The following is a 256,519-nucleotide window of genomic DNA, read 5'->3' as shown; positions in this document are numbered from 1 at the left end:
TTGAATGCAAAAAGTGGTTATTCAATTCCTTAACTTCTGGAGTGCTGGAGCCCCAGCCTATGTTTCTGTACTAACCATGTGACCATGGAATTCAAGAGCTCAGGGTGTTCAAGAGTTTCCAGCTCTGTCCTGCCCTTCAGGTGAGGAGGTCTGTATCCCCCACCATCTTCATGCATGAAGCAAATCAGTAGGTTTCTAGGCCAGTCCAGCATAACATTCAGTCAATCATTCATCTTTCAACAGCTGCAGTGACTCAGCTTTGACTCAGTTTTTGAACTTGGTCAGGGCTGGTTCAGTAAGGTAGCATTCTCTGGTTACAATGTCCATTCTGAATGAAAAATGGCACTGAAACAAAGCCGTCAGGGTTTAGCAAAAGGAATTTTGCTTTTTATTATAACCTTCCTTTGAATACAGTGTCATTTGTGCTTCTGATCTCTGACCAGACATCTGTTTAAAAAAAAACACAACAAAACAACCCACACCTCACAGTCCTTATGTAAACTCCTGGACTAGAACAGCTGCAGCTGAATGATGTGATGGAGAAGGCAGGTAAGATAGCATTTTACTTAAAAATTATTTCCACAGGAAATGATTTGATTTACATTTTTCATGAAATTAGTTCATTCACCAACTGGTTACAGAGGCTACATTTAATTAGAACTAGCCACACAGGTACTTCCTTTCTATTGCACGTTTAGAGTAGGTTCAAGTCCATCACAAAAAGGTTCTTGCAGCCCAAGAGGATGGATGAGTTTAAGGTGATCATAAATGCACGTAAGATGTCTGCAGCAACTGGATAAAAATTAATCCTGCAAAAGCTGAAATATACTGAAATGAGACAAATGGCTTCAAATAGAAAACCATTTCCTAAAATCCTGACCGCAGGAAGTGTGCTAGAGTCCATTCCATTGAGCTGCTGACCAGAGACTGCAGTCAGGGCTTCTGCGCTGGAGGCTGTGTATAGTCCTTGGAGCCTGCTGGTGCTGGAGGAGGGCCTGCAGGGTAGTCTCTAGGTGCTGCCAGAGGCAAGTCTCTGCTAGGAGAAGGTGTATAGTCCCTTGAGCCAGGCGGGGGTAGCTGTGGGCCTTGAGGATAATCTCTCGGGCCAGGAGGACCTAGAGGTCGGAAGGAAGGGTGCCCACGTCCGTATGCTCTGGGATCTGGAGGGGGTGGTAGCGGGCCAGGGGGCAGATCTCTCATTCCTAATGGTGGGCCAGGTAAGAAATCTCTTGCAGCTGGAGGTGGTAAGGGAGCGCCACGAACTAGAAGGAAAGGAAAACATGAAAGGTAAATTAAAGTTTACTTTGACATAAACTTTGATGCTCCTGATTTCTTCCTCGCTTATTAATTTGCTGGAGCAGTTCTGGGGTAGGTCATTGTCACATGGCCTGTGAAGTCTGCATTAGTTATATTCTCATGCCTTTTGGCTGCTCGTTTCAATTTTAGACTAAGCAGACAAAAACACTTTGGCATTAAGGAGGCTTGGGAAAAAGAAACACAGCCACCCAAACCTTCTGAGCCAGACAGCTAGACCTCATGAAGAACGGGGAGGCTGCATTCCACCAGGTGGCAGATTCCCAGCTCTATAGCAGTCTCCCTGAGAAGCTCAGTGGGATAAGTTCAGTTTCAGCAGAAGGCAATACAATTGTACCTAGGGGCACAGGAAGAGGCCGGGGCCCAAAGTGTCCACGCAGAGGAGCTGGCGGCGGTCCGTAACGAACAGGTGGTGGGGGCGGAGGTCCCATCACTGGAGAGGTCATGATGGGTGTCCCAGGGAAAGAAGGCGGGCCTTTGGGACTAACGTTAGCCTGTGTGAGATCAGGTTAAAAATCCAGTATGTTACTCACTGCATCAGAGAAACCTTCACACTACTGAACACCACAACCACTCACCTGAAGGCCGAAAGGTGGAGAAAAAAAAGAAAAAAAAAAAAAAAGACAGCCCAAACTGCAGTAACCAAGGAGAAGGAAATACACTGCACCATCACTGTCCCTTCACCCAGAAGGCTGCGTGCACTACCTAGGAGTGAATACTTCGTGTATCTTCTGAGATGGCAAGTTTCTTGAGTACAGCTTTAGCTAAAGAGAAGATTGACCGATCTCTTTTGGCTGATACCTCTTTGGTAAAGGGCCCAGCACCGTAAGGTACATGTGGAATTAAATAGTACAAGTAAGTCCATTTCTTAAGATTACTGTAGTCACTCCAAAGTTAAGTGTTTCCCTGCAGCCCTTAACAAGAAAGGTCTCATTTCCTTAATTCCATAAAAAAAAAAAAAAAAAAAACAGACAGCAACCGTTTATCATTAGAGAAACCTTTCAAGATATAAGCCCTTGGTTAGTTTTGCAGAGTGTTTTGTTATTTAGTAGTTCAGAACAAGAACACCAAGCCTGTTACTCTTCTCCATCAAAGCAGCGTAACACCATATTCCGCCTCTGAATACTCACTGTAGGTGGTTCAATAGATGAAGGTGAATCAGTAGTTACACAGGGGGCCTCAGACTCTTTGGGAGAGGGCTGCTTTTTTTGGTGAGGGTGGAAGGGGACAGCAAATAAGGATAGTGACAGGATATAGACAAGACAGAACATGACACAGTTAAAGAAGCAGCAAGAAGTACAGTGAATCATGTATTAGAAATGGTTCCTGAAGGTTGTTTTTTTTTTTTTTTTCAGCTTACCGCTCTATCCATTGCTGTGGAAGGGGAGGAGGTTCTTGGCCCACTACTGATCAGGGATGCTACAGCAGGCCCAAGATCTGTAGAGAGAGCCATATATGTTTTAGTGATGCTCTGGGAAAAGGAATATTTGTCTTGAAGTTCCAATTCTGAAGTGAAAAAATAAGCAAGTACATTGCAATTGGTTGCAGACACCACATAGCTTACCAGGAACAGACATCCTTCCAGGGATCTCTGGTGGCCTTCGTGGAACAGAGGGGCCATCTACCACTGTACCTTAAGGGAAACACCAGAGATTCTAATGAACACATGCTCAAGCTATTTCTATTAAAATAAATAAGTCTCTGCATTACTAAAGCAGGTGTCAATGTCCCTACAATCAAGATCAGACCTCCTTGGGTTTGTAGCATATAGGATACACAGGACAGGAAAGAAGCTTCACTGCTTACCAAATTCACCTCTTGAGCCTTCCCTTCGAGGAGCAGAAAGGGGCCGACCAGGAACTTCTATCATCTGTGTCGGTGATGGATTTCCTCCACTCACAGGCGATGGGCCGAAAGAGCCATCTCTACTTAAGGGCCCTACATCAAGAAATAAAAAAGCGATGTACTTTTCTACAATGTATCAAAGCCTTTTTTTTTTTTTTTTTTTTTTAAAGAATAAAATCATTTGAAGACCAAAGTTTTGGGAGAAATGGCAGCATTTACCTCGTCGTGGTGGAACTTGACGATCGGGTCTGCCTGGAGTTGGCTTCACAATTAACGGTCTTTGAAGCATAACAATTTTTTGGTTCACTTCTATTAATCTAAATTTAAAAAATAAAGTTATTTTTAATTAAAGTAGCACATGTGAGTTGCATTCATTAGCATGAAACAGTATCACAAGCAAACTGCATTGTAAAATGTTACAGCTTTTACCAAGAAGTCTTATTTCAACCATCAAAACAGTTTAATAGTTTAAACATACCTTGTATACACACTGCACATTTTACACAAACAAACTGAGCAACTGGCATAGTTTGAGCTCCTCCCCTCCTAAGAAACACAGCATGTTCACAGCGCAATAAAGACAGCCTGTACTGTACTTACTTTTGTCTCAGGTTGGCTGCTTCTCTTTTTTCTTCAGCCAGAGCTCTCTCAGCAGAGCGGGCAATAAGCTGTGAGGGAAAATTTTGCCAGCTGCATTAACTGGACCAGCCTGAAGCCAAATATATATATATTTTTTGGTATCAGAAATGGAAGGACATTCTTACCCAATTGTCATGTGCTTTTTTCTCATGAGCAGCAATCTGAGAAAAAAAGAATTTTATTAGCTTTTATTTGTCCAAAAACTAACATTTCCAAGAACTCAGAGCATTAAAAGGATGCAGGAAATGGTGACACAACAGCCAGCAAGCAGGTCATTTACCTGGTTTTTGTATGATCTCTCTGTTTTTTGCAATTCTTCTTCCATATCTTGAATCCTTTGTCTGTATAAAAGGAAAGAGGCTTAAATGAGTTTTTTCCCAGCAGCTGAAATAAAGGAAAATAACAGTTTTCAGAAAAAATAAGTTACTTGTAAACTTTCACTTCCTCAGTGGCCAGCACGGCTTTTTCATCTGCAGCAGACAGCTTCTGCTCCTTCTCCTGTCGCTCATATTCTTCTTGAGTTAGTTTTCTACATAGGGGAAAAAAAAAAACTGAACAGTGCAACACAACAAAAACAAGCAAACAAAGCAGCAACACCATACAACCATACTACATCTACTACAACTCAAAATCAAGGAAGATTAAAAAAGACAAATGCCATCTTTTAAAACCAACAGACAAACTGTGTGTAAAACTTGAAAATTTACAATGTAGAATTGACTGGAAAGACCTGTCAGAATCTAACAGTTGTAGAATAATTCATCTCTTCAATCCCAAAATTTACTTAACAATTCTACAGATGATAATCCAGATTTAGAAAGGTACAAAGAAATACACAGAGCTAACATCTAACTAAGGAAAGGTCTAGAGAAAAAGGGGGAATTTAGTACCCAGGTAACAAACACCAACAGTCATCAAATGTGTGGAAAGAAGCTTTTTTTCAGTATTCTCCATATCATTTTATTATGGGACCAATTTTCACAGTATTTTTAACCTTATGGTTTGCTAAATAAAAATATTTCCAGAATAATATAAAAAATTAAAGAGGCTCACTGTGTGTTTCTATCTTACAAAAGCTATCCCACAAAACTGGAGCCATTAAACTCATAGTTAACTATTGCTAACAGCCAGTTCAATGTAATCCACCACAATAGCTACATGTAGAAACAGTTTTTCCAAAAATACAGGTAGTCCTAAATTCAAATCAATACGTAACAACAGACAGTGTAACTTCCTAAAAGTTTTGGAAGGAATATAAATCCTTCTGTCAGAGATGCCAAGTTTTTTTTTTTTTCTTCTTAAAAATTGGGCTATCCTTTACCTCTCTAATACGTGATTATTACATCTGGGTCCTGAGGTTACGAGATCAGAGCCTCACTACTGAGGTGCTATACAGCCTAAGTTCCTTAGCTTGTTCCAACCCTGTGCTTCTCCCAGCCCACACACTTGAACCTTAGAGCTTCCAAATTCCCCCACACTTGAACCTTAGCGCTTTCAATTGCTTCTCCATCGAGTTCCAGTTTTCTTACAGAATTTAACTGACAATGTCCCTGAATCCTACCTAAAGTTTTCTCCACGGAACAATTTTTTTTTTTACAGACATTTTAGTAAGTAAATAAACGAATGCATGAATGCTACATGAATAGATACACGTTCCTTCTTCACCAGTGGTGTTTCATTCGCCTCAGCTATCACCATGAACTCAATTTAGCCCTTTGAAAAAAGCAAAAAGCTCACAAGGCTAAAATAGTAAGTTGCTGCATTATGAAAACTAGATTCATTGAACAATAAAAAAAGTCAGAATAAGTGAAACAAGTCTTTATCAACATTCTCTACCTTCTCCTTGACAATACGACATACCAACCACAGAATTCTCAGACCAAACCATGCTTGGTCTCCCCCAGTTATTTTTTTTTTATTTTTGTTTTTGTAGAAGACAATACTGTGTGTGAAAAAGTGACACTGTTCTCAAGTGACATTCTTGAGAATCTGTGGGTAGGCTGCTAGTTTGAACTGTACTTAAATGGCAGTCATCAGTTTTCACTATAAGTTCAACTTGAAATCATTTGACCCTACTGAACAAAGAGCATTTGGATAGTGCTTATGATCAAGTATGTTATCTCATGAAAGAGTAATGAAAGGCTTACTTCTGGAGCGCCATTTCTTTCTGCTGGTAAAGTTCACCGAGAATCTCTACTTTCTGCTGTAGTGTTTTACATTCATTTTCCAGTCGAGCTTTGGCTGATTGTAGCGAACAGGAGTCGTGTTCTAGCTTTTTTATTTGCTCTGTCAGAGAAGCAAAGATAAGCGAAAAAGTTGAAAGGAAGTTACAAAGAGAACTGTTATGCCACTTAAGTGTTCTGTTTCTTTTTAAACTACAAACAGCATATTGTCCTAAGCGATTCTTTTGCTAAGCCTACCCACCTTCCAGCTCATGTCTTGCTGTTACTTCGTCACTCAGTTTGGACTGCAGAAGATTTCTGTCTTCTTCAACTATGGATAACATAGTTTTTACCTAAAAATTAAAAAATGTTTAGGTTCTTAGGCATAGCAGTAACATGGCTGCATTTATTAGATATCTTGTGCAGCATACCCTGGAGACGTCCATCATCTGCTTAATCTGAGTCTTCATCTTTTCATTCTCATTATCTAGAAGATAAAAATAAATTTGTTTTCCTTATTTTTTAACCCCAATTCTCTGGACTCTGTAGCTGTTAAAAATAATACTCCCTGCCTTTTAACCTGGGAGAGGTCCAAAGAAAAAAAGGTGGGGGAGGGGACAGGGAAACAGGACAAAACACAGTAATTCAAACAACAAAACTGGTAGATTTATTTCAAAAAACATTCCAGAAGATTCCTCCTTGTTACTACTTCTAGCCATGACACTAACATGAATGTGAATGCAGCATCCATTATTGGACACAGTATATGAAAATCAACAAGTGGGAATTTCCAGCCCACTTATACTGTACAGTTAGAAAAACCACAGGAAAGGGGAAGGATTCAGAATCACAGACACAGCAAATGTTTACAATATTAAGCAAAACAAACTTCCTGAATAGTCTTGCAAACTTCCACTCCAGTCTTTCATGTTAAAAGATGTGATTACCCGAATTAGCTATCTATCCTGAGGTAACCGTAATACTCGTATTAAAATAACTGTAGCCTAGCAACAGAGCTGAGATTCTCAGCTTTCAAAACAGTCCTAACTGCTAACTTCCATACACATTTAATTGTTTATCTTTAAAACTCATTACACTTACAACACACCTGAACAGTAATCTAAAAGCAATCTTAGCGCTTTTATCCACTTCTCCCTTCATTTGGATATTTTGCGTTGACTGAAGGTTCAACCTGTCAGTCTCGTAAACCCACAAGCAGCTACACACGTGGATTCTCCTTGTTCCCCATATGACACAAACATAACACCTTACATGTATATCCTTTAGCTACTGTGTGCAGCAGCCAGCAGGTAGGATTACTGTACCTGGCAACTCTCCATTGGCCAGATCGTCCCCTCTGCTCCATTCATGCCCTTCACCATCCTTCTTGGCATCAGATGAAGAATCTATGTCAAGCTGCTTCAGCTGCATAATGCAGTTAGTTAAAACCTAGTACAGAAATCATAGGATCACTGAAGGAAAATTGTTCTACGTTTTAAGTATTCCAAAGTGTTTAACAACATGTACTGTTTAAGGCTTGTTACAAAGAACCTACCTCAATTTCATTTTCCTTATAGGCAAGTGCTTCTTCTATGTCCTTCTGAGACTTCTGATACAGTTTAATCTGCTCACTGAGCTCAGTATGTCTCTCACTCCAGCCTTCAGCTTCTTTTAGCAGCTGTATGAAACACCAAAGCAAGACGATTTTTTTAATTATTTTGAGTAGAGGCTATGCGTAACAGAAATCTGTTTTACTACCAGCTCTGGTGATAACCAATCACCACAGGTCACAGATCAGGTGTGAACTTAATTATCACACACATTACTAGTCTATTGGCAGAACTGGATGCTGGGAATCTTTTTGCAAATTACACTATTAAGCAGTTTTCCAAATTTTTATGTTTTCACATCTGGTATCCCAACATCAGAAACAAACTACTCACATACTTCAGAACATGAACAATTGCAGCCCAGAGGTTAACCAAACCAGATTCCTTAAAACAGCATTTACTTCATGTATGAAAAAAGAAAGCACAGAGACACTTGCAAGTATCTGCAGAAGTACTGTCATGACATTTCAGGGCTAAAGGGGCTCTTCATTTAGCTTTGCTTCAGAATTGTTTTTTGGCAATTCGTGACTCTGACATCCCAAGTACCAATCTCCTGATCACACAGTGACACCGTATCAGTGCAAGTTTTCTGTGAAGTTACTGATAAACAAATCACTGGAACTGGCAAAGCCTGCGTAACGGAGGCGTGGCTAACTTGCACAAAAAGCCCGTGCAAGAAGCATGAGGGGTTTAAATATTAAAAGTGAAAATTCTAATGTGTTAAGAAAACTCAGACGAAGTGAAGATACACTCAAGAAAACTAGGAATAAAGCCCTGATATTTAAGTCAAAAAGGAAACAGCGTCTGGTCAGAACTTACTTGTTCCTTGCTCTTTTTCAGCCTAGCATTCTCCTCCTGCACATGCTGGAGCTCTGACTTTACCTTTTCTTCATTTAATTTAGCTTCATTAAGGGCTATCTGCACCTACAAATGAAACAAACAAAAAAAATGAACAAAAAGAGTGATAAAGGTCAAAATGTAATAGAGTAAGAGCAACATATTACCGGGAAAGAGAAAAAAAAAGTTATACATGCACAAAGTGAAATCTTACAAGTTAGCATTTTCTATTAGATACTACGCATGAATTTTCCTGCACAGAACTTATACCTGTGACTGTTGAAAGAATGTAGACACCTTACCGAAGCTTTTCAATACTTAAAGGAGGCTTATAAAAAACAGATGGAGAGCAACTTTTTGCTCAGGCAGACGATGACAGGAGAAGGGGGAATGGTTTTAAAATAAAATAGGGGAGATTTGGATTAGTTGTTAGGCTGAAATTCTTCACTCAGAGGTCAGTAAGGCACTGAAATAGATTGCTCAGGGAAGTTGTGGATGCTCCGTCCCTGGAGGTGCTCAAGGCCAGGCTGGATGGGGCTTTGAGCAACGTGATCTAATGGTAGGTGTCCCTGTCCATGGCAGGGGGCTTGGAACAAGGTGATCTTTAAGGTCCCTTCCAACCCAAACCATTCTATGATTGTAGATGACAGGTAATCTTTACCTCTGACAGCTCAGCAGAATGCACACTGATAGCCTCTTCAAGTTTCTCCAAGGACTTCTGGTTTTCAGAGATCTATACAAGAAGATGAGCAGTGAGTCTGTATTAGCCTAGTACATGGCACAACCTGCGTGTCATTATTTTAACCTGTGCATCTTGAAAAGCATAAAAAGAATTCTTAATGCCAACAAACTACCATTCACACAAGCCATTAGACTAGCAGCAACAGCGCTGCCTTATCAGCAGGGCAAGGAATAAAAACCACCCTGCACTTTAGAGTCACCTTTCACCTTTGACTCTGCCTGTGCATGGCTGGGAAAGCTCCCTTTATACCTACGCTGCCTAGAACAAGAGTACCACGTGTTGCTGTCATTAGCAACAACCTTTGATCAAAACACTAAAGAACTTGTTGGAGCTTTCTATTATTTCAGCAAATCAGGCTTTAAAAAGGGGAAGAAAAAAAAGAAAAGAGTATCACCTCCGGACACAAATTAGGGGCAGCTTAGAGATCTTCACATTTACTATCAAATTAGATGCTTCCTCTAATCACAAGAACAGTTCTCTTACCAGCCTGAAACCTTCAGCCCATATTGTTATGGAACTTCCTGGCTTTTGCTAGGATTTATTAGACCAGCCCACAAGTGAAATATATCTGTTTGTGTATGAAAGTATAACTACAGAAGCTCACCAAATCTTAAAAAACAACAAAAGTCAACAGAATCTCCCCCCCGAACTTGGAATGAACCTGAAATTTCATTTCAGTTCCTTTTGAGGTGGGTCATCTCATTTTCTATACCTCTCTCCGTAAATGAACAGGATGCAGCCAGTTTGTAGGGCATTTTAAGGACAGTGCAAGACCTTAGTATGATTGCTCTTACCTTTTTCTGTTTCTTCTCATTCTGTTTTCTCTCAGTTTCAAGCATTGAGTGCAGACTTCTTATTTTGTCATCCAGTTTACGATTTGCTTCTTCCAGCCCTTTGACAGTGTCCTACAAAAAACAAAAAAAAAGGGTACAATAGCAACTAAAGCAAGTTATTTTATTAGCACATTTGTGTTTAGTACAGAGATGATTAACTATTCCTTACCTTAAGCCCTGCAGTTTCATCAGAGAGAATATTTTTTTGCTCTTGGGCTGCTTTCACTGATTCCTTTGCTTGCTTTATCTAAGCACAAGAACAACCAACAGAACTGAGCAAACTGTCAACGTAATATTCAGTAAGAACAGAAAAATAAGAATATACTACCTGTTACACGTACTATGACAACACAACAAACCAATAACAAAGTCAGGAAGGCAAGAGGCAAGAACCTAGAATGATACCTTTTCATCATATTCTGACATCTTGTCTAGGATTTCTGTTTTTTCTTGTAGAAGGTTTTTAATCTTTTCTGCAAGTTGCTTTTCAGTCACTAGGAAGAAAAAGAAAGCTTATAGTAACTGTACTTCACATCCTGGAGGAAAAAAAAAAATTAATCAGAGCTATCACTTTAGGGAACATTTTCAAGAAAGGAATAAAGCACAAGTCAGGACAGTTGTACATTTCCTGGCAATCAGCCCTTTCTGCTGTAGTCTGAGCATCTCCAGCTTTCATTTAAAGCTAGGACTGAAAACAAGACCATAAAGCATTAAATACTGATGCAAAGCATAGGGCTCTTGCATCCAGTTCACAGGAGCTGGTCACTGACCATGCAGCAGAGAGAAGTGAGGTGCTGGCTAGAAAAAGAAAAGGTACATTCAAGGGAAGAATTGACAGTGAGGATGTTGGAATGGTCTCAGACTGCTGTGTGATACTCAAGGGAGATGCAACCACTTTCCCTAACAACTACCTCTTTCTGCTGTACAGGAACTGAACGTTTGGTCAGCAAAGGATGAAAAAATAGGATGAAAGCTCTGAGTTAGCGGGAACAGAAAAGAGACCGTCAGCTAGCAGATGGCATCACTGAGCCTCACGGAGCTGCACGGCTTTCTAACAGACACTGTTTCTGGACTTCAAAGAGGGCTGTGACCTTTCATCCTGAAGGTTCTAGGAACTGTTCTTTAGTCATGAATTTGTTTCTCAACCCCAACAACTCTCCAACCAACCTTTAGGATTCATTGTACATTATTAACATACTTAAATTACTTTATTGCAAATTAATGCCGATCCAATTGGAATTCTTTTTCAAGTCCTAAACCACCCCCATATTTGAACATCCCAAGGCCCATTTGCCTCACAGCAAATCCTGGAGCACGAACAACAGGAAGCACCGGTTGTTCCAACTGCATCCTACACAGTGCAATTGCAACTGCTACTCCTCTGTCCTCTTTTACGTGAGGGCTCCTGGCCTAGATGTCTCCCGGCCCTTCCTGCTTCCAGCAACTGCTTAAGTACAAGACAGTTCTGAGCACTTTAAGGGGGAAGGACTCCCCACATTAACCCACTCTCCCAATTTTACTGTTGTGATAAACAGCAGGTAATAGATTTTATCTTCAGTATTCCAAATGTAATCTATCATTTAATGCATTTTTGTCACTGTTAGTGTTCCTCTATTTTATATAAAGGCTTTTCAGTATCAACATAATCTATCATACTTGAAGAGTACTTGTACTTAGCTTCAGTAGTTTCTATACAAGAAAACATTTAGGAGAAAAAAAAAAGATTAGACCTACATTCCATGTTTTTTCAGGAAAGGCTTTTAAGTAATTTATATACCAGAATAACAGTGTTAGTGAAGAGAGAAAAACACATGTTTTCCAGAAAAAATCCCCTTACAGACTTAAGATGGATTTTTTTCGTCTTGCCAATCTGCATGAACTGTATGGAAAGAAACTGCCGTACAACTAAAACAAAACTAGAGAGAGATGACAAATAAATAGTATGGTTTGTGAGGAAACAAGCATAAAGAATATACGAAGATGATTCTTTCATGTTTTCATTTTGTATTAAATTACAAATTGTAGCAGTCACCATACTTTGAATTCTACTTCCTTTCCACTCAGTACCATTTAATCTTACATACATCAAGCTATGAACTAGCCACAGGAATATCTGCGTATTTACATCTACATTTAGAAGGTCTCTTCACAACCGCAAAGCAACCAGTTTCAGACTCCCTTCAACACAAAATGGCAAGAGGAATTAGATACTGCTTTTTGTGAGAAGCACCAAGCAAAAGCAAATTCACTGTGTTAGAAAACAGAACAAATTCTTCTCCACTGCCATCATACCAATTAACCAAGGATCGCATTTAAGTTGAACCAAGTGGAGCTTTTCCTTGCCTTTTTTTTTTTTTGAATTTGCAGGTGTGGAATGCATTGTTTCTCCCAATCAGAGCATGTTCCAAATAGTCAGATTTAAGTAAGCATCACCTACCAGCCTAGCTTATACCATAACCAGATTTAGCATTATCCTTGAAAGGAAGTGAAGATTAACACTGTCCACTGAAATGATCTTTAACGTTTTTATATGCCTAACCATCAAGTACACCAAAAAGCACAGTGAAACCTACCTTGATAGATTCTACTCTTTACCTACAGAAAAAAGAAAAAAAAAAGAAAAAAATTAGCCATAATGAAGTCAAAGTGTCCCTTTTTTTCCCCCCCCATGGAAGCAAGTTACCACATATACCCAGATTAAAGAAGCATACGGAAAGTACATCCACCACTGCCAACAAGAGTGTAGAATAACACCACAAACAAGCTTAAGCTGTTTTCTAATAAAAGCTTCTAGGTTAATGCCCTGTCCTAGTGCCGAAGTAAATATCTTTTTACTTAGTCCCTGAAAGGTTGCCAGTAACTGGTCACATCCCATAAAAAAAAAATAAATAAAATTGAACTGTTTTGCATCAAACAACAATCATGTACCTGCAAACATAAAAAACACTTGCACCCCCAGCCTGACCCACCATCCTAAAGCAATGCATGTTTGCATTACAGGGGCTCATTTCAAAACTAACACCATTAAAGAAATTCACAAGCTCCCCTTTTTATGCTGTTAGGTATCAACAGTATTTTGCATTTGAAACTGACATAGTGCATTAAACATCAAAAGTCAAGCAGTGAAAAAAATTACCGGTGTTACTCCAGATAATATTTGGAAGTATTCCACAGATTTCCAGTGCATGCCATCACTGAATTGGATAGCTATAATATAAGCTGTACATAATGAGAGCTGATGATGGCATTTTTCTTGCACTGAAAGTTATCCATGCATGAAAGAAGGGGAGAAACGCAAAGTGAGAAGCAGAGTGAGGAAGAGGATCTTTGGTGAGAATTATGATCAGGTTTTTAGGTTTTGTAGTATGGTGTTATGGACAATATGAAGGGTGTGATTAACTGCTTGTTTTGGAGACAGCAACAGGCTCCAGAATATAGAAGGCTTTTCATTGCAAATATTCACTGACCCTTTCTCTCCTCGGCCCTCTAGATTTATATCATGTTCCCCTACTTTGCTTTAGAAACTACCTTTTATTAAGAAATCTTCAATTAACAGCTTAAAAGGAATGTGTTTTTAGTTTGAAGAAAATTACAAACTACTTTAGCTATGAACCCCAGCATTTGGTTCATATTAATGCTTTAAACGGAAAAGGTAAAAATGCCAAAGACTGCATATCACTTTGGCATTGGTAATGCTGGAAGTTCAGTCACAGAAGACCGCTCAGCCAGTTAAGTATCAGTAGGCTCCTAAGCAGGAATTGTACTCACTGAAAGGCAGGTTCTCCAGAAGATTACAGCGAGCGTGGCAATTCCCACTAAGGCAGTGATAATAACAGGCTCCCATGGAAGTCCATGGAAATCAGGCCCAGGACGAATATCCTCAGGCAGCGTAGCAACCAACTAAAAACCAATTAACATTGAAAACTGTGAACACGCTTGCACCAAGCACACGGGTAAGACAAGCAGCCTGACAAACGCTTTTATCCCTCTCACAGACCCAGAGAACCATCTAGAGCTTTCTTGCAGCCTTTCTGTAAACCGAAAACGCTGAGAGAAAACCGCAAGGCTGCTGCGCTCAGGAGAGTGAGCGAGTGCTTGAGAGCCACCTGACAGCCACCCCCCGCTGGCGAAGGACGCGGCTCTCCGTGCATTTTGTGACGGGGCGCCGGCAGCCCTCGGCTCTCCCCACACACCTCGAGGCGCTCGGAGCCTCGGGACAACGCCGCGGCGCCCCGTTCCCGAGCAGGGCTGACCCCCTGACCCCTCACCCCCGCGGTGCCCAGCAGGCTGCCCCCCACCCATGGCCGGGAAGGGAAGGGGGGAGCCGAGCCGAGCCCAACGGCTGTTACCGGCCGTTAACGGCCGCCCGCGCGCGCTGCCCCTCACCTGCAGCAGGCGCCGTGCCGGGGGGGCCTCCATGGCGGCGCGAGCCAACTCCAGGCACACGTCAGCCCGCGGCTCCCCCCGCCCCGCCCCGCCCCGCCCCCCCTCCGCCGCGTCATCGGCGCGCGCCGCGACTCACCTGCAGCAGCAGGCGGCGGGCAGCGGGCCCCGCCCCGCCCAGCGCGGCCCCTGAGGCGCCGCCGCCTCCGTCGCCGTCTCCGGGGGCTGCGGGAGGGAGAGGAGCGGAGCGTTAGGCACCGAGCCGCGCCTCCCGCCGCCCTGAGCTCCCCCCAGGGGACAGCCCGGTGTTACACGGGGGGCTCCCACCCGGCTCGCTGCTTCCCCGCCTGGCCAGCGGTTCTCGCAGGAATTGCCGGCGAACAGCGTGTAACCGCAGTGAAAGGCGTCGTGACGTGGAAGAGGGGTCTAAAATACAGCTGAATCCCATTGCTTGACTCCATAGATAACCCAAGAGCCGTTTAAAATTCGTTAGCTACCTTTACATCCAAATTTTCCCCTCAGCAGTTGCTTAAAAATGCTCGGCTAAGGGTGCCGTACCTCAGGTTTGGTACCTCAGGGGCCCACACAGGCTGAGCAAGAAGTGCCTGAATTTTGGCTAAATGCTCAGCAAAGCACCATCAGAGGTGAACGCAGAACAGCAAAGCTGGGCTTAGCACAGAGAACGGTCACAGGTAATTTGATATCAAAACAGAGCTCGGGATGATGACAGTAACAGGATCCCTCCTTGGCACAAGGAGCAGTCAGCAGAGATCAGCATGTTTGCTCCAGAGGGAGAGGGACTGATTTTAATTTTGTTCCCCTCAGCAGAACCAAGTCAAACCTTTCTCCTCCTCCAACAAAGCCTTTAGCCAGAAATGACTAGGTGGCTTAAGTGAGGCTATAGTCCTGCTGGAAAAGTACTTTTGGCAGGGATATAGCCCAGAGTCACAAGTTTGAAAGAACAAGATCATGATTCTACAGCCTAATGGCTGGATTGCCAGTCCACTCTGCAAGTGAGGAAACCTGGGCTTCCAGTCATTTCTGCTCTTATCTGCTACCACCCTGAGACACAGTATACCAGCCCTTGCATAGAGTTAGGATTACAGTACTTACAAGAGAACGTTATTTTTCTCATTTCTATAGCACAAAAAGGTAGTAGAAAAATCTCTGCTGAGATGAGTGGCAGCTACACAATACTACCACTAGAGGGACTGTCAGAGATTATTAAAATCTGTTAGGATTACAGCAACACAGAATGGAAATGTTAGTGAAAAATCTTGCTATTTGCCTGTAAGAGGAGCATGGCTGAATGGTTCTAAGAGCAACATAACAACCAGATTCGAAAAGGTTACCTGCAGCAGTATCTTCCCTGGCACTCTCTTCTGAATCAGTTGACCCAAACGAAGTATCAGCCAGTGGCAATCTTTCACTATTGTACACTTCTTTGGCTTCTGTATTATCCGAAAAGCTGGCTTCTTCAAGCTCAGGTGGAACATTAACACTTCTCTCATCCTCTTCTTCAGTACTCTGAACTGGCCTCTTATCTTCAAGCTGCTGAAATTTCTGATTGCTCTCATCAGCAGCATTTGGATTCCTGACAGCATCTGTGTCATATTCATCTTCTTTTGCATCACCTGTAACAGAAAGACACGAATTTAAGTATTGAACTGATGTGCATTTCTTACTCCCAGCAATCTCCAGTGAAATACTGCATTTGCAAAGCGATCTTGGCACTTTTTGACACTTCAACTTGTACTGCTTCAATATATTCTCAGTCAAGTTTTATTGGCATCTAATCAAATGTTCACATGGAATTTACAGAAGGTATCAACCACTGACCATGCAATGAGACATTTCCATTGTCTGTGATGTGACTTTATCAGAAATCACATACTGAATGTTTATTACCATGAAAGAAGTCTTGCTAAGAGCATGTCTTACTACCTTACACATTAATTAGAAAAAAAAAATAAATAGCAAGACTGTAGCAAACTCCAGCATGGGTTCTTCCCCTGCTAAAAGATCAGTTTGTTCAGTATTTCTACTCTTTTTTATGAACGTGGACCAAAATAAGACAATAGAGACATCTGAGATTTTTAGGTGCGTGGATTTAGTGCCTGAATGCTGCATTAGTCACTGCATTAGGGGCTAGCTAGTTCAGAAAAAAAGACTCCTCTAAGTATCCTAGAACATTCAGCACTTCACTGTATGCATATCCACATTTCTTGAAAGGGGAGCTGGATGTCTCCTCCCAGCTGTATTCACCCTCTGATCCCCCTTTCTTACATAGAATCTGGTCCATAAAAACAAACATAGCGAGCACAATCTCTCGCAGGATTTCCCACCCAGCACAATGGCAAAAATATTCATTAAAAAGAAATATAATGCCAGCAGATTCTGCAGGGTTTTTTCCAATTCTGCTCCCTCACCCTCCTCTAAAAGCTTCTCTAGGTTACATAGCATTGGCTGGGATATGGTTTTACTACATCTATTGACTGGTTTGGGGTTTAATGATTTATTGATCTTGTTTGATTGTTTTTTTGCTGTGCAAGTGAAAAACACAAAGCTTTCCTGAAATCTACATAGAATGGCCATCATACATGCATTTAAACATCCTACCTTGAGCATTCAGCTGATCATCCTCCTGTTCGAGAAAAGATGCCAGTGGGACGCTCTCACTTGCAGACGAATATTTACTTCTTAAAGAATATATTAATTCCTGAATATCATCCATCAGTGCACTCTCTTCATCATACAAATCCATCTCTTTCACCACCTCCTCTTTATTTTCTGCTACCCTGGAATCCAGAACTTTCCCTACCACATCCATAATGTTTGATTCTGAAAACTCAAGTATCTGGTCCAAAGCTTTTTCTATGTCTTCATTATTATTGCTTGCCTTCCGAGCAAGCTCCATCTCTACCTTCATGTCGTGAAACATGGCTTCTATCTTAATCACGTGTTGGAGCCCCAGATACTTGTATAGACGCATTACACGCTTTTCATCAAGGAAACCTCTAATGATTGTGAGCCGCTTCACAGACTCACTGTATTCTGTCACCGTGTCACTTTTGGCTGCTGAAATGTCAGCAGGGCTGGGGAAACGTGCAGACTGCTGGTGGTCATTTCCTGTATCCGTTATATTTTGCTTCTCTTTTGAGCCTCTCTGTGGAATGTCCTCGGGGACATGATCTTTCCTTTGGTGAAAGTCACTGCTGTCCTCCATGTCAGAAGATTTGAAATTATATTCTTCCACGGATGATGGTTCCTCAGCTTCAGAAGACTCCTCATCATCTTCTGCAGTATGTTCCATCTCATCCAGTTCAGCATCTTCATTCGCTGGTACATCAAACTCTTTGTTTCCAGTCTTGTGTTCATCTTGCATGCTTATTATTTTTTTAGCCTCCTCAGAAAACGAGTTCGTTTCCTCTCCTGTTTCATAAGTAGGATCTGCAGTTACTGAAAAAGCTTCACTTGGTACTTTTAATTCAGGGTTTCTTCTTTCAATATCTAGTGTATTACCCTGTACATTTGCAACCCTTGCATGCAACAGCTTTGCACTTGCAGCATTCTCATCTTCCAGTAGTTCTTCTTCCATTTGTTTCAAGTCAGCGTCATCTTCAGCATCTGTCTCTCCAGGTTGCAATTCTGGCCTTAGGGTTTTTTCGCTAGCTAAATTTGTGCCAAGATCTTTGTTTGAATCTTCATCTTCAGTATGAGCAGTTCCTTGCTGGGTAAAATTTGCTCTATTAGTATTCTGTGCAGTACTTCTTGATTTTTCTTCAGGGGAACTTTTTTCAATGCTTTTTTCAAATCCTGTCATCTTGCCAAGATTTCCTGAAAGCTCTTCTTTCACATCTGCCTCTGAATACTCAGTTTCATTTTCCCATGGCCTAGGTTGCTCAGCAGCTCCCCTATGGCTTGGGTCTCCCTCACCTGCAGGGGTTTCTTTCATGTTTCTCCCTTTTATTTCAGGTTCTTCTTTAAAAGAGGCAGGTTTTTGATTTTCATGCTCAGCCTCCCCTTTTTGTTTTGAATCTTCTTCATGTCTTAGAATTTCTTTCTCCACAGAAGGCATTCCATGCTCCAGTTTGGCTTTTAAAAGCTTTGTATCTCCTGTGTCACTTTGAGATCCATTTTGTACCTCTTCCACTGGTTTGGTTGTAACATCAGCAGAAGGCTTATACTGATCTCTTCCTTTCTCCTTCATTTTCTCCCATAACTTTTTGTGCTTTAAGTCACTTTCAGAGATCTCTTCCAAGGTGTCGTCCTCAAACTTTTTCTCCTCTTTCTCTATTTCAGCAAGTGGCACTCTTTCTGGACTTTTGTTCACATCACCAGCAGGTAGACCTAAAGCATCTTGCTTGCTTTCAACAGAGGGTTTGGTCTTCAAACCATCTCGTGGACTGGGTAAAGCATGAGGATCAGGCACAGTTGTACTTTTCAGCTCTTCAGTATGCAACACCATTTCATCAGCCATAAGCGGCTCTTCAAGCTCTTCGGTTTTGTTTGCTTTTTCTTCTGAACCTGGATCTCTTGCATCGGTTTTGTTTGCTTTTTCTTCTGAACCTGGATCTCTTGCACCTATAGGTTCATTTCGAAGGAGCTCTTTGGAGAAATCCTCAAGTTGAGCTGTTGGTGCTTCTCTCTTGCTAATTAGCATCACCTCATCCTGTTTCTCCTTTGTTTGCTCAGATTCAAACCTGTCCACATTCATACTGTCACCTGACTTAGTGAAGGCATCCTTAATTAATGCATCTGAATCAAGTTCTTCCTCATCATCTCTTTGGTTATTTAGCTCCATAGCACCTTCATTTTCGTCAAATTCATGATTTTTTGACTCAAAGCTGTTGTTTTCATCAGCATCTGAATCCCCTAGGGATTCCTCCTCTTCTGCCATAAATGACAGCAAAGGGATTTCTTCAGATGGATCCACAAAGTCTGACTCCTTGTCTGAATCGTGAGCATTAATGCTCAAGTCTTCATTAAAATCATCTTCCGATGATGTAACAAGGCGAGTCACTTCATCATCTGATACAACAGCATCAGCAGTTGAGCCAAATTTTGTTTTCAAGTTTATAGAGAGCTCTCTGTCTAAAAGTGTATAGGCATCAACTTCTTTGCTCTCTTTGTCAAGTTGACTGGTTTCACCCTGAGCAGTACTAGTGTTTTTGGTATTTTCACTTTCTAGCCCTTTTAGTCTCTCATTTAGTGTTCCTTGCAAGTGCTCATGTGCAGTTTGATCTCCCTGAGAGTTTTCTTCATGACTACTGGCACTGGAGTCTACCCTAGTACCTTCAGTTCCTTCTATAAGAAAACTATCTACTTCCTCTGTCATGGTGAGGGCTTCCTTGTCTTTCTCTATGCTTAGTTCAACATTGTCTGCCTCCAAAGCATCAAGGGACTGTACTGTATCAGCCTTTTCAACCTCCTCCTCCCCTTCAGTTCCTTCAGCTGCCTTTGTCCTTGGATCGCTTGATTCAGTTTCCCTCTCATTTGCTATTGTCTCTTTTGATGACTTCAGAAGTTCATCCACATTATAATTATCAAAATCATCCCTTCCGCCATCAAAGCAAACAAAGTCTGTTTCCTGAAATGAAAAATAAGATCTAGTCAATTTCTATTTTCTACAGTGTGGAGATCCAATCCATTTGGTTGACTGCAGAGATGCAGCAGCAAAGCAAATGTTAAATGTTATTAATCATGCAGAATCCTTAATCCTCAGAATTCCTTTTCAAAGCAGTTGAAATTTTGCCCAAGGACTCGTAAAAACCTTAATAAAAAGTTCATGCCTTAACCCCGTCAAAGACCTCATAGCGAGGAACAAAATGGAAGCCAGCAATGGACTTGACAGTATTGTAATTTACTCTTCATCTATGTCCTGAATTAAAACCAATTCTATTGATGAATGCAAATAACAAGAAGAAAATGCCACTAAGCTTCTTTGTCCAAGGCTTTATTAGCTGGTATATCCTCAGATGACTAAGCCCTCCAAGCAGGAGCTGCCTGTCACACAGTTTCTGAAAAAGAAATTAAAAAGTCGTGCAAACCACTGAATACAATTTCACAAGGGTCTGAAGCTGCATCCATGCAGTTCCAGAGTTACTAGCTATTAATACACAAGAGCCATTTGTGTAAGGGTTAAAGGATCAATTCTAAAATCAAAGGGCCAGCATTGCAAGTTTTGTTTGTTTCTGATAATACTTTAAACTTCTAAAGTTTGAAAACAATTCTGTATACCAAACAACTTACGTGTGAGCCAGTTAGCAGTGTTTCCAGAGCTCAATCCAAACAGATTTTGTTGGATCAAAAATGAACTTTTCAAGAAAAGAAACATCAGTGCCCACATTTTGGTAATCACACATCCATCCACATACATACCTGTGACAAACATTTTGCCACCCAACATGTATGTGCACATATGTAGCTGCTTACCAACAACAGATAACTAAGGATTAGCTGGTATCTCCATTCTTTTTCTCAGCGATTTTATTGAATGATGAGGAAACGGTAACATCCCAATTAACAAAATAATAAAAAAATAAAACTTACATCTGTTGGTAACTCTAGCTCCTCATTGGTATAATTATGATTTACTTCAAGTAGATCCTTTGGAAAATATCCAAAATCACTTCCAACCTGCCAGAAAATAAGCAAGCAAACAAAAAGCAGTAAGGAAGTTTCTGAAATCATATGACTTAAAATACTTATTACAGACACTAGTCACAAACACGTCAGACTCACTCTCAAGTATTTCTAGATGGAGTTTAACACAGTAAGTAGAAGAAAAAGATTAGCAATACCTTGTTTCTACAAGAGTTTTCATTGAGGTTGTATACCTACATTGCACAGTACTTTTGTGAAGTTGCTAAGTTTAATCATTTGTGCTTCCAAGACTGACATCATTATTAGCAGAATTGGGAGTAGAAGCCCGAGCACTCTGGCTCACATGTGCCTTAACTGCTATTCTGTGCTCGCATTACTGCCATATTTGCCTTGAGTATTTTCTCAAGCAGTAAGTAGAGGAGGGTCTTTGACTAACAAGCCTTACATTCGTGCACAACATTACATGATTGTAAATAAATTTATATTGTAGTTCAAGGAAAAAACTATATTTCTTAAAGCAGATTTTAAGAAAATTAAAAATTGTCCCTGAGGTAACATAATAATACATTTAGAAAACTGGGTGGAAAGTATATATCCCCACCTGTCAATGCATCATTGATGTGCAGTGAGCAATATAACAACAATTAGTTACAGATGGCTATTTGAACGAGAGGCAGGATGCTACGCCAAGGCAAACAGTGGAAGACACGAATCTCCCTTATCACTCACTGGTAAGATACACAGTAATGCTCACTTGAGAGTTCTGACAGCTGCTGTCAAGAAGCCAATATTAACAGCATGCTATCGCTACACAGATTAGATAATCCAGGCAATTAGAGCCTGGTGGACACACCCAGAAAGGTGCAGCATTCCTAGAGCACCAAAATATCTGGAAGAAAAAAAAAATTTGGTCATTTCCTCAATTTTTGTTATTGAAGGAGGAAAACAATTTCCAATTTGCTTGCTAAGCAAACAAAGTAAGTACAGGTACACTATGGGATTTCCTTTATTAACTATTCCTCATTCTTAACCTACAATCCATAGTTGAGACCCCTGAAGATTGTTAGAGAAAAGGTTAAAAAAATCTACTACATCCCCAATCACACACACTTACTTTGTGAACACACATTAGAGAGACAACTGATTACACTCTGAAGGAAGAGAGATCGTGTATGCAGGTTTTAATAGAACAAACCTATTATTGTGAATTGGAATTAAACTAAACAAGTAAAATTAAAACCTTGTCTTTGTGCTGAATATCAGTTTTATTTTAAATTGACATATTTCTCTCTACAAACATGTACTCCAGTTTTAAACGATCTTTCTTGAAAACAAAAGCTGAAGCTTCAAAGTAGCCTCCTTACAGACTAATATCCATGACTACCATTATAATTAGGCATCACAATTTGGAACTCATTTAGTATAACCCTAGCTGCTGACCATACAAGTCCTCTGCAATGACCCAGTTTGCCACTTATGTGGTTTATGAGCAATACATGATCTGCATGCCCAAAATTTTGTTTATTTCCCTACAAGTCCAGTCTTGTGAGAGAAAAAAAATATGCCCCACTGTGCAAATAAAGGAAACATTCCTTATTCTATACAGATATGATAGAGGAAAGGCATTATGAACGCCAAGTCAATGAGGGAGAAAAAGATGCATCCTTCACACCACTCAAAAAACAGTTTCACTCCCTTCTCAGACAAATTGTCCTGGGACAAAACCACGAGGCTGTGTACACAGCATCTATCCCCACCAATGCCCACATGCGACAGCCAGCTGTAGCAGTTTCATCAAACACTGCTGGCTAAGAAGCCAGACCCTTACACCACCTACCTCCATGAGAGAACAGACACAAACACCATAGGTACCTAAAACTGCCAAAACACTGATTAAAGGAGAGAGACAATTTGGTCTGCCCTTTCTGAATGCTGGCATTGTTAAGAAAACACAGAGACAATGGGAACAGCTTTCCTGATCCTCTGGATCCTCCAGACATACTCTGCCTTCCTGTCTTATCCAAAATTTACCTTTCTTCTTTTCTATTACCCCACATATAAGAACGGGGAGGAAGTGTGATCTGCAGTCAAATCCATTTCTTGTAACATGAGGCCAGAAATAGTTTTCTCAACCTTGAATTAAAGTAATAAACCTCAGCCCTTTGCTGTACGATTAAATAACAATCTTCTGCAGCAAGAATTTAGAGCTTCTTTGATGAAATGTTTTGATAAAAAGGAGTAGTTTTAACTTGAATTATCTATGCCATTTTGGAGCTCTGGACCCTACTAAAGATGAAGGCAGAATGCAGGCAAACTGCATAAGAGGAAAATCTACATTGCAAAACTTGACATTGTAAACAATGTGAGGTGGATGATAAAGAAGAGGCTACTTGTACAGTAGAACATGGTGCACTGGACAACGACAGTACCAGATACACCCTGCCTTTTGGGAAAAAAAAAGAAAGAAAAAAGCATTTTCTTAGGACTGAGCTACTCATGAAATTCACGACATAAAATCACTGTTAAATAATGTTCATAGAATTCTCCTAGTGTTTGGCTTTGTGGTATTAATGAGGTTTAAGCAGGTCTGCTAAAAACTGTATGCCAGGTCATGTACAGAATATGTATTACAGCTGGGTGCCAGAAGCTTTCCGTGTGCAAAATACTGAGCTCAACAGGAATTCTGCAAGCAATGAAGTATGACCCAAGTCTTGTATAAAGGCTCTGTTTTGTTATAATACAGTATGTTTACTGACACTGTGCAAAAATCAACAGTAGCTTGAAAAGGGTGGAGTAAACTCGATAAGCAAAGAAAATAAAGCCCAAACCCAACTGGTATAGATTTTTCAGCTTTGGTGAATCTTTCCTTAACAGATCATTTCCCTTCTGGTCAGAAATACTATTGTAATTTTCATGGCTCCTCAAAATCAATTCCAGGATTAGAGCCTGTATTTATAACTCTTTTGAAATAAACCCCAGGTTGCAGTAGGTCAGACTTCTCATACAGACATTCTCCTGATCTCTGTCCCCATCTGAAGGTCAAAAAGTCAAAGCTGTCCCCTGAATTCATAGCTTATAACAGGCCCTCATAAATAATTTCCCCCAGAACTTCATCAAATGGAAGGAGTCAGTAGGGTAGACACATGGGATCAAATAACGCACATGGGCACAAAGTCATGAGACAAGATACCAAAAGGGCTGTAGCAGAAGGTAACGTGCCTTCCACTGGACTATGTTTGAACGCAGAGCTCACCAGGTAGCTTGTTTTTAATTAGCCAGCAGCACACAACAGGCACGGGTTGCCTGCATAAATCAAGCTGGCCAGCCAAACCTGGCATAGGAAGTCACAAAGCCTGAGAGAGACCGCAGCACTGTTTGCAAGTAGGGTCAATGGCCTGTTCACACAGTCCCCTACTGAACGTGCAAGGATCTCTGGCACCTCTTACCACTCCACAGCATTTACAAACTAGTTTCAGTATTACCAGCTGTGTAAAAGCAGTCAGTAAAACCAGGGAAATGAGGAAAAAAAGACCACAGCAACCGACTGAATGGAATTAGCCTAATATCACTGTCCTGTAAGAAACAGAAAACTATGTGACAATAAAAAATACAACAAACAAGTCGGAGTTTCACAATTCTTTTAGATGTGCCAACTTCAGTTTTTACTTGTTAAACTCAAAGCAAAAATCCTTTTAACTTGGAGACACACCTAACTGTTGCATGAGCTTCCTATCGGTGAACACGGTTAAACTGCAAATTAACTCAGCAATTACCTTAAACGTGTTGTCTGATCTTAGAGCCTGTGCTACATCTCGTTAGTAAAAGATGCAAAATTGGCCCCATGCTACTAATACTCATCTCAAGAACTGGCAGGCCTGGAAACCTGTAACATCTAATTAACCAGATTATTTATGGTACAGTACATGTCAGAAGGGAATTAACAGCACCATACAATTATAAATCCTTCTTCTTTAACCACTGCTGCAGTTTTCTGTTCTCTCCTGTATTGTTCTAATTGGATTCAGCTCCTGCTGAGAGCCTGGCTGTCCACACCCTGCTTGAACAGGTTAGAGAAAGTGATACATCCTGCTTTCCACTAAATCACTGGGCCCACAGCAAACACCCAGCTGTGGCTTTCAACCAGTCTAGACCACTGTCACAGCCAACTGCCTTCCTTTGGTAGCAGGCCAGAGTAAGAAACGAGATTGAAATAAACACTTCGGACACACAAAGAAGGTGTGTGGGGAAGCAAGGGAAGGGGACTAAACAACCGCCACAATTTTCAGGGGAAGCCCACAAAACCATCTCTTCCTTTAGGGTTTCTCAGTTCTGCTTCTGTCAGGCAAGTAAGTTGTATATCATGAAAGCCAAGATAAATTCTGTTTTGTTGTTTTTTGTTTGTTTGTTTTTAATAAATAGAACTGCAAGTTCACATCTAAAGAAGGGCTTGCTACAGGGATACTCCTTTCCTATTAACCTCACTCTCTCAGATGGCCAAAAGAAAATGACGGCCTAGATACAGTCGCTATTCTGCAAGCTGCTACAATGAGTTACTAAAGCTGAAAGACATAGACCTTTTAAAATACAATTTGCCTTAATTCTTTTTAGTTGTGTTACTTTTTCTTCCTTCAATTCTGCATGCAGCTTAGACAAAAAGGACAAGACGGCAGCTGAACATTAGGAAGAGATGTAATTAAAACACGTATGTGGAACAATCTAGCAAGATCCCACAGAGGGCAGGATGAGACCACGTCATGGGTAAATACAAGCGCAGGTTTAAGTCTCCCTAGATGGGATGGGAAGCTTAGCTTCTAGGTAGCGCAGGGGTCACCACTTAAAGTGATGCAAAGTATGGTTTTCTACACAAGGGAAGCTTTCTAAAAGAAACACACTGTTTTTATCCCGTATTAGCATACCCATTTTCCCAAAGATCTTAGTACCTCGAGTTTAATGCAACTCCATCCAATTTTACATTGGTCTCAAGACAAAATGGCATTCCTTATGCTATTTCTCTGTGTTAAAAGCCCCACTCCTTCTTGTAATTTTTTCTTCTGTTTACTTTGTACAAAAAGAAAGTGCCAAGAAGAGCAAAGAGAACAAAAGCTTTGCAGTACTTACACTTCCAGCCCAAAGCTCCGTAGATTTTCCTATTAGTTTGTAGTATACATACACCGCTTCTCCTTTCTTAAAATTTACAAAGCGGCAGTCGGGACCTTTAAAATCCTTCATTGCCTTCCCTCGGCACATTAGCACTGTAGGGAGAAAACGAAAAGCAGAGTTAGTGTTGGCAGCGCAATAAGGCAGCCTGATGGGAACGCACCGAAAACGCGGCCTCCCTGCATTCACAGGGGGCAACTCTCAGGTCAGGAGCGGAGGATGTGATTGAGGGAGTAAGATGGGAGGTTAGAGAGAAATAAACTCGCTGATGGAGTGCGTGATAAAGCACTCGAGGATTACTCGAGAAGCACGCTACAGAGCTAAGCGTTAACGTTAAATAAGATGTGCTGGGACCTGTTTCACGGCAGAGCAGCCCTCCTATCACCCCAAGCACAAAAAGCACCCACGGAGGGCACTTGTGACAAGAGCGGGGGAACCAGGAGCCCAGCCGGGTGGGTGCCGCTGGCGAGCGCCCAGCTGCGGGCAGGGGATCGCTGGGGATCGCTGGGGATCCCCTCCCCAGCACCGCTCCCCCGGCACCCCCCGGGCCCCTCTCCCTGCCCCCCCGCCGCCCCCTTTCCCTCGTTAAGCCCCCTGCGGGGCGGGCCGGGCTCGGAGGCCCGCGGGCGGCCGCCGCCACTCACTGCTGCACTCGGGGTCCGCGCAGCGCTTGCGCTCGGCGAAGCGGCGGCCCAGCTCGGGCCCGGCGGCGGCGCAGAGCAGCGGCGGCGGCAGGGGCTGCAGCAGCAGCAGCAGCAGGGCGAGGAGCAGCCGGGGGTCCGGCGGCGGCGGCGCTGCGGCCATGTTGGCGGTGGCCGGCGGCAGGGAGGGAGCAGACACGTCAGCAGCGCCGGCGGGAGGGCGATGTGGCGGGGGAGGGCCCGCCGCGGACCCTCCCTCCTCCATCCGCCCGCCGCCGCCGAGACGGGGCCCCGGCACCTTCCCCGCCCCTGCTGGGGGCTGCCCCGGAGCCTCTGCACGGGGCTGGGAGGCCGTGAGGGGACCCCTACGGGACCCCAACGGCCGCCGCCGCTGGCGAGGAGCCCTCGCCGGGCCAGCCTGCCAGCCCCCGCCAGCTGTCCCGGCGAAGAAAGTGCATGCAAATACAGTGGTGAGGGCGAAAGTGCCCCAAACATCGCACCCTGCACCGGCCCGGCCTTCCGCGGCCTCGGTCTCCGCTTGCTGCCCCGTTTTAGTCGTGATTGCTTGCAAGGCAAAAGTGTGCTGCTCACGCTTACAGCTTTCTGTTAGCTCCTCGTTGCATCTATTACGTTTATGTTGTTTTAGAGAGGCTTTCTGCTGCTAAAATGGCAGAGCAGCAGAAGTCACAACAGTCACGGACAGAAGGGAAATTAAGAAAGCACCTTCTCCACCTTTGTTTTCAGACCCGTATCATTCATTCATCGCAGACTGGGCAAAGGGCATAAAAGACAGCCGGGAAGGGATAGGTATGATCAGAGAGTTTTATTGATGGCTTATCAAATGGCGGGGGAGGAAACAAACAAACAAAAACAAACACACAAACAAAACAAAACAACAAAACCAAAAACACTTTCCAAAGGGCAAATGCTGAAGCTGCTCCAAAAATGAACAGGTGTTTGGCAGAACTGATGTTAAGGTGAAGGACTCTGTTTTTTCGTGCATGTCAAAGAGCAACTCCAGACAACTAAGTTGGCTTTCCTTGTTTTTAAGAACCTCTTCTAATGATATATCCGCAAGCACACTTAACATTAGCTATTGGGGATTTGTTCTGCAACTGCTGAAGGAACAGTTGATTGTACTGCTGCACTTATTGTCAGCTCCCATCACAAGAGTTTGCAATCACCACTGCTAATTGCATTAGAGATACCACTCATGTTTTTACCGTATCATCACAATTATTGATTTTTAGTTTACACACACTTATTTCTACAGCCTCACCAAATGGGATCTGAGATCTAAGCTGAGTTGGATGATACTTAGCTACATGATGCTAGGCTTAGTTAGATGATGCTACATCATCTCTGAGAAAAATATAACCATTCTATTTTCACCCTCCACCTACAGCAATTTATTATTTTAATTACCTTATAAAAAAGCTTTGGAATTGTGTTTGACATTTTTGTTGACATTTTTGAAATTTGAATTTGTTTGAAATTTTTGTAGTTCACGTTCTGTAAAAGAGATGGTACCTACTTGTCATTGCTAGTACTGCCTGATGAAAGCTCTAGGAAAGCCTAACTTGTGAAGCTTAGATTTCAGTTTTATCACAACTTGCAAACAGCCTGAGTTGTTAGCTGTACTTCTCTTGAAAAATACCTCATAAGAATGCTTAACTCCTAACATAACCATAGAAATACAAACATAAGCTGTACCAAGGAACAATGGAGTAAAAACATAACAAAATTATAAGATTGTAAAACACTACTGTATATGGAATAAGTATATTCAAGTTACGTTTTATAACAACCAGATGAATGAAAGACGAGTGATTTTTCCCTTGATATTATTATTATTATTATTATTTCTTGACGTAATTTCCAGCCTGGTCATTTGGTCCACTTGCTTGTGAAGGCAGAGCTGTTGGATAATTAGGTGTCAGTAAAGGTTATCAAGCTTATCTTTAGTAAAAGACCAAGATAAAGGTAACGGTGTCTGTAGTCATAAAGGCAAGGGCAAGAAAGGGAGATGTGAAAAGAAACAAGATCACATACTTCTTGCATAAGTCATTGCCTTTATTGTGCAATAATTGGTAGCTTGCAGTCAGTATGTATACATGAGTCTAATCACTGCAACCATGTAGCATTTCCTACAACTTCAAGTATTTCATAGTAACAAGGTACCCACAGCTTTCCCCAATGCATGATGTAAAAGAGAAATATTTCTCTTCATTTTAGGTATTTCAGGCAAAATTTGCTTCAGCCTTCAACCCCAACATTGGAAACGCGTGTATTCCAGTACAAGTGTTCCGTTAACTATGGGGAATGTAAAGGTTTGTGTGTGTCTACATTTGCAAAGCAATTTTCCTGCACAAAGGTATCTATCAAACTAATAACTAATATTTATTGACAAGATCCATTGGCAGTGTTCACATAACAATCAGCAAAGACTCATGAGTGGCAAAAGAAGATAAAAATTAGCAAGCCAAATGTAAACATGCTTCTACACACATCTGAGAAATGAATTGTGGGCAAGCTGGATAGTGAAATTAGCGTAGTAGTATAAGGTGAATTAATGCAGTGTAATAGGATGTGATGCCACACTTTGATACACCAGTGATCAGTGAGACACGGATAGGAAGGGCAAATTGTGAAGGATAGACAAAGAAGATGACACTGGTTAAGAAGTTGTGCTACAGAACAAAGACAGTTTATGGTCAAGTTAGCTATCAACAAATAAAACAGAATATTTATGAACTGAAATTGTTGTCAAAAACAGGAAGAACACAGCTTTAAGAAAAATAGCAGTAAAGGGACACATCTGCGGCCTCCCCCTGATTTATTAAATGTCATATTAAGGTACGATACTGAGGTTAAATATTTAGACACCACAGACGGCTGCTCTGCCTGGTATTTTTCCTCTTGCCATCTGTTACTGATTACAGCTGAACCAGGATGCTGGGTGAGGGGAACCTTTAACCTGAGCCAGCTTGCTGTGTACTTTATTATTTACTCATCCTCACGTGGCTGAGTTTTAGGGGAGGGAAGGAGGGCGGAGGTGGGCACGGGGGCTGGACGGACTCGCTTGTAAAACCAAACGCGGATCTGAACGCCCCATGTTTTGGGATATCACAGGTTTAGGATACCCCACGCGTGGGGTGCCCCAGCACACGGCCGGTTACCGGCGGCCATTTCACTACGCAGGCGCCCGGGGCGGTCTCATCATGGCGGTGACGCCGCCGCCTTCAGGGCGCATGCGGCACCTCGGCGGGTTATGCCGGTGCCCTACACGCTCTGGGAGCCGAGAGCTGCTCGCGATGGCGCGGTGGCTGTGACAACGAGCCCTGAGGGCTGTACCTCTGCAGCAGCTGGGCTTGGCTGGGCCGGCTAGGACGAGCCGTGGCCAGTAGCCGGGGTCAGTGCCGCCCCTCCCCTGCCAGGGTCAAAGATGGCGGCCGCCCAGGGGCTCTGCCCGTTGTAGCCGGCGCCATGGACGGCTTGGTGGCTGAGGCGGGCAGCGCCCTGCTGCCGGCCCTGCACCTGCCCTGCCTGCCGCAGCACTTCTACCGAGCCGGTAAGGGCCGGGACGGAACGGGCCGGCCTCCGCCGCCTCCTGTTCTCCCGCTGTGTGCTGTCGCAGCCCCCCGACCTCCTTCCCTGGGGCGCTGCGGGTCTGTGCAGCTTCCGTGCTGCTGCTGGCACACCCCGCTGGCGGCCTCTGAGCCACGGGTGTTCCTTATGGGTTCTGTTTTCAAAGGATTTAAAACCCGTCAAGTTAGAAATATGCATGAAGACCACACCATACAATACTGTAGGTTAATTAGAGGTAGTTCTGTAGAATGCGCTGTATTAAAAGTGCTGTGAGCCAGTACTGGAGTTACTCCTTCTCCTACAGCATTCAGGTAGGGGGTGGGTTTGATGAAGAAGGCTCCTGTGGCATGGGTTTTGGTGTGGGGGTGTGTTGGACTGTAGTGTGCAGCTATCACACAGCTGTAAGCTCGAAACAAATGTGGGAACAAGAATTCAGTTTTGTGCCATAACAGAATTTGAAGCAGTGTCCATGTAAACAGAGTAAGCGGCCTCCTTCCACGCTCGTGCTTCAGAGAATAATTCTCTAAGTGTATTTGTGTTTATAGCGGGGATTATTTAACTGTTAGTTCTGGAACGGCCTGTTTGCATGTGTGTGTATGAATCATCAGTGTGCTGGAGCCTTAAGCTCAGCTGACAATAAATTACTGAAGAGAGAGGTCCCCAAAATATAGCAAAACATACTGTGAAGTTATCAAAGCACTGTGGCCTTCTAAGTCTGGTGGGGCAATAATATGTGATGTTGGTGCTTTGCTGTTTTAAGTGCCTTCAGTTGCATTCTGTGTGCGGAATAAATCATTTCATATTTCTAGCTGTTGCCGTCTTTACTACTGCAGAAAATAGGTGTGTTTAACATCAAGACTATGTAGCTTAAGATGACTCTATGTAGTGTCTGAGAGAGATCATATAAGAGAGCTAAAATAGCAGGTATGTTATCTGAGTAAAAAGTAATAGTGGGTTTGGTTCACTTTGTTTGTGTTTTGACTTGTTTAGCATCTTCCCACGAACACAAATCAAGCTTCAAGAAGAGCAAGGAAGTATGTTTAAGTTACATTCAGGATGCCATATTACAGAAGCAGTGGAAAAGAGCTGCAGAGTTTCTAACCTTCTACATTGAGTCAATAGAGAAAGACTATTCCGTAGAATACATGGGTCCCTCAGAGGTAAGTCCGTGTCCCTTATCAGAGGTTTTTTTGCAGTTGAGAAAAAATACTTGCAAGAAGCATTTGTCATCTTCAGACCACCATTTGTCTTAGCAAGCTAATCATAAGTTTATTAAAAAGTGGTAAGAGCTGAAAACTTAGAAAATGTTCATAAATTAAATTAGTCCCTTATTAAATTAGTTTTCAAATAGCATGCCATCAATCAGAATCTATTTGAAAGTTAGTGGCTCATTGACGCCTCTGCTAGCTTTTCCAGTGCTTTCAAAACTCAACCAGGTATTGGGATAGAAGCAGGAGGAAGGGGATCAAGCAGAGTTGATAAATAAACTAATTTGATTTGTTTATGTTTTGTATGCAGACCTTGAAAACAAATGCATGTAGGTGGGAAAGCTACATCTGATTGGAAATGATCTGTATTGATAAGTCTGAAGAGCTGTGTACCTTACATCTCTGTGGGAAAACGTTAAAGGAAAACAGAAGTTTTCAATAACTCTGAAACATACTGCTTTTAGTAAGAGGAGGGGAAGCCTTTTAACAGATACAGTTTTCATAAGCTTTACTGAAGTGCTGTATTTATAATGAGTAATTGCGAAGCACCCATGGAATGTCAGTTGAAAAAATAAATAACAATGCTAGATTAATATGTAGGTAACAATACCAGTAGACAACACTTAGTACTCATCTTTTATTTGCAATTCAAATGTACATTTTATGCATATGCTACAGTTGCTACAAGTTTGATAAGATTATACATATGCATATGGTGACTGATCCCATTTTTATACTAAGGTTATTTTGAATCTTTTTTCCCCAGATTATTTGGAGAGTAGGAACAGAAATTTTGTGCAACCATTCACGTGGCAGCATAGGAGAGTTCAACTCTTTCATGGAACAGATGAAAACTTTAGGAGTAAAAAGGTATTTGAAGGTGAGTGTACTTAATGCAATCTTGATGATTTTCCACACGTTTACCTGAATGTTTACTTGAGTATTACTATCACTGAAAGCGCTCTCTCAATGTTGTTGATAATAGTGCCAAAAAAGATGGTACGTTTGAGTTACCAGTTGCATGATATTTCAAGGGCTATTCTATAGCTGATCACTTCTAATTTGATCTATGTATTTGATCATAGGTACATATGTCAGTCTTTAGTAGTGCCTAGATTCTGCAGTTATTCTTAATTTAAAACTGTTGAATTCATTTACATGTGTGGCCTGTTAACGTCTAATTGCACATTAACACCTGTGAAATCTTGTGTCCAGTCGTTAATTTGGCCACTGTGCTCCTGACTACAGTTGTAGTTAAATTTTGCCATCAATATCTGCTCATTTTCCAAGTACCTAATCTGTGTATAAAACACTAAGCATTATTCTGTGGCCCCTGTGTCACCCAGCTATAGTTCTTTTCCTATGATGGTGTATTCAAACTGCTGCTGTTCTGGTTTTCTTGACTGTTTCTCATTTGTGTCAATGCTTCTCTCTTTCATTCTGTTGTATTTGTTCAAGGCCTCCAAGGAAAGTTCTGTACAAGAGTTTACTAGAGCCAACTGAAGGCTCAGACTTTGATTTAGTGCCTAATCAACATGATAGGGTGCTAGAACATCCATCTTTTAGGTATTTTGCAGTTGGGTAACAAACTGAATAGGCTACCAAGTGTAACCCAACTGGTTTTCCTCAGGTCATTTCTAGGCCTTCTAAAATAGGTAGAGCACTTGTTAATGGCAGTGTAGGTTTTTGAGACAGCTGCTTTTTGCTGCCCTGGTAAGTACTGCTGAATGTTTACCACTTGAATGATGACTTCCTGCCACACAGATTTCAAGAGCTTAAGCCCTTTTCCCTCCCAGGGATGCATCTTTGTATGTCAGATATGCTTTTGATTAATAATCTTTCTCCAGCACCTTCTGACAGGAAAATGACTTAGGTTCTTGATGCACCTCTCTGTCCCGCAGTGGCACCCATATTCTCCCCTTCTTGCATTTTTCTCCAAAGTTCCTTGTAAAGATACTGTTTGAAAAACAATGTGTAAAACATGCTTCTAATTAAAATGTTTTACTATGTTTGCAATATTTTTACATGGGTGTCAGTAATAAGTCTCTGTTCTTGCCCTGCACATCTGTGTAGATCTTTGCTGAGGTTCTCTCCATTCTTGATGTGAAACACTGTGGTATGGACTGTTTGAATTGCAGGTTTGTTTAGAGCATGCCTTCCATCTCCTTTGTAATGGACTGATAGATGAAGCGTACCAAAACCTGTCCCTGGCGGAAAGCTGGAGGTTTGGAGAACAAACAACTGCTCAGGATAAAGAGATGAAACTGGTTCAGGCTTACAGGGGACTGCTGGACTACTATAGCTGGTCCAAGCAGAAGAACACCCTCTTAGAGTATGGTAAGTCCTAGTACTGTTTTTGTATTGAGCTGTGAACTTCAACTTCCTTGTTCTGGTGTTTGCAGCAGCAGCATTTCCATGTGGGCTGCTCTTCTGTCTGTGTCTACATATGAAGGCACCAAGGTGAGATGCTAGGTTTCAAAAGCTGAGGGTGTGGATTGTAATTCTGTACCAGCAACATTGGTGGTGCCAAAACAGAACACTCGTGCACTTTTCTAGTGTCCTGAAATGCTATTCTCAAACAAAGCAATGCTTTTACCCCGAATCACAGTTCTTATATCCAGCCAACATCACCTAAAAGAAACATCAAAGGAATGTATTCACCTATAGCAGTGACTTCTTCATCCTTGCATCAGTACTTTACTGCTGCTAGAATTGAGTGCTAACAAAAGCTCCCAAAACCCGTATTTGAGTTTTCCCTTTTTCTAAAGGTAAAGATATGTAGGCTGCTATGTGTGTGTGGTGCCTAATTTTGCATATACGTGCTTGGCTGTATGGCTGGATCTCTGCTTGTTTCTCTGAAACTAAGTATTGTTGGTTTAAACTCTTTGTGCTGGTAGTGTTCTTGTCTTGGAACACTGCCTGCTATGCCCCACAAATTGATTGTAAATTCAATCAATTCAACTGAAGTGAAGAGCAATGAAAAATTCTTGTTTCGATACTGGTGCAACTGAGTCCTTTTTTTCTTAAAAACTTTGACTGGAGTCCTTGCTTAGCAAAATGTTTGTCTTGTAGGTACAGCACTTCAAGAACTCTCTTGATTAGCAAAGTTAATTCTGGCATTCTTTCCTGTTTTCCTAGAGAAGGAAGGACTTGAAGACTCGTCTGTTGAACGGGAAATGCACAGTTGCTTTCGGAAGGCAGCAATGAGCTTAAAGGAGATCATCAAAATACCTGGAGTTTGGGATCTCTTCGTGAAATCCTATGTGGATGTAAGAGCATGTTTTGCAGATCATCTTCCTTTTGTGTTTCCCTGTCTAATTTTCATTAAGATGTCTGTCTGCAGTTTAGTTTCATGTGTGTGGGTGAGTGACAGTGAAGTTTTTTTTCTAAAAACACATAGTACATAGTACCTCACTAGCTTTGATTTGGAGTGTTTGCTCCTGGTAGGGCTGCAGAGCCTCCATAGAATACAAAAAGGACTTTATTTCTGCATTGCCAGGAAAAAGAAAGACAACCAGCTTGCGTGTTCTGTTTTCATGGTGCTAGCAGAGAAATAGGAGCACAGCTGCTTTGTTTAAATTCCTGAAAGCAAGTTCTCTTTTTGGCAGGGCAATGTTTTTCTTGCTGTGCTAGATCTTGGACGCCGAACATGCAGTCCTGTTTTTCAAATATCTTCTTAGAAGTTGTAACTAAGAAATAAAGTTAATCTTAAAATCACTTTGAGAAGATCTACTTTTTCTAAATGCAGATAAGCTCTGAGTTCTTTGAGTATTTCTTCTGGAATTTTACTGGGTGCTGACAGCTGCCAAGCTCTGTCACTGAGTTCTCTTCAAAGACATGGCAGGCTGCTTCTATGTCTTTTTCCAGTGAACAGTAATGGTAATTCTTTAACAATCAAAGAAGCGTTGATATAATTTTCTCCTATGTAATTTTTTTCTCCTTTTCCTTTATGTGCGGTTTTTTGGTTACCTGTGATAAGAGTAACCAGTAAAATTAAAATATGCTGGTGTTACATCTAATCTGCTGCATTATTAGACACAGACCATGCTATCGCATAATTCTATGGCAGCCCAAAATGAGTTGTAAAAGTTTGATTGGTAACGTGGCAAGCTAATGATGAACTTAACTTCTTGTAGTTGTTGGAGTTCTATGGAGACCACCAGGAAGCTCGCGAAGTATTAAGTGAATATGCCTACAACTCAAAGTTTCCATCTAATCCCAATGCTCACGTTTACTTCTATCAGTTCCTAAAGAGACACGGCGCATCAAAGAAATCACTCGTATCTGCACTCAAGGTATATATTAAATAGTGAATACAGCCCATGGTCATTTGTGTTACGTGGTGGTCTGACAGTTCAGTTGTCTTCTGTTACAGTATTTACCTTACCTTCTTCTTTATGGAAAGTAGAGGGTTAGAGGAAAGCTAGTGGGAGGGGTGCTGATGGGTGGAGCAAACAGTATCCCTTACCATCTTCGTATTCAGGTCTTTGTTCTACCTGTATGATTGATGCATCCTGTAACTTGGGGCAGAAATGAGCTCAGAGTGCATGTTTACATGTCTCTGAAGGTGCGTGTAGACAACATATATCGATTTTTTTGTTGTAGTTTGATCTTTACAATATTCAAGAAGTTATTAGACGTTTGTTTTTTTTCACATATTGATCCTGTCTAGCAGTTAGTTGCATTATTTTCAATTAGCCGTTCATTTAAGCTGCAGTAGAAGTTCACTTCTGCTGGGTGGCAGATAAGGCCTTGCTGCATTAAGCTTTTGCAGAGTTGTTTTTAAATTCCCACTTTCACTGTCTTTGCTTATTGATCTTGTTAACTTCTTTCCAACAATGGTTTTCAATCTCTTCTGCCACTTGATGGCACTAAAACGCTTTTGTTAGGGCAAATACTTCAAAGAAAAGCTTCATTAAGTTTAGGCTTTTAAACTGCAGTCTGTATGTTTAAAATTCCATTTTCACAGCAGTTTTTAGCGTTGTGTTAGTGTTGTGTCAAAGACATGCAAAATAGCCCTTGATCATCATTCTTAGTATCAAGACACTTGGGTACCAGATCGCTTAATTTTCCTACCTAAGACACCCAAAACTCCGATGTTAGTGCTTCTCTTGATGAGGCAGTAGTCTTGAAGGTTTCACATTGAAATAATCTATCTGTTTTTTGTTTCAGATCTTGCATGATATTGTTCCCTCTCATGAACTAATGATAGACTTTAATATCATGCTTCAAAAATCAAGTAAGTCTTTAAATATATTTGTTCTTTTTGATTTTGTTAATCTAGAATGATATGAAATTGTTCTGCAGCCTTCTTTGTACTTACTAAAGTAGTTCTGTTTATTAAAAGAAAAACCCCAAACCTGACTTTCTGATTATAGGAAACTTTAATGCATATGAGTCAGTAGGCACTTACAAACTTGTGTAAGCAAATACCTTTCTAAGTCTAAAGGCTGATCAGAGCAGTATGTTGTAATGCACAGCCAGGATCTCAAAAATATTTTTTTTTGTGGTACACTGGTCTGAATGCCAGGCTTGCCATTTCCTCCATGACATTTCTTATTTCTCTTCTGGAGGAATTGAGACGGACCTATGCCTTCTTTTATCATTACCAATCAAAGAACAAAATCTTGATCCTCCTCAGAGGAGGTTTTATTTTCAGGCTGGTAGAAACGTCTTCTAATTTGGAGACTTCCATTTTTTCTAATTTTCTTCTAATTTCCATGCATTGATTGCATTCCAAGCTGCATATTTTCTTGCAAGCTGGTATGTTTCAGCTAGTTGGCAGATTGATGAAATGTCATGGAATCAAGATTGTTCTTTTTTTTCTCTGGAAAGAAAAAACCCTCTTGGTTAAACCCTCCCTTTTCCTGTTTGTGCATGACATATTTTTTAAGTTCTTGTAGCTCTTGTGGACAATTTGATTTCTGAAGAAGGAATTTATAATGATAAAGATAACTTTCCCTACATTTACCTGCTGTGATAGGTCATTTTTAGAACACCTCTGGTACATTAGCTGCTGATGTGAAATGCCTGTTTTATTCACATCAATCCAAATTCTTTGTTTTGGTATCTCAGGGCTTGAAGTGTTCCAGGGCACTGTGTTCTCTTCCCGTAGAAAGAACATGTTGAACACCAGCACCAGCTTGGTAGCTCTGATTACAACAGCAGCAACTGTTGTAAGCAAGGCAGTGTGGGCTAAGTGAGCAGTCCTATGTGTGCCTCTTGAGTCAGCAGTTTTTGAGCAGGATGAGAGTAGGGAGAGGGGATCTTTCTAACGAGTTATGCTCTAGACTCAGGAAGTCTTCCTTAACTTTCTCTCTTGGAAAAAGCAGAAGATAATGGGGGAGCTCTCAGTAATTGGGAAAGCAGCAATGTGTGGGAAGGCTGGATGGAGAACAGTATTTCATTTGTTGCTTACTAATGAGTTCTAATCTAATTCATTAATTGGCCTAATCTCTTCCCAGAGAAACGAAAAAAACGTCGACTGGGGCTAGAAGTAATTTTTGCAGCCTTGGATTATGCTGGCACAAAGGAAAACGTAAAAGCATGGAGTTGTTTGGCAAGACAGGTGAAACAAATTGTAATGTAAGTGTGGTATCTCTGATACAATATACTAAAACCAAACTTGTGTGTCAGTTAGAGGTCTTCATCTCTGGGAAATTGATAAAGTCCCCCTTTGTAGCCTTCATCTTCCATGCTGTTGAATGGAAGAGTCAGTTCACCTGAATCCTGTGGCAGTGCTTGGCTTCACTATGCTTTCACTGGGAGAAAAGAAGAAACTACTAAAGGAAATTCTCAAGTTTCCAGTATTGTCATCACCTGACAAAGGTTTTTACCAGGCTATGTGCTTATGCACAAGGAACTGCTCAAACACTTAAAGGAAAAAAAAAAAACACACTTGTTTGATCTTCTGTTCTGTTATGCATACATTATTAGAAGGTGGTTTGAGAATTGCTGGGCTGCAATAGGGGCATGGTATATAGTGTACAGACTGGTGTGCTGTGTTTTCCTTTGCTGTGTGATGATGGTAACTGTTACAGAATGCAGCTAGTGTATTCTTAAAAGCTGAGCCTGGGGATTGATGTCTCACTGCTGCCAGACAGGGACTCTGATTTAAGAAGGAATCATCTCCAGGCAGTCCATGCCCAGAAGGCCTCTAATGTCTAGACTTTTTTTCCCAACAAACAAGATTTTATTTTTAAGTCTTAAATATATTTATAGTAAATTAATTCAGTACTGCATTTGACCCATTTTTCTGATTCATTGCTTCTTCTACCTCTTAGTACAGCATCTGCTGTTAAGGTCCAGAAGTTAATGGATTAAAGCTGGGAGTATTGCATACGGTTAACAAAAATGGCGTAATACTTGAACTTTTCCTGCATTTTTTTTTTTTTTTTACTTGAAGACACAACTTCAGAGTATCTTCAAATATAGAGGACATCTTGGTCATATTAGGGGAATATCACTTTCTCATTCTAAGTTGCTTACATTTCTGAAATGCTTGGTTTAAAGTCTTTGTTATGTGAGTTACTGGGATTAAGTATTCAGGATAAGTTAGTCTTTGAGTATGCCTAGGGTAACACAAACCTTTTTTTAAAAAAAAAACCTATTCATACTACTAATTTGTTGACATGAATCAACTGTCTTGTTACTATTGACAAACTGTCATAGGAGTCAAACTTACTTGATTTCACACCATAGTCTGCATTACTGCCAACTTTCAATAAGGCTGTTTGAGTATACCTCCTGCCTCACTAGTGCTGCCAAGGACTTTAATTAAAAAAATAAAGGCATTTCTGTTTACAATTAATATTTCAGTCTGCAGCATAAGACCAGTCTGTTAGCAATTGCTGAGACTTGCAGCATGCTGATCATAAAATTCAGCGCCTTCTTTTCATCATTTCATCCCAATTGAAGTTTTTCTATATTTTGTTTTACCTTTTTTAGTTCTGAGAAGCATCTTGACTGGATCAAGGAAGAGTGGAACTCCAGAAAGGACTGGTGGCCTGCCTTCCATTTTAGCCGCTATTCAGCAAAAAGGAATTGGCAGGAAAATGAAAGCCTTACGTATGAAAAAGCTCTGGTGGCTGGAGTCTTATTAGGAAAAGGTAATACTAAATGTTCTTTCCTTTTTCACTACATAGGATAGAAATAATGTCTAGCTCTAGCCTGAATGAGACAGGCAACTGGACTACTCCCTGTAAGAAGTGCAGATCCCTTCATTTATTGACTACGGTCTTTGAAGCTGAACATGAGAAAGTTGTTTAAAATGGTTGGGTATTCCTCAGTAAGACATACTTTGTGTAACTTGTTTTATCCTGTTTTAGGGTTCCATTTTATTTGCCTTGCTGAGCAGTCACAATACTACTTATTCTCTTGTTTATAACCTTGAAACCACAATTTAAAAAAAATACCCATTCAGGAGCCTGTCGGATATTTTGAGGACTGTGAAAAGTTTGCTTGCTGGATTGCAGTTGGTGCAGTGTCAGCAAATACTGGGGAGGAGATGGTCACAGAATCACAGAATTTCTAGGTTGGAAGAGACCTCAAGATCGAGTCCAACCTCTGACCTAACACTAACAGTCCCCACTAAACCATATCCCTAAGCTCTACATCTAAACGTCTTTTAAAGATCTCCAGGGATGGTGACTCCACCACTTCCCTGGGCAGCCTGTTCCAGTGTCTAACAACCCTTTCGGTAAAGAAGTTCTTCCTAAGATCCAACCTAAAACTCCCCTGGCGCAACTTAAGCCCATTCCCCCTGGTCCTTAGGGACCAAGTGAGTGTTGTAGTGCTAGAAAGAGGAGGAGGGAGGTCTTGAGTGGAAACAGTCATGATCCTCATCTTCCTATCAAACTGACCTCTTTGGTAGCATTCTCTGAAATGCTGCTGTAACTAAGTGGTAAATCAGGCTGAGAAGCAGTAGCGAAGTTGAGAATGAGAATATGGTCTAGAGAGTAAAATATATAGACAAATTTGGACTTCTGGTTGATTAGACATTTTGGTAGCTTTTCTATAACTTATCTTCTATAATTCATAAAAACAGTTTCTTATGTTGCAGACGTTTCTTGCTTTCAGTAATACGTTACTGTCTCCCAGCTTTTATTTCCATATGTCTAATAAATTTTTTCCAGTCCTGATTTTCTCTAATGGAGCTTCTGTGTGTATTGGTGCTGATGCAAGCTTCTATTTTACTTATCCAATGTGATAAGTAAATATTTCTTTACTTCTGACATCTTATTTCTTATTGTATCTGAAGAGTAATACAGTTTTCTGCAAGATACAGCATACAATTATATAAATGTAGAATGTTTCCTGGGTAAGATGAGGATAGTTTATTTAGTATTGCAGTTCTGTTGCTAATGTGCCTTGGGTTATTTTATTACTTTTTGTTACTGAGAACTTAGATGTTTGCATGTTGTTTAAAAAGTGGAAGGATTTTGTTTACTTGTATCATGGTATAACTGACATCACTTTTTCTTCTTTTTGCTTAGATTGTAAGTACTTCAAATACGTATCACACCAAGGCTGCAAAGCTCAGGTGAAAAGATTTCGGACACTGAAGAAATTTGTGAATAGGCACGGTCCCGTCTGCCTGAGAATATCTGGTCTTTGAGGTTCTTCTGTACAGCTGTGATTAGAAGGTGTCTTTGAGGTTCTTGGTGTGTTTTTTTTTTTCCCCTCTGTGAAATTGACTTCTGTATTGGTACTGGTCTAAAAAGGCAGACCCTATCAACTCAGTAGGTTTTTTTATATATTTGTTTTGAAAAGAAAGTGCTTTGTTTTTTACTTACTTTACAATAAAGTGAATATCAACCAACATATGGGGCTGAAGAATTTCTTTAATATTAGTCCCATGCTTTTGTGTTGAAATGCAAACAACACTGATTTCAAATACACCTTGTATTTGGTAATTGTGGTATAGAACTTTTGTATCAAAAATGTTTTAAGGTTGATCCTTCTTATGTTCAGATGTATAGATGGTGATTTAAAAGGCTGCTGGAAAGTAGTTCAAAATCGATTCACAGCCAGCTGTAGCATTCATTAATGGCTGGTGTCTTCACCTAGGAACAGTATGTGGTACAGTGTGAAAACAAGTCTCTTAACCTGTAAATGTTATGTTAACTTGTGCTTATAACTGACTTCCTGAAATATATGGAAAATGAGGAGAGCTCTATACCTTATTTTTTGCATTGTATATTGAGAATTACAGGTCCTGAAGGTCTATTGCAGACTGTTCAAGTAGGTGAGGCACTTGAACGTATCCAATATTATCCAATATCAGTCTTCCTGCATATGACATCTGTGGGTTGGGTCCAGTTCAAGGAACCTCTTCATGCTGCTGGTAGCAGTGAAGGAAAGGTTGCTGCAGTTGCATGGTTACAGAGGAAAGCTCGCATGCCAGTGCCTGAGAGAGAAAGGCATAGAACTACTGAAAACTTCACCACCTTGGAAGAGACTTGCTAGAACCTTTTTTGCAGTCTAGCCTAGGAGTTGAAATACACACTGCTGCTGTGTTTAGAAAGCAAACGTTAATGTGTTGTCATAAGCTAGCATTCTGGTTCATTTAAAAACAACAATGTTTCCAAATATTACTGCTGTCTTAATGGCAGGTCTGTAGAACTCCTGTGGATGACCTGCTTGAACCACACCTGGGCATGAAATAAAGATGTCTTTAAGAGCATGGTGGTATATGGATAAGTTCATCTGTGCTTTTAATAGCCAAGTGTTTATCTGGGAGTTTGGTCTGGGTTAATATTGAGTCTTGTGATGTGCTTTGAATCTGAAACATCATGAGCTACTTGCCATAACTGCTTGCTCTATCTGGAAAAAAAAAAAAAGGTAAAAAGACCAGCAATTATCCAAGTTGTTTTCAACCTGTGTGCTAGTTAAGTTCTGACTCCATAAGAATGTTGCTACCTCAGTCTGTAATAATGTAGGGTTTTGTTGTAGGTCTTAATTGAACTGAGTTCTGCCTTACATGTAGTACTTACACCTGAGACAAACCTGCAGATCTCAAGTCCTGTGTGGAATTCCCTCTGTGGATTATTGAGCACATGCTGTGTTTCAAGCCTGTGCATTAGACTTTGAATGGTAACTTCCAGTGGATCGGAATATTCTGCTTTGGCTTTGAATTCTGTGGTCTGGGTTTGGTTTTCTTCTGAATTAACTCTTTGTTCTGTGTGCAAAACTTCTGTGAGGTGCTTGTTTCCCTTCCATGAAGCACGTAGCGTATCTTTGCTTTTCCCACTTATGCTGAGGCAAGGAACTTACTAAGGGAATCCGCATCTCTGGGCTACCCACCCAGTGTGTGTTGTCCTTCTGTTATTCCACCTCTTGTTCTGGTACAATTAACATTCAAACTGAACATGATGATTTCGCAAAACTCATTTCAGCTCTACCTTCTGCTTTCGTGTTTTGTTCGTGTTTGTACTGCCTCAGCTTTAAGACTGCATTCCTAAAGGCAAAGAAAAGTGAGCTAATGAGATGTCAGCCGCTTGTCAAGCACAATGACCCCACCTGTTCTGGCCCCCTCCCCACCTTCCCCACCAGTTTCTCTGCATTGTGAGCAGCTGTCTTGGAACTCAGGCAGGACTTCAGAGCAGTGTATGCAGGTTGTTAGCACTAAACAGGTGCATGTGCTGCTCTTGGAGTAGCCCCTGTGGAATCAGAGCATTGATGTGCTTTGTACTGCTTTGAATTTAAAGTTTTAGGGGGATTTCTGTGATCGATGTTCTTACATGTGATGGTAAATGGAAAGTTCCACTCAGACGTGTCCTGTTGTGTTTAAAAAGAGGCTTAGGGTGGAATGTTAGCTGAAGAAAAAAGACTGACCGCTGCAAAGAGCGCTTGGGTAAAGCGAGGAGCAGGCTCTGTGGGGAGTGGTGTGTGCTTTCCTTGTCTAAATACCAGTAAAGCTGTTCTAGCTTTCCGCCCTCATCAGGGGAGCAGCAAGGAGTGCTCTTGTCTTTTGGTCTGAAATCTCCAGTAACTTAGAAGGGCAGTGCTCTAAGTGCATCAATATTTTTTTAAAACTACTTTTATTTTGTATTTTTTGTATGTCTGCGTGTCTCTAGGAAAGGAAGAGAGGGGGTTAAATGCTCTTAGCAGTAAAAAGTTGAAGTAGTGGACAATGTTAGTTACCCCAAAGGGACGATAATGGTAAAGGAATGAAAAAGCTTAGGCTGTGGTTATAAATGAAAAACTTACTTATTGTCCTTGCTGTTTGTTACCATTTCAAAATGACAGAATTGCCAGGGGATGCAGGTAATGCCTTAATTTCAGTGATACTGCAATATATAAGAGCAATAACTGAGATAAGCTGATATTTGAACAGATCCAAGTACTTTGATATAAATGCTTTAACTTCGTGACAACTGAGCTGTGTGATTGGGGTATTTCCAGTCCAGTTAGGCCAAAGCAGAGGCGGTGTTACTGACAGGCGGCTGGACAGGCAAACTGCCACAAGTTAGAGCTACAGTAAAAGATATGATGGTTTAAAAAAAAAACTTTGTTCTTTTTTTTAAAATTAATCATTTCCCAGTACAGACCAGGAGGAGACCCATAATCACAGGGTATTCTCAGCTATCACGTTGCCCTGATTATTGTGTTGAGGATCTAGGACTTGGAGCTTTGACTTCCCCAGGAATCACACACAGATAAGACCATAGGAGTAAATTTCGTATGGGGAGAGAGGAAGAAATTCTGGATGAGTGGAAGTGTTCCTGTACAAGAAAATTTCCCTTCAGTTTCCCTTTACCCATTCTATGCCTGTGTCCCATCAAGAAACGAGAGTGAGTTGGAAGCTACAAGAAACAGCTTAAAGCGTATCTCTGTATTGGCTGTAACCATTTCTCCTAGGATCCGTGGTAAGAAGATATCTAACTGCTTTTTGTGATTGCTTAGTTCCTTACCAACGTTTCAGAAGCAAAAGAACAGCTTGCAAAGTGTTGTCCTTTAGTAAGGTCTGTCGCATGGAAGCATCTAGTGGGGGAGTGTGTGCTGAAGCCTCTCTGTGCACTGAATCGTGCAGGCTGCATTGCTCCTGCCTGCAAGGGAAAGCACAGCTTGCTTCTCTTCACCACATCTCTTTGGCTCCTGGTGCATGGCTGTTCCTGCCCCGTGATGCACACAGCACGGGGGTGATGGGTGCTCAGGTGGGTATGGATTTCTGGTGTGGTTATGAGTAGGGGTGCATGCAGGCGAGGAAAACACTTGGTTATGTGATAAAGGCGCTTGGTTATGATCAGAATGGCCTGGGGGAGAGTGGAGCTAGGCAAGTGTCATTCATGGTGTCAAGAAACCCAAGCTGAGTACGGTGTGTGCCAGCACAGTACACCTGAGTGTGCAGCTGGTGCTGTACTTCACAAGCCAAGTGGAGGAGGCATTTGCACATTCTTCACCAGAGGGGAAAGTGGGCAAAAATCCTGTGCGTCTTGAAATCGAGTTAACATCCCCTGGGATCAGAACCACTAAAATCAATTAGCTTAAGGTTGGGGCTACCACATAACATCACAGTCAAGCTCCGGTTGTTCTTAATGTCTTAATGTGTATTTTCTCTTTCATGCTTTCTGAATTTCTTCTCATATTAGCCATAAATCTGCACCTAGATTTGTGGGTAGCAAAAATTTTTGTCATAAAATGACTTTTATCTCTGGTCAACTACTGCCTTAATTTGGTTCTGTTCCATCACGCCTGCTCAGTCTGAAACCAGACCCAAGCTGGACCCAGTTAAAAGCCAGGTAAAATGGTAGTTAGCAATTGGGAACTGTTTATCTTGTTTTGTAAATGGAGAGAGGTGATCATGATCTCTATGTATGGATCATATGCTACGTTTTAATGTTGCTTGTGTTTCTTGGTGAGTGATTTCTTAGCCTATTTAAACTAAGCCATAGGGATTAGATTAGTGAGCCCTTCTAGGGGCATGAGAAAAGCCCAGAGGGGAGGGCTCAGCTATGTGACGTGTGAAATACCAAGGAGGCAGCCTGGAAGGTTTCTCTCCAGCCAAATAGTAAACTTCAGAGAGAAAGAGAGAATGTAAGCAAACCTGAGCAAATGTTGATCTCTCTGGCTGGCAATTCATAAAGCAGAAAGGATGATTGAATCGTTCCACCAAGAGGCCCAGGATTTCCCTATATCTGACCTCAGGAAACCTACCCTGGAGACATTACACGTTTGGCCATGTGCTGGAAGGAGCAGCAGCAGCTCTAGAGCTTCCTCTTCTTGCTCACGTGCCTTTCTTTGCCTCTCCTTGTTATGCTGGGCAGGCGGTCTCTGGGGGCACCCTCAGTGCCTGGATTACGGGCCACCTTTCCAGCCCCCTCTTCACTTGGAGTTCTGCTCCTCCTATGAGAACTTTGGCTGCTGTGACCAGCAGAGAGACAGCAGCATTGCAGCAAGGTACCGGGAGATCATGGATTCCATGGATCCGCGGGGGCGTGTGCTGTGCGGGACGTACATCAAAGATATTCTCTGTCAGGTAGGGTGGAAAATCAGTACTGTATCCTGTGCTTTTGGCTGATTCTTGAGTCAGTTGTGGTTCTGGTAGCCTCTCGTAGCTAGCTGTCCTGCTGCAAAAGAGGTGGGAGCAGGGGAAAAGCAGGCTGCCAGAGTAATGGTGCTGGATCCTCAGCACGCCGTCTGCCAAGTGCTTTGTGTGAGGACAGCACTCTGTGGTAGCTGGCAATACGTACTGATGCTTTAATAGCAATAATGGCTTATGTGAAAGCTCTGCTCAGCTCAGGTGATGACGGGAATCCTGCTGCTCTGCCCGTTTTCCTGTAACGAAGGGGACAGTTACAGATCAATATTTATTTTCTGCTTGCAGCTGCTAGGGGCTGGATTACAAGCCGCAGGATGCAGCGACACGAGAATGGTCAGGAAGGGATTTAGATCCCTGGGTTCCAGTAAGGGTGTGTTTTGATAGTGCTCCTGCTGAGAACGTTTCAAATGTTGTGGTGGCTCAAGTCGGACAACATCTATCAGGCAGTGGTTTCAGGCAGCTGCTGCAAGGCCCTGGGGCTTCAGTCCCTGTATTTCCGTGGGTGCTGTGCACCTGGCTGGCAGAAACGGCATGGTGCAGTGACAAAAGACCAAATCTCTGTTCTGGCTGGGCTCTCCCTGCCTGTCCCCCCTAGCTTTTGAATAAAGGGCAGACCTGACCTGTCTTTTTAACAACTGTTAGTCATGCAGAGCAGGACTTGCTGCATGCCAAAACACCAAGCAGCCAAAAGCCACACTTAGTTTTACTGAGAACATATAAAAACTCTTCCCGTTAAAATTTCCTTAGTCCTAGAACAGTATCTGTGCACCAAAATGTTTCCCTTCTCTTGGTTGCTGGCAGGGATTTTTGGATCTGCTTGGGGGATGGAAACCCTTTCAGCACCAGGGGTGAGAAAGTGACAGCTGCCTTCTCTTCGTCATTTTGTAATTGGCAAGCCAGCAAATGATGCCTTACAGGTCCCAGCAGAACCACCAGTGGTGGGCTTAAGAAGACGTTCTGCATCTTGCAGGTAGAAAGGAAACAGTGTAAAAATGTGACTGCTGTCTTTTTAGACTTAACTCTGCTCTGCAGAACCAACTTGAATTTTGCATTTATTATAAATGTATTTATACATTTTCACCTTCTCATTTTCATTTATACTCTTTTCACCTTTTCCTAGAATAAGATTGCTGTTCAGCCTTTGGGGAGGAACTTTCAGTTGGGTTACATCTTGCTGTTCCTGGTCACATTGGTGACAACCATGGGAATAAAATCAGGTTATCTGGCAAATATTATTTGGCTGTTTAATTAGCGGAGAAGCAAAGATCTACTGCGTGGTTCCACTTCAGGGATGTCACTTTGCTAGGTCGTATTATTACTGATGATCTCATATGGAAGGGATGGAAAATAATGAGTCTCTATTCTACCTTCTCTCCACAGTATCACAATAATTTGTGGGCACTACCTGTGAAGCATTGACATGTTTAGTGCACCCTCAAATACACGATGACAGATGCATTTATATATCACCAGGATGTGATTTTGACGAGTGCTTATTTTTGCTGTGTGCAGCAGTATCAGGATAAACTGTTCCTGGTAGCAGGTTTTCTTTCTGATGCTATTTGAACTTGAGGCAGAAAGGTTGGATTCAGAAGCATTGGCAGACAAAATGCTATGAACTTTTCTTTTGAACAAACAGAAAAAAATATTGTAGGTGCCTATTAATAGATCTGAACAATCAGTGGCTGCTCTAAAGCAAAACTAATGTAATTCCATGTCTTTGAGGCAGACTGGGAGAGCAGCGATGCCTTGTAACAAAGTGACTCACTCTGGCAGATGTTCCACCAGTGCCAAAAACTGCCCGAAATGTTCTTAAGGGGATGTACAAGTAGCATGGCTGTGAAATGCCCCGGATGCAAACTTTGCTACATGCGTTAGCACAGCTGTTCGGCCACTGGCTGAGAGGGTTTTTCTGTGCTCTGAGAGCTGCTAAAGGAAAGGCTTAAAAACCAAATGATCATGAAAAACAAAGGGCCAGCTATGCCTTTTTCAAGCTGATTGAAAGCCATGATAGTAGCAAGGAATAGGTGTGAGCAAATTAACTTACTCCTAAAGCCAGCTTCCATCTGAGGCCTAACTTTATTGCTGAATGTTTTTTTTTGTTTTGTTTTGTTTTGTTTTTTCAGAGAAACTGATTTAAAATAGCAAAGAAATATTAACATGATCTGGGCAGTTTCTGCTCTATAAAGTAGCTGCATTAATCATAGAATACCCTGAGTTGGAAGGGACCCATAAGGATCATCAGGTCCAACTCCTGGCACCACACAGGTCTACCCAAAAATTCAGACCATGTGACTAAGTGCACAGTCCAATCGCTTCTTCAATTCAGACAGGCTTGGTGCAGTGACTTCCCTGTATTGTATTGTTTCGTGCATGCTTGAGCAAAATGAATGCAGATAACCAATAACAAGAGCAAGGCCACCTGATCCTTGGGGTGTGTATAGAGTCGAAGGGATGCTTCCACCCTGTGAGCTGTGCCAGCTCTGGGTGCTGCAGGATATTCTTTGCCAGGCAAATAATGCCTGGGGAGCTGGATGGCTGGAAAAGCATGGTAGCGGCTCAGGGGCTCCCATTACTTGAGACAGACTGTGGGAGACCCTCATAGTGCATGCTGCCAGCAAAACAGAGCTGATGGAGCTTTGAGGCAGTGAGATGTGCCTTGTTTCAGAGGAAGATGTTTTTTTTTTTTTTTTTATTGGTGGTGGTAGCACTCAGGCTACTCTTCTGGGAGCTTCATTCTGTTCCTGCTGACTGAGGGAAGGTAAATGTGTTTTCAAAGACATTAATAAATTCTTCACTTCAGAATGAAGAGGAGCTTTAGACTGCAAGTGAATTATGGAGACCTGTGCACAGCAGAGATGAGACAGCTGCACTACTGCCGTGTAAGAGCTGGTTGGACTCGATGATCTTGAGGTCTCTTCCAACCTAGATGATTCTATGATTCTCTGAAAGTGTGGGACTACTTATGAGTTGTATCTGTTCTTAGTGTGGCCAAAAACCCTCGGGCTCTCCTGTGAGCAAAAGAAGCAGTTTGCTAGACGAAGTTAAGAATGGATGCCTGCGGCCTTCACACTTAACATCCTGGAATGACTGCTGCTTGCAACAAAAATAGCATCGGTGCTTATGTAGTTGCTTCAGCTTTGTTTGTTTTCATTTAATGAAGTAGATTTATTTAACGAAGTAGAAAAAAATACTAGTTAAGTAATTCTTCATTCTTGGACTTGTCCGTGTACTTCCTATTATCTCTGCCCACTAAAAGCCCTGGACAGACTGTTTCAGGCTGAGCATGAAAACCAGTAAAATCTGTTTGCAGAATTTAGGTCCTTCACTTTTAACTTTTTTTTCCTGCTAATATGAATAGGTGGGATTTTAATAGAGATGTTTTACAGAAATTCTGGCCCAGATTTTTTGGAAGATGAGGAACTTCAACATAGGTACAAACTCAATCATGCATCTGTTCTTTTTTTTTTTCCCTACTGCTTGATTAGATTTAGGTATGGGCTTAAGTGGTTTAATGAAGTGAAATCTTAAATATATCTGGAAAAGGCAGTGGTACTGTCTGACCTGCAGGGTATGTCCACATTTGGGACTGCTGGTCTGCAGAAGTCTGAAGTACGAAGTCTGCTCCGTAGAGCAATGGGTTGCTGCAGCGAGGGAGCAAAAAAAATTCTTCTCCCAATCTGTTGGGAACAAGTTACAGAGTACCAAGTTTAAAATCTAGTAGAGGGAACAAAAGGACATTTCTAAAAGGGAAGGTAAGAACAGGTTGGTAGAGGAGATTTTCATGCCCTTAAAAACCTCTAGCACTGGAGAATACACAGCCCCCATAGACACCCTTCCTTTGGGAACTTAGGTGGAGCTGATTGTGCTGTGATAAAGGAAACTGCTACTGACCTCTAAAGCCTGTTTAGCCATATATATGGAGTGACTTTCTGCTACTCCACTTCAAAAATGACTTATTGTGCTCTGTCTTATTTTTAACTTTTTTCTTTTGCTCAATGAAAAGGAGTCCTGGCTTCTCCTGGATGTGTGTAGGTAGCCACACATCTGATTTCTTTAACTTTCCAGGAATGTTCTCCATACGCTGCACATCTCTATGATGCTGAAAACCCCCAAACGCCTCTGAGGAACCTCCCGGGGCTTTGTTCTGACTATTGCTCCGAGTTCCACTTCAACTGCCACTCCACCATCGGCCTGCTGGCTGGCGACAAGCACGTCCGGGAGTGCTGCGAGAGGAACACGACGAGCTTTTGCAACCTCCTCCACCTACACGACGAGGACTACTGCTTCCCCAACGTGCTCAAGAACGCCGTCCTCAACCGCAACCTGGGCTCGGTGGTGGAGGGCCACAAGGGCTGCCTCCAGCTCTGCCTGGCCGAGGTCGCCAACGGGCTGAGGAACCCGGTGCTCATGCTGCATGCCAACGACCGTACCCACCGCACCTTCGTCGCCGAGCAGCTGGGGGTGGTCTGGGTCTACTTACCTGATGGCAGCCGGCTGGAGGAACCCTTTCTGGATATTAAAAGCATGGTGCTGGCTACGCCGTGGATAGGGGACGAGAGAGGCTTTTTGGGGATGGCTTTCCACCCCAACTACAAGCACAATGGGAAATTTTATATCTACTATTCATACATGGATAAGAAGCGAGTGGAAAAGATCAGAATCAGTGAATTGAAGGTTTTGGCCTCTGATGCCAACAAAGCTGATCCACACTCAGAAAGGTAAAGTCCATGTTGAATGCTGCTGTATGCCTTGATGAGAAATAATTTCCTCTGTCCCTTTCTTTCCCCATTGCAGAATCTGTTCATGTGCAGTCACCCTGATCTAGGGACATAACTAGGGCTGTTACGAAGCTACCAGAGGCAGTTCGGTTCAGGGCCATGCAGCAAGCTAAAGCATGAATTAGAAAATAGAACCCAAAATCTAGGCTTTCAGGTCATATTTTCCTGCCTTTTCAAAGAACAGTAATAGCTTTAAGCCTATCGTGGAGTTAACAAGTGCTTTGGAAGTTGTTTGTACTGTAGAAACTGTTTCATTATAGCACTATATATTCATTGGATCTGATGTGTCCCCATCCTGTTCATCCCTCCACCAAGGCTAATTCTTAGTTATGGAGAAAAATTTATTAATAGCAGACTTTCTTCCAAGTTTCACAAGTAAAGCCCCCAGAGATGGTCCTGAATCCCTCAGGTTCACCAGCTGCTTCTCATATAAAAGAGAAGCCACCTGTCACAGTCTCAATTTAAAGGGCAACAACTCTAGCTAGCACAAAGGCGTTAATGCAGTGCAGTTTACAGACATGGTGCATGGAGCAGGAGTGTGCTGTATGGCTCGTGGCAAACATGGTTCATTAAGTGATGCCGTACTGGAAAGAGCTCTGCTGTGAGGCATGCAGCCAGCACCATACTGAAGGCTCACTGGAAATAGGGTACAGCTCAGCCCTTGCACCATATCTGACAAGCTGAAAGGTCTGCACGGCTGGGAAATGCTGCTTTCTTCTCCAGAAGTGATGCAATATTTCTGTGGCCTACCTCAAGTCTTTCTAGTAACTACATCTGGAGGTCATTCTTATTTTTATTTTTTATTTTTTTAGGAATCTTTTGGAACTTGAAGAACCAGCCGCGAATCACAATGGTGGGCAGCTGCTCTTTGGGGTAGATGGCTATATGTATGTATTCACAGGGGACGGAGGGAAAGCTGGAGACCCTTTTGGAAAATTTGGCAATGCTCAGAACAAGTAAGTAGAAAAGGCAAAAAAAAAAAAAACAAACAAAAAAAAACACCCATCAAGACACTAGGTTTAGAAATGAGACAATGTGGAAGAGTAAATTAACGAGTGCTTCCTAGAAGTGTTTTTTGTCTGCAGGTAGTCCAATGCAGTATCTCAAAATTAGTTAAAATTTTGTCTTGAAAGTTGTGGGTACCCAATTCATTAATGGGGGGGAGAGTCTTCTGTCACTTGTTTGGAAGACATACCAGCTGTTGTTTTATTTCTTTTAGACAGATAACTTTTCCTTTGGAAAGGGGGGAAGAGGAGGGAATTGTCCATGTTTTCAGTTCTCTCTCACGTTGGGTTTTATAAACCAGTCTTTATCTGTTGTTCTCTTTAGGAGCGTATTGTTGGGGAAAGTCCTGAGGATTGATGTGGATGGAGACAGTCCTGATGGCAAACCTTATCGCATCCCTCCTGATAACCCTTTTGTGTCTGATCCCGAGGCCCGCCCTGAAGTTTATGCTTATGGGGTCAGAAATATGTGGCGCTGTGGTGTTGACAGGGGGGACCCTGTCACGAAGAAAGGAAGAGGGAGGATATTCTGTGGGGACGTTGGGCAGAACAGGTTTGAAGAAATTGACATCATTGTTAAAGGAGGAAACTATGGCTGGAGAGCAAAGGAGGGATTTGAATGCTACGACACAAAGCTTTGCCGTAATTCCTCCTTGGGTAAGGAAAAGGCTTCTTACAGAAGGTTACTCGATGCATTTGGTTGACTATAGTATCACTTTTTCCTTGTAGCTAAGTAATTCAGTGGGTGTTAAGTGGAGATTGCTGACTTGTTAAGAGCAGAAATCCCTTCTCCCCAGCATTTAAGTGTTGGTATGAAATGCTGCCCTTCCTCTTTAGGGAAGGGCAGCATTGATATAAACTGTTCTGAAGGTGGAGGTTAGGGTCAAAGCCTGTGGCTTTTGCAGACAGTTTTCCCAAGGAAGAAGGCAGTGGATTGAGTTTAAGTACAAACGTGATATGCTGGTTTATTTAGAGGCTGCTAGTGGTTACAGGAAAGCGTGGTAGAAGAACTCTGTATCATGAAGCCCCTTAAGCTGCTGGAGGGAAACACCTGGTCTTGAGCTCATGTTTCTGAAATATTGCTTGAGCATGTACACACCGAGTATTTGTTATCAACATTTCTCTTCTGCTATGCTGGTGCCCACATGGCTTTCCTAAATAAATAAATAATCACTGTTTTTAACAATGGCCCAAGTGTCAACTGACAGCACATCTACTTTAGTTTGTCCTGTTAATTTTTTAATGAGCTACATTTGTGGTCTTTATGCTCATCATTAAAGATCAAAGATGAGATATTTGAGCTAGGGGGAAAAAAGTGAGGACAAGACCAATTTATGTGGGTTCTGATATTGTGCTTCCAGAAAGGGTTGAATTCAATGTGAACATTGCCAGAGACAAAACCTTTATCTTTAGAAGCCTTATGGCAAAAGTTGCTTGTAGGTTGCACATTTATGCATGTCCCGTGCTGAGATTGGCAGCAAACCTATGGAGATGCTGAGCTGACTTTGATTGTATCCCCTTCTGTAGATATCCTGGAATTTGTAAGGACAACTTCTGTTAAAATGATTGGTGCAATGACAGACCTGTAAGATAATATCTCCTGCAGGCATTGCTTGCTTGGTGTAGACAATCTTGGTTCTACATCTTATAGAAGCTCATCAAGACTAAGCCTTGATGAGCAGCTCCAGGAGCTCTTTAAAGCCTGTGAGTCACTTCTGTCTTGGAGTAAATTACTGGATCCCCACTGAGGTTTACTATGCTGTTTATTCAACTGTACCAATTCTTCTTATTTCATCTGTGCCCGTTGCTGTTACTGAACAGTTGCTTTTTGATTTTTCTCTGGATATAATTTTTCTCATTGCTCATGGTTCTTTGTTTAACAGATGACATTCTTCCAATATTTGCATATGGCCGCAATGTGGGGAAGTCAGTCACTGGAGGTTACGTATACAGAGGATGTGAATCACCCAACTTGAATGGTCTCTATATTTTTGGTGATTTCATGAATGGGTAACACAAATCACTTTCTCTCAATCTCCCATTCTGTACATGCATTTACCTTAAATATATCAGAGCATCCTGAAACCTATTGAGCTGCAGTAAATGAGAATCCCAAATTTGGTTAAGGCATTTGACCATTATAACACCATTTTGGTGAGGATATAAACTTGTTCAAAGGTAGGGTCCTTAGGATAAGTTTGCTTATGGTTGGGCTTATTTTTCTGAAAGACAAAGCTAGTCAACCATCCCCTGCTCACTGACATTTTATTTCAGTAATAAGTGGTTTTACCAGGAACTAATCTTGATAACCAAAACATAAAACAAGGAATTTTACTTTTTTCTAGTCGACTGATGGCTTTACAGGAAGATGAGAAGACAAATAAGTGGAAGAAGAGAGATATCTGCATTGGTAGCACAAAAGTTTGTGCTTTTCCTGGAATGATCAGTTCTTATAGCAAATTCATCATCTCATTTGCTGAGGATGAAGCAGGTGAAGTATCTTGCTAGCCACAGCTTTATTGGAAATTATACTGTCAGTTTTATAATCTATCTGAATCTTTTTCTCTTCTGAATCTTTTTCTCTTCATTAGTACAAATTCCTCAGTCTTATTCACAATAACAGCACTTCACACGGTTGCATTATAGATCAAGGCTTTATTTGGGGATGAAGTCAGCTGCTAACTTCAAAGCTTAGTGGAAATGCCTCGGTGCCAAGGATTACTATGGTTGTGATGTCCAGAACTTTCACCAGGGTAGAAGTACTGAAGCATACGTTGTTCACTTTTGCTCAGTCTCCGGACTAAGTTCTGTGCAACACAAAAAGTGACAGAACTCAGATGTGCTTTAGTGAGCTCTGGTGTTTCATGATTTAGCAGAAAAGAGTTTTGCTTGTCATGATCAAAGATCTTAGATCAGTTGGCTAGCTTATATCTGTCAGATGTAGTCTTTGTTGTAAAATATGTACAATTTTTAACTGTTCTAACAACATGTAGAGTGAGGGGATGTTAAATGTCTCTTCCACTGATTGTTTTAGAAAATAATACGGTATTGTAATGTAATTTGAAATGCAACAATAGTGTTGCCTCTTTTGCAAGCTACTATAATTTGCCTGGATGTTGTTTTAGTGGCTGCTGAAGAAAAGGCATCAGGAACGGTTGGTTTCAGAAGCCACGCAGTAATAAGAAGCTTCTGTCTTGCATGGATAGCCAACTTGGCTCATTGGGTATATATACGTATATATTTGGAACCACTATGAGATGGCTAAATATTTGTTGTGTGTTTTTTTCCCCTTCTAATTCGTAGCTTCTGGATGTTTCTTTGGTGTAAACAAGATTAAAAAACATTTTTACATAGGAAGGTAACCTCTTGGAAGGGCACCAACAAGAGGTAATGAAGGCCCTTCTCATGCACTGTTTGGTTAAGGGCTGCTGGCTCTGTGCTGCAACCAGGGGCTCATCTGGTGTTCCCAGGTCCACCTGCATAGGGCAAGGTGAGACCAAAGCCCACTTTTTGGAAGTAAGAGACAAATGAGGGAATGGCTGAAGTGGTTTTCTTTTCTAACCGTGTAAATCAGTGAAGAGACAGAAAACAGAGTTGAAATTGAGAAGGAGGATTCAGTTTGGGCACTTGCATCTGAAACTGCTTTTTTTTTTTCACTTCCATTTAGGTGAGCTGTATTTTTTGTCTACTTCTTATCCCAGTGCCTATGCACCACACGGATCTCTCTACAAAATTGTGGATCCTGCAAGGTTAGTAATTAAAGATGGTTTTTCATTGCCAAATTCTTTTATAATCACTCGCATTCTTCAGCTATCACAGCAGACAGAATGCAAAGTATTTCCAATGCATAATCTCACTAGTGTCTACATCCAGGCCTTGGTTTCTGCTGACCCACTGTACATGTGGTGCAACTTTATCAGGTTCAGTGAATGTACTCCTCACTTATCATGTCTGTGGACCAAGTTCAGATCTTTAGGGTCTGGGACAGTAAGGATCAAAATGTTGTCCTGTTTGCATGTCTAAAGTATAACATGGTGGTTAAAGACAATGATCCATATTTCTCAAGGTCAGGAGGGAGAACATTTTGTCTACACTTGAAGCAAGGATTTTGTGAAATTAAACAAAATAAACTTGATAACAGCAAATTAATGTCTCTCTCTCCCTCTATTTCTCTTTCTCTCTCTTTCTTTAAAACAAAACAAAACAAAACAAAAAATAACACTTTGTACTGGCCAGCAATTCCCTTTCCATCATGAAATGGAGGTCAGAAAATGATTTGATAAGCCATGAAATAGTAAAACACAGTGAAAGGCGACTGGTGCATGGCAACATGAAAGTAAATAGTTATGGTCTTTATGGCTCTTGGTCCATCTCACAAGTTCAAACCTAGACTAAGCTGTGAAAGTTTGAAACTATTTCCTTTTTACTAGCAAATTAGAGACATAAATCAGTTCTTTTACCACGTGTCCTACTGGGACTTGTATTTTCTGACTCAGGTGTGCCTGAGATGTTGTCCCCCAGCCTGCACAAGCAGGCACAGGATGGGCTGTGCAGGGATAGGTGACTTTCTGCCCAGAGATGTGGGCACCATGCATCTGCCAGAAAAAGAAGGCACTGCCAACCCTCTTGCCACGCAGTTTCTGTCTGCAAAGGACTTTGTTTTTCTGGATAGTCAAAGCAGCACTGACCATTCCCTGCTGCTAAAGTGATTTAAATGGAAAACAGATGCAGAAAGCTCCACTGGGGCCACCCTCCTAGGCTCCTGTGAACTCTGCGACGCCAACGGTGTTTGACAAGATCAGCTATGAATCTTCTTCGGGCCATTTAAGAGTGATCTTCTGCTGGTCATTAAGTAATTGAAAAGTACTGGTTCTTCCATGATTTACTGTAATTCCTGACTTGGCAGAAGGACTGGAGGGATGTCTGTCCCTAAAGGTATGCAAAGGAAAATGGGCTTGCAGGAGTCAATGTCATATGCCCTTAAGAACCACCCCGTGGCAGGCAGATGAGTAATTTTGAATCCTTGTTTAATTTTCCATGTGAAAATCCTGCCCTCCATGGAAACGGGGAAGGAAGATTAGCTCTCAGTGCAGAGACCTTGAGGAAGATCTTACACAGATGAAAATTAAAGCTGACAGGAGAAACAGGTTGCAAGATCACTTCTGCAGATTAAATATCCAATTCTCCCTGAAATTGGTGGAAATTGTCTAACAAGGAATCTCTGAAAGGCTTACTTTAATTGGCAGAGACCTGAAGTGACATAAGATATTTATTTTTAATAAACAAAAGTTTAAAAAGCAGTTAACAGTTTAGCTGCAAAGCCCTCTAATGAAGGAAAAAGAAACCTGGTCCTTCATGCAGTGTTCAAATAACTGGAGCTTGAACCCGAGTTTTCTAAGCAAAATGTTTTTTCCCCACGAAGTTATCCCTGCAAAAGTCTGGTTTTACAATAATAAGCATGCTTATGCAATTTTTTCCCCTACTAAACTTTTGGCTCTTACTTAAAGCATTTTTTTGGATCACGCTAAAGAAGCACTAAATGAGTTTTTCAAATCACCCTGTAAAGAAGATAAAGTGTATGTCTGCTGTTGCTGAGATTTCAGACATTAACACCATGAAGAAAACAAGAAATGCCTTCTTGGGAAGTTAAATCCCAAGCTAGGTAGTTGACCTGAGCTCTGTGCCAAGGTGCTGGGAAGAGGACCTCGAGTCCTTTACTCTAGGTGCATTTGCTGCAACTGCTTACAAGGAGCCTCCTGTCTTTGGCAGCTCATTGTGTGCCAGGAACCCTTTGAGCTGCATGAACTGTGGTGGACCAAACCTAACCTTTTAATCTCTAAAAATAAAATACCGTGAACTTGCATAAACATTGACTACTTGAGCATGCTCTGTTTCATCAATAAAAGCCATACAGCCCCTGTGCCACTCCTTACTCTGTCATGAAGACTATCAGAATGATAAATCCTCTTCTTCCTAGCTGTAAAGGCAGACATCCAGCTGTCTGTATCCCAAGCACCCTGTGGGAGCCTCTCCAGGAAGAGATGTAATGCACCACGTTAGGCTGACTCCACAGGGGGCAGAAAGGATGATTTCACTGCCCTGAAAGCCTTTCTGGAAAGAAGCCAGCTCTTCCCTGGGGCTTTGTGGAGCTTCATACACATCATTTCTAGAGCAGGTTTGGGTGCTTATTCCCTTGGCTCTCTGAGCAGCTGTGCTGCTCAGTGTTGCCCTCGCCTGTTTTATTAAATAAATACAAGCTTGTCCAGGGTGTGCAAAGCTTGCATCTGGAGCAGAGTCCTTACACCTCCAGATCCTTGATTGCACACTGGTCTTCTGATCTTACTACGTGCAGAGCTTTTTACATTTCCTTCTGCGATGTCATGCTGTTTATGGGATTATTCCCTTTCCATCCCACAGGGAGCTGTGGCTGGGACAACAGGCTCCTCTAACAGGCGTAGTCCTGTTCCATCCAGCCTGGATGCTCCCTGCTTTCCCCTCATGTTTCAGCAAGGGTAGCAAGCCACACAACTGCCTGCTCTGAAATGCTGGTGGGGGCACTGGCATCTGCCTGAGGGCAGCTCTAGCTTCCCTATGAACCTTTCAGGAAAACGAAGGGCATCAGAGCCTGGTGTCCCCGTGTCAGCTCGCCTCTCCAGCCGTGCTCTCAGAGACATCAGAGGGGCTGGTGTGCCTCTGCCTGGACTGGTACCAGCACCCCCTCACCCCTCCATCTTCCCCCCAGTTAGGACTGGAAAGAAAAGGTGTTAGAAGGTGCTTTAAAACTTGAAGAGGCAGAAAGAAAAAAAAAAAAAAAAAGCCATTATCAACCCTGCTTTAGTATTTTTTTTTCTTAATTGAAATGGCATGGAGGAAGCACTTCCTTGGCAGTTGCCCATGTCTGAAGGAGAATGCTAATTACAAGAAAATGTGATGCCTGAGGTCATGCTCTGCTTTACTCTGTGCTACCAAGCATGCCAAATGCCTGTTCTTATTTATCTTACAGCAGATCCTTTGGTGGAGAACAAAAAAAAACATAAGCAAATGTAGGTCTCTGCACCCCACCTTACTGTCATGTAACGTGTTTTTTTGGGGGTGCTTTTGTATTGTAGGAAGCTGTTGGGGAGTGCCAGGAGAGGAGCTGGGATAGCATTTCTTTGCCTGCTCCTTTCCTTCCTTATGCTCAGCTCCTGCGTCAGCACCATGCTGTGTCTGAAGCAGTGCCCTTTGAACATCACACCAACTTCTGTGGGGCTGAGTGGGCATATTCCCCCACGTGGATGGAGTTCCTTATGCTGTACCATCGGGGGGTGGAAAGCACTCTGTCGTTGACAAGCCTCATGTGCAAGAATACACATATGAGATTCTTCTACCTCAGCGTGGGGTACAACAACCAGAACCTGGCTGTTCCTCCAAAGCAGGGTGCGAGAACAACCCAAAGTGGCTTTTTAAGCTGGAGTTCAATCAATGCATTATACCACCAGGGCTCTGGAACCAGCGTTGTGCTGTGCCTCCAGCAGCAGGACATAGCTGGACGCACCGAGTCAGTACCCTTGAATTCACTGGTAAACCACAAGGGCATGCAGGCAGGCAGGTATCCCATAGAGTGATGGTTCAGCTATCAGTGTTGAATAAAGACAGTCCAAGCTGTGTGATGGCAGAAAGCTTACCAGAAGGGTGGTAGAAGAGAAGCTGTAGTTCTCCAGCTGCTACTGCTATTCAGGCAGGGATTTTACAGTTTGTACCCTGAATTAAGCTCTCAAATTCTACCTTTAAGTACTCTATGTGCCTAAAGTCCTTTTATACCTGTTCTGGTGGAGGCAAGGGATGTGTGTGTGTAGGGGCATATATGCCTCTGGAATAAACAAACTTCCTAACAACTTCTCAGATATCTGCATGTCTTTTTGTTTTTCAAGGAGAGCTCCACCAGGGAAGTGTAAATACAAGCCTGTTCCAGTGAAAATAAAGAGTAAACGGATACCATTTGTTCCACGTGCAAGTAAGTTGTTTGGCTTAAATTTCACCAAGAAACAAAACTGTCAAGTCTTACGTATATGTGATTGACATTGCTAGTGATCTTAAAAACAAAAGCACTGAGCAGGACGTGTCCTGAAGTTAGGTAATCATGTTTAACATGTGCTTCTTTTGTCTACTAGATGCTGTACCTTTTCTTAACCCCAGTCTCTGATTTTTTCTAAATATTGTCAAGTAACAGTGTAAACGGGCATCACAAAAGAATTGGTAACTTTGATGTAAGCATTTGGTTTGGGAAATTCTGAGTGCCTGTCCGGAGTGCTCTGTGACAAGCTCCTTGGGTCAAACAACATAATCCCTTCTCCGTAAATCTAGGGGAGTTGATCCTTTCTCTGGCTTTTCTGTTTTAGGTCCTTTGCAACCAGAGCAAGGGTTGCATCATATTATTGAGTAGAAAATGTTCAGCAAGCTGAAGTCTTTTTATCTGGGATTTCCAGACATTAGCGTAACATTAAAAGTCCATACTGTTAAGTTTGTCAAAGAGCAGTGTGTAACGTCTCATCATATTCTTTTTGGACTTATTTTCCTAAATTCATACTTCCTAAGATTAAACAAATTTAATTTCCAAGAAACCCAAGGGTCTTTTGGTAGAAGAAAAGATGTTTATACAGTCTTTATTTCTTTTCCTAGAATGTTAGATTTTTTTTTCTTAGCTATACCTCTACTAAGGGTTTATATCAGTAATTTTCTAAATTAGCCTTCTGCCTTAAAGCAGGGATGATGAAACATCTTAATTGCTTTTCTCAGAGACTGTCCTTGAGTTGCTTAATGAACCTGCAACCAAACCTCTGAAAAAATCTTCTACCCCTGCTGAAGCTGTCTCAACAATTTCTTCTAAGAAATCTAAAAAGACACCATCCCCCAAAATAAAAGCATCAACTGTGAGAACAGCTCCATCTGGTAAAAAGACACAGAAAATCAAGGCTCAAGATGAACATCACAGGTCAAAGCAGAAAAAGAAGGTTGCAAGGGTTTCCAGAACTACACCAGCACCACCTGTGCCAAAAAAGAAGAGCTCCCACCTAACTGGAACCAAGAAGCTTCTTCCAAAGAAAGCAGCACGAACCAAGGGAAACTGGAGAAGAGGAGGAAAGAGAGTAGATTAAGCAGCAGCTTTTGAAAAAGCCAAAGATATTTATAAGATGGTGAAACAATTATTTTGAATAGCAACTAACTAAAAAAGAATCAGTTGATTTCTTATGCTAATATGTTTTCACGGACGAGCTCACTATTGCTCTCAGGTGCTCCTCTGTTTATGTCAGTGTTAGCAGTCTTTATATCATGTTCCATTAAACCTTAACACCAGCTTCCTAATAGCAACTTGCTTTGCAAATGATGCTGTGATGTCCTTTTCTGACATAAGTCGTTATAAGAGAGTCTGATGGACATTCACTGGAAAGTTTCGACCATGTTTGTCTGTCTAATAAATCCAACTGCCTTCAGATTTCAAGATTTGCATCATTAATACAAGAATATTTCATTGGCCTCATCTTTCTTTTGGTATGGTTAGTTTTTTGGTCCTTGGTACTGAATTTCAGTTCAAGTATATTTTAAAAGTAGATGTCCTGCAGGTGACAATATAATTAACATTTTTTTAAAAAGATTTTATTTGAGTTGTAGATCCACCCACACGTTCCAAAGGATTCGATATGAGCTTGGAAATGTTCAGCAGATCTAAAAAGCCCACCAACCCATCAAAACCCAAGCTGGAAGCACAGAAACCAGGCAACCCCCCAAAACCCAGTTGTAGCTGAGCTACCAAATCGAGCGATTAGTTGGCTCCTAGTTGGACACAAAACCCGCAGCTGGAGTCTGTCCTGCTGTGTGCCATGACACGGGGCAGTTTGTGTTGCTTAACACTTCTTCCACTGCATGAACTGCACTACACGGATTTTCCCCCTATTGCCAGGTGCACGGGTGTCCAGAGGGAACAGAAACACGGACCTTGCAGAACAGCAAGGACGTGGTACAGCCAGGGGCAGGTTCCTGGGCACAGCACCTCTCCTTTCCTGAGTCTTTTCTCTGTTTTTGGGAGGTGTTGGGGGAGGTGTTGGAGGTGTTGAGCCTTGAGGGCTCCTGGGGTGCAGACACCCTGGCAATGGCAAAGTTCCTTCATGCACAGGCACTGATGTGCACAAGGATTTGGAGAAAAAGGGTTTTGTGTTATTCTTGGTGTAAGCTGGAGAGTAACAAACAGCAGTGGTGTGTTTGTTACAGACAAGTGCATCTGCTGGATTGGCGGAGCCATGGCCTGGCTTGGGCTGGGTCCGCACCTCCTCCCCTCAGGCTGACGTGGAGCCAAAGCCAACTGCACCATTTCGCAGCTTCAGCTGAAGATGGAACCGCCTTGGGCTTTCTCCTGCTGCCATCTTCTGGACTGGCTGTTCCAGGACACAGCCTTGGCCCCAGGCCAGCCCTAGGCCGACACGGCTCCTGCTGCCCGGGGGCCACGCGTGTCTTTTCCACCCGGAGCGGGGTAGAACCGGGACCCGCCCAGCAGCGGGCCAGTGGCTCCGGCAGAAAATCACCTTAGAAAAGGCAGAAAAAAAAAAAATTAAAAAATCGAACTATGGACGGGAAAAGCTGGGAAGGCCCCAGCGAGGATCGAACTCGCGACCCCTGGTTTACAAGACCAGTGCTCTAACCACTGAGCTATGGAGCCACCTATCACTTCCAGCCCTGCCGACGGCTGCTGTACCCACGCCCCCTGCCTTGCACCGGCCCCTCCTGGGCGCCCGCCGAAGCCGGGACTGTGGAGGCCCCAGCCGGGCTCCTGGTGGCCCCAGCCGGGCTTCTGGAGACCCCAGCCGGGCTTCCTCGTCCTCTGGGGCCAGCTCGGGGCCACCTCGGTTGCCCCCGGGGCTCAGGAGTGGCTGGAAGCCGTTTAGGCCAGAGCCAGGGAGCTGCGGGCTCCACACTTCTGCTTCTTGGGTCTTGGGGGGGCGCTTCAGTCTTCCAGCCCCTTCTCAGTCGTGTCCCCCAAAATTTACCCTGAGGTGGAAGAGCTGAGGTGAATGGGAATCACAGCCTGAGCCCCCTCAAACAGCACACTCACCTGTGCCATATTGCCCAGGGATGGCTGAAGTACCCAGTGTATCGACAACTGCGTGTGCAGTTGCTAAAAATGTGGAATAAACTAACATTTGCACATAATTAAATACGCTATTGCAGTAAGAAGTATTTCAGCGACAAACTGAGGCTTGTGAAAGTGTTTCTTCAAGGGCTGTTAAAGTATTCTCCAGCCCCCAAACCACCTAGCAATGTAACCCCCTATGGAGAAGCGGGAGCTGAGTGAAGGTTTCGTGAGGTCGGGCTGCGCGACGCTCTGTGCAGGGTGAAAGCCCCCTCCTCCCCCCAAACAAAACCCCAAACAGCTTACACTGAGAGATTACAACTGGTGTTGTAAATCCGAACAGCTTTTGTGAAATAACTGTTGCCGAAAAATGAGCTTAATTTTCTTGCAAATAAACCACGAGCATATGTTGAAACCAACAGCCCGACAGATATTGTACAGCCTCCATTTCTCTTTTCATTTTTTACAGCACAAGAAAGTTTGAAACCATTGAAGATTTTCCAATTTTCTTTGCATACAAGAGCCGGTCTTTTGTATGCCAAGTCTTCATCCATGAAAGCTTAGGAGAAGGTGAAAAGGCAACCAAACTGGGAGACACTGCTCTGGCACAATGAGTCTGAGCAGTACTGCTGAATGCTGGAATCACATCTAGAAAAGCAGCCACAGTTTGCTAGGTACAAGCCTCAAATTGCACGTAACCAAAAATAAAGCTCCTTGAAATAAGAAGGCAGCAAAAAAGCTGCATTAAGGCATTAGAGACCTTTCATCCACTCCACAGATTGTGGGCTAGTTTTTTTTTTTTTATTTTATTTTATTATACCTTCTCTTTAAATGGCTATTATCTCTGTGGACAAACTAAACCTGTTCTGGTGAACTCTGTCTTGTTGTTTATGTAAGACGCTAAAATTACTTTAAAATATCTTATCAAAATGCTTTTGACCTCTAATGTGGCAGCTGATATATTTGTGAAGTTTCACATTTCTTTGATGGTTGTTTTTTTTCTCCTTCCCTTTGAAGTTGGTGACTCTTTAGAGCTGGTGAAACTCTTCTAAAGAGGGCTAAAATGCCTGGGGTGAGTGTTCTGTTACTGCAAAGGGGAACTGAAATATAATTGTAGCTTGTGTTGTAACTTTCCCTTTAAACTAGATAGGAGCAGAATGGTCTTACACTCTTCCTACAGTAAAACAAACCTACTTTAACCAATCTATCAGAGCTGAACATCAGGGTGAGATGTATACTGAGGACTGAACAGTGTTGAAATCAAGTTTTCTGTGGTGGTATGGCTACTTGTTGATGTTGATTTTTAGGTGCAAAGTCTGTAAATGCCATAATTGCCCTGCCTCCAGATTCCCTTACTGTCTGCTTCGAGCTCACTGGGAGCTCTATGCAGTGTAGCACACAGTCTTTGTCAGGCACCCTGGGTAGGATTCAAGAGGTGATGGAGAGACCATGCCATCAGTAAGACCTTTAGCTTCTCTTTATAATAGAAATGAGGAAATGAGAAACTTCTCACAGATTTCACCTGAAGGTAAACCACTAAATAGGTTGTCTGAATCATGGTCTAGAAATTGCCTGTTTCTCAGTTGACTGTAAAGGGAGTCTGTGCTGAAAATGTCAGTTGTTAAATGAGGCAGATCTCCCTGGTGCTGACAGGTTTGTTACCAACTAAGTTCTGCTAGTGACCAGGCATTATCCTGCAGAGGCATGGCGTGGGATGGATGTGGTAACTGCTATGTTTAACAGACATAACAGCACCGCATAGCTCCCGTCTGCAAGCTGCTAATGCCCTTAGCTAGCCCATCCTCTCAGTCACATTTGCACGGGAATAAGCTTTAGTTTAAGACTATTTTGCTTAGATGTTTAAACTAGAATAAAGGTAGCTGGAGTGTTCCCATCAGAGGACCAAGAGAACTTTTAGGTAGATGGAAAGATAAATTAGATGTCTGGAGAAGACTCTCAGAATATTTCTGCAACTAAACATATAGATTTTGAAAGTTAAGCAGTTGGGCAATTTAAAAAAAAAAAAAAAAAAAGCCCATTTAGTCGTCAGGCTGACATTATTGCCATTGAAAACCACTAGGTGGAACCTAAGTACTGCGTGAAAGCTTGGGGAAAATGTTCATGTTTTAACAGACTTCAAATGCTGGTAAGTGTGCATTTTTAACATACAGGTTTAATAAATAAATAAATAATTCTGTAGGACAATTTACCTTTAAAGATGTTCCAAACATGAAAAATCTGTATTGATATATGCCCTGTAAATTTTCTGCTGATTTGCAGATTAAAATTTATACGTGTCCCCCTTGCCATATCATGCCTTTACCAAACGTTCATTCTTTTCTGTCTGGTTCACTGAATTAATGCTGATAAAAGTGGAGGACTAATAAAAGTGGTATAGTAAAAGCAGTGTGAAAGCAAGCAGGCAGACCCTTTGTAAACTGCCTTGCTGGTATAACCCATTTTTTTTTTTTCTCTTTTATACAGAACAGTTTTGTAACAGACTCACTCCCAAGGTATGGAGGAATGCTGAAGGTCATTGGGAGCAGCACATAGCACATTTTCCTTTCCTGAGGAAAGCTGTTAAGAAGGAGCAAGATTTGAAAGACACATCCTAAACCTTCTCTACACCAAGGATAGGCAATGAGCAAGAAAAGTTCATGGCCAGTGTAAGCGCAGGTGTAATTTTACCCTCAGTCTGCACCAAGGCCATTATTAAAAAAAGAAAAAAATAAATTAGTTGTTCCTGATCAGCTCCCTGAATGTCCTTAACAGCACCACTGAACAAATGTATGTTTAACTGTGTGTGAAGCTGATGTTGGTTTGCAGATGTCAACCATGCTGCTGTGAATTTACATCCATCACTGTTAAGAGCAGTGAGCTAATCTCACACACATTCCAGATGATCTTGTTGTCATAACTTACATTCAACTGTTAAAAGAAGAAGCAAACCAAAGGATTGACTCTTTAGACAACAAGTTCATGATTCATCCCTAGAAATTCTCGTACACTCCAGTATTCTCTAAACTCCTTTGCCTGGCTAACCATCCAGGCTGAATTCAATTTTACCAGTGTTTTTGCATAATTCAGTTCTTTGTTGTACAAATCAGCTTTGGGCTGCATCGGTCTGAGATAAATAGCAGTGAGAGCTTTCTCTGCAGATGTGGTGTGTCTCATAACAGGTTGTTGTGGCTTGCCTGCCTTTGTCCTTTTCACATCTCATTCTCTATGTCTCAGGGCAGCCTGGTGCACCAGAGATATTCTCAGCAGAAGTACGGATCACCAAAACTCACATGCTTGCGTTTCCTTGTCAATGAGAATGGATTTTCAGCACAGCACCAGTCTTTCTGTGAAATGTGATGTTCTGTGCCTTTTAGTTATTTGACAGATTCAGTACTATCAGTTTTGTTTCTTAAAGAAACTGTAGTAATTGAAAGGTGCCCAAGTTTGATGTGTTCATTTTAATTATCAAGTGTTGATGGGTTAATTTGTTTTGTTCAAGCACAGTTTTTTTTTTTTTTTTTTTTTTTTTTTTTGAATAAAATGTAATTATAGTCAGAGGAACACTTCCAGCTAAGTTTGAGCGACTTTTGAAGCTGGTCATTGTGGTATTTCAGGTACTGAAGGATCTCAGGGTGTGGTTGAGTCCTGCCTATGAAGCTCTCCTGCATATGAAGCTTTAGGTGTTATTTGATTGAGAAACACCTGAAATGTCCTGCTCTGTGGTTTAGAAATGAGCAATCTTTTTTTTTTTTTTTTTTTTTTTTTTTTTTTTTTTTTTTTTAGGGTATTTAAATTATACAGGAATGATTCATTTGTGCTTGAAGCACAGCATACAGAAAATAACCAAACAAACAAAAAGACTAGATAAAAACCACCATAAATAGCCTGTCATTATTTTTTCCACTAGCAGTTACCATTTGCAGCAGAGGCTGCAAAGCCTATGTACAGGTTTGAGCTTGTATGCTCCTTGCATCCCTACTCCATTCTAGCATGAGATGCCGGTGAGCACCCTTCCCCCTCTCTGATACTCTGCCTCCAGAGGAAAGAAGTTCAAACATGCAGCAGATATGGTGACAATTCAAAATTAGTTTGGTGTGTCAATAGTCATCTTTTGGACAAATATCCATTGTCACATGCAAAAAAATCCTGTCTTTTTAACAGCATTTTGTGCAGATCTGGAGGGGAGCCAGGGATTGATTGTCTTATGAAAATTAAATTCTCCTTCTTTTTTTTTTTTTTTTCAGGAAGATGGCATAGTACATAAGGGACCTGTAGAGAAGATCATTTTCCCACGTATCTCTGTTTGCTCTTATGCCAGCTCATCTAATAGGTGTTTTGGTGCTCATCACTCATATTTGAGCATCACTACTTTTCTTTGGAGAAGCCATCACTATTCTCAAGTCAGACTGCAAAGTAACAGCTCTGTTTCTGCCTCATTGCGCACTCTTGTTGTTGAATATAAAGCAGTATATGTATATGGTTTTTTTTTTTTTCAGGCTAATATGCATTTTACACACATTTTAAAGCAGGGGAAGAAGAGATGTTGTCTGACTTAATTTTGTTTGCAACCAAGTTATTTATTTGATCCAGATCAGATTTGAAGGTATTTGCTAAAATAAAGTGTTTCTGATTGTGATATATCTGGTGATCCTTAAGATCTTTGAAAAATTGAGATGTTACCTGCTCCAAGCTGAACTGGCTGCAAAGGAAAGATGTTTTTGTGACAGTTCTGCAGTTTGAGATAGAGCTAGAATATTTTTTCTATCCTGCCCTGGATTAAAAATAAGTTGTGTCTATGTACATTGCTATCAAAAATATCTCCTTTTTGAAAACGCTTAGATATCGTGCTAGCCATAGGACATTGTATTCTTCACTATGTAGAGGACTTGACAACATCTGTCCTTTGCCTTGGAGACAGAGACACTCGAGAAGCCCAGATGTGGAGGGACCGAGAAAGATGACCTCACGTCTCTGAAGAGGATGACTTCACATCTCTGGGCTTTCTTGTCTGGAGCCACCAGAATGGTTGTCTGTGTTTAAGCACATGGTTATCTGTGGGTAAAGAAAGTGCTGTAACATCTATGTCTCACCACGCTCTGACCAGTGAAGCTGTGTGCACACTCCTCTGTCTGGGTGTGCTTTTTTTTTCTTTCTGAACCTTGTTAAACCTACCCAGAGCTCCTTGCAGACTAAGCATGGCTGCACAATGCCTCTTAGCCCTGGCAAGCATGTCAGCTGTGAGAGCTGCCCCAAAGAGCACGCTGAAAGCTGTGTGCTGCCATTGCCCTGCTTCTTGTCCTCACTGCCACCTTTAGAAGCCCACGTGGTAGGAAATAGCTAGCCCACAGCTGTGCATGTGCCAGTCAGTCTGTCAATAAATACGCGTGTGTGTACATACATACCAATGGTTGTGCTGTCTGGTTACATGCTGCCAAGTAGAGTATACAGCAACTGAGTTCTTGTCTGGAGACACTAACCTTAAGGCCTTGGCTGTACATTTTCCAAAAAGCGAGGAATGCAGGACAATCTTTGAGGTTGTTAATCCTGTCAAATTTGGCTGAGACCAGTTAGTAGATTTGAAGGTTACTTAGGAGTGGGGTTGGCAAACAGTGTAGTTTCATTAACCTTTTTCCAAGGAAAACCAAGCTAAAAATGTACTAATCACATTTTCCAAGCAAGCTTTAACATTCCTTGGAAAACTGACAATTCAGGAATGAGTGTGAGGCAGAGGAACCAGGAGATCCATACTCTAGGATGGACTCTGACACTTAACCTTCTGCCTTGTTTCCATAGCTGTCCAGCATTTCCCTCCTGACTTCACAAAAGGATGGTGTGTCTTTGTTTGTAGTGTGCTCTATAAATACTAAGTATTATTATTATCAGTGTAAAAATAGACTCAGAAGATGGTGGTCTGTAATGGAATAAAAATGTAACAGGATGGCCCAAAATTCCCTGTCTTGGGAAAAAAAAAAAAAAAAAAAAGTTTAATTTTTCTGTTGCTGTTTTTAGATGCAAGGAACAACAGTTCTTAATAAGCATCAGAATTTTTGTTTTACATAAATATTTTATGGTGATTTCTTCTAAGAGCTGTAAAACTACAGGTACTAAGTTCATTTTGAAACTCAGTGGGAGGCAGAAAAATGGGCATGTGTTCCAATGTGGCCAACACTACTGTAGAAGTAGTTGTCTCAATCATGTCCTATTTGCAAGGGTTTGAATATTTGGTTTAACAGAAGATGCAGCTACCCAAGGAAGACTGTGTTTCAATTACTAGTAAAGGAAAAAAAAATAATCCTGCCACAATTATCAGGCACTTTTCTTTCTCAAGTGCTCACATTCCCTTTCCTATGAAACACATCGGAGTCTCAAAGGCAGACAGTCTGTATGATAATCAAGAAATAAATTGTTCTGGAGCTCTCTTATGGTAGATGGAAGAAAGATACAAGTATAATAAATAGTACATAAACTGTGAAAAGCCAACTGTTGCTTAAGTGCTGGACATGATAAGTAGAGCTAGGTGATTTGTTTTTTTTCCCAGGAAAAGTAAATGAACTGAAAATACTTTTTTTTTTTTTTTCCCCAGCCCTTTTTCTGGTTTTACCATATACTTGCTGCTAGAGACAAACATGTGAGGGTCAGAGACACAAAAGTGGCCATGTGTTATTCTTCTATGCAGTTCAGAATATTCTGGCTCCATTTTCTTATCTCTCTCCAATTTGGATATCAGGATGTCACATGGGACCATGTCAAAGGCCTTACAGAAGTCCAGGTAGGTGACATCAGTCAGTCTTCCCTTGCTGACTGATGCAGTCACTCCATTGTAGAAGGTCACCAGGTTGGTCAGGCACAATTTGCCCTAGGTGAAGCCATGCTGGGTATCCCGGATCACCTCCTTGTCCTGCATGGGCCTTAACATTGCTTCCAGGAGGATCTTTTCCATGATCTTTCCAGGCACAGAGGTGAGGCTCACTGGTCTGTAGTTCCCCAGGTCTTCCTTTCTACCTTTTTTAAAAATGGGAGTGATGTTTCCTTTTTTCTAGTCACTGGGACTTCACCTGACTGCCAGCACTTCTCAAATACGTTGGAGAGAGGCTTGGAAACTCCATCAGCCAGCTCCCTCAGGACCTGGGATGTGGTTATCAGACCCCATGGACTTGCACCTGTTCAGAGCCATCAGGTGGTCCCGAACCTGCTCTTTGATTGCAGTGGGAAGGACTTCGCTCCCCTTGCCCTCACTTAGAGGTCTGGGGACTTGAGAGACGTGGGAAGCCTGAGTGCCAGTGGAGACTGAGGCAAAGAAGTTGTTGAACACCTCAGCTTTCTCCATGGCTGTTGTTACCAGTTCCCCCTTCTCATTTATCAGAGGAGTTACACTCTGCTTGATCTTTCTTTTCTGGCCAATGTACCTACAGAATCCCTCCTTGTTATTCTTTGTATCCCTTGCTGAGTTCGTTTCCAGCTGTGGCTTGGTTTTCCTGATCCCATCCCTGCACATCTGTGTGGCATCCCTGTACTCTTCCCAGCTACCTGTCCCTCCTTCCTCTGCCTGTGCATTTGCTTTTTAAACCTCATTTTGACCAGCAGGTCCTTGCTCAGCCGTGTTGGTTTCCTGCCTTCCCTGCTTGACTTATTACATTTGGGGATGTTCTTGCATTCTAAGAAAAGTGTCCTTAAGGAGCTGCCAGCTCTGATATGTTCCTTTGTCCCTAAGGACAGTTTCTCTGGGGATTTCATCTACTAATTCCCTATATGGCTGGATTTTTGCTATTTGAAAGTTCAAGGTTGCTTTTCCAGGCCCATATTCCTTGACACCATGAACTCAACTGGTGCATGGTCACAGCAGCCCGGGCTGCCTCCAGTCTTAACCTCTGTAATGAGTTCATCTGCACTGGTGAGCACCAGGTCCAGTAATACCTCTCCTCTGGTTGGTTTGTCTGATACCTGGACTGGGAAATTATCCTTGATGCACTCCAGGAGTCTCCTAGAATGCTCACAGCCTGCTGGGTGGCCTTTCCAGCAGATATCTGGGTGGTTGAAGTCCCCCACCAGGATGGGAGCGTGTGAGTGGGGTGCTTCTTGCAGCTGCAGCCAGAAGGCCTCATCAGCCGCCACCCCTTGATCTGGTGGCCTGCAGCAGGTCTCAGCCACAAGGTGTCCTTGATTATCTGGTCCTTGATTTTTACCCACAAGTTCTCAACTTGTCTGTGGCTGTTTATCAGAGGCAGCTGTGCACAATCCAACCAGTTCTTAAATAGCGAAAGGAGGTGAGCCTTATCTCAGTGCCTGGGAGGATCATGGAACAGGCTTTCCTGGAAGCTGTGTTAAGGTATGTGCAAGACAAAAGGAGGCAGCACCCCTGTCCTTTCTTCCTTGCCTGTGTTTTCTGTAAATCTTATAGCCCTCTGTTCTACTTTTCCAATTGTGGATTCATCACCGTGTGTTTCTGTGATAGTAATTAGATCATAGTTTACTAATTGCACTGTGGCTTTCAATGCCTCCTACTTGTCTACCATAACGTATGCATTGGTGTGGAGGCACTTCAGTGGGGCTGTTGGCCTTATTATCTCTTTAGAGGAGCCCTCCCTAATTCTTTTGGGACAATTCACAGGTATTTCCCTGTTACTTTCTAAATTGTTGGTGTTCACTGGTTCTTCTCTCTCACTCAGAGGCTAATCTCCTCATGCTGAATCTAGTTTAAGATGGGGAGGGATTGTTTTTCAGGGCTTAATGTGACAGTACATTGGGCTACTGAGTGCTGGGAAGCTGTGTTTCTTCTTCAAACTTTATGCTAGAAATTGTTAGAAACCTCTCCTCCCAAATTTGCTGCTGTAAAGCTTTCCTGAACTGTTTTTTGGAAATATTTGAAGGCCAGCTTTCGAGTCATCCACTCCTCTTCTGACACTGTTTCCATAAGCCTGCCAACTGAGCACCAAAGATCTGACCTCCTTGTGGGTTTAGGCAGATCTGCTGCTTCAGAATATGTTTTTGCTGATAAATCTCGTGTTTTAAAAATGGTAACTGGCTGTGTCTCTTCTTTGCTTCTGAAGGACCAAACTGTTTGCAGAACCTCAAATGTTCTTTCTTCTGATTAAACTCAGTACCACAGTTCAGCTTTCTAAGTGGTTTTTATCTCCTCTGCCATTTCTCCTTCTTTTGATTCAGTTGGAAATACTGACTGTAATTCACAAATCAGAAAGTTGGACTGTTGTAATCAAACTCTGAGCAAGCTTCTGCAGGGCATAAATATTAGCAGCTGTTCTTCATACATGATGGATCTTTTTCAAAGGTTATGCATGTATACTAATTCTTTCCCTAACTGAAATTTCTTTAAAGGATACCTCAACTTGCCATAGAGTAAAGAAGATACCCAAGTGTCTTAATTCACTTGGGTAACTGATGTGTTAATGGTGTTACTGTGTTTGGAAATGCTCTTTCCAATTTACTTAGCTATTATGTGAGTAAATTTAAAAGTGACTCATCTGTAACCTCCAGTCAGGTCTGGTTGAAGGGCAGGGGATTTATCAAGCTCATGATTTCCACAGCATGGAGTACAACTGATTCAATGCCTGCGGAAAGTCTGGGTTAATATTTGTGTTGTTGGAAACAGGAAGTGATCAGCGTCAGGATACAGAGGCACTTTTGCCCTGTAAATAAGAATCAAATCAGTCTTAAGTGGAGGTGGTAAGGAGTCTGTATATATGAATCGGAGCCTGTTTAGGTCTCAGATTAGCAAAATATTTAAGTGGTGTCACACTATCTGTGGTATTCAGAAGTGTGCTGAAATGCCTGGATGATAACAGTCCATAATCCTTTTCTCTGCTTTCTAATATGCCTTCATTTAACAGCTCCAATGTCTTGCTACTTTTCAGATTTATCTTTTCAGAAAGTCTTATTTGTTTTTGTAGTTTTTTTTGCCAGTCTTCACAGTCAGCCCCATTTAGAATGAGGAGAGAAGGGAGGATTCATCGTTTTCTGAAATACTGACTGTGAAACAGAGAGCAGGGTCATCTAATATGACCTCAAGCATGAAATCAAGTGTGTTAAGACCACATTCCTTATCAGCAGGACAATTCAAATATAGATCACATTGAATATTCTCAGCCTTATGTCTGTTGTATATCACGGTGATTTTTATATGTCTGGGGCTCTTCAAATGTGTCTTACCTGATGAGGTAGGCAATAATTTAGCAGAGTATCTATGAAATAGTGTTAGTCTTCCAGTTAAGACATAAGACTTTCTGGGTGTGCTTATAAGACATTCTTGTTTCCCTGCTAGCATTTCTGCATGGTAGGAAAGCTCTGTATCAGTGTTCCAGAAAAATCACAAGAAGAAGGGATGAGATGTGCCTTATGTACAGAGGGCAAGGCTCTGGTGTCCTTTCCACCACTGCAACTATAGACAAAAACCTACAGGAAATTGCACACTCGCTTAATTGGCTGTTATAGAATCATAGAATATCCTGAGTTGGAAGGGACCCTTAAGGATCATCAAGTCCAACTCTTGACACCGCACAGGTCTACCCAAGTTCAGACCATGTGACTAAGTGCACAGTCCAATCTCTTCTTAAATTCAGTCAGGCTCGGTGCAGTGACCACTTCCCTGGGGAGCCTGTTCCAGTGTGCAACCGCTCTCTGTGAAGAACCCCTTTCTGATGTCCAGCCTAAACTTCCCCTGCCTCAGCTTAACTCCGTTCCCGCGGGTCCTGTCGCTGGTGTTAATGGAGAAAAGGTCTCCTGCCTCTCGACACCCCCTTACGAGGAAGTTGTAGACTGCGATGAGGTCTCCCCTCAGCCTCCTCTTCTCCAGGCTGAACAGGCCCAGTGCCCTCAGCCGTTCCTCGTACGTCTTCCCCTCCAGGCCTTTCACCATCTTCATAGCCCTCCTCTGGACACTCTCCAACAGTTTCATGTCCTTTTTATACTGTGGTGCCCAGAACTGCACACAGTACTCGAGGTGAGGCCGCACCAGCGCAGAGTAGAGCGGGACAATCACCTCCCTCGACCTACTAGCGATGCCGTGCTTGATGCACCCCAGGACACGGTTGGCCCTCCTGGCTGCCAGGGCACACTGCCACACTGTTCTTCTGGTGGAAGCAATTCTGGCAGTGCAATAAATCTCCTGGCTAGTAGTGGACCGCTATTTTCTTGTCAATAATGTTAACTAACTTTCTGTTTAGTTCTACAGTTGAAGTAGGTTTGCTTCAGGTTTGAAGGCACTAGTGACCATTAACAAGGGACAAGTAAATAAATAAATATGTGGAGGAAATAGTACTTAAAAAAAATAAATGCTTTTCAAGATTCAGTTATTGTGGTTTTATAGGATGAGTGACTGAAACTTGTTTGGATTCTTCCCAGAACAAATACACACACTGAAGTCCTCTGGAGAATAGAAAAAGAAACAGCAGTAATACAGAAGTACCAGTTTTATCTCTAGCCCAACAGATAATTTTGTGGTAGTGTGCAGTACACATGTTCACTCCTAAACCATTCTCATGCCTATAATTGCACATGTACATGTTTAACATTTTGAGTCCTTAAATTTCTGTTAAGGAAGCATATGCAGACCCATGTTGTTTTGCTGGTGCACTAAGTTAAGAAAAAAAAAAAAGGCAAAGAAGTTTGGGGTTTTGCTTGTGCCCTTTCCCTTACAGATGTTATTGGACTGAGAGCTCTCTGTAGGGAGAATTCTTGGTATATATTCTGGGATGTCCGGAAAAAAGATGATAAATACACCATTTCATATGGAGGGTGGATAATTCAATGCCTAAGAATGTGAACTGGGGAATAAATCAATCCAAAGAGACATTCAGTTCTTTGGCGTTCATTTCTTTTTTCTTTCCCAGTAAATGTTCCTCAGCTATCCTAGCAAGGGGGTGTTCTTAAAAACGCCTTGCTGAAAATCTCAGATCTTACTGGCTGTCCTCATGAGAATTCACAACTGTAGACTGAAGGTGGTTCATTGCAGCTTATGTTTAAAGCCGTAAGTAGCAAGTCAAGATAATTTCACAACTAAGTTGTTGTTTTAAACTGAACTGAATGTTGCTTGTTCTAAATCACTCCTGCTTGCTTGGTGATTAGGAATAGCACATTGGTATCCCCTCTGAACTCCTGAATTTGCAGTAATAATTGTACCACGTGAATCTAGGTTTAAGGTAATCTCCAGTTACCTCTTCTATTTCCATCTTAGTATTGCCTGCTCCCAGTCTGACTCTCTTCAGACTACTAGTTCTATAAGTCTCTGCCCTAGAGGGCCATCAGGTTTGAGGGGAAGGAAAAAAGATTGTGAACAAAAAGAAGCTTAATATCCTTTCTCCACTGGACACTGTATCAAAGGTAGATGTGATTACTCTAGTCTGATTTAGATAGTTTACGCATTTAGCTGTGGAATCTGCACTGGATACAATCTACCCCTACAACAGTAGGGGTTTGTTAATTAGCTTGTTTACAGAAGCAGTTACAGAAACAATGTGGTTCAGCAAGAGCTGGTCAATCAAACCATAGCTGAAGAAACACCAGAGACCCTTTCTACCTGATCTGCTAGGAGACAAAATACCAATAACACCAGCTAGTGGCTGCTGCAGTGTGCTTTTAGTGTCCTCTGTATGCATTTGAGGGAAGCAGGGAGGGACTGTTTTTTCCACTTCAGTTGAAACACTCCTCCTTTTACAAGTACAACTTTGCCAAGAGGAGGAAAAAAAAAAAAGCAAAACTGAAATCTTGCCAGTCTAATAAACATGAAGATTATGTAGATGAAAATCCCAAAGCCCTTAGGCTCTGACCACAGTGTTGTTTAGATGAATTGGCAGAGTCTGAAAACCTTTATCTCATCTCTCTGACCTACGGTTATTCCCTTAAATGCCTTCTCCAGGATCATTCTCCCAGTTCCCATTTTAATGTTTCTCTCCTGTGAAGCAATAAAAAGCTCTCAGCTCATCATGTCCTCTTTAAGTATTACTTGTGAAAAGAGCATTGCTGAGACTGTTCTTGCTGTGGATCAATGTGCTTGTGACCCAGCTTGGGTTGAAGTATAGATGTTGTTTTGGGACATGGTAGACAACAACCTCAGAGGCTGGAACAGTGTTCGCAATAGTGCGCGTCCATCTTCCCATCAGTTTTGGATGCTGCTACCACCAGCTTTACTCATGGTGGTGGGCTCTGTCTGTGCAAGGAGTCCCACATTCATGGTATCAGTCCTCACCTGTGAAAGGCCACAAAGCTTTGCCCTTGAGGAATCTTCTTCCTTAAGTGCTCCTTATGCTTGGATGGAGCTGTCAGGCTGTAGATGATTACCTTATCTGACAATGGCTGCTTTGCAGGTCCCTGTGGGTGTATCCTAGATTCTGGGGTCCAGCTGAGCAATCCTTCTTTGTTAGGCCCAGGTGAAGGCACTCTGTGCTCTTGGCAGCGTGAATTATTCTCCCTTCTAAATGTGGAATCTCCTACTCAGAATTAACATGACAGGTTGAGCTTCTCAAAGCTCTTTGGGCTGATCATGAGTTCAAGCTTGAAAGTAGTTCCTGCATTAGAGGCAGAGCTGTGGTACATCCAGTTGATGTATCTTGTAGAAGAGCAATTTACAGAAGTTGGGTAACAGGTCAAAGATAGAAGCAAAGGACACAGAGTTTCTTTTAGGAGAGAATCATAGTCTGTTGTGTACTGTGTCCATGCTGTGAATAACAGATACTGCCTTATACTGTGCTGTTCTAATCTATGCTAGATGACAACCTGAGTCAATGACAATCTAAGCCTATTATTTTTAAATGAGAATTTTAGCTGTGTAATTCAGGATCTGGACGTTGTTTTCAGGTGCTTATATTTCAAGCTACATTGCTTATGTTTAAGATCCTTCTGACTCTCATGGTTGTTGTAGGATGGAGAAATCATTTGGCTTGTGGGATGCTATTTAAAAAAAATGATTCTTCATGTCTGAATTTATAAGCTGTGATCAGTACCAACAGAGAACTGTAGGTGATCCCATCAGCAAAGTCTCTATTGAGTGCTCCCCTCTGTTTTTCATTTTCACCTCAGACACAAGGGGAAGAAACTGGGACCTTTTCAGAGCTGTAATCTGCAATTGCCCTATGAAATTGAGATTTGAATTACATACCTTGCTGTGCAGGGAGGGCCATCATCTGAAACTGTCAGAGTTGGAATATATAAAACTGTACATATCATAATTTGTCTAAAGTTTTGATCAAAAAGAAAATAAGGGAGATGTCTGTGTCAGCCAAAATGTCACACCTTGCAGATTTAGAACAGAATGAAGTGATTTGCCAGCCTCCATACTACTCACAGGGGCCAAATAAGTCTTTTCCCTATACAATCCCACCTGTTCCTGACACCCCAGCTGCAGCTAGGCAGCTGATAATGCCCAGTGTCACTAATCCACTGGGTCACATACTGAATGGAGCTCAGCATATTGCAGCTTGCTGTCTGTCTTTGAAAGAAAGGCAGTGACACAAGGCATATAGAGTTTATTTGCCTTTTACTATTTATCTTCATCATCTCACTGATTTTCATCTGCAGTTCTGCTCAATAATGGCAGTAATAAAATATTAGGGAAAGGTACCTGGGGACTATATCCCAGAATCGCCAGTTATGCTATCTAATAGATATAGGCTGTTTATCAAAGCTACTGTAGGCAAGAATTTCTTTGAAGCAGCTGTCTGGGGAAAGTGTTTTTCATGAGCCTGGGGAAAGAGGGTGTATATAAAGAAGGTTGAGAGTGGATCTGGAGCTATGTAGTTTTATTTATTTTTTTTAGAGATTATAGGTAGGGTGAGATCATGGGAGGTGAGAATGTGAAGCACAGGTAGCTTGTGAGCAGCCTGTGAAACAGCTTGTGTGAGAAGATCCCAAATATATATTAGAGAAATTAGAGATTTTTTTTCTCAAGCTCTGTTAAACTTTGTGCAACTGCCTATGTAACCCTAAAATTCTTGTGTCTGTTGAACTCACTTGCAAATAATCTGCATGAAAAATTCTATGAATTTAATGCTGTTGGACAGCTCGAAAGTACTGGGCTGTGTAAGGTTATATCAGGTCAGTTCTCACCCTTGTAAACCTGCCAGCCTTGTCCAACACTGATTCAAGAAGAAACACAAGAATATCTGCTGGTGGGAACGGTGACACTTCTGTCAGTGTGGCTCCTGCAGTTCTTGCCTGTTGGTGCATCTCCAAGCTTGAACAAAACATGGTGGTGAATTTGTGATGTAGGAACTGGAAGGGAGCTCACACCATACCCAGCCTTTGCGTGACCCTACTTCTAAGTCATTATGAGCTGGTGAGGTTTCCAACTAGCGACTGATTGAGGTTGGCTCATGTACAATGTAATGCAAAGAGGCAAGCAGCCTCCCCGTAAGTGCTCCTGTTACATCCCTGTACACTTTGCTTGTGTTCAGTGGCAAGTCTGAGAGGGATTTAAAACATGGTATTTACAGTAGTAATGCTTGTCATCCTTTTAGTTCTGATCTGCTGCAAACCCATGGTTTTAAAGGCTGCAAGGTACCCTTGACTTGCACTTTCAAGCTTGGTGATGCTATTTTGTTAAAGGCATGCTTGCTGAACTTACTGTGTAGTGCCTAGCTATTTGCCCAGTAAAACCTGTGTCAGGCATCTTGCACAACAGGAGGGGATATTCTGTGTATGAGTTATTATATCACAAAGGAAAACTTGAGGTGGAAATGAGATGAGGACAAACACGCAGCATTTTGGTGGTGCAGGAACTGAAGCTAATGAATGAGATGGGCCCTGAGTTGTCCATCTGAGCATGTGCAACAAATACACTTCTCAACTGCATGTGATTTTTTTCCCTTGTTTCACTATTGAGCAGTGTTAAGTATGATATTAGTGTTGCCATACAAAAAAAATCCTTCTTGAGTTGCAGGATCAAAAGGAAATGTGCTGGGAAGCTTTGCCCAGAGAGGAGGCTATGTGGACACGAGGTCAGTGTGAGGGGTAGGAAGAAAAGTCACTTTTATCTTTTAAAGGCAGATGAGTTTAATTTGAGATGACAATGCCAGAATCGATTCCAGCCCTTCAGTCCCACCTCTGCCTCTCTGATCATGCTACCAGTGCCAACACAAACATTAGAAAACCAATACAACTTGATGCAGCTCCCAGTTGCCAGTGGAAATGGGAAGGCATGTCAGGAGTGGGAAATGAGTCTGTCTTAGCTGCAGCTGGTTTCCTTGAAGTAGTCATGGAACCACAGCTGATAAATATGGTTACTCACAGGTTGTAGTTGTAGCCATGATTTTTTTTTGCCCCCCAGATTTAACACAATTAAATTTCATTTAGTTAAATATCCTTGTTTTGGGGACACTTGCAATATGCCTTATGTCCCAGTGTACCTGAAGTTATCGGCAAACACTCTCAAACTCATCATGTTTTTCTATTTGGAGATCAAAGAGGAGGAATCCCTGGATTTGGCTCATCCAGGTATGGTGTTATGCTCATTTCCATGCTGCCCTTTAACAGATAGCAAAAGCACATCTAGAAGCAGGAGATGTTGAACTCACACATGGGTACTAGTTCTTAGCTTTGTGCTACAGCAATTCAGTCTCTCAGTTTGCCTCAAGTCCATCCAGTTCCTTTCCTCCTCCTGTCTCTTTGGGCATACATTTTTGGGTAATAATTCTCTCTTTCTTTACTCCAGAGTAAAAATAAGTTTAAAAAAAGTGGGAGGTGTGACACTTGGGGCAGACAGTCCTCTTCTTGGTACCTGGACGCTCTTGTTGGTGTGACAGCTGACAAAGGGTAGTTAGAACAATGTGTTGGTATGGTTTTGTACCCAGTTGCTCTCCAAGCAGTTCTGCTGTTCTGAAGTGAGAAGCATTGAACTTGTCCCCTCCAGTGGGAGCTATCTGTCCCTCCTGGTATAAAAGGCAAGCTGTCTTCCTGAGCTTGGAAAATCATGAGGGGCTTGGGAGCCACCCACTTAGGCAGTTGGTGGTGCAGATGGAAAGCAAACAAAGGCAGAGGAGGGTCAGTAATGAGGAAAAGGAAGGCAGTCCCAGTACATGCTGTTCTCTCGCCAACTTCTGGATGGAGAAAAAGCTGTGTAGGAAAACTGAGGCACACTGCTGTCTGCATAGTGGGTATAATTACAAATATTTGAGGAGTGTAGAACTAATGTTTCTATTGCTTGGATGAAAAGCACTATGCACACTGAGTGTTTGCTGTTGTCAAACTGATCCTATTTCATGATGTCCATCAACAACTGATCTTCTGTTCTATTACTATCTTGCCCATTAGAGGGGTGAGGAGGCATTAGAAAGGTGTTCAGTTTGCTTTCCTTAATGTCTGATTCCCTTGCTGTTGGCTGTGAGATCATTAAGCTTATTCAAAAGGAGTGTGGGCAGATTTGTTTTTGAAAACTTTACAGAGATCTGTGGACAAATTGACTAAGCCCAGGGCATTTCCAGAATGCATATCCTTAATTGTATGAAACACTTTGGAGCCATCTGACGGATTGTCTCACAGTTCAGCCATCTGGTCTGGAAATTTAGGCAAGATTTAGTTTATGGAGAAACTCTGAGTCACTCACACTGGAGGTTCATTAGATGGCTCCTGGGCTGCTCTTTGATGGAGAAAGGCTAGTATAGTGTCACTGCTGATAGTATGCTGATTGAGAAAAACATAAGGTTTTAGGGGCTCATTAGTTTTGATTGATCAGGCTAAAAACAGTTTTCTTGTCTTTGCTAAAAGACTAGTTGCTCACCCTAGTCCAAACCATTAAATAGCAGTATTGTTATTTTACTTGCTTTGTTATTATAAATGTACAAAGTTCACTTTACTTTTAAAACAAATTAATGTTGTCTTTCAGGTAGTTAAGTGTTGTGGTAATCAAGTCTTACAAGCTTGCAACACCTATGTGAGGAAGGGCAGTATGTTTATATCACGGTAGCAATGGGGGGATGTATGGGAAAATGAAGTCACTTAGGAGAAGACGACTTTCACTGAGGAGTGCACCATGCAGGCCTCTTCATGACTGCTGGTTCTTGTGTGCTTGCTCTCTTTCTTGGAGGTTGAAGAACTCTGTACATAAAGCTCAAAATGATTCCTGGGGGGGAGATCAGAGGCTGTGAGGCAACTCTTGTCCCCAGGCCAAGTGCATGTGTTGCACGTGGGCTCAAGCAAGTTCCTCTCTCAATGAGGAGATGGTTAATGCCTGCTCTTGATGTGGTCCATCTGCCCTGTGCTGTCAGGCCCAAAGGCTGTCAGGGTACTGGCTTTCCATGCAGTGAAGTTCAGTTTTCATTTTCTTTTGCATTGATCTATATTCAGTGCTGGCAAGGGGAGTCAGGGTGACTGATAATGAAAGGCAAGACGAACAGTTGGAGAAATGCTCTCAATTATATGCTGAAGCTATTGCTGATTCAGTTTTCAAGACTTTGGCCAATAATAAAAACAAGTATTCCTGTTTAAAATTGTTCTGAGACTAGGGATTTATTTGTGTGCATGAAACTTGAGATATTTGAGCCTAAGAACATGCAACGTGTCCAGGAACACTGTGGGCCATGGGAGGTTCTACCAGCCTGACTCTCAAGAGAGTCACTTTTAAATTTACAAGAGAACCCTAACTTTGATTTGGTTTGAAATCAAATCCTGAACTCTCAATGTCCTCAAACCTGAATTGCATCTGATGACACATCTGGAGGCTATCTGATCCCTCCCAAGTCTCAGATTTAAAGTAAATGAGTCAAAATGAAAAATGAAGTCAGCTGAGCTAGAACTTGTGCTCCACCATCAGATCACAGATGTTTGGTGGTCAGCTGTGCCAGAAGGGGATGCTTTCCTTCTCTCTAGATTTGCCAAAGCATTTCACCTGCAGACCTGACCACCCAAGAGGCTGTTACAGATGTGTGTGTAATATGGGTGACTTTCTGGCTCCCTGCTTCAGGTTCTATGAGTTCAATGTGTCATGGAGCAAATGCTGAATTACCTTTTTCCCCTCTTTGTTCCCCTATCATGTCCCTTTCCCAGCTTTTCCCATTGAGGACCTATCAAAGAGCAGTTTCATTTATGCTGCCAATCTAGTCTGTCACACAAGGGCAGCCCTGCTATGAGCACACTATGCTTGAATAAGATTCATTAATTGTAAGACTTGGAGGAATTCTTTGCCTTTTACCTCCTTAACCTTCCTCTGGCTAGAAAACATCGAGCAGTGATGGCTCTGACTGCCTGGTATGATGCCAGGATGAAAACTCAAGTTTTGATCATTTTTGTGTGCTAAGAGGGGCTAACTCCTCCTGGTTTCCTGGGGGTAACTCTCGGATGCAATGCCATGGAAGTGAAATTACATAATTCAGTACTTGAGGTGGGATAAACATGATCAAAAGCTGAGCCATTTGCCTCTTTCCAGTACTTATTTAGGTGATGCAGCAAGCAATGATAGCTTGCAGCAGGGCTGCAGTTTTGGGGTCTTTTTGATGTCTGAGTAAAAAGACTTGTTGGGTGAAGAGACTGTAAGAGAACCAGGAATAGAACTGGGCAGAACACAACCTGCTGTTGTTTTCTGATGCGCTTCAGAACTTGCAGTTTCTGGAAGAGAGTACAACAGTGGCTTGAGGCCATCTCTGCTTCTATTCCTCAGTTTCTCAGATGCTCAGGGGCCAGTTTAAATTAGAGCAGTCCCTGTGGGTGCTCTTGCAGCTGCTGTACCGAGCTGCTTCTGTTTCTGGAGTGCAGAATGCCTCAATCCTGTCCCCTTCCCTGACATTGCCCCTGTGCCAAGGACAGAGATGGTAGTACCTTGCAAATGTGTGCAGGCCCTGTGCTGCTCTGTAGTTGCTGCTATGTTGGTGGAACAGTGTGTGAAGGCTGAAAAATGCTGATATTATCCCAAACAACCCCCCTCTGGTTACAAAGCAAACAAAAAATATTTTTTTCTGGAAGAACTTCCCATGAAGCATTCCATCCAGCTCTCACAGTTGCATCGCTATTTGGGCAAACCATGTACAATTGAGTTTTCGTTCACTGAAGCCTGTTCAATAGAACAAATTTTCCATCACGCAGGAATGTAACAGTGTTTGTGCTTGATGTTCATGCAGTGTGGTGTGGTCTCTAAAACATCTTGTTTGAACATGAAGTATCAGTCCCTTTCAGCTGAAATGTGGAATTTCCTTCCAAAACTATCATGCAGGTCCTGCAGGACTCTGACCAGGTCTGTGCCCATTGTAGTGATGTGGGTTCTGGACCAGTTGCTGTGTTCTTTGCTGTTCTGTTCAGATCCTGCCAAATGGAGTGGCAGAGCCTTACAAAGACAAGTACTTCGGTCAGATAATGATTAGAGATGAGCCTGCCCAGTCTTTTCTATGCTGTCTGCAGATGCATGTGTTCTGTGAACTCAGGGAAATATGGGGAAGGATATTCTAGTTCATGAAGTGTAACTCCCTGAGAATCTGTTGCATGTTTTACTTTGAGGAAGAATGAATGGTGTCTTTTTCAAGATAATGTATGCAATGGGCTTTAAGAATCTCATGTGTATTCTGTGGTGCCAGGATTTGGCCTGCCTTGTCTCTCTCTGCCTTTTAATCCCCTCCCATACAATGCAGGAGTTGAAGAATGTGCTGTGTACCTGGCTGAGTTCTACTGATGTTGTGTGCACAGAATCAATTCCTGTATTGCTCCATGTTAGGGAAGGGAGAAAGAAGAGGCACACAAATCTTTACTCCTGAAAACCTTGTCTGTTTGGCAGACATCCCTGAGAGCTGTACTTGGCCAGTGTGCTGAAAAGGAGTAGTATTGGTACCAAGAGCTGTAAGTATGGCCAGTTCAGGGAAACCAGCTCCCTCTTTGCCCAGCAGAACCAATGAACAGAAACTCTTGGCCCAGGGGCACAACCTGGGATGTCACCATGCTGTTGGACATTCCAGAGTGCTAGAGCCATGACTCTAGATGCTCTGGTGGCAAGCTGGGCTTAAGGAGGCATCATGTCAGCTATGCCTGTCTGAAAAAGTACTGAGAAGCCTGGTATGGATGGGTGCTGATATCATGGGGTTGTTTGCACTTGCATAGAGCACCCCATGTCTTGCTTTGATTAACAAGCCTGGAAAATTTATCAGAAAAGAAGTAAGGGTTAAGGCGTACACAGTTCATTTTGGAAGGGAACAAATAATTTAGAAAGCAAAAATTGAAAATGTTGATCAAAAACAGACTTTGAAAACAGCTCAGTCTTGCCAATTCCGATGGTACAAGAAGTTTTAGCTTCTTTCCAATACTCCAGGTTTACAAATTCTTTGGGGCCAATTTTCAGCCCATATGAATCAACAAAGCTATTTTATACTGACTTGTGTCAGTTTATTTATGTTTTTCTGCAGCCTGTGCAGCACCAGTGCCAGGTCCTTACAAATAAGCTGTATTTCACCATGCCAGCAGATATTTCAAGAGGCAGTTCCTAGATATAAAATCTTGTGTACTGTGCCAATCCTAGTTGTCAAATCATATCTACTTCTTACCACTCCTTGTTGTCTTGATAGTGTTCTGGTGGATGTCATGACGTGTGGTTGCTTTGGCATCGTGACTCCTTGTTCACACCGCCTTGAGCCTAGTCCAGAGCAGATATGAACCTGGTGAGAGACACATTTCTGAAAGGGAGGGGTTTTCCTCTTCTGTATTGTTTTAGAATGTGCTCTCCACTGCAGTGTCTTAAAATGGATGGTAATGGGCCACTGGTTTGATTTCGGTTGAAAATTGTTCATCTGATATCCATATGAGATTGTGCTTTAAGGATTTAAATAAATGATCAGAGCATATGGTCATTCTAGTGCCAACAGGGAGAGGGAAATGGTATAAGATTCTTACTGAATGTGTTTTTATCATCTATTCTTAGTTTGCTCTCTGAGGTACTTTGTCATTTTTAAGCAATAGCCAAAGAAAAGAGATGTTAAGATGCACTATTCCAGAAAGCAGAAAAGAGGTTTTCATCTCTAGATCTCAGTGTAATGGTAGCTTCAGTGAATACAAAACTTGACAGCCTTTTTTTCAACAGCCACATTCCTTCTCCTTTCTCATTATATGGAGAGAAAGCAAATCCCTGGGAGCTTAGTCATGGATGAAAGGAAGCCTCCTGAGCCAGGTGGCTACAATGCTGAGATCCTTCTAGATCTCAGCACATTGTATGGGATTAGCTGGGGTCAGAGGCTGGTGGAAAGCGGTGGGGCTGCTATTCAAGTCCATGAGCAGTGTCAGGGAGCTGCAGGGTCAGGCTGTTCCTCAGCACAAAGTGGGCTGGGAGATGCAGGGTCCTTACCAGCAAGAGTGCAGTGCCACAACACCACAGTGATGCTGCCGAGAGGCAGCCAAGTTCAGGCAAGAGTCCAGAATGTTGGACAGAGGAGGGAAACAGACCTTCATGGAAATATTTATTAAATTAGAAGAAAATCCTGGAACCTAGTTTCCTCACCCTCTCACCTGTTATCACCCTTTTGCAATGCATGGAGGACTCCCCTGGTCAGACATCTCTTGCTGTACCACAAAACAAATGTGGTCAGGTAGTAGCAAGGCTACAGGAAGGCTTTTATGTCCCTACACAACTCCTGAAAATAGAGTAGTATTTGACTACTGAAGTCAAATTATTGCTTATATTAGAAATGCAAAATCTCGTGCCAACTCAGTGTTACAGCTACATGTTGAAAATAGCTAAAGGGCCGGAAGTACAAAACTCAGGTTCCAGTTGCAACTCTGACTCAGTCCCGTTGCATGTTCCAGGGTTTAGTGTTTTCCCTTCCTGTTTAAGTATACAAATGGTTGGTAGAACATATGTCTATTTCAAGACTTCTCCCAGTTCCCAGCAGATACCAGAAGTGAAATAGAAATTATTTCTAAATTTATTAATATTAGAATGAATAGAGGAAAAAAAAAAAACACTAGCTATATCTAAACTTTGGTATTTTTGGAGTTCGGATGTGGAGCTGAATTTGGCTGTGACCCAACATGAATGAATATGAACATCCTTTGTATTACACTGTCTTATCAGTTACTCATTATCACAAAAAAAAACATTCAAATAAAACCAACATTTGAGTTACTATTAGGACCCATTTCTGGTAAGCCATCAACAACAGAGCAAGTGATGGCAGTGCTCCAGTGAAAACATTTGGTTTAGTTTGTTCTGATTTTTTACATGACCTTTTCATCACCATCACTGTTGTCAGTGTTTTCGGAGGGGCTTCAACCTATATTCCTCTTTTTCTCCTAGAAAGTAAGTAGCTTGTTTGAAAATAAAATACAACAGGCTTTGCTCTACATTCATTCTGCAACTGCATGTTTTTGATGTCAATTTTTTTTTGAGTTTAAAAGCAGCCTTGTCACTTTGCAACCTCTCAGTCAGAATTCCACGTAAGGGCAGTTTGCTTTGTGCTGGTGAAAATCCACTGTAGACACGTGGGTGCCAGCTCTTACTCTCAATGGAAGAAGTGATTTTTTTTTTTTTTGAAATATGTTTTTCCTCAAGAACTGATTTTGTCACACACTGATGAAAGCAAAGGCAAGGTACTGGAATATTAGGGCAGGTGACTGACAGGAAAGCCAGAGAGGGCATTATCAGACACTTTAATGCAGGAAAAAATAATTCTCTGTCCTAGAAGATATTCAGCATGTTGAACAGCATGAATTTTTAAAACTGCTTACCTGACAAGGGATTACATTGTGAAATGTCACATTTACTCCTACTGTTTCATATTTCATAGTACTTTTCACTATGTGCATTTAGAAAAATGACATTTCTGGTCAGAGGCATGGTCTCTCTGAGTTTATAGTTGTTCCAGACAGTTTGAACTCTGTTCCCATTTACGGTGAGGTATCAATGGAAGTCTTGCAAATTTACAGCAGAAGCTAATTCTGACCACTTCTCCTGTAACTTGAACTGTATGAAGAGGAGATGTTTGATAGCCTGAGTGAAAAGATAAACTCCTCTGTCATTTTTTAGGGTGGTTTGGAGGTAGAAGTCTAAATCTCAGAACTTTTATCACCTTTAAGTGCTCAAGTCCTTCTTTGTACACTTCTAGAATAGCCTTCCATAAAATTGGACTACTTTATCTTAAAAACAAAGAAACAAAAACCCCTCAATAGTTATTTTCTGTGAGGAATGATTTAAATCTGAAAACAAGACAGAAAGCAGAAGGAACAAACTACTGACAAAGATTAGCCTATGACAATTAGGTTAAAGAAAGTATAAATATCTACCTATATAAAATGAATAAAAATGTTCTTACTCTTTGCAATGCAGTAGTAAATAAAAGCTCATAATTTTCCCAATTAACAAACCATAATGGTGTCATATTTGATTGTACATATTTGTTATCCCCTCAAGCAAAGAAGAGTCTCTGTGTTGCAGAGGCATTAGCTAGTATGGACAACCATTTATATGTGCTGCAGAATGAAAGTGTTTCCATTCCCCCAGGATCCCTTTTCAGCAGCAGTTAAGGCAATGTGCCACGCAGGAATACAGAGGAGATTGTACATTGTAATTTAGCAAGCCAACAAGGCAAGATGCAGCTGTTGGAGGAAGTGTAGCATAGGGCAAATAGTTAGCAGCAGCTTCACAGCCAATTTTGATAGTAATATTTATATTGTAGAAGTACATGCTCTTACCACCAGCACTAGGACTCTTCTGAAAGACACTGTGAGGAAGGAAATCTTTGATTTCAAAGAGCAGCAAGAACTTCTTTGTTTGTTTCAACTCATGTTTTTTTTTTTTCCTCCCTCCCACAGGAAAAAAAAAGTTCTACAGTGTTGGAACAATGTTTGTTGTATTCAATTATCTGGGGTAATTTGTCTTGCATGATAAAGCTCGCTGTCAGCAGCAGTTAGTTTGCATGATATACATTGTGTTGTTGCCATGTTGAGTAAAGTGCCAGGTATCCTAAGGTGAGTGTCTGCTTGATGTGGCTGGGATACAGGCTCTGAGTTGAAAAATATGGAAAATCCAAAAGATTGCTCTAGAATTTTCCCCCAGTGGAAGGGAGCCGATATTGAACGGTGGGATGTAGGGTCTGCCTTGGGACCCATCACAGCCAAGGAATAAGGCATGCAGTGGATCAGAGGAGAGCATGACCTTGCCCTTACAAACCCTTGTGCCTCCCCTTCACATTTGCCTTCCTGAGAGCTGCCTGTTGTGTAGCAATGCTGACTGGGTGCACAAGCTCGCTGGCTCTTCTGACTCCTGCCTGCCCTTGCCTGACTGCAGCCCTTTCTCTAGAGCGGTCCTGTCACTGATGGTGTTCACCGGCATCAAGTCATGAAACATGCCTGTCCCCAGCCAACTTCAATTTCCGCCACCATGGGATTTTTCAAGAGGGTGAACTTGACCTTCAGACTGAGTTTGAAGAGACTTACAAGTACTAACCCTGCTAAGTGTGAGGTGGCCTTGTGTAGTGTTGGGATGTGCTCCAGACAAGTGCTGTTCCCTGTGCTTTTTCAGCTTAGCACTATATCAGAGCATTGGGTTTTTGCTGCAATTACTGACCCAATTTATTAAAATCTTAATAAGAGCTGCTTATGCTGCAAAGGAGTCAGGAAGTATCTGGAAAATGTCTCATGAAGAGCCATTACAGTTCCCAGTGCATGCATATGGTACTAAAAAGCACTTAACTGCACTCAGGCAAACACATGGCTGTGCCGTTGGAGCTGTCCTGTGCTCAGTGGAGTAGGTGGATGTATCTGCACTAGCACGTGGGCTTTCATATATCAGCAAGAGTTGTCACAGTTCTCCACAGGAGAGAGTGCTCAGATGAGAGTGAGCCAACGCGGTTCGCTTGTGAGTGTAGAGGAGCGCATGTTTTATAACCCACTCACTGCATCTGGCCTTGCCCTAGATTTCACAGGTCTACCTTAATCATCCTTCTGGTGATGGCTTTGATCTTCCACATAACAGCTACAAGCCAGAGTGCTCCCTCTTCCAACACATTTCTGTGACTGATACAAACACATGACAAGGAGCACATTAAAATGAATGAGCTCTGCCAAAACAGAACTTTCTCCTGCACTGTGGTTTGTTCTGGGACAGGATGGAGGGACAGACCACGGGGGAGGAATTGCTCGCTAGTGTACAGCGAGAAGGGCTCAGATGCCACAGTGATGGCAGTAGCATCATAGTTCTGTGCCCTTGTGTCCTTCTGTACTCAAACTCTGCTGCAGGCTGTGCTGGTGCTGTTAAGCTAACATGAAGGCTCTGGTGATGTCTTAACAGCTTACCAACATGGTAGGATCGTCATAGGCCAAATGTGCCAGTGAATGTCTGGAAAAATATCTTCAGTTGTCCTGGTACAGTCTACTTGGGAACTGTTAGGGCAGTCTGGTGGTTGGGGAAGGAATCAAGAGTTTGTCAGAAAGTTTGCTGAGAGCAGCTTTTTTTTTTTTATCTGGAGGGTGAGTATGGAGCAGGCGGGAGGGGAACCATTAATGAGGTGGTTGCTGGTTTTGTCCCTCAGTGACGGGTATCTAGGGCTTTTTTTTGGAGGTCAGAAGACTGTATTCTGCTTACATTGCAAGTTTCTCAGAAGGCGAAATGATTCACACTGTCTGGGAACCTGTGTGGAGAACAGTCAGATCTTTAGTGTCACTGATAAGTAGCAGCCTTGGGCAAAGGGGAGTTGAGCAGCTTGTTCTTGTTGATCTCCTATACAAACTTGGTGGATGGAGGTCTGCAGGTGTGCTGTGAGAGGCTGCTGAATGTGTTGGGGGGACGACCCTGTTTTGGTGGCAGAACAGAATCTTGAAGGCCACAGTACCTGAAGTGAAACCTCTTGTTTCATTATGTGTAAAATGAATATTACAGGTAACACCGCTGAATATGATAATGAGCTTAATGAAGTACATGCTAAACATATATGACATATAGTACTCAACTCTCCATCCAAATCATGCTAAATGTCCACCCCCAAGGAGGGAAAGGTAAGACTGAGATATAGAAGAGCATTAGGATATAAGAGTAATAAAAAAAAAGTTAGTGCTACTTAAAGAGTTACTGTTTAAAAAAAAAAAAAAGAAAAAAGAGCTGGGAGGAGAAAGAAGAAATAGGAAACCTAGAAGAGGCAGTTGACGGGCTGTGCTCCTTCTCCTCCACCAAGACAGGAAGTAGAACATTAGCAGTAGAAAAGAACCATGTGCTCATAAGAAAGTCAAATGTGATTTTAGAAGGCATAGAAAGGGAGTCAACAGCCCCAAGAAGAAGACATTTTCAGAGCGGTGTTTAGAGTGATGGAATGAGACAAAAGAACTTAGGCTGAGTCCATAGGAAACCTGTGTAGCTGTGAGATTCATTACACCAACAGACGTTTTCCCAGGACACAAGGTAGAAGAATCCCTTGCTTGAGTAATTAAAAACTGGTGGGTGGATAAGCCCTGGGAAATAAGTGATTCTTCTTAGACTGGGGGATGGACTTGGACTTTCCAGTCTCTGAGTTCAAGCATTGTGTGTTTGAGGGAACAGAGTAACAGGGCTCCCTTTCTCTGTGCCAAAAGGTCTCGTCTGTCTTCTGTGATTTTCACACCCACAACATGCCAGGCTCTTGCACATGAAGGTGCCGTGGTGGCTGGTCTTAATTATTTTCCTAAGTATTAAAAAAAATGTTTAGGGCACTTATAAGTCATCTTCATGGGGGTGACATGGAGTATTCAAAATAAATTGAGTAGTTGTTCTGAGCACCTGAGATATTAAAAATAGTAAGAGTTTCATGCATAATGAGAAGTCCTACCTCGCCTGACTGAGGGGGGATGGTTTTGCATTTTGAGCAGCTTCCCTTGAGTGAGTCATGTCATGTGTTTTACAGGGGAGAAAGGTGGAACTTCATTATATTTACAAATCTGTTGAATCTGGAATAAGTAACAACAGTCTGGTTGCAGTTAGTGCTTCAGATAGTGCCGTGTGGTTGTAATCAGGCAGAACATGGTGGCTTCTGATTATCTTGGAGTGGGGAACAGAGGGAAGGGGTTTCATCAATTAGCCTGTGAGTGATGATTTCAGATCAAGATAAATCTGATGAGATAACATAAGCAGCAAGTAGTGTGGATATAACATTCAATGTAGATATTCAGGAAACATCAAGACAAAACCAAACCTAAAAAGCTTCAGAAGACAAAAATAAGTTAGGGAAGATGGTAAGAAGATCAGAATATCTCTTGATGTACATATAAGGGAATTTTCACAGTGGAAAGAACACATTATTTCTGACTTCCTTTTCATCCTGAATGCTAGAATCACAAACTTGGCTTGTAGAGTGAATCCTGTTTTTCATCAGATTTCTTACCCAGGATTGTGGCTCAGACAACTTGTGAGGCAAGAAAGAACAGCGGTATTGCCAGCAAGCTAGACTTCTAATATTTAGCACCCAAAAAAAAAATTTGTAGTCCCTTTGCAAGTGACACTCCTATGCTTTGCTCTTTCCAAGACAGAGCATGAGGAGTGCAGGGGATGTGCCCTGGACTGTAGGAGTGATGCTCCAGTCTGTCAGTGCTGGTTGCCATTCCCATTTCATTGGCATGAAGGACTCTGAAAAAGCCTGTTGAAAATACAGAAATCTGACAAGCTTTTTTTGAAACAAGGTATTGATGTACACACTTCCTCTGTTGCATTTTTTTCCTCAGTGTTAACCTACCTAGAACTGTCATGTGTGACTGTAGCTTTTCCTGTCAAGAGGCAGTGTATCATGCTCATGTTTAGGTGCATTTAGTTTGAGCTGTCCACATCTGGGCAGCAGAGTGCAAGTGGAGTCACTTTAGCAGTGTGGCTGCAGAATGTGGAGAGCTGCTCCAAACTCGAGCAGTCTGGCTTTTGCTGCAGAGCAAGCCTGGAGCCGGAACTGCTCAGACTTGGTAGTTATATTTCAGTGGAGATGGATTATTTATGAATTCCCAGTTGTCACCATATTTAAAAACATGTGAAATCTGTTGGTGTGCAGAAAATAAGTCTGGGAGAGGTCAGCCAAGATAGCAAAGTGTGTGAAAATCATGGCAGGCATCCACTCAGTGCTGTAAATCAAGTGCTTTCCCTGGTTTTCAGGCAGATACTTGGTTCTGCTGGATTTGTCATATGATGGCCTCTTAATCAGATAGGAATTCAAGGCCATCCTATTTAGCTCATTCTTATCAGAACCACATGTGCTGTTTTATTATTACTTATTAGGGAAACAAATACTTCTTAACAAATTGCTGAGGCAACACGTATCGTTCTGTGTAGTGTGGAGGGATCTTGGATCCTTGTAAATGAGCAGAGGTTAAGAGTTTGCTCCATTGAACAAACAGGCAAATTTGTCCAGAGCTATTAAATTGAGATCACAGTTTATTACATTACTTTATGTAATAAACCCATCATGCAGTGAACTTTTCTCTATGTGGTCATGTACTCACTGGAGGGTAACAATCATTCGGCCAAATTTTGTTTCAGATAAAAACAGCCCTGGAGTTCAGAGGTGCTCAGATGAAGGGGGTTGATTTGGCTCATCATGCTAGCGGAGAAACAGTTGTATAGCTGTCCGTAGCCTTGGTGCAGGAATCTGGCTCCCAGCTAAATGTAATATTTTGCATGTGCTTATTTTTAACACACTCTGAGGGGCTCTGATGCAACTTTGAAAGTATTTCAGTAAATATTAGTTTTTAATATGGAACATCTGCATGCAAGCATTACAAAGAATGTGACAAGCGTTATCTAGCCTGCTTCTCTATCACCCCATATTAAAACGTTGTCCAAGCTGAACCTTACAGTTCTACTTCAGTCTGTGTATGTACCACAAAAAGAAAAAAAAGATCTGGACTCATTGTGTCTGATTTTAGGCAGTAAACAGACGTTAGGGTTTCATGAGCTCTTTAATCAGGGAAGAAGCCAGCAGAGCTACTGGAAGAAACAGCCCAAACTCTGTCTGGCCATTCACTCCTGCACAGCTCCCTTCCTTCTGGTGCTGCAAGGGTTTGTGTGGCTGTGTGAAGAATGGCCTTGTTTTAACCCAGTTCTCCTATCGGTTTCCCACGTGGAGGCACAGCCTCTTGTGTCAGCACAACAGAAGGGGCAGCACGGGAGTGGGAATGGGGCTACCCTGCATGGAGCTGTAAATATTGCCAGCCTAAGGAGCTGGAGTCAGGGTACTCAAGGAGTGGAAATTTCTCTTGAGCTTTCTCTGTAGTCAACACGAAAATATTTTGGGTGGCTGAATTCCCCTATGGAAGGTGCCTCTTTCTCATGGTTGTTATTTTCTGTGTTATTTTTTCGTTAGTATTGTTTCTCAGAAGTTGATAAACCAGCAAGTACCTTATGAAGTACTACTGAAGCTGAATCCTGTTTCACATCTGACAGCCAATATATTTAAGACAAATATCCTTAAAACCAGCACCTTTCAACAGTAGTGAACTTCATTGCAAATTAAATCCAAACATAAACCAAACTTAAACCATTAATACATTTAGTAAGAATATTATCTTCCAAAAAGTGTTAGCAGCCTGAACTAAAACTGCCAAGAAATGTAGAATAGTTGTACATCTCAGTGTGAAAGATGTATATTAACACATCAGGCATTTATTAATGCTTCTTTATGTTACATTAAGTTTCGTGAGACAGAATTGATTAATAAACTGTCACATTAATGTTTCCACTTGGCCTATTGCTGGTAACACCGCCTGTCAACAGCAGTGTTAACATTATAATGACATTGAACAGGTAGGCAAAAATACTGTGTGTGAGTTAGACTTTTTATAACCTGTTGCTTATGTAGGAAGGACTGGAGGTAAGTGTGTTTTAGCAAGGCATAACTTGTAAACCTTTCTCTCTCTCTCTAACCCCAGTAACGTAAAATTAAAGGTCTTAAAAGGATGGAATTTTGAAGATCCAAAGGGAAAATTTATATCAGCACAACAGATGGTAGGAATAATGCCTACAACAAGTTGTGTCTTAGATGAAGACTACTTTGAAGTGAAGAAATAAATAAAAGGAACTGGAAGTTTTGATGTGTGATAAGCAGTATGGCTTACCTGCGTATCAAGAGACTTCTTGGGAGAACTGTGTGTGCATTGGAATGCTGGCATAAAACAGAACATCACTTGCTCAGAGAAGTCATGTGAAAAAAGAGGAAGGTTTTTCCCTTTGTATCAACAATGCGTTGACATCCAAAAGGTAGGAGTTATACTTAGAGGTATGGAAAAAGGGGAAGAACATGACCAACTTTGTGAAGATAAATTATTAATGAACAATGAAGAGAGTCTTTTGGAGCACAGGGTATTGTAATAAGGGAATTTGAAGGAATCTGAGCTATCCAGAAGTCTGAGAAATGGATGAAAGGAGAGTATGATCCATTCATGTAAAGATGAAATGATGACACCTTTAAAGTTACATGGCCCATCTGACATGGAGGAAAAAGAAGAGTCGTGACATTTACTGAAGTGTTGATGCACAGATATGGAAAGCTTCAATGCTCTCAGGATGCTTTCATGGGATGTATCTTGAAATTATGGCCTTACAATTAAGAAAGTAAAAAGCTCACTTCCCTTGCTGGATAAGATCAGAAGATAAAGGCAGATATGTAGAAAACCTATTATTCACTGCTTGGATTTTGAGTAGGGTCAGCTGAGAGAACTGAGTAACACTGTCCGCTAGAACTTTGAGAGATGTCAATGTGGCCATTTAGTATAAATTTATTTTCACATGCAGTTCACCTGGCTATGTAGTTTTTGTTTCCCCAGTATGGTTACACAAGCAGTTCTTTTCTGCTGAGCACAAGGTTATTTCTGGTACATTTTATAATCTGAAATCTCTATGTTGAAAAAATCTTAAATATTTATTCTTCAAAATGGCTGGGTGTATCCTGTGAGTAGCTGCTGATTCAGAGTTCCATACTTAAAATCTCTGAATTCAGAAATGCTGAGTAAGAAACCAAGTTAGTAATTAATCCTTATGGAATATGCAAAAATTATTTTTAAAAAAAGTTTAATTAAACTGGATTATTAAAATACTATGAGTATATGTGGCTGAGGGCCATATCTGTGAGAGGTTACAGCTATCACTGACTCCAGTGGAAGCTGGGGAATTGTACAGCTTTGGAGGAACAGCTTCCTAAGTCAGTTGGTGTTGCAATGTGTTGAGAAGGGGTGTGACAAAACCTCTTTGATTCCAGCTGCTGATTAGCATATGCCCTTTTGGATAACTGCAAATGCTGCTCTTTCTCTCAACTGTGTATTTTTTATTTTTTAACTCTCAGTTCCCGTAAGAATATTTTTGTAGGTGTGCATTTAGGTGTGTCACAAGCTGATGATTCCCTTTAAAATTTCATTGTTTTAAAACAGGAGGAGTGGGGAAAAAGCTCATAAATCTAACAAGAAAGCAATTTACGGCTATATCCATTATGGGGAATAACCTGCTACAGTGAAATAGCACACCTGGTAATCAATGAGTCATATGTGCTGATAGAAACCATTTTAAAACAGAGAAGAAATAGAACAGTCCACATAAAAAAAAAAAAGAACACAGACCAACCCATAACCCCCTGCAATAACATCTATATCAGTTATAGGTGCAATTCAAACTTAATTTTTCCTTTTTTTTTTTTTTAAATTCATTTCATTTAGTGCTTTTCACTTTCTCTACTGATGTGCTTATGTGTGGGCTTTGGTGCCATTGGGCTTTGGAAGTGTTTAGAGCAAGACTGCAGTGTAGAGGTTACCCTAGCATCCTTCTGAGGAGATTTCCTCCTGCAGAGAACTTGCCTTCTGCAGAGAGTGGCCCACAGCTTTGTGGTGGTGTCTCTGCGACCATCTTCTCTCTGCTGCTGGCTGGGGTCATTGCTGGGGAAAAGGTGGCTGGGTTCAGATTCTTAATCTACTGCTCTTTATTGTGTGGTCGGTGTTGGTGAGTTTTCAGAGTGATCTCTGGACTGTTACGCATAATGTCTTGTACCAGTACATGGTCTGGAATGGCCTGGTGAGTCATAGAGGAAACAAAAACATTTTAAACCCTGTTTGCTTCTGGGTTGGTGCTCTTTGGTCTGCAGGGCTGCTGTTTCTTTGGCATGTCTTCCCCCAAGATCTCGGTTCTTCAGTTACAGGACAGTGTGAGGGAATTTATTCCCTTGCTACCCTCTGTGCTTGTTGGGAAGATGCATGGTTGTCTGCTCTTTCCTTCTCTCTCTTAATTTCTATAAATGGACTAAAAGGAATATGCTGCATAAACTGTAGGCACTCTGCTTTCACAGATCTACCTCCATGCTGATCTTCTACCCAGGCTGCAGTTTTAGTCACCCTGTCACAGATACAAGTCTAGATGCAAGCCTAGCTCAATTAGAACCTTATTTACATGGAGCTTTTCATCTTCCCCTGCAAGCTCTTCAACTTGTGTACTGCTTTGGGTTTGATCCCTGTGCAGGGCACTGATCCCTGTCTGTTAGATTTGTAAGCACAGATGGTTTCTTCTTGTCTTGGGTATTACAAAACAGGACAAGTCTGTGTCTGAGCCTTGATTCAGCCTGTTTAAAATTTCCAGTGAAGTCACACCCCACCACATAACTCCTTGTTTCTCAGTTACAGCATTCTTTGGCCCCTTTTACCTGTTTTTTTTTTTTATTGAAATTTTCCCATCAAGCAGACTTTCCCAGTCTGTCCCTTTGTCTCTGTCACTTCTCTGTTTGAGTTTCTCCCTGCACTGCCCATTAGGTTAAACACGAAATCACTCAGCTTTACTTTGAAGGCCCATCCTAGCCTCTTAGTACTCTCCTTTCCTCTCTCATTTTTTACCGTGATGTCAGCACCGCTGTTCAGTTAGGCTGACCCTCACTGCCCATGCCCAAGGTGGGCATGGGCAAAATGTTCATTACACAGCAAATTCTGCAGTGGGATTCTACAGAGGCAAATACCTGTACACTTTTGCTTGGCTCTTCTGCAGTAAAAATCCAATACACACCACTAAGACTGCCCAGGTAAGGATTGAACAGTAACTTAAATTTCTTTCATTTATTATTTTTTCTATATCTGTTTGTTTGCACTCTGAAGAGTGCTAAGCACCCTCAGCTCTCATAGCTTTAGCATTTTACAAGGTCCTCCCCTCACTATCTGACCTCCCTATCGTTCAGAAGGAGGTTAGTGCTCCAGGCACCGGGAGAAAATAGAAAACTTCAAAGTCTTTGTATTATAATAGGACAGCATATCATACAGTTTATTTTAGCAGGGCTAAGGATCTGTGGAGTTCTTATAATTATTAATGTCATTTCTCCTGTTAAATATTCAGATTGCTGAAATGCTGAGTATTAGTGCTGGGCACTGATGATAAATATTTGTCTTGGTTCCTTGGGACCTGGGAAATCATTTGGAAACTATTTGATAAGGGGTTATAGTGATGCTACAATCTCCTAATCCAAAAAGTCACTGCCAGGCACTGCATTTGCATATGCAAGATGAGATTTTTTTTTTTCCAGAGAGATGACTGGTAATGCTGTTTTCTCTTTTGCTCCTGTCATTGGTCCAGAGTGTTTTATTTCACAGTAGCAAAGAAGGTTTCTTCCTGCTTTCCCCTTTTGCCATTTTTCACCAGCAAAAGCAAATGTTTGTTCTCCAGGCAAATGGACTCCATGGACCCTTTAGCTTCAGTGACTCACAAATGCCTTTATGACTTTCTGCTAGATACAAGCAATGTTGGATGACAAGCAGAGATTTCGAGGGAATGGGTTTCTAGCTCCTTGTGCCCTGGATCTGATCTAGAGCCTATTTACTATGCCTGTAGGAAGAGGCTTCTTGTCTTTGATAATCTTTGTCTTGTACTCCTCATTGTGCTACTGTTCTCAGGGCCTGAGTCCAGAACTCTCATAGAATTAGCTGTGATGCCTCAAAAACCTGTAAAACAGTGGGGAACTTCAGCTTTGACAGTTAGCCTGACTTCATTCTTCCATCATCTCTGCTCTAAACATAATGCTTATTGTGTTACAACAGGCACCCCAAAGCTTGTTTCCTACCTCTCCAGGGTTCAGATCCGTCCAGTCAGAGCTGAAGGTAAATTCTGTGGCACCCTAAAAGCAAGTAAGGAAAAAAGCATTTATGCTTGCTTCCATTTCTGTTTTTCTTCATTAACACGTAGGTTATGAAAGCCTCCTTATTATCAGGTGGGGGGTTGTTTCTATGGATGCAGAGGGAGAAGTCACTCTACAAGATATGGCAGGAGCAGCCACAGACGGATGTGATGTGAGATGAAGGACTGTAGGATTGCTTCTGTTTATCTAGAAGTGTCTGTGCACATTTGGTGCAGGAGAGGCTGTCAAGAGGTAGGTGCATGTTGCAGCATGGGATCTGGGGAGGATCTTTCTAGAAGGTGTAAAACTGGAGATGTTTTGGGAGCAGTAGCCAGTGGATGTGTTGTCACATCAGCTCTATAAGTGATGACTGATGAAGAGCCTGTACAAGCTGAAAAGAGACACCACAACAGGAACACAGGGTTGGTAATTAAAGAAATTGAATTCACATGCTGTTTAGATATTACTGAAAATTGATGTGGATTTTGTTTTCTTGGGAGGCCAGGCCTCATAACTGAGATGTCTGTAAGCAGTGTATCAATCTATGGCATTTATTTAGAGAACTGCAGTCTGGCTCTCACTATAGCCCACAGCCTTTCCCTTTTCCTTCCCATTCCCTTTCCCATTTTTTATGATTTGAATAACTGTAAACTGTGATTCATTTCATGTGGAAATTTCTCACCTACAAATTTGGGGAAATTTCTCCCAATGCCAGGCAAGATGTCTGTGAATGCTGACAAAAACAATGATGTAACTGGGGACAGGGCTGTCAGATGAGGACATTCGTGTCTCCAACAGTTGTGGTGAATAAGTCAAGCCTGTGCGAACCCAGTGGTTAATCAGCTGGGGGGAATTTGCACATCTTGTTTGCCTGAGTCAGCTAGCTACCTAAAGGATTTGCTAATAGTTAAGTTTGCCTGAATCATAGGGCTGCCGGGTGCAGTAAGCATCTGTTCACATCCTGGCTGCTGTAATTAAAGAGACAGGGATGTGCTATCTTTTTTTTTTTTTTTAAAAAAAAAAGGAGAAAGCAGTGCACAACTGCAGATAGTCTTTTTTTCCTTTTCCTGATGTTTCTTGTTTGTCCTACTGCAAGACCATTAGCTGTGACTATCTGTGCTGTATATAGCTATGTTTGGGGGATTTTTAGCTCTGGAGACATTTCATCAGTTCTTCATGAAGAAAGGACAAGTAACAGGATGGATAATTCTGTCAGCAAGGTAGGAAGAGGGCCTGAATAAGTGAATTGTGGAGGACAAAGACCATCCACCAGGAGGGAGTGTTCAGGACTGAGGATTGTTATCTTGGGGTTCAGATGAGTAAAGTTCAAATTACAGCAGTTCTTCGATTACAGCAGTCTTAGGCAGACTTTAGATGTCTGTGGGCTGATCGACCATCTCTCCTTGCCTGACTTCCTTACCTGCAAACTAGGGATAATGCAATATCCCCTCTCTCCATGAGATGAGCTGTATTCAGAGAGATTTCTGAACTGTTTGGATATTGCAGTGCTCAGGCTGTAGCTTGACAGATGGAAGCTGCAGGGCAAAGTGGCCTCTTCTCTGAGTGCATATAATGTATGGTTATTTGTAAGCTAATGAAAGTTTCTGCTACTGATAAACTCAACAGATTGAGTCTTTTAATCTATTGGGTAAAAAAGCAGTGAAACCAGCTATTCTGTCTATTTTCACATTTGAGAACTTTAGGTTATACTTATCAAATGAACTGAATACCATTGGATAGCTCTGAATTCCCATGTAAATACCTTTCCTGACGTGTAAATGGCAGGTTAAGTCTTCCAAAGCATGATTCCTCTGTTTGTCTCCTTTCTAAAAGGCAACATGTCGTGAAGTCTGATTCCCAGTGTTGGCAAGATGTTAAGTTATTAAGAATAATCGTGTTCTTACAGTTCTGGTAGCCTGAGGATATGAGGCAGAAAGTTTTATTAGGTCCGCTGATCTAGCTAGAACAAAATAGGTCCTGCAGAAGGCCTACAGCTTTTCTAATTTTTCTGACTGTCATTTGGTTTTACATAAGCCATTAAATCTTCCTATCGTGAGCCATTAAGAATACCTTGTCAGCTTGGGAATAAAATGTTTAACCAGTCCCAAAACTTTTTTAAAATTCAGTTGGGAATACTCTTGTGATATCTTTAATTGCTTCTTTCCTGTTGAGACATGAACAAATCAAAATAAATCAGGGCTCTCGTTTTTGTGCTGCCTTGCCAATACTTTACTGTTGCTGTTGGTGTGAGCAGGCTAGACAAAAACAGCACGTTCAGTGTGACAGCCCTCGCTGGGGGCTTGATCTGCTTGTTTGCAGTGCAGAAATCCATCCGCAGACTTTAGTGCATTTTGAATTAAGGCAATTTGCTTTCTTCTGAACTGATTCCAGAGCGTGTGTGGGGAGTTCACTAAAACTAGAGGATGACATGTTACCTAATCTAGCTACCCTGCTGGTCTCTTGGGGGAAACGGCTCATAAGTGGAAGTGATCTGCAGGTTTCAGTTTGTCTCAAAGCGGCTAACATATTTGTTTCTTAGGTGAAAAAAATAGCTTAAACTGTGAATGCAAACAACCAGCAGATAATTGTGTGTGTATGTGTGAATGTCTGAAATTGAACTTTCAAGCTCTTAAGCAGAAAGCTGCTAATTGCTAGCTGCTATCAATAACGCTCTGGTTGTAAATTTTGATAACATCTTGGACTGAAAATAATGGCACACTACAGATCCCCCAATTAATGTCCCAAATCCTCCAATTAATAAACAAGCCTGAGACAGAACCAGCAATAAAGGAGGCTGATCACATGTTGTGCTTCTGCACTAACCTATTTAGATTAGGAAAAACAGAGGCTTGGGGGACTGGAAAGAAAAAGACAATTAGAAGGGTTCCCAAAAAGAAGTGGCCTTGGAAAGAAGTGGAAAGGAGAAGGTGAATATCCTGTCTGGAGAAAAGATTCTGTAAGTGGGGGTAGATCCTGGAGATCAGAAAGCTGCATGGGGACAAATGCTTGGGGATGTGCAGGGACCTTGGCCAGCCATGCCTGAAGCTGAGTCTCTGAAGTGGGGCAACACCTGGCTGAGGATCGTGACCCAAAATGTAGCATGCAAACAGAAACAATAGTCTACCTGGAGTTTACTGGAGGTAGTTCATCGATGATTAGTTTACTTCTGGTATTGTTCAGCATTTTCATGAACTACCTTGTCATAAAGATTGGGCTGTATTAATGAAATTTCCTGATGATGCTCAAAAGAGAGCAAAAGGGAGACAAAAGAGCACTCCAGCCTATCTTAGTGGTGTAATTAAAAGCTCTCCTGTCCTCTCTGAATATCTTTTTGTATCTCTGCCTTTTTTATATTACAATGGTAAAAACACATTCCTTGAGCACCTTCCCCTTTTCTTTTATTAGATACACTGCTTTGGCTTAACAACTTGAAAAATGTATCTTTTTAAGGTGTCTGTCAACTTGGTGTTCATTAATTTCTCCTGCCAAAACCCAAATGAATAATGTAAGCTGACGCAAAATCTCCAAATGAGGGTTATAGATAATTATTCATGTTCAAGACTTAGCCTATGAATCATTTCTGCTGTTCAGTCTGTTTATGTAACACTGCCAGTTTCATATTTCTTTGTTTATGATGTAAATAACTTTCAGTGATACGAAATGTGAGAGGGAACACATTTGTGTTGAACACAGGTAACTCTAGGACTAAAAGAAATGAAAACCTTTAAAAAGAGTTATAGGGCATCTAAGTGGCAATTAGAATGCCTTAAAAGTTCATTCATTTTTAGTGAAATGTTGCTGGCAGTCATTCATAAAAGTAATTGCCCTGTGCACATGAAAATTCAAATGTGGTAATTTAGTAATGAATCTGAGCTGTCAGAAGGCATTTTATGGATAATCAGACATTCCTGCAGGCATAGCTGTGACTGAAGAACATTGAAAAATAACTTTATAGAGGCAAGATTATCTGAAATAAGTGTTTTCTCTGGAAGCAAACAAAGAGCCCTATGATTTCTAGAGAAGTAGTACACTGTAAACCAACAAGGGCAACCACTGGAAGCAAACAAAAATCTAATTGTGTCCATGTTATTGTTTGAGATCAGTCATTTTAAGTAGTGGTCTTTGAGGACTGAGTACTTCTAGGTTCTCAGATACCCCGTGTGCAGATGCCTTACCCTGCCACCAGGACTGGGAAGCAAGAATTCCCCATTGCAGCTCACAAATCACGTTATCAATTTAGAAAGGAGAAGCTCAGTTTTCCTTTCATTTTATGTTCTTGAAACTGCTTACTGTATTGGGATGATTTTGTTTCCCCTGGAATAATGGAGATTATAGCTAGCTGCATGTTTCAGGGCAGAGTGGAGACAGGCAAACTTGAGACGTTGTGGAAGTTCATTTGAAATCACTGATGCATTAGGAAAGTTAGGACAAACCATTGCATTTGGATGTGGCAGCAGTTTACTGGCACTCTGTGGGATTTTAACTGACTTGAAAATGGACAATAGCACTTCCAGATCTCTCTTACCCTCAGTCTCTAAATCAATTTGGGGAGAAGATCTCATGATACTTGTCTCAGTTGTGATATTGCTGTTGCTTTGGATTGTATCTAGGTATTTCTTGGGGATTTTCAGACTGTGAAGCTGTCTGGGGAGAAAGCTTTTCCAAAGATTAGATACAGTTGGGGCTGCTGCTCAGTTCAAATATCCTTTTGTCAGAACTGATCTACCAGCTGATCTATTAATAAAGATTTTTTTAAATTTCTCCAGAATTAGAATAGTGTAAAGAAACACTCTTGTATGCTAATTCAGAGTAATTTTTTTTAAATGCTGATCTTAGATTCTATTTCAAGTGTTAAAATAATTACCGTTGTATGTCAACATTACTTTTGGTTGCTTATGCAGTTGGTATTTGTTTTCCTGACTTTTGTTGTTTGAGTTTATGAATTGAGCTGAGCCCTCTTAGTATTCAATACTTCTGTTGTGCTTTACTGTCTGGTGCAGTGGAGGGAAGTTTCAAAACAAAAATATATATATATTTCAAACCTAAAAGTAAACCGTATTTCTATCAATTTATATGTTTTTAAAAAATCTACTTGTACCCTCATTATTTGGTAAAACAAACAAAAACTTCGAGCAACATGACAGGATCTCCTCAGTGCTATGAGAGTGAATGCAAAATCTTTTGGACAGTCTCTTACAAAAAAAAAATATTAGATATAATTAGGCAAAATAATCTATGCTAAGAGAAAGGATGATATGAAGTGTATCAGTTGGCAAAAAGTAGCTAGCTCCACTGTTATGATTTTTAATATTGTTTCCATTTCCCTTAGATCATGTAGTAGATGGATCACCACTTGGAAAAAGCCATGATACTGAGTCTTTGTCCTTATTCTGCACTCTGGAGTGGGGCCTTGCTCGTTTGTTCTGGCTATCTGGTAAGTCTCCCACCCCAGGCAAGAAAATGGAAGACACCACTGAGAGAAAAGCACCTTGAAGATAATTCTTTCTTTTCAGAATGAGTTACTTTAAATATTACTGCTATAGCGTTTGGCTGTTTTAAGGTTTGCAGAGCCATAAAACATTTGATCATCCCAGGGATGGGGGGCGGGGGAGCTGAAGGACATCTCTTATTTCTGATGAAGCACCAAGGAGAAAGAACAGTGTAATGGAAAGACTATTTATAGAGACTGCTTGCCAAGTCCAAGCCCGAGCTTTAATTACATTCACGCAGTGTGGCCATGTTTAATAAAGGTCTAAATGCAGCATCATCTTCCTATTTGACTTGGTAGCATTCTGCTTTTTCTTTTGAAAATCTGGCACCTGTTGGTATGATTGATTATGAGTAGGAGTGTGGATCAAGGCTGAAAATCAGTCAATGATATGAGTTCATTTAACATAGCCCTTGTAAAAAAAAAAAAACAAAAAAAAACTGTTGTAGCTTTGCCTACTTGTGAAGCATTCGCTGATGGTTACAGGTTGTTTTGTGTCCTACGAGTGCCATGCAGACAGGTGGACTCGGTACCTGGAGGGACTAGGGTGTGGGCAGAAGCTCTTTGGAAGTGTATGTGAACTGAATGGTTCACTTTTGCTGTATTTTGTTGTATTCAGAGTTTGATTTTCACAGAGGCTGTTCGTTTAGACAAAATGATAAATATCAGTGCTGTACAAAATCAGTTGGACACCATAAGCAGCCTTGTCTCTTCAAGAGAGTTGCCAAAGGAAGTCCGGGTGTGCTTGAATTCCTGTTTCTTTTAGATAGTCTTTTGTAGGACCAGGTTGAAGCTCTAGATCAGAGCACTACAAAATGCTTGCACTTCCCTGTCATTCCTTGGATTGACAGAGACAGATATTCCAGTTTTGAGCCCCTAAATGTTGCAAAACAGTGGTACCCTTTGGATTTCCTTGAAGTCTGGCAGCAGACTCTGCTTTCAGTCCATCTCTAGGTGTTTAATAGAGAATTCCTAGCTACAGCTTTAGGCTTTTCATTTTTTCACTCTTTCTTGTTGATGTTATACTGCCTCTCTGAGTTTCTTTTTGACCTCGTGTCTCACCTCCTTCCTCAGTATTCATTTTGATCTGGACTGAGACCAATAGCGCCAATTATTGTTGCATTTTTATACTGAAAATGATTTCTAGCACCCTGGATGGCAGTGCTCATTTCAGTGCTTATGGCACAAATAGCTGGGTACAAGTGTTCAGATAAGAAGAACAATCACAGAAGATCCATATACTGCTGTCCTCTCTTGGAGATTCATGGCAAAACAGGGACCATGGGGAGTGGCAGATCCATGAAATAACTCCACTCTAAAGACTCTGTTAAGTTAGTCTGCAAATACTTTTTTTTTTTTCCTGTGTTGGGTGATAGCAGGCTACTGTTTTACAGCACAAGGATGCAGTTTCTAGGCCATGGTTGTTTGCTTTTTAGTCACTGTCATCTGAAAAATAGTCAGGGCCTGAGAAAAGGTGCTGGCTTTTCCAAAGCCCACAGAGGACTGTACCGTCACTTCTGTGTGCAAATAGTCAATGTAGTTTTCAAACTCAATCAGGAATTAAGATCTTTATTCTGGAATAAAGCTCTGTGCAAAATCAAAGTTGGTTTGCATTGCTTCCCTCAGAAACACATCTGCTGTTTTTTTCTCCCCTCTGTTGGCACATTTGTTTGCGTTGCATAAGGAACTGAGCATGTTATGAAGCTAAATCTTTCCTACCAAGCAGCAGCTCTGGCTCAGCTTTGGTGATTATTTAAAATCTCAGAAGAGAATCATCACCCGCTCCACTTATGCATTCAAACACACAAGGTGATATGCTAATTGGGCTTTCATTAGGGCCTGGTTGACGTCACAATGGAGTAGAAAGAAAGGGGGCTAAACTAAAGTGAAGTACTTTTCCACTGTTAAGCTGGCACTGATGCAGCTATGTGCTTTTTCTTTGTCTCTTTTTTTTTTTTTCTGGAACAGTTCTAATTTTCTGTGTGACTGTGTCTGTGTACTGTAACATTCAAATATTGCCCCAGTGTATTACTCTGAGTTGAGCTTTTTATAAAAAAGGGAAAGGGAACTGAGGCTGTGAAATTCCTCTTTTTCTTTAGTGTTATTACTGTCTCAGATAGCTTTAATTAGGTTAGACAAGTAAAATTTCATGATACATCTCGTCAGTGCTGTTCACATATGAGTAGGTATCTGCATATTTAAGCAGTTTGTCTCCTGTAAGAAACACAGATACCGTGGGTGATGAACAGCGGTGTGTTGGTTAATGAGCAAGTAAGAGGCACAACTCCTTTTTTTCCAGGAGGGTTTCCACGGTGTGAGTTCAAGCAGAAATTGTAGCAGAATTGAAGCAGAATCTATTCATTTTTCAGAGCTGCCAGTAGGAATGTCTGCAAACTGAGAAGCTTTTGCATGAGCATAGCAAGCAGCTTTTGCAATATAGTACAAGAAGGATCTACATCACATAAAGGGACATAATGCTGCATCAGAAGTCCATTGAGCTGGGTTCAGTTCCTGAATTCACTTCCAAAGGTGAAATCACTTAATCTTCTTGTCTCATCTATCCTATCACCTACATAATAAGGAAAATATCTTCCTTTATAAAATGCTTTAATGTGACAAGTCTTCCTAGGATGAGGTCAGTCTGCATCTTCAGGAATTAAAAAATATCAAAATGCATTTTGGTTATGATAATGAGTAAATGGACCCTAAGAAGGAACAGATTTGCTTAATAGGAAACCATTTTTTTTACTCAGCAGAACTAAATGAATTAAATCAACCCTGGGATTAAGTAATACAATTGCTATTGCTAGTGGTTTGTTGTATATGGAGAAATATTTTTGTTTTGTAATTAACTCAAATGTAATGAAAAGGATAAAGACAGGAGCTCTGATGTTGAAAAGGACACAGCAATACTATCAGGATTTTTTCTTTTCAAATCAGAAATTGAGAGTGCAGAACTGTTTATTGCTTTAACTTCAGTAAAATTAGTAACAATAGGGACCTTGATAAACTGGAACACATTTCACTGACTAAAAACCTGTTGTAATTGCAATCACAGAAATATAATCTTGGGCTTTAGTCCATATGTCTGTCTTAATGAGAGCTATTAATGTCATTGGTTTGCATCCAGCTTGCAGGCAAAGATACTTAACTAAACATTCTTCTTTTTGCTTCTGTCATTAGCTGGGGTGCATAGCCCAAATGGCTGGGACTATCTTGTTCTTTAGTTCAATTAATAGACCTCTATTGTTTCTCTGGCATAAAAATCTGACAACACAGGAGGAAAAATTACTCCAAAGCCTGCCAGTGGGACCAACAAATTAAATTCATCATGAACTTAAATGAAGCTGTGTTATAATGTCCTGCCTTTTGTTGGACAACAGAACTTTTCCTGTGTAATGTTTACATTGTTTTGAATCATGAGGACAAGGACAAATTCAAGGTATTGCCGAATTCTTTGTCATGGGCTGCTATTGTAGTTCATTAAGTCCTCATCCATCTTGTGGAAAAACTAAGTAAGGCCTCTGATGAGGAAAAGTACACAGTGGGCATGCAGTTTATAACTCCTTCCGTTCTTCCAGGCAGAGTGAAATCCCTTGGTAATGGCTGAAGAAATTGAGCTCAGGGACTTTCCTGTGGTTATGCGCAGTAATAAGAACACAGTTGACTTGTAGGAATTGTGTATTTGCTCCTTTTTTGCCTAGGAACTGCTCACAAATTGATTGCTATCAACACAGCATTTGTAGTCCTAGGAGTGATGACTGTAAAAGCATACTTTCTGTCTTTTAGGACCGTATATATGGAAATAGAGATGTGAAAGAAATAATCCAAACCACAGTGATATATTTTGCTTTTTATAAGTTGAATTCTTCACAAGGGAAGCAAAAATGGCTGTTATGAAGAAAGTTTAGTAACTACTTGTCTAAAGGAATTAAGTGGTGGTGGCCCAGAAACAGCTTGTGTGCCCACCAGATGGAGCTAAGAAATCTGTGCATGCTCAGTGGACACATGAATGCTCCATCACCTCCTAACCTAAGTTCCTGCAATGCAGTTAATGCAAGGACTTACCGCCAAAAGCTTGGCAATAGTCTTGACTTGTACTGAATGGACATCAGATATCTAAAACTCACAGGCAGTGAGGAAAGGTTGGAGGACTGAATTTATTTAATCTAGAGACAAAATAACCGCAGGTATGCAAGACTTCATAAAGTAAAATAAAATGCCTGATGCTGATAGCACAAGACTTAGTAGGCTAAAATGCCACTGGATGAAGTCTTAAGCAGTGGGAAAGGCTTTCTAACAGCAGGACTGCATAAACTACTGTTACAGAGGTTTTTAAGAACAGGCTAAACAAATTTCTGGAAAAAAAACCACGGGTACTATTGCTCTTAAAATGTAACAAAATGAGCAAGACTGCCCCTTATCCTTGTTCTAGACTTGTTCTCTATTATTTTTCTGTAAAAGTGATACATACCTCTCTAGGCATCATAGGCACACAAGAATATTCAGGCCTGAATGACAAGAAAGGCAGCAGTTTTTTGGTTATTTATTTTTTTGTCAAAGAAGAAGCTGTCCAAGACTTCTAGATCCTGGAAAAATAGTATCTTCTGTTTAAAATCACAGAAAATCCTCAATAGAGCCAAAGTCACTATAATTTTTGAGAATGCAATGTGTTCTGTACTTAAACAATAGATATTTTTATTATAAATATGTGAATCAAACTTAGATTCTAATCAAATAGTTCCTAATGATCCTTGTAAGTAAGATGCTAACAACTGCAAAACACTGACAAATCTAAATAATAATGTAACACATTATTGTGATGTTTTCCAATGTGGCAATATGTTTTTTGGTGGATAATATGTTATATGCAGTTCCCGTGTAAAGAGAACTGCATCTGGTATGAGGGAAAGACTGCCAGACCCTAGTTTTTGCTGGATGCTATCAGTAGCTTGTTATATGTGCTTTGACATTTGTCTTCTTCAGGAAAATGGTGTATAAACATTAGAAGCAGAATATTTTATAACTAATGAAGTTGAGTGCATTTAATAATTAGTCTGAGAATGTTGCGTGAAAAATGCCGTAGAAAAACATGTTGAAGCTACAGAAGCCAGGTTACATCTTGGATTGAGGTGCAGCATCATGCAGCCTCACTTTCTGTATCATAGAATCATAGAATGGCTTGAGTTGGAAGGGAAATTAAAGATCACCTTTTTCCAAGCCCCCCTGCCAAGACCAGGGATGCCACCCACTAGATCAGGTTGCCCAAAGCCCATCCAACCTGGCCTTTGATTCACATATCAAACATGATCTTTCCAGGCACAGAGTTGAGGCTCACTGGTCTGTAGTTCCCTGGGTCTTCCTTCCTACCACTTCAAAAAAAAAATAAAAAAAAAAAATGGGAGTGATGTTTCCCTTTTTCCAGTCACCAGGGACTTCACCTGGCTGCCAGGACTTCTCCAATATGATGGAGAGAGACTTGGCAATTACATCAGCAAATCCTTCAGGGCCATGGGATGCAGGGTCCCATATTCCATGTCTTGTGCCCTGAGGGAGAAGAAATGGTAGTGGGTTTCTCAAATAGATTGTCTGATAAATAGAGAGTGATTTCCACTTTAAAAAACTGACTCTCACCCTGTTTCTTGGCTGTCAGGTCAGATTAGCCTGTTGTATTTTGCACTGGCTTGCTAGCATAAAATAACCCTTTTGCAGTTTGAAGCAAAGCAATTCAGAATGGTTCCTATTTTCTCAAACCATCATATTGGTTTATGAAAAAGCATTACTTCAGTTCTAAAAATGTTGCTAAATAGCCATTTTGCATATAATCATATTGCTGCTCTTCTGATAATAGTCCATTACTCCAAAAAAGTACATTGTTGATGATGATAATAAGGAAAGAGAACTAATTTGTTTTGAAGGATTACTCAACGAATGAAACTGTAAGAGTGAAAATCAGGGAGACAAGGAAAGGTTTTGCATTCAGTCCACACTGCAACAAATTGTGTTGCTTATTAGTAATTCTCTAGTTAAGCATGATATGCTGTAAAAGAATTTTCTTAGAGTGTATCAGGGAATTGGCTTCTAGCATGGTAAGGCAGTGCATGTCACACCACTGGCATTTAAGTGCTGCTTACATCCAAGGTATGAAAGCAATAGAAGTGATGGGGACACAGGCACCATGGAGACAGGAAAAAGAACACTTTATGAACCCCCAAACTGTCATTTATAGTTTGCTCTCACTTATGCCTGTATGCACCCATGAGTTTCCATGCTATCTTATGCCTCTATGTGACATAAAGGGCACGGTGTCAGAAAACAGAGCTGTCTTCATTATGTACTTTATACAGAAACTACTATCTTTCAAGCAAGTGCATGAGAAGCAGAGCTGCTTATCTTAGTATATGTTTTCATGGCTCTTTCTTTGTATTTAAAACACAGCCCATGCTATCACAGTGAGATAAAAAAGCTGCTAATTGCATATGTCTTCAAGTATGGCTTGAAAATGATAATGAAACAAGACTGTTTAAAATGAAATGCAGCAAAGGATTTGCAATTTAAATTGGGAGGTGGAAAAAAATGTGGCAGGGTCTATTCCAAAATTGATGACTTGAATCAAAGACGTGTGAAATCTGTTCAAGAAGTCTTCAAACTCAGTGAGTGTTTGGGGCTATCTTGAAAGATGAAGTGGAAAATAATTTTCCAGTGAATGAGACTGGTGTTTATCTGGTGCCATCCAACTAAACGCCAAGAAGTTACTGCTGTCTGAATGGAAATGGGCAAAGGAGAACATGCAGTGATTTACAGTAATGTTTGAAGGGAAAAAGCATATTCAATCCCTGTCTGCCCTGAGCAGCTTCCAGCACTGCATCTAAAAATGATTCCCTTGATCTGTTTTCCTCAGATTACCACATAAACCTTGGTGAATAAATGCTGCAAATAGGTACAGTGTTTTCTGCCTTTGAAGCTATTGGGGAAGGAGGAATAGCACTGGATACTTTAAATAATGTACAACTGAAGAGTGAATAACTCAGGGGAAAGCTAGGATGTCCTCAGCCAAAACCTTGCTATGACAGGCAGAAGGATGGGAATGCTTCTTTCTTGAAACTTGTGTCTAGAAAATATCTTTGAGGTAAATCCTGTACACTTGGTGATTAGATTGCTGTGTAGTACAATGGCTTAACACATGCAGAATACTTCTCTGCTGTATTACTGCTTCTAGACTTACAGGGGTTTTGCTTACTCATCTGTTTAAAGAGACAGGCTCTTCACAAAGTATGTATTTTTAACAGGCTCAGCCTCTGACACTGTTTGAAATAGTGATGACCCTGTTGATCCTACATTAATAAAGAATTCCTGTAGCCTGGTCTTGAATGGATATTTGAAATTTAAAAAGGGACTACAGCTTCTGATTCTCTGCGACATGACAGATTGCTATTTCACAGAGAAAATAGTGAAGACCCTCTTTTCCAAGCTGTAACTAAAATGGCCCCAAAAGACTGATGCTTTGTAGAGAACCTGTGGCCTTTGAGGTTTCCTACTTCCCACCAATTTCTGTTGTTATTCTGGCACCAAACACTAAAGGATTTTGTGATCACAACCCTTTCTTTTATTGCCATTTAGGCCAGCATATTATAGTCCTCCAAACATGCAGGAACATCCAGCTTGTCCATATTTGTGTCTTTCAGGGTGATTGGTGATGTCTGTCTAGATTTAAGATTAGAAATAGAGCTATTTAAAATTCCAGACTGTTGATATGTAGCTACATTTCTTTGACTGATTCTGTAATTAAATGGGTTTACATGAATTTTAGACAAATTATTTTAAGAAGTGTCAAGGAGATGGCTAGTTAAAGCTGAATTATATCACACAATTAGTGCTGTGTTATGAGCTCCCAGCTCCTCTGTGGAATTCAGCCACAAGTTAAGATTTAAAAAGTGAAATAGACACCAGTTGGGTTCTAGGAACAATTGTAACTGATGGATTGTTTGCCCTTAAAAATCTGGCCTCATGTAGGCATTTAGCTAAGAATTTGAGATTCTGCAGTTGGGCACACATACTGGAAAATACAGTCAAAATTTTAGGAAATTATGTAAGGCTATATTCTTTTTAAAAAAGAGAGGAACATGAGATTTAAAGGCTCACAAAAATAGGTTAAAGGAGGACAGAAACTGACATGTAAGCTAAAAGCGACCAGTGCTTTTAAGAGGGCTCTGTATTTTAAATCTAAATCTCTTAAAATGAACTGTAATGAATAGCAATGCATGTAGGTTTTAACTGTGGTTTCTAACTGTTTGGAGATAAAATGTGTGCTATTGATCACATTTAATTAACTTCGGCTAGGTTTGAAATGATAAGCCTGTTGAAATCCAATTTTAATTTTATCATCTACTTGGCAACTTTCTTCAGAGCATATTTTTCCTTCTCGTCCCCTGAGATCTGTCTCTGTTTTTTTTTTTTTCTCCCATATACACTCTGAAATGTGGTATTTTTTAGTATGGACACCTTTTCACGGGGTTGTTTAGATCTCTTGATAAGTTCAGTTTCATTGGTAAATCAAATTGAGGGAAATCACAATATAGAGAAATTTGGTGGTAGGAACCAGATCCACAATAAGATCAAGGGCCCTAGAAGCACTTCTGTTTGCTGTGCTGACAACCAAAAAACTTTTAAATTCCAGATTTAAACAAGATAAGTATGTTACAGCTGCACCTGTCTCAGAAGATTATTTTTCATCATGTGAACTAGAAGCAGTTTCCTGGGTCTGGAAACTGAAGTACTCTTACAAACAACTTAGGTTTCATTATTGCAGACTCATACTCTGACCTAATTTGCCATCTTAGCAGAACAGCTGAAGGGCTGTAAGGCAGGAGCCCTGTTAAATCTGAAAATAGAGCTTAAAGTATTTTGTTTAAACTGATCTCTAGAAAATCAGCCTGGGTGCTGACGTACTCTGTTTCAGCTCAGTTTGCGCTTGGCTGTGACTGAGTGGGAGGCTGCCTGTGGCACTTCCAGGTGTCCCCGCAGTTCATGTGGTTTGTCCAGCTGCACATCTCAAGTCTGGCCCTGACTACTACTGAGCAGACAGGTAGACTAACCAGGAATTGCAAATACATGGCACTTATTAGACTGTGTCCATGCTGAAAGCTGGGAGAACGTTTTGTAATGTGGCCTACCACTTCCTTACCTTCATCTTGAGGCATCTCAGTTGTGTGAGCCACCTACAGTATAGGCCAAGATTTAACACTCCTCCTTCTTCCATGGTTCTCCAAGCTGTGCTTTTCTGGTTTTATTAAATACTTCATTTATAACATTGAAAAATAATGATATCAAAAGAAAATAGGTTCCCTGGGGGTTCTTACTGCCACTGCCAAATGCATTGTAAGTCATCACTAGGAGAGCAGTGCCAGGGTGATATATGGAGCTAATAGATCAGTATGATGAGGTGGAGCTGGAGAAGAGAGGGTTGGGTTTTAAGAACATCTGTCTTACTGTATTCTGATTTCTAAGTTACTTTATTTGAAGACCTGGCCAGTGTGGTCAGATTTATACAGGACACTTAGGAGAACAAAATATTTCAAGGGGATGTGTGCCTGACATGTTCTTTTTTTTTTTTTTTTTTTTTTTAAAAAAAAAAAGAATTCCACCACTACAGACATGGTTTAGGATCCTTGGGTTCCATTCTCAGCAGTGGTAAAGGAACTCAATCTTCATGGTCTTGCATCATTGTATGTCATTGTAAGCTCAAAATAATTTGAGTTACAAAAATGCTGCATAAATTCCTCAGTGCTTATGAAAATTTGATGCTAATTCTTACTGAAGGTCTGCAGGATTTAGAATTTCAAGTGGCAAAGGTACTTTTGAAAGCTGTATATGATTACTTCTTGTATTCAGGAGGCTATGTCATACTTGTCAGCCTGGTTCCACATTAAAAAAGATCAGAACTTTTTTTTCCTTTTTTTCTTTTTACTTGGAGGATTACTCATATCATAAAATCATCTTAGGTTGGAAGAGACCTTAAAGATCACAAAGTTCAACTATCAGCCTGACCATCACCAAACCATGTCTCTGAGTGCCACATTCACACGGCTCTTAAATACCTCTGCAGATGGGGACTCCACCGCTTTCCTGGGCAGCCTCTTCCAATGCTTGACCACCCTCTCTGTGAAGAAATTCTTTTTAATAACCAACCTAAACCTCCCCTCATGCAACCTGAGACCATTTTCCTCATGTCCTATCATTTCTCATCTGAGAAAAGAGACCAACACCCTCCTCACTGAAACCTCCTTTTAGATAGTTGTAGAGAGCAAAGAGTCTTCCCTCAGCCTCCTCGTCTCCAGGCTAAACAATCCCAAGTCCCTCAGTCACTTATATCTTGTTTTCTAGTCCCTCCACCAGCTTCATTGCTTTTCTCTGCATGTGCTTGCGTAACTCAACTAATTATTGTAGTGAGGGTCCCCACACTGCACGCAATCCCTTCCCTAGTCCTCCTGGACATGCTATTTCTGATGCCAGACAGGAGGCCATTGGTCAGAGATTAGAGAAGGGGTGATATCAGGAAATCAGGCATTTGAAGGAACATAGACTGTCTGCTATGGCTGCTTTTGTTAGACAGGCTCATTTCTGCAAAAGACTCTGCTTTTAATAATTTTCTGAGACCTGATGAAACAAGATGTTTCTCAAATTGTCCCATTGGTGCTGTTCTTGGCACTCATTTCCTGGGCTTTAGCACCCAAGAGTACTGCTTCTCCTTGCTGGTGTCTCTTGCTTTTGGCTTCTGTGTACTAAGAGGAAATGCTTTAGCAGATAACTATTTTCTTCTGTCAGCTGTTTCTTTATCTATTTTATTAGGTTGTCTCTGTATTGCCAAATTCCAGACCACGCTGATCATTGCTCTATCATATCCTTCAGCTGCAGGGAACTATATCCACGCTGTTTTGAGACAGGAAGGTTGTAAAAGAAATGCATCGGCACAACATCAGCTCGTCCTGAAATTTTCACGTTGGTGACTGTGACTCTTGGGGGATAACAGTAATATAAGTGGTGTAAAAACCTTTATAGCCAACTGTGCACTCATGGAGTCTTCCTGTGATGCTGCTGACAGATCCTAGCATGCAGTGCTTCACATGAGAGAGGACAGGCAGGGGCTTGTGAGTTCCTAATGCCAGCATTTCTGTGATTTGTTTGCAAGAAGCTGAACGTCAGGCCTGAAGTATCACAGGCTGGACACACTCTCTGGGGAGCAGCTGTGTGGGGCAGGCCAAAGAGCACTGCCATCCTGCTTGGCCCTGCCCAGGGTGGCTGGGCACTGTGTCTGTAGAGAAGGCCAAGGAATGGGGCAAATTCAATAAAAAGGAGTGCAGAGAGAGAGGCCCCACCAAACCTCTTTTTTTTTTTTTTTTTTTTTTTTTTTTCCTTAGGCTTCCATTAGTAATGTCAGTTAAAGCTGCCTGTTTACACCACCCCTTCATTCTCAAAAGTTTCAGCTTACGTCAGATGCCAGGGATGGAGAGCTGAGGATCCTCTGGTATTTTTCCTTCTTGCACTTAGAATGCTCTAATTATGTTTATTAATCTCCTTATTCTCACAACGGAGCACAGGTGGGAGAATATCTGCCTGGAAATACTTCTTTTTGAAATGAAAACATTCTTTTTCTGCGGTGTTGCCCATGGTGAACCTTATTAAGAGGAGTATAAAATAATTTTTTTTCGTGATGCTCATTTGGGGATACCTGTATCACAGCAGCTGTTGAAGAGGCAAATCAAACATTTGCAAAGACTGGGAAAGGAATTGAGACCAAAATTGAAAATGTCACTGTGCCACTCTATAGATCTATGATTCACACAATCTTTGATTACTGTGTGCTGTTCTCTTCATTTCTAAAGGATATATTAAAGCTGCAAAAGGTTCAGAGAAGGGCAGTAAGCCTTAAAGGGTTACCATAGATATGGAATAGCTTCTGTGTGAGTAATGACTCAAGACTGTCTTTTCAGCCTGGAAGGGAAGAGAGGTGGGTACACAATGTGTGTACCTCTAGGGCATCTGGGAAGGTTGTCTGCTCCCTGATGGAGATGTGTGAAGCCAGGGTCTGGCAGCCCTGGATGAAGTAGGTGACTTGACTGATTTCATTCTTCTCTGGTTCTGAGGTGCCATGGGAAACCCCGAAGTTCAGGTTAGGTGATAAGGCAGAATGATAGATTAGCTTGGCTTGGAAGCGACCTTAAAGTTCATCTAGTTCCAAACCCTCTGCGTGGGCAGGGATGCCACCCACTAGGTCAGGTTGCCAAAGCCCTATCCGACCTACGCTTGAACAGTTTCATGGTTGGAGCATCCCTAACTTCTCTGGGCAACCTGTTCCAGTGCTTCAGCTCCCTCTGGGTAAATTTCTTCTTAATATTTAATATAAATCTGCTCTGTTTTAGCTTTAAACTGGTCCTATCACTGCAAGCCCTGATGAAGAATCCATCCTCATCTTTCCTGTAGGCCCCCTGAAGGTACTGAAAGCCACTGTAAGGCTGCACTGCTCAGCTTGGTGTCATTTACAAACTTGCTGAGGGTGCACTCAATCCTACTGCCCACGTAACCAAAAAAGATGTTAAATACGGTCCCAATACAGACTCCTGAGGGCACCACTCACTCGTCACTGGTCTCCACCTGGACATCAAGCCATTAACAGCAGCTCTGTGAACGTGACCATCCAGGCTATTCCTTACCCACCACGTGGCCCATCTATCAAACCCACGTGTATAGCAGTTGGAGTATGGCTCATATTCCTGCAGAGTTCCTGTAGAAGTGCATGGCCTCCTGCTGTTATAACCTGTTCTTTGGTACGTGGACAGGAAGATTATGAATATGAAAAATAGAGATGTCTGGAGGCAGCATTACTTCTTTCTTTTTTTTCCTGCTAGTTCTTTCTTGCTGTTGTTTTAAATTGCGCTCTTAAGTCCCCATGTGCAATTACACCTATGTGTGGCTAGTGTAAACGAAACAGAAGGTCAGTGAACTGGAACATAAGATCAGATCTTTTCTGCATCTCCTGGATATTATTTCCTCTGGTTCATAAGGGAGATCATTTCATGCTGCAATCTGCAGTAAACTTGTCATTGCCCTTCGTTGCTGTTACTTTACAGCAAAGATTGTCCTGCTTTTTTTTTCTCTTTTCTGTATTATCATCTGCGTTTTTCAGCTTATTACTTAGGATGTTTGAATCTCCAAAGGTTCACGACTGCTTACATAGCATGGCCTGCCTCTCAGAAGTGCTGTTAGCCGCCGCTCTTGAGTTTAATGGGAGGTTTTGCAGCTCATTTCTGAAACGATGTTGCTCTGCAGAAGTTATGATGCCCTCTGTCACTGCAGCCTGCTCTGTTTATTAAACACCACTATTTTTTCCCTCAGGGGCAGTTACCACAAAAGATGCACGTCATGCTGTAGCAAACACCATTCTTTGCCTCAGTAGTCTGATTGTAGGGTGCTGATCTTGCAGACAGGTGTTACATGCCTGAGAAACACCTCTCCAATTTCCCCCCATGTGATAGATACCTCTGTACTCTGCAGAAGGTGAGGGTAAATGGCCCCGTGAAAATAAATCCCATAGGGAATGTTGCACGCCCTCCTCTAAACCGAGATTTGCTCTCTGCTCTTCCTTAGGCACGTGGCTGCCATCAGTAATGGTGTGGCTTAGGGACACCTCGTGCTTGCCACTGGACAGAATCAGCAGTCTGCTCCATCCCGAGCTTCACTTATTTTGCTTTCCACAGAGTGGCTGTCTTTCCTCCTTTCTGGAATAAATAGTTCTTGCCCTGATTAACAAATATCCACTGAAGCCACCTGAACATCTAAAGAAAAATAGACTTTTCCCCTTCCGCTCCCCTCCCTGCATCTCTGCTGTGTAACAGCTTTGCTGAGCTGCGTCCTGTTCTTCTGCTTCCCCACGTGTGCGTAACAGCTCTCCCCGGATAGCTGCAAGCTGCTCTCTCTTCTCATCAGATGAATAAAACATCATGGACTTACGTCAAGATAAAATGTGCTCAGCTGCACTTTTTGAATCTTCTGTTTATTTATTTATTTATGGAATTCAGCACTAATGTAATTTAAATGGTATATTAAGGACTGATGTTATACAGTTAAAAGTTTTTTTTTTCATGTTATTCTCTTTTTTTATTTTTATTTTTATTTTTATTTTTTACCCTCTTGACTGGCTTCAGAGCACTGCAGGGAAATATTACAGCATGTAATTTATTATTCATGATGATGCTGATGTAGCAGTTTCCTGATTCATCTTTCAACATTTCTCTGACACTGAAGGAATTTCTTGTCTGTAGCCACTGTGGTATGCCTTTACAAAACGATTCTTGCCACTTACTAGATTGTTTTACAGTAACATATTTTTGTAGTGTTATGTTTTGGGTCTATAACTTAATCATGGTATATTTCAGAGTAAGTAAGTCTATGCTGTTAGGCTTTAAAATGCTGAATGGTGTCATTTAAAAGGAGACTTTTCCTGAAATATATTGAAGCATACTTAGAGAAGTGTCTTGTTTCCCTTCTCATTTGAGCAAAGATGAGACTTTTGAGTATAAGGGGAACAGAATGGGTAGGATGACTGAACAGACGTTTGTGGCTATGCAGTTTTATATCCTCAGAAGATCATTAAGCTCCAGAAGGGAAATATCTGGTTTATATTTCCACTGAAAGCTTTTCATCATGAATGTGACAAATGTATCAGTGGTTTTCTTGGGCTGTGTTTGTTCTTGTCACAAAGAAGAAACTGTAGTTCATCATGGCAAGTGGAGTCTGACACACAAGTAGTCTAGCCCATCGTTGAGAACAGGATGATGAATCTGGTAGAGAGTTTAGAAAAATTTTAATGGTAATGTATATAAAATTTTAATGGTTATAATAGTATGGTTAATGTAAGGCAGGATCACCCGTGGTTCCTGAGTGAAGGAAGTATATATGCTGTTACTGGTTTTGGCTGGGGTATTTTGATTTCTGGCTGAAAAACTGGCATTTTGGTGGAAACTTTCTATCTTCCCTTCCCCGAATTTTATCACCAGCCATTTGATTTCCATTCTCACATGTCTAAGTCATGACAGAATGCAGAGGATGGGCTCCTGGTCTCATGGAAATTGATGAAAGCATCCTGTTGATGAAGGACAAGGACGTTACTAAAAAGTGACAGCAGAGATAACCAGCCCTTTTTGATGGGTACAAGCCTTCCTCTTTATGTACATGTATTTTTTTGTATTTTGTACTTGTATTTTTTATTAGATTTTGAAACCACTTGGACTGTCAGTGTTGGTTTTTTTTGTAAGCTGTAGAGATGTTTAAACTGAGGTCAAGCAAACTAGAAGAGTGGCATGATGTTTTTGTGGGAACAGGTCCAATTTGATTAAAAAAAAAAAAAAACTAAGCATGTGTTAAGCTTTATTGCTACTCAATACATTATCATTTTGGTTGTGTCAGTGTTTCCATTATAAATACCTCTTCTCTAGGGAACCCAGCTGTACATCTCATTCTGGGCTGGAAAATTCCATTTAGAGAATGCTATTAATTATTTAAAAATACACATTTGCTTTTTAGGTCAAGATTTTCAAAGTAGTGATTTGCAGTGCTCGTCATGACAGTTTGGAGAGGCCTGATTTTCAGGTGGTCGCTAGAGATAGTGAACTAATCAGAAAAGTAATAATCCTCCTTCTCTGCACATCCCATTTACAGATGCACCTGCTCTAGTTAAGTTTCTGAAGTATTCATATCTGCGTTCTACTTTTCCTTCCTCTCTTATCTATTGATGGTGACCAGTCCATGATCGTGGAATCATAGAATGGCGTGGGCTGGAAGGGACGTGAGGTCAGGTTTCCCAGGGTCTGGGAAAAAAGCGTAAAGGATGGGGCGTCCACAACTTCTCCGGGCAACCTGTGGCCCTCCTCTGGACCCACATCAACAGCCCCACATCCTTCTCGTTCTGGGTGCCCCAGACCTGAATGTAGAACTCCAAGTGGGGCCTCACAAGGGTACAGGAGAGAGGGACAATCACCTCCCTCACCCTGCTGCCTACTCTTCTGTTGATGCAGTTGGCCTTCTGGGCTGCAAGTATGCACTGCTGGCTCATGTCAAGCTTCTCATACACCTGTACTCCCAAATCCTTCTCTGCAGAGAGGCTCTCAATGAGTTCTTCTCCCAGTCTGTACTCACATCTGGGACTGGTCTGACCCAGGTGCTGCACCTTGCTCTTGGACTTACTAAGCTGCATTAGGTTCATGTGGGTCCACTTCTCAAGATTGTCAAGGTCCATTTGGATGGCATCTCTCCCTTGTTTTGTATTGACTTCACCACTCAGCTTGGTGTCATCTGCAAACTTGCTGATTCCACTATGTCATTGATAAAGATATTAAAAAGTAGTGGCCCCAAGATAGACCTGTGAGGGACACCACATATCACTGGCCGCTGCCTGAACATAGAGCTTATAGAGCTGAACACTGCCTTATCCACCAAATGGTCCACCCTTCAAATGCTTATCTTTCCAGAATGCCATGTGGGACCATGGCATCCCTGTACTCTTCCCAGCCACCTGTTCCCGCTTCCCCTGCCTGTGCATTTGCTTTTTAAACTTCATTTTGACCTGCAGGTCCTTGCTTAGCCATGTTGGTTTCCTGCCTTCCTACTTGATTTATTACATTTGGGGATGTTCCAGCCAGCTTGCTGCCCAGAACACTCTTGCCCCACCTGGTCAGGTGTGCCCCATCCAGTGCCAACATGCCCAGTCTCAAAGGTGCATCTGGGATCACAGAACCCCAATACCTGAGAGTGGCCCCAGCCGCACAGCCAGTCATTCACCTGATCCATTGCTCTCCTTCTCGGGTCTCAGTCTCCAGCTGGGAGGAGTCACCCATTACTAACACCTTTCATGCTTTTTTGGTGGCACTGGTTCTAACGCATGTAGTACTGGTCCAACTTTGTGTGGTTGTCCATTCCTGGGTCTTGGGTGCTTTGAGTCATTTCTTGCGAAGAAGCGAAAGGTTTAAAATCATAATATGGGCTGGAGTGACATTTGAAATTCTCATATTAGAAAGAGAGAAGTTCATCTGTGTGTCCCTGCTGCTGCTGTTAGTGATGTCTGGCTGACTGTCCTGAGGCAGTGCTATCTGTTTCTTGACATGTATTCTTCCTTTGCTATGCACGTGAGTTCTCCTGTCAAAAACCAGGCCCTCCCAAGCCATGTGCAGGTTGATCAAAGATTGTGTTTTCCTTCCCATGTTGTGTGTATGTCCTTGTGCTTTCTCATCAATGGGTGACTACCTGCAGACAGCACTGCCAGTGCTGAAGCTTTGCATCTACACTCTTGTGTTTCAGACCAAAGATGAGCTGAAGCCCAGAAGAAGTCGGGAGAATTGCATAAGCACTTGTTTCTGGCAGCACAGTAGGTATCTTTGTAGCTGGCAGGCACTGCTGGATACCAGTGCCTGGTAAAACCATTACAGCTGGTCAGGTTATCACATGATATGTAAGAGGAGAACCATTTCGTTGGCTGCTGGTGAGCAGGAAACCCCCTGGCAGACAGTGGCAATGTGGGATAAACTACAAAGAAGCCAATGTAACTGGTTTTATGACATACATTGCATATTTTTCCCAAGCAGCGGAGAAAGGCCATAACCTCAAACCCTCAGAAACAGCACACGCAGCAACTCTGTGTGTGCGGCAGCAGCAGAGTAGCAGATGGCATTTTCTGTCCTTAATCTATGAAACACATTGAAAATTCAGGAACAGATTCATGCGCCTGGACAAAGACAACATTGTGCTTGGTGAAGAGCCCATCTATTTGCCCAAACTCAATAGAATTTACCGAAAAGATGGTGCTAGAAGAAACGGTTGCCAATGTTATTCCGAGCAGACCCATACACGAGTTCAATACACTGGAATGAGTAAAAGCTTTTTCTGAGGTAGCTGTAAAAGAAGTATTTGCAGCTTGGCAGATAAATCTGTAGCATGTAATTGTGCAGTGAGCTTTGAGAACAGAGCAATAGCATGCTCGCTCGTATATTCCATACCATGAAGCTGATGCCAAAGCACTGACATACAGATATCCCCCATCTTTTTTTTTTTTTCTTTTCTCTTTTATGGCTTTAGCAGGCTATTATAAAACTAGCAATGAGATTTTGTCAATTCTGATCATAAAAATAACACATGCGTTTTCACAGTGTGCTTTTCTTGTCTCCACTGTGCATTCTGAAAATTTATCTACGGCAGTACCCTTTGAGAATTGTGGTTGAGGAGTATTATGAGGCTACTGAAAGTAAAAGATGATGGGTAAACCTATGATGTGTTTCTTGGGCAGTAGTCGAATTAGATGCTATTGTTTCCATATCTAGAGTTTTCCTGTGTTTTTAACAGAGAAGAAATCTCATGCTTTTTGTTAAGCAACATACCAGTGAAACTCAATACGTCAGCATTTGGGATTATAAGGGGCTGGTAGGTAAAACCCTTCCTGTCTTAAGAGACAAGAGAAGCTTTGATGCCTGGCAGATGAGGAAACCCTTGGAGAGATCATAAGGTGAGAAAAGTGCAACCCTAGGGAAGTATTTCCAGAGAGCAAGTGAGCTTTATCGGGACCAGAGTATCCCAAGAGAGGTTAAAAGAGCCACATATGCAATATCAGATGCTGAAGTGTAAGCAAAGCTAATCCAGGAGACAAGTAGGAATGATGGGGTCCTGATCTTGTTCTCATGAATGAAAACAACACAAGAAGCAGGCAGAAAACCAGCCAAACTACAGGCAGCAGTATGAGAGATGTGGGAAGTTACACTGTTTTATGACAAGTTGCAAAAGGAGCTCCTGGGAAGACAGCACAAAGCACCAGTGCTGCATTGCCCCAGCAGCACTCACAAACAGTGGCTGTGGACGGAGAGATTTGACTGAGTATGGTGACTGCTATAAAGGATGGAGAACTGGCGCTGCTCCCCAGAGCACCTCCTGCAGAGACCTGTACCTCCTGCACGGAGAGCTCTGTTGGGAAGAGGTAGGGGAAACTTAAATTTATGAAGGTTTCTACATCTCAGATCTTTTTGGTGTCTTGCCTTCTTTCTCTTTAATGAAAAGAAAGATGCCCATTTTTTTTGATATGTTCTTGCCACCTAGATGTAATCCGAATCTTCATAATGAATGTGAAGGGAAAGGAGATTAGAAAAATGAGCTGGGAATTAAATCTGGGTTCTGTTTCCACTTCTGCCACTAACTTTCTACATGACCACAGGTGAAGCACTTTGCGTGTAATTCCCATAGAAATAGGAGAACCTTGGCCCCCATTTTTCAGAAAAGCCATGAAAATAACTCTCTCCATCCACATTATTTAGTTTATTCATGCCTCATGGCAGACAGGGAGCATCTTTTAGAACACATTTGCCAGGAGCACTCTTAGGTGTTTTTATGGTCTCCTGGATGCAGTCTGGAGGCTGGAGAACATGTTGCAGTAAAAATAATCCTTTATTAATAATAAAAAAGGGCTCTGATGCAACCAAAATAATGCATTAAAAATTAAGCTAGTATTGGGGAAGGGGGGAATCTGTGTATTATTTGTATTATGTGCCTTACTTGTGTATGAGACACACACACACACCATCCAAAATGCAGGTTATTTATTCATAACTTTTTCCCAGAAGATTTATCAGATTTTGTTCTGCTGCCTGGTGATAAAATCTCAAGGTCATGGAAGAGACGGCTTTAGTGATGCTCTTACAACTGGCACTGTAAAATTTCATTTCTTGGTGAGGTGCTGCTAGTAGAAAGGCTGATAAATTTTTATTTCTATTTCCTACCAGTCCATGAGCCGTAGCTGTCTAATTGCACCTGCCCGATGTTGTCGAAAAGCTTGTGAATAGATTAAAGGCAACTGATGTCATGATGGCTGCAGAGTGACATTACAAGCACAACCTGTAGCTTTCTTGTCCAGTACACGGGGGAGCACAGAGACAAAGTCTTTGAGACACAAAGACTTTCAGACTTTGCTTATACTGGCTCTGACAAACGATTCACTGGGTGAACTGGCCCAAGTGCTTTTCCTTTTCTGTGTGTGTGTGTGCGCCCTGTCTTGCTGATGGGGAGAACAACTGCACTTTAGCTTTCTGGAGCAGGTTAAATGTCAATATTTGGGATATGTTGTACTAGTGATAAATAAGTTATTTCCAAACAAACTTGAATTCTCTTAGGTTTTAGCTGTCCATTTTTAACGATCAAGAGGCTATCTGAGAAGAATTACATAACTGATTTGCACCACTTGACAAATCGCATTGTTTGGGTTTTCTAATAACAAAGAAAACATCTCTTATAAAATATAGGTCTCTTCGATGACTCCGGTGCTTAGGTAATCTCTTAGCTTGCTGTGCTGCAGCACAGCATTGTAAACATAATTAGTCCTTTACATTTTTCTCTTTTAATTCAATCCTCACTGCATGCATCTTATCATGCACTAGAAGGAAGTTGAACGTTAATTAATTCGAGCCATTTCAGAGAGCTGAAGGAACTCATTTAGCTGGCTTATCACTTTGAATTCAGAGACCAACCACACAGTGCCTGGTTGCTGCCTTCATGTGAACGCATTCTCTGGCAAAATTCTTCACCTCAAATGAACTTGCAGATGTTTCATTTCCTGACTGGCATCTGCCTTTTGATACCTCAATTTCCCATCTAGAGATGCTGAAGCCTTCACTGTGCAACCTGCAATGTGTATGAATTGGCACTTGTCTCTGGATTCTATTCATGCTCCTTTAGCACATTTGATAATTCACATATGGATACAGTGGTTATAAAAAAACCAGCCCTCAAATGCCATATATTATCTTTTAGTTTTGTTTCCTTATTCAGTGCTGGGTAAGCTCTTACCAGTGTCTCTGCAGATGAGCAAAGAATTGCTGCTGATCCATACAAGACCTCTTTAATCCTGCCCACGTTGTGGACAAAGTCCTTTTGCTGCAGTCAGGAATGCCTGCTGCTGCAGACACTCGCTTCTGTGCCAAATACTCAGTTATAAGCAATCAGGGCAGCATGAGAAACAGAGGTGTAATATGATTTTCAAAGGGTAACCAAGGCAAAAATGACATCCTGTCATCTGGCATGTGAAGCTAGAAAGCCGTCCGTGCCATCAGGTATTAGCACTGTTAAAACCTTAAAAGGAGGTTGGGAGACTTTGAAAGAAATCCAAATAAAATCACGGCAAATCCAGATACCACTTCTTCTGTCTTCTTCCTGTTCCATTCTAAAGCAACCCAATAAATACGTGCATGTTTAATGCTTCACAGGTGATACCTAACTTCATTGTGCAGGGCAGAGAGGAAGCAATGCTGCTGCTTGTGCAGCTGGGGCTTCAGTTGTTGCTGTTATTTATGCTGGTGTGATGGAGAATGAACACAAGTCACCCGACCTCCAAGTTTCCATTACACGCCTAAGATATAAGCTGTCAGCGTAGGACAGCTCTGGGCAGGCTGAAGCTGTGAAGTTGGAGGCTGTGTGTTTACAGACTTCAGGAGGTTTGTTAGTCCTTGTCATTAGAGGGAACTCTTTCCCATGACAGATGGGAAACCCACGATTGCATAAGTGTCTAGCATTTAGTGGGCAGAGAATGACTCCGTCTGCCTGCATAGTATGGGCTTCTGAAGCTTCTTACTGTGTTCTTGGAATTGGACTAGGTGATCTTTCAAGGTCCCTTCCAATCCTTTACATTCTGTGACTCCAAAGGTTAAACCACTTGCAAACAGAAATGTATTTACACAACAGGTGAAGCTGTAGAGACAAGTTTCCTGGAAGACCTCACTAACTCAGAAGCAAACTGATAATCTCCATAAAATTTAGTGTCTTCATTTTGGCTTATGCCAGACATTGTAGGATGTGAGGCCTGAGCCCGACAGGGATGAGGAACATCTTTCTGCATCTGGGTTTGCACCCTCACTCTGGAGATTGCACAAATCTGGATACACATTGCAGTTCACTTGGCCTTCAGCCTGCTCCAAACCAAACGAATAAATGTGCTCACAGTTGGCTATCAGAGCCACTCCAATTTCCCAGTGTAACCTTTCCTCCTGCTTTTACACCATTGCAAAGAAGAGCAAGGTAAGAAGCTCTGGACACTTTTCCCATGTTAATATGAATGCAGTTGTCTGCTTCTGTTTTCATCTGTGGCCAGTTTCTCATGTCTGTTAGATCTAACTTGACAAGTATTGACATTTTTCTCTCATACTTCTGACTACACTGTGAATGGGTTTACATAAGTCTCTCATTCCTGCTCTCTTTTTATTTTTTTATGGCTTCAAGAATGGGACAATTTCAAAGGTAAGGGTTCCACAGTAATTCTGGTTTAGTTGCTTTTTTTTTTTTTTCTTTTTTTCTTTTTAAAGCAGTGTCCTTATTATTATTAAATTGCAGGCAAATGTTTTGCAATGAAAATGGTTTTGAAGTTTTGCTCACTGGTCAGTTTTAAATAATTTGATTATTGCTGAATTCTCTGAGACTCCTGTTAAGCAAAAGCAATAGGGAGTATGTTGTTATTCGAGCGGCTTTGTGCTTAGCATGATTTACATAATGCTTGACTACTCCTTTTCAAATCCAGTTATCTAAAAAATAGTCAGTGGGGTAATTTGTTTCCTTCTGCCATACTCTGGGAAATAAATAGAGATGAATCTCTTGTGCCTTGTACAAGTGCCCTGTGCACTCTACCTGAGGTTGTTCTTTGGAAACACTTGAAGGCATGTAGCATGCTCATGTGCACTCTGCAGAAATTTACAGGGCTCCTGTTTTTTTTTTTTTTTTTTTTTTTCCACCTATTCTGATAATTCTCATTGCTTCATTGCTTGCATCAAAACTGTTCACTGAAAGATTTTCGGGAGTTCTGAGTTAGGTTCAACAGCATTGCTATATTCCCACTGGGAGGAAAAAAGCAGGGCTTTGGGGAATTGATGATCCTGGCACACATCAGATATGAGCTCCGTTCCTGTATCAGCTGCTGGTGCTCTTTGCATGTTTGTGGATAAGTCACTTCACCTTTGTGTTTTGCAGTTGTCCTCTTCAGACTGGAGATCTTAATGATCCCCTATTCTATGAGAGGGTTTTGGTACTGCATTTAAATTCACGGTCAGCTGCATAGGGCTCAAATCCCACAGTATCACTATTTTTGATATCAGTCATTTGCAGCATGTGCTACCAGATGCAGCACACAAATGGAAAATTTTTCCTGTATGTAATTTATCCCTTTCCGTAGTAGAGAAAGGCAAAAAATCCAAGGAAAATATTTACCTCCTGTGGTAGCTTAGTCTACTTGCCAGATTATTAAGTATATTGCCAGGTTGCTGAACCTTTTTAGTTGCCAGTCTGGTCTGTAACTTGTCCTGTTGGCCATGGGGAATTTGTTGTGAAGCACCAAAACTGAACCGGGAGCAGATCCTTTCATTCTCGCAGTGTCCTCCTTACCTAATGAGAATAATAAGAGTGAATAATTCCTTTGAGCACTGTGAGCCAGATCTGCAGGGCTCTTCCATGTTTCCCTTCAGTTCTGCTCTTTGTTGAGTGTCTGCACTATGGCAAAGGCCTTTGCACTGAGCAGGGCAGCTTGGTGCTGGTACCAGGGTAGAGCTCTTAACCTGTAGGTGGCTTCTCCACAAGGACACAGGTCCTTACTGACTTACTGTCCACTGGTAGTGCTTCCCCTCCTTGCAGAGCAATCCCGATTTGCACTGAGAAGGGTAAGGTATCCCATGTGTTTAGGGGTACATAAGTAAAGTATTTGGCCAGGGATTTCCTGATGTGCTAGGCAGTGTACAAGCCTTAAGGAAATCACCCTTCCACCAAGTTTTCTTCCACTCCAGGTTAGTTTTCACTTTCAAAATGAAATGCAGTACCTGTCTAAGGTGGATCTAACACTACAAATGAGGCCCAAACACCACAGGATGATCTCACTTGATTCACACGTTACACTCTCATTAATGCAATATAACGCAGCACTGGCATATGCTGTCCATCTTTGCTAAAGACTGATATCCAGACACCCTTCCTACTTGCATTGGTCCTCCGTTGTCTCTGCAATGAATAAATAATATTGCAATAAAATGCAATTACTTTAGCAGTCTCTGTATCCTGCAGAAGTCATTAGATGTTAGCTAAAATAATTTCTCTTCTCTCCTTAATACTGTTCTGGAACAGTTTTTCTAAAGGAAAAAATGCCTTTCTTTTTTTTTTTTTTTTTTTTTAATTTTTATTTTAATTACTATTGTTATTATTATTTTTTTTTTTCTAAGAGCTACAGTTATGCCCAAATCAAAACACCAGGCCTGTGAATCCTTAAATTTGGGTTCTAGGCTTGGTTTGTAATTTAAAGGATGGGACAGATACCTCTGCTGTTAATGGGGAGAAACAGCAACTGCCTGGCCCAGAAGCTGAGTACTGCTAAACTCTAGGAGAGACTGTGCATAGGCAGAGTTGAATTTCACAGCTGAACCCTTCTTTATTTTGTACAGTGCTTACTACGGAGTGTCTATACAAGATTTACAGCACAGTTTAATCTGTTCATCTAGGAGTTAAAATTTGACTTGCCTTATTTTTCTGGACTTTATTAAAAGAAGCAATGTAACTCTTCCCCCCATCTCACTCTAGCCCATGTGAGGAGAAACAAAACTCTTGTGAGTCCTTAACAGTAAAAAAGGGAGAAATGCTGGCATGTCAGTGCACAGGGAGGTATGAAGGGGCATGTCTGTGCTTTGTGAAAATAGAGGCTACACCAAGATGTGAGTGTGGGGCCCAGTCTTGTACTCTTTTGGCATTCAGCGCCAGCCTCTGTACTCTGAGGATACTAGATGTGATGATTAAACAGCACTTTTTGGAAACCTTTCAGGCTGCCTTTGTGATAGCACTGCTAAACTGTTAAATATTCCATGCCTGAAAATGTAGTAAGTGTTTCTCATCTGCCTTGCTTGCAGGTAGCAGATGGGGTCACTAGGGCAGGTATGGCAGCTCTCTCCTGAACCAGCACCAGAATCCTCTAGAAACATGCTCAGCGTTCGACACTGAGTGAGAGTTCCCTTCTGTGTATTAAGCTCAGTTACTGATGGCTGATGGTGTTTGGCTCTCAGAGCAATTAATCATCAGTTTATGATTATAATATGTAGTTATTATGCTGTGGAAAACAACAAAATTACTAGGAAATCCTATAAAAAGTCACCAAATGAAACTATAAATAGAGCATTAACTTTCAAAGATTTACTCCTGAGATGACCTTTACATAACTGTTTCCTAACAATAAGCTCTTAATCTGCCTATCGCATTCAGCAGGGAAACCATTGGAGAGGCCTGGAACATGAAACATTGCACTTGATCTTTTAAGGGGATCAGATTCTCCCATCTCAAAGCTACAACTGAGGGAAGAAAAAGTTTGCATTGCAGCTTGGTTTTTGAAGTGTACACAGCTCCAAGAACGGGATCAATTTCTTCACAACCCTTTGCAAGATTTCAGAAATAACATATATTAAACTGCTGAGCCTGATGAGGTTTCAAGTCTTTCACCCACCTGACTGACAGCTGATTACAGAGGAAATGCAGGAACTTTTCACGGTGCCAAGAAATGATTAGTCATGACAGTAAAAATATCCATAAAGGAGTTTTACAATATATCGTTGAAGTCTTAGATTTGTTTTGCAGCCTCATGAGAGGTTTTGCCTGAAGCACTGTGAGTTCAGTGGGTGATAAACTCCCCGTATTTTAACTGGAGGTGGATGAAGCACATTTGCTGCAGGGCTCAAGGTACTGCTTCTGCTAAGATGTGTATTGCACAAAACTAAAACTTGCATGCATTGTCTTTAGTATATAACTAGAAAGAAGTCTATAAAAGTTTCTTGCCTTCCTTCCACCTATTTTGTAATATCTGTAAGTTAGAGCGCTGAGTTTCTGCATGCCAGCTAACTTGGCAGCGACAAGAAGATTGCTGAGAAAAGATCTCAGTATGGTCGGTAAGCTTTGCATGTTGAGGTTTATTTAAACAGCAGGCATTGCCTTACGTTGTGAAATGTACACAGAGAGCTGAAGGAGGCTGCCATTTCTAGAGCCCCATGGGAAAATAACATCACCTCCCAGTTCCACCAGTCAAAAGGGGACTTGGTTGGGTTACAGACCAAGAAAGCAGCAGTTGGGTACTTGATATGGAGGCCTGGGTAAGTCTGGATAATCCTGCTTCTTGGGAGGACAGTTCTTCTTTCTGTTCTCACAGTGGGTTTGTCTGGAGAAATAGAAATGTATTCAGCCCTAAAATGCATTCTGTTTGAGTGCACAGAGCCAGTCTTGGTGCTTTGTAGTCATGGCCATAGCGCAGAGGTGAGTGATACCAAACTAGACAGAGGATTTTAAATTGGCATGATAATATGCAGAGGTCCCTAACTAGCAAGTGGAAACTAATAGAAAAGACAAATCCTCCCAAAAGAAAGCATGTCTTGTTTTATACTGCATCCAGGGCATGCTCACACAGGCTGTTGGGTGTGTGGGCAGCGCGGTGTTCACCTCTGCCTGCTCACAGCTGGTGAATAGGTTTCTAAGCCAGATACTTCTTTTTTGGACCTTCATATTTTCACTGTGGAAACCACCTGGGGTCAGAAAGTTGAAACCGTTGACTGAACTAAAAAAAGCTATTCTGCGTTAAATACCTGAAAAAGAAGCTAGTGATCACATGTTCAAGACTGAAACTTGCAGCCCCTTGTTTCTTGTCAGCATTTCCCAAAGTGTGATGATGCTGTAAGTGTTTGGGGCATGAACTTGCAACCTAAAGCTGTTAGTTACCTTACCTTGGTACACTGGTCCAACTATGGAGAAGGGCACGAACAGCAGAGTTCATTTGAGGCACTGTGAGTAAAGGACTAGACAAAAGACACAAAACACCTGTGAAAATCCTGGATTTATCCTGCTTTATTTTGTAAAATCAGGCTCTTGGCACATCTGTGAAACAAATGATCAAAACCACAAGATATGATAGATATGTAGCGAATCTTTCTGCAATGCATCATAAAAACTATCTTAGAACGAGACATCCAAGTTGTCTTAAGCAAAAATATACAGTGACTGCATAGTCACTATATAAAAAGAAAAGGGAGAAAGAAAAAATATATATATTTTTTTCTCTATGAAAAGAGAAAAGGGTGTTGTGAGGCTGCCTTTTTAATGGCTTGGAGGATTTCAGTGGTAAAGACTTGCCAAGCTTTGGCAAGAAGCTGTAGTTTCATCACTGAGAGCATACTGCCCCTGGAAAGGGTGGTCTCAGTGAGATATTATTAGTTCCTGTTGTCTCCCTTGGGGGAGACTGGAAGGGGAGGCTGGGTTGGACTGACATTGCGGGCAGATGCAATGCTGCCTTTCTGCACTTTTGCCTTCCCGTGATCCTTGACTTGGAGACATTTTCCACTCATTTCACTGGAAATTGAATCAGATCCTTAGTGATGCCTAGCTATGTAAATGAAAAAAGTAGTGTCGTGGAAACACAAACAGACCTGAAAGGAGAGCTGTCTTAATCTTTGTTTGCAATCTAAATACTCTGGTTTCTCTTTAGTGTGTTGTCTATGCTGATGAAGAATATTCAGCACTTAGACAACCCCTGTCAAAACAGAACCCACAAACCCCAAACAAAAATAACAGAACAAACCTATCAACACTTTTTTTTTTCTTCAGGGAGAAAACAAAATGAGACTGTCCTTTAAAATTCAACTAGACTTTCACTTAAACAGAAAAACTTCTCCCACATAAAGAACCTTCAGGGATTTAGTTAAAATCTGTTAAGATAAAATATATACCACATCTCACTCTCCTCAAAGAGCCTTATTATGTTCATTCCCATTAACTCCCTCCTCAGGGTATTTCCTATGTCTGCAGAACATATTATGGCCATTTGGTTCTGAATGTTTTTGCAGAAATGTCACCGAATTTAAGTCAGAAAATGGCTAAAACTGTGAACGACATTTCAAAGACTATAACAAGAGTGTTTCAGTAATAAATAAGTCAGCAGATAGAAATGTCTCACTAATTCCCTGTCAGGCCAGGCACAGTCAGAGCTTGAAGGAGAAAGTAAGATGTATTTTATTTGATTTATCCTGATATGGCACTATCCAAGTGAACCTCTGCCAGCATTCTCACTTTCCTTTTGCATTGCAGAACACTGCTGAAGTGAAGGATTGTTGTTCTGTCAGTAATTTCTTTCCAGTGGCAACCTTTTCACTCTCAAAGTTAAAGTTGGAAAACTGGCATTGACACTCCTCTGTCAGTCATCTTCATGTTATTTACCCTTGAATATCTATGCTGCCTATCTGTGCATGTCCAGCTTCGTCAGTGGGCAAAGATTTGCTAAACATATTCATGAGGAAGTAGCATGGTGGTTCTTGTACCAAAAAGGTTAGGTGAAGCCTCTTCATAGATACCCGCAGTGGAAGAGTTAAAAGACTGTGCTTATTGACTCAGATGGCTTTTATATCTAAGCAGGAATCCTTTGATTTTGAAGTTCAATTCTTTCACTTTCTCTTGCTAGCTTGAACATGCTCGATATGAGTTTCCTACTGGACAAAGAAATGGCAAGCTCCTGTTTCTCAGAAAAACAAGCTGCTGGGTTCATTATCATCAGCTCCATACAAAATGGTTTGCCAGACATTGCAAGCATGAGGTAAAGTCACTCCTGGGCCTGCGGTGCAGTCCTCACAGTGGGAAAGATGAGTTTTTGAAATAACTTCAATTCTTATTCATTAGTGTATATAAAAATAGGACATTTGATCCATCCAGAAGCAAGCAGCCAGATTAGGCTGTGTCACCCAGCAGAAGTACAGGACAAAAAGCAGGTGATGCACCAAAGCACAGCGGCATTGGTTCAGAACAAAGGTCATCTACCCCAGCATCCTCTGCCTGTGGTAGCCAGTGGCAGCTACTTGGAGGATTGGCATATGCAAGGCTTTTCACTGACTTTTTAATTTTTTCATGTCCATTTTCTCAGTTGATATTCCTTCCAGGAACTTGCCCAGGTGCAAGTACTTGGAGCCCTTTTTAACTTTTTGCAACAACATCCTTCAGCAAGAAGTTGCGCAGGCTAGCTCCCTGTTGCATGAAGAGCCATCTTCTTTGCCTTCATGAAGCTGGCTCCTCCAGCCAGTGGAGAGCATAATTGGCAGTGCATATCTGATGCCTGCCTGTTGGATCTTGGCCACTCTTGGTTTGTAGGTCAGTATCACATCCGCACTAAGATGACCCTTTGTCATACTGAACAGGTTGTATGGAAATTGTTCCTTGTGTGGAAGCTGTTCCATAGAGGTGGTCATTGTAGTTGCCTTTCTCTGAAAGTTTCTATTCTCATACAGCCTCTTTCAGATAAAGGGAAAAGAACCACATGCTGCGCTGTAGATATAGAAGAGCCATAGATTCATACAGTCACATAATTAGGTTTTCCTTGTTGTTCATTCCTTCTGGGTATGTATTATTTTTTTTACCTTCCTTCTATTTTATTTTTGTTATTTTGCTAACAAAGAACGTGATTCCTAGCTGTGAATCTTTAGAATAATTATGTCTAAAGCGTATATTGTCTGGAGTTTATTTGTTGCCTGAGAAATGTGGGGATTTGAGCCATTTTTTTTTTTTTTTTTCCCAAGCTTTATAAGGCGGTAAAACAAGGATATTCCTTCTCCCTGTAAAACCTTCCTTCCCTGCTAAACTGCTTTCCTTCTCATACTAGCTAGCATGTAGGAGAGCTGTGCTGTGTTCTCACAAGCCTCTTGTCCTGGCGTTGAGGTGGGTAGCGCAAACAGTGGATGTGTACCCTGATTTCATCCAGATTAGCAAGATATATGGCTGGGAGAGGTAGTCAGGCTCTTATCTCTTATGTCATAGTGGTTGTGGACATGAAACGCTCTTCACTCAAATAAAGCCCTATGGATGTGCAAACAAATGAGAGAAGCATCTTTTAATAGAAAATGTTGGGCAACTGTAATTATAAGCATCAAAATGTGCAGGTTGTGATGGCCACAAAATGGCTTTATAGCTAAAGTAGCTTGGCTACACTAGGTTCTTGGTGTAAGGACCACTGTTATATTCAGCACATTTACAGTCAAATCTCAGATTTAGGACCCCAAAAGGCCAGCCAATATATTTATTTATTTATTTATTTATTTATTTTTGCCTGATGCTGGGTTGAGTTCACTGATTAGAGCCATGTGAAACATCACCCCTCATTTCATCCCCTGCTCACCCAGCTGGGCTTGTTGTGCCACACTGTAAGGACAGAGTCCTGCCTTGCTCAGTCCCCGACCTGCTCCCCAACCTGGTCCCCACCCTCAAGCTAAAAAAAAAGTGGTTTTTGAAATCAGTTGCTCTCAAGACAGAGTTACAAATGATAGCTGTGGCTGTCCATGGCCTCCTTTAGTTGTTTATTTTGTTGGGGGAAGTACTGAAGTCTTGAAAATGTTGACTCTTAAGAGGATGTACTGGGCATGCCCATGTGAATGAGTGGTCTCTAACTGCGTGCAAGTGCTTTTACTGACTTGAGGTATATTTTTGCAGGTGCCACAGTTGGGGAAAAATGGCCATGAATGAGGCCCTAAATCATGCTATATATTGCAGAGAGCATATCAATGAAGTATTTAAAGATTAAACAAAATCCGGATTCAGAATTTACAAAACACTATTTCCTCCATCTGCACTCAGTGCTCATCATTTCGTTACAAAACCACTTCATTCCTTCATCGCTAATAGCTCTCTTTGAATTCTGAATTGGCTCATTAGGCTCTTTCATCCCCTGAATGAAATTCTTCCTCTGAGTCAAATAGGCAGACCTTTATTTTTTCCCATTGATTTTTAGTTAAATATATCAGACTGCTTCTAAGTAATCAATAAAGCAGTGTGGAAAGACTTCTAATCTCTGCAATTGTGTGGAGCAAATTTTTTTTTTATTATAACACCTCTGTTTCTTAAAATTTTGTGTTTAATGGAAGCTATTTGTGACTGGTTTAAGCATAGGACTACTCTGTTTGCTTTTGTCTGAAGCCTTCCTCCTTTCCCCACAAGAGGGGATGGCAGCTCCAGAAGCCTGACTGTGATTGTGATACAACTTGGCAGTGTCACTATTAATGAGCAGGGTCACCCTTGTGCCAGACAGCTGGGAGAGTTCACAAAGAATCGGCCTGCTTTGCTGAATTAGTGTGTCATTCAGTGGGGAAGTTTAAAAAAAAATTCCCTGCTTTCTGCTTTGATGCTATAGCTCTTCTCAGCTGTTAATAGGAGCTAACTAACCAGTGTTATGATATTGTCTGCTGTAAATTTACTCCCTAACTGATCTGTTGAGCAGACTGCAAATTTCTAAATATGGGTATAAGTCACTTCCTTCTGTTTCACTGCTTTAACTGTTTAAGTAAATGAATACAGATGTTTTATTGCTCCCCTAATGAATGAGTGGAAAACCATGGATGATTTTCTCAGCATATCATCTTCCTGTGAAGCGCAATGTCTTTCGGGGACCTGGATGCCTAGATATCGTGTGAAATTGTTATAAGTTGTTGGTTAAAATCCTGCCAAGGATGAGTGGGAGAACCATCTGATTTACTGCTCGTGGCTTTAGGGAGAGATAGGAGGGACTCAGGTTATGGGTACACTAAAAATAGCTGTGAGAAAAGCTAAGGTCATCTTCAGTCCTCTGTGTGCCAGCCAAGAGGAGTGGATGTTCTGCTCCAGTATGCCACTGGGAAGTTGCAGTCCTGCAACTTCTTGAGCACAGTGCCTTGCACTGGTTTAGCTGGCAGGCTAAAACAGAGGCCATGACGCAAAGCTCACCATCCAAATGACAGCTTTATTCAGAGCCAATGGGAACAAACTCTTTTCTTTTTTTTATTAGGTTGAACTAAGTAGAGCCATATGGGAAAAGGCTGACAACTGCTGGTGCGTTTGCCATCCTGGGGTGGCTGGATAGATAATTTCAGTCAAAGTGGTGCCTTGGGAGAATGTGTGCAACCCCAGGAGACAAAGGCAAAATCCAAACAAGAACAATATGTTTGGTAGCGCATAGGCAGCAGATGACATATTTATGAGCTGCCAGACCATGACATTCACCTTGAAATCAGCCCCACTCTAATGCAGATAGCACAGCATGCTGCCATGGGCAGCAAGGAGCTGATGCAGGCACGCTGGGTATTGTCACCTGGCACGAGACACTGGCTCAGCTTGATGGGAGGTTCGAGGTGATTCAGTGGTTGATAACAAGATAGGGTGTCTGAATCTTCAGACTTAATTTCTGGATGTGTTTCTGATATGTTTTGTGATGGTTTATAAGTTACTTAACCTCTCTTGATTGAAGTTGACAGAGAGGTTAGACAATTTTAGTGTTCCAGGGCATTCCGAGAAGCTGTGTTGAAAGCCAAGTAATCTTATAAGGGACTAATGCACAGAACAGCACTGGGACAACTCTACTGGCTACAAGGCACTTCACAATTCATGTGGTTCTGAAGACAAATCTGACTGGAAATCCATGACAGGTGAGAAGAAGGACAAGAAATGTCAGTCAGAGCTGGTTTCAGTTTGAGAGATTCTCCTCAGGAGAGAACTTGACATGTGCCACTCTGAGTTTCTGCTGACCAAACAGTCCTATTGCATTTGTCACCATCACTGTCAAGATTCACACAAGGTAACAAATGCTTCTCAAACATTTAGGAAGTTTTAAATGAGTTTCAAGCAGTTGTAGTACTTGGTCCAAGATTAATGCATGTGGTCTCAGCTGTTTTTCTCTGGATACACTTCAAAATAATTTGCTCACTCTGTAAGGTTGTGGCAAGCTGCAAAGTGGGTCTGGATCAGACTTCACAGAAATTCAGCTGTTGATACAGAATTTGAAGCCAAGCACGTCTGTGCTATCGCTGAAGAAAACTGTTGGCCTGTTGTATACCAGCAGTAGCCATGGTGTTACTCAGGGACTACCGTTGCCTGCCCTAGGCACCTGTTCTCATACATTTTCCAAGCCTGCGGAAACAATTAGTGTCCTTAGATCTGGTGATGTGCAACCCAACGGGACCGTGAGCTGCTGTCAGAAGCCGGATGCAGATCCTTGAAGCAGTATTCCCAGCTCTTAATGAAAAGCCCTTCCACGAGAGTGTTTGGCTTCTTCAGCCCTGGGATTGATACTTGGAGCACAAGTCACCAGCTGTTCAGCTGAACTGGAACCACTTCAGTATGTGCCAGCAAGCTGGCAGCCAGCGTTAATGTACCACAGTCACTGGAAACAAAGCAGCAGCTTGTTGAAGAGCTGGAGTAAGAGGGGGAGTCAGTGCCTTGCAGCATAAAATCAGAGGCCCACCGTGCGCAGAAGTAGGGCTTTTTGAGAACACCATAAATACTCGCCAGTATGTATGGTCTCAGTGTGCTGGGCAAGTGAAATAAATGCCATGTAATTAAAGGCAAGTGGTTTCTTACGGCTGTTACCCGGCACAAAAGCAAACCTTGGAGCTGGCTTCCCTGCTGAGACATTAAACAAAGCTGGGTGGGGTTATGGAGGGAACTGTGCATGGGACTTGGGGAATAAAACATTGTCACTGAAATCCCATATTTGTGGGTGGCCTTTTGGAAGGCAAACTGCTTCCCTTCTGTGAGCTTTAAGCAATGACCTACACTTGCTCCAAGTGGGGCAGCTGCACTGGAGTCAATTAAGCTACACCAGTTTACACCCGATGGGAATCTGTAAAATGGGGATCAGTATATTTACTATCTATCTGCCCAGCAGGCATGAGGAGAGAGATTTGTGCCATTTACAAACACGTATAATTTGCTTGGTGTGTGTATGACATGATAATTTCTCCCTGTGTGTCAAACATGGTGGGCAGTGCTGAAGGAGTGCTGCAGAGGCAAAGCGGGGAGGTCGAGGTGATGATGTTTGGAGGGGATGGGAAGAGAAGGGAAAGAAAAGCTCCTTGCTTTTCAAAGCAAGGAGTGGAAGAGATTAAATCTCTCTCTCTCTCATTCTGCATGGTGGTATTAGTTGGGGCTCCAAGTTTTTTTTTTTTTTTTTCCTTGCAGCTATATCTAGGATGCTTAGAAGAGGCCAGATGTGTAAGTCCAGTGAAGAAAGTACCGTAGTTTTAAAAGTGAGCTGGATTCAGCATAGATTACTCTCTCTGTCTACCTACAACTTGTGTTTCAGTAAAGTGTGTATGGCTCTTGGATAATAAATGTGTTTCTCCAGGTTGTAAAAATGTCATTTAATGGGGTTTGGTTAGATAGGATACTTTTTGCAGTTTATTTTCATTAACAGGGGGTGGTATAAGGAACAGATATTGACTCATAATTTAGAAAATGTATTTTTTTTTTTTTGTATGACATTTTGGAGAGATCATCCTACCTGCTGTGCTTAGGTCTGGGATCATTAAACAAAATGGACTTGCCTCTTTTCAGACATGATATTGTGCTGTAGAAGAATGGTCCAGCTTCTCCTGGAAGCCTGCAGATCTGGGTTTACTGTGCCCTGCCTTTTTGCTGCAGTAGCACTTAAAGATTTTTAGGACTTATGTTCACTTTAATTCTTCAAGTCCAGAGTGAACACCTAGATTGCTAGTACCAATATTAAAAACTTACTTCAATAAGTGAATAACAAATTCACTGTTGTGTAGGAAAATCGTCTTCTCTTTTACTTCATGTTGGTCTTTGGGGTTGCACTATCATTATGCTGCCTGAGTGCACAACTACTACTGCTACGTTACGTTATGTGGGAGTAATGTACCAGGTGATGAATGGCTTGGATTCATCCTCTTCCCGGTGCATATGCAGAGGAGCACTTAGAGTTTGCTATGTAAATATAGCAAGTGTACGTTTATATCCAAGAATCAGTTTTGGTTTTGCATTTGGCTGAGAAAGTGGTGACATTTTCAGTTGTGTGGACCATTTCTTGTGAGCTCCAGTGTGAAATGTGTCCCTGATTGCATGAGCCTGACAAAACCCTAAGCTCCAGGCTTTAGCTGGCTTTAGCCTTCTGTATATTCCATTAGCAATTCTAGTTTTTAGGGCCTGAACAGGGAGGCAAAGCCCCCTCCTCCTTATTGTCCCCTGTGGACATATTTAAGGGGAATGCTATTAAAAAGCATCTCTAGAAAACTTTCCACACCTCTCCTTCTTCCTGCAGGTTCGGCCACGAGAGGCAATAAGCCAACTCAGCTTTCAGAGTACCCCCGCTCAGAGCTGTGGTTGCCAAGGAAGGACCCCACAGGATTTGGGTATTGTAGCGTAGATGCATTACTAGGGAAAGAGACAGCTTTTATGGGAGCAAGGCTGTGTCTTAACTACTGCTCAGTCACTTGGGAAGTCTGTAAAAGCTTTCTGAAACTACAAGGCTCCTCCCAAAACACTACTTGATCTAGTGCATTTTCAGATTCAAAGCCAAGCCTATAAAACTTATCCCTGTGCAAAGACCACCCAAAAGCAGCTGGTTGTGCAAAGAAATTTCTGTTTATGGTTTCGTGCAAGGGTCAGAGAGCTTTGCTGTGGCTCAGGTTATCTACCTAGAGAAAGCGTGCTAAGCATGGGGTACGTGAGTCATTTCTGTTACCCGGAGCTCTAGACATAACATAAAATAGATGGCATGAAATAACATTTAAGATATTAAAGATGGGAGGAAATTAAGTGTTTTCCCCTTTGCATTCTTGAGCTATAGTGTAATGGATTTCTAGTGCAAGCTCAGCTAGTAATGCACACATCAGAAGTGAGGGCAAACAGGAGAAACCTCAAACTTCTTACTGTAGGATTCAGAAGACTCAGTCAAGTAAAAGGTAATGCAGAAGTGCTTTCACAATACAAATGTGGTGATTAGTTTTCTAGCAGGAAATTATCTTTTATCTGTTTCCTAAAAAATGGGAGAAAACTGTGTTTATCTTAAGTTGCTTAGACTTTGTGATCCTGCCGTAATTGGGCATATTGCAATATTTTCTTTGTTTGGGAATGACCATTAAGCCAACAAGTCTGTATTTTTCCCTTTTCATATTTAAAAATGTATTTTGTAAAAAAAAATGAAATCCTGCTCGATTTGTGCATTCCTAGCTCAGATCTTTTCTATCACCCATTCTGTTACATTCCTGTGGAATGGCTAGAGGTCTCACAGACCTCACACTGACCTTAAATAGAAAGCTTTACCTTTTTGAAAGGTGTAAATCCTAAATATCAATTTCCCTCAAATCTGGAAATAAATCATTTGCAGGAATGCTTTCCTCATTACAGACTGCACTTATAAATGCTGGCTCCCAATGAATGCTTCAGAACATTTGCATCTGGATGGATTTCATTTAAGGACTATTTCCATATCATAATTAATACTCCTCCTTATGTAACAGTTGTGTCTGAAAGCATTATGCAAAGGGATAAAAACGAGCAGCCTGCCCTATCAAAAAGAGATGAATCCAAGGTATCGCTGATGGACTTTCTCCCTCAAATTCTCTAGTGCATAGAAAGTTTAAAAAAAAAAAAAAAAAAAAGTCAAAAGTTATATGTCAGATATAGTACTCACACTCTGTTGTAATCAGTGATTTCAGCCAGTCTTTTAACTATTAAAGCCATAGACTTTAAGGCTAAATATTTACAGTTTTTTTTTTTTTTTTTTTTTTTTTTTTTTTTTTATGGATGTCTTTTTTAAGCCTCTCTTTTGGAGGTTTTGTGTTCATAAAGCAGGATGGAAAGTGTTTCTGTCCAATCAGCTTATCAAAGCTTCATTGCCATATGATCATCCAGGGCCAAGTTGACCAGAGGACTGGGGCACCTCTCCTGCAAAGAAAGACAGACAGCTGGGGGTGTTCAGCATGGAGAAGAGAAGGCTCTGGGGTGGCCTTATTGTAGCTTTTCAGTACTTACAGAGATCTTATAAGAAAGATGGAGAACTACTTTTTGCTCCATCAGACAATGACAGGACAAGGCAGAATGGTTTTAAAATAAGGGCACATTTAGATTAGAAGTTAGGAGGAAATTCTTCCCTCAGAGGGAGGTGAGGCCCTGGCACAGGCTGCCCAGAGGAGCTGTGGATGCCCCATCCCTGGAGGTGCTCAAGGCCAGGCTGGATGGGGCTTTGGGCAGCCTGGCCTGGTGGGAGGTGTCCCTGCACATGGCAGGGGGAGTTGAACTAGGGGATCTTTAAGGTCCCTTCCAACCCAAACCATTCTGTGACTCTATGATAATTTATATGCATCTATTTAGGGACAAGGCACCATTTCTACCAACTAAAGATTGCCTGACTTTTGTGATTGCTTTTGTGAGTTTTTTTTTTTTTTTTTTTTTTTTTTTTTTTTTTTTGTGCTTTTTTGCTTTTGTAATTGATTATGTGATTGGAAGTCAGAAACACTTCCCATTTGTAGGCCACAGGAAATTAATGTATTTTATTTGAGCTGTATGTGGCCTTGGTACATGGCTTATCCTAACCCAACTATGTTTCTTATAATTTAAAAATGTGTAAACTCATATTGATATCATAAATTTAAAGCTTCAAGTAATATCTCAGAAACACGTGTTATTTTATCTTTACAGGAAATGCAAAATGTTTCCTACTTTCCTCCTCTAGATGAAGGCTAAAACAGTCCATAATCCAGCTTCTTGAGATCCTCAATATTTTTTTTCTCTGCCTTGCTCTTTGAAAGTGCACACCATTTACATATGTATGTAAAAAGCTGTAGCAACAAATTGAGACTCAGTGATCAATGCCAACCCTAATTTCTACATCAGGAAACTGGCTGGAGCAGAGCTGATTTTGAAACATTTAGGAAGTCTGTATTATCTGGAGCTGTATCCCATTTTCATTTACCCTCAGGTGACCAGATGGCTTCAGGCCATCTATGCATTTTCTGACAGACCCGCTCACTGCTAGGAACAGGAAATAAACCATCTGCCTGATGCACAGGTAAAGCACACTTATGTCTGTGCAATAAATGCATGGTTTCATTTCTGCTCCTAGCAAAGAGCTCCAAACCTTACCTTGTCTACACAGAATTATTTTGCTGAGCTTCAAAGGATAATCAAATGAGTTTCCTGATGTTGTATTGCACTAAAGAAGAGACTGTCTTCTCTTACAATTTTAAACCCAGTGATATTCACAAACAATATTGTTTCCTTTTTGGTGTGAAGCAGAAAAGCTTGTGGAAAACCACAGCATCAGTAGTATGGATGGACATATTCATCAGTTAAGGTTGGGGCTCAGCTGTGAGCACAAGCAGGACTTCAGAGGTCAAAAAATATTTAGCCAAACTTTTTTTTTTTTTTTTTTTTTTTGTGTAATGGTATCCTTAGAACTCTGAGCTGTAGTCAAAAAGTTTCATTAATTAACTTGAGGATGCATGAGAAAGCTTTTGGTTGTAGTGTTTGCCCAGGGAGTTTTGTTTCAGTCAAGATAGTCTTAGAGCCTATTGCAGTTCGTGAAAGGTAGGTGGGATCTGAAGGGAGAGTGGCAGGCACTGCCGATGCTGTGCTGGCTCCTGCCTGAGCCTTCCAGCAGCCACAAACTGGCCTTGGTTACTTCAGTGTTTCTGCATCTCCTTTTCATCCACGCTCACTGTAAACCCCTTGCTCTGGTGTCAGTTCTAGTGGTATTTCTGGTGTGTGTCGTCAGAAGCAGGGAGCGCATCCTGTTGGTTTTGGTAAGGAAAACATGTATGTCATTATTATTGTTAGTTCAGTTTAGCCAGAGAGCGCTGTTACCAGACTGCCTAAGTACATCTGCAACATCTGTCCCACCACTGTGCTACCCAGCTTCTGTGAAACTCCAAAAAGATACAGGGACTGGACCTAGCCGGTGATCTTACCAGGGCGGCAGCATTTTGTGCGGGATTGCATCCGGACCTTGCTCATTTGCAGACAGCCAGAGCTTTTAGCACGCGACGGGAGGGGAAGTGTCCAGTTGCAAACCTAGAGCTCAGATGAGAGAGTAACTCAGCATGCTGCAAGGCTGAGCCTTTCATCTGGCAGCACAGTGAAACTCACAAAGAGGGTGGTTCAGATTTATGCGACTTTATTAATTTGTTTATTAGCAGCCAGCTCCGGGTGCGGCATTTGATGTAAGTTGATTAAATAACGGGATCCCATTCCCCTTTCATTTCAACCACATGAAGGGTTGGCTATTTTCAAGTGACTTGTTCTTTCCCGTTAACAAGCAGAATAATTCAAATGAATCCCTTCCAGAGACAAGAGAAGCTGGAGTGTCCCCAATTATTCATGCCTCTCTTCCATCTGAGCATCACTGCAGTGGGCATGCAGTTATTCTAAACACAGGATGTGTTTTCTTTCAGGACCATTTTATCCCTGACAACTCATCAATCACCCAGAATGAAAACTGTGTTCCCCCTTCCATTATTTTGCTAATCATAATGTCTTTTCTAGGTCCGTAATTGTTCTTCATGGGTTGTAAAGCCGGCATAATTTGCTATATTGAAAAACACCAATTCTGATTTATGTAGTTTCAATTATGTACTGTGAATTTCATTTTATGTCCAGTCTGAGACTACAAAACTCTCCAACCTGAATGTGTGCTGAGCAGCAGGATTGTTGCTTTTTTTCTCTCAATGCTCCTATGGAGAGGAGCATGTTTGCTTTCAGAAATGTTTCTGAAGCTTTGCTTTCTTCTGGGCAACTCTCTTGTCTTCCACAATCACTTCATGGCTTTGTGGCATGCTAGGGCTAATTTCATGGCTTTCTCTGTGGTTGTGGAATATCTGCTGCTTCCCAGGGTATCTGCAAAACAAACTAATAAACCAGCCTGGTGCTCAACACAACGCACAGCTTAACTCATTGCTTCGAATGCAGAAATGTGTTTTGCTTTTCTGCCAGTAGCTTTTGAAACATATTAACATGCACCTTCCTCATATGAGCCATGCTCATGCATTTCTATGCATCCCATACTTATTGCTAAATGCTATTTTAATTTCACATTCTAAAACCGAGGTTAAAACAGGCAGGAGCAATAGCACAGATTGTGCATTGTGCGCCATGGGCTTATCGCCATGCTCCAGGCAGAGGTGCCCTGCATGTCGCAGAGCTGCACTAAGCTACGGGGTCCCAAGGCAGTGCATGAGCCCACGGCAGTGCTAGGCTATAAGGTTTGTAGCTCAGCAAGAGAGATGATGTCCTGCTGGTGTGGCTGTAGGGCTTTGCCAGGTTGGATAACCCGGTTGCTACCTGCCACTTGATCATCCCCTTAGTGATGGTGCTCTGGCACTGTGGGGTTAAAGGAGTTTTGTAACACTTGTCAAGATTTAAAATCCCTATAAAACAAAGGAGAAATGTTGGCTCCTGGCCTTAATTGTTACTGCCTAGTACAATTTTTTATGGCCATGAGAATTTGCTGTTTTAGTCTCCATGAGGTAAAAGCGGGCTGTTCAGTGCAGCCTTGGAAAACACTCTCATGTGCTGTTTCTTTCCTGGCAAACTTCCTTTGTCTCCTCACTGTAGTGCTTATCTCATACATGAAAAGGATGGCAGAAAAACAAGGGCAGACAAATCCTCTTCTTGTTGAAAGCATTGTTTCTTCCCCTTCCAGGTTCTTGAAGCATTGCGAGACATAAGCTGGGCCCACTTAAGAACATGTTACTGCATTTGGGCCGTAATCTATAGTGTTAAATAAACGTAAAGCTATCTAAATCAGACCATGTACTGCAGTTGTGCTCCTCTACACTGTGGAAGCTGGGTCTGGTCCTTTGCAGCAGGCCAGCTGAAGCTGGTGAATCATGCCCCTTGCCCTGTGGGTCTGAGTGCATCCTAACCAGCCTGCAGGTGAATTGGAAGCCCTGGAAATCCTGTTTCTGCTATTTCAAGTGTGTCTAGGCTGGGGGAGAAAGCATTTCTTAGCTGGCAAGTGTTGATCCTTCGTACATTTTGGTTTGCAAGGACTGTGACTATCTCTCATTTTATCTTTGCTAGCGAACGCGATGTTTCTGGTACTGCCGGGGCCTTGGCTTAAGGAACACGCTCAGCTTTGCATCTTATCTGTGTACTCTGGCAGGGGGGAGGTTAATATGCACATTTTAAGTTGATGCCTTTCTGATATCACCAGCTGTCTCCCATTTCTTGCATCAGAATAAGAAAGGAGATGAATTATTTAACCGGCAGTTTCTCCAGATCACTTAGTTGCTTGAGATTATTGATGCCGTGATCCCGCAGGGGGGAATGGTGAGTAATAGTGGCTGATAAGGGAGGCTGTTTCTCATTCTTCCCTGGTGCCTTATTCTTTTTCCGTTTTCTGCTAGGATATATCCAGTTAGTTTTTGACACGTTCATTGTTACCTTTTTGACTAAAGCATCTAGAGGTACCAGCTATGCTTCTGTATTTTTTTTTTTTTTTTGTTCCAGGTCCACACTGAGACCAGCCAGAATCAGTACAAGCTTTTGAATTGCTTTTATTTATATATCACTTAATTTCAGTTTTTCAGTTGTGTTGCTTTCCAGGCTTTTCCAAGGCTTTTAATTTGGGGTGCTGGCAGGAATTTTAGCACTACGGGTATCTGAAGGATGTGGAACCTTTCCCTTCTTTTCTTGACTTGTGAGAGCTAGGGATGCTAGCAAGGATGGAAGTATTTTCAAATTCAAATATTCCAAGTTCCAAGTCTGATTTTGTTCTTTTTTTTTTTTTTTTTTTTTTTTTTTTTTTTTTTTTTTTTGGACAAACCCTGTAAAGCTGACAGAAGGAATCCTACAAGAATGATATTATATTTTTCCTAAAATTTTGTCACTTCTGCTTCCAGTACAAAACAGCACCTAGAAATTCAAATGTTTCTTAAAATGAAAAATGGGATTAAAGAAAACGTCCTTCACGTAGGAATTTCATTGCAGCATGGATGAAATGTGTTCAGTAAAAGGGGTCCAATGGGAACCCAATAGGCTCTTAGTGTTTCAAATGTCCCCCCACCCCCCAGGTCTTTCTCTCTCCTGGCTACATCTCTCAGAATTGGAGATCCAAGTTCTGTGCTTCTAACCCTATGACTGTATGCGTGTAGGAAATGGATAGTAAGTTATGGTCAAACAAACAAATTAACTTCTGTGTGTATTTCTCAATGTTATTGACTATGCTTACAAAAATCCATGCTCCCTGTGCATCCTCTTGGATGCCGTTGTGAACCCCGACATCAGAAGCTCCTCACGTTTATAGCCCATTCCCTGAAAGTCCAAAAAGAAGCCTCCAAGAGTAATGCTCTTATTTCTCTCCCTGCCAGAAGCCCAGCACTCACCTCCAGAGGGCACTGCAAACTTGCTGTGCCAGAGGGAGCTGGCTGTGCGATGGGCATCTACTGCAGTTAGGGACATCAAAATATTGAAGTAATATTTTGCTTACCACCTTGCTTCTAAAACACGTGTCTTTAAGTATATTTTTAATGCACTTTTACTAAAAAAAAATCGCTGTGGCAGCTGCCTTTTGTTAACAAGAGATAGTTGTGCTTACAGAGTGAATGTGAAAAACAGCAAAGCAACAGATCGAAGTCATTCATGAAAAAATGTCATTTAATACCACTCTCGGGTATTTTTGCCTCCCTGCTAATTTGCAGCTGAACAGATGCTATGCAAGAAAATATTTATATGGTAAAAATATACAAAACCAGAATTTTGAGGAGTGGTACAACAGTGCTTAAAGGCAGCGTGATAGCCTGGCTCGTAACATGGCTGGGAGACACTCCTTACCTGCCTAAATAGTGGCCAGAGCAGACAAGCATGCAATGAGGGAATTGAGGCATGGAGAGAAAGAGGGAAAATGTGAGGGCTGGGGAAGGTGGATGTGATTTCTTTTGCAGCACTTATAGCATGGGAAAGTGTTGCTGATTCATGCTGCTTGTGTACAAAGTCTACACAATCTACACTAATCATACGGACTGATGTGTTTCAAGGTGTCACTTCTTTCAGGAATGTCCCTGATTTATATTATTTATTTATTTATTTATTTTTTACATAGCCCAGTTAAAATGGTTGCAGAAGGGCATAGCAGCTTGAGGAACCACACCAGCCTTGAGGCAAGAATCTGTCTGCTGCTTGGCATTTGCATGGAAGAAATCTTTTCTGGCTTCACCACCACTTGGTGTTGGTGTCACCTGCTTGGCTGAGACGGCCCCGGAGGGCTGCCAGTCCAGCACAGAAGTTCTGGCTCTTTGCTGGGATTGCCCCACTCGGTACTGGTGCCTGCCAGCTGCCCCAGACAGTCCACCATGAGAAGCTAAAAGCTATTTTAGCCACTAAGCTATTTTTATGTCAGTGGGGACACAAAGAACAACGTTCAGAGAGGCTTTCAGCTTGGGTAGGGACCTCATGTTGCCACCAGCTCCAAAAGAACAGCAACCTTGGGCAGATGAACTGAAGCAGCAGGCAGGAGATGGCACTGCAGCTAGCCAGCTCAAGCAGCGGAGAAGCAGCCAAGAGGTCAGGGATGGCACGGTGACCAGCACAGCCATGCGTGGCTTTTTCACAATCCTGTGGGAAAGGGCTGTTTCGGTGGTTGGTTTCGGTCCAGCAAAGAGTGAAAATATTGAATTTTATCATGGATTTATCAGATGTTCCAAACTCTTTTCATTCTGAAAGTCGAAGCATCCGATTTCAGCTTGTGCTGACCACATCCGCTGGATCAGTGGTAGTGCCTTAGGCCTCTGTTCGAGTTTGTGGCTGGATTCATCTCCATAGTACACACCATGGAGATGTTCAGCTGGGGAGGACATCTCATAGCATCTTCTCAGACCAAATCTGTCTGGAGAATGCAGAGGAAGGAAGAGGCAGGGGAAAAAGAAAGGAAGAAAGTGGATATAACTCCTCTGAGGCAATGTGGTAGCCAAGGCAGAGAGAAATTAATGAAAAATTGACCTAGAAATGAGTGTTTTCAAATGGGTCAGCTGAAGTGCTTGAATTGGGTCAAGAAGACCTGGAACTTCTTCCATATTGTTTTTCTGATTAAAGAAAAAAAAAAAAGCCTGTTTTCCTTCAGAAGTCTTTGGCATCAAATACCCAGACAGCTGCGATGGCAGCACAGAACAGAAATTCCTTACTCTGAGCTGGCAGTAAGTTGTTATACCCAGCTCCGGATCTTCTAGAAAAGACCCCTCTTTGGATTTCATGGTTAGTTTGGCCTTCTTGGTGGAACCCTTGGCTTGGGTTTTTGGAGGAGTGAAGACAGAAGGATCTTGAAACGTTTCAGCATCCAGAGTACCCTCTCCTGCCATCTGGACTCCATCCCTTTTTTCAGTTGAAAACATACTTTTTCCCCCCACATCTGCAACAACCCTGCTTTTTGCATTCTTTTTTTTTTTCAGTCTAGTTTTGTTGCCTCTAGCCTTGAGATCTTCCTTTGAATCAGGGGTCCCATCTGTTGTTATCCCGAGCAGCACAGAAATAGAAAATCCTGCGGGCAAATGGAGCATTGCTTTGCAGGACCAGCCTGAGCTCTGCATTCAATTTAACATTCAGTTTAAATTAGCTTGAACAGGTGAACAGACACCTTAGCTTTATTTATTCATTCATTTATTTTATTTTTATTTATTTTTTATTGAGGGAGTAGGGAGGTGGTGCAGTGTGCCAAGCGAGTGGAAGTTTATATCAGGTAGCTTTAGGGTTCCCTAAAAATGAAATCATCCACTAATAAGCAAACCAGGAGGACAGGTGAGGGGTAGATTTGCTGAGGGACAGGAACAGCTCCGAGCACACGAACACTCAGGCTTGTCAGTGCAGCTTTTTCTTCTGGTGTTGGGTTATTTTGTACTCTGGCAGAACTGGACCCCGAGGAGGCTGTGTGTGTGGACAGAACTACATCCAGCTGGGCACTGAACTGTTCTCTCTTATAAAACCCATCTGCAAACATTTGGCCTCTGGTCAATTTCAAAGCTTCTTTGAACAAATACATGTATATGAACTATTGTGTAAACAGTTCCTTGGCAGGGGAAATGAGAATGCTATAGCTTAGTGCCTATTTGACAGCACGTTCTCTGAAGACATCTGATGGAAAACAATAATATAGCCATTAGCTGAAACATGGGACTCAGGGGCTAGGCCCAAGAAATTCTTTAGTATTTTCAAACCACAGACCATTCAAAGTTCAAATTTTTCCTACCTTCCAGAGGAGCAGAAGAGAGGTTTGGGTAGCAGTGGCTTTATCTTCTTTTTTGTCTTTTTTTTTTTTTTTTTGTCTTTAGGAGGCCTGCTTCTTCCACATATCTAGATACCAAAACCTGCAGCAGTGTCACTACTGAGCAGCACAATGTGCTTTGAGGATCCTGATTTTCAAAGCTAATAGTGATAAAAGGTGAATCTGGATAGCAAAGTTCAAAGATAATTTAGGATCAAAGCCCTCTATGGTTACAGGTATTCAAAGTCTAGGCTTTGGTGTATGCCACTGAAAGAGAGAGTTTGGATCAGGAACCTGGCTCTGAATATCAGTGAGTTACAGAGATTGTCCAAGCAATTGGTGGTTACTGTAGGTACTGCTGAGTTCAAACTGAGACATTTTTTAGGAAAAGAGAAAGCAACAGGTAACTCGTCACTCATAGTCCTTCTCTTAGAGTGGAATAAAACTTTAAAAACTCAAAAATAAAGCTTTGAAAAGCTGCATGATGAGAACATTTTATGTAAGTTTTGCACACTGTAAAAAATCAGAGGAAAGCAAAGGGCAGAGATCTGTCAGATTCCCTTTTCTGGATTTGGCCCAGACTCAGGTCAGAATCCAGTTTTAGATGTGAAGACCCCCAAAGTCTTCAAATCTGGATATTTTGTCACACTTGGGTACTATCAGTGTGTAGCAGACAGTATTGTACAAACAGCATGAAAAAGGTGAAATGAATGTATTTTGCTATTTTTATTACTTTTCATCATACATCAACGCAGGAATCAGAAGACCCTGTTATCTCTGGTAGAACCATGGCATAAAAATAGTAAGAACAAACATTTGTGGTGTTCTACCTATTGAATTCCCGTCCATGCTTACTGCACCATAAACAATTTTATCACCTAGGATAAAGTCTGTAGCTATACATGCCAGGGAAAATTTTCATTCTGTGTGTGTACAGCATGGTGTAGTGTGGCTCTAGTCCTTTTCCACTATGTGAGGTGTGAGAGGTGCCTGCAGGTGTTGGGCAGCACCGCTGCTTTTCTGCAGTTGTCGGCTTGGAGCACGGAAATGGCCCAGCTCTCCTAGCACGGCAGCACTCTGAAGGTCAAAGCATGCTGTGTGGGAAGGAGGCATCCCACCCCTTGCACTGGCTGATAGAAATCCCAGAGAGGATTGTAAACAAGGGTTTATTTGAAAACAGAAGTAAGCTAGCAAATTAATCAGCTAGCAAAGGGAAAATGACTTTCTGGAAGACTTAAGTTATCTGAATCTTGTGCCAGACCTGGAAGCAGGATACTCAGGTCCATGAGCAAGACACTGCAGGAGGCTGCTGCTTGAACTTGTGTTTGTGGTTGATTGTGAGAGAGAAGTAAGAGGGATGTGCTGTACCTGATGTTTTGCAATTGCTTTCTGGGAAGTTATCATCCCTCTGAGAAAAAAATAAAGCCCTTGTCTTATTAAAAGGGTTCCTTCTCACTAGACCACTCAGTTTATGGCACTTTCAGAATGAAATTGAAAAAAACACCATTTTAGTGCTGTTGAGAGCCCCTGGTTTTAGCGTTGTGCTTTAGGTTGTGTGGTTGTCCTAAAGAAGCTGTACTGCTCTGTGCTGTGGCAGAGGCACCAGCATTTCACTGATGGGGTCAGTGCTACCCCACTGCAAAGACCTCAGCTCAGAGGCAGAGCTGTAACGTTTGGGCTGCCTTTGGCCTCTGCTTAGTTTTTGTAGTGGTAATTTATGAGGAATGGCCAATGTGGCTGAGCATGGGTAAATCAGTCTGTTCCCTTGGCAGGGAATACTGAAATATTCTGTACTTTGAGAGAAACGAGCAAATCTTTCACCCTGCAGTGGTGCTGCTGAGAGGAGGCTTCGTGCTGGAATCTCCATGTCTTAGAAATTGGTAAATAGGAAAAATATGTATGGAGTTGTATTAAAGAAGCCTTAGAAACATGAGTACCTATTAATTTCTCTTTTTTTTTTTTTTTGGCTAACTCAATCTTGTTTAACAGCTCCTCCCTTCAGCTGGTAGAAACAGGAAAACTTCAAATACGCATTTACATTTTCTAATGAATTTGCTTCAACTCCATTTATTCCTGTTCTGAGTTTATTTTTCAGTAGGGAAATTTGGTAGTTTACTGGTAGGGAAGTTTGCTGGGAAAGTGCATTTGACCTTAATGTAGCAGTTGATTAACAGCAAATTAATTTGAAGTTGTAACCCTGTGGTCTTGCTTGTGGAAACCTAATAGCAAGAGTCTCATACAACTACTTAAAGAGTAAGAAAACCTCATATGACTTGAAGTAATTGCTTCTAACACTGAGCTGTAATAAATATTTATTTCCTGAAGGTTTTAATACAAAAAGTTTTCAATATCAAATGTCTTTGATAACATTTCCAACCGTTATCAGGAAACAGGCAAGCAGAGAGGAGGAGATCAACTGATTACAGGAGATATTTCAAATTCTTCAGCTGCTGCAATTTGCATCCAGCTGCAGGCCTCAGCCTGGAAGCTAGAATGGGTCAGCACCAAGAGCCAGATCAGAAACTCCACACTGGTCCCTCACCTGGTGTCACTGATGGCTATAGGGGCGTTGGTGGGAGCCACTGCTTTGCTGTGCCAGAATCACAACCTGTCTCCAAAGAATTTTGCTGTTTTCCTTTACAGGTACAAATGACTTTGCTTTTTACATGAACCCCTTTCCTGCTGACTGTCCCTGGCATTTTTTTTCCGCTGAGGGGTGATCGTGCCCTTGAAAGATCCGTAAACTATAGTTCAAGGGTTCAGAAACTGCCACTGGGCAGACTGCTGTTTGTTTGCCCTAAAAGGCTGCAAGCATTATTGCTCATTGACATCCCGTCCTCCTGAATACACCCTGTGAGAACATCAGCTCCCTCCTCACCCAAGCTTTTACTTCTCTACCCTTCTATTAATAAGGAGGTGTTGTCAGCCTGATCCTTGCTCCTTTCTACCTGCAGGCAAAATCTAATGACAGTGAGCAAATAGTAGGTGAGATTTGGGTAGGGGTTGCTGATGGTGTAGGAATGCAGGGTGGCTGCTGCAGTCAGAAGATGAAATCAACACTCGCGCTCCGCTGACAGGTTTGCTATCTGCAAAGAAATAATAATAAAAAAAAAAGGGCTTAGGCCTGTGCTCCTATTGTGTTGCAGTTAATGCTGGCATTCACTAACAAACAGAGGCCACTGTTAGTTAATCTGACCAGATGTAGTTTAATGGGATGGATAACAGCAGTGTCAGTTCTAAAGGGGTGATGCCATTCTCTGGTCTGGAAATGAAAGTAGGCTCAGGTCACAGGGGAGTCACTCCCTCACTTCACTGCATGTCTGGGTGCGTGTCCTGGTTGGAACTACACGTGTTTCAGGTATCCCTTTTGGAGCATAGGCAGCTTTGTGGTTGGAATGAAATCTAAAGCTGGGATTTGCCTTCCCATCCTCTGGCCATTGTTCATCTCCAGCTTTGCTTTTCCATCAGAGTTCAAGGGGGCTGTTCAAAGCAGCAAGAGCAGGTTTGGTGAAATGGTCTAAGAATGGTCTTCTGTGCAGTAGCCCATCAGAGAATTTGCAGGAGTATACTCCTTTGGAGATATTTTTGCATGTGCCCCCAAAATCCCAAGGATGGCTGCCAGCTAAGCCCTGTTACATGGGACTGCCAGATTCTTCAGTGGCAGGCTCTGCAATATGCAATGTCTGAGGCCCAGCTCTCTCCTCCGCCGCAACTACCCTGATAACACAGGTTTGATGTATTCCTTTTCTCCTGAGTTCTAAACACTACATTTTTCTTACAGTATAGTGATAGGAAACTGATATGTTTCTGGCGATCAGAAGCAGTGGCTTGTCTCAAAACGTAGAGGTGAGTGTCCATCCTCTCAAAACTATAGTAGGGGTACATCTTCCTAGATCCACGTGGAGAGCCCTTTCACCTGATCTTACAAGCTGATTTGATGGATGCTAGGTCCCTGTGTTCTTACTTTGCTGTCTCCAGTGTGTGTGTGGCATGGAGATATGCGTGAGGCTAATCTGCTTTCATGATATGAACTGGGAGAAGGATAGGAAGTAAAGAATGATCAAGAGATTATTGGGCTATTAAGACTTTCCTGTATTATTCATTCTTCCACTACTAATCACTATGTTGCTTTATTATTGTATGATTCAATGATGAAGTTTTACTCTGCCCCATCTAGCAACCTCCCACAAATCCCATGTCAGGGTAGCAAGAATCTGCTATATTCTGCTTATAGATAACTAGGAATCCAGTTGCTTTAATAGCTGGCATAAATCAGAATGTTTTATACTGTGAGAGCTACACCACTTTTTAGAAGGCTGAGCTGGTATTATAATGGCCTTCTCCTTTTGATCTTGCTTTGGGTATTGCAGAAGATGAGAAAGTTTCAGTGCCACTGTTCATTCTGCATCATGTATCACAGCAGTGCAACACCACTCTGCTTAGATTTAGAGCAGATCCATGGGGAACTGCTTGAATCCCAAAGAAATCTAAAAACTATCCCTTGAAAACACATACAGTAATACTGAGTTTTATATAACCTTCTTTTAGACACAATCTAAATCTGGGGCTACCACTCTTTTAGAAGAAGTGCTCTCTCCCCAGAAAAAAACATTAAGCCAGCCTCTTCCAGCCAATTATTTCCAGGCCACCTAGCAGGAGTGAAATGATGTGAAATAATATTTCAGTTGCAGCTCTGAGTGGAAGGGTTGCATAACCACGAACTGTCCCATGTCATATCTGAGTCAATGTTACGAAGAAGACAGGGCACTTTTACTCCCAGCTAACGTGGGTGGTGTGGGTTTTGTGTTGGATGCTCAGGCAGCCCATTTCATTCTGACATGACTGTTCATTATAGGTGGCTGGATATACCTGCAAGCCAGTAAGTTCCTTGCTTGCAATGGCAAGCCAATGACTTAACAGCTTATTTTGAGCGAGGAGACCTGAGTGTAGCTGTGCTTACCACTGATTCCATACGTGAACCTGGATAATCCATTAATTTGCATTCAGCTTGTTATCCTGCATTTCATTTGGAAATCGTGGCACCAATCTTTATAAACCATTTGGTGAACTTTGACTAATGGTTGTGGTAGGAAGTCAATCCAAACACTGTTGTTACAATAAGGAGAGTTTCTTTTACAGGGGCTTAGAGGCTCAAGGGAAAGGAATTAGTTCCAGTTATTGAGTCTGATAATCATGATCAAGCCTTGGTAGCCTCCAGTTGAGCAGCATAATCTGTAGGAAGGTTCTCTTTATCAGTTTTCCATCTGGCTTTTTTTGGAGGAGGAGGAAATCTTCGAACACCACAGCAAACAAGACAACAGCTTTATGTACTGGTTTCTCTGTTTCAAGGATGATTTAAAAGAATCTGAGGGAGACTCAAAAGTCACATCAGCATTCACATTTAATTTCTTCCCCCTTTGCTCAGTGATAGTTTTAGTGATGATGTTCAGTCAACTGCAATGTGAGTTGATCCAGACCTGTACTGAAAGTTCATACTAGGAGCTTTAAAAGTCAGTGGTGTATACCTGGTTCTTAGGTTTAGTAGACCCATCAATAATTAGCCTGAGCATACTAAATAGTCAGGACAAATGGGGCAGAAAGACCTAGCATAAACAACTTTTCACTCTTCATTTTTTTTTGTTGAAGTGCTCATGTCTTGCCAAATGGCCTGTGTACGTATGGACACAATGTCCCTGTTCTGAGGAGATTTGTTTAAGAACAGCTAGGAAAGGGTAGGAATAAATACGTAGATATTTTTAAATCCAAATCACCTAGATTTCCCAAGGAAGTCTGACATTGTGAGTTTTTTAGGCAGGTTTGAAAATGGAAAGTGTCCCTGTGCTGTGGATGGGCTCAGAAGTGAGGAAAGAGGCATGGTCATATGAAACTATGCATGGGGTCTTGGTGAAGAGGCCAACAAATATAGGTGGGAGAACATTCATTATTTGAGAGCAGAGATTTTCTAAGAGTACGGTGTTACCTCGAGTTGTTGCCTCAAAATCAGTCTCTGTGATGCTGAAGGGTTCAAAACATCCGTCTGTCCAGGCAAACCCGTTCCAAAAAAAATAATAATAAATCACAATTTATGAAACGAACAGATATGCAGAAAGAGAGCCTGGCTTTTATCTTTTGTATGTGGAGTTGAACAAAAATGGCTTCCTCAATCAGAGGCACATTAGCTTTCATCCCCCTCCTTTAGCTAACATCTTCCATCACTGATTTGCTCTTCTCTTTGATGTACTTTTTTGTTTTCAAACAGCTTACTCTTTCATAAGGAACAATCGGCTTCTCCTGTGGGCAGAACATCAGTAAACACACTTGAGAAAAATGGAAGAGATGATAATATGAATTTATCTTCTGAAAAAGTTCCTGTTCCAGAAAACTAAGCAAGATCTCTTCCTCCCCAATGACATTTCTCTAATAACCATTTCGTAGTAACAAGGCTATGAACAAAAGAGTCTTAATAGCTTTAGGCTGCTGTACTATTCAGTCAGAGTCACTGTTCAAGGTGGAAGGATTTAGATGATAAGGATTTCAGCTGCTTTTGGTATTTTTAGCCTGAGCAACAATGGTTAAATGACAATACTTTAATATGTTTGTGCCTCGCATTTCAGCATTATACAGCCAATTTCTCTGCTAGGAACTGATACAAAGCAGCCTGAAGTCTATGTAATTCTTTTCATTAACTATAAAAAGCTTTCTACCAGGCCTTTAACTCAAGGTCAGTATTGGTTTTATTTCCTTACTGATCTATCTCACATAGATAACAGATTAAGAGGGCACAACAACCCCTTTACAGACAGTCAGACCAAGGAAGTCAGAGCCACATTGGACTGTGGTCAGTCTGATCAGCTGTAGCTCTGGCACATCTCCACCCCTTCCACAAGTCTGCAGCATCTCTCCCTACTGAAGCCTGCTGAATCCTAGTGGGTTCAGTACAGTGGCTGTATCCTAAAGGATCCTTATAAAGTTGCAGGTTCCACCAAGTCATAAATGAGATCATGTTTTAATTAAAGATTGACATTGTATAATATATATCTGGCGTATAATGCTTAGGAAACTCTAGCAGGAATTACATAAGAGTTTGTTCTTGTGGTACTTAAAAACTGTCGAATTTCACCCATTTTTTTGCTGCCAGCGTTGCTGGAGATTTCCTCCAAAACCCTTCCCTGGACCAGATCCTACTTATAGCTGTTTTCATAGCTAAACTATGCAGATATCTCAAGGTCAAGGTTATCTTTTTTCAATCAGTGGGTGTGTCATGAACACCTCACATCATGGGTTCCCTGACGTTATGAGTAGCCTTGTTAAACTTGTATAGATGCTTGTGAAGTCGATTATCCTATGGGTGGGAGCCAAGATTCACTTTCTGGCTTGAAATTCATCACTTCTGCTTACAGACAGTATCCTTCCTTTCAGCTTTTATTTATTGCTCTTTTAGTAAATGTATTACGGTGGAAGGAATCATTATGACAGCTCTGGATAAAAATGTCCTTGACTTATATCATCTCTTCTCTTTATCATGTGGCAAAGTGCAACTGGTTAATTTACAATTCATCCCATGTGAAGAACCTGCCCACATTTTGTAGAAATGTTTGTTATTTTCCTCCTTTAGACACCTGTTCAATTGCCTGTGGATTGGCCAGTGTGCCTGTAAAAAGTGGTCTCCAAAGGGATGTCCTGGCTGGGGACAGCTGGGGTACACTCCCTTTCTGTTCCTCTGCTGTATTATCTCCTTCACCATCACACGGAGATGTGAAAACAGGGTGTGGAAATCAGCCTTTCTGTCCTGCTTTTTCTCTCACTTGATAGATGCAGAAACTGGGGTAGGGTAGGGAGTTCTACTTGTAATATGCCCTGGAAGGGAGTAAGTCTTAATTTCGTTTATTTATTTATTTAAGTCTCAAAAATGATGATCTGATTATTTCAATGTTTACTCTGTCTATTAAAGGATGATGCTTCTGTGTACAGTTCTAGCAAATCCGAGCCTTTCTTTGCAGGGAACACTTTGTTAATGACTTCTTTCGCATGAGCTCCCTATCCTTTGTTTTCATTACTTAGGCTCCTACTATCGGGAAGATGAATAGCTGGTTGCTAGTGGCTGTCACTGTTATCACTTAGCGCCAGGTGATATAGTAGTAGCCTGCACTGAGTATGTTCCCCCTCTACTCTGGACATGCAGCTTATCCGTAAAACTAACAGTTGCTTCACATTCAATTTGTCATCCCTGTCCTTGAAAATAGGAGCAGATTTGTGGATACTCCCCAGTGTGCAATACACATCTCGTTCGCTGCAGCAAAAGTTGATGAGTAATTTGGGGATGGGGAAGGAGAAGGACGTGGCTTCCAGTAAATAAGAGCCACTGGAGGCAGAAGCAGAGCTGGGTAGACAGGTAGCGAGGAATGCCAGATACACGGACTAGATGGGTTGTCACTGCGTTTTTCTGTTTGTCACTGCTGATTAAACCTCTCATTTGGATCTCATGGGGGTGTGATTCTGTACTCCTTCCACTTCATGCCAAGCTTTTCACACTGCAGTGTTCATCCTGGGAAATCTGTGTGTCGTTTCACTTGCTGCACTTCTGTATTGGAGATCTGATATCAGACGCAATCATTGACCAGCCCGGTTTCAAAAATCACTATTATTTATTACAATATATTGATCATCTTTCTTTGGAAAATAGGTCTCATATAAGGTGCCTAACACCAAGCCTTAGGATTGCCAGTTCCTCTGGAAATTTTTGTCGGTAGTCACATGAGCAGGGCCCTGTCCCCCTTTCCCTGCCTTCTCTAGGGAAACAGGATGCTGTTGTCTTACTCAGCACAGCTTGCATCCATCTGGCACTGCAGCCATCTAAACCCAATTAGAGAAAGCGCAAGAAAGAAAAAGCAGTGAAAGCTGATTTTCTGAAATTGTGCTACCTTTGTTATCAGCCTGTGATCAATGTGGTGGTAATTGGTGACAACAGCTGAGGAAATGCTGGCTATTGCAGAGGGTGAATGTCCATATCTGTCATCTGAGTCCAACTTGCTTATCTTCAAATCAGAGCATGGGGTCATTAAAACAACATAATATTATTACATTGATGGAGCAGACAGTCTGCTAAATTCTTGGATACCAGATGGCAAATGCAGCTTGAGTTGGCAAATTGTTGCTCTTCTTCCTGCCGTGAAAAGGCTTTTTAGCTACAAGCATAATAAAAACAGAACAGAAAACCAAGGAGAAATTTCCTTAATCAAACATAAGAGATTTGAAAGAAAATAGTAACACCAAAAATTTTAGACAAAAGTATAAGAACAGATTTTGTTCCGGTGCATTCTGATTCATTCTTCTTGCATGAGAGCTCTGAGGCAAAGCCTGCTGCTTTTACTGTACAGAGAACCCTAATGACCTCAACAGGAATTTGTTATTAAAACAAGGTAAAATAAAATGAGGAAAGGAAGAGAGTGTTAAAAAGGTAGAATTAATAAGGAATAGCTGATGATAAGGACCACAAAAGTAAAACCTCTGAAATAATGAGGCTGTCTACATACAAGATATGTCACTCCACATGAGACTACACGAAGCCTTGGAGGTATGCTTTAGTAGGCTGTCCTGTCCTGCTGGTGGACTTGTTGGATGGAAAACTAAATCTTCCCATCTCTAATTTCAAAAAATCTAGGAAACCTTCTGGGGCCTTGCAAAAATGAAGAGATTATACTGCCTTTTCAGTATATGCACATAATGTGCCTTCAAATGCAGTCATAAAAACCTCTGCAAATCTAAATCCCAACGGCAATCAGTGTATTTGGTGGAAATCTCAAGAGACCTAAGTTGCCTAGTCTTCACTGTACAAACAAATAAATGCCACTTGTCCTGTAATTTTCATCATGGGATCGAAATATGTTTGGTTTCATATGTCCTCAAAGATGAGGGCTCCAATTTCTATGAGTCTGGCATTTCTTTCTGGTGGTATCACTCCTGGCTGCATCCTGTAATGCTTTCAGATGTTGTGGGGAGTGCTTTAGTCTGTGAACGGTACCAGGACAGCCTCTAACTTTGTCAGCTGTGGATCTAAATGTAGAATCCAATTTCTTTGATCTGTCCTTTTTTTTTTGTCTTTTTTTTTTTTCCTGGTAACAAATCTTCCCCACATATTCATTCTTGAATGAGTAGGACCTTAAATAAATGAAGAAATTCACGCGAATTTTGATAGAGAGGATTCTGTAGGAGTTGAGGTTATCCATTGAAATGCCCTCTGCCTCTTCCTTTATGTAGCACACCATGTGTGCTGCTCTCAGACATATTGCTGTGTGTGAGAACACAAGAACAGTTGCACAGGGGCCAGCCAGAAGCCCACCTACCTCCATCTCTCCTTGCCAAAGCAGATTCATAAGGAAAAATAATGAAAATGACAAGCATCTAATGATACTTCTCCCACTCTCTAATGACTTGCAGGTTGGGGATTTCCTGAGCCAGAGAACATACTGACTTTGGAAAGTGGGCCATTTGCCCCAGACTAGTGGTTTGTGATGTGATTGTCCCATTCATTTTGCTGGCACCATTTAGAGAGCATTTTGATCAACCCAGATTCTTGCCTCAAACTAGAGTGCTCATTTGAGTCCTGCTTATTTATCGTTGTTATGAGTTTTCCTGTTTGTGGCCTTCTCATTTAATGACGAGTGCTGCAGATGGCTTATAAATTGAGACATATTTTAAACTAAGTATGAAGCTGGTTGTGTAACCTCAGCTGCCTTGGGATTTATACTGGGGAAAAAAAAAAAAAAGACTTTCCTTGCAAGTACTCAACAATCACTGCTCAGTGAATGAAGGCATGGATGTCATTTTACATCAGCTCTACTTGCTTACATTCCTTGTGGCTGGAGGCAGAATTTAAAAAGCCATTGGATATGGCTGATAGAGGGAGGTAATAAAACAGCACAGAGGAACAAAGAAATGCAAACTTAAAAAGATAACAGCATCCCTCTAAAATGAGCTCTTCCTAAGGTTTATGTTTTTAGGGAAAAGGAATTGCTTGTCTTCTGTATTGTATTTTCTGCTGCACAGGCAGAAATAAGGAAAGGAAAAGAAAAGATAAAATAAAAGAAAATATAGCAGTGCAGTTGTAGCTTAATACTCAAAAATCAAAGGAAGGTTTATGCTGTGAGATTCTCAGGATGTGATTAACCACTTCATTTTCCCTGCTGTCAGGCATCTTTGATGACTGAGGGGACTTTGACAGGTAGAGGAAACATTTGAAAGAACTGCTCTGCACCTCCTGACCTCCTCTGTGAAGCCCCTCAATTTGCTCATCTGAGTGCTGATTCCTTGCTGCTGTTCAGTAGCAGCGTTTATGGTGGCTTAATACCATCCTCAGAGGAGAAGGGAACCTGCATCATCCCGACAAACGATGGCCTGGCTTCTTGCCATGACCTCATGTGCTGCTGCTGCATTGCCTGGTGCACAACAGCGGGCACAATACCAGCAAGGCCAGGGCACCACAGCCTGATGCAAACTGTGCAGGTCTTCCCAGTGACCCAGAAGCTCCTCTAATTGCATTGCACTTGCTGCCCTGGCTTTCCGTCAGCTACTAAACAAGATCGTGTTTTAACTGTGTAGCTGGCTTGGGCCTAAGCTACCTACCAGATGGCTGGGAGGAAGAGGTGGTTCGCAGAGGTGCTCCCTTGGTGTCATGCGTCAGGTGTTTTCTATACATGTTTTCTTCTGATTTTTTATTTTATTTTATTTTTTTAAGAGGTGATTCTGGGCAAACTCAACGTGAACTGTTGTGCATCTTCTCCTGTCTGGGCAGGATGAATACTCTTGGACTTTCTATAACAACAACAACAACAAAAAAAAAAACAACACAACAAAACAGAATAATGTGTACTTTCAAAAAACTTTCAAAAGGCTTTGAGAAGGAAATATATCTGCTATAGTGAGACAGGGTTACACAACATTACGTGTTCAGTGCCATTTGAGAGTCTGTAGAATACCACACGGTCTGTTTCTGTCTCTCCAGAGGGGTGAGGGCCTCTCATGGATCTTGTGTTGTATCTGCTAGGCCTGTGTGGACAACTCAGGTGCTCCAGGATGGCCCCGTGCAGCTGAATCCAGACAACCGAAAGTATCCTTCAGCTGTATACAAATATCCTGAGGTGGGACGCATGCACCCATACTATATACCTGGTGGAAGTTGGTCTCAGCCAGCAGTGGTGAGTGCAGAGTGAGAACCTGCGTAGGGGGGAGCACAAAGCCACTCTCGGCCCGGTGCTGTGGGCCAGTTGCAATAAGCCTGCAGAAACCTGGCAGACCTTAACATGACACCAGCGAAAGTTTTAGCTAGATAAGACCTGAACTTAAAAAGAAGTGTAAAGGCATTACGACTTAGATCTCTACAACCTTGTTCTTGAGTATCCTCTGGCTGCCTTTGGCCATTTTGGCAGTGCATAGCTGCTGCAGCTAAGCATGAGCAGCTGTACTAGGACACAAATGCTTCTGCATTTCTGCAAGAAGCAGAACACCGGTCAGGCAGGCTCGTTCAGTACTGCACGCCAATTTTCACCAATGCGAAGTGAGTGTAAAACGTGACCTGAATCAATCCTGTCCTCTTTCTTGCTGCACAGAGGGGTGAGGGCCTGGGGGAGCCATGTGTGTACTTTGATGGAGCTACTGATGGAGACAGTAAGTTGTATCTCACCAGGCTTTTCGACAAGCCCACGCTTACATGAGGCATATGGTGTGTAGGACAGGCAACCTTATATCCAAGGTGGCTTTTGACTGACAGTGCAGTTTATGAAAGCATTTCTAACAGAACCCAGCCTCCAAAAACCCAGCCACAAAAAGCTACCTGAGCAGAGAGGCATTATGGTGTGGGCCAATTCATCTGTGCGTAGAGAACATAGTGCTTGTGGCAGCTGCTTTCTCATCCCAGGAACCAATTTAGCATCCCCTTCTCCATATCACTCAGACAATAAATTACACTTTAATCTAAATCTTGTACATTATTCCTACTACAATACCTGGGCATTTTCCCCATATCTTTTTTCAACATCTCCCTTGGACCCTCTTTATCAGGTATACTGTTTCATATTAAGTGAGTTATTGGGTTTGCCAGGTAAGGCATTTATGCTCAGCATGAAAATGAGCAATACACTGTCCTTAACATTATTCTGCTTCAACGAACAGAGTAGAAAGCCCAAGCTGCAAATTTACCTAAAGAAAAGAAAGAAAGATGATGTGAGGAAGTATCTTATTTGGATGGAGTTATTTCCTGAATATTCTGCCTTCAGTCAGCCACGTGCATGTGAAGTCTGTGGAAAAGCATGTCAGGCAGAGGATGGGGAAAGGGAGAATTTTTATCACCAACCAACACAGTGATGTGCACAGCAATACAAGTCTCTGCTGCAATAAAATTATTTATGCATGGGAGTGTGCCTTCATCAGGGGATCTTACAGTGCCCAGCTCTTTAATATTCTCTAGCATGCCGATCAAAGTATGCTACAGATCATGGAGCAGGGGGCTCACATTGATGTCGCTGAACTTAGAACAAACACTTGAATACCATGTTGATGGGATTCAAGTTAATTTTCTAGATTTTGAACTATTAATTTCTCTACTGTCTGAAGAAAATTACAGTTTGGACCAGAATCTGTTGTCATCAGAGTTGGTCTGTATATCCATGTAAAGAGTTTGTATGAACAGTAAGGATTGCAGTAAAAACTGGTGAATGCAGAAAATTCTTGGCTCCTGTGGAAGTGATGGCTTCTGCAAAATCGCAGCAGGGAAGCAGATGTTTTGATTCTCCACCAGAAGGGTGAAATTAAATTTTGATTCAAGTCTGGCTGCCATTTATCCGAGTTCACCTTAGCTGCTGTTGTACACCATGTGATGGTTATGTTCTTGGGGCATCCAGAACAACTCTTGCAGGAGGCACTGAAATGACTCAGTATTATTGGCAAATAAATACTAGGAATGTTGAAATGCTTAGTTTGGGTCAAAAACTATAGAAATCTTTGTTTAGCATGCTGCATTTATGCAGAAATCCATTTTCTATTTTTATTTTCTGTATTTCCTGTTGTTGGCATTTGCATTTAATAAGATCATAATGTTTCAAAGCTTAAATAGAATGAGACGAAAAAAATAGAAACAAAAGGCTGTTGTCTTTGATCACTGGGTAATAGGACGTGCCACAGGACACTATAGATCGCCTGTTTGTGATCCCAGCAAGTGAAATGGGCAAGGAGCATCCCTCCCATTCAGAGTAGCTCTGAACCAAGTAGCAAAGAGGTCTTTCCTATGGGAGCAATTCCAATTATTCCTGGGTAGTTTGTTGCCTTTGCAGCATTATTTTATCTGAGTTAGGCAATAACATGGATTTGCTAATGGTGATTTTCATACTGCTGTACGTGATTTTTGCTTTCAACCTAAGACATAAGTGTGGATTTACAGTACAACAAAGACATGGACCTGTTAGAACAGGTTTAGAGGAGGGCCACAAAAATGATCAAAGGGCCAGAACACCTCTCCTGTCAAGAAAGGCTGAGAGAGCTGGGGTTGGTTAGCCTAGAGAACAGAAGGCTCTAGGAAAACTTTACAGTGGCCTTTCAAGACTTAAAGGGATGGAGAATACTTAGGAATGATGGAGAGAAACTTTTACAAGGGCGTGTAGTGGTAGAACAAGAGGCAACAGTTTGAAATTGAAAGAGGGTAGATTTAGATTAGATACTATGAAGAAATTCTTCACTATGCAGGTGGTGAGGCCCTGGCACAAGCTGCCCAGAGAAGCTGTAGATGCCCCATCCCTGGAGGTGTTCAAGGACAGGCTGGATGGGACTTTGGGCAACCTGGTCTATTGAGAGATGTCCCTGCCCATGGCAGAGTGGTTGCACAAGATGACCTTTAAAGGTCTCTTCCTATTGCAATCATTCTGTAATTCTAGGATTGTATGATACTACATGACCACTGCATCACTGAGATTCTTTCATAGCATTTTTCCAGGAAAATTTTGTATTTGTTCTGCAAGAGAAAGCATAGACCTGAGTGAGGCCTGTAAACATGATAGGCAGAAATAACAAGCCATAGGTTTTTATTTTATTATTATTATTATTTTTAATTTCCTTTTACATGAATACCTACACATTTATGTTACTCTATGGGCTTCAGTAGGATAGTCTTAATAAGCACTACTAAAAAGGAGAGTGACTCGTATCATGCTTAATTTCTGCATGAAACTAGGCTTTCACTTGGGTGGTGAGTAAGAGCGATATCTGAGATGGATTGATTTATGTCCTGCATTTATAAAATCAATTTGAATACAGCTAGAGATTCTCTACCACAATTACCCTCATCCTCCTTGCTGCTTATATGTCACACTTGCTTTTTTATCAAACAGCAAACTCTTGAGGGAGATAAGCTCTTTTATTTTATTTTTTAACTCACTGTTTGTATTGTGTCTAGTATGACTGGGGTTCTCTCTCTCTCTCTCTCCTCTCTCTCTTTTTTTTTTTTTTTTTTTTCCTCCCTGCTACTGCACTATAATGATTAAATAACAATGGAAGCAATGGAAGGAATCTCTTGGGCTAAAGCATCTGCCTAAAATCTGAAGTCTCGCTCAGAATGATAGTCCTTTGTGCCTAAGCCAAGGTTTTGCTGTGCTTGCACACTACCATTTTGTGACACAGCAAACTGCACTGCAGAAAGCTGAGGGCTACTGATAAAAACAGAAAATGGTGAGAAAGGCAGCAAATTTAGAAGAAATATAATTATGATATATATATATATTCCACAAGAATTAATGAAAAATGCTGGCTAAAATGCATGGGTGAGCTCTGAAAGCACGATGTGGTGTCTGGGATTGTCTATATTAATATTTGATGTGAACAGCACTGGGTCTAGCGACTCGGTCTAGGGAAGATAGGTGTTTTTTTCCTGACAATCTAAATGGACAGTGGTTGAATAGTCTGCCTTTTACAGCTGTGTGAGGCAAAAAGACATTTGTCACCCAGTTGCATTGCTACAGTCTTGGACTCTGCTCACTAACACAGACACTGAGCCTACTCCTCTAGAAGCAGAAAGCTTAGACACGTCTTATGTGTCTTAGTGAATGCACAGCTCTCGGCTTCCTTTGCCGTTAATTGGCTGGTTATCACCCTGCAGCTTTTACTGCTGCAACAGCTTTTTTTTTTTTTTTTTTTTTTTTTTTTTTTCCCCCTTACTCAGAAACAAATTATACTTTATTTTGGGTGTAACTCCATACTTGTTGCATGTGTAAGTTCATTGTTTTGTTCCTTGGTCAATGCTAGATAATTCCCTGTTACTGTCTGAGGTTTGTCTTTCTCTCCTGCTATTTCTTTCTCTGTCTCTTGGGAATTAATAAAAGCAGGAAGACCTGAAAACAACTCATCTTCATTTTCGTGTCCTAAATAGGAGGGTCTTAGGTATATTCTTGTGAGCTTCTCTCCCAGACACCTTAGAAACACCCAGTATGAACGTACCAACAATCTGTGCTGTGCAGCACTGCACTGCTATGGCAAAGTATCTGGTGTTGGCCATGGAGAAAAGCAGTAGTTTCCTAGTGGCCTGATATCTGTTTTTCAAATGCTCTCGTCTGTACCTGAGTAATGGTATCTGAATGATGGCCCATTAAGAAGAGGGAGATAGAAAGGAAATGCTCTTTGGGATAATAATGGGGAAGTATCAGTCCTGCACCATCCACAACGTGCCCATGTATACTATTTACAAAGTAGGTGTCACACAACCTGGGGAACTGGGGGGACAGTTAATGTGTAGAGGCTGCGCTGTTGAGTAAGTGCCACTGGAAATCTGGCCTGAACCAGAGACAGAAGTTCATTCATATTTGTTGTAACCAGCATCAGAAAGAGTGATGAGCTGGTAGGCCCTTCTCTCTGAGATGACATGCCCTCAGTGGGTGTGCAGCAGGGCTCAGTTACATGTAAACTCCTCTAAGCCTGTAGCAGATTTGGGCTGTATTTAATTTATTGGTCCTTCTCTCTAGCAACTGAGTGGAGGAGGATGTCAGACATCACCCAGTTTCACAGTTAATGTGCTGAACTTGTTTCCAAGGTAAATATTGGACTAGCTTTTGGTAATTTTCCATCTCTCTCCCTATCTCATTCTCAATCTCTACAGTAGTAAATCAGCTGGAGGGTGTGCGAACAGTCTGTGAACTCCTTCACCACAACACACTGTGCTCTGAGCTCCATACCTGGAGTCAAGGAGCTTGGGTGAGATCAGGTGCTTTGTGTCAATGAAGTCACTTTTAATCTGAGATGCTTGCTGTACATTCCCACGTTGTTTGTGCCATGTAAAATAATCTTCAAGTTGCTCAAGATACAAGATTTTGAGAGGTGTCAATGAGATCTGGGGATTGTGAGTTTGGACTTTTTTCCTTCCATCTTTTTCTTCTGTAAGTGTTTCAGTGCCATCAGTACCACACCTGTGCTAGCTGCAACAGCTTGTGGTAGTCCTACACATGGTGTTTTCAGACTGGTTCTATTGATTTCCTCCTATTACCCAGCTCAGCATCTAGGAAGGAGCATTGCTGAAATTTTTTCACCACATTTGGGCACAAAAGATCCACCTCAAAATAGTTCTGCAGATAGCCACTCTTTCTGGTGTGCTAAAATGGTTTTCTGTCAGTCTCTGAGGACTTGGCTCTCTTCTAAGGCATTATCAACTTCCATGGAGTAGAACAGAACAATTTGGTGGAGGATTCAACACAGAGTATTTTATGTCTTTCTTTCCCCAATGACACAAATGACAACCATTAAAAACAATCAAACAAAAAAAAACACAAAAAGGATGGGGAACAAACTTCCTCCATACCACTAGCAGCTCAGCTCGAGAGCCCTGAGCATACGTAGAGAGGGTTTTAGATAAATAATGTTAAAAAGCTCCAGATTTCTCTGACACAGTCCTGACTTTAATGAGTTACTTCCCAGTTAAAATCTCTTTTGGTAACTGCTTGCATGAAGTTTTTCCATCTTCTTCTGTCTGCCCCTCTCTCCCTCCGGGTTCTGGTTTGGTGATAAATGCATGGTTGCTTTTTTAACGAGTCATGCTCAGGGCAAAAGGATGCTGAAGAAGGAGGTATACAACCCTTTTGGCAGCTTCGACACCAGCTCTTTTGGTGGTCATGCGCAAGTCACGCGGCCGTCCCTCTACCAAGATTCTTCTCAGAATAACAGGAGTCATTCACCCTTTTCTATCTACATCACTTGAATGTTGTGGTTATTAATTTAGCAGTGTACTGGACACAGTTGTGGATTGCAGCTTTCCTCATGGCAGTTGCAATTGCATAGGGAAAGTCCTAGAGGTAAGGAGTGGAGCAGACACCTCTGAACCTGTGGTATTCAGGTTGTGAAAGGAAATCCATGTGAGCAGCATCACGCGCCTTTGGGAGCAGTGGTGTGTGTTGGTGCACCATTGCTTTCACTTGTCCTGATGGAATAAGAACAGGAGTGCCTTCCATTAAGAGTTATGATGACAGTGTTTGCAAATAGAGCTTTATTTCTGAGCGGTTGAGGAAAAGCACGTCAGCAACAGTTGCTCTGAATGAATAGTGTGATCTGAATTCTGTGATTTTATAAAGTGATTAAGTGACTTTGTACTTTGTTCTCTTTTGCTGGAATGAAACAATACATTTTCATGCCAGTCTGTTGTCTTTTAATAGTGTATTTTTTATTACTCTGTGTTGAGATAAATTTCCTTTGATTCCCACAACAGATGATAAGAGAGAATTAAAAAAAATCCAAAGGCTTGCAGTTAAAATACTCAGGTGAATTAAACAAGAAATAAGGCTTAAATCAGCTGAATCAAATTACTTTTTGGTTGTGAAATTACCTCTGAGTTGTGAATCAGAAGATTTGGCTCCTGTTTCTCCTGAACATTTATTTCTGTTTTTCAGCCCCCATAAGTTACTTTGCACTTCCTAACGCTGCAGTTTCATCTGAGCTTTGCAGATGTACTGCCCTCCTTGCAAGGCAGGTACATACTGTCTTCAGTTTCCTGATGAGTAAGCCAAGGCACAGAAGTCCTCGGTGAGCTGCTGAAGGTGATGCAGGGGTTGAGCCAGGGCAGATCCATGAGGCTAACACAGGGCCCTGTGCGTTGGCTGAACTGTTACAGCTTGACGAGTGAGCTCATTTCCACGGGGCCCTTAGTGTGGCTTGGAGGTCACGCTGGTAGGTTTGTGTAATTTGTTAAAATGTATTTTAGTAGATTCGGGTACAGTGTGAGCACATCACTGGACTGTAACCTGGGTTGTAAAGAGCAGCAGCATGACATCATCCCTGCCTATTAGGCAGGCAGCGATCTCTGCAGCGCAGGGGGAGGGAATACACTGCCCCTGGATCTCTTGCTCTAGAGCAGGCGCCATGGATGTGAATAAAATCAGTGATCAAAAGGGGAAGATCTTCAGAAGGAAATGATCAGTGGGGTTGCAGAAGGGAATTCTCTTGCTTTGGTTTCATTGGGGAAGAAAGAAGGGAAAGCCACAGGAGCCATGAGAAATCAAAGCGTGAAATACTCACAGGGAACAAATGGTTGGTAGCTTTAACAACCATTTTAACAGGGTCAGAGAAGAATAAAGGGACTTATTGAGTTCACTTGCTGAGACAGAGCTTATACAATGCTCATTTGGCTGGCAGAATGGAAAATGGCAGCAATCCTGGGAGTTCAAGAACAACCCTTGGGCTGCAGACACATGATTACATGCCAATGAAGAATACAGTTAATTAAGGACAGCAGAACAGAAGTAGCTATACTTTGGTGTCATGCTTTGCCTTGTTCTTCATTAAGACTGTCCTAGTTGCTTTTGGAAGCTTCCAAAATTTGCTACAAAAATGTCATAATTCTCTATTGCATGGAAACATCTTGAAGGATAGTTACAGGATGCAGGAGGAGATTGAGGTTCCAGTCATGCAAAATAGTTTCTCTCTGAATATTGCAGGATATCATCCTATCCCCTGCTACCAACTGACCCTGCTTCTGGCTCGGTGGAAAATGTTGTGGTGCTTTTACCTTTCTGGGCAGCTGAACTCTACCACAACCGCTCTCTCACTCCCCCTCCTCAGAAGAGGAGGGGAAGAAGAAAAGAAAAAAAAAACAATTCACAATTTGAGATAAGGATAGTTCAATTAAAGGAAAAGTAATTATTAAGGTAAAGTTATTATTAAGGGAAAATTAAATGATTTAACTAAAGGGAAAAGAAAAGGGGGGGAGGGGAACCAATCAATGAAAAACAAACAAACAAAACCCAAGCCAAATCAAAACAACAACAACAAAACAAACAAACAAAAAAAACACAACACAAGCAAACAAAAAAACAAACCCTGTTCAGAATGAAAGCCTAATGGGGAGACTGTTGAGAGTCTTCCAGGCAAGAAGAGAAGAGAGATGATGATTGACTGGGTAATATGCATTTAGGGCACATTTTGTTTCGTGCTAGAGTTAGAGGCTAAAGAACTCCAGCACCATAAGTCAGTGATTACCAGAAGATTTCAGGTACCTCAAAGGTTTTGATTCCAGTAGTGAAGCCAACCAAAGGTTATATCTGATTTTAGTAGGAGCATGATAAGATCAGTGTTGGGGGCATAACAAAAGCCTCCATGGGATCTGGAATATTATACTGAAGTTTTTTAGCATCTGCTAACCTTAATTGGTCTACACAGGACAACAGATCAGGATGTTCTGAGACACAGCATTGTCAAGCCCCGGCAGTTTTCTGGACTTTGCACTAGAAATGCCTCTTGTTTGCACATCTTTCATCATGAAAGACCAAGCTGTGTAGAAACAAACCAGCCAAATTCAAGCTGTGATCTCTTCTGCCAGGCTGGTGCCCAGCAGTTCTATTAATTATGTCTATTTTGTCTAGGAAAAAAGGTCCAAACAAATTTACTTAAGCACCAGTTTAAGTTAAGAATTAATTGTACAACCATTTCTTTAGCTCATAGCCATCCAGCTCCCTGGCACTACTTGTGTGTTAGCAGATGTAATTTTGCTTCCATGTGAAACATCTGGTTACTGAACAGAGGCAAGATATTTTAAAAAGTGTTTTAACTGTTTCCCCACAGGAAATAGAGTCCTGAAGCAGACACAGTTCTGTGTAAAATGGTTTATGTGGCAGAGAAAAAGATTTAGGTGAAAAAGAGGGTCCATGATGTTCTAAGCATCAGGCTTTCTGTGACTTGTGGTCATCCAAGCCTGTTGAGTTTCATTCTCCACACCACCTTAAGAAGACCTGCCTCATTTCCCTTCTCCCAGTAGTGATCTTGCCTTCTGATTGCCCCTAGCTGCCTGCGAGATGAGAGCATGCACCATCCAAATGCAATGCTGAGGAAGTCCGTGGCATTGTAGGGCCACCATATTTCCTGTTGATGAAAAGAGAGGCTTTAACATTGTTTTTGCTGGCTGGCTTTTTTCAAAGTTGTACAGGAATCTTGAAAGGTCTGAAAAATCCATTCATAATGTCTGAAACTGTCACTTTTTTGTCTAGGATTATCAGAAGTCTTGCAAACTTCTGACAAGATGCAGCCTTTCTATAGCATTTCAGCACTACAATGTTTCAGCCCCTGTCAACGCCAGAAGAAATCACCAGTCAGACTACTTGCTAGATGAAATGTTATGGAAGATTCGGATTTACGTGAGTTTCAGGTTAGATTCTTTGTTACGTTCATGGCAAAGGGCTACAAAACTCAGAATGAGTTACTATGTCATGCATTATATGGCGTTGTCCGTCCATTAAAACATTTTACAGTACCTAATAGCTGTCATCCCCAATTACAAATGAGGAAGGGGAAGCATTAAGAGACTTGCCAAGGGTAACAAAACTTGTCACTGGGAAGAGCTGGAAACATGGCCTCGACCCACGAGCTCAGTGTTGCTCAGTGTCCTCCCATCACCTCCTAACAGTTCAGAGGGGAGATCCTAGCTCAGCTGAAGCTGTGGGAGTTTGATAGGTGACCTCATTGAGCCCAAAATATAATCCCATAGGATTATTCTGCCTTTGTTTAGATTATCCAAACTTCTTGTGACAGTCAATCAGTCTGGACTCTTTAAATCAGTGCTTTAAAGTCCGGACTCTTTAAGGCTTTCTTTCTTTTTCTGTGCTGGGGCATATTTCCTTCAGAAGAAGGAAGCATCTTGTGCTTCGTCTCAGCTGTGATGTGGCCTGTAGGTTGTATCTGCTTCACAGTCTAGACAGAAGCTGATTAACTCCACTGTACACACTGCACCAAAAATAATACTAAATAAACTTATATGTATATGTTTTAAAGTGCGTCAATTGTTTGATTCATCCTCTAGTATTTATTTTTAAAGAAAACGTGAAATTAGTAGAAGTTTCCATTGCTATATTGTCAATGAGTTGGTCAATGAGTATTACAACAAATATGAATGCCAAGGAGACAAACTCACAACCATAGCTGGGGATGCAAATAAACTTCTATTAACTGGAGCTCCAAAGATCAGCACAGCCTGCATTTCTTGGATCATATTCTGCTCATTTACTTCTTGAGGATTATAACTGAAAGTATCAAAAGATTTGAAGATGTGGAAGCAACTGTCTACTCATTTGTTTATTCAGTGCAGGAATATGTTTGCATTAGGCAGCCATCCAAAAGCAACTTCTATTAAAAGAGAATGGGTCACAGCAGGACACTTAAAAATGCCTTTTTTCAGTAGCATGCTGCAAGCACCCATTATTTCCAGTTGTTTTGTAAATGAATGAGATTTACTTTCTTATGTATTACTTACAACAAATAAAGTAGAAACAAAAGAAGTCTTATATAAGTGGAAAAATCACAGACATAAACAGATACATTTTCATTATATTTAAGTATTAAGTACTATTAGACAAAGTGATAGTGCCAAGTGAGTGCAGAAATCAAACAAGCTGCCATATTTAAAGAGCAATAAGAAAGCAAGTTAGTCAAATAAGACAAAAATAATGCTTTGTAGTTTGATGTCTCAAAGGGAAGCATGACCTTTCCAAGATCATACAGAGCTGAAAGCCACCACCCTCATTCATCCTGAATTGCAGCTTGCTCTTAAATCAAAGCTACAGCCTATGTAAAGGAAACAAGAACTGAGATTAGGTTTAGGCTGCTAAACGTGCAAGCTTGCCTGGGTTTTTCTCCTGTTGCTTTTCATATCTTCCAGGTTAAAGCCAATGCATGGACAGCTTGTTAGCATGAGCTGGCTGGTGGGCAGCACTGTGTAAAGGCATGATAAATTGATTACATGTCAAAGGACTGAGGTTTTTGTACAGCTGGGGGGCAGGATCAGGGTTTTTCACAACTGTCCTCAAGATAGATTTCTCTTTACGGGCATTTTAGCAAATCTGTGTAATCCATAATAGAGTTTTCTTGTCCTGCAGAATTGAAAATGAATGTGATAATCTGGAAGGTAATTAACTGACAGTCTTTCAAGAGGATGCTTATGTCATCCAATTTTTTATTTTTATTTTTTTTCTGAGCAGGTCTCTTATTTTTCTGGGATACTACCTACATTGGTCAAAAATTGCAGGGCATTAGGAAATCTTCAAATCTAAACTCTGTTTTAACTGTTGTTAGATGGTTGTGTCAGTTCTTATTTCCCTGTTCAACACTGTCTTGCTTAACCGGAGTGAAATCTTCTGCTCCTCAAGTATTATATATACTCGTCTCTTATTTGCTGTTTGGGAAAGAAGTGGAATTCTTATATGAATAACAGATAAGTGAGACCATATGTGGTATAATAGGTTGTATTCCCATTATGTTGCTCTTGGCACCTCTCGTATCCTCTGAGTAAGTATAAAACTGTGTCTCCCTTTTCCCCCTCCTCACAAGAACATAGACTCAGTTCTGCATTTGCCATTGTGCTGACTTCTAATGAGCCAAAAAAATCCAGTTACAAGCCTACCCTCAAGACTGTGTGAGTGCACCTCTTAAAAAGTGATTAATTTTAACATGGCTCACTAGGGTGTTTAGAGAAAGAGAGATGTCATGGTGTCTGGCCCTTTTGCTTGCTGGAAAGGCTAGGCATAAAATGCATTTGGGAAAGAGAAGTATGAGTGCATAAATCTGGATCAATTTGTATTTTTATCAATCTGCATTTTGAAGGAATTTTAAAAATCTAGTGGAGTGGTTTTGGAGATCTCCATCCGAAAAGTTGTTGAGGATTACACTTTAACTGGTGAAAAATCGGTACATTTAAGAACAAATTCACGGTGATACAAATAATCAGGACATTAGCATGGTATCAGAGGCATGAAACTGATGTACTTGCATTGTTTGTAAAACTTTAAAGAAACGTGCACGTAACCAAAACCGGGAGTAGACTGTGAGGGCCCAAACAGGGAAGTAAGATAGGTTGTCTTCTCCTTGTCAATGAATCAAGCAGCAGGATCTTATACTGGAGCTGAGAAGAACTGAAACAACTAAGCCACAGGATACAGAGTGCTATCTTAAGGATTGCATCTAATCCACAGCCACTGAAAAATGTTACGATCTTCAGAAGACCTTACTGAAAAATGATGTTGTTCTCCACATGCAGAATTTTTACTGGGAAGGGGGGGAGGAGGGTAGTAAAGAAAGGGGAGAAATCTGGTTTCCATTGGAAACATTTTAAAATGGAAATTTCCAACCACCTCTATAGTTAATGAGGAAATAGAACATTTTGTTGCAAAGATTTCATTGGGAAACAATTTCCGTTTTTCATCAGAAAGCTTTCCAGCCTGATTTTTCCAAGCGGCTCTAGTTGTCTCACATAGTGGCTGCTGGAAAGCTGGTGGAACAGATGGGGAAGAGCACAACTCTGCTGGCTTCCAAAGTGCAGCGTCCTGCAGTGGGGGAATTTCCCCAAGTGGGGGGCAGCAAGGGGATTAAGTGATACCCAGAGCAGTTCTGATTGCACTCATCGGAGGGCAGTGGTGCACAGAAGCATTGAGAAGCTCTGTGCTGTATCAAAGGGTCACACGACTTATTATACATGGCAGAAGGATCGTATCGTGCACCAGTGAGATGGAGTCTGTTGTGGGCTGGAAAATAGCAATGGCTGGACCTCAAAAAAGGCTTAGTTTCAGCTTGGGATACCATAGAAAAGTCAACATTTGCTAACAGTTACCAGCCTACTGGTATCTGAGACACCACATTTTCCATTTATACTTAGAGCAGGAAGTAACTGTGGTCTTTTCATACACCACAGTGTGGTAATTTTTTCTGGCGAATACTCACTTTTTAATGATGACCACTATATTTTCCGTTGTGTGTGCTAGAGCTTTGTTTAAAGCTTAAGGCAGTTGCGATGCTCAGTGTTAATCATTCATCCATATGGAAATGTAAGTAACATACACTTCATCAAACACTTAGTAGAATACTCACATGGATCATATACGGATGGAGTAGAGAAAATTCACCCCTGACAGTCCCCCCGCAGTCCTTGAGCATACATCTTCTGTCTTCTAAGTCTGCTGATACAAGTTTCTTTCTAAATCATCCTTGTGGCTCTGACAAGATCAGACCAAGTCAAGATAAAAACAGCTACAGCTGTTCCCTTCCTTGCAGGTCAGATCTTTCTTCTTCACAGAGCAAAGGGCCTGTCTGTGCTGTCTGGTGTTTTTGAGGTCTGCATCCACAGCTGAAACCCCCACCCCAGCCAGCATTGCTGAGACTCAAACATCTCAGCAGAGTGATGCTGCAGGCCACAGCTGCTGGCCGAGTGACAGCACCAGCTCTTGCACAAAGTGCACTCGAGGGCACAACTCTACCTGTTAGCTCTATTTCAAGGGGTTTATGGCAAAGCTCTGGTGCACAGCAACAAGCCGGGGCCACTTACTTACCTTGGACATCTGGCTTGTGACACAATTTGCAAACATTTTTAGAAGCACAGTGAATAAGGTTAGGAGAATTTAGCTAGTTATTTTCATTTTTGCCTGCTACAGGTGCTGTGATCCATCAGCATAGCCAGGGCAAAGGACCACACCACTGAGCAGCTGATCGCACACTCGCAGGTATCTCTCTGTGGCTCAACAGAATACAACTGTTTCCTTTTCTGCAGATGAATGAAGACCTGATTTTACAAGTCCTCTGGTAAGGAAGGAATCGGAAATTTGTCCTCACTTAAAGATGTAGGGGGTCTCAGAGTAGGGGCTATGCTCCATCCATGTGGCTGCCATATTGATATGATTTTGGGGGAGAAGTAAGCTGTGCTTCTAGAGAAACTTGAACCCTCCCTGTCTGGAGGGAGAGCCTTTTTTTCTCTGAGAGAGCAGACGCCACCAGTAACTGCTCACAAACACAGCGAGGGCTGTTAACCACTTCCCCCCAGCGGCGAAGTATTCCCAGCAATATCACCCGTACCGCAGCCTATTTTGGGCTGCCCAGGGATGTGTGGTCCATCCCGTATGTGCAAGAAAATGAGTTGGTGTGGCAGAAGGTCACGGTTGCTGGATAGGGAGCCCCTCACTGAGCTCAGTGAGCAAAACAAGCATCGAGCAGAGGTGGACAGGACGCTGAGTGGGAATACAGAAGTACCTCCTGGGTTTGCAGGGATGGAAACAGGAAGAACCAGCCTTGGCTGGAGTTAAACTGAGGAGGAATGTGAAGGGCAGCAAAGGCGTTTCTACAGGTACATCAGCAGCAGTCCTGTCTTGCACTTCAGAGAACAGATTTACCGTTGGGTGATGGCTAGCTGATCACAACCCAGAAGCTGTCTCTCACCAGGCAGGTTTACAAGGACTGCTCTCCCTTCTAGGCAAATACTGAAAGCCCAGATTCCACCTGGCTTGGCATTTTGAAATTAGAGGGAAAACAGCAGGGAACTTGCAAGGCTCACAGGAGAGGCAGGGAGAACTGCGCCCTGGGGCTCCTAGAAATGCAGGATTTGTCTTCAGCTTATGGAAGTTATATCTGTTTTATGGCAATTGAAGGACCTGACCTGTTATATTTATTCTGCAGATGACCTCTCTGACCTGCTACTGTTTCTACTTTTTTAATGAGGTTCTCAAAAAACATTTATCTATTAAATCAGGTCATTAAAAAAATTACATTTCCTTCCTGAAGCCCATTGTGGTTTTTCTGTCTAAGAAAACTGGGACACACAACTATCATTTCCCATGTGCATGATCACAGAACAGTATCAGCAGAGACCAGGGCCATTTCTATAGATTGAACACTGTCCCTCTCCCCATCTTCAAGGTGCTAAATAAACAATAGTGCTCCAAAACCAGGGAACAAACCAAAGCGTGTCTTGTTAAACAAAACATTTCAAAGAAAAAGGGAAAACCTGCATTTTCAGTTGTCACCCCCCCCCCACACACACACACACAATTATCTATTTGTCTGACTCTAATTGTGTTTGAAGCCCAGATTTAGGTCATAGTGAGTGTTTGTCTGTATGAGCAGAGGTAAGGTTACAGAGGTGACAGCTTTTCCAACAGGTCAATCTGGAAGACCTTCAGAAGACTCGGAGGCCTTGCAGCACGCTTGGAAGCTGAATGTATCCATTAACAGTGTGGGCTTCTGAGGGAATTAACCAGGAAAAGCCTGTGACCATGTTGTAAATGTTTTTACTACCCAGACCAAGGAGGCTGCATACCAACTGACCTTCGGGGATGATTTGGGGGAGCAAAGTCCCTCCACTGTAAGTGAAGAACAGGTTTGGGACCACCTGATGGCACTGAACAGGTACAAGTCCATGGGGCCTGATGACCACATCCCAGGGCCCCAAGGGAGCTGGCTGATGGAGTTGCCAAGCCTCTCTCCATCATATTTGAAAACTGCTGGCAGTCAGGTGAAGTCCCTGGTGACTGGGAAAAGGGAAACATCACTCCCTTTTTAAACAAGGTTAGAAAGAAGGACCTGGGGAACAACAGACTAGTAAGCCTCACCTCTGTGCCTGGAAAGATCATGGAAAAGATCCTTCTGGAAGCAATGTCAAGGTACATGCAGGACAAAGACATGATTCGAGACAGCCAGCATGGCTTCACCAAGGGTAAATCGTGGCTGACCAATGTGGTGACCTTCTATGATGGAGTGACTGCATCAGTGAACAAGAGAAGACCAACCAATGTCATCTATCTGGTCTTCTGCAAGGCCTTTGACACAATCCCACTGGACATCCTGGTGTCAAAATTGGAGAGATATGGATATGATGGGTGGACCATTCAGTGGATAAGGAGTTGGCTTGAGGGCTGTACACATAGAGTGGTGGTCAATTGCTCTGTGTCCAAGTGGAGGCCGGTGATGAGTGGTGTACCCCAGGGGTCTGTCCTGGGACCGGTGCTGTTTATTATCTTTACCAATGACATAGTATGTCATTTAATATCTTTATCAATGGCATTAATGCCTTTATTAATGACACAGATGGTGGGATCAAGGGCACCCTCATCAAAATTTGCAGAAGGACACCAAGCTGAGTGATGCAGTTGATACAACAGAAGGAAGGGACACCATGGAAAGGGACCTGGACAAGCTTGAGAAGCGGGCCCACATGAACCTAATGAGGTTCAACAATCTAAGTGCAAGGTGCTGCACCTGGGTCAGGGCAATCCTAGACATGAGCACAGACTGGGAGAACTCACCAAGAGCAGCCCTGCAGAGGACTTGGGGGTTCTTGTGGATGAAAAGCTCAACAAGCCAGCAGTGAGCACTTGCAGCCCAGGCCAACTGCAGCCTGGGCTGCATCACCAGAGGAGTGGGCAGCAGGGCAAGGGGGGTGACTGTCCTTCTACTCTGCCCTTGAGAAGCCCCACTTGGAGTACTGCATCCAGGTCTGGGGCCCCCAGCACAAGAAGGATGTGGAGCAGGTCCTGAACAGGGCCACAAAGATGATCAGAGGGCTGGAGCACCTCTCCTGTGAAGACAGGCTGAGAGAGCTGGGGGTGTTCAGCCTACAGAAGAGAAGGCTCCAGGGTGACCTCATGGCAACCTTTCAGAACTTGAAGGGGACTTATAAAAAAGATGGGGAGCAACTCCTTGCTCAATCAGATAATGAGAGGAAGATGGGGAATGGTTTTAACTAAAAGAGGGAAGATTTAGATTAGAGGTTAGGAGGAAATCCTTCTCTCAGATGATGGTTGCCCAGAGAGACTGTGGATGTCCCATCTCTGGAGGTATTCAACACCAGGTTAGATGAGACCCTGAGCAAATCTGATGTAGTGGGCAGCATCTCTGCCCATGGCAGTGCGAGTTGAACTAGGTGGTCTTTGAGGTCCCTTCCAACCTAAGCCATTCTGTGATTCCATGAATTCTTGTTGAAGCTGAGACTGTGTCAGGGTGATTACTTTTTGCACACCTCGTAGAGGACCTTACCTGACTGTGTAAGGCACACTTTGTGTGCCATTGCAGTCACCTCTTTCCCACCAACAGGTTGATCTGAATCACTGATGACACTGAACAAGCTGAACTGCCAATACCCTGTGGCTAATGTTCTGCTTCTTACTGCTGGAAGCACAGAAACAGATGTCCTGGGCTGGCCTGGCTCTGTTCTTCTGGTGCTTGCAGCAAACTTCACATGTGGCACGTTGACATCATCCACCATGCAGATAAGATCTCCGCTGATGACTGTTTGGTCTGTTTTGGCTAAGACCAAAAAACATAGGCATAGATCCAATATAAAACGGCTAGCAAAGGTTGCACATATGACATCCCTGTTTGATTTAAGGTTGTTCTTCCATGTGGCAACAGGTTGTGAGGAGAGAGGCAATGCCTCTGTGACTTAACACTTTCATATTTTCCACTTGGTCTGTTTACAAGAGGCAAATCAATAGAGAATTTGCAAAGCTGTGAGGAGGCTGTAAAATTTTACAGCCATGACCACACTACATATGAGTGACAGAAGCACTGGTGAATTATGCAGCTTATGCCAAATAAGCAGTGATAAAACTTTTATAGCCCCATCACACATTTTGTATGTGTCATGTCTTTGCCTGGTTTTGTTAGTTTTGTTCTGTTTGTTTGCTTCTTTTAATTTTTGATTGAAACTAATTTGTTGCTATAGAAACAACTATATGCATTAAATTGGGCGGAGCACCCTTCTCTGAGGATGTCTCAAATCAGTTTATCATTTAATTTTAATGATGCATTGTAACAGTTTCTGCAGCAGTGTCATTTCATTGTTGTTTCATCCTTCCCTCCAAGGCCCCTTTTGTTTCTCCCACCTACATGCTTTCTCCTGCAGTATGAACACAGTGAGCTCTTTTGGGCATGAGCTTTCTTCATTTACCCTGTTTTTAACCAGCCTTTGAACATCCTCAAATGTAGTGGTGAACTAATCCTTAATTATAGCAATTTAGTCATAAAGAACTCAATTTTCCCCATTTTGCTTGGTCAAGGTGTACAAAAGATGTACAAAAAGGTGAAATTAATTCCATGTAGTCATGCAGTTGAGCATTATTAGAGATGGATTTCATACTGAAACAGATACAGATAGGTAGATTTATATATATACATATTCCTCCTTCCCCTCCTGCTCTTGTAATGCTGTATTTACAGATTTTCTAGTTTCAGAGGAGGCCAAGTTACCCTATTGTTACTTCAGTTTTGTTTTTGGTGTAAAAAACTCATTTGGTACTAATCTGGATGATCGTCTAAAAGATAAACTGAGTGTGAACTCAAGGTTAAATTGCAATTTTAAGACTGCTACCATGTGATTTGGACCTGAATTTCTTAGTACAGCTGCTGCCAGGCTGAATGTGGATTTTGGAAGGACAGTTATATTCCTTTTGGGGATTATACTGGAGTCAATTCCTTGTTTGCCAAAGATAAGTCTGAAATGATGGCAAACATTGAGTCTCACTCTTTAAACATCTGAGGGTGTGTGCTATACATAGAAACTCAGGTCTCGGGGACAGGGATTATTTTAAAAAGGGGTGAGCTGTCATTGACAATACAAAGGCATTGTATTTATCAAACCTCTGTACTCAATGGGAATGAAATGAAGCAGAATGAATTTTCTCCCATTTTTAGAGATGATTCTTTAGGAGATGGAACATGATGACTGTTAAACAGCATTCAGCAAAATAAATCTGTGCCCCCCTCCAGTTCTTTTATGAATGGTGAACAGTTCCATCAAAGTCAACAGTCATTTTCATTGTGTATAAAAAAAAAAGAGTGAAGATACATTTTTGTATTTGCATTGAGTTGGTTGACTTTGATTTGAGACAGAGATTTACCAGGTTTAAGACAAGGCATCTTTATTGTGATTCCCTTCCTTTCCACAGTGCAATTTCAAGGAATGAACCAGAGAGGTGTAATGTGACCAACAGTTTGGGAATAGCTTCACTGCTGCGGTTATCATTGCTGTGGTCCAAGGACCTCTCCTGCAGACTTGTGATACAGTGAGCACTGGGTCATGTCTCTAGTACAAATGAAGCATCTTTTGTCCCAGCATGGCCTACCCTTGGGAACGAGAGACGGAACAATGAAAAATTACAGGTTGCTGCCCCATTGCCAATCTCTGTATGAAGAGCCATGGTATATTTCTTGCTCATGCAATGCTGGGTTTTATCCAGCCCTGCCATCCTGCCATCCTGCCAAGTTAGTCACACTATGTACAGCTTGTAAATGTTTTGAAACTGTGAATGATATGTTTCTGAATAACTGTGAACATTTTAACGCATATTTCTTTAAATTTTTCCACAGATGGTTTGGAGGTTAGGCTGTGATTTATCAAATATTGGGATTACAAGGGGTTCTTTATAATCACAGCAAATCAGAATATTGTTTTGAAAACAAGCAAACAAAAAAACAACCACCACAAAAACTGATCTTTCTAGCATTTCTACACTATTGTCTTCAGATAGATGGAGTCAATTTTGTTATCATTTGGAGCTAAGAAATTCCAAGGCTGGTGAAACAAATATTTAGTCTTGTAATTTGTTGTCTTCATTTTGTTGGGATTATATTTCCTTGGATATGTGATGAATCTAGCATTAAACCTGTATGAAATACCTAATAATGAACAGGTAACAATGGGAATTGTTGCTCAAAGCAGAGCGACTCATGGTGAGATGCTATGGTGGCCTCTGGGAAATGCTCTGCACTCTGGCAGCCAGCATGGCTGCTCATGGATGTTCCCAGCTGGGAAGCATTTGGGGTCTGTGGATAAAGGACTGGAGGCACAGCACACATCACCGCATGCTGCTGCTCTTGCCAGCCCACTTGCAGACATCTCATCTGCGCCGTAGCAACATTTCAGCACTCTTATCTGTCAGCTCTCCCATGTCGTTTCCCTCACAGGGAGTGTTTTCCCTGTTATTTCCAGCCCTGCTGTCTTGGTGGGATGTGGCTGCGAAGCAAAGGGAATGGTCATGGAGACCAGTGCTGTTAATTTCGCCATGGTTTTGTGGAAGCATGTGCTTCTGGGTCCGAAGACCTGGAGCAGAGATCTACCAGTGCTGCTCCAGCCTCCCCTGCTGCTGCCACCAGGGAAAGCCTCTCCCCTGGGTGACTCGTGTGGGGCAAAGCCATGTGTTAATGGGGGAAATGGTGGCATTCAGGACCTCACTCTCATCCTCCAAGCTGCCCTTTTCATCAGTCTGGGCACGTGGGACCCCAGCAGTTGCACAGCTCTGCAGGGAGCAGGTCCCGGCCATGCTCCTGAGGCAAAGGGTGGACAGGCAGCGCTAGGCCATCTCCAAGGGCCTGACGGGATCCCGGGCCTGCCCGGAGTACGTTGGCTGGCTTGTAGAGCATATCACTTATTTTGTTGTTCTAAGGGCTGTTTGCACTGGTAAAAAGGTGCTTGGACACTGTCAGTGCTCCTGGTGGGATCAGCCAGGGTGTCACAGTCCACAGTGACCCAAAGGTGCAGGCTGAAGAGGCAAGGGAAAGAAGTGGCTCTGCTCAGAGTGAGGGAGCCTTGCTGACAGGGTGTCATTCCCAGTTAGACCAGTAACTGGGGGAAGGAGAGAAGTGCATTTACACTCTTGAGTCCACTTGTGCTCTGGAGTTTCTTCTTTATTTATTTTTAAATTAAAAAAAAAAAAAAAGGAGAGAAAAACTGAACAAACACATTTCTCATGTCTTGTTTAAACACAAGCTGCTTATCCAAAGCATTGTGGCATATAAACAGATCTCCTATGTTAATATTATCTGACTTGTCAGGGTGACATCTGGTAAATAACAGGACTGAGCTGTCTGCTGCAAGGAAAAGTAAGGAAGAAAAGAAAATACCTCAACTCCTCAGAACCACTTAAGTTTTTCCTTCATGAAATACATTGATAAATATAGTTCAGCTAGCACCCGGCTGGTGTTATCATGTCTGAGAGCTATGGCAAGCTTTCAAACAAAGCCAGCAAATACTATACTTAGAAGCAACCTTTCGCTTTTCATGCAAAGCATGGAAATGAAATGGGAGTGATAACTGAAGGGGAAGATGGTGGCTTGCCTACATTTTTCTGTCAATCCAGGTGCTGTGTCAGACTTTCCTGTGAAAAGCCTTCAAATCGTGATTTCCAGGAATGCAGCTGTGTCTGTGCCTCCCTGTGCACCATCACAGGCATGCTGTCATGTGTCTGACCTTTTCAGAACTGTGTTGACATGTTCAGAAATAAACTTTGCGATGTAAAGATAACATATTGGATCGGAAGGGAATGGGAATAAACAAATCAGCCCCCACAGGAGCAGGTCCTTTAAAAGCCATGGTGAGCTCTTGCAGGGGTCTAGATGTACACTGCAGCTGGCATCTTGTCTTCTGCCTGTGGGTCTCTTCTGGGGCTTGCCATGGTGAGATTGAAGCACCTTGCACATGTTCATCAGTTTATCCTCACATCACCTCTCGTGGGGTGGGTGGGGGATCTCATATAGGGGGAAATGAGCTCACCTCGCACTCATCTCACCTCAGCTGAGCCTTTGCACAGAGAGATCAAGTGAATGCCCAGTCTGGAGACTGCTGCCATAGCTGGGAGAGCACCACTTCACCTGAGCCTGGCCCCCTCCTTTCAAGCCCAAGAACACCTTGCTCGCTAGGTCTTTGCAAGGTACGCAGCTTTTAAAGCCTCAGAGGCTGCTGATTTCCCCTTCACTGTTCCTGTCAAGAGTAAAGGTAGCATAATGCCTTTTCTGAAAGGCTGGTGTGTTGTCACAGGAGCTCTATCACTTTTAATCAGGCTGGCATTGTGAGGAGAGATAAGCTTCCCTATCAGTTCACAATAGCAACAGGCATTGGGACAAATACAAATCTTTCACCATGAAATTGAGTTTGTTATTTCCCCAGCCTGCTTGAGTGAAGGCCCTGTTGGGAGCACTGGGCAGGTGCCTTGGAGCTAGTCCCAAACGCCCTGGGAAGGACTCAAGGTGCACACTATGTCAGTCTGGATTTTGCCATTGATGACATGTCAGCAGTGGCTGGTGGTGTGCCTGGTCTGACCTGTACGGTCATGATTGCCTCATCTATCTTCTGTGCTTTGGTCTGGCTTCATCAGGCAGGGAGGTAACGTTGCCAGGAAGTTAGAGGTCTGGACAAATGTTCAGAGGTTAAATTCCTGCTTTGACACTTTCTTCTGGTGCAACTTTTGCCAAACAGTGGAAAATGTGGTCTGGCAAACCTTTAAATCACAAGTAATTTTTACTCCTGAAATCCTGCCCGATGATATACATGGGAGTGTCTCTGGTATTTGGTGCTTCTGAAGATCAGCAGTTTTTGTTTTTCTTCAGAGATGTGTGCTAAGTCCATCAGGAGGTGTGTTAAACTCTGACTGGGTTTGTTTGGGCAGTAGCTTAATTTTTAATCTTTTTTTTTTTTTTTTTTTTCTCCTCAAAAATCCTTCAGATCTTTCAGGCTTGCTTGCATATGGTAAATTGCTGTGAGTAGGACTACTTCTGTAAAAAGAAAAGAACTGCATGGTGAGGTTTTGGTCATCTTGGACAACTACAGAAATGGCTAATTCTTGTCATGTACATTCATATTTACTTAGTCATTTACTGAAAACCTTTATTTTTTCCTATCAGGTTATTAGGAAGCCATTGATCTGAATGAACAGTTGTATGGATTTCTTCATGGGACATTTTTTTTTTTTTTATATTCCACTTTTAACTCATTGAAATGAAAGTTCCTCTAGCAAGGCCCTAAATGATACACTTAAGTAACATTTAACTAAGTTTTCTCTTCATTTTCTTATTATCTTCCCTCCTTTTGGAGCAGATGTAATTTGAGTCTCACTGCTATTTTGAGAGAGATTCTCAGTGCTCTTTAATCAAGAGCAAGAAAATGGAAAAGTGCCAGAGAAGCACATGAAGATCAGGAGAAACTGGATGAGCAAAGTATAAATGTTATCCCGTGCTAAGAATTACCATTGACTGCAAAGCAGTGGATGAACATTTTTTAACACAAGCCCCACTGTTATAGCTTTAAAGAGGATTTATCCAGAACTGTGACTTTTTCAACAGCTTTCTGACTTGGCTCACTAAAGGCTAAGCTACGAAAACCGCGCCTTGTTGACTGCTTTCCTTAACATTTTCTGCCGTCTTAGTTAACTGTTGTTATTTCTGTCACTCATCGTTCATTGATCACTGAGTCAGAGAATGATTCAAATGTTATTTGAACAATGATAGTTGAAGATTGTTTATCAGTGACTGTGTCTCTGTGGGAGGCACATTTTGCAACATGTACTTCGCATTTTTTCCCTCTGATAATCTGGGGACCTGGTGGTGCTGCAGGTCTGCTGGCTCACCTCACCTCTGTGTGACTCAGCCTCCCTAAGCATCCTACTCTTTTCTGGGCTGCCCCAGTGAGAGGCACCAGAAGAAGGTTTATGCTGCATAGCTCTGGCGGCAGTCTGCTTTCCTTTGCTTAAATGTATAGCTGATATGATCCCTGCTGAGAGCTCAGGAGCTGATAGCTGAGATGGGTCCTTCCTTTTTGCAGAGAGGAGTGCTGACCTGGGGAGACCAGCATGCTGCCAGCCCACAGGAATGACGGTGGCTAAGGCAGGCGATGGCAGAGTCTTCCTTGTTGTCCTCATGCTGCTGTGAAATGGTCCTGAGAGACATCAGCCATGGAGAAGCAGCTCACAGTTGTTTTTCTCCTGCTCCTGGGGCTTTTGCCAGCTGCTGGTTTAGCTGAGCCAGGTCCCTGAGGCTTTGATTGCTCCCTTAGGAGGGCAGAGGGCTATGTTCACCTTTCCAGTGAAGGGCATGGCCAGAGGTATTTTCTGTGCACTGTCACTGGAAAGCCGATCATCAATCAGGCTTTACTTTGCAAGGTGTACAAAAACTATCCTAATGTGTGCTGCTCTCTTCAGTCTCCCACGTAGAGGTTAGGTCATGCCAGTCCATGTAACCCAATCGTTATCCCATGGGTAAGTGGTATCAGTATCATATTCCATAGGAGAATGGTCTGACCTTTCTTGTTTATACGATAAGTGTGTCCAGGAGGCTTCTTTGTCAGCCTGGTAGTCCCAGCTGCCAGCTCCCAGCGCATCTTGTCAGCTCCAAAGCTCTCGCCAGAGCTTTGAAGTTAACAAAGAATTATTTGGCCTGGCACAGAGCATCTTGCTGCATTACAGGGTTTTATTTCATAGTGAACCCCTGTGCATGGCTTGAATAAAAATGTTCTCATGCGTCAGAACTCGCAGATTCAGCAGTGCTGGAGAGCTGGTGAGTGTAACAGCACACAGCCAGTGCAGGTCAGTTTGTTTCTGTCTCCAAAAGCCAATGAAGATGAACTGGTCTGGATATTTAAGTATAGGCTACAGGTGTTTGCTGTGGAGAAAAAAAAAACAACACACAGCAATAGTTCAAAAGGGTTTAATTTAGATTCTACTTAGTTGCAGAGGAAGAAGGTAAAGACAACCTTTGAATGGGACCAAATCTCACATCCAGCTGAGGTGGTAAGGTATTCACTTGAGCTTAACACTAGCAAAATATTTGTGATATCAGCTGTTCTCTGAACAGAGATTCAGTTGGCTTAGGTTTTCCCACATTGCTGCAGTGTTTCATCCCCTTGGCTTACTATGGTGGGTAAGTAACTAATGGAGAGGATCTGAGCTTCTTCAGGATATTCTTTCTGTCTCTCCTAAACTCACAAACATGGGTGCCCGCCCAGTAGATTTCTCTAGTTCTCAGTATGCTAACATGGCATTTTTCTGCATAACGTGTCTAAGAAAAAAACATCTTGCTTAATGTTACATGAGGAATGTGTTTATGAGACAGAACAAAGTAATCCATCTTTCACAGCATTTTGTTGTTGTTGTTTTGCTTTTTACAGAAACATCTCAAAGCCATAAACTTGTTTCGGGTGCCTGTGTGCTGGCTGTTAGATGCCTTCACACTGTCACATACTCTTCCCAAAACTGATAAGGGTAACAAAGAGAGAGGAGAATCCCCATTGTACAGAGTGAAAATGAAGTGCTTCACTCCAAGTCACAGATGAGGTCTGTGGTAAAGCTGGGAACAGCTTTTTTAATCCTCTCTGAATCTCAGACTCTTCCCTGCAAATCCTCTCTTTCCCTATTAGGCTTTATTTCAGCCATAACAATGAAACAGAAATAATGCTGACTGTGCTAGGGGAGTCCTTTCATGCTTTTGGTGCTGATGGCCAAACAAGACATAAACATATCTGAAAAATAATTGCAACTGGTTGATTAGGGCTACAGTGCATGAGACATCACATCTGTTACCCTGATGGATAGACCGGTGCTGGTGGAGTAACACCTCCCAGGATCCACCTCTCTATGACTGCGTGAATGTGAGTCTGTGTTTTCTAAAAAGCAAAGCAAAAGACAGACCTTTCTGAAAGAACTAATACCATGCTCTTGTGGGCTGTTCAGGGTCAGGCTGCCCCAGGACCAGTGTAGCTGTAGGATCAAAATCCTTTTGGTTTTGATTGCCCTGCCATGGGAGCTCAGTCAGGTCTGGGTGCCAAAAAGGTGGGAGGGAAGAGAGGCAGTTTTTTTTTCTTCTTTCTTTTCTTGTGTGCCCAAGGCCATCAAAACCACTTGGCCAGGGGGCAGCAGATAAGCAACCTTTAAAGGGCACAGCGATTGTGTCATTTCTGTCTCTTCATCACTTGGCTCCTCAAAATAGTCCTGTGTCTTACCTCGGACCTTACAAGAAGTGGTTCTCCATCTCAGTAATATTTTGGATCATAATCCTCCTTTCACTTCAGAACTGACCTAAGAGCTGTCGATTTTTTATTTTATTTTTATTTTTTCCCATGCAGTAAGGACGAGGCCAGCTGTAACAAGGCCAGCAGCTCATGGGGTTGGCAGTTGCTTGGGGTGAAGAGAGAGGCTGCTGTCCATGCCCTTGGGAAGCCAAACTGAGCATCGGACCTGGGTTTCTCAGGACCAGGGTGTTATATTTGCCAGGCTTTTGGCGATTCTAGGGAGAGACAACCCTCGGCTTAGGCCATTATTGTTAAGTGTCAGAAGGCTACTGACTCAGTCCAGTCCTGGATGAATCTTCCAGTAAGGTTTCTTACAGAGGTCTTTACCAGTTGTTCAGGTAGCTTTGTAAGGGAGGAGTATTCGCTCCGGATTACTGCTGAAACCAGGTTTAATTAGCAAGTGTGAGAAGTGAGTCAGGCTCCATCTATGAAACCTTTCTTGATACAATTAGATAAAGAGGAGGTAGGTAGCACTCACCTTTCAAAATTTCGTTATCTTTGGTAGCTCTCACCATCTCCTTCCAAGGCCTCGACTTCTGGCAGGAAACTCAGCAATTTTAATTGATAGATGCAGATAGTACTGACAGGCACACAAAGGTGTGGGTTGATGTGTAGCTATTATTGCCATTTGTGTGGAGTGACTGAAGCCCTTGCTTTTGTCTTTGCAAGCCTTCCCCAACAAGTGCCAGCGGGGTCCACACATCCCTACCATCCCCCAGCACCATGCGTTGCTGAGAAGTTAAATCGCACCCAGTCAGCAATGGAGGGTAGGGAGGGGGCAGACTGTCAGCCCCACACCAAAGGGTAGGGGGGAGTTTTGAGAAGATAAACACATTTAAGGTTACGTTTTCAAGGGTCTGGCCCTCAGTTAAAGAACTTTGTGGAAACAGTGCCTTGTTAAGAAGAGCTGCACACCCATGGAAAGCAGTGACTGATGGATGTTATGCATGTCTGGAGCCCTGATCTATCATTCAAGCCATGCTTTCTGTCTAGCTAAGGAAAATAAATCACATGCTCCTATTTATCTCTCATCCTGAAACGCTCAAAGAGATTTGAAAGCTGAAAATGTAGAAGTAGCAGAAGGAAAAATTGTCTTCCACTCAAAGCATAATTCCCTTGTAGAACTCGAGAATTCAGCAGGGCTCAGGGTGGGAACAGAATTTTATGGTTGGGCCTTAGAGAAATTGTGCAGCCAATTGTAAAGAAAGTCACATGTTTGAAGCCCCATGCTGTCTGGAAAATGAGACCATGCACACATATTTTAGATGTTTTATGTATTATTTTGGTTGTAATGATTGGATGTGAATGTAATTGTCAATTCTAAAGAACGGCCCCCAGGAAGAAACTTGTGCGGTAGGCATGTACTTCAGTTGTTTTCTCCTTGGGCAGGAGGAAGCAAAGCCACACGATTGCAAGAGTGGCCACATCCCTAAGCACGCCTGTCTGTCTGTTTGGGGCTGTGTTCGTGTTGCCCCCAGATAGGCTTTAACTGCCCCAAAGCCCCTGTGTTAGAAGCAGTACCAAATCAAGGCTGCTGAAAATTGCCTCCCACTGTGTCAGAAACAAATGTTTCACAGTCTCTGGGTGAAATACCATTTTATCATACTTCAGGATTGTGCTCTTGGAGGGGATAATCTATACTGTACTGCTCTAATTGCCACTGTGGTTTCTTGCCCCCCACCCCAAGACAGTGAATGAGTGAATGTCTTTTGTAAGGGCTGGTGATTTTCTCTCCGTAGCATGATACACCTTTCCTCTTTAGGCACTTCTGCTAGCTCGCTGTCAGGCCTCATTATTCCAATTAATCACTGCTGGCAGCAATACTCACAAAAATGATAATACTTATTTATTCTCACTTTCAAACAAGAATGAGACCACACACCTGGTCTGTTTGTAAGTGACTCCAGGAGAGTTGGCGTGTCAGATTACTGCTTCACAGCCCACGTTGATGGGGTGTGTGTGCATTAGGTGGCATATCTGTTACAAAGAAGGTGCTTGGTGGTTCTACGCAAAAAGGCTTGAGTCAATTCTCAGAAATCTTTTATCTGGCAATCAGTTGTGAGGATGACAAAAGCTTCCCCACATGATCACCTGCAGCACCTCAACCACAGCTGCGTGGGACTCGCTTGAGTGCTGGTACCTCACTGCATCTTCATGTTCATTTTAGTTGCTCTGCTGAGGCTGGCCCAGATCTTTCCATTGATTTGAGTAGGCCATGTGTGTGCTCTAAGTGAATTCACAAACATATCCCTTCCCTTCCCTTCCCTTCCCTTCCCTTCCCTTCCCTTCCCTTCCCTTCCCTTCCCTTCCCTTCCCTTCCCTTCCCTTCCCTTCCCTTCCCTTCCCTTCCCTTCCCTTCCCTTCCCTTCCCTTCCCTTCCCTTCCCTTCCCTTCCCTTCCCTTTTTTCTTTTTCCCGTCCATGCACTGAGTGCACCAATGGGTCGTAATGACCCTGATCAGCCCCAGCTGGGGCTCCCCCCACATCCCTGTGCCACAGGGCTCTATGCTCAGCCCTGGGCTGATCTTCCCCATCAGAAGCTACTGCAGAGTGGTTGCCAGCTACAACCATGACAGATTGATTTAGACCTCATCTTGTAGGATGACTTCCTTGCTCAGCCTGAGCTGTGCCTTGTTGCTGTGGGTGATCTTTAACCCTGACTCATGGATTGACTTCACAAGTTGACCTTGAACCTGGCTCATTGCTGGGAATTGCCTTGTGGTCTGGATTCTTGGTTGGACCATGCTGCCATCCAGGTCTGTTCTGCTCAGTGTGGTGGGATGATGGGCCCTGCTGGTTGTGGGGTCTCTCCTGCATTGCCTTCCCTTGCTTTTTCTGTTCCCTGACACTTTCAGATTAGCCTAGCTCCTGTGTGAAAAGACTGCAAATGATCATACATAATTCACCCATTTGTCTCAACATGAGTACAGACTCCTTGGAGTATACTGTGATGGCCTGGTAGAAAATCAACCCTACAAAGCCCAGGGCAAGAGAGTCTGTAAAGTGTTTTTCACCAGAGAAGCTGAGTAAATCTTCCCTCTATTCTTAAATCCATTAGTATTCATGCAAAATCAATTAATATTCCTGCAGAGTGGACAGGTCTGGTCTCAAGGTCTCATCAAATGCGGTAGATTGTCCAATATTAAATTTGTTTACTACTTTGCTGTGAAAAGTCAGAGTCTGGCACTCAATGAGCTTGTTAACTGCTCACTGCATGGGAGGCAAATGTAGGAGAAATGTGAAATCGGTCTCACAGATAGAACTGAGAGCAGAACTAGTCCCTGTAATTTTGAGAAGAGGCACCAAGTTAATTTTTGTGGTGTCCTTTGCACAAGCCTGGAGAGTTTCCTATCTCCACTCATTGCATTTGCCTCGGTGACGAGTGTCCAGGAAAGCAGAAAACATATTCTGTAGATGAATAACCCATTTTCCACTGTCTAGACCAGATTTTCCTGGATAGAAGTTGTTTCCCCAGCAGAGCAATGTTGTGGGGCAGTTCCAGCAGGAGGAAAACCCTTTGGAGGCCATCCTGAGAAACCTGGACATGCTTAGCTTCAGGCCTTTGAGATTCTTTACAGAAAGGGAACAGAAAACTAAATTGACTATAGTTTTATTTTGTTTCAGTGTGGGCAAGATAATTGCTCCTAGGTGGTATGTGGGCAAAGAGATGTTAAAGAAACTTTTTGATCCAGAAGAACAGATAGTGTATTGAGCTAAACTGCTTGTGGTGGGTGTGAGTGCAAACCCACTTGTCCAGAATGGCAGCACTGAGCTTGGTTGCAGGGCAAGCAGCCCTTAGCAAAGTGTGGAGGGAATGATGGGTTCAGATGGATGCAGTATCTTGCCCTGATTTGTTCTTTGATGAGCCTGAGCTTCTCCGAGGGAAAAAAAAAAATTAAAAAATAAGAAATTATAAAAGAAAAAGAAATAGAGGCAAACATTTTTACTTAGGACTTCTTTTCCTTCTGCTCTTGGAGAAAGATGAAGTGTGAGACAATACATTACATGTATTTGATTCTTGGTGTTCTTGATGCTTATAAAAGCTGTATTTGGTGCAATAAGCTACGAGTTGTTAAATTTCCAAGCTCTGTGCATCAGGGATACTTAGCAATCTTCTTGTAGCTGGAGTGGAAATCAAGCAGGAGGTGACTTAAATGTCAGGAAAGGTCTCAAGCAAATTGCAGGGCTTCCCATTCCAGGTGAAGGTGTCAGTCTGTCCCCTTTGTTATAATAACCTCCTTAAATGTCAGTGAATGGCCACAGGTTACCCAGAGGGGTTTTCATCAATTACTACTGAGTTCATATATTGCAATGCTACCTTTTTCTTGGTAGTTATTGTTTGCCCCTCTATTGTCATCGTAATTATTTGTAAGGAGTTTCTGCTTCACTTGCCTGAAACTTCAAGGTGAATTTACTGTGCCTCTGGCAGCTGCAAATGTGGCAACAGAAATGAGTATTTAAAACCAGTACTTGGTTCATTTGTAGGCCCTCTGTGGCTCATTCCCTCCTCTATCAAATTAATTGATGGCACATCATCACTGCTTCAGTTTAATACAAGCCCAGGTTTTGCAGTGGACCTTAATGTCCTTGCAAACATTAACAAAGGAAGTAGCTGGCTCTCGGATGAAATAAAAATTCTTTATAGGTGCAAGGTATGTATTTGTTCTTCTATTAAAATGGGAGTTTTGAAAAAATACCGCCATCAGATTTTTTTGTTCCTGCTGATTTAAACTGGAATGTGCATACTCCTGTAATGAGCAACAGCATCAATTCTTAAGGCAGGCAGATAATTACTCTGACAGACAAAGCAGCTTTGGGCTTTCATTTTTGTCCATAAAAACTAGAGAAGAAATTCTCTCTTCCATGCTGAGACTTTCCGGGTACCTAAAAAGCATCCAGTCCACTGCTACCTCCATATGGTGGTACGGAATTACTCCTAGGCAGTGCCTGTAACACACAGGTGTCTGTTTCTTCTCTGTTTTACGTAGGGCTGGGTGTTAGCATTGACACGGTCTGTTGCAGAGGGCCCTATCTGCCCTTTCAGATGGTTCTTGCATCCGAGGGAAATGTTGCTGGTTGTTAAAACTACACTGTCTCCTAGTGAGGGACTAAGTGCCTGAAATCACTAAATATTGAAGGGTACTCTGGTAATGGAAATCTGTTTTCATACCAAGAGGGAGTGTGTGTCAACATTAAGTACCCTCAATAATGAACGACTTCCTTCAGTCTTGCACATGTTTTGTCCTTGTGACCATCAGATGCTATGTCCCCTGTGTGGTGTACATGCCACAGGACACTGGCCCTCCTTAGGCTTAAGCCAAGCGTTCCGAAAAATATCTGTGTTCAGGAAGGAAAACAGTGGCAAGTTCTTGTAAGGATAGACTCACTGCAGCTGGAAGTGAGAAAACAAGAACTTTGAAATGATATACAGCAGATTTTATGTTTTGTTTTGTTTTGAATGTCTAGAGCTTTTTTTTTTTTTTTAATTATTATTATCATTCAAGAAGTAGGGAAGACCATTACTAACATAATTTGCCAAAAAAAAACAAAAAAACAAAACAAACAAAAAAAACCCATAACCAATGAAAAGCCTACATTTTTGTCCTCTATTTATTATCAAATTCTTTGAAATTTCCACTGGGAAAAATTAGCAATATAAACTGTGAGGGGTAAAATGAGAAATTGGGAAAAGGAGAAAAAACAAACAGGTAGGTATTTGATGAGAAGACAAATGCCTTTGTAACAGTATGCCTGGAAAACACGCTGCACTGTGATGCTTCCTTACAGGTGTCCCAGACAGTCACAAACAAGGGCAGTAGATGCAGGTTCATTTAGTGTTCATTATAATTTGAAATTGGCTTAGAAGTAAGAGCCTCAGCACTGTGGGAAACCCTCAAAGCATCTTTATAGTTAAAGTAAAGAAGGCTTCAATAATTAGGAGATCATTTGATGTTTGTAAGCAAGGCTTTGTGACATAGGGTGTGAAAATTCATTAAAATTTTCAGTGATTAAATAGTCCTCTTTGTGTCTCAGAAATGGTGTTTCTTTCCCATCATATCACTGTCATGAATACAGGGAAGAAAAAAAATCTTTTCTGGATGAACATCACACACATGTTTTAGCCAAATTGTTCCTTTCTAAGAGATTTTGAGGGAGTCACAATGAGCTTTTTTCTCCTGCTTTTGCCCATCTGTGTGCAAACATGGGGTTACTGCATACAAGTGAGCAACACTGTGTAAACGTTGCCATGCATCTGCTAATCCCATTTGCCCTCCCCTTCATGTATGTCTATGATCCTGTATTTGCTTTGTCTGTGGCACTGGGGGAATGAGGTTTTCCATTTTGTCCAAAGAGAAGAATAAATATATTTGTTTAATTTTCATGTGAAAGTAAAACATTCATCAAAACATTTCCTTTTGGATCTGTTTGTGCAATTCATTCCTCCGAGAAATTAGACAAAATTACAAAAGGGGAGAGAACAATGTTACATTTGGCTTGTCCTGGAAATATGCAGGCTGATTTTTCTCAAAATGAAGAGGTAATTGAAGCTGACACATTTCACTTCCAATGAAATGGTGTTTCCTGATTCTGTGCTGGAAGTCCCTAAGCAGTACTAATTGGGAGGCTGAGTTTGCAGGCACACAAGGGCAGGATACAGGCTTCGCTGGGTAAAATCATTGACCTGTGTTTTGCTGGGAATCAGACTTGATCGGTGATATTTCCTGGTTTTGAAGTCTATTAAAAAGATGTCTTTTCCTTGATCCAGGGGTAATTTCTTTACTCAGAATTGAGCTCTGGCCAATTACTTTCAGCGCTAATGCAGAAACAAATGCTTTATAGTCACTTTCTACTGTCCCTCCATGTTGGCAATCACCTGTCTCTGGGAGGCATGCTTCTTGAAATAAGATATAAGCCACTCTGGCTCCCTAGCAGAGAGCTGAAGACATCAAAAATACGATTGCTGTGACAGTCATGTGCATGTCTGGGAAGAGAAGGGTCAGGGGGTGATTGCACACTGCTGTGCTGGGCACAAGTTCTGATCTTCAGGACCTGGCCAAGTGCTACAGCTGCTAAGCAGGCAAAATAATGTGTGCATCCTGCACTGTTCAAATGACACTTTCCATTGAAAACTGCAGTGGAAAAGATGATCTTTTTGAAGATCTTCCTTAAAACAAGCTTGTGTTTGCAACACGGTGAAGAAAATGGTTTCAAGTGCTGTGCCTTTGCAGTGACTTGCCACGTGGGGGGCACGATGTGGCTGTGCAAGGAAGATGGTTCACCACCCAGCTGATGCACAGCCCTTAAAAGGGAGGAGGTCTGTGCTTCCTCAGCTATTCTCACAGTAATTCCTGCGTGGAGGAGAAAAGAGGTAGGCCTGTTTCTGAAAGGTGACTCTTGTGGTTTAGACTGGCAGGCAGCTAGGCACCGTGCAGTCGTTCACTCAGTCCCCCCCAGAGGGATGGGGGAAGAAAATGGGGTGTGTGTGTGGGGGGGAAGTAAAACTTGTGGGCTGAGATGAGGAAAGTTTAATAAAAAAAAAAAAAAAAAAAAAAGGTGAAATATCAATTTGGTCAGTTTGGGTCTTCTGGCCTGGTTCTGTCCCCTCCCAGCTTCTTGTGCACCCCCCAGCCTCCTTGCTGGCAGGGCAGCAGGAGAAGCTGAGAAGTCCTTGGCTCAGTGTAAGCACTGCTCTGCAACTCAAACATCAGTGTGTAATCAACATTATTCTCATCCTAAATCCAAACCACACCACCATACCAGCTACAGTGAAGAAAATTGACTTTATCCAAGATGATGACTAAGCTGCAGCTCTGTGAAGATGCAGAGCACTTAGCTCTCACTGAAAGCAGGCAGGCTGGGAAGACACCCGTGATCTCTTCAGGAGGTCAGCAATAAGTGACGTGCCTACAGGTAGTCTGAGATAAAGCAGGACCCTGCAGCCTCGTCTTGACTTTCTGCTTGTCTTCTCTCTTGCCACTGTGGAAATTGCCTTCCCAAAGACATCTTGGTGCTTGTTAAGGCTGCTTGAACTTACCTGCTTGAACTTCTGGATCAGACTGATTATGTGCTCTGGTGACTGGTCCTTTGGGCTGCTCAGAAAAGAGCAGGAGCTCTCTAGGGCTCTCCCTTGGTTGACTGCAACCCCAATTCTGTTTTACAGTGGTTGCTCAGCCAGGGATACTCTGTGAGCAGAAATGTGGGGTAGGCAATTCCAACAATCCATGTTTCCATTTTATTGGGAAATTTGGCTTTCACACTTCTCCTGGCATTTAGTACCATTTTTTTTTTCTTTTCTTTTCATGATTTAACTTGAGGCTAGGTTCTCAGCGCAATCCAGCTGAAAGGAAACAGCTGCTGGCTGAGGTTCTCTGGAAAGCACTCCCTTGAGCTCCAATCTGACCGTTCTTGGCATAAGCTTCTGCAGGCAACAGGTGACTCACTTTGCTTTGGAAAGCACAGTCCTATCCTCTGCTGTCTCCTCGAATGCTATAGGCAGTTCAGAGAGCAATCCAGCTTTGCCTTTCCTTCTGCTAATTGAGGAGAAGCTCTGTGCTTGCCCCCTGCAACAGAGCCAAGCCAGGCCGGAATACACATTTGATCTAGATTATCCCTTTACTCTTTGGTTTAAAGTAGCACACAAACAGAGCAAGTGGACAAGGCTTGCCTCCCTGCTGAGAGATTTAGCATGCAAGCCACAGCCACTTTAAAGGCATACTGATGGCTACTGTAATGAATTGGTAAAAAGAGTTCAATGCCTCCTCTGAGCAAGTCTCCCCTTGAATGACGAGTGAAATGTTGAGTGAGATGCTCAACAGACTAACAGTCCAGACCTACCTGAAACACGAAGGAATTAGAGAAGGAAGAACTTGGTATTTTTGCATTTCATTTCATTTCATTTTCTTTTAATTTTACTTTTGTATCCCAGTTTGCCTTGCCCCCCAGCTAGCAATGTTCCACACTGGAGGCAAACAGGACAAGGTTTTATTTATCCTGATTTATAACAGCATTTTCCAAAGTGGCTTACTGAAATCATAAACAAAATGTTCGCACAGTAACGGAGGGGATGCCAATATATTAAAATCAATGGACCAAATTGTGCACTATCCTGTGAGTGCTTTTGGCCAGGGGATAGAAGTGACCTGTATTTGGCTGAGCACGGATTGATTCTCTCCTCTCCTGCTATTTCTGCCAGCACCAATGTGCAGCGCCTTTGACGTCAGTCCTCAGGACGGGCACGAGTGCAAGGACAACAGGCAAGTAAAGTTTGTCTGCTCACTGCCTTGGGCAAGGGGAGCTGTGCTTGTGAGGAGCACGCAGGGGCTCCGCACCCCGCAGAGGACTGTCGCAAGAAGTGCTGGGTCTCTGTGCGGATCCCTTGGCGCCCATGACAGCGCTGTCCTGAAGGCAGGGAGGAGAAAGCAGGGAATCTTGGCATGGGACCACCGTGAATAGAAGCAACCATTGCAGATGAGCTGAGCTTGACCCTCAAAAGTTCCTCTTTTCAGTTGGAGCGGGCAGATGGACTGTTTACGCTGGCTTTCCGCCTTGGCTGTGCGAATTGTCAGGGGTGGGGAAAATGCTAGTAAGCTAGTAGGCATCCAGGAACTGGAGGAAAATAGTTTGGGTTCTCAAAGTCTTTTTGATCTCTTCTGAAAATATTTCCTCTAGGAACACTTTCCAGTTTAGAAGAGGCGCCTACAAAATACCACTGGAGAGGTGCCATGTCTTGCTGCCACTGCAGGACTGCTCTTAGATCTGGCTGATGTACAGGTGTCCCTAATCCCCACCTATACGGGCAGTAAGTCCTGTTGGGACCTGCTGCTACAGTCACTCAGCACCACCTTGCACTGGCCATTCCTGCTCCCTGATGTCACGCAGCACGCTTGCACCCTCTGGAGCACCTGAAGGCACAGGTTTGAAGCTGAAGTTCAAATCAAGCTGCCACAAGGAAGGGCAGTGTGTATCAAACTGCTGTTGCTGAGAAAAGCCACAGGGCAGCCTTGTCTGGGTCCCCTGTCATGGAGATGCCGTTCAAGGTCCTAGCCCATGGGGCAGGCTCTGGTTGCCTGCGTGGCAGGCTTTGTGGGCAGCTTGTACTTAGGCTAAATGTGTTTGTATGGAGGGCTGTGTTTTTCCATAACCACCAGGCACCACTTCCCTCCAAACCCAGAAATAGAAGCAACAACTCCTCACTCCCATCTTCTGTCTAAAGACTGGGCACAGAAATGGCAATGGCTGTGATGGTGGCACCGTCTGCTGCCCCTGCAGGCACTCACCCATGTGGTGACCATGGGCGGTCAGGAGGGGTGAGGGCACCTGCTTCTTCTCGGTGGGGATGTGATGTGTGGGGTCTGGGATGTGGCACAGGGCTCGAGTACCAGCTGATGGTTTGGCAAGGCTGCAGCCCCAAGGGAGTGAGAGGCCTCAGGGTGTGGTGTTGTGACACACACCAGGTGCTGTTACACAGGGACTGTCTGTAGGGGGAGAAACTTCTTTCTGCAGGTAGCTTGGAGGGTGCATTACTAGTCCAAGAGGGACTAGAGAAGTTTTGGCTTCTAGCATTGGCTTCATGCTTTGTTTCTTGAGTATAAAATCAGGTTTGGGTTCAAGGTGCTGGGGGAGTTGTGATGCAGCTCTGTCCTGGGCGGGCAGCAGGTTGTGAGCTTACGGTGGTGTGGGGTGATGCGCATCCTCATGCCTGTGCTGGGCCTCAGCTGCAGCGGGGCTGTGCTACCCTTGGTGTTTGCTGGGCCCTCTCTGCTGGAACTCCTCAACACAGGACAACAGCAAAGCCCAAATTACAGCCTGTGCTGTAATGGCCACGAAAGCAGGCACAAGGATTATTCTCTATCAAATAGGTCACCTCTGTCAGTGCTAGGAGGATAGCAAATAAGCCAGTTAATCACCTGTTGCTGTGAAAACGAGGCCTGCTTCTGAGAATGAGGCTCCTCTCCCATTTCTGTTGTGGCCTTGCTCTCTAATGCATGCACAAGCACACTGGTAAGTGCACACAAGCAGAGAGTTTATTTCTCCATGGAGTTTCTGTGCAGCAGTGCACAAGTCCCAGAAGGACTCAATATTTTTCAGAACATGGCCCTTATGGTGGCCACTCAGCCTTGCAGTCTGTGTAAACCTCGTTCTGTGCAAGCTGGTGAAAGGCTGGTATTTCTCCTGTTTCACCAGGGCTTACACTGAGCTGTGCTGAGAGTTTTCAGGGTTCATCAGAACCCCTGAGTCTCGTTAAAGGGTGAATAGTCCTTCAGTGTTGTGCTGCAGTGTTGGGATGTGCGTGTCCCACCTCAGCAGGAACAGGAGCTGAGGTTCCCCCAGCCACCAAGTCCTCACTGGTTATAAAACCTCCCACTCAATGCAAGTCTTAGCGCAGGTGAAACATTCTCTTCATTTCTATTTGCCCAGCCCTGTGTGTTTCCAAAGACTAAGATTAGGAACTTAAAGCATCTCTTGGGGAAGATAAATGCAACTGAAGGTTGTGAAAGGCTGCTCGAAGAGTTCACTGGTTTGGGAGCTCAGCTGCATGGCTCCTCAGCTCTCTGTCTCTGTGGCACTTCCCCAGGCAGCAAAGATACAGCACTGAGCCTACTGATTCACTGGACAAGTCCTCAGTAGTTCTGGTTCCTTTTAGAGTTCCTTTTCCCCACACTTTTTTGCTTGGGGTAATTAAAAAATGCCGGGTTCTGCTTTGTCACAGTCCTTCGGAAACTTGTAGGGACCATAGGAGTTTCATCAGTGTCTTTCTGGCAGGGGTCTTGCTAATGACTGGCCTCCAAGGGGTGGTGACAATGCAAATAAATAACAACACTTGAATGGAAAATTCCACAGACGAACTGCAGTGGTTTCTGAAATCCCTTTCGAAGCGAGGAAACAACTGTACCTCAGCAGAGAGCCTGCAGTGAGGGGATCCATGTGCGTAGAGGAACAGAGAGCAAAGGGAACATCTGTGAGTGCTTAATTCGAGTGCTGAGGGTCCAGAAAAATTGGTGAGCAAGATTGTATTTCATGTGATCTGGAAATATACCAGAGAGAAATTGAACTGCATGGGAAGCGAAAGATGTGCTGTATGTGGCTACTAACCCTTTGCAGCACCTGAATTGCCTGGGTAACTCAACTCATTGTGAAAAGTCAGCATCAGGAATGAGATGCACTCAGATGTGGATTCTGGCTTATGCCAAATGTTGTGCGGATGCTGCAGATGAGGAGCAAAGCCTACTGTCCATGCAGAGAAATATTTAAGAGCATTTGTTTTTCAAAACATGATTAACAATCTACAAGAGCTTTTTTCTTTTATTTTTTTTTAATTTTGTGTCCATCTGGGGATTGCCACCTACATCCTTGCTCTTTCATTATGAGGAAATAATAGATTTCATATGGTGAGGGAATGGGATTACCTCATAGGCCTCTGACACATGTGGCAGATTGTACCTTTTCCCTCTGTGACTGAGTCATTTTAGAGTAAATTTGGCTGCTTTCTGATGAAATGAGCAGGGAATGTTTTTTGAAGAAGTCTGAAAATGGGCTCAAAAAAAAAAAAAAAAAAAGAGTAGTTCAGCTGTTTGCATCACTGCCTGTTCCCGTTACACAAATGCTCTAGCAGGCTCAGCTGGCTGCTCCCAGCCTCTCTCACTGACCGATCCTTTATATCATGCCAGAGCCAGTGTTGCCTTGTGCAGAGGGAAGCAATCATTAAAATAATTGCCACTGTGTTATGTTTTCTTCTCTCATGTCCATTAAGCACTGAACTGTATGCAAGTGGGACAGGTAATTGCAACGAGATACTCACGGCTGTGTTTTCAAGTCCTTGGTTCCTGCTGAAGCCCATGGATGTGGTTAAAGTGCTCCAAACACCTCCAGTCCATCACATCCTGCTGTGTTTGTTGAGGGCTTGGAATCAGCCCTACAGGCTTGCATGAGAGCTCTAGAAGATATAAATTTATGTGCCTGGATCTCGGTTTTTCTTTATTTTCTAGATGAGCTTTGGATGTGGAATGCTCCAAAAGGCCTTTGCCAAAAAGATGTCCAGTGCATAGCTTCACAGCCCATCTTCCCGGTTTCTGCTGGCACGTATGACATAATATCTACCATATGAAAGGAAGGAAAAAGGCTTCCATATAAAGTTCTTGCACAGTGTAAAGCAAGGACTTTAGGCTGGCGGAGACTGGTACTTCTGAACATGGGACAGGGTGGGTGCCACAATCTGTTTTGCTTTTACTGGTCGATCTTGAGCAGGTTGCATTCATGTAACTGGGCCTCCCTTTTCATTTCCTCCTCCTGTAAAGGAGAGGGATGCTGAGTGCAGTGCACTGAGGCACTCAGATATCATGGGAGTCAAAGCCTTAAGAATGTTTCTTGAGGATAAAGATAGCAGATTTGGCAATACTCAAATATGTGTACTTTCTAAATTTGGGTGTTTTGTTTAGATAAAAAATGTAAAAAATCAAGGAATAAAACCCTCCTAGTGTTTCAAAACAAAATTATTGGATTCTTTAGTTGGAAATGTCTTTTTTTCCTATGCCCTTCATTGGGACTGAGATATTAAACATTTTAAAATAGCGGGAACAAAGCTTTTAATTTCCATAAAAATAAAACACTTTGGTCTGAAATTCATTTAAGCTTCATTTAAACATCTTCAGCAACTCCTAAAGTGCAGTTAGATTTTTTCTTGTTAGTGCCAAAGTGCCCTTTTCTCATGTCTTTCATAAACTATGAAATCTGTTGTTGCTACAGCTTTATAACCTCACTAGAAATATGCATGTGCTGTACAAAATGTTATTAAATGTACCAGAGAACCTGGCCACTTTGACTTACCTGGTCAACCCTATATAAAGCACACATGAACTCAGACACTTTACCCTTTGGACACCTTGTGAGATTGATCTGTGCAATCTACAGTTTAAGAAGCAAGGTAAATCCAAGATTGTGTCTGCAATTGCATCTCACTTAAAATATGATGCTTTCTTGTGAGTGATAAATGGCCAGGAGCCTCTCGCCACCTCTGTTTGCAGAGCTGGGTTTGTCTTTCACGTCTCTCCCCAGGACTGCACTCTGGACACAGTTATTTTTGATAAGCCCTGAAGTTCCCAAGCTGCTTTCTGTTCCGCAGAGTGATGCTATCATGATTTATGGCGAAAAATAAAGAATAAAAAAAATCAGCTCCCAGAGTTTGCTTTGCTTGGCATGCCGACAGAAGACTCCAAACACATTTTTTAACAGAGAAAGGTTAGGTGGGAGGCTCTGTGCTGTGCTCCTTGAGTGGAAAACTTTGCAGCTAAATTGAGAATAATATTTTTCCATCAAAACTGACCTTTATGCTGAGAAATCCTTTGTCATCTTGGGCTCTTTTAGACTGCATGTAACTTCTGTGGGCTTACAATTCTCCTTTATCACTTGGAAATGAGAGAAAAGTACTAAAGACCTTGTCAGCTAGAGACACCTTTGTTTCTCTTTGAAGTTAAATGGGTTTGTGCTTTGGCCCGACTTCCAGCATCACCTGTGCCACTGCTGCGCCTCCACGTTGCCCCTTCATCTGCACGGCCCCCTTTGGGCATGCTGTGTCCACCTGCTTGCTGTTTCCTGATGGCACTCGGGGCAAATTTCTCCTCATTGCCATCTCTGCCATGGTTTACTTGGCCTGTCCCTCGCTTTTGGCAGAATTGGGTCATTTAGCTGCTGGTTCAGAGGGAGAGGTTTGTGAGAATAAGTAAATTTGTGATGTTCTGAAAAGGAAGATGCTTTGTGTGGTTTTGAGGAATTGACATTTTGAAAATAATGTAGTTAATGAGTAATGGAAACAGGTGTAAAATAGTGGAAGGAATTCTAAAGAAAACTAATCCTAAGATTTGCTGAGACAGATCTTTTTTAGTAGACTGGATCTTTCCCCATTCTGAGCTCTTGGTAACCTCACATTTCTGCCTTTGCAGTGACAAAGATGCGTGGTCCTAACTGTTCTGCAACACAACCCCTCCACAGACCATGGTGTGTATCCCTCCTGCTGTAATGCTGTAACAAGGTAGGCTGTGACTAGATCTATTTATTAATTTATTTTTTGTTTTTAAAATTCATAGCATTGATTTTAATGGTGATTACCATTTTATTACCATCAGAAATGGGAATTAACCGAATTCATTGAAAACAAAACTTCCAATGGAATGGTTGAGAAAGTAGTTCTGGGAAAACTAGGCATGTGTCTCCCAATAACAATGGGTAATGGTTTTAAACTAAAACAGGGTACATTTAGATTAACCATTAGGAAGAAATTCTTTACTCAGAGGGTGGTGAGGCATTGGAACAGGTTTCCCAGAGAAGTTGTGGATGCCCCGTCCCTGGAGGTGTTTAAAACCAGGTTGAGTAGGGCTTTGGGCAATTTGACCTAGTAGGAGGTGTCCCTGCCCATGGCAGTGGGGTTGGAATTAGATGATCTTAAGGTCTCCCAACACACACCATTCTGTGATTCTGTTCTATGATGCTAACTACCAGCCAAAGGCACCCAGCCCCAGAGGCCCAGGCTCTGAAGCAGCAAGTCACAGAGATGACTCTGACACTGGGATTTACCCTTTGGCCAGAAGTTTCATAATGGTGGACTTTTTCTTTTAGTGGCTATTTATAATGGAAGTGAAAACAAAATTAATGAAGGCATAAAGCTTCTAGAAAATGGAATTATCATAAAAGTCTGTAAAGTGTTGCATGGAGATTATGATATCTGTGATATTGTGAGGAGATTTCAGAGTGGACCATCCCCTGAAAAGTGCCCAGGGAATTGCCTTTGAGCAGTCCAGAGAAAGCCAGCCAGCAATTAAATGTGGGTGAGGAGGGTCTGGTTCTCTGGCTTTGATTTAGCAGTAACACAATATCCTCCTTCACCAATAGTGCTCAACTCCGGCTTGTGTGTTTGACCACAGCCTTAAGCAAAAGCACTCATAGCTGAGTTGAGAATAGTGTGCTGCTGTTTCACAGCAGAGACATGGTAGGGAAGGAAATCCTCACCTGTCCCCCAAGCACTGTATTGGTTTGGTTCATGGAGCAGTTTTGATGCGTGCAAGAAAAAGTCCAATGGGAGGAAACTCTGAGGAAGCTCTGCTCTGTACTTCCTCGTATCAATTTCCCTGGTCTCTGTCATCCAACCCTTTGGAAGAAATTCATAGATGTTAACTGCAATTGTTTGCAATTCATGGTAAATCAGCATGGTGGCAATCACATGGGCTCAGCTGTAGAAGTAGAAAGTGTTTCTGATTTCATCCAGCAGAAATGTCTGGGGAATCCCAAGGAGCAGAAGGCATTCCTGCCCAAACCCACAGTAATGCCGTGGGATTCAAGTGGCCAGTTTCCTTTAGGTTCATTTGTGTATGTGGACATCCATAATAGTGTCTGTGCTTGGGGCTGTATAACAACTTTATAGCCTCCATAAAGCATCATTGAAATAACTGTGGATCATCACTGGGTGAAAACTCATAATCCATTTGTCCATTTTTAGAAGCTTCTGAACAACCTTTTCATCTTTATTTTCCTAGCGCATCTCACTGTTATGAAACCGCCTTGAGAGCCTCTGTCTTCTAGGCCAGAAACAGAAAGAAATATAAGAACAACTCCCATTTGAATCATATCTCAACAGACAGCTAATTTCTATAAGGTTAATCTCACCTGAGTTGTTCTAGCAGATAGAAGGTGTTTGTTATTGTTTCTATTATTTTTTATTTTTATTTCTATTTTTTCATAAAGGGATGTTAATCAAGTTGTCTCAGCTTTTTAGATTAGAAGCTGACTTCTTCCAGCCTTCTCTAATGTATGGTTCACAGATCGAGGGCTAGATTCTTCTACCTTATATATCCGACCAACTCTTGTTTACATCAGTGTAAATAGGGAGTGATTCACATTAAGCCAATGTAGTTTCAGTGGCATGATAGTGGTTTAAAAGAAGATTGGGCTGACATGCATAGCTATTTGGGGATTCACCCAATGTTTAGAAGCAACATTAGTTTCTTAAAACTAGCAACATGCTTCTCCTTTAGTAAAATATCTACAGCCTTTTAGAGTTAATTTGCTCCTCCCTTTTCAGCATGTTTATTTTAGCTATTGATCAAAATATTTGCACTGTCTCTGTAAATGTTCCAACAAGGCCAATTTTTTCCCCAGTGCATTTATTCCCCACTGGCTTCTTTGGAATGGCCTCAGGACTGAACTTGTTTCATTGCTTATTCCCAGTTATTTCTGGGATCACACATACAATCCCTGCAGAGCCTTTCCTAATTTCTCTCATAGGTAGAATTGTTTTCCTGCTCACTGTTACACAGTGTGTTACTTGCTTCGCTTTTATTGAACTGCTTTGGCTGACTTTCATGTATTTTGTACAATTGTTACCCTGCTATGAGAGCTTGCGCACTTTAACAAAACAAATGGCTTGTGAAGCATTCTGTATAATATATCAGTGTTCAGTATAACGCTGGTAAACTTCCTTGACAACTGTTGAGCTTCACTATTTTCTCTGCCCTTCCCTTCCCTCTCCTTTGGATAGCAGAAGACAGAGCCAGGTGCTGTAGAAACTCTAGGCCCACTTTGTGGAGGTTTTGTGTTGTGACACAACTTGGGGTTAGCTGCTGCATGGCTCCCCAGACAAAGGGATGTCTGTGCACAAAGCACAAGGTGTGTCTCTTAAGAGACCAACAAAAGTCCTTGCCAACTGCTATGAATTTATGGTATTTGTTTTGTTGGAACAGACAATTAACCAACACAGAAAATAAATAAAAAGAACAGGAAATCTATGGTGTAAAGTTAAAGTAAAACAAAACCATGAAGGAAGAAATGAGATGAGAGAACGTCCAGATATTTTGCAACAAATTCTAATGGTGGGTTAAAGCAGAAAAGAAAGCTACCAAAGCTGGGCCTTTGAGCATGTTAAGGGAAATAAGTTATTTATTGAAGTTAATGTTGATGTTAATGGAACTTTACAGGAAGAAGATTACAGCAGCATCTGCCAAAAGCTGCAATGACAGACATGAGTAATAAAACAATAGCCAGAGAGCAGCTGTAGGAAGAAATGGGTGAAATGCGATGAGAGGGTTGTAACGCTTATTTTTTTATAGCTGCTCTCCAAAAGCGATGTCTCACCTTCAAAGACCTGTATCTTTGAAGACAGGTCACTTTTGCTAATAAATCCTTGAAACGTTGCTGTACAATTGACACAAGAGGTGAGTCCCTGTTGTCATGTTCATGTGTGTGCTCTGCAGGCCGGCTCCAGGGAGGCGGCATCCCACCCTGCAGCACAGGGCAGTGACCCAAACTCCATGCTGGCTTGCGGGTGGCAGTGTGTAACGCTGTGTGGGTCAGTGCCCATGGGCACTGGTTGTCCTCCAGAGACAGTAAAATCTTTCATGAGAACTACATCCAGGAAGAGCAGAGCGAATGCGCAACAGTTACGGGTAATGGTAGGGGAGAAACAGCGCGGCTCTTCCTCTTTCACTTGTGGGCAGAGGGTGGAGTTGTTCGTGATACATTCTTGATGTTATTTTGAACCCTGAGAAAGCTGGGTTTCTCTTCTCTTCCTCTTTTATTTATTTGCTTATTTTTGGTTGCCACATAGGAACCCTGGGGAGGGCAGGCTTCTTGCAGCCCAACCCTAGGAGCTGTTGAGAGAGAATTATGTAAATCCTGAGGACGTTGTATGTGGGGCAGAAGCTGTTCAACAATGATCTTCCTCTGGTACGACAAGGATTCATTACATGTAACTGCTTGGGGTCTAAGAAGGGCAAAACAACAGGTGGGAGCGCTTCAAAAAGCAGCTGGAATGTGGCAGCCGATGTCACCCGAGCCTCATTTGCTCCAATAATGAGGCGCACAGTGACACAAAACCAACACGGCATTTACAGTTATGGCATGATAAATGTTGTCCTGTGTTTCACAGCATATCACATAGTTTTTATTCTTGTACACAGAGATTAAAATAATTTGATATGAGACCTCTTTTTTTGCTCATCCCAGTAATGGGCAGGAAGTGTTCAGAGTTCGGACAAGTGCTTAAGTGCACCGTCTGCTCAATAAAGCCCTGAAACTGCTGCCATTCGCTCAGCTGCCCGGTGCGATGAAACGACTAGGTCTAACTATGGACACTGCATGGCAGAACAAGGAACTGTGTACACTGTGGGAAGCGTGGCACTTTAAGCTGAGAAGCAATCTCCCCTTGGGCAGCTGGCAAGCATAGGAAACTGCATGAGGTTGGTGTCCTACAATGGCTATGGGCAGGTGTATCGCTTGCAGGAGATGGCCTTGATCAAAAAAAGAGAAATAAAATTATCCAAAAGTATGATTGGTGTCCGGGAGGCAGGGAGCAATGCCTGGGTAGATGTCTTACAGCATGTCCTCCACAGCTAATGTTTGGTCCTGAGGAAGGATGTGCCATCTGTGCTTGATGAGACTAACCGAGATTTTCTTGGAACTTTTTCCATGAAGAGTTTGTCTCCAGTACATTATTCTGTGAACATACGCCTGGAAAAGTAAATGGTTTTAAACTTGTCACAGACTTTGGAATGAGAAAGCATCATGGAGGAACAAGAAGTGACTTAAGGATGTTGATTATACTGTTATGACCTTAAATTAATTTAAATCACTGCTTGGCTGAGTCTTAAACCAGGCATATATAAGGTGCTGTGGTTACGGTGAAAATAAATTCTGGTGAAAGTATGAGGAAGGCGTATTGTTTCACAGGCTGCCTCAAAGTTTAACATTTACTTTTGCTGTCCCTGAACTTCTAACAGCAAATGTCTGCAGCAAAGAAGAATGGTGCAACAGGAATAATAATAATAATAATAAAAGGAATAATAATAAATAGAAAGGTAATAAGTATTATCTTCAGTGCTGTCTGGCTAGCACTGTAACAGTTATGTGTAAAAGTAAGGCTTTCAGTTTCCAGCAGTTAAGAAAGCACATTAAAAAAAATATGTCTGGAGCTAAATATGATTTTTCACACTAATCCATAAACTTGTCTGGTGCCAATGGGACAATTTGCCCCAATATTTACTGTATTTAAGCTTTCAGGACAATATGGTTAGAACCACAAATAGAGTGGAAGAGAAGTAAGTTGTTGGTGAATTCAGAGCTGGGGGAAAAAGTGAGTGAGCACAAAATATCTGTGGTCTGACATAGCAGAGGACACTCTTTGCTCGGGGATATTCAAGTTGAGCATATTGATTTCTGAAGCAATTAACACATGGCTCTTCCATTTACCCTTTCTCCCAATATAAGTTCAGGCAACAACAGTCCAAAATCAGGATTGCTCTTCTTTTACTGTGGCAAAGATTTTAGAAAGAGTAGAAATTGTCAGAACAATCTCAGACAGCACAGCTAAATTAATAAACATCCTGTAAAGAATGAATTTCTCTCTTCTGGAAGGAAAGCTGAAATTTAAGGAGAATATGCTGAATGAAGTGTGAAGCTCAGTTTTGGCCAGGCTGCACAACTAGTGCATGAAGCCTATATTCTTTCACAGCTTTGAACAGACCTGAACAAGAGCATCAATTAGAGAAGTTGAATCCTTAGAAGTTAAGATTGCTTTCAGTATGGCACAGGCCTGGAACCCCAAGAAAAAAAGGCAATGAAAGATTTATCCTAAGATACGTGTACATGGGGCCACATACCATTGTGACTATGGGGTCAGTGGTCTAAAATAATGTTGTAAATATACATTTCATGTAAGTTAGCAGTAATATGGTCTTCCATTGGCCAATCCTTACCCAAAGTCCACCGAAGTAAATTGAATTATTTGTCTTAATGATCTCTCTTAAATGTTTCAGCTAGTTATCTTAATTTTATATCTAGAGAAGAACAAAGTAACAAAAATTAATAACTTCTAAGGTCTTATCTCTGTTAAAGAGCTTCTATGTGTAGAAGTTTGTAGGAGCGGAGAGTTTTAAATATTCAGCTAGATCCAGCCCTCCAACCAAACACAGATACGTCTTTTCAGTTCTTAGCTTTTGAATTTTACTTAGACAGTCATTATTTCAAGGGGGAAAGATAAATAGGAGCAAATTATCTGATTTTTGATGTCTTTTTTCCTTTCAGCCAGCTATAGACTGTGAATAACCTAGTACATGAACCAAGAAAAGGAAGGGAGAGGGGTTAGGGAAGGAGGAGAAATAGCATAGTGAGTCATCCTGTCCACTATCTGCCTGAAGTTCTATATTCTGCTTCCTTCTTAAATATAGAAATGATTTCACTCAATTATTAACTCTTGCCAGTTACATATTCGGTATGAAGGGGGCTCTTGGATACTGATTAACAGTGATGGTTCTCTGAAGGAAAACTGGAGCAATCATGTATAAACTCTACAATAAATCTTGACTAAAGCAGAAGATAGGTATTTAAAAAAGCTTTTATTCAGTGCCTGTCACTTCTGTGTCTGTTAAACTGTGAGCAACACTAATGACAATAGATAGATGCATTTCCACAGAGATAGACTTGTGGGCCTCATATCTCACTCAGCTCATGGCTTTTAGAGGATAGCAGGACTATTGTTTGAACTGTGGAAGCTTCCTACCACCCACATAATCTCATGGTGATATAGTATTCCACTTCTGGAGGCTCACTCTCCATACCAACTGCTCCTGGTAGGTCTCCATACCCACACAAAGTACCCCTCGTATCAAATTGTATCTTACCTAGGCAAAGAGGTAATAACCCAGTCTTGAAATTGGATATAGTCAGACAGTAGAGGTACAACCCAAAGAGACCTGACATCAGATTTTCATTGCAATGTGGGACACTAGTTCATCTCTGTAAATCAGTAAGTGGAAACACATGCTCACTGGATCTACCTCACACAGGTGCAACACGGACACCTCTCTCATTACCTGTGTGCTGAGGTGCTGGAGATGCCACTGTGTCAGAAAGGTGGTGTGAGGAAGTCAGTGAGACTTTGTCTTTAGAGGCTTGTTCTTCTCCACCATGAGATATTTTCACAGGAACAATCTGGGGACTGCACTGGAAGTTTTAGGATGGAAAAATGTGCTGGTGAAAGCGCTATCACCTCATGAGTAAATTAACGGCAAGTTAATTCAAGAATTTGAAATAACAGGTAGATTAAGATGTTAAAGAAGAATTTCAAATATCTGCACTGCCCTATGTGGTCATGGGAAGTGTTCTTGAAACTCTGGAATATTTCCGTAGTTATTTTAGGATCTCAAAACTAGAAGGGAACCAATAGTGGAAAATACTTTATTCTTCCATGGGGAATCATGACTGGTGTCAGTCTATCTTGTATCTGTGATAGTGGTTGAAGGTAGATATTCATTTAATATTCTTCCAGACTGATCAAGTGCTTTCTTGCTGAAGGTCTTAGACAGTAAAATCAAAAATAAAATATGTCCTGTACTCAAAACCACTGTAGAAAAATATGGTAGCAATTCAAAAAAAAAAAAAAAAGTGTAATCTGTTTCTTTTTGTCTTGGACAGGCCAATGATGAGTGCTTCATCTGGGTTTTCAAAAATTATTAATTGTTTCATGTTGCCTGCAAAGTTTCACTGACAAAAGTAACATTTTCATTTTACAGTGAACTAGCTTTATATTTCTAGAATTAGCTTCTCATCATTCTTTTCGGCGCTATAAAGCCATGAAAAATGGGAGGATAATATTAGGTCTCCTTGAACAAGAGCTATGTGAGTTTCTACCATGCTGGTGGCCAGGTTAATCCATGTCCTTTATTTATAATCTGATTTAGATGTTTGAGTCCAGCCTTTGTTGGTTTGGGTTTGGTACTACTGTGCTGGAGTGGTGGTGTAGCAGGCAATAGCCCAAAGAAGATTTCCAAATTCCCCAAATTCCTTTCTTTGTGTTGCTCATAATTTCCTGCAGCTAGGTATAAGCAAAAGCTGTAGTAGCATGTACGTTCTCAGATCCAAAAGACTTTGCCTCAGATTCAGAGACATCCATCCCTTGAACCAAGTGTATAGCAGGAGCCCTGGATGTCATACTTGCCTCACTCATTTTCATGGCTATTGACCTGCCACATGTCCACTGAAAACAGGGAAGCTGCTTGGCCATTGGATCCTGTCAGTACAGTGGAGGAAGGCCCCAAACCATGAAAGAGTTTTGGAAATGTGTGGAAAACACACTGCTCCTCAGATGAAGCAATGCAGTGCCTGTGGGTATCTTGCCATTGACTCCTTGGTTGAAGGGTCTGGGAAGGAATAGACTTTGGTTTCTCCCTCTGATGCTGTTCTGTTTAAAAGGGGTAATCCCTACTGGGATACCCCAAGGGAGAAGGACATTGAATGGAAGTAGATACAGCCAGAAGTTTGCAGACCTCATATGAATACCCAAACCACACTTCAGCATGCAAGAGTGCCATCAGCAAAGGGGATGAGCTGAGGGTGGTTGCAGTGGAGGGACATCACACTCCAAAAGGAAGACACAGCTCCTCAGACAGAAAGGCTTTAAATGAAGATAGATTTTGTTCCCTAAAGTCAGGCGGATAAAGGAAGAGAAGATTGGAGTTTATTTATCAGCTGAGCTATTTTGAGGACAAGAATTCACCACCTAAATCTGTTATTTCCAGCAAGTGTAACAGAATTTGTTTCTTGAGAAAGACATTCTGAGTGCATGAGAAAAAAAGAATTTATTGGCATTCACACTATTTTTTACTTAAATGCAGAATTTTTTAGTGAGACCATTATTTATTGATTGGATTGCACACTGATAAGAAACATGAGCATTTCGTCAACTAACTAAAAGCATTAACTTATCAAGTAAGTCCATAGACAGCAACTGCAATTTGCATTGCAACCACCTTTTATAAAATGATAGAGGGAAGAGTGTTCTCAGGCAGAGAGATGAAGCCAGAAGTAATCTGATCTTCGCAAGCATCTGTTTCATCTGTTTTGGACAATTATTGATGATTAAATTTATTAGCAACCACTGGGAACACACAGCTCACACTTAGGATCTACTTTCTGTGGGAAGGAGTGCTTTGACAAAGCTGTGTCTGAAAAGGAAAAAGAAAAATGAAAAGATATAAATCTTGATACCATTTGTTGCTTAGGATCCATAAAGAGATTGCAGGAAACTGTGGAGGCACTGAGGCTTTTATAGCAAGGTAGGCAAAAAACAATTTCAACTTGGAAAATTCTCCGCTAGCACTTGATTTTTATGACATGTTGTGGTTGTACACAGGGAGAAGCTGAAGGCAAGGAAAAGTACTGGCCCTGAAGAAGGTAATCATGAATTGTGAATGATCAGTGTAGTGTGATTCATCTACATCATTTATGTCTATCTATGGAAAGATCTAAGAACATCAAATACACTCACCCAATAATGCCAATTATTTGTTAAGTAGTGGATTCGTCACCATCATTATTAATACTACATTACAAAAGCAGTGGCCCAGATGAGGTCAGGGTCTCCTTGCCTCCGTCTTGGTACAAGTGCACAGTAAATCCTTGCCTGCTCAGACAAATTTGATCAGCTCTAGTTGTGTGCTTGTAAAGACTAGCTGCATTTGTCTCCCTTGCTGGGAATTCTCTCCCAGCCCTGGCTGACAAAGGAGAAGTTACTGGCAAAACTGTCTCATTATGTTGTGCTGGCTGCACAGATGTGAGCCCTGTTTCATTTAGAAACTCTTTCTTTGGTGGCTAAGTCAAAAGAGGAAGACTTTAGTCCACAGAATGGACAATTTAAGCATGGAGATCTGAGGATGGAGGTACAAAAAGTCTCTGTCTTGAGGCTACACGTTGGCTGTGGGGTGCAATGAGGACCCCTCAGGGCCCCATCCACAGTCTGTCATTCGTGAGCAGGCATGGTGTCTTCTTCCAGCACTGCGGGGACAGGCTGCTCCCAGGCTGGATCCAAGAGATGGAAAGAGCCCAGGGCTCGCCGCCACATTCAAGGCACCACAAAGCACGCCTGGCATTCAGCAAGCGCTTGGCATATCCCAGTCACTGTGTGAACACTAAGGGAATGTTCTTTGCCACAGTGAAATAAGGGGGATAATAGCCCTAATACAGCTGATCCCTCTTTCTCCAGCCTGCATGCTTTCCTTTATGTTTGGCCTTTGTTGCCAGTGGAACCACTCACAAGAATGTTTTGGTTAGTCTTGTAATTTCCCATCTAATGGCATTTTTAAGAGATTTGTTAAATAGAACAAGGCTGCCTGTTTATTGTGGCATGCTTTGTTCTTTCTTTTTTTCTTTACTTTTCAGGGCTTTTTGGTGTTTGACTTTGGGTGATGCCAATTTTGATTGCCCTCCTGGGGTGCGTAGTGAAAGTTCGGAGATGTTTCTGGCTGTTAAACCTCTGGCCAGAATCCTCTTAGACTGCCTAATTGCCCTGTGCCTCAGTTTCCAAATTATGTGCTGGGGTGTAGTGTCTCTGACATATTCCAAATGTTAGCAAAGTAAAAACACATTGGACACCCCACACTCCAGACTTATCCGAGTGCTTAGGCAGTATGAGTATGGTCACTTTCATTACCTCACCCCCTTAAAAGAAGCTATCCTGGGGAGATATCACAGGGTTGTGCCATTTGGAGCCCAGCCTCAGGCAGCCCTCTGTCTGCTGTCTGGAGAGAGCACCAGGGCATGCTGACTCCTTGCTGCTTGCGAGTCTGGGTTGGTATCTGGATCTGCACTGTGCATGTGCTTCCCCTGTGCCACAGCATCTGGGGCCAAAAGGGATTTTTGATAATGTTGTAAGAACAGATAGGACCAGGTAGGACCAAAGACACTACATTCCCATTTGCATTTTGCTACATTTCTTCCACAGAGAGTGGCATTGTTAAATGAACGCATGTAAAATGCTTGAAAGATGAACTGATGACTTTAGGACCCAAACCATCTTTTCCTTGCACAGCTGCAGATTCTAGTGCATATAGGTGAGGATGGGAATGACTTGAAGGCTGTTTTTCTAAGAGGGGCAGGGTGTTCCCCAGCTGCCTGGGTAGATCACACACCTGGAGCTATCTGTGTTCTTGATGACTTTTCTTCTGTTTGATGTCATCAGTCTGAATGAAGAACATGCTTGTATGGCGTACTAAGGAAAGTGAAACTCCCTCCCTGTAGTCAATCTAATGCTGTAAAAGCTGTGAGAACTGAGCTTGGCTGTTCTTTCTGCCCTGCAGTAAATGGCATACAGTCACTTTCCACAGTGAAGTCAGGGCCTGGCAGAGCCGTCACTGATGCTAGCAGGCATGAGGTTACTCTCTGTATGCATGTGCTCAGTTAGCGTGTCCCCTAATTTATTATCTGCTAGGGTAGGCTAGTCAAATTACAAGGACATCACTAGGAAAGCAGCAACAGCATCAGCTAGGTTATGTGTCCTTGGTTCTGCAACCAAGTTCAAGCTAACAAGGATCTCAGGCTAAGCTTTGTCTTCTGGCTCCATGTGTGTGACCTGTTTAACCACCTAATAACCAGGACACTGCTCTCTGTGTGCCACACATCTGTCCAAGGTTACTACTACCCATAAGGACAGCCAGCCTTTCCAGGCCCATGTCAGCACTGGCTAGTGTAGGCGTACTTGTGGAATCCTGCTTTTGTAGTTCTCCTTTTCTTAATGTCATAGTCTAAGTGCTGCTCTGATTTAAAGAATATGTTCATTTGTTTACTTGCTTGCTTTTTGTTTTTGACAAACAATTCCCTTCTGTTCCCCCATATCCTCTCCTAAACTCCCTTCTTTCAAGCCAGAAGAATCAACTGCCTTGGGATTCAGAAGTAGTTTGAAGTGGGATTTTGGGTTGGTCCATTAAGGACATGGAAAGATCCCAAAGTCAGGATTTGAATGAGGCCTTCATTTCTCTAGGGTAACTGAAGTTTAGAACTGGAGTTTCATCTGGAGTCCTGGTTTGTCTCTCTCAGGTAGCACCAATGTGGCAAGTGCAAATTTGCTTTTTTAACCTTTGAAGGAAACAGGAGTGCTTGGCTTGTATCAGAAGAAAAGTGTTCACGTCCCACTGATTTACAGGGAAGTTGTACATTTAATAATGGAGAGCCTGTTTAGGATCATGGAACCACAGAATATCCTGAGTTGGAAGGGATCCACAAGGATGATTGAGTCTAACTCCTGGGTCTGCACAGAACCACACCAAAATCAGACAATATATCTAAGAGTGTTGTCCAAAAGCTTCTTGAAGTCCAGCCGGCTCAGTGCCATGACCACTGCCCTGGGGAGCCTGTCCCAGTGGCCGTCCACCCTCTGGGTGCAGACCCTTTCCCTAACCCCCAGCCTGACCCTCCCCTGTCCCAGCTCCATGCCATTCCCTCGGGTCCTGTCGCTGTCCCCAGAGAGCAGAGCTCAGCGCCTGCCCCTCCGCTCCCCTCCTGAGGGAGCTGCAGGCTGCCATGAGGCCTCCCCTCAGCCTGCGCTGCTCGGGGCTGAGCAAACCAAGGGACCTCAGCCTCCCCTCATATGTCTTCCCTTCCTGACCCTTCACCATCTTTGTAGCCCTTGTAGCCCTGTATCTTGTTACTCTTGCACACATGAGCCCAGGTGGCTGAGCTGAAGCCTATGAAGATGTAGATGGCAACGGATTTGTTAAAGTATCACATCACAAGCACATATTAAGTGTCTCACTCTTCTGCTGGTGAAGGAGCCAAAAGATGAAGTCCTGAAGGATCAGTTACTGTATGTGTAACTCTTCTGCCAAGGTATGACTGGCAGCAACAGGAGACACATTCAGATTTTACCCCATCCAGAAACACTGTGCTCAGTGAGCTGATTTTCCTGGCACAAATCAATTGCCTGAAGAAGCAATGTTTTGTAAAGGCAGGGGGAACAGGAGAGTGTCCAAATACGCTGTACCTCATTCTTTTTTTTTTTTTTTTTTTTTTCCCCTAAAGAATATCAATTGATTTAAAAATGTAAAACAAAGAACCCTGACTTCATTCCTCCTTTCTCCCTGCCTCCCACAGGCTATTCACTCTGTGCCCTCACTCTGGAAGTAGTTTGGGTGTCTCTTTCTTTCCCTTTTTCCAGGAGAGGTGGATAAATGAAACGGTGTTGGTCTTAGCACCAGGTTTTAGCACCAGATTCCCTCAGATTCCCTCTGGTGCATCAGGAAGTAGCACACTCTATATTCTTCCCAAGGTTTTCAAAGATTTCATTGCTTTTGGTTTTTCTTTGTACCTGTTCGTCTTGCTTGGTGCTTGGATGCAGATGGGTAATGTGTTCTCCTGATGTTCAAAGCAGTCGTGTAGTTACAGTATGTGGCACCTGCATGTGGGCAACATACTTTAGCCTGTAATGAGGCTACAGGAGACTGAGCTCTGAGCTTTGGGATTGGGCAGTGATACGATCAACAGTGCTGCTGTATGGGGATGTGGGTTTTATACGCACAACGATGGAGCTAAGAGCTGGCCCGGGGACCTCCTTTTCTTTCTCCAAGGGAAAAGGACAGAGGCAGGATACTCATGTCTTCTGCACCTTTTCCTCCTGCCTGAGCTGCTCACTTGTCCCACCCCCTGAGGAAGGAAAGGGCTGAGGAAGGCATGTGGGGATGGTGGTCCTTGGAAAGCCTCTCCTTTCACAGATGCTGATTGTCCCTCCTGAAGGGTAGAGAGCAGCATCCAGCTCTGAATTTGACTCTGAAGGGGGGGGGGGGGGGGGGGAACGACTCATGATCCGGAGCTTGCTTTCACAATGTCCTTAATATATTGGCTATGAATAAGCAAGCACGAGAGGAAGGAAACAGTGAAAGATTGAGGAGAGACCTCATTAATGTATATAAATAAATGAGGGTAGGGTGTTTAGAGGATGGAGCTGATCTCTTTTCAGTTGTGATTGGGTAGTGAAGGGAGAGAAAGGCACAGGGTCTGAGAGATGTACGATAGGATATAGGAGATGTGGAGCTGGCTTTTAGGGGATTTTTGGGTCCCCAAAATCCATCCCAGAAATGATCCCTGCTAGCTCTTCAGGATGAAGCAGGCTCAGCATAGACAAGAGGTGCAGATGGGCCCCTGGCTTCCATTTTGTTTGAGGCACTGATCATTCAGGGCTGATTCAAAGGCAAGCAGTTCTTTAAATGACACATTTTATTGCTGTTCTTTTTCTTCTTTTGGTGATTAAGAGAAAGAGTGTCTGGGAAATGAGCATACCTGAAATCAGCTGGTAATTGCCCTGTATGTGACCGTTCTGCCTGAGGTCCTTGCATCAGTTACTTTGTGATACCTCTTGCCTGTATGAGCTAAAGTTTTGATGGCAGTCTTTTGGCTGGGTCAGAGATGTAACCCTTGAGGCATTTAACATCCTGGAAGCTTGATTAACACTGAAGGGAACACAGAGGTGCTTTAGCTCACTGCTATTTTCAGTTCTCATGCATCAAATGCATGGAAACATGGCATGAATGCACAAAGGAGAATATTTAATATCAATGATGTAATACTGTGGTGTTGGTTCGGTGGCTTTCCAGCATTATTCAACACATCTTTTTCAGCAGAATGATCTTAGTGAAATGAGATTTTATTAAAAACAAGCAGCTCAGTGTATCGTTAAGCATTCAGAGCAACATCTCCATTTCCTTTCTAATGCTGTGGTGCTGAAAACATCCAATTTCAAAAGTGAATGTTTAACTACAAATGTAATTTACAAGAAAAGAATTTTTTTTTTTTGATCTTTTTGAAATCTGCTGAAAGCATGCATATTTGCAGAGCAGCCTTTCTTGCAGGGTTTTAATTTTCTTTTTCTTTCAAAAGAACTGCATAAGAAAGTTGTTCGAGTGATTTCTCCCCAGCTATTCTGCTGAGCGATCCCTAATTACCCTCAGCATTTGAAAGGTGAATGGTACTCTTATGTAATCAACATTAATAATTCAGCTTCATCCGAGAAAGCTTATTGTAGCTCGTTCTTTGATGCCAGAAAACCTCTACTAAAGCATTCATTCTCAATTTAATTCATAAGCTCTTAATAAAGTCAGTCCAGCAAAAGTATTTTGACTACTACTGTTAAAAATGTTGCTGAAATTGTTTCAGATTGGTAAACAGGTATTGTAAATTTTAGTAGAAATGAACTTTCACACTTTGTTTTTGATCCTCAGGATTATCTTGTTTGGTTTAATAGAAAATTCCATAGAAAACAGTGTGCCCATGAACTTTCTCTTTCCTTCCTTTCTGGATGCTTGCTTTCTTTCTAACTGCCCTGTCTGGGGAAAATGTCACTGTATCAAGTGATCAGTGTCAATGGAGGTGAACGGTGTCAATGTTCTTTACAAAACAAGTATGGGAGGTCACACAAGATTTCCAGAGGGACTTTCCATCACATTGAGCCACCACAACCTACTGTTACCAAATCATCATGATTACTGGAAGATAATGGTATTGTTCTCTTTCATTACAAGAATGGGGAGAATGCACTGGCAGACTGGTCTGATCAAAAGTACAATGTAAAGAAACTCCAATGAGCTTCCACCTTTTTATGGTAGATAAGGCTTTCTGTAACAATGAGTTTTACTCTAATACTGACCTGCAGAAATGTAGATGTTCATCTCAGCACAATCTGGGTGATCCGACATGAACAGAGATCCCCTGAAAGCACTCGTTTCTTTGACACCACTGTGCTTTCTACAAGCAGCTGCTAGATATGGATGAATTTATACCAGTCATCAAAATTTTCATGTGTTAACTGATCCCCTTCTCACTGTTTTTAAAGGGATGCGGGTGGACGTTTGTTGTCTGGGTACGAAGGAGGGAGCTGGTGATGTGGCAGGAAGGTGGACATACCAAATGAGTTTCACAGCCTAGAGGCCTTCAAAGTCTAACTGCTCATTTGCAGCTGGGACTGTGTGTCACACATAGGTGTCTTAGACACTTGTGCTGGCTAGTGGAAGAAAAATTGGTCTCTTTTTTTTCATTCTATCATTTATAATTATTACTGAGATTTTCAAAATGTGGAAGAGTCAAGGGAGGTATTTGCTGTTTGAGCACCTGCGAAAATGTGAAAATAGTTACTCTGACTCCAACATAAACAATGAAAAAACATCAGAGGGAGCTGCTTTTTTTTCTTTTTTTTTTTTTTTTTTTTTTTTTCCCAAGGAAAGAAAAAAAGGTACCTCTGCTTGAAATGCCTAATCCTGCAAATGTGTTTTATGGAAGTGCCATCATTTCTACAAGGTGTTATAAAGCTCAGCTGTTCAAAGCAGTTTTGCCTTATCTGTGGAAAATGAGAGTCCTGGTGAATGTTTCTTCACACTTGCCATTTCAAGACTCAAAATATCATATTCATTCATAGCAGCTGAAAGAAATGATTTCTGCTAGGTAGAAGCATAGTCTTTTTATTTCTCAGCTTTTCTATCTCTCAGAAGGGTGTAGTTTTTGCAGACCCAATAGGTGCACTGGAAAGATCACTGGCTTGTAAAGTTCTTTGATATATCAGGATGTGAGATGTTGCAGGAGAAAAAAATACTTTGATTATACTTGTTCACTTGTGTAATATGTCCATGAGCACTCATGCTTCAGTATTAGCATTCCTGGAGTCTGTCAGTACTTAAAAAAAAACCACTAGTGTTTCTTTTCAGGCTTGATTGTATCTGGCTTAAGGTTGTCTGCTTTCAAAACTGTGTGGTTGTATGTCTCTGAATTGGAAAGTATTTGGCTGATACCAAGGATATTCTTTTCTTTTTATTATTTTTTTTTAAAGGGGTAGATGATCCATTGAAGTGATTGTAAAACAGAGGCAAAGAACGAGCATGCAGTGTCCTAGTCAGGATGATAGACAGCTGGTTCTTGGGTTTCCAGCTGAAGTATACCTACTTCTTGGTGCAAACCAGACATGGCTTGGGGCTACGAGTTTGTGGTAAATCCTTGCCAGGTTTTGAACTGGATCAGTTTTCCAACTGAGCTGTTCACTTTAGCCATTTGGAAGTGGCTGTAGCTGTGTTCGGGTCCTCCTGAGTGAGATGGAAACCGGCTGAGAAAAGGATGGAGCTAGAGCCACAACCTCACCAATTGCTGGCACCACTCTCCCTACACCAGGACGGAGCTTCTGGTATAGCCAGAGTGGGATAATCTTGTACAAGTTTTGATCTTGCAATGAATTAACAGCCTTGGGTTATTTTGGGTCAAAAGAGTCTTTTGTGCTCCAGACAATTAGGCTCATTTAGATCAACAATCTTTTTTTTTTTTTTTTTAATTATTATTGTTATTTTACTTTTTTTTCTTTTTATTGCAACAGTTAATAAGTTTCTGTGAGTTTATTATTTATCATTTAGCAGTCCAGGTATTAAATATTACTATGATTTATTTATTTATTTATTTATTTTTAATAGAGTCTAGAAAGCTTATCTGGAACAAAATATTTCTTGTAGGTTATTTCATAGAGGTCATTTCATGTGAGTCTATTCATCAGTGTGCTTTACTTGCTTTGGGCTTATCATATGATGATGTGTAATCAATCAATCACGAACCATTTGTGGTTATTTTGCACATAAAGCTGGCTTTTTTTTTTTTGTTTGTTTGTTTTAATATCCAGACTGGTATGCATTTTTGTTGTGCTTTTCCATAGTTGAGCCATAGAAAAGACCAGTTGTTAGTCTCTGAGATATCTGTCTGCTCAGGAAACTGTATGAAGAAAACAAACTGCCTCCTTAATTAGAAAGCTACGCCTGCTTCTGACTTGAATGACTAAATATTCCTTTTTCTCTCAAACTAATGTGTTATTACTCACATGTGAAGTCTGCTTGTTTTCAGCAGGGATTACTAGTTAGTGCTGTGTGGGAGGGCCCAGCAGGAAAAGTTATGGTTATCCTTGGTTGTCTTTGTGAGAGGAATCTTCTTGGAGGCTCAGCAGCCTTCAGGGCTGCCATGCAGGAAAGGCAAAGTGTGATTTGGGACCCCACTGGTGGTACTGGTGGAGCCTTCTGAACCCTGAATCCACTCTGCATTTGAAGTCATAGCATTGTAAGCCCTTGTTTAAAGAAGAAACATCAGTCATTCCTTGTAGCTACTTGTTGCGAATGATTTATAAGCTTAATGGCTGTTGGGAAAAGAACTGTGCAGCATGAATTTCAGGAGGAAAGAGAGAAGGATGGTAAAGTTACATGGAGAAAAAATGTAAATTGGGAAAATTGCTGTTACTCAGAGCAATCCCTCTGACCCATGAAAGACATGAGAGGTCTACCTACTCTTTTGCACTGTTTCTCTGGGATCATGACATTTTTGAGGGTTGGAAAATATGAGTGCGGATTGGGAAGGAAGCTGTGGAGTCCCCTGCAACAGTCAAAACCAAGGGTAATTATTAGCTGCATATGAACATGAGCTAATCTGGAGCCCATGCTTCCTTCATACCAGTTCTTATTGGCCAAGAGCAGCTGTGAATAGACAGAAAGGGATTCAGTGCCGCAGTCAGTGCCCTAGTTTAATCGTCAGATTAGAGAGAGCCTCTCTTCTTCTTCCATGTAGCTGCATTACTCTGCAATCTTGTGACTTTCTCTTTGTGCTCAGAAACAGTTAATTATTTTGTTGCATCCAAATGATATATTGAAGCCTCGCTACTGAAGAGTCATATGATCAGCAAAACGCCAACAATTTTGCCTCTGTAGAAAAGAGCTGTGAAATACAGCATTATTATCCGAAGCAAATAGCCTCGCTGATTTTCTACTTGTGTCCATATACACATGGCCTCTGCAGACTTTGAAGTGTAGCAGAAAAGAGAAATTCATTTGCTGTTATTTAAAATTTAGTCATGCCTGCAGAGAGAGGAGTCCTTTTGGCATGAGCCTGTAAGCAGTCATTACCTAAAAAATAAAATAGGAGTAATGGAAAAGGTGAGTGGGAAAGGGTAGAGAGAAGGGATTGCTCAAGGTCATTGGAAAGGGGTAAGGTAAGATCTCCTGCGTTGCATCTGGTGGAATAGCTGCTAGGCCACATGTTTCCTCAACATGAGAGTCACCTTTCCTGCAGCCAAGTCATAGGTTCTCTTACTCTGTGAAGACAAACTTCTGCTCTAGATCAGATAGCAAGGACTTGAGCACTGATTGTGCACATGCAAAGGAAGCACGCCATGCAGCAGACCTAGGAGCACACCGATGCTTGATTCCCTTAGCCAAGCTGCACCCAGTTTAGCCATGCTCTGGTAGTGTGGTGCCTTCATACCACATTGGTGACCGTGACACAGGAATATCTCGTTGTATCTTGGCTGGGGGCTGGGGACAGGACATGGGACACTGATTCACACCTCAGTTCAAGGTCGTGGTATCTTTCTTCCTAACTCTAGTATGGTATTTACACCTGTGGGTGTGTGGGATTGGCAGCTCTGTTGGTGTTTACCCACAGATAGGTGTATAAGTAAGCACTGGCATCCACTGGCTATCCATCTGGTTAAGGAAAATTTTCTATTTTATCTATATTCTGTATCTCTCTATATTTCTATACATAGAAACTTATTTATTTTACCACTAAATATCTTAGTTTACACAGGAGCTCTGTTTTTCAGGGAGTAGCCATTGCTCCACCAGAACAAAAATCTATTTGGGCAAATGTTGTCTCCAGTAGTAGCATAAGCATGGTCAGGAGACCAGAAGATATAACAGTGAGGATAAAAGGACATCTGTGTGTGTGTTCACACTCCATTTTTTTCCAGTGTTTGGCCAACTCTATTGATGTGAGCTGACCACAAGTGAATAGGACAAAGCTTTTGGCTCTCGCTGTGTACATTTTGCTCAGCTCCACTGGAAAAGCTTTTAAGATCTATTTGCTACTAATCATTCTCAAGCAACGAATGAATGGGAAAGTATCGTAAGAGAATGATTTACTGTTCATCAAGGATAATAAATGAATAGAGTTATTCACTGGCAGTCACACATCTCTGGCTAATCCTTTTGAAGGTCACTCGTACCAGTCGCTAGTCTCTCATCGCATCTACTGCAGTAGGGAGCAGCACGTCAAGGATAGGTAGTTGCTTAAAAAGGTGGGATCAGGTCTGTTCGGTGGCCTGTGTTTGCTCTTCTCACTGATCCCTCCACTTCACATCACCAAGGACTAGTAAAGGGAAGACTGGAAACATGAAAATGTAATACGCTGCTTAAATTATTGAAATCATCTCAGCCCCAAAGAAAAGAGCTCTCAGCATTAATTGGTCTCTGAGGAAGTCAGAGAAGAACAGTTTGTTTCTGGATGTCCTCTCATGCCCAGATATTACACTAACCAGGTTGCAGGGCATCTGCACTGGTTTCCTCTTGGTGCGAAACCATCTGACTGAAGAACTGGATTGCGACATATTATTAGCATTTTTATTATGTGCTACTTCAAGTTCTTCAAAAAATCCCCCAGTTTGGGTTTTGCGTTGTAACTTCCTTCCTCAGTTCCAGAGTCAGACAACACCAGAGGCGAATAGCAGTGTGACCTCACAGAAGAGAAACATCCGAGGAAATTAGGCTGTTGTAATGACCTGGTAGGTGTGCTTGGGCACTGTTCACTCTCTGGGACTCAAAGAGACAAACAACTGTGTATTGCCTGCCCAGCACAACTGCAGCAGTCTTCTGGTGGCTCTGTTCTGTGCCTGCATGGGCCTGAGCTCCACGGGAAGTACTAAATGGCTGCAGGTCATTCACAGTGGACTAAAAATATAGTTTGTGTTTCAACCTAAGGGAACCACTCACCCGATGGCATACGGCATGCCAGGAGGGGCTGAGGTCTTTGAGCACGTGGGTGAGAGCTGGGGATAGGAGCAAAAGTGAGTAACACATTCCCAGCTTGATTCCTTGCCAAAAGATCCATGAGTCATCTGATGTAGACATCTACAGAGCTGCTGGAAAAGGCAATATTTCTTTCCCATTTCCCATAGGTGCAAAGTGGTTGTGCCACCTGCAAGAAAGAAAGAGGTTAAAGAGAAACAGCAAACTTTTCTAGCTATTTTTTTTTCCTGCCTCCCTTCATTTCTTTAGACAATTACTTATTTCTGCAAAGTTAATTTCTACTGGCCCTCGTCGGATTTCTTTTCTGTCCCTGCAAAGGCCACAGCCTAGAGTGACTTGCTGCCATGGTTAGGGGTCAGGCTCCTGCCTTCTGCCATGAGATAGACCAGATGTTGATCCCATTACTCTGAAGGAAGCAGCTCTTAGTTAAAGACAACAGGCCACTGCTTATATGTACTAACAAGGAGAACTGAGTAAATGGTACCTTTTTACAGCAAATGCAGTGCCTGAATCTTTATACAGTTTGGTTGGTAGCACTCCTGTTGTCTGCTCGGCCAGGATGTCAGCCTGTGTGTAAGGCTGAGTCTGAAGCCCTGCAGCTCTGTGAACCCCTTTGTGATCTGTTTGTTTTCACTCTGGGTTGAGAGCAAACCCAGAAGAGCACAGACTGATGGTTGTGACCTTGATCCACTTTCAGAGCCACAACACACCTTCTTCCTGTGCTGCGGAAAGTAATTACTGAGGTCTTGACTGATGGGTCTTAGAGACAAGCACTGAGTGAGTCTATCTTGATAGAAACAGCAAGTGTTTATGCAAGGAACATCATTCTTGTAAAGGCTGTACTTGATCCACAAAAGGACTCTCTTCTGTGGGTTAAAGTCAGCACCCACGGCATCATACTGATTCTTCTTCTTGAAAAGTTTCCCCAGATATCTCCTGTGGGGATTTCAGGTGTGGGCCACAGCAAGGTGCTTACTGACCTGCTGATGTCCTGTCCCGGGGGAGGTGGGAGCGTGTTTGTATCACGGACACTGCACTGGCCCATCAAAAACAGGCCGTTTTCTGAGGGACCATGTTGCTGTTCTGCAGCAAAGCCAGTTGAGAGTTTATTTTTGGAAGGCTGTTAATAAATAAAAGGACATTGAAAATACAGGTCACAGAGTACAGCAGTATCCTCTTCTGCTCTTCTCTGCTGGGCTCAGTGGAGTGATACTAATCTGGCCTCTTTCCCCTTTCTCTGCAGCCTTCCACTTCAAAACCAGTTTCGCATGCATTCAGGCTGCAGGGAGGTTGTGGGAACCTGGTTCTCACCTTGGAGCTCCGAAGCCTGCATCCCCTTGAGAACCAAAACTGGAGCCTCCTTCTCTGTTTCCTCCCAGAGATTCCTGTTTTCATCTCAAGGGAGCAAAGCCATGTAAATTTTTTATTTTATTTTATTTTATTTTGTTTTGTTTTGTTTTGTTTTGTTTTGTTTTGTTTTGTTTTGTTTTATTTTCTTATTTTTTTTTTCTCAGAAAACCTTCCCTGCCCTGAAATTCCCAGTGATAACAAAACCAACCAAGTAGCTCAGTGCTACAAGCCCTGCTGCACACATGGACCTTGAGCACAATGTCAGCCAAGCTGATGACTGCAGCTGTGCTTCAGAGGCTTAGCTTGTTGTTATCAGGGTCCAGCAGGCAAACAGCACCCTGAACTTGGCTGCTGCACAGCTCCGGCTCTAAAATCCTCCTTCTTGCTACCTCCAAGTTCAAACAGTACAAGCGCCGTTCTAGTTAGGAGTACAGGTGGATGAAACCCACATATGGAGGGGACACAAAATTTGGAAGTTAGACCATACTTTCTTATGTGGTTGAATTGCCCTCTGGCAGTGTCCCCTTTGCATTGCTGTTGTTCAGCTTTCCCATCTCATCCTCCTGCATCAGTAGCATTGTCCTTCCATCCCCTCCCCTAGGCACACCATGCCATTGCTACTTCATTTGCCATCATAAATTCATCTGGCAATGCCTCTGGTGGGTTTCACTTGTCAGGTCACACCAGCTTTCCTCACATATCCTTGATTATCCAAATTACTGCTTTTTTTTCATGCCTTTGACCAGTCAGTATCCTGGTAACACTCTGACAGAAGGGGAAAGGGCACTGTAAATAAAAATGGCTCTGCTTTGCTCATCTTTCTCTTCTTCCCCACATCTGCTCAGCCTCATCCTGCTGGACTGACCTAGGCAGCATCTCCTCTTGAGCTGCCTGTCACTTCTTCCTCTGCATCCCACCCCAAAGGCAGCTGCTGCCCCTCACCTCCCCTGCTGCACGGGCACCTCTCTGGTTGGAAGTGGTGTCAGGCACCGCTCAGCCCTGTGGCTCACCCATTCCATAGCTTCTTTTCGACTCTGTAAGCCACTTGAGTCTAAATGGGGATGGTTCTCTTGAAAAGGACAAATAAAAGGGGTGTATCTATCCGCCCTTGGATGAAGAGGAGATACCACGGGGGTAGGTGTGGGTGCTCTGATTTCTACACTACAGCAGGATAAATCTTTGTGAGATTCCCTAACAGAAATGGAGAAGAGTGGGCTGACCTTTGCAGACTGTCTGGGTCATTTAGTGGAGAAATTTTCAATGAAGTTCCTAGAGGAAGGTCTTTTGGGCTCAAAACTGGTTCATCTGGACATCACATGGCATTTTATCATGTTATACGTAACAGAGATGAGAAAGGGCAATGCAAAGAGAGATTTTTGTCAGTCCCTCTCAGCTGTTATATTAGACTTGGGTAAGGAGGGGTCATGGCAAGAGCCCAAGTGGAGGGAGAGCTTAGGACAAAGGGACAGCGAGAGGGGGAAAGCGAAAGTAATTGTAACCTGCCACAGCAGTGACGGATAGCAAATTCAAGTAGCCAGGCTCATGGTGCAGCCAATTAATCTGCCAGTAGAGATATGAGAACAGCTAATATCTTCTTTTGCCCCAGGGTTTATTTCTCCTTATTTATAACACCATTACTGAGAAAGACACATTTCAGAACTACAGCTTGTTTCGTTTCAGAAGCAAGGAATGGCATGTTGCTCCACTGAGGAGGAAGGTTCCTGAAGTGAGATATGAAAAATAAAAAAAGTTTTTTAGCTCAATTGGAGGAAAAATGTGATTGAAGGAATCTGAAGTAGATGCACTAACTAATTCAAGATAATGATATTAAAAAAGGCACATTCTCCTTGTGATTTCCATAATGATGGAAGTGAATCTATGTCCAGCCCTAATCTTTTAATTCAAAATGTTCTAAATCATCAATTACTGGCAATAGCCTTTTTTTTTTTTTTTTTCCTTGTACTTTTCTGAGGTATCTCCCACTGAGTGGTTTGGATTTTGTTTTGTTTCCTTTTTTCTCTTCAATGCAGAGTGGCCTGTTTGCTGTACATTAAATTTTCAGTGAGAAAATTATGTACTCACACTCATTAAAGAAATTCCATTGTGAGTTTCAGGGTGGTAACCAAGACCCTCTGATTTTTATTTTGAACAGGGAGGAGTCAATAATATTCCAGATATCCCTCAGCCTCCAGCCAGGATAAAATGCCAGATTAACAATGTACTGTGGATGTTAATGGAGAAGTTGGAGAGTGAAGACAAGCCTCGTGCTCATTTCTAACACTGTTTGGGCATTTATGAAACACTCTGTGCAAATTTGAATTCCTCTAGGATGTCGTAGCTAGTGCCGTTTTTACTGAAGACGGAGTCTGTTGACCACATGAGGCCATGGGGCAGCTAGACCACCCAGGACTCTTTGTCATTTTCAATAACTAAATTATTTACCAGAGGGCAAATTGTACCATACTAGCACGTAGAATATTCATTCTTCTCTGGACAATCTTATAACTGCCTCTTTAAAGAAATTATACTAGCTTTCAAGTCATTTGTTCGTATTTGATTCGTTTGTGCTGTATAAGAAAATGAGGAGTAATGCTGAATTATAAGAAAATAAGTTGTGCCAGATGTCTCCTGTGCAATGGAGAGGATGCCTATTTACCCCAAATTTTCAAGTGTGTGTCCAGTTTGGGGCTTTCCCTAGGTATTAATCCTGAAATGTGATTTTGGAAATGCTGAGCCTCAGAAGTTCTCATAGACTCATGGTGAACTTGAAGACCAGTCACAGCATGTTGGGAAATGAGGTACTCTTTTCTCAACTCTCCAAAGTTATGACATCTGGTTGTAACACTTGAACTTTTAAGTACTTTTCATGAAAGAGTGCAAGAGACCACCCAGCATAGCCACCAACCCGGTGGTTAGGAAACTCATCTGGTTCTTCTGGTGTGATTCTTTTTCTCTGTTTCTGGTTTTGAGAAGAAATTCAGCCTGAAGCTGGAAGAATTTCATCAAATCCTATTGAGATGAACAGTATTGCATACCAAACGTTAACATGAGAAGGGACATGCAGTTGTAATGACAGCCGTGAGATCCGTACGTTCCTATTTCTGGTGGGACCACAAAAGTCTTACCAACGGTACTTGAAGTGTCGTGACTGCCATGAGAGATGGTATGTAAAGGATCTTGCAGTCATATTAAAGATCACAAAACTTGCTGGTAGATGCTAGTGACCTGGTTTTTGGGGACAGTTGGTTCTGGAAATCAAGCCACAAGTAAAATGGCCAAATTTGCACAACAAGTCAGCAGTGGAGAGAGAGCAGCAAAGTTAATTCCCGTGGTCTGAGATGTTGCAGTCAGGCTCAACTTCCTCTTTGCATGTGTGCCGCTCCTTGATGGAGGAATGGGGAGAGAAATTAATACTGATGTTACAGCTAAGTGCAGCTTTACAACCTACAGCCCTCTATAGCGGGAGAAACCCGATGGCACAGACCATTCCCCAGGACCTGTAAGAAACGGTCACACGTTATGAAGGAGACGATCTGGCCCGGTCTCTGCATCTTTCTTCTTTTCTCTGGCTTCCCTCTCTGTAAATCACTCCTGCACACATTTTATGCCTACCCAACAGATACAGAAATAATTAAACAGCTTTGGAGAGGAAGTGTTTCCCGTGATAAACCAATTCTCTCTTGGTACTTAAACACTGTGGAAAATTGACTACAAATTGACTCTGACAGGATTAGGGGTCCCCAGCGAGGGATTTTACGGACTCTTGAGAGACACCTGCTGCCTCCCCCTGTGTTCCTGCCTCTTGCACCACGGTGGCTCAGATGGATTGCCTGAGTGCTTGCCTTTTCGTGTTAAGTGGCAGGAAAGCAGCTTTGCAAAGCAGAGTAAACATTGTGCCAGTCTGCAGGACTCACTGCCCCACAGCCTGTGCTGAGCAAAATTCAGCAGCTGCATTGCTGGCCATGCCAGTGCAAGGTGGGGTGCTGGCCAGTGTTGCTGGACAAGAACAGTGCTTTTGCAGTCTAATTAAAAATATACCATTGACTTGGGCTTCCTGCACTAGTAGCAGTGATAGAACTTCTTTTACTTTCCTATTTTATTTTATTTTATTTTATTTTATTTTATTTTATTTTATTTTATTTTATTTTATTTTATTTTATTTTATTTTATTTATTTATTTTATTTTATTTTATTTTATTTTATTTTATTTTATTTTATTTTAATTTCTAGGTCAGTGTGTTAGGAACCTGGAAGTAACAGGATGCTGTCGTGGCCCCATGGGCTGTGGGAGGAAGGTGAGTGTTTTGGGGGGAGGTAAGTTGTGTGGCCCAGAGGGCTGTTGCACGGGGGTATGGGGAATGTTTCTTTCCTGAAGTCCATTAGTGTCTAGTGAGGGAAAACAGGCCTGGCAATATGGTCCTACTGGTGTGGGCTCTACTCTAAAACATCTTCTACTCACATTATAATTTCTAAAGGTTTAAGACCTGATACTGTTATGTGCAACTGGACACATGGCTCATGTAACAGCACAATGTCTCATAGTGCTGGGGGAGAAAACCACATCCGTAAAGGCTTTACCTGTTGAGCTTGTATTTTGGATGTTTAGTGTAAACTACTCGGGCATGTTCAGCCAACTCTGTACCTTTCCTTTTTTTTCAGGTGTGCCAAACTAACACATTTGAGCACACTGTGAATGAACTGTTTATGTCTGCCAAACAGATTTTGTTCTGCTTTGCTTGCTCAATAATGCTTCTGTCTTGTTCTATTAGCAAACCAAAGTCACCTTGGGTGGAGACAACCCAGTATGTTCAGGATTAGAGCTGACAAATCTGCCAGGTTTTCCTGAGATTGGCTATTGCTTGGTTTGTTTTGTTATAGAGAGAAACAAATAATAATTATAAAAGCTCTCCTTACTAACCAGAGGCTTTTGATCCCGCCTGTGAGAGCTGAAGAAACTGATGAGATGAGAGTTGAAGAAACTGGAACTGAAGCCCTTAGTAGACTTTCTCTGAGGGTCCCAAGTTTGTAGTTACTACACAATCCAGCCTTGATTTAAACGTAATATTAATAATAATAATAACAATCATAATATACAACAATAACAATATATATAATAATAACAAAAATATAATAAAAATATATATACTGTAAGTTTAATTCACTCCTGCAGGTGGAGAGGACTAAACCTGGTGTTTAGGTCTTGTGGCTTTGTTTGCTGATGTCCAGCTGGGCATCAAACTGGGATCTTGTTTCCATCACTGGTGGATTTCCTGGGTTCTGATGAGTGTTGATCTTGCACTGCCTTTTGTTTGATGAAAGCTACATATTACTTCTCCCCTTCCCTCTCTTTGATACAGTTTTTTCTATGGAAGCTGCAAGGAGTTAGCATTTCTGACAGCATCTGGCTTGGTTGTAAATATTAATGGGTTCAAGACTGACTATGTAAAACATGAAATGTGTTCAAAACCAAATCATGAAAATGTGCAGGAGTTGAAAATAAGGTAATAATAAAGATAAAAATTGTATCAATTGTGCTATTGAGTGCTAGTGGGAGGTGGTATATGAGGGCCTTTTCTAACTCTGGGACCTCATTTGCTGCCTAGGCCCCAGCAGAAGTACATTGTGCTTTCTACTGAGGATCTGGAACTGCCAAGTCATCGCCTGTGAACTGTGTATGACAAGGAGGAGTGAAACTGGCTTTGAATTAACTGGAATATACATCAGAGTGCCTTAAAGCTTTTGTCAAGTCTTGTATCCCATTAGTCCCTGTTGAAGAGGAAACCTTAAAGACAGAGGAATTGTTAATGCTCTTGGGGAAGGAGGAGAAAACTACTTCAGGTAAGATATTCGGGTTAGATATTTTGAAATAAATGAAATGGTGCTTGCAACCCTCCATCCCTCCTGGCATCTTCTGGGGGTTGTCTGTGAATGAGTTTCTGGGACTGAACCCTTCTACATGGAGGGGGAAGCTGCTGGTGTCATTCCTGTGTATGAAAAGGGGAGGCCTTGAGAGCTGAGATGAGTGTGTGGTTCATATGAAGGAGCGTTAGTGGGTCTGTATGTGGTTTAGCAGCAACAAAACCAAAAAAGTTAAAATTTCGGACAAGAACCACAAACCTGGGGTCTGGTTTAGAGAGAATGGCTTTTCATGCCAAAATTCAAAAGCTCAGCCCTCGTGAGAAGATCAGAGATGGAGGGGAAGTCTGGGAATGGAGACGGGTGGTATCTGGGGAGGAAGGGGTGAGGAAAATGCAGAGCATGTAGCTGGAAGCCAAATTCAACAGACTTAAAGTGGGTGTTGGTCACAAAGAGATAAGAGGGAAATCAGCCTCTAGGATGAGGTGCCATGGAAATTGTGGATGTTTTATCTCATACTCAAATCACGAGTACCTGCCTAGCCTGAGGATGAATTTTAGCCTAATCTCTCTTTAGAGATCAAAACTGGTGTGTTTGTCAGTGAATTCTGAGATTTTTTTGTAGGCTTGAGGTAAATGCCATAAACTGATATCACAGCTGGATTATTACAGTCTGTTATTTCATAATAAGGTGCCAAATTCCCTCTGCCGTTGGAGCGGGATAGCCAATCTTACTCTAAAATCTGATCCACGCTCACAGGATGTTTATGCACCACTGAATGTGATGTCTTTGACAGGAGAATATGCTGCTGAGTTTTTTTAAATCTGAGTGCCCTTTGTTTCTGCAGGATAATACCATGTGTACTGACACTAAATTAAGCTTTAGGGAGCTCAGTTGATTCTTCTGATTATCTGATCGTAGGAATCACAAGCTTGTGACATCATGGTCAGATTTCCAACTAGAACAACACAGATTTTTGAGACTGTTTTGCATCCTACAGTCCATGTCTCTGGAGAACAGGAGGAGGAAGATTTGGAGCTCAAGTATTTGGATCAATTCATCATATGGTTCATGCTTCTCTTTCTAAAAGAGAAATGGGAAAACTGAAAGCATTTTAACACTTCCAAAGTACTTACTTTTATTTTCCTTGAAACTGAATGTTTACTACATTTTAGAAGGATCAATTTGTCTCCAATAAAACCTCAGTTTGAGGCTTTGTAAACCCTTCATTTAGCTGGGGATCGATTTCTGTTTTAATAGGCTTATCTGAGAAAATTATTAGCTTGTTGGTTTGGCTAGGAGGGGGAATATCTTTGTCTTGAGAATGGAAAAATCAGATTTTTGAACAGCTTTATTTCCAATTGTCACTTTAATTGCTGGAAAATTCTACAAATTTTTCTCATGGCTTTTTGAAAAGTAGAACTGTTGCTTTGGAAAGAGCCTGATAAGAAGGAAATTTGTCTTGGCACATATTGCTTCTGACTCTGTAGTGCTGAAAAGTTATTTTGCAAGATTTTGCCTTTCACAAAACTGGAATGAAATATAGTCAAAGCACAGATATGTTTTGCTCTCAGAATGGGGCTACTTGCATTCTAACTTTTTTTTTTCTTTTTTTCTTTTTTTTTTTCTTCCCCTCTGCATTTAATCAGAAAAGAGATAATAAAGAACAACTCAGAGTACATCAAAATCTGTTACATTGCACGGTCTGGAATAAGCATAAACAAGAAGGCAATTAAAGTCTGGTAGCCCTGGCTTCTTAAAAGGAGCTTGGCAGGAAAGCTTATTTAGATAGGGAACGTGGGGCTCGTGGTGTTGAATTCAAATGACTTCAGAGGCACCTGTAATGATGCAGCTTCAGTGAGAGCAGTAAGCTTGGGCAATGCCCTTTTGGTTACGTCCCTCAGGACAGTAGCTGCAGGGTTGGTCAAGGTCACACGAAGTCTGTGAGTGGAGTTGAACAGAAAGCATCTTGTGCCTCTTGAAAAGCCAGCTGCTCTGCACACAGGACTCCAAGAAGAGATAGGGCACATAGCTGAGAAGCAAGCCCTGGAGAAAGGGTCTGTGTGCATCAGGCTCTGGGTTTAGATAAAATACCCTCCTCCTTTTGTTGAAATCCTTTTGCTTGGACTGGGCTTTCATCAGCAAGGAAACTGCCAGCCATAAATCTCATGTAACCCAAACTCCAGATGTTGGCAGGCAGTGTGATAAGTGATGGTAGTAATGGAGACCACCACTGGAAACAGGCGTGCTGTCCCCTGGCATGGCTTGCAGGGTGGAGGCCAGCCCTCAGTCAATGGGAAACACATTGGATTGTAAAACACTGAAGCAAATAAAATGGAGTTTACATGGCCTTTCCCCCAAACGACCTTCCCTGTGCATGCCAGTGCCATTGCCCCAGCACCTCCTCCCCACAGCCTGACGAGGAGCCCATTTTCACTGCGGCCTGCCCTGCAGTGTGCTGTAAGCAATGGGCCTGGGTGCTTGTCAGCAGCTGGCTGCTCCTTCACAGACCATTACCTGCCCAGAAGTCCCAAGCCCCAAGTTGTCCTTCTAGGTACAGCTGTGAGTGCAGCAGGACCTTAAATTACAGCCAGAAAACCCGTAGCAGTGTAAAGCTGGCCGTAAGGGCTGGTTAGTGGATCTTTCCTTCCCTGCAAGTCTAATGCTGGGGCTCTCCGTCCTTTGTGCCTCAACTGGTGCCTCGACGTGTGCCATGCTACTCAAAATGACAGGGGGGTGGTAGTGCTGCTGGGTGGAAAAACATGTCATTAAAAAAGGCTGACAGCAGACGGTGCAAAACCACAGCAGGCAGCATATTTAGCAACCTGGGCTCCCTGCTGTGTGAAGAGGTTAAGAGGAAGGAGAGAGAGATCATTCATAAAAGAGCAAGAAGGTATCACTTGCTGGTAAGTCATTTCTGTCATGCTGTTTCACGCAGAGCATGCTAGGGAGCCAACCCAAACCACAGTGGAAACAATAAATGAATGTGTGTGACTGTGCAGGCTGTGTAATAATTACTCTCTCTTCCTCTTCTCGCTTAGCTGAGATGTGCTTATTTCTGAGGAATAAGCACATCTAGTAAAACTTAATTCAATTAATAACCTTGCTTTTACTAAACTCCATTGAATAATTAAGTATTTGCTAGTGCTTCGTTTATCTGAGTGGAGATTAAAGGTTTTTCACAGCATGGCAGTGGTTATCAACCATTTGTTATCACGGCATAAACCTGGGGGAAAACATCTTCTACCTGCATTTTCTCTCTAAACAAGGTGTGTCTCCCAAGTCACAATCCTTGTCTCACTTGCATGTGAGCTACGTGGAAGCTCTCTGTGCCTGTTTTTTCTTATTCATAGCCTGTGCGTTTGGTACAACGAGTGCCCCAGGTGTCAAGTGGCTTGGAGATGACAAACGCTCTGGGCTGACTGAAACAGCTCTGGTGGTGGTTATTAATTTTGAGGCTTGGACCACGAATCATCACTGCTACAGCCCAGTGCTCTGTGCAGCTAGGGGAGTTAGAAATGTCTCTTTCAGTATGTGCGTTATTATTTTTGTCTTGAACCACCTGCTGAATGATCAGGAATGAGTCAGTGTCATGTACGGAATGAGTTCCCCTGGTGGGTCCCTTTGTGACTTGCTGCAGAGTGATGGAGGCGTGGGGTGGAAGGGGAAGGACATTCCGGGTACAGAAAAACCCTGCAACACCCACCAGAAGGCTCTTGAAAGTACCTCAAAGAGCAAGTTAGGAAGTGGTGTGTTGCTTAGCAAAAAGGTGAAAATAAGATAGGACACTTCCATCTGGGTGAGCAAAAAGTCATCAGGGTTGTAAGCAAAGAGGTCTGTGCGGAGCACTTGTGGGTCTGCCCTCTGTAAGTGCACCATTTGGTTAAAGTGGCTCCTTACCACTTCAGGAAAACTATCAGACTGGAAAGCCAGTCCTGATACTGGTGCCCACCCACAGTATGGATGTATTTGCATGTATCTGTGGTTCAGGCTGTTTTCATGTTATCCTTATTCATCCTGCAATTAATATCTTTATTCCTACTTCCAACACCTTTGTGGTTTTGTCTTCCTCTGCTTACCCTCCCCTTGGTCCTGGTCTGAATCTACCTCCCTCTAAGCAGAGGTTTGTCCTTGGGTAATGCCTGGCCTGCTTTGCCAAGGTGTTTATCTTCTGCAATGCAGATATCAAACTTTTCAGTTCAGTGTTTCCAGAGGCAGGTTGGCTGAGGCAGCACAGGGGAAGGCTCCTTGGAGAAGCACGTTTGCCTTCACTGACCCCTCCAGAAATTTGGAAGGAAAGTCAAAGGGTGCGGAATATCAGACCAGGAGATGAGGAGAAGGGAGAAACAAAAGTTCTGCAGCAGCAACAGGCACTGTGTCTGCTGGCTGCTTCATGGGACTTGATGTGAATTCAAAAGGATATTTATTACTGATGAAAAGAAAGCTAAAAAAGACTTGATTTTTCTGCTCTTAGGCTGCAAAATCCCACAGTGACTTAGAAGAAATTGAAGTCCTTACATCCAGTGGTGACTTTGAACTGGAAGGCGAGCCTCTTATTTCATGGGGTTTGACTGTAAAAGCATCTTGTAGCCAGTAGTCAGCTCCTTGCAGGAGCCTTTAGCTGCATACCACAAATATAACCCCTGCTGCACAATATCCTTCCTCCTTATGGAGAAAAGATACAACGAAATGACAGTAAATGCCATGGCATTTCTGCACATTATTGATTTGAGGGGCAGCTGCTCCCATTCCAGTTGCTGCTCCACCACTCGGCACCCAGGCTGCGTAAATTCACAGCAGATGAAATTCACATTTCATTTGCTGCTGGTTGTAAAGGGGAGCTCGGACCAGCAGCGAATGCCAGTGCCAAGGACACCTGATCAAATCTAGTTGTGCAGATTCCTGCCCCCTTTCCATCAGCTGGGCAAGCTGCAGGGCGTTTTAGTGCTGCAGCAAAGCTGGACTCCCTGTCCTCTCACAGATGGCAGAAATGGGGAATACTTTGAGAGGGAACGAATACACCTCTTTAGTGGTCATCCCTCCATGTCTGTGGAGCATTTTGGAAAGCAGATCTTTCAGCGTAGCCCAGTGTGGAGGTGATGAGCAGCAAGCAGAAGCCTACAGAGAGCTGTATCCTTCCTTCTCATTGCACACCATGCTCACCAGGTGAAAGCTCTGTGGTGTTTGAGAGTTCCCTTCAAATCCTGGCTTTAGCTCAGTTATTTGGAGCCTTGGTGCTCTGCAAAATTTCACCGTTTATCAACCCCCATGCAGAGAAGCTGAGCTGTAGTAAACGCCTGGTGCTGCTGAGCAGGATAATGCGTGTGATGAAAAGGAAGGTGCCCAACTCTCAGCTGTGCTTGTGACGCACACTTTGCCTAACCACAGCTGCTTTGTACTCAAGGACACGGTTTCAACTTTAACCCAGGCTGTTCACAGCTTCTTTTACCAGCTTATCCTTCTGAATGCTGCTGGCCATATCCTGTCCTAGCCTTAGCTTCTTTGCATCCTTCTGCCCCTCTCCCAGTGCTGACGGGAAGGTAATTTGGTGGTGAGAAGGGTCCCAGGCCAGAGCTGGGAGCCATGGAGTTGTATGTGATGAGGAAATGTGTGTCAGCTGCCCTCAGTATTTTCCTGAGGATGGGGACAAGTAGGGGCTAAAACCTTGTAGGCTGGTGCTGCTCCCTGAGAGGAGTGGCTCTCGGGTCTGCCTCAGCGATCTGGGCAAGTAGTAGTGAATTAGGGGTCTTACTGTAAAAGTATGATACCCCAGCAATGAATCGCCATTTGCACCAGCTCCCTCTGCTCCAAACTATTTCCCTGGCTGCAGAAATACGTCCATCTGCCCCTCTCATGTTCCATCTACATCTCCAAAAATATTTCCAGCCTCTGCAGTGAGGGTTTCTTGAGTGAACTCTTCTTCTGGCCTTCCACATCCCTCCTGGTGTTGCAGCAGTGCAACACCCCTGCAGGCTGGGAGCACCTGGAGATGACAAACCACTGCCGGGGAAGGTTGCTCAGAAAGGTAACGATGCCTTTCAGGAAGAAGAAATAATACATAGGTAGAAAGAAGGGGCTTGATGAGCTGGGCAAGGGTGTTGCGCTTGGGAGGTACAACCAAATGCAGCATTCACAAGGGGGGCTAGGTTCAAACTTTCTCTCATCTTCAGGAAGTGTGCTGGCTTACACTGGCTTGTTTCTCATTGCTGAAGGATCCTTTGACTTCATCAAATTCGTTTTGACTTCTGTAGAAGGAGCAGAACATCCATGACCTTGGGCTCCATGCATGCAGCTGTATTGAGGCAGCGTCAGTGCCTGTGTCTGGGGATCAGGGCTTCTGGGTGCCAGTCACTGCAGGAGAGAGATCATCCTTTCTGCTGCAAGCAAAATGCTACAGGAAAAAACAGCTGTCATAGCTGGCAGCTGCTGGTGGACTACATGCAGATTTAATGTGAAGGAAAAGCAGCAAATCTGTTGGCCTCAGTGCATAGCTCACCAGATGCTGGGGCTGTGGCATCCACATCTGACGTCTCACCTCCAGCACAAAGCACTCCTGGTGCCTAGGGCAAGGCAGAAGAGGTGCAGTTGTCAGGGTTGCTGTTCATAGGAAGCATGGTAATCCCAGATGTGATGCTTGGAAATATTTCTACACACAAAACACTTCTGACCTTGTGCCTGCAGATAGAGTTTTGTGCTCTCAGGCATATTTTATGTTAAAGGTGGGTACTTCTAGAGAAAGAATTTGGCATGAGTTATAAAGCCATAAATGTAAGAGCTCTTAGACAAAGTACACAAGGCTGTGCTGTCTGCCTGGGCTTTCATATCACCATCATCTGTCTTGCCTTGCCAAATTTGTTTGTTGCTTTTTGCTGTCAGTATAGATAAACTAGTGCTAACGTAATCCACAATATTATTATTTTTTACTCTTGTGCTATGGAGCCAAAAGCTCTGCTTAGTTAAATCAGTGCCCACCTAAGTCACTGGCCAGGGCAGCCGTGGAATAAACTGTCTGCCTGTGTGCCTGGGAGTCACGGCTGTCCTGCACCCCTGCCATGTCAGGCCTGTGAAATTGGAGAGCCAGGCGTGAAATCAGCAGCTGCTACAAGTGTAGTTCATTCTGCTGACAACAACGTACGAAATTAGTGTAGGTGTTTCCTGCAGCCCCGTGTGAGAACCTGCAGACCAGTTTCTTCCATTCTGGTTTAACATTTAGGGTTAGGATTACGCACAACTGCAGAAGCGCTGCAGCAAGATGTGACCTCGTGTCTGGGCTCCTGCACGGCCTCCAAGGAGGGAGGGAAGGGGGGGAAGGCAGGTGACAAAGACAAAACTTGCATATGCCTTCTCTATGTCTCCTCATGGGGGTAAGTCTGGTTAATTGGCCAAACCAGTTGGAAAAAAAAAAATTTTTTTTTAATATGAAATTTCTTTGCTATGGAAAAATCTTTCATTCAAGCCATTTTGGATTCAACTGAATAGACACAGCTGAGGAACACCCCAAAGAAGTGGAGAGCAATTTCCATTCCCCTACAGAGATGGAGAGGCTGGAGCGTGAGGGAGACATCGCCAGCTGGACCCACGGCTGCACAGCAGCCAAGGCTGCCGTTCGGAGCCACATCTATACTTCTTCAGCTGTGGTTTATTGCTCATTTAATATTGTCTGTCTCTTCCCCCGTTGTTCCCTCCCAGTTCTGCCATTTCAATCGAGCTGCTGTTTCAAAAGCTAGAACAAAAAGGAGATGTAAAAGGTGTTAAAGATGTCAACCGGAGTTATCAACACCCTTCTTTCAGGTGCAGTCTGCCCCTAGGTTGCATGGTAACTTATGAAAGACTTCTCTCTTTCCTGGTTTGGACCATTGATGTATTTTGCCTGTAACAGAGGCCAGGGCTGCTCTGCATGTGGGCAGGCTGTGCACGGATGTTTGTAGCTGCAGTAGCAGTGGTCTCTGTGGCTGCTGCGGTTTCGACTCAAAATATGCCTGGTTTGGTAGCTCCGCATTAAGTATGTTTCAAACGAAAATCGTACTGTCAGGAATGGGCATCAGCTCTGACGTATTTTGTATTTGAAATATTTCATCATGGGTGAATGGGGACGAGATTCCTGACAGCTGATTTTCAACTATACAGAATTTGCACGTACAGGGACTGCCTGCTCGCCCTGCCCCAGCTGCTGCTGCTACCTTGGCTCCACAGGGGCAGATGGGGTGGGTGCAAGGGAATGCCAGAGGGGAGAGACAGGGGCAGAAATGTCTCTGGGTATCATTTTTATGCAACCAGTTATTTCCTCCGCCTCCCCCTCAAAAAAAGGAAAAAAAAAGCAGGGGGGTGGAAAGCAGCTTCAGGTCAGCCAGAAGACTTTGCTAGTCAAATGTAGCCAGCTGTCTGAATGAAGTTTCTCTTGGGAAAGTTCAAGCATTTTATTTTGGACTTTTTAGCAAAACTCTTTTGTTTCTCAGTGGCTTTTGTTTGGGGGTTGAACTAATTGCAATTACAAACGTGAAAAAAAGGGTTGAGGATGCGGGAAAATTAAAGCAAATGCTGAGCTGGAAGCCAAGTGAATGTGAGGGGTGGGGACGGGTTGGTGAGAGAGGTAATATTGTAGGTCAGGAGTGATGCACGCTGGGGGGTTTCCTTCAATGTGGTTGTTGTTGTTTTGGCTCTCCCACCAATTGAGAAAATGCCTTATATTGCATGACTGTAAACTGTAACAGTCTTGGATCAGAGACGATTTGTACATACGTGTATATAGCATTTGCCAGAGAATATGACAAAAACTCTGACATTCCTGACTTCTGCTAGGCCTTCACCTAACATCCAATACACAAGGTAATGGATGCTTTTTTTCTTGTAGTCTCTTGGAGATTATTTTTCTACCACGTCTCAAATATCTGGTGAACTCTGTGATACAAATATAAGATTATGGCTATTCTAGGCTTATATTTAAATGTTCAGGCTAGGCAAATATTGCATATGATGTGTATATTTTCCCCTCTTAGGCATAGGGAAAGTACTGCTTTTGCCCTTGGTTCATTATGAATGTATGGCAGAGGCACCCGGGAGTTACCGAGGTGGTTACTGCTCAGATCAGTAAGCAGATAAGTGGATCATGTCCTCTTTGCTCTCGTAGTTTTGAAATTGGTTTGCAAAACTCCACTTTCTAATCTGTCGCCTTAATCCAAGCTCATCACTTCATTTCAGACTGGCTCCTGATTCTTTGAATGATCAAGTAAGCTCTTTGTTCCCCGGCTAAAAATATAATCCATTCAACAAAGCTGCAATTAATATTTTCCTGTCACCATGCCCTGTGCTTTATCAAGATTTCAGATCAAATGTGGGCATTCAGATGTGAAGAAGGCACCGCTTCATGATTTTACCCGTTCAGTTTGGTGGTAGTTGGGTAGAAGAAAAAAAAAGTCTCCAAAAAGGGAAAACTTGATAGTGACATAATGTTAGCAAGTCTTTTAATTTGATAATGTATTTCTTGATGAGGAATCTGAGCTTCTGAAGGCTTTTATTTCTGAGGATGATGAAAATCAGCCCTCTGGGAAATGATTCCTCCGCAGTGTAGCTCTTTAATTTGGCTGTCTGAGCCCTTTAATAATGTTACTGCTTTCTAATTGGAAGTCACTTCAAGGCAGACTGGGTTTTGATTGTGATTGATTTAATACACACTTATTGTAGCTGGTCTTGAGAAACCTATCTTGACATGGAATAAAGTTATTAATAAGCTCTGCCATATATTCTTGATCCGTGGCTGGTGCAGGGGTACGGCCTTCATGCTTTAATTCGACCCTGTTGTACCTTGTGGAGATGTATTCTGGGGACTGGGAACTGTCGTGGGGAAACAACAGCAGTTAGTTCTTCTGCAGAGGGAAACAGATTAACTATCTGTCTATCCATTTATCTCCAGATGGGCAAATTCTCCAAAACCTGACATTTGACTCATCGTGGAGCAATTGTAAGGGAAGCTGGTGAGTTTGATGCATTTGTCTTTTATCCTTGCTTGAGCTCTGTCTTCTTGCAGGGCTATGAAGGAACGTGAGCCCTGCAAGCACTCGGTGCAGCTCCCTCCCTGAGATGTTTGCCCCTCCTGAAGGAGAGGAGTGCATGTGAAGGAAAAGGAGAGAGGAGAAGCCACTTTGCACCCTGTTGCTCAGAGAGATCCACAGTAAGCACCTCTTTGCCGGGTCCCTCCAGGACTTTTTGCAGTGTTGAATGCCTCTGCTGAATTCCCTGGGACAGCTTCTACCAACAGCAATGAATTTAAGTCTCAATCAGGATAGAAGGAATCATGATTTCATCTTCTCTGTCTCCAGAAAGCAAGTAGGAGCCATTCAGCTTCCAACTCTTTACCTACCGGAGCACAAAATCTTCCTGCTTATTGTCTCAGTTAAGCTGCAGTTGAATTGTGTTAGTTTTAGTTCATAACTGAAGTCCAAGTGCTGGCTAGGGCCATAACACTTTCCCTCTTGACAAGCTCACTTTTTAGAGTTTAAGACCAAGGAATCTTTTCAGCAACCCCATTAATGATCTGAGAGCAGCGTATATTAAAATGTCAGTCAGTTTCTTTTAATTATGCCTGTAGCAATCTAGGAGAGCTGTTGGTTTTATTATGAGGATGCTATCACTTTTGACAGATTAAGAAGCTGGTTCTGATGGGACACCCGTTCTGTAAAAGCACAAGAGGAGGGCAGGCTTCTTGGGATAAAACTGGCCCTTAGCCCATTGCAAGTTATAGGTCCTGACCCAAAGGAGGAGTGGGAGTTTCCATAAGACCTCCACCGACGTTACCTGAAACAATGTGATGCAATGGTAAGAACTTGTGCTAACCTTTTGTTGTGGGTGATGCACCCTGCAGTGACCAGGACAACCTGTCCCCTTCTGCTTGGGGTGCTCAGGCGTGCTGGCTGCAGGTCCCTCTGGGGCTGGTAGGTGTGGGCCATGCAGGCAGCGCTGTGCATCAGGGGGTGCCAGCGGCACCGCAGCAGAGCCCCTCTGGATTTGAAAATCTGGGCTCTGTTCCTCTTCCCCAGTAACGACGCGTTGTTTCAGTGATGTAAAACGCAGCCTCACCTCTGAAGTGTGGCGTCGATGAGCTGGCTGCTTTAACATCTTGCTGAAAGCCATTGTGTTTTATTTTCCAAGCGAGCTTTGCTTTCTCATGATGTAAGAGAGTGAACGACTTGTGCAGGGATCCTGGCTCTTACCTACAGAAAGCATTAAGAAATGCGTCCTAGTGCACGGGAGCCTTACCACTGACTTCAGCGGGTGTAAGATTCAGCTCTGTGCCTGAGCTCTGACGCACTTGGTGCTGGCAGATGCAGAGATTTCCCTGCGCACATGATGAATTTACATGGCTTGGCTTCACATCACTTGCACTCATTCCTCTGCCAGCTGTCGCAGGGCTCACGTGTCGTGCCAGCAGTACCAGCTCTTCGGCACATTTCTCCATCGTCCCTATCACAGGACTCACATCTGTCTGCCTCCCTTTTTCAGAGGCTCTTGTCTCATTTGCAGTGGCAGAAAATGAAAAATATAAAGCGCTGAGTCACCAGGTAATGATAACAAAATGTCATTTGTGCCCGACCAAATTAATTCTGTGTTGCCTATAGCATGATGAGCGACTTTCAGTCCAATGGTCTGCCAAGGACAGCAAAAGTTCTGCATGCTGATGCCGTCCCTATCACATCCCCTCACTAAATTCCCCTAAAGCATGTCCTGCTGCATCACCTTACAGCCTGTGTGCCCAAGGTAGCTGTAACCAGCTAGCGTGGGAGCTGTGACAAAGCTCACCAGAGCTGGCTGCTGTGGTATTTGCTCAGCCCTGATGGGTCCTGCAGCCTCTGCCACGTCTGTCTTGCCCTCCTCTGCCTGGGGATCCTTCTAGGTGGGTGCAGGGGAGTGATAGAAAGATTACCAGCACTCAAATTCTGTTTTTATTTTTTTTTGGTGAAAGCAGTGGCTGGCTTCACATGCTTACCACCAGCCCGGTGCAGATGCAGCATCTCAAAACACCAATTTCTGTGTCCTGGGTGGAAGGATCAGCTTTAGTCCAGCTACCAGTCCCCGAGCCCCTGGCAGCAAGTAATCAGATGAGTCATGATGGAAAGACGATTTACAGCTGGAGGGCCAGGAGGACACAGGAGCAAACCATCCTATACTTACAGAGCTTAGGCAGAGGGTTAATGCATGGGGCTGCTGCTGGCAGATTGTGCCCAAGTGCAGGAAATGCAGGGCAGGTGTAGTAGATGAGATCTGTTAAAATGAAGGGTGAAGGAACCTGATGCCTTACAGGATGGGAGCTGACTGAAGATGCAGTCACAGTGTGGTATGAGGGCTTTGCCTCACGTGGCCTCAGAGTAGCAGCCCAATGCAGGGGTTTCTGTGCCAGGTCCCAAAGAAAAGGTATCCAGGGGCACAGGCATGGCTCAGACCTGCTGGGCAGATGTGCTGGCTATGCTGGTGGTATCCTGGGACATCTTTCCCAAATGCTGGTTGTCTCTCCAATACCCTAATACCCTTCCCTTGCCAAGAGGTGAATCCTGAGCCCAGCAGCAGGGCAGGACAGGCAGCTGGGTGGGCACTGTGACAGCCCCCAACACCTCTGGAGGCAGGTGGGATGTGGAGAGCTTCTAGGGGTGCTTTGCAGTGAAGCCGAGGGTGAAACAGCTGGGGTGCTGCTGGTTCTGGTGTCTTCTTCTCCATTTTGTGGGTCTCTATTGCTCTTGTTTAGCTGATTAACTTGGAAAGTCTCCTCTAGATATGGGATGTGGCCTGATGAAAGAGCTTGCCATGGTCAGAAGCAAGCTGTAACTGCTCCAACACTTCAGTGGCTCAGGTGCCAGGGAGCTATCTAGAGGGCTTGCTTTTTCCATCTGTGCTGGGAAACCGGGCTGGCATTTGTGGCTCATGCACACATAAAAATGGGCATGTAGGTAGGTATTCATACAGAGGAAAAACGTGTTATCTAGTAGCTTCTGCAAGAGGTCTGACTGCCAAAATGTTCACAGGAACTGGCGGAGGTCTGTCAGACTGAAATGAGGAGTTTGTTATTTGTGAGGATTTAGTCACAATATTGATTGGAAGTCGTAAGGAATTGTAGGAGTCCTAGAGAAACAGGCTGCCTAAGTGGGTTTGCCTGGCCTTCCTCCCAGCGTTGGGCTTTGCATGTGTGAAATGCTTGTGGCAGCCTGCTGTCTGCTTCTGCTCAGCATACGGATGGCTTCTTTGCTCTAGAAACTGCTGTTTTCTAGTGGAGGATAAAAGGATTTCTGTGATATCTGGCTTACCTGCACTTTAAGAAGCATTTGGGAGGGAATGAAACCAAAGGAGGGGGATTACAGCTTTGTTTTCCTTGCCAGTGAGCTGACAGCAGTTTGTTCCTCTCGTGCTTGCCTGACTCATGAAACAATTTTCTAAATCTAGCAGGAGTACCTTTATGTTGTACTTCTGCCAGCAACAAAAAGAAAATCTCCAGCTTCTCTTAGTTAAACAAGGAGTCAAAATCTGTCTGCTTTTCCAGGCTCTAATGCTTTTTGCTGGAGACACCCTTCCTATGCCGGGTTATCCTGTGCAAACACTTCAGATGCTTCAGCTTTGGGAACATCCCTTGAACCTAGAAGCCTTTAAAAATATAAAATCCCTGAAGGTCTTTCGGTCAAACCATTTATTTTTATTCTTTTTTTTTTTGTCCAGGCTTACTTTGCAGTAGTGGGCTGTGATGTTCAGTGTGGCTGTGCCCTGGATTGCCCAGTGCTGGGGGGAGGTTTTCTACATGAATTGCTCTGTATAAATAAACCCTTGACAACAGTGAAGAAAAATGCAGGCTTTTGCTGTAAAAGTGCATCATCTAGTTCTTATTCTTCAAGAATTCTTCCACCAAATCATCACAAATCACTGCTGCTTCCTCATTGCTGTGTTGTCTGACAGCAATATTTTTGTATATAGAGACAAACAGAAGATGAATAGAGAAAAAAAGCAATAACTATACAGGATCCTAAAAGCCTGTTGGGCAATTGCCCCCTGGAAAGAAGAGCTTCGCAGCATGTGCGTGGGAATTTTAACTCTTGGCAACCATTTACAATAACTTGATAATCTTGTTTTCCTATAATTTTTTTGGCCTGGCTCTAGGATGCTGATGATCTGCTGTTGTCCCCTCGGAGCGTACATCAGTGCAAGCTGCTTCATTTTCCTGGGGTGCCCTAGAACAGGAGGAGAAAGCTGAGGATGGAAATTGAAGCTATGTTGGTATGTTTTCTGGGCTTGATGTGGAGCAGCATCCTTGTGCAAAGTGAGACATCCAGCACACAAAGGGTCTCTCTGTGACTGCAGGCTGGGTGAGGGGGAGGTGGCATCAGCTGAGCTACCCTCATCCAGCAGCACATAACCAGAGCAGTAAGATGGGGATGTGGTATTACCTGCAGTTATCTGTGCACATAGCACGCAGATGTCTTTCACTGCTGAGGGTCTGGAACTTCTTCATGGGCACTTGGCAGGAGGTGTTGGTGCCTTGCCTCAGCTCAGCATTCTTCATTAGCCCTGTCTCAGCACCCAGAGGATGCTATTGCAGTGCATGGCTGTTCTGTTTAGGCTGCTGCAAGATTTACTAGCTCTCCAGCTGCTGTTAATAATGATGTATTTGTCATGTGCTGTTTAATTAGTATGGAGCATGAATCACAATAAAGGAAAGGAAGAGAGCTGAGGTAAATGTCAGTTGATACACCAACAATGTGGCTGCAGACAAAATGCCTCTGTACGCTGGCCACACAATACTGAGATCCCTATTACAACATGTGGCTGAATAAGCATGGGGGCAGTGAAGATGCACTGATGCTGCCTCTTCCCTGCAGGCATGAAGACCTTGCAGGGACAGCTTTTTTTCTCCACACTTAGCACCTGCGTGGCATTCAATACCTGTTATCACAGAAGAGCAAATAAAGAGCACACTGCCTGTCTTGCAGAAGCCAAGGGCAAAGCCTGCCGTCATCTTCACTGATGTGCGTTGGCAGTGTTTGACACTGGCTGGATTAGCTTGTTTAATTTGCTGGCTGTGTGGCTTTCCAAGTGATAAGTGCAATGAAATGACCAGGGTTTGGTTAGTGCTGATGTGCTTGTTATTCTTAAACATTTCTTTGGGATACAGCTGCTCTGAGGGTTTCAGACCAAACCTGTGTGAGCTGCTGGGCTTGCTGCCAGCCACATACATGGTAAGAGAAGGTCTTCCCTGCTGCTCTTCGGGTGAAGATGAGCAAATGTCATATCTCTACACTTCAAAGAGGTTGGGATTAACAGAGCGCCCTAATGCCATGCGGCAAATGGGTGCTGGCTGTCTCCTGGATGCCAGGTGGACACACGGATGTGAGTATGAGCAAGCTGGGGAGGGACTTGAGTTGCCAGGAGCCTTTAGGTTGGGCTGAATTCAAGTGCCACTACTCTTCATTTTATGCCCCACAGGACCTAATCTGTGAACAGCTTTGCCAGCTATTTGGGACTGGTCCTGCAGCCATGAAGGCACCTGCTTGTGGAGTGAATTCATCCTTGGATCTTTAGCTGGCATGAACCCTGAGGTTGTAGGTGATCATCATTGGGGTTTTGATGTGCGTGGCCATGGATCCTGTGCCAGCTGCTTCCTTTGTAGCATGTTTTGGGGACCTGCCCTCGCTCCTAACCCAATGCAGGATGACCCAGCTGCTCTCTGACAGAGGAACCAGGATTTTATGGGATGCCTTTTCCTGTTGTGCCATATTGTATATCCACATGGTAACAGGAAAGACTGGTGTCTGGCTGTGGAGGAGCTGGGCAGGATGCCTGGTGCCCTAGAAAAGGGGCAGAGGCAGTACCCTGTCCCTGCTCCACAGGCAGTCTGAGGCTGGTCCTGCACCTGCTGAAGGTGGCTGGAGTCTGGGTGCTGCCTCCTGTGGGATGGGTGCGGGCAGCAGGAGGCTGCTGAGCTGGGGGACAGGGAGCTGGTGGGGATGGGTGAAGGTGAGGAGGCAGGGTGCAGATGGAGATAGCCAGGCACCCACAAGTGATGTTGACTTCTGCTAAGGGACGGCCTCACCTCCTAAGGAAAACTTTCTTTTCCATGGCAGGAGGAGAAGACTTGCAGTCTTTGTGCTGTCCTCCCTAGGACAGCAGCTTTGGTACACAGGTTATTTTCTGTGCAGGCACTTAAAGCAGTGGGGATGTCCTGCAGATCTAGCTTGTGAATGTGCGTGAAGCCCTGCACTTTAAAGCAAGCTATAAAATGGACCAACAGTGGAGGCCCTTGCCAAAACAGTAGGCCTGCTATGGGAGAAAACCCTCAGCTCAGCAGCTGAGGGTGGAATGGCTGTTGATCTTTGTGCTGGGATGTGTCAAATTGACACTAAAAAAAAACTTATCCAGAAAATGTTCTGATAAGAGCTGTGCTGATGAAATTCAGTGGCATCAATGAGTGTGCTGTCTGCTCTACAGTTTTGCTTGCTTATGAAAGCCTTGGTGTTTGCTCAGAGGTTGGATTTGCATACAAAGAAAGAGTAATGACACTGCTGTGTGTTTTAAAGGGCATTAAGAAGTGTTGCCTTTTAAAATGATAGGCAAATACTTGCCTGTATGAGTAAAAGTAAACTAGCAATATTTCAGAAAGGAGTCAGTCTGGGTAAGTGAGACCTAAATGTTTTTCAGAGTGTCTGCCTGTGCTGATCTTCTCTGCTAATTAGTGCACTGTTTTACTTATGGTGTGTTAATAAATTGATGGAGGCTTGAACCTATCTTTTCTGAGAGTCAATAGAAATTGACTCTCAGAACAGATAGGCACAAATCCTGTGCTTGTGTCAGCCTTAACTCATTTAGTATGGCTTGGGGCCTTAAGCTTATACTGGTGAAAACTATGAGACAGGAAGGGTGTTGGAGAGCCTGTGTTAATTCTGTGTGCTACGCAGTGAGCCTTGACTACAGTCTTTCCTTCAACTGGGTGCTCTGAGGTTTCATCTCTCAGGTGTCTCTGCCACCATGCCACCTCTTTTCCCAAAGCATGTTGGAAAGTAATTTATTTGGAGGCATCTGTTTTCTGTCAAATCTGGCTGAAATCTGCCAGTGTGGAGGGTAGGTGAAAAGGAACATAAAATGTGTTGCCTATAGGTACTAGAAGTACAACTGCATAGCTCTTGTCTTGCAGAGCCAGGTAGGAATATGTACGAAGGAAGGTAGTGCTGCCAACCCCAGTGAAGTCGCTGTGCACCTTGGTCCCCTATGGATGTGTGGAAATCTGCCCTGATTCAGGTAATCATGACAAAACAGTAGTGTTTTCGAAGGGATGGCACTATGTGGCCATTTTCTTCCTTTTGGGACCTCATGTACTGATTGCTGAGCCCACCCTTTTGCACATGGCTTTGGGCTTTTCCTTCTTGATGCAGTGCCTGATGCTTTGAGGCCATGTTCTCCATAGGTGGTGATGAGGGGGGAAGTGCTGAACCCAGCCTGGAAAGTTCAAATGCTGTAGCACACTGCAAAGCACTTGAAAAATGACATCACATGCAAAACAGCTGCCAAATTGGGGAAGTTTGCTTTTGGCAGGCAGAGAGGGCAATGAGACAAAGCACAGAAATGAGCTTTTAAAGAAATTTCTAAACAGGACTGGCTAGGCAGCCTGTTCTGCAGGAGGAGTTATCTGTGTGGTTGGATGTGAGGGAGGATCCTAGCGTATTCTTGTACTTGGAATATTAAATAATCTAATTTTAGGATGAAGTTATTTGCTTCTCTGCAGCACATTCTCTTCTGGTCCTTTTAATATTACTGGTGCTGGGAAAAGAAAGAAGCTCCATCACAAGTTCTTCATCTGGACTGCACGGTCTCTTCCACGAGGGTGGGCAGGCGCTATCTCGCTTGCTGATCTGTGCCTGTGCAGTGACGTCCTGGAGGATGTCATCAATGAGTGCTGTTCACAGCTACTGCTGGGCTGCTAAATCCGATACCCGAGGACACCAGTGAGGGCAAGAATTACCAGTGTGTGGAGACTTGCAGCCTCCTTTTGCCTCCATTTTTCCTGTCAGCACTCAAACCAAGCCCAAGGAAGATGCAACGTGCCCTTCTCCTAAGAGTTTTCTATTATGTATGCTGTATTCCTCATGCTTTATCTCTCATGCAGAAGAAGCATAGTTTTTTTTTTTGTTGTTGTTTTTTTTTTTTTTCAAAAAGCTTTCTTTCTAAGCCTCTGTGGTATCAATCCAGGCACAAAGGAAAATCTTACAGAGAAAAGAAATGGACAGAGTGGGAACTGTGTGTAACCACTATGCACGTGGTGGTGACACAGACCCCTGTCTTACTCTGCAGTCTGTGGCTGGTGGGCTTCATGATCATGTTCAGTGGTGGCATGTTTCTTGTTTGGCAATTGTCTTCTTGATGGTCTTTTCTTATGTACTTGCGGTTAATTATTATTTATATATACTGCATGTACAGTATGTAATGTAGTAATACCAAGGATATGGCTGAATATTTGTATCCTGTTATTTTCATCACCCATCTCCACCCAGTTCTTTCACCTCACTATTTTTCCTTCTGTGTAAGATTTGGAGCAGGGAGCACATGTGCTTTTTGTGTTTCAGGAGCCACCTAACATTAGTGGAGGCTGAAAAAATGAGGAATGCCAAGTTGTATGTAACAAGGATCACCGAGGTCCTGACGATGACAGAAGCATTTGGCCTCAGCCTCCCCTCCTTCTGTGGGAGCAGCAATTTGTGTCAGGGCCTTCAGCAGCTCCATGGTAGTTCTGTGTGAAGGAGAAGAGCCTCTTCTGGCTGCTGCAGGTGTGATGCATCATTCAGGAGAAATGAACTTTCTTAGGGTAGCGCAGATTCCATTTCTCAAAACGAGAAGTTGGTTTGGGTTTGCGGTGATGAAGTGAAGGTAACCAGCCTCTGGCATCCAGAAAAAGCTGAGTTCAGAGATGTGGCTTGAAGCCAGAGATCGTCGCACAAGGCCTTGTAAGATCACAGAGGCTGACATGTCTGTTCTGATTTCTGAGCTCATCTCTGATACCCTTGAGCTGTGGCACAACACAGAGCCTTTCCCTATTAATTTTTCACTGGTCACAAAGGCATTATTTATGAATTTTTATGTGGCACAAATAAAACTGTGTTGATGCAAAACACAACAAATCCCAGATGAAAAGACAAGAGGGGACAGCCACGTGGAAGGAGAATGAGGCCAGTGAAGAGGCGCTTCTCTAGGTACAGTTTGTAAATAAACTCCAGTGAAAATGGAGGTGTCAGCCATGTGAGGAGCCATTAAGGGGCTGGGGCATTAACAACTGAGTCTGGACACCGAGTCTGTAAGGATGCTGTGCTGGTAGTTTACTGGAGCTGACTGCTAGATCTGCCCTCAAGAGCAGGCCTTGTAAAAATGAAACAACCGCACCCACCCTCGAGCTGGAAAATATCAAAACCAAACAAAAAGCTTTCTTTGTCATCAATAATACACTCCTTTCTCTATTGTCTCTTGTGTGGCCGTGCCAAGAGCTGCTCCCTGACTCATGCCTGTCCTCTGGGGAATGGCCTATGTGAAGGCATGACATGGGACAAAGTCACCGTGAGGAGGCATGTCCTGGTGGTGCTGTGACAGGTAGGTGGTGCTATGACCTCTGATCTTCCACGTTGGCCACGGCTTGTTGTTCAGCATTAGAGGCCACCTCCAGTTCCTCCTTGACTACAGGGAGCTCACGCTGGGATGAGTTTGGCCATAAATCCCTCTGGGATGTTCTAGTGCCTGTGGATGTGTTCAAGGAGTTGGACGGGATATATATTACTATGGGAAAAGACACAAGGCCAAATCTGTAGTACAGTTGGGCATCCCAGTAGAGTTTCCCAAATTCAAATGACCATCCGCCAATTCAGCACATTCCCTTCAGCATTTGATCATAGACATGGTAAGTGAGAGGAGTTGTATTTATAGAAGTTATCCCACTGTCTTTGATGCTTAGAGTCCTTAGTGAGAGGCTTTGCACTTCTTATCTAGAGTGCATGGCTGACCCTGCCTCATGAGGTAAGAGAGGGATCATGGAGCTTCTGCTCTTTTTAATGGTCAATGGCCTCAGGAGAGGGGTGGGTCTGGCATCCTTGTAAAACACTGTGGAAGGGGGTGGCTCAGCCACCAAGACCCCAAAGTCTTCTTGCATGTGGGTGGCAGGGAATGGTGAGCAGGAGGGCATGGTGATGAGGAAAACCTGTACCCTTTCTCCTCTTCAAGGCAGTGGCAATGAGAGTTTGCCTCCTGTGTTTCACTTTCTGACACCTTCCTAGTAGCACTGCCTTTTTAAAAAAGAAACAAAAATAGTTTGAAACAGTTTATAGTCTGCATAAGAGAGAAACAAGGAAAATATTGTGAATTTAAGGGCTATAACATTTCAGATGTCTATGGGTTTATGAATTCATTTGTGAAAGCACTCATCCTACAGTGAGTCAAAGACCATCCTTCCTTCCTCAACATTTTCTCACAGGATAACAGAATTAATTCACTGGGAGTTGTCTTGGGGATAGCTGTGCCTGAAGTAAGTCCTCTTGTAAGGACTACTTAAGCAATTCTCCACTCTCCTTCTCAAAAAAAACAAACAACACCAAGCAAACAACAACAACAAAAAAAGCCAACAAAACATGTCCCCCATCATACTTTGTCTCCTTCTTACAGAGCAACAGGAGGGAAGGATATATCTCCAGCAAACTTTGGAAATGGTGAAAGCCTATGGAAGGGGTGCACTCATGCTGCTTCTGCAGTGTACTCCAATGACAGCCTTCTAAAAGTGTGACCAGTCTCGAAGACAGCAGTTTGCATTTTTATGGCATTGCTATCATATTTAAAAATAATAGTGTAAAATTGTGCATTGAGCTTAAGAGCTTGGGCTTATTTCTTTGTATATAGCTTTTTGCTTTTTATGATTTCATGGATCATATAGCAAATTTAGTTTGACGGCCTAGTAAATATAAGTAGGCCTATAGGAATTATGCTATTTGGCTGTGTTGCATATATTTCAGAGGGACTTCGAAAAGCAGTCTGCTTCATCCTAATGCGGTTCCTGATGATGTCAATAGCAGAAGCCCCCTGGATTTTGGCAGCAGAGGGGAAGGGGCACTTCAGTGCTTTTGAAAATCCTGTCCCTAGAGCTTTTATAGAGGGTAATTATCCACAAATATTCTTGAACTAATGCTTTTTGAAATGTTTGTACCGCAGCTATATTGCAGCTCATTTGCAGGAACTTGCAGCATCTTGCTCCCATGCTCCTGACATTCTTCTTACGTGTAGTATATATATTTTTCCTTTTTTCTTTTCTATCCCAGTCTAAAGCCTTATCTTATACTTTCTTTCTCAAGTCAAGCACAGTTTTCCTCACCACATACAGCTGCCATACTGGTCTGGTGACTTTTTCTTTCATATTTGTTCTGATGATTTCATTGAAGACTTGGATAGCTGACACCTTATGCACGGCACTGCCTTGCCAGGTATTGCACAACAAATGCAAATACAGCTCAGAGGTCAAGGCTGAAACCAAGTTCCAATGGCTTAAATCAATAGATGCTGGGAGGTAGGTGCCATGCATCATAACTCTCTGGAATCCTTTATTTCTGCTTATGAACTTCTTCACAGTAATGGTAGAAATCATTTTAGAGATTTTCTCTTCCTTCCCAAACTAGGCTAGTACCATTCTAGGCACAGCATTGGAGACCTGGGCAACAGATTTTAAAAGGAAGCAGGTGGAGTTTGGGGGGATATTTCTGGGCTAATACAGAAGTTTCCCTTTTATTTTCGTCCTGTAGAAATGTTTGCACCAGCGTTAAAAGGACTCTTTCCTTGCTCCCAATCTGCGTGTGGAAAAGTAGCCTGATTTTTGTGTTGGTGGTTCGAGCAGCACAGTGTGGATGGCAGAGCCTCGCTACCCTGTGCAGCCAGCTCACTGCTCCGAGCAGGTCACAGCTGTTCTGTGTGCTGGGAGGGAGCAGAGCTGTGGAGGTGACCTGATGATGGGCTGGTGCAGAACCAGCTGCATGGTGTTTGTGATGTGCCTGAGATAAGACTACCCTCAATCCAGGCTGTGTTCTCAGGGTGAAACCCAAGTGCTGCCCTGCCTGAGAGGGGGCACCCTTTAGGAACTCATGGATGGACAGTCCTGTGGTGCTGCACTGGTACGTGCTCTGTACTCTTGTGTGAGCCTGAAGTTTCTTGCTTCCAGGCCAAACCTGATCATCTAGCCCAGAACTTGGTTCCTGACAAACAGAAGAGGCTCTTCAGGGAGAACAAGAGTTTGGCTGCTGTTCGTGTTTGCACCTCTTGTACTTCCCCAATGTTCACAGCTGTTGGGTTAGACATATTGATCTACTGATCCCCATCAGGTCCTAGTACTGTTTTCTCAGCTCTGAGAACCAAGCCTCAGAATGTGGGGCAGTGCAGGCATCTCCCTGCACGTGCCTTGAGCATCTGGCCTTAAGCTCTCAGTACAGAAGCCAGAGCCGTGTATTTGCATTCAGAGCGTGCACCTTGTTCATGTTAAGTACATCCTCACAGCTGGTGAGATCTGTGCTATCAGTCCACTTCTTTCTCCCATGGTAAATTGCTGACAAGTCCTTCTGCTGGTCTTTCAAGAGAAAGAGATTAAAGTCCAAGTATTTTAAAATAACAAAATACTAGAAAATGAGAGGCGGCAGCACTATTCCAGAACAGATTCAACTGATATTAAGGAGTGTGGTGTATCAGTATTTTTGCTTTCTGTCTCTGGTCTGGGAGGTGGCAAGGGAAGAGTGGTGTTTGCAAACATTTTTGAAGATGTGGCTGACATAGCTCCTGCTGTTTTATTTCTCCCAGGTGATGAATGAAACCACTTACAAATACTTGTTTCTTCTACCACATTCGCACCTTCTGCACGTGTTTATGGGGCTCTCTCCTGTCTTACAGAGAACCTTCTCAAGTCATCTAGGGGCTGTGGCAACACACGACACTCAGAGCTTGAGGCAGCCACCTTACAATGCTTGAAATGCTGGCTAAGGTATTTGTGGGAGCAGAGTTTTGCGTGAACAAACAATGTGTACAAAGAAGCATTTGCTCATGACTTGAGTCCTGGTTGATCCTCATGAATGCAGGTCTTGAGCACAAGACCTGTTCTGTGCTTCTCTTCTGAAGGGGCAGTCTTTGGGCACGTAACTCAAGCTCGAGCAGAGACTCATCTGTGACTTGGGCTGCAGTAAGGACTCTCTGGAGTTCAAACAGTAGGTCAGCCTGCGTGTGCAGATACAGCCTTTTTCTAGTCAAATCAGCGGGTTAGAAATGCTTTTTGTAATTGTTGGATATTTGTTTCCTTAGTATTTCTTATACCTCAGGTCTTATTAAAAGGACTCTTTAAGGCACTTTTTGTCTGGTTTTGGATCACTGCTATAAAGCTTTCTTTACATAGTGGGGCTGAGGAAATCCATGGGATCCATAATGTGGATTACATATAAATGTGATGGAGGCCCTGCTGTGCACATGTGGATGAATGTGTAGCAAAGACCAATCAGAAGGTCCAAAAACTAATAATTGAAATGAATAACCCAGTAAATGTTGTTATCCTTCCCTGGCTGAGAACAATCAGCAAGCTCAACATCCAAAGGAGGCCTGCAGTACAGCTGTGGCTTAGCTATAGGTATCCTGAGACTCATCTTCCTTTGGAGAATTATTATTATTTTGCAAACTGACAGCCTTCCTGTGACAACTAACCCTACGGGGTGTCTGTTTGGGGTCTCACATCCTGAATGACAACCATCTAACAGGTCCTGCTCAGAATGGAATGGAGAAGAGCTTATCATCAGTATTCTTCAGCAAGTTGTTTTCTGCTTGTTATGGTTTTGGCTGGGTTAGAGCTAGTTTTCTTTATGGAGGCTCATATGATGTTGTGTTTTGGAGTTTTGATGAAAATAGTGGTGATAACACACCAGTGTTTTAACGGCTGCTGAGCAGTGCTTGTACAGTCAAGGACTTTTCTGCTTCTCATGCTGCCCTTCCAAAGAGGAGGGTCAGTGCACAAGAAGCTGGACGCAGCCAGGGCAGCTGACCCCAACTTACTAAAGGGATATACATGTATAATACCTTGTGACAACCTGCTCGTCAGTAAAAGGCGGGATAAAGCAGGAGGAAGGGGGGATGTTTGGAGTAATGGCATTTGTCTTCCCAAAAAAACGTCATGCATGATGAGTCCTGCTTTCCTGGAAATGGCTGAATATCTGCCTGCTGGTGGGAAGTAGCTGCCATCATACATCATGCATTCATTTGCAAATGAATTCCTTGTTTTGCTTTGCTTGTGTGTAGAGCTTTTGCTTTACCCAGTGAACTGTCTCTATCTCAACCCATGAGTTCTTGCTCTTACCTTTCCAATTCTCTTCCCCATCTTGCTGTGAGGGAGCAAGTGAGTGGCTGTGTGGTACTTAGCTGCCTGAAAGGGTTAAACCGTAACACTACTGAATGATGAGCTGCTGTTGCTGGTCAAGTGGCGAGAGAGGAAATAAGCTAAGGAAAGAAGCAATGGAGAAAAGGAGAGGAAAAAGACTTACAAAACATCTACTAAAACCAAATTACAAAACCAGCTGTTCTGCATCTTGGAGTACACCTCCACTGGAAGCAATGATGTGTGATCCTTACTACTTCTGCTACATGGTAGGGTTATGCGTGTCAGAATATATGGCTACTTAACCTTTATGCCTCTGTTTGAAGATGGGAAACTTAGAAACACTACAAACAATCTTTTTACTTGATAAAGGAAAAGTTAGATGTGGCATTTTTTTTCCCCTAAATCTAAAGATATTGGTAAAAGTTGACACAAAGTATTACTGAACAAAATACTAATTTGCTGGTAGAAGATATAACACAACATTATCATACTGAGTATTCCAAAATATAATACAAGGCAAACTAACAGACACCACTTTCAGGAATATTAAGGAAGAGATGCAATGAGAAGGGTAAATAGAAACAAATTGTGTAGGATTTCCCAGTCTGGAAACCAGAGTCATCACTTGCTAATGGTCCATAGAGTTGGCTGAGCTTCTAGGGTTGGCTTAACTCCTTGTCCCCAGCTGCTGTACTACATTCAAAACAGATTAAAAAGGCATTAATGATGTTCCTTGTGTTATTCTCCATATAAACAATGGCTTTTCCAGTTCGCTAGTGAGAAGCTGCAGATGATACAGAGTAGTAGAGGGGCAAGTGATGGAGCTCTGGAGAAAGGTAATCCTCTTTCGCAGAGGATTCAACCTTCCAAATCAGGTTTTGTTGCAGGTTGTGGGAGTTGGAAAGCTCTGATTTGGAATGAGATTTCATAACTTTTTACATTTCCCACACAGCAGGGTGGAGGTGAAGACCCCTGGAAGACCCACAGCTCCATTTCTTCATTATTGTGCCTAGTTTCTATTACAACTTTGAAATCTAGCTATCTACCCAAAACATTTTGATTAGGAAAACTCCAAGGGAAATAGGGAAATTCCAGTTCAACTTTTTTTTTTTTTTTCCTGAGTAACACTAGTAAATTATGCTGAGGATTTTTGAGCTACACTGAACAGTGTGAATTGCTTTCCTGGTGTGCCCCAAATCAAATAGCATGTTTTACAGCCATTTGTAAAGTGATGAACACAGGGTGGAAGGAAATTCAGACAAACCTTAGAGAATTAATAAAGGTATCATGGAAAGTAGCAACCCTTAAAAGTTGTGACTAAATCAACAGAAGCTTCCAAGTCATAAAGTGGCAAAAAGTCTAATGGGGCTCTTAAGTGCATAAACAGGGATGTTAAAGATTGGAGAGGGGTGAGTTAATGATTCTGGTACACACAACAGTGGAAGTCAGTCCAGTTTTGTTCTCCTCATTTAAAGAAAAGTTGCAGAAAAGGTAGGGTAGAAAAATGCCTATGAAATTATTCTTGTATTTGGAGAAAATGCCATCCAAGGAGACTTCAAGAACTTGGCCCACTTCCCTCACCAAAATTCAGCTTGCAAGATATCTTAGTTATAACCCAATAGTCACAGATTATAGCAGGTACTAAAGGGCTATTGAATTTAGTGGAAAAAATACTATAACAGGAAAAATTGACAAAGCTGAGGCCATTTAAACTGAAAGTGAAGTAAATGTTTTCACTGAGCTGTGTTGATCAGTCACCAGAGAAAAGTGCTAATGGCAGAAGCAGGTTCTCATTTCTGGATGTCTTAAGACAGGCTGTCTTTTAGGGAAAAAATATAGACCAATCTAGGCAGGTGTAAATTAGTGTGTTTAGTAGAATAAATACCTGAATCTGACACGACTGTGATGGGTTACAAGGTAGTGTAAATGATAAGATGGTTTCATTAATCTTAAATTGTAAGAATTGCGAGATGGGATCATGATGAGTAGAGGAACTGTCTGAGGCAATATTCCACTGAGATTACTTTTCATGACAATATCTGACAGCCATCACACTGGAAAATAAAATAGTAGAAAAATAATACATAGTTTTTATTCCTATGAGCAGAGATCAGGGAACACTTTCCTAAGGATTTCCTGACTTAAGAGTCCTGTTTCTTTTGAAGGCTGGTAAAAGGTGGGTCTTCAAATTTTTCCCTGTCTTGGGAATGAGATGTAGGGGATGCAGCATTGTCCCTGTCATACAGATCTTGACATTGCACAGCGCTGAGCAGTCTCATTTCAGTGTCACAACAGGAAGTGGCCACTTTTAAGGCAATGGAAACCTGCTTTATTGTGTAGCCTCTATAGGCTACACAGGCTATAGACTACTAGGTGTGTTTTTGATAGTAAGCCTTCTTGCTCTGATCATTGCTTGTTAAACAGCAAGCAGTGAGACCAGTCGAAGTTCGCCAGTAATAAGTGATGGAGATTTAGCCACAGTGACCTTGAAACTCACAAATAAACTGTCACAGAAAGTCAGGAAAAGTGCTTCTGCCTTTTGGTAAAAGGAGGTGGATGGCATTGTTTTATGTCTCCTGATAACTTGCCAATGAGCTTTATTAACATTAGCCTCACAATGAGGTCGATCAATCAATCAATTTCCATATTTGCAACATATTTAAAAGAAATGCCTTAAAGCACTTTCCAAAAAAACACAGATGTC

General features: G+C 42.4%; 3 protein-coding genes, 1 long non-coding RNA gene and 1 other non-coding gene across 18 annotated transcripts; 3 read left to right on the top strand and 2 right to left on the bottom strand.

Moving 5' to 3' along the window:
- Positions 1-359: 359 nt before the first annotated feature.
- Positions 360-27,046, bottom strand: MIA3 (MIA SH3 domain ER export factor 3). Of its 3 annotated transcripts, none has more exons than XM_072035531.1 (29): positions 26,773-27,046; positions 26,090-26,223; positions 20,918-21,004; positions 16,985-19,955; positions 15,718-15,999; positions 14,505-14,590; positions 13,751-13,882; positions 12,556-12,577; positions 10,388-10,476; positions 10,152-10,229; positions 9,944-10,054; positions 9,069-9,140; positions 8,390-8,494; positions 7,516-7,638; positions 7,286-7,409; positions 6,392-6,447; positions 6,223-6,313; positions 5,946-6,084; positions 4,226-4,327; positions 4,079-4,139; positions 3,924-3,959; positions 3,760-3,827; positions 3,379-3,476; positions 3,121-3,252; positions 2,879-2,947; positions 2,675-2,751; positions 2,445-2,516; positions 1,652-1,808; positions 360-1,262 (listed from the first exon to the last, which is right to left on the bottom strand). In XM_072035531.1, exons 1-29 carry the CDS (start codon positions 27,032-27,034, stop codon positions 934-936), a joined length of 6,165 nt encoding a protein of 2,054 aa, XP_071891632.1. In that variant the 5' UTR covers positions 27,035-27,046; the 3' UTR covers positions 360-933. The 3 variants fall into 3 exon arrangements, with proteins under 3 accessions (XP_071891632.1, XP_071891633.1, XP_071891634.1); XM_072035532.1 differs by having other exon boundaries at positions 2,445-2,513; positions 26,773-27,045; XM_072035533.1 differs by lacking the exon at positions 2,445-2,516 and having other exon boundaries at positions 26,773-27,041.
- A 2,867-nt stretch (positions 27,047-29,913) lies between these two features.
- On the top strand, positions 29,914-41,387 carry TAF1A (TATA-box binding protein associated factor, RNA polymerase I subunit A). 3 transcript variants are annotated; one of them, XM_038177364.2, is made up of 10 exons: positions 29,914-30,181; positions 31,348-31,517; positions 32,332-32,445; positions 33,704-33,902; positions 34,704-34,834; positions 35,702-35,860; positions 36,738-36,804; positions 38,030-38,150; positions 39,513-39,673; positions 41,060-41,387. In XM_038177364.2, exons 2-10 carry the CDS (start codon positions 31,503-31,505, stop codon positions 41,179-41,181), a joined length of 1,089 nt encoding a protein of 362 aa, XP_038033292.2. In that variant the 5' UTR covers positions 29,914-30,181; positions 31,348-31,502; the 3' UTR covers positions 41,182-41,387. The 3 variants fall into 3 exon arrangements, with proteins under 3 accessions (XP_038033292.2, XP_027308899.3, XP_027308903.3); XM_027453098.3 differs by having other exon boundaries at positions 29,915-30,340; XM_027453102.3 differs by lacking the exon at positions 29,914-30,181 and adding an exon at positions 30,515-30,668.
- Positions 41,388-45,394: 4,007 nt separating this feature from the next.
- Positions 45,395-61,373, top strand: HHIPL2 (HHIP like 2). Its single transcript, XM_027453097.3, is given in 10 exon segments — positions 45,395-46,044; positions 50,176-50,828; positions 51,701-51,844; positions 52,218-52,549; positions 53,776-53,902; positions 54,238-54,383; positions 55,560-55,641; positions 59,806-59,888; positions 60,671-60,997; positions 61,000-61,373. Coding segments are annotated over 10 exon segments (2,322 nt in total). The 5' UTR covers positions 45,395-45,660; the 3' UTR covers positions 61,044-61,373.
- Positions 61,374-62,512: 1,139 nt separating this feature from the next.
- TRNAT-UGU (transfer RNA threonine (anticodon UGU)) lies at positions 62,513-62,585 on the bottom strand. Its single transcript has one exon. It is a non-coding gene; the product is annotated as a tRNA-Thr (tRNA).
- An 8,563-nt stretch (positions 62,586-71,148) lies between these two features.
- Positions 71,149-249,119, top strand: LOC106019054 (uncharacterized). 10 transcript variants are annotated; one of them, XR_011808086.1, is made up of 12 exons: positions 71,149-71,322; positions 93,774-97,985; positions 103,305-103,409; positions 174,450-174,597; positions 199,602-199,814; positions 201,552-201,640; positions 225,730-226,740; positions 227,808-227,872; positions 228,935-229,078; positions 229,181-229,415; positions 243,564-243,680; positions 246,592-249,119. It is a non-coding gene; the product is annotated as an uncharacterized lncRNA (long non-coding RNA). The 10 variants fall into 10 exon arrangements; XR_005264810.2 differs by lacking the exon at positions 246,592-249,119 and adding an exon at positions 244,576-244,749; XR_011808088.1 differs by lacking the exons at positions 243,564-243,680; positions 246,592-249,119 and adding exons at positions 239,458-239,601; positions 240,071-241,276.
- Positions 249,120-256,519: the final 7,400 nt, after the last annotated feature.

The sequence above is a fragment of the Anas platyrhynchos genome, chromosome 3 (assembly GCF_047663525.1).
Source record: "Anas platyrhynchos isolate ZD024472 breed Pekin duck chromosome 3, IASCAAS_PekinDuck_T2T, whole genome shotgun sequence".
Lineage (NCBI taxonomy): Eukaryota > Metazoa > Chordata > Aves > Anseriformes > Anatidae > Anas > Anas platyrhynchos.
This window is presented reverse-complemented; position numbering and strand designations above follow the sequence as displayed.

Excerpts from the sequence above, each read along its gene's own strand:
- TAF1A (XM_027453098.3), top strand. The coding sequence starts at position 30,256 with ATGGACGGCTTGGTGGCTGAGGCGGGCAGCGCCCTGCTGCCGGCCCTG. Across the intron at positions 33,903-34,703 it reads GAACACCCTCTTAGAGTATG|AGAAGGAAGGACTTGAAGAC; the intron begins GTAAGTCCTAGT and ends CTGTTTTCCTAG. Across the intron at positions 39,674-41,059 it reads TGGAGTCTTATTAGGAAAAG|ATTGTAAGTACTTCAAATAC; the intron begins GTAATACTAAAT and ends CTTTTTGCTTAG.
- MIA3 (XM_072035531.1), bottom strand. The coding sequence starts at position 27,034 with ATGGAGGAGGGAGGGTCCGCGGCGGGCCCTCCCCCGCCACATCGCCCT. Across the intron at positions 6,314-6,391 it reads AGATGATGGACGTCTCCAGG|GTAAAAACTATGTTATCCAT; the intron begins GTATGCTGCACA and ends TTTAATTTTTAG. Across the intron at positions 4,328-5,945 it reads AAAGAAATGGCGCTCCAGAA|AAAACTAACTCAAGAAGAAT; the intron begins GTAAGCCTTTCA and ends TCCCCTATGTAG.